This window comes from Anabrus simplex, chromosome 1 (assembly GCF_040414725.1).
Source record: "Anabrus simplex isolate iqAnaSimp1 chromosome 1, ASM4041472v1, whole genome shotgun sequence".
Lineage (NCBI taxonomy): Eukaryota > Metazoa > Arthropoda > Insecta > Orthoptera > Tettigoniidae > Anabrus > Anabrus simplex.
The window spans coordinates 1,062,900,206-1,063,136,027 of record NC_090265.1 but is presented as its reverse complement, the minus strand read 5'-3'; the positions used below and the strand labels follow the sequence as shown (position 1 = coordinate 1,063,136,027).

At 37.9% G+C, this 235,822-nt stretch overlaps 1 protein-coding gene across 2 annotated transcripts; it reads left to right on the top strand.

The window, feature by feature from the left end:
- The first annotated feature begins 37,841 nt into the window (after positions 1-37,841).
- On the top strand, positions 37,842-231,951 carry Blm (Bloom syndrome helicase). Of its 2 annotated transcripts, XM_067137119.2 has the most exons (22): positions 37,842-38,151; positions 57,706-57,812; positions 64,719-64,910; positions 79,489-79,559; positions 86,006-86,405; positions 103,166-103,263; positions 103,344-104,268; positions 106,472-106,645; positions 111,436-111,638; positions 135,550-135,771; positions 148,943-149,024; positions 149,136-149,283; positions 168,894-169,025; positions 169,115-169,379; positions 169,476-169,671; positions 172,399-172,580; positions 176,473-176,635; positions 188,556-188,743; positions 189,210-189,404; positions 199,311-199,449; positions 221,256-221,436; positions 230,847-231,951. In XM_067137119.2, exons 1-22 carry the CDS (start codon positions 38,042-38,044, stop codon positions 231,031-231,033), a joined length of 4,560 nt encoding a protein of 1,519 aa, XP_066993220.2. In that variant the 5' UTR covers positions 37,842-38,041; the 3' UTR covers positions 231,034-231,951. The 2 variants fall into 2 exon arrangements, with proteins under 2 accessions (XP_066993220.2, XP_066993221.2); XM_067137120.2 differs by lacking the exon at positions 64,719-64,910.
- Positions 231,952-235,822: the final 3,871 nt, after the last annotated feature.

Below are 235,822 nucleotides of genomic sequence, written 5' to 3'. Positions count from 1 at the left end.
TACATGGCCAGCTAGCTGTGGTTTATTTCAAAATAATAAATTGAAAATATATCATTTGTAAAATTATATGCAAAAAATTCAAATGTTATAGCTGAGAACGAGATGGGTGCAATTTGGTGTGGTTATATCTCAGATATTCAGTTCAAATGAACGCTAGGGACATTCCAAGGTATGAATGTGACAATCAGAGAAGAGCACATGTAGAATGTGGTAGTTTCGTAAAAATGAAAAGGTTAACACAGGGTAGGTTCGCATGGAGAGCTGCATCAAAACAGTTTATGGACTAATGACTCAAACAACACACACAGACCTATGATATTCAAAATAGCAGTCATTAAAATGTGTTGAACGAGTACATGTTTTATCCGCTATAAACGAAAATAATGAGCAAATGGAAATCCCAGCAAACGTACTTAAAACTCAGTTTTCTACAAAATGCCCATGTTCATTTTCTTTGTAACTCTAATGATTCTCCGGGAAATTACGTTTTTACATATTGCAGCACGCATTCCAGAGCACCCGAGCAAAGTTCTGGCATTTTTCATTCGTCATGGTAACGAACTAACTGGCGATGGTGGTAGTGGTAGTGGTGGTTGTCGTGATTATTTTTATACGCTGGAAAGCCTCGTGATCACTAATCCTATTGATCAGGGAAATATTAAAACAAGAAGGAAAACGAAGAATGACGGATAGAAAGAATCATAAAAGCGAGAGTTGGAAGCCTAGGCCTCGAATGCAGTAATGTCGTCGAACGGGAAGGAAACAAAATATGATGGTCCCCTAAAAGTGATCAACAGTAACATAACAGCGACTGCTAGCTGAGGCAAGATGAGGCGTACTCTGTCCATTCTGCAGCCACTCATCACCGGTAGATGGCCTTACTGCAACAATTATTAAAACTTACCATCAACGATAGGTACACAACAGCTACAACTTCATAAAATAACTTTCTTCTCCAGCTTTGATAAGTCTTGGCTGGTCAATGCCCTTCCCGTGTTTCTCTTCTTTTTTTATCCTAGCAAAACTCTTGGTAGATATTTGTTACAACAGACAATGAACACACCATAGTTCGTTCTGTTATACACAGTGTTGCCAACTCAGCGGATTTTAAAATGGAACAGCGGATAAACTTTCCATTTAGCGGACAGTGGATTTTTTGACGGATTTTCAAACTTCTTTTTGCGATTCTCAGCGCTAACAATATAACCTTTCATCGCCAGGAGAGGAAAAAAATAGACCTTAGTACGGCATAATAGTCTACTTATTTCTGTTGTATTGAACTTATGCTGCATACTACCACTCGTTTTCTAGACCAGCTCTGGCCCACAGCCTCAGTCAGTATTTGTTACAATCGTTACTGTATTCTTGATGAGCCGGGTATTGTCGTGTTTGATAACGTGTTTCTTTTGACATCAGGTTCTTTTTGGTACGTCGAAAGGAAAGGTTAAGAACTAGTCAGGTATTTCGTAAAGAGTAGTTAAATATTTAAACTTTAAAAGACTAGTTGGTTGAGGTTCCCATTGATGTCAAATACGGACGGTGCGTCTATTGGCAGTGCAACACCTATAAATGCGAAATTGTTTAACATGAATTCTTTCCGCACTTATCTTAAACAATGAAAACAGTAATCAAAGTGAAAATACTTTCGAAATAGATTTGAAAATTTCCTTATAGTCTTTACTGCTGTGAACTGCCAGCATATTATTTGAAAACGAATAGTGCCATGTGGCTTCATATGAAACCACAGGACCTCAACTCAGCGCATCTGCTTCAGAGCATATAGTGGGCGGAGGAGAAGATGATGAACTGTTTTGAAACTGGTGAGTGTTGAGTTAATCTCTTTTATTAAAACAGCTGGTATATGCTAGTTTGCTTCAGTTCGAAATTTAGCGGCGTTTAGCGGATTTTCAACCAAAATTTAGCGGAGAAAAGTTTTATGGGTTGGCAACACTGGTTATACATCGTCTTACCTTGCCAGATTTGGTCGTTACTAAAGGAGATAAAATATATATACTTGACTGAAACTACTGTACTAAAACCATTCAAGCGACTACCGTACAAGGAATTGTTTCATCACTACTTAAACTCACTATCTGGAGATGATCAGTGCCACTCCTGCCGGATCGTGGTACTCATAGCTGTTGTGTTTATCAGTCCAATGGTATCACTACGTAAATAATGTTTACAGGTAAGATTAGGGTAGTTAAAATTGTTCCGTTGATTCAGACTTCGAATAATAATGGTGATATTCTGAGAGTTTATCACCTCATCCATTCCTAACAAATACTAGAAGTATATGAAATCCTAGTGCCGGTACAGTCTGCAGTGATAAGAGGGCTGTGAAAAAGAAGCAGCAATCCAGAAAGGAGTGAGACAATGATGCAGTTTGTCCCTTCTCTTTTTCAATGTTTATATAAAACAGGTTGTAAAGGAAATTAAAGAGAAATTTGGAAAAGGAAATCAAAATTCTGAGATTTGTCGGTGATATTGTTATTTTGTCTGAGTCCGCAGAAGATCTGGAGAAACCGATGAATGGTGTGGACACAGTCTTCGAAGAAGGTGTACAAGATGAAAATAATAAGTCCAAAACAAAAGTAACGGAGTGAAGTCTAACAAAATCAGGTCACACTGGAAATATTAGATTAGGAAATGAAGTGTTAAAGGAAGTAGATGAATATTCTTACTTCGGCAGTAGCAAAATTAACAATGGCAGAATTAAGGTCATAAAATGCAGACTAGCACAAGCAAGGATGACCTTTCTTAAGAAAATAAATTTGGTCACTTCGAATATTGATATATAAATTAGAAAGATATTGAAGACTTTGGTCTGGAGCTTGGCATTTTATGAAAGTGAAACATGAAGATCTGAAAGGAATAGAATAGGAGCTTTTGAAATGCGATGTTACAGAATAATGAGTAGATCGAACAATAAATGAAGGGAAATTTGACCAGAAGAAGAGATAGAATAGAAGAAATAGACACCCAGGACTTGTTCAGTTAATTTTTGAGAGAAATGTAGGTGGTAATAAAGACAGAGATATACCGAGACATGAAAATGACAAACAAATTATAGTAGATGTAGGATGTAGCAGGTACGTAGAAATGAAAAGATTAGCACAGAATATGGTGGCATGGAAAGCTGCTGCATCAGACGAGTCAATGTACTGATGACCCAAAAAACAATAACTGGGACACATATATCAATAATCTTACTACATATAAAAATGGGCGTATGAGTGTGTGTAAATAACACATCTCCTCCTAAACCGTTCGAGCAATTTAAACCAAACTTGGTACACTTATGACTTACTATCTGGATTTTTTTTATTATTCTTATTGATATATACAGTCGTATCAGCACACACGTTTTTAAAACATAACCGGTTTTCGGACACTAAGGTCCATCATCAGTGTTAATATTTAAATTTAATTTCACATAAGTGTGTCGTCAAAATGAGTTAAAAATGAGTTTAAATTTGTAGCCCTGTTGACATCAACTGTAAAATGAGAAAAAAGAAACCAAGTGTTAAAATTATGAAATCAATACATGTAAACTTACAATGTTGTTGTAAAAATTATGGACATACCATGTTAAGGCTGGCTTTCCTTCGTGCTCAGGCTGTTGGTCGAGTACTAACAAGCGTTCAGCTTTAACTACGGAACCGCACTGCAAGCACATGATGTTACGTCACCTCAAGGTTACGTAGTGAGCACCTGATGTTTACGTCAACTCAAGATTGTAAACAAGATGTTGCTTGCAGCTGTTTCATTTAAAATTTTAATAGTAATTAATAGTAATTCAATATCGAATTCTCTGGAAGCTATTTCCAAAATACAATCAACAGAAATAAACGAAGAAACTGTAATGGTATCATATGACGTGACCAACATGTATTCCAATATTCCTATTAAAGAGACCATAAACTTAATAGAAGAAAACTTAAAGAATCAAGATAGACTAAGTCACATAGAAATTAATGAAACGATAAACTTATTAACTCTAATATTAGAAAATAATTACTTTACATTCAACGGGAAGTACTACCAGCAAAACACAGGTTTACCAATGGGCAGCCCACTATCAGGTTTCTTAGCCAATATTTATTTAAATAATCTTGAGAAAACCATTTTGAACACATATCAGAAAGAAATAAAATTATGGGTCCGTTTTGTTGACGACACGGTGGTATTTTTAAATGGAGACCTCATTACTCCCGAAACATTTCTGGGTTGTTTGAATTTGCTTGACAGCAACATTAAATTCACTATGGAGAAAGAAATCGATAAAAAGTTAAATTTCTTGGACCTCACATTAACAAAAACCAACAATAGGATAGATTTCGATATTTTTAGGAAACCCACACAGGCCATCACTACCATCAATAAAGATTCCAACCACCCAGGAACCCACAAACAATCAGCTTACAACAGCTACATTAGTAGATTACTAAAACTTCCCTTGAGTAATGAAAACAAACTGAAAGAAATTAGAATAATAAAACAAATTGCTAAAGCAAATGGCTACAACCCAGAAATGATAGACAATATTATACGTAAGAAAGAAAATGGAGAAAAAAAGAAAAACCATGAGAAAAGAAAGAAAATCCATGAACATAATAAATTTGTGACATTTACATATTTTGGAAGTCAAGTTTTTAAAATCGCGAATATATTTAAGAAATTTCAACTAAAAACAGCTTTCCGAACCAGAAATAAAATATCAGAACATATATATAATGCACACAGTGTCAATAAAAAAGATATATATACTAATTCGGGAGTATACAGGCTCACTTGTAACGACTGTAAAAAGTTTTATATAGGTAGAACCGGGCGAACCTTAAATCAAAGATATCAAGAACATTTTAAGGCAATAAAGTACAACAAGTATTCAGCTTTTGCGGAACACATTTATAACAATAACCATAGCTTTTTAGGGATCGAAAAGGACATGAAGTTAATTTTTAAAGGTAATTATGGATTTGAATTAAATACACGTGAAAACATTGAGATATTTTTAGCACAGACTAGGGAACCAGATAAAAAAATTTTAAATGAAACAGCTGCAAGCAACATCTTGTTTACAATCTTGAGTTGACGTAAACATCAGGTGTTCACTACGTAACCTTGAGGTGACGTAACATCATGTGCTTGCAGTGCGGTTCCGTAGTTAAAGCTGAACGCTTGTTAGTACTCGACCAACAGCCTGAGCACGAAGGAAAGCCAGCCTTAACATGGTATGTCCATAATTTTTACAACAACATTGTAAGTTTACATGTATTGATTTCATAATTTTAACACTTGGTTTCTTTTTTCTCATTTTACAGTTGATGTCAACAGGGCTACAAATTTAAACTCATTTTTAACTCATTTTGACGACACACTTATGTGAAATTAAATTTAAATATTAACACTGATGATGGACCTTAGTGTCCGAAAACCGGTTATGTTTTAAAAACGTGTGTGCTGATACGACTGTATATATCAATAAGAATAATAAAATAATTATATCAGCACTGTCAAAATGGCTTTGATATTTTATAATGATTATAATTCGTCATTCATAGGTCGAGAAACATCCAAAGCCTTTAAATTTAGGAACATAAAATTGAAAATTTTAACCATCAATGAGGACATTAAGTTCAATCACGAATGCTTAAAGCAAAACTTAACACCGAATTTTGTTAATCTGAAAAGCAATAACACATCAATATCTTGCCAACGAGCTGTCAAAATAGCACGGACAACATGGTTAAAAAGTGAAATCAAGAGTCTACATGCAAAGAAGGACCAATTAAATGAAGAAGCGTTTCAACTTCAACTTCAACTTATGAACACATTCAATAAACTGGAATGGACATGTCTCGCAACACACATTCACGAATACATAAGAATTAGACTTGAGAAAAAACGAAAAACAATTCAGAATAAATTAAATAAACTTAAGAACAAATATACACATGATGATTCCAATAATTTAACTGAACACGAATTTTGTGAACCTGTTGTCAACATTTCGGACACACCTTTAACCCAAAATGAAACCAACCTATTAAAACTAGGTTACAAACACAGTTTTAAACAAAACATTAACAATGCCGCATTAAAACAACTAATAACAGAAACTGAATCAGCTATCCAAAAAGTCCCTGACAATAAAAAAGAAACTGTAAGACACTTAGTAGCAAATCAAATTGAAAACATCAAAAACAAACCTATTACAGAAAATAAAGAAAGTAGTACACAACAAAAAGTAATAACTAATCTAAAAACTAAAATCAAAAATAATAACTTGATTGTAACTAAAGCAGATAAGGGTAACGTCACAGTCATCATAAATAAAGACGACTACATCCAAAAAACAATTGATTTCATAGAAACAAATGGCATAAAGGAAATAAAGAAGGACCCCACCAAGAACTTAAACACAAAAATAAAAGAAACTCTAAAGGACACACAGTTCATAATAAATGAAAAAGAGAAACAAAAATTAGTCCTGATGAACCCAAGATGCCCAACTTTAAAGTCTCTCCCAAAAATTCACAAAGAGAATTACCCTGTTAGACCTATAATTAATTGTCGTAACAGTCCCACATTTCAATTATCAAAATATTTACTTAAACACTTACAAAACCACATTACACTAGAAAATAGTAATTCAATATCGAATTCTCTGGAAGCTATTTCCAAAATACAATCAACAGAAATAAACGAAGAAACTGTAATGGTATCATATGACGTGACCAACATGTATTCCAATATTCCTATTAAAGAGACCATAAACTTAATAGAAGAAAACTTAAAGAATCAAGATAGACTAAGTCACATAGAAATTAATGAAACGATAAACTTATTAACTCTAATATTAGAAAATAATTACTTTACATTCAACGGGAAGTACTACCAGCAAAACACAGGTTTACCAATGGGCAGCCCACTATCAGGTTTCTTAGCCAATATTTATTTAAATAATCTTGAGAAAACCATTTTGAACACATATCAGAAAGAAATAAAATTATGGGTCCGTTTTGTTGACGACACGGTGGTATTTTTAAATGGAGACCTCATTACTCCCGAAACATTTCTGGGTTGTTTGAATTTGCTTGACAGCAACATTAAATTCACTATGGAGAAAGAAATCGATAAAAAGTTAAATTTCTTGGACCTCACATTAACAAAAACCAACAATAGGATAGATTTCGATATTTTTAGGAAACCCACACAGGCCATCACTACCATCAATAAAGATTCCAACCACCCAGGAACCCACAAACAATCAGCTTACAACAGCTACATTAGTAGATTACTAAAACTTCCCTTGAGTAATGAAAACAAACTGAAAGAAATTAGAATAATAAAACAAATTGCTAAAGCAAATGGCTACAACCCAGAAATGATAGACAATATTATACGTAAGAAAGAAAATGGAGAAAAAAAGAAAAACCATGAGAAAAGAAAGAAAATCCATGAACATAATAAATTTGTGACATTTACATATTTTGGAAGTCAAGTTTTTAAAATCGCGAATATATTTAAGAAATTTCAACTAAAAACAGCTTTCCGAACCAGAAATAAAAAATATCAGAACATATATATAATGCACACAGTGTCAATAAAAAAGATATATATACTAATTCGGGAGTATACAGGCTCACTTGTAACGACTGTAAAAAGTTTTATATAGGTAGAACCGGGCGAACCTTAAATCAAAGATATCAAGAACATTTTAAGGCAATAAAGTACAACAAGTATTCAGCTTTTGCGGAACACATTTATAACAATAACCATAGCTTTTTAGGGATCGAAAAGGACATGAAGTTAATTTTTAAAGGTAATTATGGATTTGAATTAAATACACGTGAAAACATTGAGATATTTTTAGCACAGACTAGGGAACCAGATAAAAAAATTTTAAATGAAACAGCTGCAAGCAACATCTTGTTTACAATCTTGAGTTGACGTAAACATCAGGTGCTCACTACGTAACCTTGAGGTGACGTAACATCATGTGCTTGCAGTGCGGTTCCGTAGTTAAAGCTGAACGCTTGTTAGTACTCGACCAACAGCCTGAGCACGAAGGAAAGCCAGCCTTAACATGGTATGTCCATAATTTTTACAACAACATTGTAAGTTTACATGTATTGATTTCATAATTTTAACACTTGGTTTCTTTTTTCTCATTTTACAGTTGATGTCAACAGGGCTACAAATTTAAACTCATTTTTAACTCATTTTGACGACACACTTATGTGAAATTAAATTTAAATATTAACACTGATGATGGACCTTAGTGTCCGAAAACCGGTTATGTTTTAAAAACGTGTGTGCTGATACGACTGTATATATCAATAAGAATAATAAAATAATTATATCAGCACTGTCAAAATGGCTTTGATATTTTATAATGATTATAATTACTATCTGGAGACGAGCACTGTGGGTAAGCCATCCCTAGCACCCTTAGGGTTAGGGGGTCAGGGGGTTTAGGTATAAAAACAATCGAAAATAGTGTCGAATTCATAGTTTTCGGGGTCGCTGAGATGAATAGTGACACTCCGGATTTTATAAAAGTCAAAGTTCAGTCCTTTTTCGATGGGGGCAAGGGGGACGTGAGATAAAAAAATAACCGAAAATAGCGTCGAATTCGTAGTTTTAGAGGTCGCTGAGATGAATAGCACCACTCCGGATATTTTTAAAATTCCAATTTCAGCCACATTTTCGGTGGGGAGGCGATGGGGTAGTGAGATATAGTAAAAATAATCGAAAATAGTATCGAAACCATAGTTTTTGGGCTCGCTGAGATGAATAGTGAAACTCCGGATTTTTTGGCATATGGGTTTAGAAAGTGTAAAAAATAAATTGTCCAAGATGACCGAGATAATGGAGGTATGAATGTTCCAGCGTAGCTGTCGACCAAAATTGGTACAAGTATGACTTACTACCTGGAAAATATACTGTGGGGGTAAGACACCCCTAGAACCACTAGCGGACTGCGGAAATGATGTCAATCAAACTTAATACACTTAAGACACCATTAGGAAACAAACTGCGTGGAGGTATGACAACCCTAGCACGCGTGGGGGGTGGGAGGGGGTGAGATATAAAAATAATTGAAAATAGTGTCAAATATGTGTAAATATAACTAAAAATGACCAATAATAATGTCGAATTTATAGTTTTCAAGACTACTGGAACGATTTCAACTTATCACTTACTATCAGGAGATAAACTGCCTGAGGGTATGACAACTTTAGCACCTCTAGGTAAAGGGGTACCAGGGAGTGAGATATACAAATAATAGAAAAAATACTGTCGCATCCATAGCTTTTGTGGTCGCTGAAATGAATAGTGACACTCCGGACATCGTTTAAGTCCAAGCTGTACTCTGCAGGGGGTGACAAAGGATGAAGAAAAGAAAATGTCCAAACGTGACCGAGATTACGGAGGTTTGTGCGTATGTTCCAGTATAGCTGTCAACTAAACTTTGTACAAATATTACTTCCCATCTGGAAAAGGTACTCTGAAGGCAAGACACCTCTAGAACCCCTAGGGCAAGGGATGAAATATAACTAAAAATGATCTATATTAGTGTTGAATCCATAGTTTTCGCGACTACGAGAATGATGCCAACCAAACTTAAAACACTTAAGACTTACTATCAGGAAAAAACTACGTGGAGGTATGACAACCCTTGCACGCCTGGGGGGTGGAAGGGGGTGAGATATAAAAATAATTGAAAATATTGTCAAATCCATAGTTTTTAGGGTGTCTGAGATGAATAGTGACCCTTGGGATTTTTAAAAGTCAAAGTTCAGCCTCCTTTCACATAGGAGGTGAGAAAAGTTGAAAAAGAAAATTTCCAAAATGACCGAGATAACACGTTCGTGTGTATGTTCCAGGATATCTCTAAACTAAAGCTGATGCAAGTATGACTTACTATCTGAAAAAGATACTATGGGGGTAAGAGTCCCCTAGCCCCTTAGGGAAGGGGTGAAATGTACAAATAATCGAAAACGACTGATATTTGAGCCGAATCCATAGTTTTAGGGGTCGCCGAGATGAACGGTGACACTCTGGATGCCATTTAAGACAAATTTCAGTCCCAATCGCCAGGAGAGTGAGAACGGGTGAAGAAAAAAAATGTCTAAAGTGACCAAGTTTATTGACATATATGTGTATGTTCTAACATACGGTACCTCTCAAGCAAACCTGGTACATATATGACTTAATATCTGGAAAAAATATCATAGGGGCAAGATACCGCTAGCACCCGTAAGAGTGGGGTTGAATTATAAAAATACGGAAAGAGGGGTGAAATATAAAAATAATAGACAACGGCAAATATTAATGTACAATCCACAGTTTTCGGGGACGCTGAGGTGAAAATGACACTCCGAATATCGTTGAAGTCCATATTCATGACTCATCAGTATTGGGATTGGAAGGGGTGAAAAGGTAAACATTCAAAATGACCGAAATTACGCATGTATGCGTGTTTCTTCCAGCATAATTCTCATACAGCATTGGTACACATATGACTTCCTACCTGAAAAAAAAATTACTGTTGGAAGAAAACACCCCTAACACTACTACAGGAGGAGGTGAAATATAAATAAACGAAAATGACTGATATCAATGTTCAACCCATTGTTTACGGGGTCCCTGAATTGAACTGTAGCACTCTGGATGCAGGTGAAGTTATACTTGAGCCGGAATCAGATTGGAGTGTGAGAAGGGGTGAAAATGAATGTGGAAAATGAACGAGATTATGGATGTGTGTGGATGTGTTCCAGAATAGCTCTCAACGAAACTTGGTATACATATGACTTATGTGGAAATGGGAAGGAATGACATGTAAAAATAATGGAAAATAACCAATATTAATGTGGAATCCACTGTTTATTTGTCACTGAGATGAATTTTGACACTCTGGATACCGTTTAAGTCCACATTCAGCCTCCATTGGGACGAAGGGGCTGAGATAGGCTTAAAAATAAATAGTATAAAATAACCGACATTAGTGTTGAATCTACTGCTTTTGGGGTCGTAAGGCTGATTGGTGACAGTCTCAACGACAGCTGAAATCGTGTACATCGTATCGATCGTGTGACAAGTAAAAATATATAGTTATCACTTATTAATTGGTGACAGTCTCAGCGACAGCTGAAATCGTGTACATCGTATCGATCGTGTGACAAGTAAAAATATATAGTTATCACTTATTAATTTTTGATGGGATCAAATGCTTCCCAATCAATTCAAATTTCCATAAGGACAACGTTTTAACGAAATTTAAATAGTCTAAAACTTGAAATCGAACACATCTAAATAACTCTAAAACTACATAATAGATCGTAAAATATAAATCATCATCTCAAAAAGGAATTGTATATAAAATCACTTCACACATAACCTACTGGTAATGCAAATCTTAAAGGTAAACATTCAAAAACTATCCGTACAACGCCGGGTACTCCAGCTAGTGCCCATATAAAAAGATTATGCTCAAGACACGACAGCAACCCAAGTCTGGGAATTGCAACTCCTGACTGGATATTTCGTAATCTTCAATTATTTCAATTGATGCTACATGACAATATGAATATCTAATCTATGGCTATCCCGTTCGATTATCGAAATTTGTGTGCTCATCAGTGCCAGACTCCGAAATTTGTGTGCTCATCAGTGCTAGACACCGAAATTTGTGTACTCATTAGTGCCAGACACCGAAATTTGTGTGCTCAGCAGTGCCAGACTCCGAAATTTGTGTGCTCATCAGTGCCAAACTCCGAAATTTGTGTGCTAATCAGTGCAAGATTCTATGACGCTCATGACCTTTAAAATATATTATAGACTTGGAAAGTAAACTCTCTACTAAACCGAAGAAGTGAAAAGGGGGTTCCATTATGTTTCAATAAGGAAACAAAATTAATTTACATCGCCTACTTTTAATTATATTTGTATTTCTAATCCGAAGAGATGATATTGGGGACTCTATTAAATTTAATTATGGTGACAAAATACATTGATAGCCTACTTTCCATTAAATGTGTATTTATCGGCTTCTCACGAGAAACGGTAATTCTTCACTACAGTATTCGTAACGTTGTTGTTTTTAGTAGTGCAGGACGATGACCTAATATTGTTGAAGAGTACTGTTTCAGACTGTAGCAAATAAAACACTGCTCAAAGTGTTATAGGTTTTATTAAAACTGAACATCGGTCATCTGCCACAACTAAGAAGCCTGTTGAGTTTTGTGATGAACTGTTTTTGAGAATAAAATACTTTCAGGATTTGGAAAAGGTGTTTAACTACAAATAGGTATCTTGAGAACAGTAGTCCTTCTCTCCTATTTAACCAAAATTGATGTGCGAACTGTATCATTTCATGTGCACAACTACTCTGCTCACCTTAATGTGAAATTCTGCTCCTACTCCATTCTCTAACATTAAAGCGAAAGACAAAAAGGCTCTTGGACTAACTAAATACATTCTAAAGTGTTTGCATTATGTGACAGTAGTGTGTGGTAAATATATAATGAGAAACGTATACAAATTTAACGACGACTGATCCCGAAGCGAATAGAACCGCTGTATTTCCCACGGTTTTCCACATCGTAGAGGAATCCTCCCAGTACTGATATCAGATCTGCCACAGTCAGCTTCTTCTTCTTCAGCCGTTCTGGAACAGAATATTGACGTGAAAATACGCTCGCTGTACAACGGTTACACAGCCTATTATGACATGCAGCAGGGATCCGTTTGTATGAATAGAAAATTACACTTACTAAGACGTTCGTAATTTCTTATACACCCACAATCACTCTCCTTGTTTGGTTCTATGTAGATTGCTCTTCCTACTACAATTATATCCTGACTACAAGGAAAATCAAGGAAACCTATGGAGAGTGGTACACCAGGTGCATGAATATTAGGAGCTTAGATGGAAAGACACTTCTAGGGAAAGAAGACAACAGTTGCATCAAGGTAAAGACGTAGATGACATGGTTCTGGAACGAGAAGAGGCTGTTGATGCTGATGAAATGGAAGACAAAATTTTGAGGTCAGAATTCGACAGAGAATATTCCCTTTGAATTACTGACTGCGTTAGGAGAAACCAGCATGGCGTAGTTATTCCATTTAGTGTGCGCGATGTATGATAAAGAAGAAGTGCCATCCGATTTTCGGCAGAATGTTGTTATACCTGTTCCCAAGAAAGCCAGTGCTGACAAGTGTGAAAACTACCGCACCTTTAGTTTAATGTCTGACGCCTGCAAAATTGTAACACGTATTATTTACAGGAGAATGGGAAGACAAATTGAAACTGAGTTGGGAGAAGATCAATTTGGCTTCAGAAGAAATGTATAAACATAGGAAGCAATCCTCGTTTTACATCTGCTCTCAGAGGACAGAATTCAGAAGGACAATCCCACGTACATGGTGTTTGTAGATCTAAAAAATGCATTCGATAAAGTTGATTGGACCAAATTGTTTGATATTCCGAAGGTGGTCTGGATCAGATACCAAGAACGAAGAATTATCTAAAACCTGTATAAAAATCAGTCTTCAGGGATAAGAATCTAGGGCTTTGAAAACGTAGCAGCAATCCAGAAAGGAGTGAGGCAATGCTGCAGTCAATCAATCAGTCACTATGATCTGCATTTAGGAACGTCGCCCAGGTGGCAGATTCTCTATCTGTTAATTTCCTAGCCTTTTCTTAAATGATTGCAAAGAAATTGGAAATTTATTGAACATTTCCCTTAGTAAGTTATTCCAATCCCTAACTCCCCTTCCTATAAACTTTGCCCCAATTTGTCCTCTTGAATTCCAACTTTATCTTCATATTGTGATCTTTCCTACTTTTAAAGACACCACCGCCCAGAAAAATCGAGCTGCTTTTCTTTGGATGTTTTCCAGTTCCTGAATCAAGTAATCCTGGTGAGGGTCCCATACACTGGAACCATACTCTAGTTGCGGTCTCACCAGAGACAAATATGCTCTCTCCTTTACATCCTTACTACAACCCCTAAATACCCTCATAACCATGTGCATAGATCTGTACCCTTTATTTACAATCATATTTATGTGATTTGCCCAATGAAGATCTTTTCTTATATTAATACCTAGGTATTTACAACGATGCCCAAAGGAAACTTTCACCCCATCAACGCAGTAATTAAAACTGAGAGGACTTTTCCTATTTGTGAAACTCAGAACCTGACTTTTATCCCCGTTTATCATCATACCATTGCCCACTGTCCATCTCACAACATTATCGAGGTCATTTTGCAGTTGCTCACAATCTTGTAAATTATTTATTACTCTGTACAGAATAACATCATCTGCAAAAAGCCTTATCTCTGATTCCACTTCTTTACACATATCATTGATATATATATATAAGAAATGTTTATGTTTATATAGAACAAGTGGTAAAGGAAATCAAAGAGGACTTTGGAAAGGGAGTCACAATCCAAGGAAAGGAAATCAAAACACCGAGATTTGCTGATGATAATATTATTTTATCTGAGACTGCACAAGATGTGTAGAAATTGCTAAATGGTATGGAGAAAATTGGAGAAGGATTACAAGATTGAAATAAGTAAGTCCAAAACAAAAGTAATGCAGTGCAGTCGAACGAAGTCAGGTGATGCAGGGAATATTAGATTACGAAATAAAGTCTTAAAGGAAGTAGATGAATATTGTTACTTTATTAACATAACTAACAATAGCACAAGTAAGGAGGACATAAAATGCAGACCAGCACAAGCAAGGGAGGCCTTTCTTAAGAAAAGAAATTTGCTCACTTCGAACATTGATATAGGAATTAGAAAAATGTTTTGAGCGATGTATTGTATGGAAGTGAAACATGGACGATAACTATCTCACAAATAAAGAGAATAGAAGTTTTGTAAATCTGGTGTTACAGAAGAATGCTGAAGGTGAATGAGATCGAATCACGAATGAAGGGTTACTCAATCGAATTGGAGAGAGGAGATCGATTTGGCTAAATCTGACGAGAAGAAGAGATAGAATGATAAGACACACCTTAAGATACCGAGGACTTGTTCACTTGGTGTTTGAGGAATGTGTAGGCGGTAGGAATGGTAGGGTAGACCAAGGCATATGTATATGACAAACAGATCAGAGTAGATATAGGATGTAGTAGTTATGTAGAAATGAAAAGTTTAGAAATGGATAGGGTGGCATCGAGAGCTGCATCAAATCAGTCCATGACCTGATGACTCAAATAATAATAATAATAATAATAATAATAATAATAATAATAATAATAATAATAATACGAAGGATGATCAAAAAGTAAAGTTACAAAACCTGCACTGAAACATGCTCATTTTATTTTCATACAGTCAATACAGCCAACTGATAGTACACACATTAATCGACATAGTCTCCATATCGATTTTGGAACTTATCGCTTTGTGGGATAAGTTTGAATATTCCCTCCTGGTAAAAATCATGTCCTTGCGTGTTCAGCCACGCTGTCTGAAGCGAATCATCGGCCTCCTAGGTTATGCTCCTGTTGTCCTGAATCAGCTCCTCCACGAGAGCTGTGTTCAAATTTGTTGATTTCGTACTGAGTCGGCCACTGCGATCCTCGTCGGTGACCTTTCCTCTGTCGGCCGCAAACTTAGGACACCATTCTGCGACATGCTGACGAGACACTGCAGTCTCTCCGTAAACCTGTACAATCTGCCAGCGAATGTCAGCCATGTTTACATGTTTCGCCCACAGAAATCGAATAACTGGGCGGATTTCTACGCGAGACCTATTTTCCAAACGAGTCGCCATTTGTGTTTACCTACAACTAGCGGTGTAGGTGGCGGGTGGCTGAAACTATAACAGACGAAACTCCAGGAATACCGGCCTTGTAATCTTAGTTTTTGATCATGCCTCGTAATAATAATAATAATAATAATAATAATAATAATAATAATAATAATAATAATAATAATAATCTATAGTGCAACTAATGTGTGCATGCAATTCGACTTTACGCCATTTAGGTTGCCTGTGTGTGTCGCTTTCTACGTTCCGCGTTCCGTTTTACTCTACTAGATGACAGAGAAATTGGAATTCTACCAAAGACCAATTGCTAAGTTTGAATTAATATTGGCGGTTAAACATCGAATGTTTTACCAGAGATCTTTTGCATGCCGACATCGTAAGACATGGAGAGCCTTTCAAAAATAGTTCTACCTCTACAGGTTTAAAAACTCAGTCTTGGATCCCAAGGGGGACACACTACCGTCGAGCCACAAAGAGAGCTATTGAAGAAAACATCAGCACTACTGGCATACACTAATTAGGGAACAGGCTACCTTGATTAAATTTGCCTTCGTTGACTCCAATTAAAAGAAGGAACAGTTAAAGTTAGTCTCAGAGCACTCACCTCCAAAGAGCGGTGACTCAATGAAGATCTCGAACGGGTACACCAAAGGATTGGAATCAATACCAATACCTCTGAAGCGCGCCACAGGGTGATAAGGTGGGTGAGAAGGAGGCGAAGATGGCCACGACCTGATGTGGAGGGGTACCGTGTCTTCTACCTGAACAGCATCGGTTTCAGGCACCAGCCACATGATGTCATCTGCAACAACCATGGGGAATCCTTTAGCAACACTCATTGAGGGATCGCTATTTGCTTTATGCCACACCTACGCAGGTAGGTCTTATGGCGACGATGGGATAGGAAAAGCCTAGGAATGGGAAGGAAGCGGCCGTGGCCTTAAGTAAGGTACAGCCCCAGCATTTGCCTGGTGTGAAAATGGGAAACCACGGAAAACCATCTTCAGGACTGCCGACAGTGGGGTTCGAACCCACTATCTCCCGGATGCAAGCTCACAGTCGCGCGCCCCTAACCGCACGGCCAACTCGCCCCGTCATTGAGGGTTCGAGCAGTTTGAGCCACGTATCTGCCAGCTTGCTTTCGGGAGACAGTGGGTCCGAGCCCCACTGTCGGCATCCTTGAAGATGGTTACTGAAATAATGGCAGGAAATGGCAGGAATTATGTGCGATGAGTTATTGGCTCTTCAACATGTCTAAGTGGAAAGATAAACATTGGAAACATATGAACATATGAACAGGCTGAAAAAATCATGAAACATTTCATTCTATTTCTAGACCTGAGTTATGATTAGTCGATGATAGGGCTTAACGGCCAACGCATTTGCCTCTTTAGAGAACATTGCCGTATATCAGCCGACCTCGTTGTCTAGCGATAGTGAGCTTACCTCTTACCCGGAGGCGCGGTTTCGATTCCCGGCAAGTTCAAAAATGTTTACTTGGATCTGAGGACTGGTTCGAGGTCCTCTCAGTCTAGGTGAGAACAATTTGAATAGGTTATTTGCAAAACTCGTGAGTCCACGTTTTTACTGAAATGTAGCAAGCAGTAGGGGTAAGCGCATCACTTCCAGTCAAATCAAACGAGTCCGATCATTACTAAGCATTATTGAAAATATTAAAATTTGAGTTCCTTTAAAAACAATGCCAGTTCTGAACTTGTGTGGGTCTAACTCTGAACGCCATGATATGCCCATGATCCGTTAGATTAGTGGCACACATCGAGACATTACGACTGCCTTTAGAAGAAAGCACACTCTTCACCGGTGCCCTTTCAAGAAATAAATTATGTATGGCATAAAGACATAACCCACATCAACGTCATGATTTTTATAATAGCATTCTGCAGTGGTTGACTCACTCTTAAACCATGGAGACTGAAACGGTAGATGATGACGTACAAGAAAAATCTGAAAATTAAAATATACATAATATTCCGTATTTTTATGGACTTCTTGTCTCTTTCGCAGGAAGAATATGCATTTTAATTTTACTAAAAATATATATGTGTACTTATACATTGCCATTTCACATGTGATAAATTGGTTTGAAGATCAATTCTGTGAAAGAATGTTTCAAGTCGGTTATGATATTTTTATTTAATTTGTGAATGATATAAACCATTTTGAACCTGAAATACAGTTGTTTAAAAACTGTATCGTAATTTTCTTCACATTACAAAAACAATACGCTACGTATTGTATTCCCATACTAGAAATCTTATTTTGGACACCTACTTGTTAAAACAACGTGAGTCGAAAAACTTAAAACTAAATGTGAGATGACATGAAATGAGAATTAAGATGCAATGCTTCCGTATAAAACATGTTGATTTATCGTCCCCCTCTAAAACGTTCACAGAGCCAAAATAAAGTGCATTAACTATAGATGTAGTTTATATTTTTCTCAAAACTTATTTTCTGTTATTAGGTAATGACCGATTCGATTGAAGAGCTATCTGACGGTGAGATAACGGCCCCAGTCTAGAAAGAAAAAATATAACGGCAGAGAGGCAACCACGCAACACCTTATAATTTGCAAGCCTTCGGAATGAGCAACAGTCGCTTGATAGGCCAAGGCTCGTCAGCGCTATAATGCCATGGGATTTTTGTGGGGAGGGGGAGGTAGATCTATACCAAATGTAAACCCTTATCTCAAATTATGAATAGGCAAATTGTTCAGTAATGCAGTATCTTGATGACTGACGATTATGTCCTATTGTTGATGATTATGAGTTGATATTGGAGATGATATGAAACACTTGTCATGTAACTTTCACTATCGGCGTCGAAGACAAAGCAGAGAACTGTTCCTCACATTTAACTAGCGCCGCCATGAAAATCGAGGGTTACTGTGTGGGACCAACTCCCTAAGAACACGTTTTAGTGCTCTCCTTGGTTTTACTTCTTCAAATTGCGATTAATTTTTAAAGTGTTATTTGTATTGTCATAATTTTGAAAATACCCATCGGTGGGCACGCGGTCCGCGAAAATAAAATTACTTCGATGGATCACGTGTCCACCGGTGGTCTTGCTATGTAGGCTGTATGCTTAAACTCTTTGTGTACGGTGTCTGCATGTCACAAAAGTTAGCATTACTATCTCACTTTTTGATACCTTACGACTTTTGAGCCACGCTGCTCCCTTTCCTACAAAAAAATGGCTAGGAAAAAGACTCCAGTTATGCTCGAACCTACCCCAAGAAAATTAATACATTCTGTGAATCTTGCATTGTGCCCATGTGCCAGAACTGTTTCCAGAGTGAACATACAACTCAATTAAATTAAACTTGCACCTTATAATGCCTAATAACTAAAAAAGCATTTCCTGTGATTTTTGTTATTGTCGTTTGTCGCGTTCCTGAAATTGCTTACCAAATTTCTGTACTAACTGTGCTAACTACACAAAACAGATATGGCATTAGAATGACTAACTGTTATTAGAGTGATGAGATCTGTAATGTTAAGTATGTTTTAACGTTTTGTAATTAGTGTTATGAATTTTTAATGTATTTTCTTTGCAATAAGTAAATAGCATGCAGACTTAGAAATATAGGATTAATATTGACGATAAATAAGAGGATTTTTTTGTTTTGTTTTGTTTTGTTTTAATTGAACCCTCCCGACGACCCAACTTCTGAACACTAGGGACGACACAGTCAACTGGGATAGGTAGAATACATGGGAAGCATGACGACGGGTGAACCAGTACCTACCAATAGGTACTGGGTGAACACGCGAGGTTAAAGTTACGTACAACAGTGACTTCAGGTTAGTCACGCGGTCCCATGCTAAAAAAATCAGAGTGCCCACCGGTGGGTCTCGTGGCGCTAAATGTGTTAGCAACAATTTGCCACAGTAGTGATTATTGTTTCAAGAGGAACTACAACTGGACAACCACCTGAACAACTTGCTCCAAACGCAGTGGGAATTTATGCATCCTATGCCTCAAGTTATTTCGCATATCGATGAAAGAATTATGGAATCAAAGTGAAACTAGAAGTATTGTCGCACATGTTTAACAAATGGTGTCATGCCGTATTCGTTTACAACAATCGAATTATTTGGTTTACATCGCATTGACTAAGCCGCGTCCGATAGCCACTATGGGATAGGGCAGAGCTAGGACTGGGAAGGAAGCGACCGCGGCATCAATTAAGGTAAAGCCCCAGCATTTGTCTGGTGTGAAAATGGGAAACTACAGAAAACCAGGTTCAACACTGCCATCAGTGGGGTTCGAAACCACTGTTTCCCGAGTGCAAGCTCACAACTACGTGTTGCAAACCGCTTAGTCAACTCGCTCGATCTTTACAGAACAAATTGCAGACTTTCGTAGAATAGTTCTATCATAAATTATGTGTTTATAATCTGAAATCCCAAAAGCTGGAAGCCAGCATTGTGAAGAGTTGTACAAGCTAAGATTAGGACCGAGGAATTTTACTGGTGCTTTCCTCACTGAACCAGAAAGTGGTATTGCAGGACCATTGGCCCTAGGAGTAAAATGTATACCGCAGCAACTCCCAAACTAGAACAGCCATAAATGAAATGAAGGTAGGTCTGTCTGGAAAGGGTAACTGGACAGGTATTCGAGTCCAGTATTTTGTGCAGTACGACAACCAGATCCTGTTCCCTCCTCTACCTGACATAGTATTAAACAGGTCCTCAGCAATCTAAGCGTTTTTCTCTAGTCTTCTGAATAACTAGAGTAAAATTATCTGATATCTGAACACGGAATGTTCTTGTTGACTGCCTTAATTGTGATTCCCTGACCTCAGTGACGCAATCAATTAGACGTTGTCCTTCTATTCCCCAGATAGCGGGTTCGAGCTCGGCTGAGATCGGTGACATTGAGAGTGCCTGAATGTGACAATGTGGTGTCCATTACGGTGCATTTAACAGCTCTTACAATCAGTAGTAACGACTGAAGGAACGCCAAACAAATATTATTATTATTATTATTATTATTATTATTATTATTATTATTATTATTATTATTATTATTATTATTATTATTATTATTATTATTATTATTATTATTATTATTCACGTTTCTCCACAGACAGAATTCAAAGATGTCGCTAGAGCTTAAATTAAATGACAAAAAATATAGGAAATAATCTAATTTTCTGTTATGATATATTTGTTTGTTGTATCGTTAAGCCAAGTTAAGAAAATCTTACCATCTCCTTGTGGTGCATAGAGACCGAATACAGAGTTGATAACCAGCGCAAGAAGCAGCAGCAACATCGTAGTCCTATGTGGACCTAGTGGACGAAAAGTAGGACTTTATATAGCCATATTCCCAGCTAATTGGATAAAGCGAAAGGTAGAACGAAGAAGTTAAGGTAGAGTAGGGGATGGCCAGATCAAAAGGGACTCAAGCTTGTTAGACAGATGTTCTTTAGAGATCAAGTTACAGACGACAGTAATGACGGTAGGAGAATCACTTATCATCCTTTCAAAACGAGTAGCTCAACCTTTTATTTTTTCAAAGATAGGCCTAATAACTGATTTTTTAAATTTCGTGTCTCCCTAAAAGTAAAGTCACTACACCAATGTAAATCAATCTAATACACGTCCTTCCAGTAAGAACTAGTTATTTATATAATTTTCTTGTGTTTCCTGGCGAGGGTAAACGGTAGTACGAATAAAAAATAAAGTATTCGCTCTAGGAATCTAAATTAACATTGTCCTTATTGATGATGACGTTAATAATAATAATAATAATAATAATAATAATAATAATAATAATAATAACATAAGTCATGTTTGGCAACACTTCTTTTTACTGCGATATAGTAACATGCTTCGAAATTCTTGGAAATGGAAATACCCGTGTTTAATTTGCCTGTTTAGCTCACTTAAGCCCTTCCTGTCCTTGTAGCAAATAATTATCAATTACAACTTACTAAAGATACGTCCAGGAGGAATTTACAGGATATATAACAAATCATATTTTTAATTATTTTTTGAATATTTATTGTTTCGAAAACCTTATTGTTTTTCATTTTTTAAATAACTAACTGCGTATCAGTAATGATTATAAAATAAATGAGCACTCTTCTATGAACTCATTCCCATATGTGTCAACATGTTATTTAATTTCAGATCTTTCAGAGTAACTCTCTTCTAAATATTGTTATGAGAACTGCCGTATGCAACTTGACCACTTTTAAATTTAACGAGTAGGAGAGCTGTGTTATTTAAGATAAGATGTAGTAGATCATGCACCAGAGATCTCCGTAATCTGAATGAAGATAGTGGGAAGGAAAATATGAATTTAATCGATGGAACTTCTTACGTTGTGGAAGGTTAAATCACCAGCATAATAAGGGACAACTGAAGCCAGGGGCGTAACGTTAGTGCCTGCAGGGGCTGCAATGTAGGCGGGCTCAGGCCTTTAAAGGGCGCCGCAGACTCCTTGCAAAGAAAATGGTAATATATACCGGTACATTATATAAAATAATATATAATGATTATGGATTTTATTTTATGACTTTACATAATCGCGTGGCGTGTATTACAATATATTAATCTATGCTTTCCCTAAGTAATAGCACTTGAGTGCAAGACTCACTCACACGTGCGGAGCATGAGTTCATATCCATTTTGGAAGGCTTGTCAGAGATCGATCGCCCCACGCACACACGTCCTGTAAGCCTGTCAGAGAATGAAGATTGGTAACTTTAATTGAATTACCCTGTAATGTTGTTGATGACAACATTTAGATTTTTCGACCAACTTTAAGCTCGCATGTGATTATAAGATCCATTAAATATTTTTCTTTGAAATCTTACAATAATGAATCCTTTGTTTACAAAAATTGACAATGTATTGTATTACTTTTCCCCGCTGTGATTGAATTTGTATTAGTTATGCATAGGTTTGCGGTCGCTTGATAAGTCATGGCACTTCGGTGATGTGCCATGGAGTTTGGTTTTATTCATAGGTTTTTACATTTTATTTGAGGGTCCCGAATTTTATTTTCTGCAGGCGGGCCCGTTTAACATTCGATACGTCCCTGACTGAAGCTGTCGAAGTTGGAATACCAAAAATATATATTGTTAACAGTAAAAGTAGGTGTATTTTGCGGATTCTGGCGCACTTACAAACACGTTCCAAAACGTCATAATTTTGCGTATTTTTCTCAGAATTTCATATCCTTTACATCTCATTATACAAACAAACATGAAAAAACCTAAAATCACTAGTTTTTCGACAGTTTACAAAACAGGTAAAGATAATCGCAATATTTCATTCTGTTGTACAAAATCCTGCACATTTATATACTGAAAAATTAAAAACAATTTAAAATGAAGTGAAAATCAAACAAAATTAAGTACAATTAAGAAAAACTTACAAAAATATAAAAAATAAAAAAATAAAATAAAACTGAAGAAAATTAAGTAAAATTAAGAATCATAAAAAAATTATTTTTTATATTGACAAATTTCTTTGTTATCTAATACTGGACACAGATTTGTTCCTAATAAATGAAGACCTGTATAAGTTGTAACGAAACTAAGGAATTCCAACATTTTGCTATACGCAGAAAATCTAGATACGAATGTAAAGAATGTAGAAATAAAAAGCAACGAAATAAATATAACTGCGAAGATTTCGAATGTAGAGAATTTGAAACATATATTTTAACTGAAGCCGAATAAGAATTTTTAAGTAAATATCCTAATATTCCAAAAACAAAAAATATTTATCAATTACGGTGGCGAGCGATGTCTTAAAATATAATTATTTTGAATATATTAATACAGACGCATATTGTCCCGAAGATTTAAAAGATTTATATAGAGAACATTTCCCATTTGATAACAAATATATTAAACGAATTGTGGAGATAGAGAGAAAGATACAACTAACTCCCGAGAATAAAAATGAAGATATAAGAGTTCCAGTTTTTGATACTGAACTAGTTTATAATAATACAATTACTGGTACAAAATTTATTGTCGATACAAAGGATAGGTCATTTTTAAAATTATAAAATTAAGATTAGAATTTAAAGATTATTTATTAAGAAAGAAAGTTTAAGTAATTAAGAAATTGAAAAATAAAGTAAATATCGAAGAATTATAAATGTATTTGTTATCTAATACTGGACACAGTTTTTATCCGTAATAAATGGAGACAAAGAATTGCAAAAATGTAGAATAGGAAAACCTATAAACAAATTTTTTCCAAATAGTGGATCTAAAAAACCAAGTTGTAAAAAATGCAGAAGTGCTAAGAAATATAATTTTAATTTCCTCGAATTTGAGACATATAGTTTAAAAGAAAAAGAATATAAATTACTGAGGGAATTCCCAAATATACTAGACGAGAAACTAGAAGATGTTTGTTACTTATGGTGGCGAATATTAGTTGATAATCAATGTAATTTTACTAAAATAGAATTTGAATCGCCATTGCTAGATCCCCTACTAAAGTTGTCTACAGAGAGATTTCCATTTGACAAATCGCTAATTAAGAATATTATTGATATTAATAGAGAATTAATACCTGGATAAAGAATAGAAACAAAAAGATTTGATCTGGAAACTTTGTTTGGAACAAGCATATCTGGTTTAAAATATATAGTTGAAGATAAAAGACCTTGTTTTGAAAACGACGAAGACTATTTAAAATCCTTAAAAGGTTATTAGGCAATAATACAAAGCAGCCAACGAAATATTTGGATTATGGTTACTAACAGCACATTTAAATAATAGCAATCTTACTACAAATATTGGAGTTATTAATTACGCAAATGGAGAAAAAATTCACAAGAATTTGAACCAATTACAGAACCCTTTTGCGATAATATTATGGTTGTAAAAATAACAGATTGTATAGCTTGCGAAGGAGAAATGAAAAATAGCAAATTTCCTGTATTCTAGTATTTTAAAATCTAGATTTTCTAAATTTAACTTAGCAGGGCATGGAGTTAAGGTAAAAATACCGTATATATTGGATTCTAATGTAAAAGCAATTAAAGGTGTTAAACAAAGTAGTAATAAAGATATAAACATTATTAAGGAAAATACTCGAATCCTGTGGCTATTCCATATAAAATAGAATTTGCCGATGTTAAACTCGATACACTATTAAAAGAATTACTAGATATTTTGAAAGAACTTTAAAAAAGAACATTATTTTCTCTTAGATTTAGATATAATACAAGATTCTGGAGGTATTTTTAACAAAGAACAAATGAGCAAAAATGTAATAAATAATTTTAATTTTCGAAAACAAGGAGAATATAAAGAAGATTGTAATGTAATAGTTAATAATAATTATGTTGGAAAACATAGTCTAACTTGGTTAAATTCTAATTGTACAGGACAAATATACAATAAGTTTATTTGCCAATTAACAAGCCCAGAAGTTGACAAACAGCTTGGAAACCATATTATAGATATTTTAAATTGTCCAGATAAAAGATTTTAAAACATTTTCTTCTAAATTAGCAAAAGAAAACGGATTTAAAAGATTGGAAGCAACAATTTATAAGTATATTAATCCAGATCTCCAAACAGAAAAGGAATTCGATCCATTAACAAATTGTTTAGAATTAATAAGGAATAATAGCAAATATTTCCAAAACGCACCATTTTATTCTGTTCCAATAACTACAATGTGACAAAAAATTAACAGATTCGTTACAAAATCGTTATTGTCTTGTTTTAGAGATCTATTACAATATGTCTATCGGGGTAACAAAAATACGAAAAATTAACGGGGACACAAGTTCGCTTACCACAGCACCAAGAAGAAGGAAACAAAATAATTTTTATGTATTATCTGCTCTTAGTTTTAATTATTTACCGGTTAACTATATAGAAACTCTAGAAGATGTAGATAACTCGAGTATTTTATCTATAGTCCAAAAATGTTATCTTAAAACCGAAGAAACATACTTCACTAAATCTAATACTCTATATTCTACTATATCAAAAGAAATAGATATAGAACAATTAGGATTAACTAATACTATATATGTTATACCGATTGTTTTAAGAAACAGAACGAATATTACAAATAAACACTATCCATATATCATTACAGAAATTAAACCAATTAATATAATATATTTCCAGTCTACTAAGAAAAGAGAACAAGAACTAGAAAATACAGGAATCCAAGAACGAAAACTCTCTTATTTGGAGCAAACAAGATCTATACAAGCGGATTATAAGAAAGAAAAAGAATAACAAATAGAAGAAACAGAAGAATTACAAGATTATTTTAGTAAAAGTTGGAAAGACTTGGATATAAACAATCGTAATTATAATACATTTGCTTTTGTAGTAAACAATAAAAGAAATTTCCATATGTTGGAGCATTGTGCGGAAATGAGGGAATTAAAATCTGTTAATTTTATTAAGGGTGTACTTAAAATAAAGTAATGAATATCAACAAAGACAGAAAAGATTTAAACAAATAAGGACTTGTTTTTATCTCTTATAACGGGTTAGAAATAGTTTATTTTCCAGCAGAAAAACCATTTATGGAAATAAGGGAAATGAAACTAAATATTATAATGGAAATTCTAATCCTAATATAGAAGATTATAAACTCTAAGATGCGTTAGAAAATAAAAGAAATTATTTATAATATAACGAAGAAATAAAAGAACAAATAGATAATATAAAATGGGGGAAATGGTAGGAGAAGTAAAAAATAACCGAGTGTAAAAGATTTTATAGTTAATTATGTCTAGTTTGTCTAAAATAGATTATAGAGGCAAAGAAAGATATATATTTAAATTCAAAAATATAGAAAGTTGCTATGTATCTAATTATTTGTTAGAGAAAGAAATACACGATAGAAAAATACATTTAAATTATAAGATTAAAGTTAAACTCGATAAAATAAAAGCAACTCCACATAAAAATAAAGAAATGTTAATATTTATTGTTTAGATTTTAACAACTTCGAATTCTGGAATAGTTATAATGTTTTCTTTAAAACGGTTTAAAAGCCCTTTTGGATAATCTATGCGAATTCCATTTAAAGATCTTACATAATTTTAATATAATATTTTCCACTCGTATACCAAGGAACTAAACCTCTCGCTTCTTGTTTATTATAAATTTGGTAAACGTCATAATCTAAATAATTAAATAACAATATCTTCTATCTTATCTTTAGTTATATATATTTCTACATCGGAACTTCTAGGAGCCATATCTTTAGGTAATATTAATTTATACATTTTAAGAAAATTATTTAATAACTATATATAAAAACGAATAATATTTTAATAAGAAACAACTCGATAAAGGTTATTTAAATACATGTATAAAGACACTTATTCTAGTAACATTGTAATAAAATATATAGAGAAGTAGACGTGGGTCAACGGCCCATGCCTTATGATATGCTTCCAAACACTATTTCATTGCTAATAGTTTAATTAAAAACAACTCGTTAAACTTATTTGAAAGAAATTGAAAGAAACTGCGCCAATGAACTAAATCACAATAATTTCACCAAAGCCAACTTCACAGACCGCACTGATACGCTGACACTCAGCTAAATGATAGTAAACAATGAACATAACATTTTCAGGGAATAGATATGTCTAGACTACTTTGTTAATTTGTTACATTATTGGCAGTTTAAGAACTGGTCAACAGTCAGGATTACATATTATTGGCCAACAATAAGTGAGTGATGTATTCCAAGTGTTAAATGACCATGAACTTGACAAGAAATATGGAAACTAAAAGCATACTGTATATTTTACATCTTTTCTTGGAGGTGGCCTAATAATCTGGCCAGGGACTGTATATATATATATATAAAGTCGGTTATTCAGTGTCCACGAAAGAATTCTACTATTTTAATATTTAAAAACCGAACAATATTTTAATAAGAAGCAGTTCGAAAAAATCATTTAATTATATATAGAAATGTGGTTAACTTAGTCAAATTATAATAAAAAGCTCCTTTAATAGAACAAGAATATAAAGAAATATTTATAAATATATGGAGTCTATTGGATAGACTACCTTCTAATAAACAACCAAATAGAGTACATTTATCTAAATCTAACTAAAACGAATAATAATTTAATAAAAACCCGCTTGTTAAAGATGTTTTGACTATAGATAGAAATACACACATTCTAGTAAAATTCTAACAAAAACAGACAATTCTAAGTGTTTAACTTTATAACTTTATTCGATGCCTGCGCAAAAAATCCATTTTAATTATTTTTATAAAAACGAATAGTATTTTAATAATAAACAGATCCTTAAGGATTTCTTAACTATATATAGGAAGATAGTTATATTAGTAAAATTCTAATTAAACGCTCCTTTAATTGAACAAGAAGATAAAGAAGTATATAGAGAATTGCCATATCTGAAATACTTATTTGATTACTGTTTGTATGAAGGAGCGATACCAAATGAATGGAGAGTTGAAATTATTGCCTCAGCGTACAAGGGAAAAGGTGACAAACATAAAGCGGACAATTACAAGACAGTCAGCTTGACCTGTGCTGTTTGTAAGGTCTGGGAAGCATTCTTTCTGATTATATTACACATTTGCGAAATTATTAACTCGTTTCACAGAAGGCAGTTCAAGTTTAGGAAAGGTTATTCTAGGGAATTCAGCTTGTAGGATTCCAGCAATATATAGTAGATATTTTAGATTCAGGTGGCTATTGACATATCCAAGGCATTTGATAGGGTAGGTCATGAGATCACTCACCAAATTAGGGCTATTGGACTAGAAAAAAGAGTGGCTGAATGGGTGGCTACATTTCTAGAAAATAGAACCCAGACAATTAGAGTAGATGAAGCATCTAATCCTGTAATGATTAAGAGGGGGGTCCCACAAGGCAGTGTTATTGCACCTTTATATTTTCTTATAAATGTAAATGATATGTGTAAAGATCTTTAATCACAAATAAGGCTATTTGTGGATGATATTATACTGTATGGAGTTACACGATTGCGAACAACTGCAAAAAGGACAATGTTGTGAGACGGAGAGCAGGCAATGGTATGATGATAGACGAGGTTAAAAGTCAGATTGTGCGTTTCACCAATAGGAGGAGTCCTATTTGTTTGTCATACGTCCTGTCGTTCACATTACCTTCCCAATTGACATTAGGTAAATTTAGATAACACACTACAATCACGTTCCTTTCCACATCGTTTCCCACATGGCTGATTATCTTACCAAAAAATGAGCTTCCACGCCACCCTTTCCAAGTCTGTACACTCCAAAAACATCAAGTTGCCTATTAACGTTAGAGATAAGCCTTACACATAGAATTTCATGTTTGTCATCTTTAACATTTTCGTAGCTTATAAATTCTTCTTTCACCAAAATGAATACTCCCCCTCCTACAATTCCTTTCTTTACGATATACACTTCAGTTCCATGAGAAAACATCTGCATCCACTATATCATTTCTCGGCTATGATTATAAAATCTATAAAATTACTTAATACTATTCTTTTCTTTGCATGTAAAGGCGAAAAAGTGAGCTCCCAACACTTCAAAATGGGGGCCCACCAGCTAAGGGAGACATCCCCGAAAGAAAACATGGGCCCTCCAAGAATGCTGGGGGTTGGCGTTGGGTTGACAACCCAATCTGTACAAAACTCTCGTTACGAAATCTGAAGAAATAGCCGGCCTGACCTTTTTACGATGACCTCGCAAACGTATAAAGAACTTGAGAATTGGTTCGTGGAACCTTTTAACTCTTTACCAAGCTGGAAACCTAAGAAAGTTGCTCGATCAGCTGGATGAGTATCGACTAGATATTACTACTATTCAAGAAGTGAGATGGATTGGTGAAGGGGTGATACAGAGGAGAAATCACATAGTATTCTATAGCTGCCACATGAAGGAACACATGTTTGGTACTGATTTTATTGTCAATACGCAGATAAAACATCTTATCATGGATTTTCGGGCAAAATCGCATAGATTGTGCAGACTTAGAATTAGAGGGAAGTTCTTCAATTACAGTCTTATCTGTGCCCATGCTCCAACTGAAGAGAATAGCGACGAAAATAAAGATTCATTTTATGATGAATTGGATGAAATTTATAATGAGTACCCAAGAACAGACTGTAAAATAATCTTCAGGGATTTGAATGCAAAGATAGGAACGGAAGACGAATACAGACCTTGCATGAGAAAATGCAGCCTGCATTAAATTTCTAATGATAATGGAATCAGGCTCATACATTTTGCATCCTCGAGAAATATGGTAGTGGAAAGTACAACTTTTAATTACAAGGACATACATAAAATGACATGGAAGTCTCCAGATGGAAGTACTTTTAACCAAGTTGACCACCTCCTAATAGATGCAAGACACTCAATGTAAATATGAGAATAAACAAGCATATGGCTACAATTAGAAAAACAATACAATCCTATGTCCATCAAAATACAGTTTTAACATTGGGAATCAACTTACAACATAATCACTCCAGGGTCATCCGTTTTTTTCCTTGCCAGAACTTTTAACCATAGCATCATTAACATGTTTTGTGTAGTTGTTGATTAAAGTATTGCATCATTAACATGTTTTGTGTAGTTGTTGATTAAAGTATTTGTAAAATAGGGCAATGATAGGCAGATAAGTTCATATAGAGGTTTTTCACAATATGAGCAGCACTCCCTTGTATCAATTACACTTTGCCTTTTAAGCTGAATCAATATTCACTTCTGATTCTTACTCTGAAAGGACGCTATCTCATATTACTCAGACATTAAAACCTGCATGATCTTATAAATACTTGTACACACATTTAAGAGCAATTCTGATGGGACCGATAACCCACCTCTGTTTAAGTTATTAAACACGTCATTTTCCACTGTTTCATTTGACATGTTTGAGATACAGTGTCGTCTGCAATTAAGTTTACTGGCTAGCTTAAAAGTTACATAACCTGAAATGTAAATGACAGGAAGCATGTTATCGAAGTCTACTTTTATTTCATTTACTTTAACTAGCATACAGGAACATTCACTACCTATGTCTGTCTCGTCAGTTATGTTCAATTAATCGGAATCTAATTTAAACATGTCCTCGCTTAAAGATATTTCTTGATATTTTGCAGACCTTAATCCTAGCAAACACTGCACTCTTATCTTCTTCTCAGCTTCAAAAGCTTGTAAAAGAGCAATGGCTTGGTTTTTGAAATTAAGTCTGGCTTTAGTTGTGGTTGTCATACTTGTGCAACCTAAAATAAAATAACACAATCATGCTGCACTTTGAACTAATGCAATTTGAAAAATACAAACACAGAATACATCCACAAATGTGGATTGTTACTATTATACATACTGCAACATGAGAAAGCTCACATTTGCCGTAAATAAATGTCGTTCCAGAATACCAAAAAGTGTGTAGGTTAATTTTTAAAACTATAACACGTAAAATATCTTCAGTATACTCTGAATTTAAAACAGTGCCATCAAGTTAATTGACGGACAATACAAAATATAATGAAGCGCCACGTTAGACTTGTCTACAAATTACGAACACAGAAGTCACAGGCTTAACTCCAAGCGACGTTGTCGGATCTCCCCTGTCACGCCTTATAGTGTAGTCCGGCCATGATCCAATGCAAGGAAGTTCAACAGTGCTCGGACGAAGGAGCCCGTAACTGCTTTCAGGTATGCTAGCTTGCTTAATGAAGCCCTGATCGATTTGCCTAATAGTGAGAGTATTGATGAAATCCGGAATAATCTTAAAGACGCACTATTACAAACTGCAAATGAAGTTTTAGGAAGGGGGAGAAAGATTGGCACAACAATTGGTTTGATGAAGAGTGTGCACGAGCAACAACATTTAAAATGAATCATACAAGAGACAACAGAGGAACCACACCCGAAAATCAGTGGAAGAGTATAGAACTTCCAGAAGAGAAGGGATTACACAAAAAGAAAAAGAGACAGTATGAGAGGAAAGAATTAGAAGAAATGGAACGGTTGAAAGGGATGAATGATGTGCGAGCTTTCTATCAGAAATTAAATAAAAGTCGTAAGAATTTCCAGCTTAGAACAAGTTTGTATAGAGATTAAAACTGCATAATAATGGGCAGTGAGGAAGCAATATTAGAAAGATAGGGTCAACATTTTGACGAACTGTTGAATGAAAGTCCAGGTGATATGGGCACCCATACCCGGGGGCAAGGTGGAGACGCAGCCCCCCGCCCTAGCTCTCAGGGAAAGGAAAAAATCTAATATAGTCGGCTGTTTTTCTTTCCAGTAAATGGTTTAAAAATCGGTATTACGTAGTGGTAGGGGATACCATGTGTGGTATTCTACTGTGGAACACAAGTCGACATTCATCTTCCAAAATGTTAAAAATACTACATACCCCCAGGTCTACCCTCCCCTATAAACTATCCTATGGGCGCCCATGCCAGGTGATGTCCTAGAAACCTTACATCCTGTAAATACAAGAAAATCAGACATAGAAGTACCAATACCTACTACTGAGGAAGTTGAGCTTGTCATTAAGAAGTTAAAGAATAACAAATCCCCGGGAATGGATTTAATATAATCAGAGCTTTTGGAAAATGCTGGAAAAGAATTTGTTAAACACTTTCACAAACTAGTGGCCAGATATGGGTAGCTGAAACAATCCCTGAAGAATGGAATGTAGGTATCATTTGTCCGATACATAAGAAAGGTGATATCGTGATGTGTTCTAACTATAGAGGTATCTGCTCATTATCCATTGCTTATAAAACAATTTCCAACATTCTCTTCAGCAGATTGGTGCCTTACGTGGAAAATGCTGCTGGTGACTGTCAGTGCGGATTTTGTCAAGGAAGATCTACTATTGATCACATCTTCACAATCCGCCAGATACTTGAAAAATATAAAGAATTTGGAATTGATACACACCATATCTTCATTGACTTCAGATCAGCCTATGACAACATTGATAGAAGTGATCTCTATGTAGAAATGGAAGAGTATGAGATCCCTAAGAAAATGATTGCCCTTGTGAAAGCTACTATGGAAAATACTCGGAATCAAATTGAGATCCAGAATATGTTATCACGTGCTGTAACGACCAAGAACGGAGTTAGGCAAGCGGATTCATTATCATGCCTTTTGGTCAATATAGCTTTGGATAAAGTTGTTAGAGTATCAACACAAGGGGAATCATCTTATATAAATCATATCAAATTTTGGCATATGCAGATGATATTGATTTAATCGCAAGAACACCAAGAGCATATAAGAAAGAAACTTTCACAATCCTCGAAAAAGCAGCAAGAAGGATGAATTTACAGATTAATGAAGAAATAACTAAGCACATACCCGTAACCAGAAAGACTACCCTAGAGAGTCTACATTCATCGAAATTGGCTCGTATAAATTTGATGTTGGGCGTAGCTTTACCTACCTTGGATCAGAAGTTAATTCTAAAAACAATGTCAGTTCTGAAAAACAAAAACGTATACTGTCTGCAAACAAGTGCTATCATGGCCTTAGAAAACATCTGAAGTCTAAGCTGCTGTTCAGGAAAACTAAAGTCCTCATGTATAAAATTTTAGTAAAGCCTGTATTAACATACGGTGCTGAGACTTGGACACTCAAAATCTGATGAAATACAACTCGGTATAATTGAAAGAAGGATTTTAAGACATTTTTTGGGACAGTGGAAGAAGGAGAAGAAAATATAATCATGAATTGTATAATTTGTGTAACGAACCAAACATTGTTAACTGCATAAAAATCAGAAGGTTGGAGTGGGCAGAGCATGTGCTGCGTGCTAATGACAGAATGATAAAGACGATATTTAATGGAGTGCCAGAAAGGTCCAGGAAAGTTGGCAGACCAAAGTTAAGTTGGGAAGAAGGGGTGAGAGAGGATGTAAAGATAATTGGAATCAAGAATTGGAGGAGCTCTGCACTTAACAGGAAAGAATGGGGAAAACTTCTTCACAAGGCCAAGGCCCACAAAGGGCTGTCGCGCCAATGATGATGATGATTCTTTTCTTTACAATACTTCTACAGTTCAACACTAACATTTTTAAGTCATCCCTACTTGATTTCCAGATCCCTGTATCGTTATCACCGCTCCCTAGTCCACCCCTGAATGTACCTTCCTATTACCCTTCTAAACAAAATTCCTAACTTATAAGTACCACTGCGGTTCAAATGAAGAACATCTAAGCGCAGATCCGCATCTTCTACCCACCCATTAGGTTCTAGAAATCTCACTCCCAGTCTCCCACATACCCACTCCATAGTCTCATTTAAATCTCCGATCAACTTCCAGTCAGTATCCCTCCTACAGAATATTCCACTGATAACAATCTCCGCTTCCTTAAACTTCACCCGTACTGCATTTACACACATCACCAACTATGTTAGTACTTATACATAATTGCCTTACGTTTTCATCCTTACTACAACCCCTAAATACCCCCATAGCCATGTGCAGAGACCTGTACCCTTTATTTACAATCCCATTTATGTGAATACCCCAATGAAGATCTTTCCTGACATTAACACCTAGATACATACAACGATCCCCAAAAGGAATTTTCACCCCATCAACACAGTAATTAAAGCTGGGATGACTTTTCCTATTTGTGAAACAACCTGACATTTAACTCCGTTTATCGACCTACCATTGCCTGCTGTCCATCTCACAACATTTTCGAGGTCATTTTAGAATTGCCCACAATCATGTAACTTATTTATTACTCTATACAGAATATAAACATCCGCAAAAAGCCTTACCTCTGATTCCACATTTTTACTCATATCATTTATATATAAGAAAATATAAAGGTCCTGCAATACTGCATTGAGGAACTCCCCTCTTCAATCAATCAATCAATCAATCAATCAATCAATCAATCAATCAATCAATCAATCAATCAATCAATCAATCAATCAATCAATCAATCAATCAACCAATCAATCAATCAATCACTACCGATCTGCGTTTAGGACAGTCGCCCAGGTGGCAAATTCCCTATCCGTTGTTTTCCTAGCCTACTTTTACATTCAACAACGGTATCCATCAAATCACCAATGTTTTTCGAAAACATAACGTAAAAATCTTCTTCAGAACTAATAATAGGACCTCAGAAATTATACATAATTCAACATCAGTCAACACCTCTAACAGATTTTCCAAATCTGGAATCTACAGATTCAAGTGTATCGACTGCAGCGCCTCCTACGTGGGACAAACAGGACGCAACTTCATAACCAGATATTCAGAGCACGTCAACGCGGTAAGATATAACAAGTTTTCTGCTATAGGCCAACACATTCACGACTCTAATCATAAGTTTACTGATATAGAACATGATTTTGAAATACTTCAAATAGCAAACAAAGGGCCAATTATGAACATCGTCGAAAATTGTTTCATTCATTGCGATCAATATTTCAACCCTAACTATAATTTAAATGAAATTTCCGAGAAAACTAATATTCTTTACGATCTCTTAATTAAATGGCTAAGAAATATTAGACCACCTAAAAACAATTCGATCTTTCAAACCATACGCAGTACATATCCACATCATTTACCCCCACTACCACATCCTTCCGCTCCACCTTAGCTCCGTGACAGTTGCTCCGCCTCTACCCCTCCCCTCTCCTCCCTTACGCCTCGCCCCTTAACCTTATAATTGCATCCATCAGTCCAGCTCTGTCCGCCGATCACTCAGGCTGCTCAAGGTGAGTTCGTTTCTAGTATTCTCTGGGTTTTTCTAGACTTTTCTTTTTGATCTTTCCTTCCGATCTTTTGCCTAATTCGACTTCTAATTTCTTCCCCAGGTTCCTCAACCCATATTGAAGTGGGAATTAATTCTTTGGATCTTACCAAGTTCATGTTTACGTTTATTTTCCGGAACCAAACTACAGAACACACATAGTGTCAACTTCATATGACAACAAACCTTACAGCATAATTTATCAGTTTCAGAAAACTAAAGTTATATACACTGACTGACAGAGCAAATGCAACACCAAGGAGGAGTGGTTCGAAAGGGATGAAAGTTGGAGAAAAAACAGAGACGGCACGGACGAATAATTGATGTTTATTTCAAACCGACATGCAGGTTACACAATGCGCACGGCATCGACTCAGTAGGATGTAGGACTACCGCGAGCGGCGATGCACGCAGAAACACGTCGAGGTACAGAGTCAATAAGAGTGCGGATGGTGTCCTGAGGGATGGTTCTCCATTCTCTGTCAACCATTTGCCACAGTTGGTCGTCCGTACGAGGCTGGGGCAGAGTTTGCAAACGGCGTCCAATGAGATCCCACACGTGTTCGATTGGTGAGAGATCCAGAGAGTACGCTGGCCACGGAAGCATCTGTACACCTCGTAGAGCCTGTTGGGAGATGCGAGCAGTGTGTGGGCGGGCATTATCCTGCTGAAACAGAGCATTGGGCAGCCCCTGAAGGTACGGGAGTGCCACCGGCCGCAGCACATGCTGCACGTAGCGGTGGGCATTTAACGTGCCTTGAATACGCACTAGAGGTGACGTGGAATCATACGCAATAGCGCCCCAAACCATTATGCCGCGTTGTCTAGCGGTAGGGCGCTCCACAGTTACTGCCGGATTTGACCTTTCTCCACGCCAACGCCACACTCGTCTGCGGTGACTATCACTGACAGAACAGAAGCGTGACTCATCGGAGAACACGACGTTCCGCCATTCCCTCATCCAAGTCGCTCTAGCCCGGCACCATGTCAGGCGTGCACGTCTATGCTGTGGGGTCAATGGTAGTCTTCTGAGCGGACGCCGGGAGTGCAGGCCTCCTTCAACCAATCGACGGGAAATTGTTCTGGTCGATATTGGAACAGCCAGGGTGTCTTGCACATGCTGAAGAATGGCGGTTGACGTGGCGTGCGGGGCTGCCACCGCTTGGCGGCGGATGCGCCGATCCTCGCGTGCTGACGTCACTCGGGCTGCGCCTGGACCCCTCGCACGTGCCACATGTCCCTGCGCCAACCATCTTCGCCACAGGCGCTGCACCGTGGACACATCCCTATGGGTATTGGCTGCGATTTGACGAAGCGACCAACCTGCCCTTCTCAGCCCGATCACCATACCCCTCGTAAAGTCGTCTGTCTGCTGGAAATGCCTCCGTTGACAGCGGCCTGGCATTCTTAGCTATACACGTGTCCTGTGGCACACGACAACACGTTCTACAATGACTGTCGGCTGAGAAATCACGGTACGAAGTGGACCATTCGCCAACGCCGTGTCCCATTTATCGTTCGCTACGTGCGCAGCACAGCGGCGCATTTCACATCATGAGCATACCTCAGTGACGTCAGTCTACCCTGCAATTGGCATAAAGTTCTGACCACTCCTTCTTGGTGTTGCATTTGCTCTGTCAGTCAGTGTATAAGCTGGACAAACCGCCATGGGTATACAACAACGGAGTCATCATTTTAACGGATTTTAAAATGGAATGCAACTTCATCTACCATATTTTATTTTATATTCATCTGTGCAAATGTTATAGTGTGTTTTTAAAGTTGTTTTAAAGTCATATTTCATATTCATCCATGCAGATGTTATAGTGTGTGTAAAGTAGTTTTAGGGTTTTACTGTGTTTGCCCGATTTGACTTTGTGGCTGATGATCGCACATATCTGGTGCCGAAACTAGTACCTCATTTGAACGATATGTGATTCTTTCACATTAATAAATATCTTTGTATTGAATAGGAGGAACCTTCTTAATTTTTAAATATTGGCTGCCCCTTATCAACTTGCTTCAAGCAGGTAGCGCTGATGACAGGCATACAGCCCCTCTATGTTATTCTAGCTCGTTGGTTCTCCGTGGAGACAACAGTTGGCAGTTCTGCATAGCTTCATAGCAGCAAATAGCTCGCTTTTGAGAGTGTTCTCTTATTCCCTCTTTTACACTCTTTGCATTTTCCGATGATCGATATTCGATTTCGATATTAAATTGAATTATGGCGGATGTCGTGATATGACAGTCGTTTGCATTGTGTCAGCCCTTGAGTTGTTTGTTTATGTTTGCAGCCTGAAGAGTTTCCAGTGTTAATTAACATTCCTAAGAGCAGTTTTCGTGTTATGAAACAATATCACTGCAATGTTGATGCTGTTTTTAAATTTATACCTTCACAGGGAAATAGTTTACTGTCGTTCCGTAGTGATTTTGCTAAAAAGTTGATATGAATTCCAGTTTCAGTAAAAAGTCATTATTTAATTTCAAGAAGTCTTCTCAAAAAACACTTACAACATTTTTCAACAAGAAAACCATAGATAACTCTCCCACCGCTGTGTGAGTGTTGAGTTCGAATTGGTTTTTCTAATGTGCCCTTTCTCTCCCTGATGTCTGTAATGTTATTTGTGAATTATTTGCTCTTATCGAACGAAGTCATACTAGTGTTCCAAAAGATGATAAAAAAGCATGATTTGTTTCAATTGAATGCACTGTCGATGACTAAATTTTGTATTTGCATGTCTCAGGCCTATCTTAATATTAATCTTTTTGCTAGGTTAACCTGTACTTGCCATTGTGAATGAAGTGAAATGTGGAGCAGATAATCAAACTGATTTTTTTGGCTTCCTAAAACAGGATGGTGTATGATATATATTTCAACATTTCTTGCTTGTCATCTGGTGCTTATATTGGATAGGCCTATTCATATTTTTGGAGGTTAAATTGCACTGCATAGCTTTTCCTTTCAATATGTTTTTCACTGTATCTCTGCATTCCTTTTCCTTTCAACGCTATTGCTTGTAGGTACTTCAGTGTTTTGTTAACTTTTGAGACCAATTAAGCCTACTATTATTGCCCATAGGATTTTGACCGATGCTTAATTTGACGAGTTGCTAATTCTATATCCTTACATCCGTACTTTCAGGATAAAAAGTTGCAGTAGTTCAGTCAGAATTTTCTCATTCTGATGGTAAAAAGTACTAATTCCCATTTCAGTATCCCTCTTGTCATTCCATCAGTTTATATGTTATATATTATGACCATTGTATCATCCATATCTCAGTTTGTTTTTAACAAAAATTAACACCATCAATGACAAATGTTATCCTTTCTCGTATAGTCTGGCCCGTCACACTTTACTGGCAGGATTGCATTGTTTAGGTGGGAGAAAATCAAGCAAAAATGATGTTAAATGATACCTTAAGTAGCAGATATGAAAGATCCTTCCTTTATGCTTGCCAGAGGCCCACTGTCAACCCACCTCTGGAAGTATTTTTTACTTGTTGTTGTTTGGGTTATCAGTCCATACACGGGTTTGATACAGGCCTCCATGCCACGCTATACTGTGCTAAACTTTTCATTTCTACATAACTGCTATCCTATATCTACTCTAATCTGTTTGTCATATTCGTACCTTGGTCTGCCCCTGCCGTTCTTACCATGTACAGTTCCCTCAAATACCAACCAAACAGGTCCTGGGTGGCTTTAAGATGTGTCCATCCTTCTATCTTTTCTTCTGGGTAAAATTTTGCCAAATCGTTCTCTCACCAATTCCATTTAGTATCTGTTCAGTTGTGATTCAAAAAACCCATCTCACATACAGCATTCTAATGAACACCAAATTTCAAAGGCTTTTATTCTCTCTCTCTCTCTTGTAAGCTACGAAAAAGTTAAGGTGACAAATGAAATTCTGGGTGTAAGGCTCATTTCTAAAGATATTAGGCAACTTGATGTCTTTAGAGTGTACAGACCAGGAAAGGGTAGCGCTGATGCTGATTCAGAGTTATTTTATAAGATAATAAGCTATGTGGGAAACGACAAGTAAAAGGAATGTGATTGTAGCGGGAGATACGTACGGACAACTCGCCCGGTCTGTCACGCTTTTGTCTAGTCAAATTGCACTTATTTTTACCAGTAGTCTCCCATGATCCACCCTATCGAATGCTTTAGATAGGTCAATCGCAATACAGTCCATTTGACCTCCTGAATCCAAAATATCTCTTATATCTTGCTGGAATCCTACAAGTTGAGCTTCAGTGGAATAACCTTTCCTAAAACCGAACTGTCTTCTATGGAACCAGTTATTAATTTCGCAAACATGTCTAACATAATTGGAAAGAATGCCTTCCCGAAGCTTACATGCAACACATGTCAAACTTACTGGCCTGTAATTTTCAGTTTTATGTCTATCACCCTTTCTTTATACACGGGGCTACTATAGCAACTACCGAGCTCGATAGCTGCAGTCGCTTAAGTGCGGCTAGTATCCAGGATTCGGGAGATAGTAGGTTCGAACCCCACTGTCGGCAGCCCTGAAAATGGTTTTCACACCAGGCAAATGCTGGGGCTGTACCTTAATTAAGGCCACGGCCGCTTTTTTCCCACTCCTAGCCCTTCCCTGTCCCATTGTCGCCATAAGACCTATCTGTGTCGGTGCGGCGTAAAGCAACTAGCAAAAAAAAACTATAGCAACTCTCCATTCATTTTTTATAGCTCCTTCAACCAAGCAATAATCAAATAAGTACTTCAAGTACGGTACTATATCGCAACCTATTGTCTGTAGTATATCCATTGAAATCTTATCCATTCCAGCCGGTGTTGCCAACTTATATTTTTTCAAGATCCGCTAAATAGTACTAAAAATCTGCTAAAATTCCGCCAAGAAATCCAATCTCCAATAATGAGCAATAATAATAATAATAATAATGACAATAATAATAAAAAAAAGTAAATGTTTGCACTCACCTGATCTGGGAGTTTCACTGGGATTAACCCCATGCCTCGAAGCCAGCGAGCTAAAACTTGTAGGCGTTTTACTGCCGGGTGCAAACTAGGTGAATCCCGTAACCTAAAGAGCCACACACAGAACAGGCCAGTTCATTAAACAGTCTTCCTTCATAGCATAAAATAAATGCTACTCTCTCACAGTTTCATTATCTGTCGTCATTCGTCCCCACGCATTACAAATTTATGATGCCATGATCTCATAACATCAGATCCAAATAACATGTTTTCCTCATGTGACTGTTAGCTCCTGACAAGAAATACAGAATAGCTCGGAGACAGACTGGAGTACAAATTAAAAAGAACGTAAAATGTATAAAACACTAAATTCCGCTATAGGCCTAATAAATCTAGAATTCTGCTGTCCGCTAAATGATATATTTCTCCGCCGACAGTCTTCTAATTCCGCCAAATTTAGCGGAAAATCCACTAAGTTGGCAACGCTGATTCCAGCTGCTTTTCTAGTTTTCAACTTTTTGTATCTTATTGTAAATGTCATTGTTATCATATGTAAATTTCAATACTTCTTTAGCATTAGTCACCTCTGTCTGGACATTATCCTTGTAACAAACAATCTTTACATACTGCTGACTGAATACTTCTGCCTTTTGAAGATCCTCAAATACACACTCCCCTTGTTTATTAATTATTCCTGGAATGTCCTTGGAACCTGTTTCTGCCTTAAAGTACTTATACATACCCTTCCATTTTTCACTAAAATTTGTATGACTGCCAATTATGCTTGCCATCATGCTATCCTTAGGTGACTTCTCTCCTAAATTCAATTTCCTAGTAAGTTCCTTCAATTTCTCCTTACCTTCATGGCCATTTCTACATTACTTTCCAATCTGCATCTCTTTCTTAGGCTCTTTATTCCTCTATTATAATAAGGTGGGTTTTTACCATTCCTTACCACCTCTAAAGGTACAAACCTGTTTTCACATTCCTCAACAATTGCTTTAAACCAATCCCAGAGTCTGTTTACATTTTTATTTACCTTTTTCCACTGATCATAGTTACTTTTTAAAAACTCCCTCATGCCTGCTTTGTCAGCCATATGGTACTGCCTAATAGTCCTACTTTTAATACCTTCCTTTCTATCACATGTATTTTATCTACGACAAAAACAGCTTCATGATCACTAATACCATCTATTACTTCGGATTCTCTATAGAGTTCATCTGGTTTTACCACCACCACGTCCAGGCTATTTTCCCTCTAGTTGGTTCCATCACTTTCTGAATCACCTGTCCTTCCCTTATTAACTTATTTGCCATTTGTTGGTCATGCTTCCTGTCATTGACATTTGGTAAATTCAGATCTCTCACTACAATCTCATTCCTTTCCATGTTGTTTTCCACATAGTTGATTATCTTGTCAAATAATTCTGAATCCGTGTCAGCGCTAGCCTTTCCCGGTCTGTACACTCTAAAGATATCAAGTTGCCTGTTATCTTTAGCAATGAGCCTTACACCTAGAATTTCATGTTTGTGATTTTTAACTTTTTCGTACCTTACAAATTCTTCTTTCATCAGAATGAATACTCCCCCTCTCACCATTCCTATCGTATCTCTACGATACACACTCCAGTTCTGTGAGAAAATTTCTGCATCCATTTTATCATTTCTCAGCCACGATTCAACTCCTATTACAATATCTGGTAAGTATATATCTATTAAATTACTTAATTCTGTCCCTTTCTTTACAATACTTCTACAGTTGAGGACTAACATTTTCATGTCATCCCTACTTGACTTCCAGATCTCTGTACCCTTATCACCGCTCCCTAGACCACCCTGTTTCCCTGAATGTACCTCTCTATTACCCTTCCAAACATATTTCCTTACTTATACATACCACTGCGGTTTAAGTGAAGGCCATCTGAGCGCAGATCCCTACCTCCTACCCACCCATTAGGATCTAGAAATTTCACTCCCAGTTTCCCACATACCCACTCCATAGTCTCATTTAAATCCTGAATCACCCTCCAGTCAGTATCCCTCCTACACAGTATTCCACTGATAACAATCTCCGCTTCCTTAAACGTCACCTATGCTGCATTTACCAGATCCCACACATCCCCAACTATGTTGGTACTTATACCTGCTTGCCTTGCATTGTTGGTACCAACGTGAAACACTACCACTTTCTCCTTCCCTTCTACTTTCCTCAACATCGGCCTCAACCTAATTCCTGGATAACACTCTACCCTGGTTCCTTTTCCTCCACACACTTTCCCGACATGTCTAACGATGGAATCCCCCATGACCAGAGCCTCAACCCTACCCACCTCATTTGATCCCCTCCCCTCCTGGGCAGCCGTATCTTTCCTGATAGCTGCAGAAGCTACTTCCTCCTAACTTTTCTCCCTCCCATGACCTTGTTCCATCCGTCTTTCTGTATCCTCTACTCTACATTTCCCTTTCCTACCTTTTCTCTTCCTCTTTCTTCCACACATCCTAGCAACGGTTCCTTGTTCCTCATTTTCCCTCTGTTGTTCTACCTGGAGTGACTTGTACCGATTTCTCACAGACACCTGTCCTGAATTCTGATCCTGAATAGAGCCCTTAGCCTGCAATCTCCTTCCCCTTAGAACATTAGACCACCTGTCTTCTACAGCCCCCCCCCCCCCTGCTTCCTTCGCATCCCTCTTTTACCCCTACTGTAAACTGTACGTTGTTTGAGGGAGGCCTACCTTCCTTCCTGTCTTTTGTGAGAATCCTAATTATCTCCCTCAAACTCTCCAACTCCTCCGTCGTACCCCTCAGTGCTTCAATGTTATTCTGTATAGAGTAATAAATAAGTTACATGATTGTGAGCAACTGAAAAATGACCTCGATAATGTTGTGAGATGGACATCAGGCAATGGTATGATGATAAATGAGGTTAAATGTCAGGTTGCGAGTTTCACAAATAAGAAAAGTCCTCTCAGTTTTAATTACTGTGTTGATGGGGTGAAAGTTCTGTATGGGGATCACTGCAAGTATCTAGGTGTTACTACGAAGGTAATCCCAAAAATAAGGTCTCCTATTTTTTTAAAAATATAGACCGGTTTATTTCTACAATGGTTTATATCATTTTTCAGCTTGAACATTTAGCTATTTTTCTACATATTCACCATTTCGGTCGATGCATTTTTGTAGACGCTGTGACAGTTTATTTTTACGCCCATGTCATCCTAGTTTGCCGCCATGCTGTTCAGGAAGTTATGAGCGGCGCTTCGGGAAACCTCGGGAACCAAAGTGCAGAGATCATCCAGGGTGATCCGCTGATCTTCACGCATGACTTGCTCAACCTTCATGACTGTCTCTATAGAAATTGACGGTCTCCCGCTCCTTTGTTCGTTCGTCTTGAATTTCAGTCCGACCAGCTGCAAACTCTCTACACTACTTACGAACATTTTTGACATCCATGCACGACTCACCATACACTTCCGTCAATTGGCGATGGATTTCAATCGGTTCAGTACCTTTTGCTTTCAAAATCCGAATAACTGCGTGCACTTTGCATTTGGCGGTAACATCCAACGGGAACTCCATTCTCAATGGCTGCCAAGACTTGAGTGACTCAGCGCGGCGTGTGCATGTTTATATGCGAGCACGGGAAACACTCTTCACAGTATTGTGACCAACAATAGTTCTGTATTTATAAAAAAGTATGGGACCTTACTTTTGGGATTACCATTGTATAAGGAAAGATCTTCATTGGGGTAATCACATAAATATGATTGCAAATAAAGGGTACAGATCTCTGCACATGGTCATGAGGGTGTTTAGGGGTTGTCATAGAGATGTAAAGCAGAGGGCATATAAGTTCCCAACTAGAGTATGGTTCCAGTGTATGGGACCCTCACCAGGATTGCTTGATTCAAGAACTGGAAAATAGCCAAAGAAAAGCAACTCGATTTGTTTTGGGTGATTTCCGACAAAAGAGTAGGGTTACAAAAATGTTGCAAAGTTTGGGCTGGGAAGACTAGGGAGAAAGAAGACGAGCTGCTCGTCTAAGTGGTATGTAATACCAATGTAAGGGGTCCGTTATTGGACATTGATTTTCCTGTATGCAACACCTGCTTTTCCTACGACCACACAACCTTCAACAGCCTTGCACTTCTTCTTCAGCCATTCTTCCTTAGCTGCCCCGCACTTTCTATCTACTTCATTCTTTAATCGCCTGTATTCATTTCTGCCCTCCTCATTTTCTGTGTTGTTGTATTTTCGTCATTCATCAATCAGATCTAGTGTATCCTCAGTTACCCATTGATTCTTAGTTGTTCTTTCCTTTCTTCCTAACATTTTTTCAACAGCCCTACTGACCTCATTCTTCACGACTGTCCATAACTGTTGTTTCCTTCAGCCTCTTCATTTAGTCCTTGAGCAACATATTCCTTGAAAAAATCCCTCATACTCTTTTCTTTCAACTTATCGGGATCCCATCTTGTTATATTCTGTTATATTCTTTCCTTTCTTCAATTTTTCGACTTCAGGTTATATTTCATGACCACCACCAAGTTGTGGTCAGAGTCCATGTCAGCTCAGGAGGATCATCAATACATCTTTTATTCATACTGAGAGAGCTGCATGTCCTCGGGAGTTAGTTACTGCTATAGTTTCCCCGTTGTTTTCAGTCAGTCAACTTGCAACTTCCTAACGGCTGCTACTCCCTCCTCCTCCTCCCCCCGCCCCCTCTCAATGATCCGTTCATTAGTCCAGTTTTGACAGATACCTGTCCAATATAGTTGCTCTTACAGCTCGGCTATCTGCATCATTGGGATGCGTAAGCCTTTCCACTGTGGCAAGGTCACATGGTTCACAGGGGAGGTTTTTTTACTTGTATAAAAAATGTAAACAGAATTTATGTCAGTCTGGGAAATGTGACCATTTTCTGTGTTCTTATTGGCCAGACCGGGTGGATTGGTTACGGGCGCTCAGCTGTGAGCTTGTATCTGGGAGATAGTGGGTTTGAACCTCAGTGTTGGCAGCCCTGAAGATGGTTTTCCGTGGTTTCCCATTTTCATACCAGGCAAAATGCTGGGGCTGTACGTTAATTAAGGCTACGGCCGCTTCCTTTCCACTCCTAGACCATTCCTATCCCATCGTTGCCATAAGACCTATCTGTGTTGATGCAACTTAAAAGCAAATTCCTATTGGCCAGCGCAATTTGTTGTTGTCTCCGATGGAACTCTCAATATGTGTGACCACAGGACTGCTCATTCGGTAAAAATAACAAAACCACGAAGTTTGAAAGTGCCTTGGTATATGCCGATTGTATATGCGACCTTAATACATTAAGTACAGAATTAGTGAAATTCACTGACTTTTTGACAGACCAAGTCATCTTGTCACTAGCCATTACTGTCATAGGGGATACCAGAGGCCCATGGGGCATTTTTTAGCCAGATCTCTTGCTTGCCTCCAGACCAGTATTCTTGTCAGTAGCCAATGGACCGTGCGAGTTGGCCATGGGTTTAGGGGTGCGCAGCTGCGAGCTTGCATTCGGGAGATGGTGGGTTCAAACCCCACTGTTGGCAGCCCTGAAGATGGTTTTCCATAGTTTCTCCAGAGTCAACTTAGCTGAGCTACCTATGATTCCATATAATGTGGCCTTGAGAACATTAAAAATAACACTTTTAATGATGCTGAGATTACAAGTAAATGAAAAACAGATCCAGAACAATGACTTCAGTGGCATAGTTGTATTGGTAAAACAGTGATGTTGATTACTCAGAATGAAATTGATCTATTCTTCCTGGCCTTATCCCTGTTTCTTAAGCCGCGGCCATTTCCTTCCCACTCCTGGCCCTTTCCTATCCTATTGTTGACTTAAGGCCTATCTGTGTCAGTGCGATGTAAAGCCAATTGTAATAAAAAATCTAGCCATTGGTGTAATCAATACAGATTAATGGGCCTGTCACTAACCAATAATAAAACCAAGCCAGACCAATGGTTTTGTCACTAGCTACACCTAAGTTAGCAGCCTTATCTTGTGTGTTATTTTGTCGTACGAGTGACGCCATGTTGGGTTCCTAAACTCTCTTTGCACACTCAGTAGTAAAGTTTTACCAACTGGCCAGGGAGACGTTTTGTACAGGAGTAGAAGAAAGTCTTCTAACTTAGCTGAGCTACCTATGATTCCATATAATGTGGCCTTGAGAACATTAAAAATAACACTTTTAATGATGCTGAGATTACAAGTAAATGAAAAACAGATCCAGAACAATGACTTCAGTGGCATAGTTGTATTGGTAAAACAGTGATGTTGATTACTCAGAATGAAATTGATCTATTCTTCCTGGCCTTATCCCTGTTTCTTAAGCTGGCATTTGTGTGTGGATTAAGCCCAGTTTTAGTGACCAACTGCCTTTCCTGTTGCTAACTCTATATGGAGGGATGTATTCACTACCGTGTGTTTCTATTGTGTTTGGTAGTGTGATGTTTTGTGTGAAAATGAAGAGAAGTATATTAAGACAAACACAAATACCCAGTCCCCAAGCTATGAGAATTTACAAGATGTGGTCAGAATCCTCGACCTAACTGGGAATCAAACTCAAAACCCTGTGAACTGAATGTTACCTCCCTGACCATTCAGCTAAGGAACCGGACACTCAGAATTAAGTTGATGTACCTCATAAGTTTCCTAAGGAAACAGATCAAAAACATTGGTAAGAATGTGTTTAGAGAACACTGTTTAGTTGGAGAGATCAGTACACTGTCACCTTCATTCTTGGAGAAGAGAGTTACACTCCTCAAAAAAGTTATTTGTTATTTATTATGTTATTTAATGTGAAACTCAGAATAGTAAATGCAACAAAAATGTACACTCCTCCATAGCTTTGCACCCAGTATGAAAAGGAAAACACTCAGTACCCCTCAGTTAGAACACAAATTAAATACTACTCTATTTTCAAAGCTGTCACATGAGTCAATGTGTTGGTCTTGCACGAACCCTGAGGCACTCTTAAATGTGACAGGGTACTACCAGAACCAATTCATCGAGCCTTTCTTGAGGCAAGCAGTCCCAGTCCTCAATGGCAGCATTTTTTAGGGCCTGAATCGTTAGTGGTGGAAGTTGACAGTGAGAAATGGCTCTTCTAAGAAAGATCCACGTATGCTGTATGCAGTTAATGTCCAGAGAAGAAACTGACCAGTTCAATCTGGATCCCATGTCCCTCCAAGTATCCATTTCCATTCATAGCTGTTGCACGATGTGGATAAATGTTACTGTACTGTAGAGTAAACCCATCTTGTGCAGTCTTTGTAAAACCATTCACTATGGGTTGAAGAATGTTGAGTTTGTCCACTGTAGCCACAATGTTTCCTTGAATGTGAACCAGTGGTCAATGTGTTGGTACTGCACGAATCCTGAGGCACTCTTAAATGCGACAGAGTGTGCCCAGAACCAAATCATTGAGCCTTTCCTGAGACAAATGGTCCCAGTCCTCTATGGCAGCATTTTTTAGGGCTTGAACATAATACCTGCCCAGAATATTGCTGAACTGTTGGTGATGCTCTACTGTAACATTCTCCTCTTGCCTTCCATATGCGTAGAGAGTTGTCATCAGGGAGTAAACCAATTTGCACTTCATCATTTAACAGTGTTGTGGAACATTGATCTTGTGTGATCTGATGTGATCTAGCCCATTAAACACAAGCCACCGTGTGATGTTTTCGATATGGAGGAGTCTTCTTTAATACAGTCCTCCATCGTGGTATTTGTTACAGTCTTGGTATTTTTCTTAACTCCTGTGACATCTCGAAGGTCATGGCGAGAATAGTAGCTGTTAAAAGGTGTCTATGTGGATATATGTGTATATTCTGGTCTTGATTTGCTGTTGTACTGTGTGGACGGCTTGCACAGTGTCGATCTGCTAGTGAATGGGTGTCTTGAAACAACCTGTGGACACCACAACACATTCATTTGAACAATGTTGGGAACATAAACTTGTCTTGTGGTCTGTTACATCAAAGTGATGATTTTGATGCAATCTGCCATAAACAGCACACGATGAGGCATTTTAGTGCACAATGCATAGAAGCCAGGCAAACTGATAACCTACTTCGACGTCACCTAAGCTCAAGTATACTGGATTTATTTACCAGTCGTGAGTCGATTGACCCAAGCTACGAAGAAGGCAGGGTTTTGCATAACATGCATAACATGGCCAAACCATCTCAATTTATTCTTATCCATCCTATCACTCAGTTTTTCTACCCCTATCTCTTTACCAACCTCAACATTTCTTACTCTGTCTCTCCTTGTCTGCCCTATCGCACTTCTCAGGAACTTCATCTCACTGGCCTGAATTTTACTCCTTTCTTGCTGTCAAAGTCCAAGTCTCTGGTGCATACCTTAAATAGGGTTATAGTACATTTTGTACATTATGTCTTTACATTTCATAGGAACTTCTGTTCCACACCATTTTCCTTACATTCTGGTAGAACGTATTTCCCGCTTGTACTCTTCTGCTGATCTCCTTATCCAACCTTCCATCTTGCATTATTTCATTCCCAAATATTTGAAGTATTCAACAACCTCAAGGTTTTGTCCCCTGATACTAACGATTCCTTTTCCTTCTCTTTCTCCTCTTTTCATCACCCGCTGTTTTGCTCTTCTCCATACTGATTCTCAGTATCGTCATTTAAGCCTCTAGTTGGATTTGCACTTCTGTATTGTTGACTCCCCAGATCACTATGTCATCTGCAAACAATATTTTCATATTCCCTGTATATCTTGCCTTTGTTTCATTTAGAATCTCATCCATAACCATTATAAACATAAGTGGAGACAGTACACTTCCCTGTCTTAGTCCAGTTTGTTTTCTAAACCAATCTGTTCTCCCCACTGGAGTCTGGACACAACTGGAACAATTCTTACACATTGCTTTCACTAGTTCTCTTGATTCCCTTCCACATCCTTTTCCTTCCAGGGTTTCCCACACCTTTTCTGTATTAACACTATCATATGCCTTCTCTAGATCAAGGAATACCATCACCAGATCTTTTCCATATTCCCACTGTTTTTCCATCAGTAGTCTCATGGTAAATATAGGGTCTATCATTGACCTGCCGTGTCGAAATCCATTCTGCTCTTCTTGTATATTTCTCTCCACCCTTCCTCTCATCTTTCTATTATTCTCTCCAATATTTTGGTTACTTATGACAAGAGTGTAATTCCTCGATAATTGTCACATACCTTCCTGTCACCTTTCTTAAATACTGGTATTATTATACCCTTTTTTTTCTTAACGTCGCACCGACACAGATAGATCTTATGGTGATGATGGGATAGGGAAGGCCTAGGAGTGGGAAGGAAGCAGCTGTGGGCTTAATTAAGGTACAGCCCCAACATTTGCCTGGTGTAAAAATGGGAAACCACAGAAAACCATCTTCAGGGCTGCTGACAGTGGGATTCGAACCCACTATCTCCCGGATGCAAGCTCACAACTGCGCGACTCTAACCGCTCGGCCAACTCGCCCGGTATTACACCCTTACACCAATCATCATGTACTTGCTTTTTCCTCCATTTACACCTTAGCAGCCTATATAACCAATGTAGACCAATAGGTCTTGTTGCCTTTATCATTTCCACACATATTTCATCCCTCCCTGCTGCTTTTACTACCATTTGTTTAACAGCCATTTCCATCTCTGCCGTTCCAATATCACACTCCATTTCTGGATCATCCTGATTTACCACTACACACTCTTTTGCATCATTTCTCACATTCAAGAGTGTATCAAAATAATCTTTCCACCTATTGTTTATTTCCTCTGGGTCTGTTATTACATTCCCAATCTCTTCCTTCACTTGTTTTGTGTGGATTTTTTATTTTCTCTTATCTTTTTATCAATCCATAAAACATCCTTTTCCCACCATTTACATCCTTTTCCAACTATTTTGTGAATCTCCCCCAACACTTTTTCTTTTCCTCATTTACCACTTTTTTACACTTTTAATTTTCTGATACTTAATCTTACTTCTTTCTTTCCCATCTCTATTCCATTCTTGCCATGCTTTCTTCTTTTGTTTTACAATCTCCTTAACCTATTCATTCCACCGAGATGTCTCCTTTTCCTTCCCTCTCCTTGAAGTTCTGCCACAAATCTTCTCTGCACAGGTTACAAATGTGTTTTTAAATTTGGTCCATTCTTCTTCTACACTTTTTATTTTCGATATAGGGATGTGCTGTTTTAATTTCTCCTGAAATTTTTCCTGAGTTCTTTTATCTTTTAATTTCCATACTTTTATTTTCTCCTGTCTTATTTCTTTTACTCTCAAAATTTTACCTTTTTTTAGTTTTGCCACCACTACTATGTGGTCTTTATCAAACACCTCACCTGGTAGTGCTGTTACATCCCTGTTCAACCAAAAAATAATCAATAACTGTTTTTTGTCCTCCTTTCATCCCAACCATATCTAGTGATCTTTCTAATGTTCTTTCTAAACCAAGTGTTATCTGCAACCATTCCATTTCTCAACTTATCTCCCTCACTGTTTCTTTCTCCATATCCAAATGGACGAATCATTTCTTCTTTACCTGTTCTGTCATTTCCAACCTGTGCATTGAGATCTCCCATGACTATCATTTCCACATCGGTGATTACTTCCTTGAGTGTCTCCAAGAATCCCTCTGTATTTTCCTCACTGTTCCCAGTTTGGGGTGCATAAACTTGGTTGAAATCTTTCCCTCGTTCTTCCGTCCTCAGTTGGTCCATTCTTCTTCTACACTTTCCATTTCTGATATAGGGTGGTGCTGTTTTAATTCCTCCTGAAATTTCTCCTGAGTTCTTTTATCTTTTAATTTCCATATTTTTATTTTCTTGTCTTCTTTCTTTTACTCTCACAGTATTACCTATTTTCAATTTTGCTACCACTACTCTGTGGTCTCCATCAAACACCTCACCTGATAGTGCTGTTACATCCATTAACTGTTAACAATTTATTTTCTCAAACAAAAAATAATTAATAATTGTTTTTGTCCTTTCATCTCAGCCATATCTAGTGACCTTTCTACTATTTTTCTTTCTAAACCAAGTGTTCCCACAATCATTCCATTTCTCTCACAAATGTCAATCAACCTATCTGCCTCACTGTTTCTTTCACCATACACAAATGGACTAATCATTTCTTTACCATTTCTGTCATTTCCAACCTGCACGTTGAGGTCCCCCATGACTATCACTTCCACATTGGTGATTACTTCCTCGAGTGTCTCCAAGAATTCTTCTATAGTTTCCTCACTGTTACTAGTGTGGGGTGCATAAACTTGGTTGAAATCTTTCAGTCCTTCCATCCTCAGTCATACTCTGATTATTTTATCACTATACACTCTACACGTTTTCATTCAGAATTTTATTTTTTATTAACAATCACTCCTACTCCATTCTTTGCCTTACATCCTCCACTCCTGTATAGGATGTACGCTCTACTCATCCTCTTCACTCCCTTTCCCCTCCACTTGACCTCATTCAGTCCCATCATTGCAACATTCTCTCTCTCCATAAAATCAATCAACTCTTCTGATTTTCCTGCCGGGGTCATAACATTTATTATTCCTCCCTTCATAATATTAAATGCTGGTTTTCCACTTATCATAGCTCCCCCAGCACAAGAACTGCTTGTCGCCTTTAGCATTGTATGCCCTAACCTTTTCCGAGGCTGATAATAACTACCGCTGTTGTTACGATGGAGTTGCCACCCCCAAAGACATTTTAGAGCTACTGCCAGCAATTATTATCTGTCTGTTAGGTCATCAGCCCAGAGGCTGGGTGGATCATCAAATAGCACCACCAAGGACTATATGGTTATATGGAAGCTGCAAAAACCAGTGGCAGTGTCAAAAAGAACCTTAATAGGCAAGATGAGGAGTAAGGTAATAAGTTGGAAGTAACAGACATGAAAGTAGCAAGAACGATTGCTGTTACAAAGCTGGGAATAATGGCAGGAGGGAAAGTAAAGGCTAAGTTAGGAATAAACTTGATGGATGAAGATGCATGCATGAATCAACTTTGGTAGTGGGGTCATGTGAGGCAATTAACGGACTTGGCCGAAGGAGACCAAGGCAATGGTGGTTAGAGTTTTTGAGGAGATGAAGATAAGATGTGGGGAGCTAAACAGAGCCACTGAGTTAGCTGCAAATAGAGGATAGTGGAGGTGCTGAGTTAATGCGGACTGAATGCTGAAAGGCATAACAGTCTATAAAGATGTTTGTATATACAGCGATTAGACTCTCTTACCTTGAACAGCAGTCAATCACTGTTGAGTTTTGTAGATATTGCGGTGCCTCTTTATCTCCAGCTTGAGTGTAGATTTTGTCAGCCTTCTGCATGGCTTAGCTATCAACATTCAATCCAAATAAATATCACACCCCCACACTTTAGTTCTGTTATAATTAAAGCATTCATTGACTTATTCTAGACATTATTCCTATTATTGTCAAGTGTGTAGAGGTGTCTGGGCACCATTTCATTTGGAATGGCACTTTTATTTTGAATGCTGGACTTAGTTCACTATGGCAGATGAACACAGTGGTAGTATATTCTATCATGATAAACAAGGTTGTCTTTTATGTCACATTTTGAAACTTTTTCAATTTAAGAATTTCATATTTGGGTTGTTCCATATTGACCATACAGTACGGAAAAATATATAATTATTCCACATTGGTCATTACAATAAAATGCATCTCAAAGGAAACTAAGTAAATTCACACACCAGGTACATGTTTTGGCCCCATTGGGCCTCCTTCAGCCTTGAAAATAAAAATATAAAATTTATAGAACACACTAAAGCACACCAGAAAAGTCCTATGAAGGATTAATCTTGAATTTACTTAAAGTTTCTTTTAAGACTCATTTCATTGTATTGAATAAGATGAAATAATTATATTTTTTCTTTACTTTTGCAGCTGCTCAGTGTACTTGTGCACTAACAATACGCAGGTTTTGTAGAAATATTTCTGGTCATACTTTCACATTCTCAGTTATTGCTGGTATTAAGTAATGCTGAGAAAACTGTATCTTATAGCTTTCTCATTTTGTACTCGTCTGTCAGACATAGATGCAAATTTCAATGATCGAACTTTGAGTTTCGAATTTCCCATCTTTGTAAAATATATCATAGAACGTACCTTGACCCTGTACACTAAATTATGTGAACAGTTGTGTCTCAATTACAAATATAATCCTTAAATGGTTTTCCTATTTTTGTAATATATGATATTCCACTGTTTCTTCTGTTTCTTTATAATAATCTTTTTCTATTTTACTGGTTGTGATTTGAACAATCACTTCATTTTCTTTTGATTATTACATTCAATCAGTCAAATAGATGGCTTAGATGTCACTGAAGAGGCATTCTAGGAAAATGAGGAGTGAGACAGTTTCCCAATTCGCTTCAATATTTATGCTAATGGTCAACCTGTTGGTCTGAATACCAGGCATTTCCTGTTTGCTGACGATCTTGGTGTTGGAACTCAGTCCAGATCATTTTGTAAAGTAGAATCTAGGCTGCAGAACTGCCGCAATGAACTGCCTTAAGCTGAATCCTAGGAAAACACAGGTTACACTCTTCCATATTTGTAATCGTGCTGCTAATCACAAACTTGGGAAGGAAGGTAGCTTGAGTTCACCCCTGTTGTCAAATACCTTGGAATTCAGCTTGATCGGTATCTACTTTTAGAGCACATTGTCATTCTGTCAGTATGAAGGTCAGAGCCAGGAATAATCCACTACACATGTTCACGGGGTCAAACTGGGGAGCACATCCAGCAACTGTACAAACTACAGCCCTGGCACTTTCTTTCTCTATAGCTGAGAATGCTTGTCCTGTGTGGGTCAACTCTGTCCATTCCATATTGCTTTGAACGACACATGTCTTGCAGTTTGTGGCTGCCTCAAACCAACAAATGTCGAAAAGCTATACCACACTTATGGCATAGCTCCACCTTCAATCCGATGGCAAGTAACAGCTGAAACTGAGAAACTCAAACAAGAGGTGGACAACTATTATCCTCTCTACGATCTTGAAGTAGTAAAACAGCATCTCAGATCATAAAGGAGTTTCATTAATGACACCAGGTCAGCACCAGCCACACCAAGTGCTTTTAGTAATCAATACTGACAGCAACATTTCGTACTATCCGAATGGAATTGGCCAACAGAAGGAATTCCGGCACATACTTCACAATCTTGGCCTCTCTGGAAGAACGTGAATAGGATAAGAACTGGAACACATAGAACCAAGGCTACACTCAAAAGATGGGGTTATACACAGAATGCTGACTGCAAATGTGGTACAATTCAAGATCTTGAGCATCTATTTCACTGTCCAAACTGCCCTGTGGAAACCCAACTTCAAGACTTATTATTACAGTCAGGGATAAAGCTGTTGTGGCTGCTTCATATTGGAGCACTTTCAACATTTGAGGATGCTTGTATACAATCATCATCACTTGAAATATAAGTTTATCGTAACTTTAGACAATCGTCAATAAATTATACCTGTGCTAACAGTTTATAATTACTTAGTGTTATGTACAGGCAATTAATAGGGAATTTGTTTTGGCAGAGTGAACCAACTGAATCCAGTCTGCTATGTATGTTAACATAATTTACTTCAATATGTAAAAGGTGTATGTATATTGAGTATTCATACCAGAGGCTGGTTTGGTCCTCATCAGTTCCACCATCAGGTATCATAGATGGCCTAGATGTAACTGAAGAGGCAATCTACGGAAGTGACAAGGTAGTTTCCCCGTTGCTTGCCTCACCAATCCATAAGTTGTTGATACAGTAGATATCAGTCTGCCAAGCCCGCTGAAATGCATGCACCAACCAACCCTATGAGTGACATTTTCACGCCATTCATAAGAGGTATTGGTTGTATAAGGAATGACATTACTAACATCACTCGTACCTCAAATCACTTTCATATTATCGAAGCCAAAAATGAATCTGAGACAGGTCACTGAATGTAAAAAATTTGATCTAGCCCATATCAGAAGACACAGTGCACTGTGAACACTAGGTGTAGCCATCAAAGCCAGATGCAAAATTTGCTGATTGTCCAATGATTGCACTTTGAATTTCAAATTTCCCATTTTTGTAAAATATATCATAGAACTTACTTTGACCCTGTACACTAACTTTATGTGAGCAGTTATTTTTACACTAACAAATATAATCTTTAAATGGTGGGAAGTCAGAAAGATGTTCAAAGTGGGTCACATGCGTGTTTCAGTCTAGCATACCAAAATGTGCACTGCTATGCCTACCTTTGTACAAAAATTATTTCCAGTTTTCTGTTACTATTTGAAACAATTAAGTGAAATATGAAACACCAATGCTTGATGTATTACATCCTTTCTGGAACATAGTTATCTCCAGAATCTCCACCAAAGTCTGTACTGTATCGCTGCTGTCTACATCGATCATTTTCCTCTTGATGGGAACTCTCATGATAATGTTGATGATAATGCAATCATTTTCAGACTTTGTCAGCATTAAAAAATCTAAGCTTATCTTGCATGAATGCTAAGATTGCATTTTCTCCTCCTATGGTGAGTTTATTACATAGTTCATGTGTTTCTAAATAGAACAGAAAAACTAGAATTTTATACTTACACTCTATTAAAAAAAAAAAGATGCACCAGGAAGGCGTTGTCCGATTGTAAGGAAATTATGTATGCAAAGACATTCCGACCGAACATGCAAATGATTAAAATTTCGTGTCCAATGAAGAATAGCGGGAGCTCCCGTGCGTCCGAACTGCGCATGCATCAGGTGTATGTAAGGCACGATTCTGAACCGTATGCTCAAAGTAGCTATTGCATTCGACTGCGCTATCGTAACATCGGCTGCAAGAATGCCACGCCGAAGGATTCGTGCTCATTACGAGGAGATGTCAGAGTTTGAAAGAGGTCGTGCGATCGGATTGAAAGAAGCTGGTTGGTTGAATCGAGTTGTCGCTGGACATTTGGGTCAAAGTGATGCAGCGATCAGACGATGCTGGCAAGCGTGGGTCAGCAATAGCAGACATCAGCATAGGACGGCAGTGGTCGACCGAGGGCCACAACAGCACGGGCAGACAGAGCAATTGTCAAAGCAGCTGTCACAGCACCGGAGTCGTCGTTATCAATGATCCAGCGTGTGACCTGCACACATGTGTCCACCATGACCATCAACAGACGCCTGAGCGAGAAGAATTTGCGCTTACGCCGCTTACCACTCACACCTGCTCACCATCGAGCCAGATTACAGTGGTGCCACACTTGAGCAATGTGGAACTGTGCTGACGAGTCCAGTTTCCAACGGTGCCCTGACGACAACCGCAGACGTGTTTGGAGACGTCCATGCCAGCATGACTATTGCAAGCCACACAGCCCCACAGCAGGGGGTGATGGTCTGGGGTGCCATCTCCTTTGATAGCTGGACCCCTCTGGTAGTAATTCCTGGCACACTGACAGCACAGCGGTATGTTGGTGACATTCTACGGCCGGTTGTGTTACCGTTCCTTCAGCTACATCCAGGCCTTACTTTCCAACAGGATAATGCCCGGCCGCACATGGCACGTGTTGCTGTGAACTGTCTTGAAGTTTGCCCAACCCTTCCTTGGCCAGCTCGGTCGCCGGATCTCACTCCCATAGAGCACATTTGGGATGTCATGGGAAGGCGATTGCAAACATCCCAGAATGTCGCCGATTTAGCCCAACAGTTCAAGACCATTTGGTACTAAATTCCGCAGGACACCATCTGGGAACTTTATCAGTCCCTGGCACGTCGAGTGACAGCTTACATCCAGGCCAGGGGTGGACCAACACCTTATTGACATCCTCACTTTGTAACACTCTAACTCTGCAATAAATCATTCAATTGTTCTGCACTTTTGATCTTTTGTTTTTCTATGTCTGTTCCTCACATCCATCGATTTTTATCGCCACCAGACAATTCCTTCCTGGTGCGTAGTTTTTTTGTTATACAGTGTAGTTCACTCTGGGATCAGAGCCTCTAATTTTATGTTTATTCTGACATGACTTTTGTGTAATTTGGTACCACTTAATTTTATTTTTATTATTCAATTTGCCATATGTAACATTGTGTATTCTCTTTCAGTTCCCCGTTAAACAGAAGTTTGAAGAATCCCGTTCCTGAAAATGATGATGATTTATGGGAATCTTTGGATGATTTTGTAGAACCTCATGAACTGTCATTTACTAAAGGTATGTTTTAATAAATTACTGGACAGAATATTTTTCCATAATCATAGCATGTATCCTTATTGAAAATTATTGTACGGTCTTACTTTGTTTGGATGGAAAGCAAAATTGTAGAAACTTGTAGAGTTTGTTTGTTTGTTTGTTTGTTTGTTTGTTTGTTTGTTTGTTTATTGTTGCTGTAACATTATTGGCATCACACGCTGTCCTCACTCCCCTAACAAGACATTCTGTGGCACAAAATGCTGTCCTGGCTTCCAACAAGTGGTGATACTCCGTGTGCTAACCATAGGTTGCCTGGGTAGAGGAATGGGGACTGCAGCAACTCCATTCTTACATTCACCTCATTGCTTGCTCGCTGCTGCTGCCTCTTTTCTTGTTAACCACAACACTGCATACTACCGAGCTCGATAGCTGCAGTCGCTTAAGTGCGGCCAGTATCCAGTATTTGGGAGATAGTAGGTTCGAACCCCACTGTCGGCAGCCCTGAAAATGGTTTTCTGTGGTTTCCCATTTTCACACTAGGCAAATGCTGGGGCTGTACCTTAATTAAGGCCACGGCCACTTCCTTCCCACTCCTAGCCCTTTCCTGTCCCACAGTCGCCATAAGACATATCTCTGTCGGTGCGACGTAAAGCCAATAGCAAAAAAAAAAAAAAAAAAAAAAAAACAAACACTGCATACCTCATCAGCATTCAGAAGATAGTCCTTGGGTCATATCGACATCTCCTCCTTCCCCAAATATGCTTCTTCAACATCACAAAAGAAAATTGACATGGCTTTTTTCCAGGGCATTTTGTATCCAGAGTTACACTGCCACTGCATATACAAAAACTCAAAAACATAAATAATCAATATCCCCCTCTGATCCTTCTATCTTAACATTGGTTTTCAATGATTTCCACAATCGTTCAATGTTCCGTGTATGGATTTTAGCTCACACAAACTCAAAGAAATAGTCTGGCCCCTCCAGTAGTCTGGCATTTTCAGGTGCATTTAAGTTTGTGTATGTTGGGGAAGAACAAGTCACTTCAGGTTGCTGACTGTGTGCCAAGAACAGTACACTTCTATTCATTCATTTGTGACCGGGCGAGTTGGCCGTGCGGTTAGGGGCGCGCAGCTATGAGCTTGCATCCGGGAGATAGTGGGTTTGAATCCCACTGTTGGCAGCCTTGAAGATGGTTTTCCGTCGTTTCCCATTTTCACATCAGGCAAATGCTGGGGATGTACCTTAATTAAGGCCATGGCCTCTTCCTTCCCAGTCCTAGCCGTTTCTTGTCCCATCGTCGCCATACGACCTATCTGTGTCGGTGCAACGTAAAGCAAATAGCATTCATTTGCATTATTAATCATGTGTTCATGCCGTCTATCACAGTGCCATTTGTGTACTTTAATAGTCTATAGTCTAAGAGGTCCAGATTCAGCTCCTGGCAATTTTCTTAACCAGTTTTGACCGATCCAATAAAAATAGGTAGTAGTAAGTAAGGTTGTTAACTTGCTAACTCAATGCGACTATCACACAACTCACTCTTGCGCTCACTCGCTTGCTGTCCACATACTCTTATAACACCACGACAGTTATCAGAAAGTTCTCATTCATGCTTGAACTGCAGTCTCAGCGATTTCTAGAAGTTTCGAGCAGAACCCAGTCTCAATTCTCGGAACTACGTGGGTGCAGTTGCTGACATCTCTGCGTCACCAGCCTGCGCCTTCATGCGAACAGGTGATGTCTCTCACAGTAACAAACTCACATTCACGAACAGCGAGTTACTGATTCTGGTGGGATAGAATCACTCATTGTCAATTGAATTATTGCAGGCTACGTTATAGCAGTAAAGCAAGAGGAAGAGGTTTTGTCGAACACACAATTTTTTCCATTGTTGTAGGTGTTTACTAAAAGAGGTAGACTTACTATTCGTATGTACACAGCAAGCTGAGGAGACGTTAGTTGAATGTTAAATATTTTATATTGATTAGAAATCTTATAGAATAAGTTGGAATTAAACTTAAAAGAAAAAAAGGGGGAAAAGGGCATTATGAGTATGTTTGGGGGGAAAAAGGGGTAAAGATCCCAGAAAAGGGAAAAAGGTGTATGAAAAATACCTCTTTTCACAACTAGAAACCAAATTATCACACTGTGAAATCTTTCCGAACAGCTTTAATTTACCCTCTTTGTTGTTGTTGTTGCTATTGGCTTTAGGTCACACCGACACAGATAGGCCTTGTGGCGACGATGGGACAGGAAACGGCTAGGACTGGGAAGGAAGAGGCCATGGCCTTAATTAAAGTACAGCCCCAGCATTTACCTGGTGTGAAAACGGGAAACCACAGAAAACCATCTTCAGGGCTGCCAACATTGGGGTTCAAACCCACTATCTCCCAAATACTGGATACTGGCTGCACTTAAGCGACTGCAGTTATCAAGCTCGATTTAATTTACTCTAAAAAAAAGGTGTGCACCTAAAAATCCTAACCCTGGTAATTATATTACTTCCTACTTAATGAATAACAGGAATTTTACATTTTAAAAAATGGAAATATGGTCATTCCCATCCAAGGAATTATACATCATAGCCTGTATGCTTAAACCCTGTCTGTACCTTTGTATACTCTAAGACAAAAATTATAACGTGTCAGTTTTCTTTGAATGAAGTAATATAAGAAAGTTGGCTGTTACCCATGGCTTCGCTCGCTTGGATTTCCTAATTTGATAAAAGTAAGCGTTCCTCAGTACTGCACTAAGACATTATCTAAAAATCCTTAAAGTATAAAAAGTAACAGAAAAATTGAATTTCACTTGCCCCAGTACCTTTTTGTAAACAACGTTTGTGGTATTTTCCCTTTGGGGCTAAGATGATCAGGTTACCGGTAGAGCTAACTCTGGAACATGGGACATAGAAATGTACGAGGGCAGATCAGAAAATAAGTTGCACTTCCCGTTATGGCTATTTATTACACCACCTATACAACAGCAACACGACTATAACGACATACACTGTAACGTCACTTTTCCACATAGTTTCCAAGAGACTCCAAACATTTCTGCGAATGCACAACCAACTTGTCGATGCCGGATGCATAGAAATATCCTCCTGCGTTCTGCAACCACTCGGAGATAGCAGCCTTCACCTCCTCATCGGTCTGAAAACGTTGACCACCGAGCTCCATTTTGAGCTTACTGAACAGATGAAAGTCACATGGCGCTAGGTCGGGACTGTAGGGTGGATGTTGCCAGACCTCCCACTTAAAATGCTACAGCAGTTCTCTCGTTTGGCGGACCTTGTGAGGTGTTGCGTTATCATGCAACAAAATCACAGCGGCGCTTCTCTTTAATCGCTTTACGCAACCGGTGCAACGTTTGGCAATACGATGCCGCGTTGATTGTCGTTCCTTTCAGCATGAATTCCACGTGCAGCAAACCCTCCATGTCAAAGAACTCTGTCGCCATAACTGTCTGAAGGTTGAACCTTGGCCTTCTTTCGTTGTGGTGATGAGGGGTGCACCCATTCCATTGATGTTTGCTTCGTTTCAGGGGTGAAGTGGTGGACCCACGTTTCGTCACCTGTGACGATTCGCCGCAGAAACCCGTTGCCGTCTGCGGCATAGCATTGCAAAAATGCCAGGGAGGATTGGAAACGTTGTCCCTTGTGCTCATCGGTGAGAAGACGTGGGACCCATCTTTGACACAGCTTACAATATCCAAGGTCCTTGTGAACAATGGTGAACACACTGCCATACGACATGTTCAGCTGCGTCGCGATTTCTCTCAGTTTAATGCGCCGGTTCTGTCTACTGATCGCATTCACACTGTTGACCTTTGCATGGGTCCTGGACGTTGTGGGCCTGCCTTCGCGATGGTTGTCCATGATATCCGTGCGTCCGGCTTCGAATTGCTGACACCACTTTACGATACCTTGCCGGTAAATGGCCCGCTCCCTATACACAGCACTAATTTCTCGGTGAATATCCGTGCAAATCTTCCTTTTGGCCCATAGGAATCGGATTGTCGCATGCACCTCATATTTGGAGTGAACGCCCAGTTGACGCGCCATTGCATTTGGCCGCTGTTCACACAATACTAGATGAGACACCACAGCGTAAAGGAGACTCCAAATACCAATTTTCACATCTGTATCATATTCAGTTTTTGAAATATAAGTATCCCCATTAAAGAATTCAAACTTTTTTTTTCTTTTTCTCAGTCCTTTTCACCACCGGGCGAGTCGGCCGTGCGCGTAGAGGCGCGCGGCTGTGAGCTTGCATCCGGGAGATAGTAGGTTCGAATCCCACTATCGGCAGGCCTGAAAATGGTTTTCCGTGGTTTCCCATTTTCACACCAGGCAAATGCTGGGGCTGTACCTTAATTAAGGCCACGGCCGCTTACTTCCAACTCCTAGGCCTTTCCTATCCCATCGTCGCCGTAAGACCTATCTGTGTTGGTGCGACGTAAAGCCCCTAGCAAAAAAAAAAAAAAAAAGTCCTTTCCACCATCGCCTTAAGTGGATTTTTTGAAAGCAAAAACATATGTGTTTCTTAATTTTTATAGCAGATTCCAAATACCTACTTTTACATTTGTAACATGTTAAGTTTTTGAGATGTACTCATTTTGAAAATTCACCCCATTTTCACTTCTTCTAATACCCCCCTTAAAGTGGATTTTCCAAAAACAAAAGATGTGTGTTCTTTATTTTTTAAGAGAGATTCCAAATACCAATTTTTATGCCTCTAATATATTAATGTTTTGAGATATACCCATTTTAAAAATTCACCCCAATTTCCACTTCCTTTCATCCCCCTTTCCCCCTTAAGTGGATTTTTGGAAAACAAAAAAGAATGTGTTTCTTTATTTTTAAAGGAGATTCCATGTACCAATTTCCACATCTGTAACACCTTCAGTTTGTATCCTCATAAAAAGGATTCAACCCATTTTTCACTTATTTTCAACCCCCCCTTAAGTGGATTTTCCAAAAACAAAAAATACCTGTTTCCCAATTTTTACATCTATAAACTGTTCAGTTTATGAGATATATACATACTCATTTTAAAACTTCACCCTCTTTTCATCCCCTTAGCAACAGAATATCCAAAAATCCTCCCTTAGTGATATAGAAGTGTCCCCAAAATTTCATTTCTTTATGTCCAATAGTTTTGGCTCAGTGATGATGAATCTATAATACCAATATACATGGTCTGTTATTGGATATTATAAATTTACTCATTCGGGACAAATATTTCAGGTTCCCTATGGGAATCAACATCTATATTATCAGATGATGAATGTGTCAGTCAGGACATGATATTTTATATAAATAGATAAAATAGACTATATATTGAGCGCAGTATTGGTATATCTTGAAAAGGTCAGTTTTTGATTGTGATTATAAAGTTTTATTTTAAATAATGTACCCCAATCAACACTTCACTGAATAGTGGAGGGGAGCTTCCTAATCACAGTCGAACGGCAATGCTCCCTCACTTCAGTGTGACATATGCTTCCTATGTAAGCTGCCTGCATTTACATCACGCCAGCCCGGCCGCACTGGGATAGCCTCAGCAGGTGCCCAGCTGAGCACCTCTGCTCTAATCACATGGTACCTCATTTTCATTGTGTGGTCACCAGAACTTACTCCATCACAAACCTTTGTATTAGGGGAAAAAAAGTTTTTAAATTGGATTTTGATCAATACTAGTCATGCAGATTTTTCCACTAATGTTTAAAATGTGTGATACAACAAATGACATGTCTGACATGAGAAGCACTAAGGTAATGCAGTTTGTTGTATTTGCCTGTTGTACTGAATTTAAAATGCTGATCTAATTAAAAGCTAGAATGAAAAAAATGAGTACCAGGTTGTCATTGTAGTTAGCTGCAAACCTACAATTCTTTATACTATTGAAATGCAGACAACAACAGATTGATTGAAATTTGCTGTGCAAATTTTCCACCAAAGGATACTGTAACTAAACTAAAATTCCTATAGGTGTAGATCATACTTGATACATCTGAAATGATAACCCTTTCTTTTATATGTACTCTATCCATGCAGTCTTACGTGGTAAGTCCCTCCTCTCTGTCCGTTTCTTAGAATTGTGTATATTACATTCAGAAAAGTGTGTGTGATGAACAGGTAGGCAAATGATCTTTAGTACCACAACTCTCTTGAGCACTGTGGGCTGGAGACCATAGAAACAATCCTGTGTGATGGACTACAAATGAAAATGTGGTGAACAAAAATGTTTTAAGACAATTTAATTGTAGTATATTTTTACAGTTCCCCCTATACTCAACACTATTCACAGAGAAGTGAAATAACTATTCAGATCATCCTGTAAACCCATAGTTCATGCTGCAATTTTGAAATAATATAACCTACATCTTGACCAAGCGGAGTGGCCACGTGTGTTAACACACTACGGCTGTAGAACCAAACTCTGCATGTGGGAGATGCATGGATTTGAACCCCACCATCTGCTGTCCTGAGAATGGTTTTCTTCTGTTTTCCATTTTTTTCCTTCCAGGCAAATGCTGGGAAATTCCTATTCATATGCCATTGTTGATTCCTTCCACCTCTTTACCCAATTTAGTTCACCATAATTCATTTCATCTTCATTAGTTCCTCAACTGAGGCTGGCATCAGTATGGGCATCCAGCCATTAAAAACATGCCAATATAACCCATCCAATCTTCAACCCCATATCAAGAAACGGGACTTTGGGGGTAGTCATACAAATCTTCATCCTGAGACCTGTTGCTGAATTAGTAAATTCTAAGTATGAGCTTAAGTTAAAACAAGCCTGGAAGTTTTCCCATTGTAAGAAGCTAAACAGCAGACCAGATACAATTTTAACTATATTTATTTACAGTATTTATAGTCGATAATGCTGTGTTCCTCATTGTACTCATTCGTATAGCTTCAGATTTGAAGATAAATACCAGTGACAGTAAATGTTCTTCCGAAGAAGATAAGACTGAAAACGAAGATGTGATCACCAGGGGTTGGAAAAGGAGATCTCGTGTTATTACAAGTGATGACGACGATGATGAAGAAGAAGATGATCGTGTACACATAGTAGATCTCAGCAGTGATAACAGGGAAGATGCAGGTAATTTTGATCATTTAATAATTTTATCCCAGTTCATGTAACTTTTTGCATATTTTCAACTGTGGAAGCTCATTTATCTTAATTTTACATATAGAATTTGATGTTATGTGTTTTATCGTGTTCTGAAAACTTACTTTCATTCTAACTTTCTTTTTCACGCTAAGGGTAAACGTAAGGTGGACACAGAAGTGATGTGTTTGTCACATATTTAGTAATGATCAGTGGCTTTATAGTATGGAAACATTTGCTCTTGGCCCTTTAAAAGTAAATTCCGAAGCATCTGTTTGTATAAGAAATTCAATGCTCTGTTGATAATCCTAGAAATATATGGAATTTATTCTGTATATGAGAACATTAGCCCTTCATCAGCCACAACACATATAAGACAGCAACACACTCATTAAATATTTACAACTGCTGGAAGACTCCTATACATGCTCAATAATCCTAGAATAAAAGGAACAAGCAGTGGAAATGACAGCTAGGAATACACTATCATTTGTATTGAGTCCGATGACCAGTTATTACAATGCAATGCAAGTTTTATTGGCCTTCACTGTTTCTGTATATCAACACAACTTGCTGGCAATGTAACATCCATATCAACTAGGTTACTGTTTTTTTTTCTTTTTTCTTAAGAGATGCTGTAGTGCTGGAAATTTTCTTCTCTTTAAGAGCCTGCAAGTGCCTAGTGACAATACCTGTATATGATCTCAAACTAACCGGGCGAGTTGGCCGTGCGCGTAGAGGCGCGTGGCTGTGAGCTTGCATCCGGGAGATAGTAGGTTCGAATCCCACTATCAGCAGCCCTGAAGATGGTTTTCCATTGTTTCCCATTTTCACACCAGGCAAATGCTGGGGCTGTACCTTAATTAAGGCCACGGCCGCTTCCTTCCAACTCCTAGGCCTTTCCTATCCCATCGTCGCCATAAGACCTATCTGTGTCGGTGCGACGTAAAGCCCCTAGCAAAAAAAAAAAAAAAAAAAAAAATGATCTCAAACTATTATAAAGCATATGAGCACTCGGTCACTTTGGCTATTCTTCCACTCTGTATCATTCAAAAGTACAAACTCCTGTTCATGAGAAAGTGTTGCAAGAAAATTGTGCATGCTGTTACACAAATTTCAGAACCTTAGTAGGTACTGTTCTCCCAAATGCTTCCTGGTAACATCTGATGTACCTTTTATATACATCTACATGTTAAATTTTGTTACCATAGATTACTTTCTTATATACCACACTCATGACAGCCTTCTGAATACTTACTTCCTCTGCTGTTTTTTCCCACATCATCCTCATTGCAGTCTTTAATTTTGCCAAACTTGATAGCACTCTTATTAGTCATTCTTCCCTTCCCAGGATAGCTGGTTTCATCCCAACTGAGTTTGATGACACTTGTGAATATTAAAATTCAAGAACTCCATGTAAAGAACTTACATGAAATAAAAATCTGACATCAAAGTATGTATAAAGATCTATACCTTTAATTGCTGTAGATTTAAAAACATCAAAATGTCAGGTTTTTTTTTTTTTTTTTTTTTGTTCTGTATAAGTTCTTTAACATGCCCTAATCCTACAACATGGAGTCGTCACATTTAAACACCCTCGAATGCTATTGACCTCAGCCAGGATCAAAATCTTGTGGGGAAAAAGAGGTCAATGACTATAACCAACTTCACCACTGAGATTGATGAATTTATCATCATTTCAAATAGCATTAGGAAACAGCCATAGTCTGTATTTTAGACACAATCTAGATGCCTACTGGAGATTGTAATCGTCATCATCATCAATGTCCCACTCCAGTCATCCAGGTGTGGTTTGGATATGGTAATATTAATTAAAATATACCCTATTGTTGGACACTAATCTTACTATATATAAAAATTGATGTATGTGTGTAAATGACACATCTCCTCCTAAACCACTCGAGCAATTTCAATCAAACTTGGTACACTTATGATTTACTATCCGGAGACGAGCACTGTGGGGGTAAGCCATCCGTAGCTCCCTTAGGATTGGCGGGGGTCAGGGGGGGCAATGTATAAAAAAAATTGAAAAAGGTGTCGAATCCACAGTTTTCGGGGTCACTGAGATAAATAGTAACATTCCCGATTTTTTTAAAAGTCAAAGTTCAGCTCCCTTTTGGGTACGGGGCAAGGGGGGAGTGATATATAAAATTAAACGAAAATAGTGTTGAATACATAGTTTTCGGGGTCGCCGAGGTGAATTGTACACTCCGAATTTTTAGTATCAGGAGACAAACCATGTGGGGGTAAGACAGCCCAGGAACCCTTTTGGATGGGGGGGCGAGGGGTTCAGATATACAAATTAACAAAAATAGTGTTGAATCCATACTTTTCGGGGTCGCTGAGATGAATAGTGACACTCCGGATTTTTTTAAAGTCCATGTTCAGCCCCCTTTGGGGTGGGGGCGAGGGGGGGAGTGATATATAAAATTAAACGAAAATAGTGTCGAATACATAGTTTTCGGGGTCGTCGAGGTGTATTGTACACTCCGGATTTTTAGTATCAGGAGACAAACCAAGTGGGGGTAATATACCCCAGGAACCCTTAGAGTCAGGCGGGGCAAGGAGGTTGAGATATAGAATTCATCGAAAATAGTGTCGAATCCATACTTTTCGGGGTCGCTGAGATGAATAGTGACACTCTGGAATTTTTTAAAGTCTCAGATCAGCCCCCTTCTTGGTGGGGGGGTTGATGGGAGAGTGATACATAAAAATAATCTAAAATAATTTTTCAATCCATAGTTGTCGGCGTCGCTGAGACGAATATTGAGAAACCGGATATTTTATAAGTCCAAGTTCATCCCCTTTTGGGGTGGAGGACGAAGAGGGAGTGATATATAAAATTAATCGAAAATAGTGTCGAATACATAGTTTTAGGAATCGCCGAGGTGAGTTGTACACTTCGGATTTTTAGTATGAGGAGACAAACCACTTGGGGGTAGGACACCTCAGGAACGCTTAATGGCGGAGGACTAGGTGATATACTGTAAAAATCATCGAAAGTAGTGTCGAATGCATACTTTCCGGGATCGTTCAGACGAATAGCGGCACTCCGGAATTTTTTGAAGTCCGAGTTCAGCCCCCTTCATGGTGGGGGCGATGGAGAGTGATATATATACAAATAATCAAAAATAGTGTCGATTCCATAGTTGTCGGGGCCGCTGAGATGAATAGTGAGACTCCGGATATTTAAGTCCAAGTTCATCCCCTTTTGGGGAAATAGTGTCGAAGACATAGTATTCAGGGTCGCCGGGGAGAATTGTACGCTTCGAATTTTTAGTATCGGGAGACAAACCACGTGGGTGTAGGACACCCCAGGAACTCTTAGGGGCGGGGGACGAAGGGGCTGAGATATAAAAATAATCGAAAGTAGTGTCGAATCCATACTTTTCGGGGTCGCTGAGATGAATAATGATACTCCGAAATTTTTTTCAAGTTCAGTCCCCTTCGTGATGGGGGGACGATGGGAGAGTGGTATATAAAAATAATCAAAAATAGTGTCGACTCCATAGTTGTCGGGGTCGCTGAGATGAATAGTGACACTCCGGATTTTTTTAAAGTCCAAGTTCATCCCCCTTTGTGGTGGGGGCGAGGGGATTGAACTTAAAAATAATCAAAAATAGTGCCGCTGAGATGAATACTACGACACAATGTTTCGCCCCATTTAGGGTGGGGGAGGGGGAAGTGAGATATAAAAATAATCGAATATACTGCCGAGTCCATAGTTTTCCGGGTCGTTGAGATGAATAGTAACATTCCGGATTTTTAAAGTCCAACTTCAGCCCCCTTCGGCATAGGGGGTGAGAAGGTTAGAAAATAAATTGTCAAAAATAACCAAGATAGTGGACGTGTGTATGTTCCAGTGTGACTTTCAAGTATGACTTACTACCTGGAAAACATACTTTGGGAGTAAGACACCCCTAGAACCACTAGGGAAGCGGGTGAAATATAATCTGTATTAATGAATGGAAGTCAGTTTGGAGCGATCTATATATACTGTACTATATATATAAATTAAGGCATTAAAATGAAAACAGACATGATTTAATGAGACCATTCTAGGCATCTTAGAAACTTAAAACTTGGTACCAGACAAGCTGATGACTTCGGGATCCCTAGAAAAATCTAAAATTCTCATAATTCTCTGAGGAGAACACGCTGGGAGTTTCAAATCTGCTTAAGAACACAGTCGGTGATATTTATCCAGAACGATAACTTATAGGTTTCATGGGCTTAAAAGTTTCCTGAAAGTCCTCATTTTTAACCCCCTCCTTTATATGAAGATGGCGACAGAATCTCCTAGACAAGTTAGAAAATTGAAATTTGGCAAAATTATAGCTTTTTTGTACGTTAAATTTGGCTGTATTTCTGGATTTGCCTAAATTTTCCACTTTGTACATGTGTAATTGATGGTTTGATTCACTTATAGGAAAGATGGGATCATCAACTTCTACACGAATATTGGCCCACCCAGTAGCCATATGTGAGCCAAATTCTATGTTTGGACCTGTATGAAAAGTAATTCACTGTGTGAAAATCTTAGACAAGTTTCACCCTATTCAATGTTTCTGCTCAATCATACCTTTAAATAGATGAGATACGAGGAAATATGAGGGCAGAGGTGTCTTACTGTACAATCTGCTTTTCGATATCATGCACCGTTTAGCAGCAGATATTCTGTAAATGTAGGTGAACATGCATATACTTCCGTATGTCGATCTACGTTTATTCGCTGAAGTCGATTTGTAGCGATCTAGAAGAGGGTGTGTCTGACATTGTAATTAATACTTTACAAATCAATAGTGAATGTCAGCTGGAGGGCGTCTGCTGTTGTAATCAGTACTCCCCACATCGACTTTAACTGGCAGTAGGAATGGGGACCTCCTCCAATGCCTGTGTACAATTGTAATGTATAATACCCTTCTCGATTTGACTAGCAGACAGCAAGGGAGCGTGAATTTTTCAAAACTCTTTTAGCTGATTCTCTTTATTGTTAGGAATAGGTGCCCCCTTGCAAGGGTGCCACAGATTATAAAAAAAATTACCCATCAAAATGTGATTGATGTTATGCATAGTGAATTGCGGTAGACAAGTGGACCTGTCATTATCATCACAACTCCTCAACTCGCATTTTACATTGGAAACAACGTCTGTGTACCTTCCTATGCTGTTTCTCGGATAACGTCAAGAGACATGCAGTTTAAAAATTTTTATTCACTTCATGTACAGTAATTTACTTCGATATCCGTATACAATGTGGAATACCGTAGCGAAGCACGGGTACATTTGCTAGTTGTAATATTATAAAATATGAATAGATAAAATAAATGAAATAAATAATCACTTCACGTTTGGACATTATACATAACATTAAAAAAATACATTGATCAAAAATTTTGTATCATAATTTAATATGATTAATACTTGGTGACTTCCAATAAAATTAAATTTAAGATAAGTGAGTAAATGTATGTATGTTCAGTCCGTCAGCGATGCCGCTGGTGGTATCCTCAACAGCTCTGCCATCAGCTGTTATAGATGGCCTAGGCATCACTGAAGAGGCGTACTAGGGAAATGAGGAGTGAGGTAGTTTCCCGTTGCTTTCCTCGCCGACCCAGAGTTGCCATTACATATCAGTCTGCCAAGCCCACTGAAATGCATACACCAGCCGACCCTATGAACAACATTTTCACACCATTCATAGCAGGGACTGGCTGCATAAGGATTGGCATTACTAGCATCGCTCGTACCTCAGTCACTTTCATATTGTCAAATCCAAGGATAAGACAGAGACAGATCTATGAAAGTAACAAAATTGCTGTAGCCTATACCAGAAGACATAGTGCACTGTAAACACTAGGTCCTGCTAGCAAAGGCATAAGTGAGTAAATAAATTCTAATCTTAGTAATGCATAATTTGCAGGTAAATGGCCGCCAGAGGTCACCACGGGATCCTTCAGTTTAGAATATTAATAACAAGAGCAGTAATAAGAAATGGTAATGCATAAAAGATTCCCCTCAGGTCATGTTCATAGAGCTACAAAACTGAAACTCGGCTGAATTGGGCCTTACCTAACGCCCTGAAAACGAATAAACAGGTAGGAACTGCACCCAGGTTCTCCAGTAACTTCTCCACTAATTGAAAATAAACTATTTATATTCTGACCTAACTATAATCTATACATTAGCCCTTCATCAACCACAACACATATAAGACAGCAACACACTCATTAAATATTTACAACTGCTGGACGACTCATATACACACTCTATATTCCTAGAATAAAAGGAACAAGCAGTGGAAATGACAGTTAGGAATACACTATCATTTGTAGTGAGTCCGATGACCAATATTATTACAATGCATGTACAATATAAGTTATATTGGCCTTCACCCTTTCTGTGTATCAACACAACTTGCCAGCTCTCACTATCAACACATGGCATATCACTTTGATACTGTACCTCCTTTTTTGACTGACACCAACACATGTTTTTTCAGAGAGACTTTTGCTTGCACAAACACATTCTGTTGATCTATGCCTTGAAAAGGGCCATAGATTACCAAAAGTTGCCATGAGATTTAGAAGACCAAGTTCAGTACCTTAGCAAAGCATTGTAGAAGTACAGTAGCAAGTCTGTTATAGCGAGAATTCATAATGGCAAAAAATTTAATTGCTATAGCGGATTGTTGTTATATCCGATTTTTTTGTAAAAGTCAGGAAATAACCCACACGCACTACAATCGGTGTATAACGGCTATCTGTTTGTTCAAAACTTGCGTTTTTGCAGATTTCCATTCTACGGCTTACTCGTAAGTTATTTTTTTCTCATTCTGTGACAACGTGAACGCGGATGTTCAGTTTTATTCTGAAGAACTGGAGTAGTATCACTCCAGTGGCTTCTTCGGCAAACTTTTCAGTTTTCGTATTCAAACAGTCACCTAACCTAACTTAACCTCATATGTATCATGAAAACATGTTTCAAGCACCAGTAATGATAATCTTTTTATTTGAGAATAGTCTTTTCGAAATTTAACCAGAGGCGAGGAAATACAGTGTAACTTCGTAGTGCGTGTTCCTCATTAAGACGATTTCTCTCTTATCGCAGCGTAAATTTGAAGTCCCAATTCACGTCATATTAAATCTATTTAAAATGCCTCATTTATCATGTCATAAAATTTCATTATTTCCACTCAGTACGATCAAATTTTCCCTAGCCCTGAAATTTTTCCGCACCATTCCCTGTGAAAGATACGTGGTTTTCAACACAGATTTAGAGCCCTAGCCACAGGAGGCAGGTCCGGGAAAGTTACTCGAAAATGGGAAATGGCCTTGAATTCCTGAATTTTAGGGAGTAAATTATAGCTTCAGGAAGCAAGCCATTAGCCTCAAGAGAGTTCAGTTTTGCTCTCCGGTTTTCATTGATATTGCTGAATAACCAAGTAAGCCTGTTAGTGCTGGTATTTCACATTCCATTCAGAAGTTAGAAATGTATTTTGTGTTGATTGATGCAGTGAAGGGTAGCAAATATTTCTCGCGTGATAGACTGTGAAGATTAGGAACATAATTGTGTGAAGTTGAATAGCGTAGTGCATATTTGTTTTGTGGCAGCCCCGTTATAGATACTGAAAAAGTCATGAAATGAAGACAAATCCATGAAGTGGACAGGCATCTGCATCTTTCAGCGGTGCGCATATGCTGAAGCTTGCACTGTCGAGTTTCGATTCAAATCGATCAGTGTTGTCGTATTCAAGATGACAGTCCGTCATTTCTCTCACATATAGCCGAGGTTAACCTCCTAATAATTCATGGTTGAAGACTGTGATCTGCAGTAATGCACTGATAATTTTACGGGGCCCCACTGCAAATGTCTTTATATTTGTTGTCAGGTATTTTACACACTTTTTAATACACTGTTTTTATTTAATAAGCCCCAGTGGAAAAGGTTTTCATAGTGCATTTGTTCTCTCATCTTTTTCACGCCTTTTAATACTCTCATTGCATCTTTAGAAACTGTAGATAGCCTATATCTTTCACTGTACCAGTACATACGTGACGTATTCGTGTTGGATAGTTTTTATTCGTGTATTCAATAGTCTGTTTTCTTGCTTAACACATTATCTTTCCTTGTTCCTTGCAGAAACGCCTGACAAGGTTGTACTGAATAAACTAACCTCCGAAATCAGCCATCCACTCTGCGCCGTATCTTGAGGTGTATCACATTCTTGCTTAATTTCAGTACATAGTTTTAAAATTAAGCGATCGTTTACTTCAGCCTTTATTTTAACGAGTTAACTACTGCTATCGGCCACGTTATTTACGCATTTATTACAAAACCATGTTCTCTTTCATTTCGGATTGTGCTTATGGAACACCAGACAATATTACCAATCGACGATATCACCTTCGAGTTCAAATGTCGACGAGAAAGCTCGCTAGTACACATAGCAAATTATCTATACCGAAGATGATCGATCATATTCAATATAATTGTGGGGTGCATAAATATTGATAGTGGAAAAAATTACGCACACTTAATCACTTGTAATAATGGATGCATCAGTATTAGGGTTCTCGCTGTAACCGAAGGATACTACACAGTGTGCGAGGACGGTTTGAAAAGTTCTCGGAATCACCGCTAGATGTCACTGCTAGAGCAACGAGGTTCCCGCGCAATATCACACATCCTTTGTGAGTGAACACGTGGCGCATCAGTGCTCTAGCTGCAGAAGTGTGGTAGTGACAACTCTTTGTTGTTGTTCCTGCATAGTGATTTGTGACAATGGAAAAAAACTGAGATTCGAGCAGTGATTAAATACTTCGTAAAGAAAGGTATGAAAGCAAAGGAAATTCATGCCGACTTTCAGAAAACACTGGGGGACTCTGCTCCTTCATTTTCAACTGTTGCCAAGTGGACCAGCGAGTTTAAATTTAGTCGGGAGAGCTTGACTGATGATCCACGTAGTGGATGGCCAAAAAGTGTTACGACCCCAGAATTTATTGCAAAAGTGCATAAAATGGTCATGGAGGATCGTTAACTGAAAGTGCGGGAGTTTGCTGAAGCTGTAGGGATATCTTCTGAACGGGTATATTATATTTTAACCGACGAATTGGGTATGAAAAAATTATCCGCAAGATGGGTGCCGGGGCTCTTTACATTGGACAATAAACGCACCAGATTGGAAATGTCCGAACAAAGTCTGACCCGTTTTCAGTGCAACCAACAAGATTTTTTGCGCTGGTTTGTGACTACAATAAAACTTGGGTCCACTACTATACCCCAGAGACAAAACAGCAGTCAAAGCAGTGGAAACATGCTGATTCACCACCACCAAAGAAAGCAATGGCAGTGCGTTCGGCCGGAAAGGTCCTGGCCTCAGTTTTCTGGAATGCAAAAGGCATTTTACTGATAGATTATCTTCCTACTGGCCAAACAATTACAGGGCAATACTATGCAAACCTCCTAGACCAACTACAGGAAAAGATACGCGAAACAAGGCCTGGTTTGGCAAGGAAAAAGGTCATCCTTCATTAGGACAATGCTCCGCCGCACACAAGTGTTATTGCCATGGCAAAACTTCATGAAGACATATTAGTACCGAATAGGTGGAAACCTTTACTGTGTTACTATTCATATGTTAAAACTTCATGAACTGGGGTACGAATTGTTGCCACATCCACCTTATTCACCTGATTTGGCATCATCAGACTTTCGTCTATTCCCCAAGCTGAAAATTTTCCTCGGTGGACGGAGATTTTCTACAAGGGAAGAACTGACAGCCGAATTGGAGAGGTATTTTGCAGGCCTGGAGGAATCTCATTTTCGAGATGGAATCAAGACATTGGAACATCGCTGGACCAAATGCATTAGTCCACAGGGAGACTATGTTGAAAAATAAAAGCAGTTCCACCGACGTAAGATACTTAATTCTAGTACATTCCGAGAACTTTTCAAAGCACCTACGTAATATAGGAATTTTCAAGGGACAGAAAAAAGCTGTCGTTATAACGGAGTTCTCGCTATATGCCGTACTCGCTATTTATGGACTTCTACTGTATTAAGAAGCAAACAACACCACTACTCCGTTCATCCATAATCAAACGTATGCTTGTTAATGTTCACATAGTAGATGATATTCACAGTAAACTCCTCCATAAATTGTATGCCAAAAATTGTTCACAGTAATAGGCCTCCATAAATTGTTCAGTTGATTTGCGTCCTCATAGCATATATGTAGACTTTTCTCATCTGCACTGCTCACTATCTTCAAACTTGCACCGGCCTGTCTGTCCAATCATGAGCGAGCGATATCTATGCTATGGTAACGCATGGTAACACATCCCTACTACGCCCAAAGTTTGACTTGTGGATATGCATGTATTAGGCTGGACTCTGCATGACTCACTGAAGAGTCCCTTTGATGTATTTCCCTGGAAATAGCTGTGTGTTTCCCAACTGTCTACAAAATAAATTATTAATATCTAACATGGAGACTTTCCAGCTTCAAATATTCTTACTTTAATACACCAATAAAGTAATAATAATAATAATAATAATAATATGCTGTAATAAATCCAGTGTGGGGATGTGATGTGTACCATCACATGATAAACCTCTTGTAGGATGAACAACAGTGAGATTCACATATATTTCTTTCCTTATCTCCTTTCACAAGATAAAGTGAATCCATTTGCATACCCTCAAATCGATTTTTAGAGTGTGGCAGATCTATAAATCAATTTCAAGCAACTGGATGGAATGCTACTACGTCAACTCTAGAGCACATCAGTAGCACTCTGGAAACAGAGGTAATTGTACTAAATTTGATTCATAAAAGAACACAAAAACTATTGGTGTAGGCTAAGCTTAGTTTCAAGTTAACATTTCACTCCCAGCAATAGTCTGTCCCATTTTGCTGCTGGCTTGACAATATTTTTAAAACAAGAATGACACTTGAACATAGAAAATTTTAATCACAAAGAAACCGGTAAAATTAGAGGCATTATAGGCTATGAACTTTACATTCTAATACAGTTTTAATGTGTGATATCTTGTGAAAAATGCTCCTAGATACTGAAGTGTAGAAATGCGGTAATCATTTCAAATCAATTTCAGGACATTACTGTAGAAAATATAGAGAATTCTAAAACGGGATCCATATCTAGTCCATAAGATCTTCAGAATAGGTTTCCGATTAATCCCAGTATTGAGCATCAAGCGTAAAAATTTCCTCATTTCTTCTACAGTCATGTCAACCCAAGTTTAACACATAGAAAATGCTTTGTGAAAGGTGTGGTGCTGCACGTATCACTTGATCTTTAGTTTGATCAACAACATGCTGATAAAACTCAAGAGTTTTACAAATGCCATTATATCCTCACAGAAATTAAATTGAATCTAGATTTTAATTGTATGATTTAACTATTTTCTAAAGGCTAAGGATATCTACTGCAGTGAATATTGATCAGACATCTTAGATGTAATTCATGAACGATAATGTTCTTAAACATATGAAAGCTTTAATTTTTGTCAGTCCATGCAATCTGTAATGATTCAAATTTATCAGGGATGATCAAATACTGGTAAAATTTATCTCTATATACAGTCAAAACTGTTTATTGCGACTTCACTTTTAACGACGTATTGGATATATGGCAAAATCTGTCCTGTCTAAATCCTATATTGATACTGTGTTAGTGCAACTTTCGCCTATAACAATCGTTAATTGGTGGTCCCTTTGGAGTTGTTATAACTGGTTTTGACTGCATCATTATAGTATTTATTCATGTATTAGACCCCCTCGCGTATTAGACCTCGCCCTGGCTTTTCGAGAGGACAAAATGAAAAATGAAATCTTGCATACAAGACCCCCCCCCCCCCAAATGTAATTCGTCAGAGAAGACCAATGATTCCGCTTAGAAACAAATCTGTCAATAGTTTCGTCTGTATGACTGATGCAATGAGAACACGCGTTGATGTCAGGCAGTACATCTGTGTTCCATAGTCAAGAAATGTTCACCTCCGTAGCGTAGGCCTACTGCAGCTCTCATGATGTCGCATAAATAGGTGAATAGTTTTGTGTCCGACCCGTGCATTGCAAGCGTGCATCAGTCATGCTATATGTCTGTGTTTTATAGTTAAGAATGTCCGCCAGTGTACTGGTTAGCACAATTAGCTGCTGTTCTAGGGAGTCTTGAGTTCGATCTGGTACCGTACTGCCAGAGATTTCCAAATGGCAGGAAGGTTGATATGCGGTAAATATGGTACATGTAATTCCCCTCCACTGGGGGCGTGTCTGAAAAGAGCTGCACCACCTCGGGATGAGGAAACTAGTTTAATTTAGTTCAGAAATATTCATGGTTGTTGCTATTTATATAGCAGGCGAGATCATTAACAAAGTGGTCATTTAATATCTCGTAACTTGGGCCAGTATAGATATTTTTGGAGAGAAGTAAGTGTAAAACGTGATAAAAACTATCCAATCATAACGATTGTTTTACTCCCCAACGTACGTAACAAATAATAAAAATAATATAATTGATTTTATGTCCCCACTTACTTTTAACGATCTTTGGAGACGCCAGACAAAACATACTAGGGTATGCGTTAATAAAAAAAATAGAGACAACGAACGTACGAAATGCAGCAAACTTTCCTGTTATTTATTTTTATTCTTTCCATTGTGGAGCTTTTGGCACTACACTAGAGTCACGTTAATCCGAACTGAAATATTAATTTTTTTAAATATCCTTATTGAAATGAAAAAACATATTATAGAATGAAGATTTACTTGCATTTTATTAGTCATCTTTTACTAGAATAACTTAATGGAAACATAATTACTCATCATAAACCATCAATCACTGGTCGTTTATCTTTACAAAGTCTGTTAGTTTCTTTTTCCGTAGTGATTGGAACCTACTCGAAGATGCAGTGTTAAGCCAGCGTCTCTTAAACATCACATCAGTAACTGCTAAAGAATGAACATTTCAAATTACAGTATGTACTGTACTGTAGAAACTATTTTCCTCAGGGGACGGTTGAGGCGCTGACCTTCTGACCCCAACTTGGCACGTTCGATCCTAGCTCAGTCCGGTGGTATTTGAAGGTGCTCAAATATGTCAGCCTCGTGTAAGTAGATTTACTGGCACGTAAAAGAACTCCTGGGGGAGAAAATCCCGGCACCTAGGCATCTCGGAAAACCGTAAAAGTAGTTAGCGGGATGTAAAAACAATAACATTATTATTAGAAAATATTTTCCGGTTAATCCGAAAATTTCGTAATCCGAACAGACTCCGGTCCCAATTTGTTCGGATTAACGAGACTCTACTGTATACAGGCAATAACATACCTAACCTAAACAATGCGGTCTCTCTTATCTCATTTACAGCTGTTTAGGTAAATCCTGATGTGATAAACGTAGATAGCAAGCATGAAATATACTTTAAAATAAGGGCGTAGTTTTCAACAGCTGTAGTTAACACAAAAATGCTTCCAGTCACTACGTATTACATTTGAAAGTACAACTCATAACATACCCTAGTTATCAGCTGGTGGTTTGGCACACTTTATACAGCATGGCTTTATTCAAAAGGAGTGGCTTCTGCTACACATACACCAAGTGGGAATATCAGAGACCATCTCCAGAAACCATTTGGGAATAGATTCACACTGTTTGGACTCTATAGCCGGGAACGAAACTATTTTTTAAAAGTTAAAAAAGACAGGATCTTGAATGCTCTCGATTGCAGTGCATAGCTGACGAGGTGGCAGTGAAAATGACGTCACTTGTAATGACAACATGCCGGTAGCAGGGAAGTTGGCGTAAGACGATAATTCAAATGAAAACAGTGATCAAGTTTACTCAGGTTTACTGTGTGGTAGGCCTACTGCTCAACTGACAGAGACAAATGTCTGACCATTAAGTTATTTTGTATCAATATTGCATAATATGATCGTACGATAGCCTTATCCCTTTTCTCTATGGGGTCGAGTATGAAGTGAGACGAATCTTCACAGCAAGTTTTTTCGACCATGTGCCCTTCCTGACATCAACCTCATCAGAGGAATTAAGGAGATGAAATGAATGATGTGATATGAGTAAATAAAACTGACTACTGTATACAGTATTTACTTTATATGTAGGCTGAAATGTCGTGTTCACCATTTGTCTTTTTACATTTAGAAATGCTGTCTTCCAATGAAAATAGCCAGTATAACTCAAATACTTTCATAAGTTTGTTAAAGAATAGTGTAGAATCTTTACATGTACAATTTATAGCTCTTTGTAGCCTAGAAGTCGTGTGTTCATTGCACAAAATTTGAGGTTATCGCATATTGGACTGCTGTTTACTCTATTTGGCTGTAAAAGTGGGGGAAATATGGGTCTAATACGCGAGTAAATGTGGTACTTTATTGCAGTGGAGATATAAATTTTCCTTTATAGATTTTTCAGATCAGCAGCAATTAATATTTTAGGAATTTTAATTTGGCTAGATATGTTTTCTGTGATATGAGGTATTAACACACACTTGTAATGTTACAGTTATTGAAGATGATGATGATCCACATACACAAGATTTTTTGGCTAATCCTGTCTGCAGTGAGGATGGGCAGGTATGAGAGGTGTTTTTTTGCTTGTAGAGTTTAGGAAAGTAGGCACTGATGATGATGATAATGATTTCTAACTTACTTTACAAATATCAGTTCAACATTAAATATAATACATAACCAGAAAAGGGAAAAACAGAGAAGAGCAACTTATTAAGTTGAGGATGGATAATAAGTGCATGCATCATATGCTTGATAACTCCCTCTTATTTTTTATTTTGTACTACTGTGTTTTGCCTTCATTAGGTGATCAATGTTTGTTCAAGTGTGGCAGTGTAAACTTCAGTAGAAGTCTGTTATAGTTATAGCGAGAATGTATAACGGTAAAAAATATACTTGCTATTATTGTTATATATGACTTTTGTAAAATTTGGGAGAAAAATCAACATAATCAGTTTGTTCAAAACTTGCATTTTTCGTTACATTTATCAGATGTTTTCCATAAGGCAGTTCTTAGTCTTGAAAGTGATCTGACAGTCTGTTAGGTATATACTGTTATGAAAAATTTGAAAATGCAACTGGAACAGAGAATGGGGGAATCATTTTTTGGTTACAAAGTGACTTGCACATTAAATAAATTGAATGATTTGTTTACTGGGGAAGTTAAGGTCTGTGAAAATATTTTTATACATGTCTGTGAGGTTTGTGTTAATTATGTAAATGGTTTGATTTTAGTGTTTTTTCACTGATGAATTGTATACATCTAAAAAATTCACCTCAGCTCAGCAAGATTTTAAAGTTAATGGTGACACTAGGTTTACAGGAAAAGATGAATATTGATGACATGTGTTCCGAAGTTGTAGAAATAGTCAGTTTGTTTTCTGGTGAGAGTGGTGCTGGTGAAAAGCTAAAACTAACTCTCCAAAGTAAAACAATACCAGATAGGTGGGTATATATCACCGATTTAATTGACCCAGAAAAACTGAAGAACATTTTAGTGGTACTTAAGTTTGTCTTCAGTATATTTCCATCGAATGTACATACTGAAAGAGTATTTTCAGTAATGGCAATAAAATGGAGAGATGACAGAAACAGATCCTCAGTAGATTTAATAAAAAATGAACTTGTGTACTTCAACTAAGATGAGAATTGTAAAGGAATTTCTCAAGAAAATTGCTTCTTCAAATGACAAGTACTTATGAAATGTTCATGTCAATGTAAAGGCTAACGCATTATTAGTTTGTAATAAATTAAGTAGGCTACCTATATATTTCACGCTGATGCTGTTATGTTATTACCGGTATTTATTTGTTAATATAACCCTGGTCTTTTCTCTTAATCATGGCTATGGTTCCTTAATTTAGCACTATATGACAAGAAATTGGAAGTGTTCCTTATTTGCTATCTGGAATCAAGCAACTGTTCCTTATTTGCCATCCAGAAATCTGGCAAGCCTAATCACACAGGGAAAGAAAAAAAAGCACACGGATAACTTTTAAATTAAAAATGAGAAATAAATGTTGTATGTCAAATGGGTGAGAGCAGGCAGTAGAAATTCTACTTTCTTATAGGTACACTATCGGGTTCTGTACTGATGTCACAAGCATGTCGATCCGTTGTGTGTGATGACATGCATAAGAACGAATGTTGAATAACAAGTAACTGTGGGCGTGGGACCCCGACTCACCATGGACTGACGCTGAAACATTTCTCCGGCACGCTGTTACTCTCTGTCTCCGCATCATCTGAAAGATTTTATTTGAACAATCAGTTCTTAGTTTAGGCCTTCGCCAACCGGCGGCTAAGCGCGGAAGAGGGACAAACTTGTGCTGTCTGAAAGAGGTCTCACGAACATAAAATTAAGCACCAACACGTTAGACACAAAGAGAATAAGCCTGGCTTCGGACTGATGTCTCCTGCAGCTGTAGGCTCACACACAACTGCGCTCCAGGGCCGTGAAAGTAGTTTCTCTAACAAATCCTTACCGAGGCCAGTTGTTGTTGGCTTGTCGAACGCACAACATGGCCGGGAATGCTAATTTTAATTTCTTATGGTGGGAGTTACGAACGTACTTAAGAGCGACGTAAATGTGCTATCCAGGTTTAGAGCAACTGGGCTATCAACATAAGTTAACATCTCAGCGGTCAAAGGGAGTTTCATCATACACTTGGCTACCCACCGACTGACAACAGCGTTCCCTTTCGACTAGTACGCTCACCTCAACAAGTTCTACAATAAAAGCTACACCTATCACAAACTCTTCCCACAAATACTACTTCAAAGAAGATGGCCTAATGACGTCTACACAAACTTCAATATAGGCTACGGCACCAGCATTTCAACTAATATTGTCATCTTAAAAAGAACCAGGCCATATGTAAATTCTTCAAAAGTTATAAGCATATAAATAGAAACTTCAAGAACCAACGACCGCTACCAATGCTCAACTTTCTTCAAGTTTTTAACAACACGCCCTTTGACAATCAAATGGAATGTGCTTTCTGATTTTTATCTTTACTATAATATCATTTAATATCAGTGTTATGATCTTCAAATGAATGTCATCCTTTTAGACTCAAATATTAACATAATATTGTTAAGTAATAGTATACCACATTTTATTTTGTTTTAGTTGTTTAACGATCTCCAATCTATTTTACAAGATATAGTTTTTAACAGTATTCATAAGTCATTCCCAATCAGGTACCTGATCTATTCATAAGGTAAAATATGGCTGGTGATGCCTAAAATTGATAGGTGAAACATGTACCATCTAATGTATTAATTTTATGCTATTTTGATAAGGACAAAGTCCTAACTTTTAAGATTGTATTGTATTGAATAGATGGGAGAACAATATAAACATTCTAGTTTTATTGAATACAAATACTTTCAATACGGACCCTAAAATGAATTTTATCACATGTAATGCCAATAACATCTGCTAACACAGCTTAGAACAATATTTAACAGATACACACTGTACAAAATTATGACTGATCACAAATTTATGCATGGAACATGTTAACAGTATCCACTTTCCTAAACAAAACATCATCTGAAACAGCAAACTTCATAATGTGCAGTAACACCTCAGTCGAATGTCCCAGCTGAACGTCCAGAATGGAGACAGTTTTCAAAGACACAGACACGACCAGACGATAGCACACTTCAAATAGGACAAGATGATGGCATAATTCCAATAGGACAAGACGGGGGCAGAATTAAAATAGCTCAACACTTCCGGCAAACCAGCCATTAAATATTTTCAGGTCGCATGTACTCCTACCAGTCCTCGCATCTTTTTGTCTGTCTGTGCTAATCACCATCTTCGATTCTTGTCACACGTGGCACACAGTTTTCAAAATACTGACGCCTTTAAAACTGTTGGGCAATATGCTTCATGTTGGACAAACAAACTTCTTACACAACTTTCTTCATATTTAGCTCTCTTGCTTAACAAAAATTCCCAACTTTTGGTGCCACAGAACGACACCAATTTAACATAGTGTTCTTACAATGAACGAACTAAATAATGTTTGAAAATCCACAGCCGATAACATATTAATAAATACATGCGGTGTTCTTACAATGGAATAAATAATACTGATAATATATAAATAAATACATAACCTATAACTTGGCATAAATAATGCCGTAAATACAGACATTGACTTCTTCACATGGGGTTCACACACACACTCTAAACATTACATGTAAAATCATTGGTCATTTGTTTAAAAGATGTTCGATCTCAAATGCGCTTGACAGCACAGAAGACGATGCTCTGTACGAAGACAGTGACAGAGAAATTAGTGACTACAAATCTGAATCATTTGATGGCAATGACTGACTAAACAATAATGGCAGAAAAAAAAAAATCTTAAAATTTTCATTTCTGATTTTCCAGGGGTTGGCTTACAATCTGTATCAGCTTATAAACAAATAAATGTGGTATCTAGTTAAAAACTATTCAACAGGGATATAATTCAAGATATCAAAATTGACACCTATGCTATCTAGTGATTTTATGCGCATTTCATTTAAACTTTTTAGTGCCAGGAGCCTATAACGTATGATCAGACTTTAGTTGAATTTTTTAAACAGTCATTTACACTTAATAAAGTTCAGGTCCCAGGAGAGAATCGTAATTTAACTCCACAGATTGCGAATATTAAAGTATTCAAGCTCATTTAGGCCTTTTCATTAATGAAATTAGTAGTGTTCTGCCCCAGTACGGCAGTGGGTTCGTCAGTTATTTGTTAATATTTGTGTTTATAAATACAGATTGTAGTTGAAATACGTGAAGTCCATTAACCCTTTCCCCTCGAATTAAAATTCTCTGTGTTGTCTCTACTGCTTGTATTTCAAATGTGAATTTCTATCTTATATGACCTTAATTACTTTTTTATGATTTTGTGCTCTTAAATGATGTATTTAGGCTATAAACGTTTAGAGCAAGCTATACCGGAGCCAATAAAACCAAGATATGCAATTTAAGACAAATTGTTTTATATTTTTCTTATTACTATCGTTATGTTATACCCATTGGCTTTGTTAGTATTTTCACTGAACAAATTATCAGTAAAAAACAATTGAAAAACCCTAATTCTGTCTCTGGTTTCATACCTTGCGGTGGTTTGTTGCCTGAAACCGCTTTAAAAGATGATTTCTTGAAATCGGGATCTGTTGATTTATAAATTGCGCCAGCCATCAGTATCAGCTACATGTTGGCTTACGGTATACAAGCCATCGCCAGTTCAATTGTAGGCACTGTCAAATTCTATTACAGTATAGGGTACAAGGAAGGAGTGTATGTATGTTCAGTCTTCAGCCCTAAGGCTGGTTGGATCCTCAACAGCTCTGCCATCAGCTGTCATAGATGGCCTAGGCATCACTGAAGAGGCGTACTAGGGAAATGAGGGGTGAGGTAGTTTCCCGTTGCTTTCCTCACCGAGCCAGAAGTTGCTATTACATATCAGTCTGCCAAGCCCACTGAAATGCATGCACCAACCGACCCTATAAGCAACATTTTCACACCATTCATAGCAGGGACTGGCTGCAAAAGGAATGGCATTACTAACATCGCTCATACCTCAGTCACTTTCATATTGTCAAAGCCAAGTATAAGACAGAGGCAGATCAATGAAAGTAACAAAATTACTCTAGCCCATACCAGAAGACATAGTGCACTGTAAACACTAGGTCCTGCCAGCAAAAGTGCAAAAATACTGGGGTTTTGTACAATTACCTGACATATACAACATTGAACAGTACATTGTATATGACTAGGAGAGCACGTGGCGACCATGTTTGTTTACTATCACTAGAGCCTTCACATGCGTGAGTGGACTGGACACAGCTGACGGCTTCACTGCCATCTAAATAATAGATTTTTGATTGACTGTCAAATAGTATCTGGATTTTACAAAGTTCCTTGCTGAACTAAAAGATGCCAGTACAGTATAGCATCATGTATTTTGTCAGCTAAGAGACGGCAGACGAGCCGTGGGCGATACAATGTCATGTTGGGCCTCTCCTGTCAGATGAGTGGTAAGGGTTAAAATGATGGTGGAAAATCATATTCTAAACAAGATCTTCAAAAATATTTCTCCTGTTTTAATTAGTGCAGGAGAAATGAAATCATAAAACTTCTCTCAATGTTTTTGGAAAGTCAGTAGGATGGATGCTTGTCATCAACACAGCTGATAACACTTCCTTATTTATAAACTGTATGTAATCTACAATGATATGTTTTATAGTGTTTCTCAAGTAAAAAGTGTTTCCCTCATTAAAATGTATTTATGTTCAGTCCGTCAGCGCTAATGCTGGTGGGATCCTCAACAGTTCTTCCATCAGCTGTCATAGATGGCCTAGACATCACTGAAGAGGCATACTAGGGATATGAGGAGTGAGGTAGTTTCCCGTTGCTTTCCTCACCGAACCATAGTTGCTATTACATATCAGTCTGCCAAGCCCACTGAAATGCATACACCAACTGACCCTATGAGCAACATTTTCACACCATTCATATCAAGGACTGGCTGCATAAGGATTGGCATTACTAGCATCGCGCATACCTCAGTCACTTTCATATTGTCAAAGCCAAGGATAAGACAGAGACAGATCTATGAAAGTAACAAAATTGCTCTAGCCTATACCAGAAGACATAGTGCACTGTAAACACTAGGTCCTGCCAGCAAAAGGCAGCTCATTAAAATAACTGGCAGAAAATATATCATTGTAGGCTATATAAAAAGTACAACTACTTTGCACATCAAAATGAAGCATAAACCATATATAAACATACATATTGTTGTTTGTCCTTTCTTTAATTGATTTTCTGCAGTAAGTACTACGGTATCATATGTTCATAAGACCTGTCCCATTTTTAATTATTTTTTAAGATTGGACGTTGAACTATAGAGTACTGTGGTTATGGTAGTGCATCATGGTTCGAAAGTGATGATATTTCATATGTTGGCTAATTACTATTTTCTTTACCCATACAGGATGACAACTTTATCTCCACCCCAGTGTCATCACAGCCAAGTCATTCTGACTCACCACAGAAGCAGATCGAAGTGGAAACTGAAAATCAAAAGAAAATTATATTGGATAGTAGTGACTCCAATGACTCTGCTCCATGTTCACCCAGTATATTAGATGCAGATAAAGCAGGAAGTGATTCTGTTCCACTAGAAAATAACATCCAAAAAACTATAGACAAAATATCTACTACATTTTCTAGTGAATTAAAGCATTCAGATTCATTAAAGTCTTCAACTGACATTCCAGCTTCCAAAGATAAATTTCTGTTGGACAGGAGGAAACCACTCATTAAAAAGCAAGGTGTTAAAAATAAGTCACCAAAGAAATGTGCAGAAGATGGTCTTCCAAATTCTAGTACAGGTATTTCATTTTCTGTTAATTATGTCTTTGTGAATTTTAAGTGGAATTATGATAGTTTTACTGTACAAACCAGACACAGAAGTAGAGAGGTAAAGTTAAACTTATTGTTGTGTTTCATTAAAATAGTAGTGGCAGAATTCTCTTCTTGGAGTTAGTTTTGTGATATGTTGGATGATTTAATCATACTACTGGAATGGTAAATTCTCGTTAACACTATACTGTGGAACCTCGATTTTCCATTTTTGGAGGGACCAGGGGAGAAAAATGTACAATACGGGAAAATGGAAAATCCAGTAACGAATTAAAATCCTCAACAATTTGGCTAAACATTACAATAATTAATTACCATATTTACTTGCATATTAGACCCCTTTTTTTCCCTTACACTTACAGCTAAAAAATGTAAGGTGGGGTGCAATATGCGATAACCTCAAATGCGTTAATAAAAAAATATGGAGGCAACAAACGTGCAAAATTAAACATTATGATAATAAAATGCATTACCGCCACTCCTGTGGATATCCATATTTGCGACAAGCTTTCCTGTTAGTTATTTTTATTCTTTCCGTAGTGGAACTTTGACACTATCTGGGCACTTAGCAAGCATAAATAACCTAAACAATGCAGTTTCTCTTATCTCAATTACAGGCTGTTTAGGTAAATCCTGATGTGATAAATGTAGAGAACAAGCATGAAATATGCTTAAAAAGTAAAGGTCTGGCTTTCAATAGCCGCAGTTATCCAAAGAATGCTTCCAATCACTATGTATTACATTCGGAAGTACAACTCGTAACATATGCTAGTTATCAGCTGATGGGTTGGCATGCTTTTTGAAGAATGGCTTTATTCAGAAGAGGTGGCTTCTGCTAAACATATACCAACTGGGAATAACAGAGACCATCTCCAGAAACCATCTGCGAATAGGTTCTCACTGTTTCGACCCTATAGTCTGGTACGAAACTGTTTTTTAGGTTGCAAAAAGACGGGCTCTTGAATGCTCGCAATTGCCATGACGTCATTTGGAGTGACGATACACCAATAGCAGGGAAGCTATAGCGTAGTATGTACTGTTTGGTGTCTCTGTAAAGCATAAAAGTAGTTAGTGGGGACGTAAAATCAGTATCATTTTTATTATTATTATTATTATTATTATTATTATTATTATTATTATTATTATTATTATTATTATTATTATTTAGGCATGTTGGTGAGTAAAACAGTCGTCATGATTGGATTGTTTTATTTGCATTTTAATCCTACTTTTCTCCAAACGTTACGTAGGCTATATTGGCATGAGTTACGAGATAGTAAAAGATCACTTTGTTAGTGATCTCGCCTGCTGTATTAATAGCAACAACTGTGAATATTTCTTAACTAAAGTAAACTTGTTTTCTCATCCCGAGGTGCTGCAGACCCCCATGGAGGGAAGCTGCATGTACCATTTTTACCCCATATCAACTTTTGTGCCATTCTTAAATTTATGGCAATACAGTACCGGGAATTGAGCTCAGGGCCCCAAGAATGGCGGCTAACTGTGCTAACCAATATGCTGGTGGACCACAAAAAACACAGATGTCGATCACCCAAAATAAAACGTGTAGTTCCTTTAACTTTAAACTAGGTTACAATGACCTGAAATCAATAAATAAGGCTAAAGACCTTAGGATATTATTAGACCGAGAACTCACCTTCACCCCACATCCACATATACAGAAAGTAGTTGCTGAGTCATACAGGACATTAGGATTTGTGATGAGGAATGTCAAATCCTTTCAACTCCTAAAAACCTGTATACACCTCTACAGCTCTCTCGTCAGGCACAAAGTAGAATATGCGAGCGTTGTATGGATTCCAGCAAACAAAATATATATTGCACAGATCGAAAAAATCCAAAAGAGATACAGTATTTAAAGTACATTTTTTAAAAACTGTAATAATCCACACATAGCATACATCGAACTTCTTTTAAATTTTGAAATAGCTTGGAACTGAGGAGACAAAAGGATGACATGAAGTTTCTGTACAAAACTGTAAATTCTGTTCTTGAGAACCCTGACTTTTTATGTCTCTTGAGCTTCCACGTGCCCTGCTTTAATGCGAGGGCAAATATAACTTTTCATAATAAAAAAGAGCAACCCCTCACAAAAATTCCCCACTGTGCAGGCTATGCAATTTCTACAACAGTGCAGTTCAGAAAAATAATTCTTTAGACTTCTGTGTACCTCTAGAACTGTTTTTACAACAATTCACCATCTCCGTGAAAACTCTTTAATTTGTAATGCTGATATAAACCACAAAATATATTATAAACATTCTACATTAAGCCCTATCCCATAAATGTAATTATAAGTGCTAGAACTATAAGAAAATAATAGTTTAGATATGAAATTACAATTTTTAAATTTTACTCTCTCTTGTAAAGATTAAATTAGATTAGATGTGAAATACTGTTCCTTTCACATTGTAAATATAATATTAGAATAGTTGAGATATTAGGTTATTAGACTAGTTTAGATACAAAATTGTTTTTTATCTACTTGTTTCTTGTAAGGATTAGATATGTAATATTATTTCTTTCTCAACTTAAATATAATATTAGAATAGTTCAGATATTAGGTTATTAGACTAATTCGAAGCATTAAAAAAATGTAAACATTTTCCACTGTAATTGGGATTAGAAATCCTTTAGTGCGCAATAAATAAATATTGCCACATCGGCGAGACAAAACGTATTTCCCACACCAGGTACAAAAAACACAAAAATGCAATTAGATGCAACTAACACCAAACCTTTGGTGAACACATATATGATAGCTCACACCACTTTACTGACATCAACAGAGATCTAAAAATTGTATGCATCAAAAATAAAAGCAAATCATTGAATATTAAATGGTGATGCTTGTTGTTTAAAGGTGCCTAACATCTAAGGTCATCGACCCTTGAATATTAAAGGTGGTGTCGAAATTTACATAGCAAATAAGCAATCCAAGCCAGCCTCCATGACCAAATGTATTTTTAAAATATTAGAATAGTTCAGATATTAGGTTATTAGACTGATTCGAAGCATTAAAAAAAACACATGTAAACATTTGCCACTGAAATTGGGATTAGAAATCTTTTTTTTTTTTTTAATTTTAAAAATGCATTTGGTCATTGAGGCAGGCTTGGATGTCTAAATGCATTCCCCCCCCCCTCCTCCTCCTCTTAACACTACAGTAGAAGTCCGTTATAGCGAGAATTCATAACGGCGAAAAAAATTTACTCGGTATAACAGATTGCTGTTATATCTGATATTTCGTAAAAGTCTGAAAAAAAAACACATACACATTAAAATCAGTATGAAACGGCAATCAGTTTGTTCAAAACTTATGGCTTGCTCGTTTGTTATTTTTCGAAATCCTATACTAAATGAAAGTACAGTAGAACCTCGATAATTCGAAATCGGTTAATTCAAAATCCCGCCCAATTCGAAGAAGGTCTCGTTCCCGGAAACATGAGATACAGTTTTGCATGTTATTGAAATTGTTTAATTCGAAATACGGATAATTCGTAATTCGAAGTACAATGTCGGCCCCATTACCGAAATTTAGACTTTTAATTCGAAACTGCCTTTACATTTTAAAACAGTAGTATGTTACAGAGTAATTTCAACTCGAAATTTATCCGCGTCATAATAGAACGTGTGTTCCGGAACGTGGAGTGGTACGGTACCGTAGCTTTCCGCATTTACACTCACTTCGGTGGATCTACAGTGCGCTTCATGATTACTGAGTTGAATAAAATCGGAATTCTTCTGTATTCAAACTTTTAAGGAACGCCGTAATATCATGCAATGGGCAGTGTGCGGGAAAACAGAATCCGCGAACACTGGCGATGCCGACAGTTGACGAAAGAAAAAAAACGTGGCTCATATAATAAATTCGTAGGCACCGAACAATATTGTCATTGCCGATGAAACTGCATTACTTTATTTTAATACGAGCCCAAACGATCATATGGTTTTAAAGGAGAAAGTGGCAGCCGGGGAATCGTACAAGTGTGAGGGATGGGGTTCATTGTAGTGCGTTGCAATGCACATGGAAGCGAGAAACTTTATCCCCTCGTCATAGGAAAGATCGATAAACCACAATGTTATGGGCGTCAGGCACTTTCCATGCCAGTACAAAGCATCTAAAAATGCAAACAGTACAGAGATTTAAAAAAAAAAAAAATGCATTTGCACAGGGGAACCAGCATAATCTATCCTCGTCTTTGAATTGTGTGATATTTTTCTTTCGTTGCGTGAGGTTATGTTTGTAAGTTATTTACCCAAGTGCATTATTTGAACATTGTAAATGCACCTTGTTGGATACATGCTGGAAATAGTTTTTTCCCATGGCATTTGAAAGGTTTAAACCGTGAATCGAGGCGATTCCATGTATTAATGAGTCTTAGAATAGTTTGTGATGCGGCAAGTGTTTACATTTCTGAAGTACAAGAGAAGTGCCATGGCGGGAAATCGTACAAGGATAGTCATAGGAAAGTTCGATTTTAAGGACATCGGGCACTTTCTGTGTAAATACAAGGCATCTAAAATGCTTATAGTATAGTAATTTAATGAATAAAGTACTTGCACATGGGAGGCAGTATAGATTTCTCGTCTTTGAACCGTGCTTTTTTTTTTTTTTTTTTTTCTTTCTTTCTTTCTTTCGTTGCGTGAGGTTATGTTTGCCAGTGAGATATCCAAGTGCATTATTTGAATATCGTAAATGCACCTTCTTGCATACATTTTGGAAATAGTTCTTTTTTCACGGCATTTGAAAGGTATAAACTGTGAATCAAGGTTAACTGCATGCAGTAACGGGCCTTAGAATATTTTGTAACGCAGCGAGGGTTGGTACTTCTGAATTGCGAATTGGCGGTTAATTCGAAATCACGTAATTCGAAGTCCGATTTTTGAGTCCCAACGACTTCGAATTAACGAGGTTTTACTGTATGTCATTTTATAAAAAAATATAGTATCACTGCAGAGGCCTCTGTGGCAAACATTCCAGTTTTCTCTTCAAACAGCATCACCTAACCTAACCATATATGTATCATGAAAACGTATTCCAAGCGCATGTAGTGAAATGATAACCTACTCTACAAATTTACATAGGAACAGCCTTTTCGAAATTTAACTAGACGCGAGAAAATATTCTCTGAATCAATGATGTACTCTGCCATATCTTGAGATGTATCCCATTCTGAGTTAATTTCAGTATATAACATTAAAAATTAAGCGATAGTTTATTTCAGCCATTTTTTAAACAAGTTAACAACTGCTATCAGCCACATTATTCACTCATTTATTACGAAAACATGTTTCATTTTGAATTTTCTTTTAGAAAGCAGCAGTCGACGGGCATTACTAATCGACTCCGACATTGCCTTTGAATATCGAGGAGAGAACTCGCAAGTTACCGTACGTAGTGCGAAAACGATACAGTGCTGAAGATGACCGATCGCATTTTGTGGCAAATGTTTCAGATTTCTTATTGAAACAGTGTCACCTAACCTAACTTAAGGGTACTATATGTATCCTGAAAACATATTCCAAGCGCCAGTAGAGAAATGAGGCCATTGTCGCTTTAAGTTTATATGGGAATAGCTTCTACAAAATTTAACAAGACACAAGAAAATCCAAAACTAACCTCTGAAATCAGTGATGTGCTTTGCCATATCTTGAGGTGTATTAAAATTAAGCTATTGTTTACTTATCCTCTATTCCTAACAAATTAACAATGGCTATCGACCCTGTTATTTATGTATTTGTTACGAAAAACATATTTTCCTCTTTCGATTAGTAATTTTCTGTATGGAACAGCAGTTGATGGGTATTAACCTATCATGGTTAAGTTTATTAACAATCGCCTTCAAATGTCGACGAAAGAGCTCACAAGTCCACATAGCGAGAAAACTATACCAAAGGTCGCATTTTGTGCCAAAAGCTTTTCTTATTCAAACAGCATCCCCTACCCTAACTTAACCGTGTATGTAGGTCTACGATGAAAGTATATAACATGCGTCAGTAGAGAAATGATAACCTTCTCGCTATAAATTTACATGATAATTGCCTTTCCGAAGTTTAACCTGATGCAAGAAAATATAAAACTAAGCCCTGAAATCAATGCTGCCCTCTGCCGTATCGTGAGGTGTATCCCATTCCTACTTAATTGCAATATTTAGCACTAAAATTAAGAGATTGTTTTCTTCACCTTTTATATTTTAAGAATTAACAACTGCTATTACAAATACATGTTCTCTTTCATTTCCAATTTTCTTTACGGAACAGCAGTCAGTGGGTATTATTAATCGACTCCAACATCGCCTTAGAATTTCGACGAGAGAGCTCGCTAGTAGACATAGCGAGGAAACAATACCAAAGATCATCGAATGCATGCAATATAATCGCTGAGTGTATAAATGTCAGTAACAGAAAAAATAGCGCAGACTTAATAGCTCGTAATAACAGATGCTTCAGTGATAGGGCTCTCGCTGTAACCAAAGGATAATACACAGTTTAATACAATAAGTTTGAAGGGACATACAAAAACTGCCGTCATAATGGGGTTCTCATTATATGCCGTACTCACTATAGCGGACTTCTACTGTACTTAATTTCTGAACAATATTTCACGCTTTGTGCATTAACGCTTAATGAATCCCACAGGAGGTTACTCTGACTTAAAAGCCTGGAATGTGGGTTAGGATATTCTTATGTGTAGAAAAATCTATGTATTTACACATCATCTTGGCCACCCCACACGTTCTTTTAGATTAACATTTATCCATAATAATAATATCTTTTAAGATACTCTTTAATTCATACTCTATTTCATCACATCATTAACTTACATTTATTTCCAGATTAATAATAATAATAATAATAATAATAATAATAATAATAATAATTTTCTCTGCATGCCTGTTGAAAAGAATACAAGAACAACTTGAGCATAAGATTTGTGAATATCAAGCTGGGTTCCGCCCTCATAGATCGTGCAGTGAACAGATCTTCAACCTCAAAACCGCTCTAAAATTCAGGGCCCTCAGAAACCTTCGTAGATTTCAAGAAGGCTTATGATTCGTTTGATCGTCAATCTCTGTTCAGCATCCTGAAAGAACAGGGACTAGACTCCAAAACACTAAACTTGACCAAACAGACCCTCACTGACACAAAGTCAAGAGTGAAATTCATGGGGGGAATCTTAAACGAATTCCTGATAAAAACTGGTGTCCAGCTAGGAGATGGACTGTCACCCCTCCTCGTCAACCTGTCCTACAGGGTGGCGCACGATAAGTCACCCGATTGAATTTTGATCCTACAAGAATACTATTGGGGCAGTAGATTTCAAATTGTGCCCTCAACTTCATGTAGTTCATGGAAATTACTCCAGATGTTGTTACGAGTTCATCGCTTCCTTTTTGAGTCTGCCATTTCAGTTTGCCGCGATGGCGGACGAAGGATGGTTGACCGTCACACAAAAGACGAAGATTGTGTTACTGTTCGCGGCGACGAACAGTGTTACATTGACACAGGGAAGGTTTCGTGCTCATTTTGGCACACGGTGGGCTCCCAGCCCACAGACAATACGCAGATTACATCTCAAATTTGCAGGTACTGGATCTGTCTTGGAGTGTAAGCGGCCACATGCACGTACCGTAAGTTCGCCGCAAAACATTAAAGCAGTTCGAGTGGCTTTTTCTCGTAGTCCGAGTAAATCAACAAGAAGAGCCAGTGCCGAGTTGGGAATTTCACGCCGATCTGTATAAAGAATTATTCAATCCGAGCTTCGCTTGTATCCATACAAGATGACTGTGGCGCATAAGCTTACTGCGAGAGATAAGGAGCGTAGACTACAGTCTGCAAGGTGGGCAATCGAGCAAGACCAAGAGGCCGTGCTACACAACATATGGTTTTCGGACGAAGCTTATTTTTACGTGAACGGTATTGTGAACAAACAGAACGTTCGATTTTGGGCACTGAACCTCCGCGAATAATCCACATGAAAGACACCTACGGGGAGAAAGTGTGCGTGTGGGTCGCCATGTCAAGTCATGGAATCATCGGTCCGTTTTTCTTTGATGCTACAGTAACCGGTGAACGCTATGTAGACATGCTGCGAAGCCAGTTCTTTCCTCAACCAATGGCCACAGGTCTTCCATTGCAGACACGATGATTAATGCAGGATGGAGCACGCCCCCATACTGCCAACATTGTGTATGATTTCCTACATGAAAGACTTGATCTTAGGGTATTGTCAAACAGATTTCCAGAACGTTATGAAGGAGGAGGAATGTGGCCGCCTCACAGCCCGGACTTTAACCATTGTAACTTCTACCTTTGGGGGTTCCTTAAAGAGAAAGTGTACCACAGAAAACCCGAAAATGTAGTGCAACTTAGGGCCATCATTGTGGAGTATGCCGCGCCAGAAGATTTTTGTCAGAGAGCCGTCACAAATGCACGTGTGCGACTTGAAGAAGTTGTAAAACAAAAGAACAGTCATATTGAACATGTGATTCATTAGGTTGTATTTCCAAGCTGTATTCTTTACTTCTACATCAATAAATTACAAATCTTGTCAACAACAAATGTGTTGTTCATGAAACAAATAAGGTGACTTATCATGCGCCACCCTGTAGATAAGGTGATGGGAATGGGAAAAAGAACTGAAAACTCAAAATAGCTGGAAAATAGTAAACATTGGGACACAAAAAAACAAGCTTGAAATTCCATGCTTAGCCTTTGCGGATGACCTGGCCCTTTTGTCCAGCGATGAAGTCACAGCAATAAAGCAAGTTGAAATTCTCCAAGAGTGTGCCAGAAAGGTTGGACTTCATATCTCCTTCCAGAAAACTGAATTTTTCTGTTCAAAATTCGACATCCATAGTCTCAATACAAAATATGGACAAATCAACAGAGTCCCCCACTTCGAATACCTGGGTGAAATCCTCAAACCAACCAGAGAAGAGAAAATAGCCTAAAACAACCGTGTCCAAAAACTCAGAAGAGCATATGGGAGTACAAGAGAAATGTACAAAAAAAAAATGTATGTCTCTCCATGTTAAGATTCAACATTACAATACTGTAATCAAACCTGAGGCTGTATATACAGGGGAAACTCTAACGCTTCATAGAAAGGGCAAGCTGGAAAATAGAAGAGCGAAAAATCATGAGGAATATTTTAGGACCAAGACACACGGAAGAAGGGTACCGCCTCCTAACCCGGAAATCCACAGAAAAATTATCTAATATTGCGGCAGACCTCAGGAAAAGAAGGCTAAAATTTTATGGACATGTTAAGAGGCTTCCAGAAACCAGACTAACCCACGAAGTTCTTGAAAGAGTTGATAAACTGAAGAATTTTTCTTGGATACAACAAACAAAAGTGGACATGAACGCACAGATTCATCCTGAAGAAATTTTGAATCGAAATATATATAGAAAGAAAATTGACAAGTGGGAAGTTGCTCCAGAGAATGAAGTACCAAAAAGAGCAGGTACCAAGTGGACGGAAGAAAGGAAGAGGTTCTTTAGTCAACAGATGAAAGCATCCTGGATCCTCCGCAAATGAAATCTATATATATAAAATAAGAGTTTTGTCTGTACATTGCTCAGAATTTGAAAAGAATGGTATTTCTGTATCGGTCATGTCCACAGTAACAAGAAAATGCATTTTTTACTTTTCCGTAATTTCTGTCTGTCTGTCTGTCTGTCTGTCTGTCTGTCTGTCTGTCTGTATGTATGTATGTATGTATGTATGTATGTATGTACACGCATCACGAGAAAGCGGCTGAAGAGAATTTTATGAAAATCGGAATGTAAAGTCAGGTGATGAACCGCTACAATCTAGGCTATAAATTATTTTAATCACGCTGAGTGAAATGGTAGTTTAGGGGAAGGCCTGAAATTTAATTCTCGAATATTTATGTTATTAGTGGTCGTGTCTTAATGAAAATCGCTAGACAAAGATGGAAAATAAGTCGCTACAATATAGGCTATACACGCTGAGAAAAATGGTAGTTTAGGGGAAGGCCTAAAATTTAATTGTAGAATATTTATGTTATTAGTGGTCGTGTCTTAATCAAAATCGCTAGACAAAGATGGAAAATAAGTCGCTACAATATAGGCTATACACGCTGAGAAAAATGGTAGTTTAGGGGAAGGCCTAAAATTTAATTGTCGAATATTTATGTTATTAGTGGTCGTGTCTTAATGAAAATCGCTAGACAAAGATGGAAAATAAGTCGCTACAATATAGGCTATACACGCTGAGAAAAATGGTAGTTTAGGGGAAGGCCTAAAATGTAATTGTCAAATATTTATTTTATTAGTGGTCGTATCTTCACGAAAATTGGTATGCAAAGTCGGGGAATAGGTCGTTATAATCTAGGCTATCAATAATGTTATTTGTACTGAGTGAAATGGTAGTTTAGGGGAAGGCCCGAAATGTAATCTATGTAGGAAATAAGTGTGTTGCCTGTACATTGCTCAGAATTTGAAATGAATGGTATTTCTGTATCTGTCATGTCCACAGTAACAAAGAAATGCATTTTTTACTTTTCCGTAATGTCTGTCTGTCTGTCTGTCTGTCTGTCTGTCTGTCTGTCTGTCTGTCTGTGTGATTGTACACGCATCAATAGAAAACGGCTGAAGAGAATTTAATGTAAATCGGTATGTGATGAACCACTACAGGCTCGGCTATAAATTATTTTATTCACTCTGAGTGAAATGGTAGTTTAGGGGAAGGCCTGAAATGTAATTTTCAAATAAGTTATTTATGTTATTAGTGGTCGTATCGATAAATATATATAAAATAAGAGTTCTGTCTGTACATTACTCAGAATTTGAAAAGAATGGTATTTCTGGGTCGGTTATGTCCACAGTGACAATGAAATGCATTTTTTACTTTTCCGTAATTTCTGTCTGTCTGTATGTATGTATGTATGTATGTATGTACTCACATCACGATAAAACGGCTGAAGAGAATTTAATGAAAATGGGTATGTAATGACGGGTGATGAACCACTGCAATCTAGGCTACAAATTATTTTATTCACGCTGAGTGAAATGGTAGTTTAGGGGAAGGTCTGAAATTTAATTCTCAAATAAGTTATTTATGTTATTAGTGGTCGTATCGATATATACTACATAACTAACCTAACTTTAGTTATGTCGTAAGTTAGTAGTAGTTATGTAAGAAGTTATTAAATTTCCGATCACTTATGTCTTATACATTGTTACCGTACCGCATATAATCGGAGATATTCATGAATTTGGATTTTTGTTAGTAAGTCCATATCAGCGCCGAGTCACGAGAAAATGGGTAAATAGAATTTAGTGAAAATCGGTATGTTAAGTCTGAGAATAAGGAACTACAGTCTACGACATAAATAATTTTGTAAGACACCCTGATATTACAGAGTCGAAAGAAAACTAATGTGATGGCCTGCAATATAGAAAGCTCATAAACTTTATCAACAATAACACTACATTGACCATTGTTTGTTGTGATGTGCTTTTTGTCTTCTCTTGCCTCTCATCCCCGATAGATAGGATTACTGCAGCGTATCGAGGTTTTTTAATTTGCTTGACGTCGCACCGACACAGGTAGGTCTTATGGCAACGATGGGATAGGAAATGAAGAGTGGTGTGAAGGAAGCGGCCTTGGCTTTAAGGTACAGCCTGGTGAGACTGGTGTGAAAATGGAAACCACGGAATACCATCTTTTTGTTTTGCTTAACGTCACACTGACACAGATATGTCTTATGCGACAATGGGATAGGAAAGGTCTAGGAAGTGGAAGGAAGCAGCCGTGGCTTTAATTAAGGTACAGTCCCGGCATTTGCCTGGTGTGAAAATGGGAAACCACAGAGAACCATCGTCAGGGCTGCCGACAGTGGGGCTCGAACCCACCATCTCTCGAATACCATCTTCAGGGTTGCAGGAAGTGGGGTTCGAATCCACTATATCGTGGATGCAATCTCACAGCTGCGCGCCCCTAACCACACGGCCAACTCGCTTGGTCGTACCGATTGTAACAGCCTGCCTGTATATTGGTGGGAAGTAGCTGGGGTGTAAGATAACTTTCTTCTTTAGCATGCCATTCCTCTGGTTCATACATTTTCTGATATATCTATTACGTAACACACTGGTTCACCATAGTATTCGAGCTATACAGTCCCTACTCTGAGGCACTGATTGGAATGAGTAGTGTGCATATTTAGCGGAATAATGACAGAGGAGTGTTCACAGCAGTCTGCGACCTGGTTATTCCAGCTCTGGAACTTTGGACTCTTAGATCAGCACCGTAGTACTGTTCGTTGAAATTGAGAAAGTGTGCGGTTTTTCATTTGATCAAGTATTTTATATCATAACATTGCTTTCAATCGCTACATTCCTACTGACGTTTTTGTAATGACCTATGTTGAATTCAGTTAGGAAAACCACCAACTCAGTCTTTCTGAGAATCCCGTAGCGAAGCACGGGTACATCAGCTAGTCATAAATAAAACTTCACGTGTTCCAAAAGGGACCATTCACGCATCATAATAATAATAAAACCATGAGTATAGTTCCACGAAATGCGTTCACATTGCTGAAAATTACTTAACAAAAAATTATAGGAAAATAGCCAGCCCATTAAAAGCCCATTAGTCAATCCCTAAATAATTTTCAAAAGTAATTGAAATATAATCAATCATCTATCAGTGATCTGCATTTAGGGCTGTCACCCAAGTGGCAGATTCTCCATCAGTTGTTTACCTACCCTTTTCTTAAACGTTTTAAAAGAACTAGGAAATTTATCGAATATTTCCATTGATAATTTATTCCTATCCCTTACTTGTCGTCCTATAAATGAATATTTGCCCCAATTTGTCTTCTTGAATTCCAGCTTTATCTTCATGTTTTGAACTTTCCTACTTTTAAAGGCTCCGCTCAAGCTTGTTCGTCTACTGATGTTGTATATAACAGGAATTATTGAGGGATGTTCCACCATTCAACACAATATATAATACATAGCATTTATTGAGTGAAAACCGGTTTTGATTCCCTTGGAATCATCATCAGTTCACAATAAATAAATAAATCAGTCAATCAATCAATCAAAGGATCTTAATAACAATCAACATGAAAACTGCTTTAAATACATTTAAAATGGGTGACATGGGTTAGATGACATAAAACACATTACTATTTAAATAAAGTCCTTAGATCCAGGTCATGTGTTTTATGTCATATAACCCATGTCAACCATTTCAAATGTATTTAAGTTAGTTTTCATGTTGATTGTTATTAAGATCCCTTGATTGATTGATTTATTTATTTATTGTGAACTGATGATGATTCCAAGGGAATCAAAACCGGTTTTCACTCAATAAATGCTATGTATTAGCCTATATAATGTGTTGAATGGTGGAACATCCCTCAGTTAATTCCTATTATATAAGTTATACGTCAACACAAAAATTAAAATCATAACTTATGATACTAATGTCATTCCATGCCATCTCTGCATGTACAGCTCGAAATATGCTGCAAAGCTGAGTATCTCGTCTCCTTAATCCCAAATCTTATCAACCCAAAGTTTGCAACATTTTCGTTACACTTCTTCTTTGTCAGAAATCACCCTAAACAAATTGTGCTGCTTTCTTTTGGGTCTTTTTCAGTTCTCGTATTAAGTAGTCCTCGTGTAGGTCCTATACACGGGAGACATATTCTAACTGCAGTCTTACCAGAGACTTATATGCCCCCTCCTTTACATCCTAACTGTAATTCCAAAATACCCTCATAATCATGTGAGGAAATCTGTACCCTGTCTTAACAACCTCCTTAATATGATTACCCCAATAAAGATCATTCTTTATATTAACACCTAGGTACTTACATTACAGTGATCCCCATGAGGCACTATCACCCCATCAAACTGAGAGGACTTTTCCTCTTGGTGAAACTTACAACCTGACTCTTCATTCATTTACCATCATACCATTGTCCGCTGTCCATCTCGCAACATTGTCTAGGTCTCCCTGCAGTCAGTCACTATCCTGCAACTCATTTACTATTCTATACGGTATAATATCATCCATAAATAGCCTTATTTGTGATTCCAGTTCTTTACGCATGTTTTTTTTATATATAAGAAAACATAAAGGTCCAATAATACTGCTCTGTGGGGACCCCCCCCACCCCCCTCTTAATCATTACAGGATCAGATAATACTTCACCTAGCCTAATTCTCTGCGAGTTCTATTTTCTAGAAATTGGGCACTCATTCAACCATTTCAAACTCTATTTCTTTCTAGTCAGCACCTCCTGTTTATAATAATAATAATAATAATAATAATAATAATAATTTGAATGAAGTCAAATGTCAAGGTACAAACTGCAACGTCACATATATAGACCAAACAAAACTTCATTTTCACACCAGATACCAAGAATACAAATACGAGATTACATACAATTGGCATTCAGCCTTCTGAAAGCACATATATGAAAACTCACACCAGCTCAAAGATATCAATGCATATCTAAAAATGTATGCATCTTAAGTAAAGGCAAATACATAGGCATTAAAAAATAATATAATTTTACATGGGGGAAAAACTCTATACTTATGATAGTGATGATGATAATGGGAGTACTAACAATAGTAGTAATGAAACCTAAAATGATAGTTCAGCTTGTCATTGACCTAACCAGAGCATGATGTAATGGAACGTTAACAGACTTAACAGCCAGCTGGACTCGTGCCAGTGACAGAGTATTATACCACCTTGCATTGTATGTTATATTAGAGAGATGTGGGGAAGCACTCTTGGAGGACTTCATTAAGATAAGTTCCAAATTTCAAGTATTTAATAAGGATTTAAACAGAATTTAAATATAAATCTTAATACGTTTCTAATTTTTTTTTTTTTTGTGTGACTCGATAGAATCTGATGTTCTTTCAAGAATGAAACATGCATTCCATTTTTAATTAAGTTGTTTCTTTTATGGATATAATTTTGTTAAATGTTTTCATTTTTTCATGTAGTTTCTAAATTTCTTTATTCATAAATTAGTTTTGACAGACTGAAGAACTTGACAGTTGTACTCCAAACTACAGTACCTATGGTGGGAGTTTCCTGCTATCTGCAGTCACAGCTAGCATAACTGCACATCATAGCTTCTCAGCTCCCAAGATTTCAACTAAAACACTTGATGCACCTTTTGTGTTTATCATTTGTCTTCTTGGCATGTCAGAGTGAATTCATGTCTGATCTGCGTTGCCAATTTGCAAAAGGAGACCTTTATATTCCTCTCTGAGTCTTGTCACAAAACGATGAAATTCTATCCTTTTATCTGTGTAGTCAGTTCGAAGCCATTGACATAACGAAGTTCTCCTCCTCAAATTTAAATCATTTCAACGCATAAATCCTACTGCCCAGCCTCAGCTCACCTTTGTTTTGAATTGTAGCTTATCATGCTTCACAGCGTGACAACTTGTTTCTTGTTTCAACAATCCACTCAACATTTTTTTTTTTATTGACTTCTTTATAGTTTCCTTCCCGCGGTTCACAAAAAGATTTACTATCCTTCTTCACGAACTTTAGTTGGTACTTCTGATTACACCAATACTGAATCATTTTAGGCTGTACATCAATCGCGAGACATGCTCTTATGCCATTTTTTCAATGCGAACTCAATAGCACTTTATTTAAAAGAGGCCATAAAACTTATTCTGCGATTGATGGTACTCATCTTTTACACAGTACGCATCTATGATAAAGTCTGGGCGCAAAGAGAAAGGTATGAGCCAAGTAGCTGGGAGGGGATTATGAGCAAAGCCTGGAGCGAAAGCCACATTCCAGTGGACTTGACATACTGAAGCCAGGAAGGTGCAGTTTTTACTATTATCACCACACTGTGTACTTCTAGACAGATAACTTTGCCAGATTTAGCACAACGGTAGTGAGGAATTCGTCATTTTCCAAGAATTTTGCACTTTGACTCTCAAAAAATAAACGGGGTTACTGTAGGCAATGGGGTCCTATTGTTGAGTAAATATGGTATTAACAAGTTATAGCCTATGTCAATTACTGTTGCTTAGTAATGATTTCTTGTGTATTTCACTCAAAAATTGATCTGTTCTGTAGTGTGTTTGGGGAGTAGAGAGAGACTTTTCATGCCTAAGGTGTAAGACAAGCAATTTAGGGATGTGTTGGAGAAGAATGACCTTCAAAACATTTTTGCAGCTACTGGAAATGTAACAAAGCCCACCCTACCTATCTTGTGTCCTGGGCTTTCCTGATCCCTTTTTTAAATCCTATACTGACGATGCTAGATACATGCACATCCTAGTAGCATTTGGGCTGTGTTAGCGTTTACCAAATTTTGGAACTACAAGTTTCTGTTCCCTTTCCATCATGCAACAATGTTTTGCAAGGAAAGAATAGGAAGTGTCTCTCTTTTCACTAAATGCACTATGGTTGATTTTAGACAGGATTGATACTAATGGATGAATAGTGGAAGAATTATGTCAGAATCACACAATACTGCTTTTCTTAATGAATTAAAATATCATAATCATAATATATGGAACAGTACTGCAAAGATCTGTTGATCTGTAATTAATAGCTGTTTAATCTTGTGTCTTCGAAAACATTCATAATTTGTCTTGCTCATGGGAGACTGGGTTTGCAGTGTGGTCATTAAGAATATAATACTGATTTACAGTTTGTTTAAAACAGTTTCAAATGGCCTAAAGCTGAAGAGTCTGGGTCTTGACAACAAGCTGTCTTCGTGGTTGGAAACTGCAGAGACATCTTTAAATTTTACTCTGGAAGATGTGAGTAACATCCCACCTCTTCTTACACATTGGTTTTGTTGAACTTTGCATTGAATAACTGATTTTACTTCATTTTTCAGACCTCTGCACCCCTATTAGAAGAATACGTTGGAAATTTAAAGGCTTTAAATAACGTAATCCTTGAGAAAGTGTTCATGGCGTTTGAAGCAATTCCACATTCCATGCTTGAAAGTTTACCTGGCTTCAGCCATCATATTTTTATTAAGTTACGTAGTTTACGCCAGAAAGCTAAAGCAAAATTAAAAAGAACTGAAGCATATTTGAAAAAGAATAATGAAGCAGCACAGAATATGCTTAGTGCAGTGAATGGAATCTCATCTGTTGACTACCAGTCATTGAGTTACAGCGATAATAGAAACGAGAATGTAAATAGAGGTTCAGACAATAGTGATTGTGAAATGAAACCCCAGACTAGTTGTGAATATGATAAGGTTTCATATTCAACACCAAAGACTGTAAACTCAGGCTTCTCTGATAATCATTCTGTATCCTCAACGTTTGTTCATCCTCGAAACGAACTGCAGTGTTCCAATAGTAGTGTTTCTCCAGTGCATAATTCAAGTGATTCGAAATCTGTGAATGAGCAGCAATTATCTGATGGTAGTCCAAAACTACCTGCAGGTCGATTTACATTCAAAAAGCCTGTCTTTGGCACTAAAGTGAACACTTCTAACAGTCCATCACCTTCTTCTGTAAGGATACCAATAACTGACAAAACTCCCAACACTTCAGAGAATCGAACATCGTCTGTGATTAGTAATTTCCAACGACATTGTATGCCGTTGTTTCAAGACCAGTTAACAGAAACCCCGGAGAGAAGAATGTCTGCTGTCAAAGCGAACAGTAATACCAAGAGAGACTTCAATACCAACACTTCTGTCAGTGATGCTACTCCTATCTCAAGTAATATCAATTCTTCAAAAGGTTTTAGAACAAATTTCAACTATGCTCTCAGTCAAGCCAAGGAATCTCCTAAATTTTATGGTAGGTATATATTTGTTAAAATGAAACATATTTTACATGCAATTAGAATGTTTTACAGAGAGATGCTATATTTGACCAAAAAGCTATTTCATAAATATTAATTTACTCTGAGATGTGTTTATTGGGTGAATACAAATGGACTGTACCACTACATTGCAGGTCATATATTCATTGTTGTTAAAAATCCAGTCAGACATTGAAACCAACACCTGCCTGGTGCCTACGATTGTTAAGGTGTCAAGTGTTTATGGTCTGACACCATGGTTGGCCTTTTCAAGTCCCATTGGTGAAAAGAAAAAATTCACAATCAGAAGTTTTGTCGATAGGGTAGGAAAGGTGGTGGTATACAATTTCTCATCACTAAATTGTGTGTCAAATGCCTGGTTCAGTGCCAATCCTCTCCACAGTGCTCATATGGAGTGAGGACATACCATGCTGTTGAGATGATTCATCCATCGGACGGGGATATTAAGCCATATGCAGACCCCTTCTTGTTATTTGACAGGAGCCGGTTATCCATCAACACTAGATTTCACCCTCTCTCTACCTCATTATCACCACCACTACACATTACACACAACTCATAATAATATGAGAGCTGTTTCTTTATTAGTTAAAACAGAACCAGCATTTTTCGTGTATACACATTAGGATGGTACCCAACTTACCTCACAATCGTCCATCTAACACTCCGCGCGTACATTGTGCTGTGAAGAATAACACCATCCGTGAAAGATTGGCCAAGCTGTTAGTATCCAAGATGTTTTCAAAGCAGTAACAGTGCTGCTGGATTAAAATTAAATGTGCCTACTGCCATACAACACAGGATTGCCTTATTGAACTGTGGCACAGAGAGTCAAAACCTTCAGTGACGGATGACAGCGTGTGGCCAACATGCCTCAGCCGGGTCACCCTCGTGTCAATGATGAGGACGTGATGCTTGTTGACGGGTTGCTTTAAATGAATACAACCCAGATTGTATGTGATTTAGGCTGAGAGTCAGGCATAGCACCTAATACTGTTTCATATCCTGAAAGACCTCAATATGAGAAAAATTGCATCCAAATTTTGCAGCTAGTTCTACACAATTATCACCACCACTACACATTACACACAACTCATAATAATATGAGAGCTGTTTCTTTATTAGTTAAAATAGAACCAGTGTTTCTTGTGTATACACATTAGGATGGTTCAACTACAATGAGAGACTGTAGAAGTTTCAAAGAGGTATCACTTTTGTATCACTTGTAATATAGTTGCCACTAATAAAAAATCGGCCCTCATATAATGAATAAGAATCATATGGCCTTGGGTACTGTGTGCAGGTATTTTAATTTGATGCCATCTAGGCTGCCTGCACATCAGTTTGTAGATTCCAGTTTACTCTCCCAGATCTGTATTGGACAGTTGAGTAAACACCAAATGTGTCACCAGAGATCTTTCATATACCAACATTGAATGGCATGGATTCTCAAATGGATAGCAAATCCAGCAGCATTCCTGTGGAGGAAATTGTTTGTTGATGATAGCTTGTTAGAGGGCATTGATTAGAATTGTTCAATCAAACAGGTGGCAGTATTTTATACCATTTATCAGCCTTTATAGAGAGAAATAATATTAGAATGGATCATTACTTGAACAGTATTGTTGATAGGCTTCAGTAGTCATCAGCCATGTCTATTACCATTGGTACCAACTAAGAACAGCAAAGTATACCTCCATTGAACACAGCAACACCAGCACTGGATTTCTCAAAATTGGAAGAAGTTCTAGTTTCTGTTACATCATGCTGATCGAAGTGGGGCGTGATAGCTGAGTGGCATTTTCACTGGCTTCATATCAAGTTGCCCATCTCTCAAAGATTATGTAAATTTCCATACCTTTTTTCTAGGTACAGTTTCATTTACTGCAATACTCAGGTCCAGGAAAGCTCTCAATGTGAAGACAAAACTGCTTTTGTACGTCTCCTCTTCTTATATAAGATTCACCTGTTGTAGTTACTCTTCTGTGTGAGGTTGTTTTTCTCTAATATTTTCTGAATGTTGTATATCACTGTGTTCATCAACATTCGTTCTATTCATTTTCTGAAATGTAAACTTTATCTTGTTTCTTCTAGTTACAAATTCCAAATGTCTTTGTTGATCATTAGAAGGTTACAAAATGAAGAGACAATAATTTAAAATGTGTCCATTTTATCCAGGTAAGAACTCCGTTCCAAGTAATACTGTTAGCATGTTGTCAGCTAATCAGTTCATCAGTGAGACCAACTCACGGAAGTTTCCTGTTCCTAATGCTGAAGAGTCAAGGATAGAGGAGGTGGATGATAACTGGCCGGACAATCAGGTCATTGAAGATCCTGATGATTTACTAAAAGGTGAGCATACTGTTTACATACATTTTTTTTTAATTTTCCAAGAACTGAGTAATAATATTTTGCTCTTGCGATCACCCAGCACTGCACTCGTACAAAAAACCTGGTACTGTCTTGTGAAGCGTAAGTCTCCAATAGTAAGTGTTTCTAACTTAAGAAGTCAGTCAAACTTAATGTACTTCATGACTATCTCCAAGAAATTTTGTGAGTACTTTCTCAAAATTCACAAATAATTTGTGTTTGATAAGTAGGGCTCGGATGTTTAAGACCTAAAAATAGCCCAAATAAGCAAGCAAATATGACCTCAGAAGTGATGAAATATGACGTAAAAATTACAAAATATGACCCGAAAATGATTAATCTAAATATGGTCATTTTAAAATAAGTTATAAATTGAAAGGGCAATTCCTTTGAAACATATTTTTTAACTAAATTCTTTATTCTTATTTTCATATTAATTTTCTGAATATGCATGTTTAGCAGTTATTCACAGTCTATTGTCCTCGATTTACTTATCAAACATTTTTTAATACATACCTATAAAGTACTAAGTTCGCTAAGATCATCAGTTTACAATATTTTAAAAGTCAAAACATGTTTGCACCCTTCATTGGTGGTTTGAAATATGAGAAAACTAGAAATCAATCTTTTTTTTTTTAATATTTTGGAATGTTTAAGCGTTAAAATTTAAATTGAGCACCGCGAAATGAATTAAGTAGATGTCTTTCGTTACATTAGGTATGGCGGCAGGGCAAATAGTAGTGCAGACTCGCAGAATTTTTTCATTCTTCTCTGCGGGTGGTACTGAAGTGTTTGACAGTGTATGACAAGATTCATCTTCAAAGCTTCAGACAAGAAAGACCTCCAATTATATCACTAAACACATTCTTGTAAGAAGAGAAACTCCTTTCTATGTCACAAGACGTTATTGGTGCATATTTAAATAATATTAAATCACGGCTGTCGAGTATGCACTCATCTTGAAATGTACTGGTGCCTTCCCCTCTAGGAACATTATTTATCTTGCACAGTGAAAAGCATCACTTTGATTAAGCACATTTTAAAGTTTCCAATATACACTGACGCCAACTATTCCATATGATTGTTGTGCTGAAAGTTCAACACTTCTCACAATTTCAATACTTGCATGAATTTCTAAGCTAGCAGCTTCTAAATGAGTAATTGCACTCGATATAATTCCAAAGTTCGACTTAATATATGTCAGACTTTCTGACAAACTGCAGGAAAACAATTCCGGTGCAATCTTGATAGAAGAGGCAGAGTATTCCACTTGCATAAACTACAGATGTGATATGGAAAAGCAGTTTTGTGAATACTAGTTCTCATTCGGAAAGTTCACAATGATTTTGCACAGCTGTCGCCAAACCGCCGAAATATGATGTTTCTACGAAAATAGCTCAAAATATGACCTTATGACAAAAAATAGCCAGAATATGCTTTTATATGACAAATAAAAATCACTTAATTGTGACGATAATCACCTGATTTGCACCAAAATCCAATCAGGTCAGAAAAAAGAGACAAAGAAAAAATATGACTTTTCCTAAACATCCGAGCCCTATTGATAGCATAGTTCTATTTTTATTACTATTGGACATTTTTACTGTAACTTATAGATGCATCTCAAATTGTAGGAAAGTACATCATATATCTACAGCGCATAAGTATTTCGTTTTATTATCAGTATGGTATTTATAGCAGTAATTTCACTCGCATGCTTTATAGAGAGGTAACAGTGAACGGTACCTCATATAATACCATCCTAGAAAACTCAATGAGCTAGTATTCTTCAGCCTCACTGATTGATAATCAGACAGCATTAATGTGAATTACTGTGTGTAGAATTTATTGTCCTCTTCCTGTAGTTATAAAAGTTTACAAATCCTTCTCAGATGTACATGTACGCTTTCTGATTTTCTCTTTTCAATATGCAAAATTATTATTTTTTATTTATTTATGTATTTATTTTTTATATTTTTTATCATGCCATTAATGAAAAGAAAGAAAGAAACCCCAGGTTGGTGGATCTGTTTAGTGTACGTGACTCCGTACCGAGCACAGCCCTTGGAGGAGAAGATACTGCATTGCTCCTTAATATGAGGCCTGCCTCAGGAGGTGTCTCATCTAGCGGAAGGAACCTAACAAGAACGACAAACATGGTGGAAGAACAATCTTATTTAGTTGCTGACCAGAAATTAGTGACTTACAGAGCATCAAGTGTTGCATTTGTAAGGACTTCCACAGTGCATGTTGTTGGGCACAGTCTGCTTGAAGAAAATGAGGTGTTGCATGTAGTATTGTTGAGTCTGCTTGAAAACCCTACTTCAGCAGGTTAGATTTGTATCTTGTAACACCTGAGCACTGTCTGTTGAGCAATTTCCATGTCGACCATCCTTTTATATGACCAGGAGGATTTTCCTCACGTGGTGTCATCCATTCTCCAGAACTATTGTGACTCTCTTGCCATTTACATAGTTGGGGGTAGTGTGCTGTCCCTCCATGGTGATGAGAACTGATCATATGTGATGGAATGTGAACAAATGCCCACCAACCTTTTGTGCAGCTTCTTTATAAAATGTCCCCTCTTTCTTAGGAGCCTATCTGACTTTGAGATCTCAAGCACACTTTGTGCTTGATGCCATCTGAAAGTGTCATTAATAAGAATGTATTCAACAAAAGTACACTTCATGCTTGAAACCATCTGCTTCAACTGGATTCTGATATGCTGGTAAACATAAACATAAGAAACCACTGTCATAACCTGGTTGAAGATTTCACTACTTCTCTCAAAATAGGTCTCCCAAGACTGGATTAGGGATCCATTTTCTGGATGAGACACTTTGCCAGCGATGTTGACAGTTTGAAAAAAATAACTTATCATTAAACATTCATGTGATATTGCACTGACAATCATTTCTAAATATCCTCTGTGTGATTTTTGTATTAAAGCACAATGTGACTGACTTTTGTATCTAAGCACATTGACTACTTTGAGCTCGCCAAGAGGCCAGTCAAGTTTTAGGGCCCCCCCTCTTTTTTTTTTTACGACATTCATGCGAATAAGAATTTTCAAAACTTGTGTTCATCAAAGACAAATACAGTACTGTAATAGACTGCATTGGAGGCCAACCTAAGGATAATACTGACCAAAATTCAATGTGATATAATTAAATATTGGTTTCAGTAATGCAAGTTCAAAAATCTTGTTAATTTTACTCTTTCTTGTATGTATTGTATTCACGTTTTGAAATTACAGTATATATTACTAAGTGACTTACCTTCCCATTAACAAAGAATACATTGCTTTCCAGAGGGCAATTCAGTCTTCAAAAATTAGTTTGTCCTTATTATCTTTAGAATTTAGGTATTGATAGTACTTACAAAACTGGAACAGGAGAGGTGGTACTCAGACATAAAGGTTGGGAAACACTGGTCTGGGATGAAACTCTGTGTCAGGGCAAGCATGGGAATGTCAAGAACAACTTAGTGGGCAATATTTTATACTCATTCAGAGCTGACAGTGTAGTGATAGTTATTTGTGCAGTTAGTAAGGTTAGACACTGGACATTGAATGGTGTTTACAGATGTTCAAACTGTCGTCTGCCACATTCGGTGCAGGCATCACATTGGCATAATAAACTACCAAGTGCACCACCCATCATGTGAGCCTCATCAGATCCTGCTAGTATCCTGGCAAGAAGTGTTTATGGGTCAGGCATTGGTGTCATTGTACACAGGAAAAAAGTACCCAGCAGGTTCTGTAAAATTCCCTAATGTTTTACATTTATCCATTTGCTGTGCATTATGATACAGTATTGAAATAAATTCAAACTCTTGCCATCAGGTAGTCTCTTTCATGCCCATTTTTAGAGTAATGACTCTCGTGTTGTACAACAGATGACAGGAATACCCATGCTGGATCTGCTCAGAATACTACTTCTGATTCTGTTTCCTCTTGGCTTGATGCATGCTTTGGTGTGCAGATTCCATTCATTGTGTGCAGTTTATCTTATTTCTGTAGAACAGATTAACTCTATTATCCATTACATTTCAAATGTATCTTGCAGTGTATTTTGTAAACTTATATGCAGAAAACTGGAAGACAATAGGTGGGAGTTGTCATTAAACTTGCACAGAGTAATGGAAAGCTTTGATCATTCTATACAGGAAGTATTTTTGAATTCCAGATCTTATGAAGTATATGAGATTGCAGAGTGAATGTTTCCTTGTTCTCTTTCACTCACAGCTTGTAAATATGATACCAAAATAGTTTCAGATATGTCAATTGGAAGTGTTGTTCACTTTGTTTCTAACTTGCAACCTTAGTTGATTATTCCCATAAGTGTGAGTTTATGGTCTATCTGTTTACTGACAGCCGGGCTGAGTGGCTCAGACGGTTGAGGCGCTGGCCTTCTGACCCCAACTCGGCAGGTTCGATCTTGGCTCAGTCTGGTGGTATTTGAAGGTGCTCAGATACGTCAGCCTCGTGTCGGTAGATTTACTGGCACGTAAAAGAACTCCTGCGGGACAAAATTCCGGCACCTCGGCGTCTCCGAAAACCGTCAAAGAGTAGTTGGTGGGACGTAAAGCAAATAACATTCATTATGTTTACTGACAACTATCCTCTTTGGCTTTTGAAATGTTAACAAATAAGTTTCCTTTTTTTTTTTTCTTATGAATCATAATCTCTTTACATAGTATATATATTTCTTTGTAATGTTATTTCTGCTTCTGACTGTGTGTGTTTTATATATAAATCAATAATATTGCAGAGACATCACCTCGCACAGATGAGCCCTTGTGCTACTCTTCCGCTATATATAAAAGTCCAGGTAAAAGTGTGATGTCAACCCAAAAACAGACTTCTTCAAAATCATCTATTGCCATTGGGATGTTCCACAAGGATATAAAAAATGATGGTATAACTGGTGAATTTGATGGGACTGATTACCCACATTCACAGGAAATGCTAAGAGTAAGTAATTTTATTATGCTTTAGATTGATATATTGTTTGGAATTAATTATCAAAAAAAAAATAATTACCAGTATTATAATAATGGTGTCAAATTTGGCTCAAGGTTTTGTCCAACATTTATTGTAAAAGTGCAAATACATTTACCAACTTATGTGGTCAAACATAGGCCTTTATCATGGTTGTGTAGACTAGGATTCATGTATGAAATAACTATATAATGTGATCTTGTTGAAAAGACTTTAAATAAAAACTAGTTTTGTCTGTCAGAAGAGCATCTATAAAAAGTACATCATGCATTAAGAAATCAATTTCCAGCAAAAGGATAGTCCTCTCTTAGGAGGCTGGTTTATAAAAAGTTAGCCAGCAGGAGTATTGCTGTAGACAACTGTGTTGTGGAATATGGAAAGAAAAACTATCAAGACTGCTCAAGAGGGACAAACCCAGATATATTTTTACACCAATAAAATGAGAAAAAAATCAGGAAACCCACATGTTTCAAGAACAGAGAAATTACCACCTATATTATGCACATAACATGACTTAGACGACTAGTAACAAATTTCTCCACAGAATAAATGCTTCTACGGGAGGCAGAGAGAAAGATAGTTCCATTTGTATCGTGCTCGTAAAAATGTACTCTAATTTCCCCGAAAACATAATAGTTATAAAATATTCACCAAATTTCACCCATGTTTAGCTACAGGCATCATAGAGTTTCAAGAGGTTCTCCAAGAAGCAGCTGGTACAAATGGGCATGTATGTTTCGGATACCAGAAAGGAAGTGGAAATGAGCATTAATATTCTAAGGACAGCCAGTGTTTCAGTATCAGCCTTGTTCCAAGTATCAGTAATTGCAATCACGATTTGGAACTATTTTCAGAAGTGTATCTGCAGAGAATGGACTGACTATGAAGACACTAAAAGTTGCCTTTGTAGACCAGCATACATTTGGAGAAACTATGAAAAAAATTTAAATGTGAAATGTATACATCAGTGGTAAACTTGTTACATGCTGTGTGTTGAGTGTAGAAGTGTGTGCCAATTCTTCTACATGGATTAGTACATGAACCATGCAGAAGGAAAAAAATGGCAATGAGGGAGATGATGATAAACCAAAACCTTGCCAATGCTTATAAATGCCTTGACTGCATTGAATAAACTATACACATACCAAAAATAACATTTTGAATATTGAAGGCACATTGTTCCACTTCAGAGTAGCTCAGCAAAATACATTTTTGAAGTCCATTAAGAACTCCTTTCAGGAAAAGTGACAATTTTCTGAAACAAAATGCAGGTCGACATGCTAAATTGTGTTATCCTTGGTTTGTTGCGACTGTAACAGGTTTGTGTGTCTATGAATAATGTCTTATTTTCTCAAAATATTTTCCTGCGGCAATAGTGTTTTATTTTTATGGTCCCTCCAGAAATGATGAATGAATGTCCTGCTGTCTGGCTCTTGCAACATATGAAGATAGTTTGGTGACAGTTTCATTCCCTGTTGTTTTGAGTCTTTGAATAATGTCTTATTTTCTCAAAATATTTTCCTGCAGCAATAGTGTTTTATTTTTATGGTCCCTCCAGAAATGATGAATGAATGTCCTGCTGTCTGGCTCTTGCAACATATGAAGACAGTTTGGTGACAGTTTCATTCCCTGTTGTTTTGAGTCTTTTTCAAGCAAACTAGGGTATATTTCTAAGATTGTGCTTGAATTTTGTTGTCATGGTAACCTTTTGTTAATTTTTTTCATTATTTGGATATGATCTGAGTTTTCTTCCAAACAACCTGGACAGAATTATACGTGACAAAAAGTCGGCAGATTATCGACAAACAATATTTTAAGCAAACCAATATAATGACTATGGTTTAAAAAAAACTTTCACACTTGGTTTTTTAATGTCATGTGGTTATTGATAGCCAGGTTCATCCTACCATGTATCAGGCATTTATGGGAAGCTGTGAGTTATTGTGGTGGATGGTAGTTTTGTATGTACCGAGCTCGATAGCTGCAGTCGCTTAAGTGCGGCCAGTATCCAGTATTCGGGAGATAGTAGGTTCGAACCCCACTGTCGGCAGCCCTGAAGATGGTTTTCCGTGGTTTCCCATTTTCACACCAGGCAAATGCTGGGGCTGTACCTTAATTAAGGCCACGGCCGCTTCCTTCCCACTCCTAGCCCTTCCCTGTCCCATCGTCGCCATAAGACCTATCTGTGTCGGTGCGACGTAAAGCAAATAGCAAAAAAAGTTTTGTATGTGGTGAATTGGTAGCAAGAATATTGGAAACAACACAAATAGTCAGTCCTGGTGCCAAGGCAATTACGGTAACTGTTTAAGGTTAAAATTCTGTGACCCTACTGGTAATCGAACCTGAGGACCAAAGACCAAGGCACTGACCACTCGGCTATGGAGCTAGACACTTACACTAAATACATTAATTTATCCAGCCTTCCTGGTAGTCACAGTTGTTAAGGCATTGGATCTGTGTGGTCTCACACTGTGGTTAGCCAGTTCTAGTCCCGTTGCTGAAAGAAAATTTCACTATCAGAATGGCCAGCAAGGTAGGATAGGTTGGTGGTGTACAATTTCTAATCACTAGATTGCATACCAAAAGCCTGGATTCAATTCCAGACCTTTCTACAGTGTTCAGTGAGGGCATATGATGCTGTTGGGATGGTGGTTCATGCATCGGATGGGGACGTTAAGTCTTGGGCAGACCCATTGATGTTATTCGACAAGAATAGGTTTTGTACCAACACCAGGTTTCACCCTCTCTTTACCGCATTATCATCGTCATTCCATATTTAGATGCACAGATGGGCGTCAAATAGAAAGATCTGCCCCAGGCGAGCTAAATATGTCCTCGAACACTCACAGCCATAAAAGCCGTATGATAACTAAATGAAACTTATTTTACTGTGTTTAGTATCCTAGACTATTTTTTAGATTTATCTATTTATTTATTTATTTTACATTTGATGGCCTACATTGGACCACTCTAGTCAATTATACAAAGGATTTCTTGATATCCTGTCTGTCCAATATTTGTTCATTCTGACAGATGCTGTCTTACTTTGTTCTGTTGAAAATACCCTCCCATTAGAACTTTTATTTTTTCTGTTTTGTTTTTGAGATCATCTGTTGTTATTTTAGTTCTTTAATATTCTCCTTAGTTTCTGTGATCCATTTAATCTTGGTCTTGCTATTCCATAATTTTCAATTATTCTTCTGCTAATTCTGGTGTCAGGTGTTCTGATAAGATGTCCAAAGAATGATGTACGTTTTTTCCTAATCGTGCTCAATACTGGTTCAATTTCCTTATGAACTATTTTATTTGATGCTATTTTCCATTGTCCATTAACTTGATACTGTTTATTTATGCATGTTGTAACTATTCTTCTTTCTGTCTTAAGTATTTTATCTGTTTCAGCTGTATTAGTGGTTTTAAAAATGGTTCCACTAGCATAAGTTATTTCTGGCTGTGTGCCAGTTTTATAATGTCTTAATTTTGCTGCTATCGATAAGGATTTTTTTATTGTATGTAGTCTTGGTAATATAATTTGCTTTGTTTAATTTATTCTGTTATGCCAAGCTGGTTTCTCATTAAGATTATAAGTAATGATTTTTCCTAAATACTTAAATTTATCAACAATTTTGATTACTCGCACATGAATTATTTTATTTACCAGTGGGGGATGTGTAAACATGATCTCAATTTTTTCGAAGGATATTGTAAGACCTATTTTTTTGTGCTATTTCATGTAGAGATTTAATTTGGTGTCGAGTTTCCTGAATATTGTTGGACAATAGAGAAAGGTCATCAGCAAATCTTAAACAGTTTAAACTTAAATTTTGTTTGGAGCTTCCAACTTTAATGGGCTTTGGGTTGACCTTGTACCATTCCTGTAGTATAAATTCTAATGCACAATTAAATAGTAATGGTGATAAACAGTCTCCTTGTCTTAAACCTGTTTTAATAAAAAAAAATGGTTCAGAAACCTCTCCTTTTTTTAGATATTAATAACATAAAATTCTTTACTCATTATTATTAGCATACATAAACGTTCTTAATTACCATATTCAGCAAACATCAGAACATCCATTCCCATAGCATTGCCATAAGCCGAATCGATACATCATTGTGTTCTATTATTTATATATGCTCTTTGTTTCTAAAATGATCGATATACTACATTCTTTCCCCCTTATAAATTAAAAAAAAACTTTAAAAGTTATAACACTCATATTTCCTCAATGAGCCGTTTAACTATATTTCTGGCCGTCCGAGGTCGTTCAGTAGTGATAGTAGGGGGTTGCACTTCTGCAGAAACAGAGGCAGGCATGGCAGTGATGGCCAGAGTGGGTGGAGAATCCATTGCCGGAGGAGAAGAACTAAGCACTGTCATATCATCTTTAAGGAGCAGGTGGTGGAAAAAGTTCATCAGTTGTTCTTGTGACATTCAAGACTCGAGGTGAATGGATATTTGCATAGTTGTACACTGCTGTTTCATTTATTTATCAAGAAACTTTTAAGATCGCTTTGTCTTGGGATCATTTTCCAAGTGGTACTTTACATATAGTGACATACAGTGACATTGAAGAAACCAACGACTCTTTACATATTTAACTTTTGTCAAGGATAATTTGTTTTTAATATGAGTGGTTAATTGTGTTTTACTTATGTAGCCTGTGTTTTTGTGCATATTTTAACTGTAAATCAAGATCATGGGAAAAGATGTTTTCTATGAAAAACGAAACATGTACCAACTATTTTAAAAATAAATTGATGTTATTTTAATCTAAAAAATCTTAAGATTTTAAAGTGGTGGAATGGTGGAACTTCTCAAACTTACAAGTTGAAATTTGTTATATATATCATAATTCCACCACAGACCAAGGTGAAATTCATCACTTGTAACATCATAGTCTATTATTTATATATTGTCTTAGTTCCTGAAATGATCCATATACTACACTGTGGTATTTGTATTCACAACAGTTGAGGTTTCTTATTATACCAGTCATATTTTCAGAACATTGCACATTTGATTCTTTCTCACTGCATATAAATTTACAAAATTCACTGCAAAATACATGTGACATGTTATACTGAATGTTAAGAATGGTCCTGATGGATAATAGTTAATCTGTTCTATAGAAATATGATAAACTGCACACAATAGAATCCACACACCAAAGCATCCATCAGCAAAGAGGGAACAAAATTGGAAATAGTATTCTAAGCATTTCCAGCATTGGTATTTTTTGCCATCTCTTGTACAACATGAGAGTCATTACTCCAAAATGGGCATGAAAGTGATGGTGGGAGTTTGAATTTCTTTCACTGTTGTATCATAATGCACACCTAATTGGTAAATGTAAAAAGAATCAGAGACTTTTACAGGATTTTGGCAGAACCAGCTGGGGCACTATTTTCTTCCTTGAATCTGAGACATAGGGCAACTGTATACATATAAAACCAATACCATCTGCTGTATGTAATCTGGAATAACAAATAAAGAATAATGTTTAATATGACCTGGTGGCAATTTATGTAAATATGGAATACAAAAAACAAACTTTTGATTATGGTTCACCAGGCGAGTTGGTCATGCCGTTGGGGTCGCGCGGCTGTAATCTTGCATCCAGGAGATAGTGGGTTTGAATTCCACTGTCGGCAGCCTTGAAGATTGTTTTCCGTGGTTTCCCATTTTCACACCAGGCAAATGCTGGGCTGTACCTTAATTAAGGCCACTGTCGCTTCTTCCCAACTCCTAGGCCTTTCCTATCCCATCATCGCCATAAGACCTATCTGTGTCGGTGTGGCATAAAGCCACTAGCAAAATGATCATGGTTTGTGGTGTAGGTTACTCTAGTCACGTCCTAGTTTGTAAACCATGGGCAACAGCTGAGTGGTCTAATAAGTGGTCCTGAAAGTCAGGATACCAGTTGCTATGGAATTGGAGTAGGCATCTCGGATATATTTTGAGTCATGGCCCTCCTTGTGCTGAGGCGGCTAGGGCTATACAATCCACCAGTGGTCCCCAACCCTTTAGAGGAGAGATCCTCACTGGAACTCTGTGTTAGGGTAGCATCCTGCTTCACAGAATTTATTGAATTCAGAACATTTGAAGAATGGGTGGTGTATAGGGATGTTCAAGTAGAAATAGCAATGAATACCTAGGGACAACTGTGTGTAAAGATGGGAAAAATCGAACATCTTGGTGGAATGATGAAGTGAGAGCAGCTTGTAAACATAAAAAGAAGGTGTATCAGAAATGGCTCCAAACAAGGACAAAAAAAATGCCTTTGCACTTTTAATTGGTATTTTTTCTCATTATATTCAACCTTCCTATTATGGTGGTGATGAAAAACAATGCAGATGACAAATATTGTTTAGGATCTTGCAAGAACTTGCTAAGTTTCACAGTGGGGGGCTGATGACCTAGATGTTAGGCTCTTTTAAACAACAGCCATCATCATCAGTTTCACAGTGTGGACCAAACAGTGAACAGCTGTTTCCATACTGATGATGAATTCATATCTTCTCAAAGCCGCTCCTAGGGCAACAGCTTTATTTAACATCTCAGTATCTGGATCATCTTCTATTTGTTCAAGAAGCCTTACAACATGTAACAATAGTTCCTGAAATACATTGAAGCTATGTCTTTCTACCCAGGAAGTAAGACAAAATACTTTTATCTTGGTCTTTTTTGACTCTCTGATATCAGGTTCACTGATAACTCTTTGAAGAGTTGACATTCCTTTTGCAGAAACAGACAAACATTGTCACTGTGAGATAATCCCTACCATATTCTTAATTTGCCTAATATCACAGGTTTCTGTAATGCACAAGTTTAGATGATGGCAGAAACAGTGTGTGTAAAATGCCCATGGTTGCTCATTCAAAATCAGTACTTGGGTTCCAATAAATTTACCTGTTATATTTGATCTGACATCAAAGCCCTCAGCCCAAAAATCTTGAAAGTTTAATCCAAGTTTGTATAAGTCATTGTCCGTGCAGTTTTTTATGTCCACTCCAGCCCTCAAGGGAGTAAATTGCATGCAGTGTTTTCAGAAATGGCTGCACTATCTTCACTGTAGGCAAGCCACTTAAAATTGTCTAACCATTTCCTGCTTGTCCTCCAAATTTTCAGGGAACGAAAAGGTAGCGGGAGGTTTCCATGTTTGTCAAGAAATTGAATTCTGTAAATTCATGCATTTTTCCGAACAGCATGAGCAGTATCGTAAGTGTGATATCCTCGAAGGACCCCCGGAAATTTGCAGATGTACCATACCATTCACTGTTACGTTTTGTTATCAATAAAAGGCTGCTTATAAAAAATCTTTACATTCATTGTTTTGAAAACAGAAACAACATAAAGAAAAATGACAGTTTTATATTTTGTATATCTATTCGTGGATGGTACTGCAGGTAAAATAAAGTAAAATATATAATAGTTACAGTATATATCGGTAAGTTTAGTAGCGTGCTCATGATTCATATGGAGAGAAAAGTAGTCTTAATAAGTAACCAAAACAATTTTTGATCAAATTTATTGACTAATAAGTTCCAAATTCATTAATACAAAAATAAAAAATGTTCAGCTCCAAAACCGAACTTGGGCTTTCTGCTTGACAGCCAGGGTTGATAACCACTACAACAAGAAAAGCTAGAAGAGAGAACCATCCTAAGAGGCTACATATCCCCTTCAACAAATCAAACTTTAAAGATCAATACATTTATTTTCTTTTTTTTTTTTTTTTTTTTTTTTGCTAGGGGCTTTACGTCGCACCGACACAGATAGGTCTTATGGCGACGATGGGAAAGGAAAGGCCTAGGAGTTGGAAGGAAGCAGCCGTGGCCTTAATTAAGGTACAGCCCCAGCATTTGCCTGGTGTGAAAATGGGAAACCACGGAAAACCATTTTCAGGGCTGCCGATAGTGGGATTCGAACCTACTATCTCCCGGATGCAAGCTCAGAGCCGCGCGCCTCTACGCGCACGGCCAACTCGCCCGGTACAATACATTTTCATGAATGTTAAAGCTTTTAGAGGTATCAGTGTTATGACTATCAACATTGCACTAAGCAATCAGTATTATACATTTTCATACATCTATATATATTGTGCCCTGACAGCAGTCCCTGTGACCATGCTGTAAATTTTAATTCGGTATCTCAGTGTTGGGTTAAGCCGCGGCGAAGCAATGCAGTCGGAGATCCATGAAGGCTCCACTCAAGGGACGTGCAAGTCCGACGAGTTGGGACACAGGTTAAATAAGTGGACTGTTATCATCGTGGTTTTTAACGTGGAATGTAATCATCATTTCTGCCTAAATTACGTGAATAATCCACAATAGAGTATTAAGAGACCGAGGATATTGGCATATTCGACGAGATACATTGACCAACATTTTATCTTATCCTAAATAAAATAACTAACCTAGTGTTCCTACGCTACTTTAAATGAGAACTCCGTAAAATGTTTTAATTATGGAAGGATCTCCCGTTTAATGACTTTAAAATAACTTTAAATGCATCAACTACATTAAAAACAAATTATTGGCAACACAAACGGATATAAAAGGAAAATATTCTGTTAACTTGAAAATAAACACCTAACTTCAGGCTCTTGTTACAAATAAATACAACATCGACAATTGAAACAAAAGAGACAAAGTGTCCCTCTGCTGAAGGCTTACCAGGAAAGATCAGTTATCAATCTCGCATTTTTTAAAAAATAAATCACTGGGAATCGTCCACTTCAGAATGTTATTTCCTACCCAAATATCTCATAATATTCCGTCATTTCTCCTTTAAAAATCATCGCACTATATGTCAGTATCTATCTATCTTGCAACTTGAAAATTACCGTTATTCTAACTTTATAAAATCACCATAAATGCAATAGAAATGTTTGAAAAACACAGGATCGTAACATAATATGACATCCATCAAAATCATACTCTACAAGACAGACTCGATCCTCCCGTACATTCGTCGGTGACTGCACCTAGATAAAAAAAATCAAGAGACATTGCAACGTCTACGATAACCTTGTCTAACTACGTTGATTCTGCGCCTCTGGATACCACTGCGATGTTGACCTGGAATACTACATTAGCACTAGGCGTCAACTCAAATGATCTACAAAATCCAACTAGCAAAGAAATGGTTTACTTACCATAGAAGATCATATTTCTTTTACGATATAGCCTTAATATTTTTACGTTACCGATTATCTTGCGAAGATCCTAAACATCCCTTTAAAATCGTGCGCTCTGGTCAATCTTGTATTTAAATAGGATAAAATGTGATGACCATCTACTAGTGTTCGTGAGTGCAACATCCTATAACATTATTCTAAAATACGGCCTCGCACCTAAATAAATTATTCATCACAACAACATCAAAATTCACGCATGACCAACATAGTTCCTACCGTCAATACCATCATCAGGACCTTCACATAACATCATCATAAAATTCGCAATCCTAATGACACGTCTATAATCATCACATCACTCTATCCACGTAAATATTTTCAAAGATCCTACCGTAACTAACACCTTATTACATCGCACAACTCGTCATGCACAGCGAATTTACAATACTAAAGAACAATCTATTCAGGCAATTAACGTAAAATTACTAAATACGTTGCCGCATTAATTCCATATCACCACAATAGTATCACACTTCTATTATCAAACACTGAATTTCCGCACAAGCACATAACATTTTGAAGACCACAGAATCGCACGTCGCAAAATACCGAGCTCCTCCGAGGTATACTGAGCTACAGGTTAAAATTAACGTTCATTACCATAACACCATTACGGTACCAATAACATCCATGTCGAAGAAACTTTCGTAAAACCTTGCTAGCAAACATTAAAGAAATCTTACACAACTATCGCATATTATCACAACGTAGTCTGGCTCACCACACTAGACGTAACGATCATAAATATTACAACGCAATGTCCAACAAATAACGGTCGCTTTCAAGTTAAAATTGTTCATGTCAAAATTGACAACCAAATAAATACTACTCTACAACTACAATAAGCAATTACGTGGCGGAATATGTATAAGATATTCAAGTACTCATCCTGGGTTGTTGCTCCACGACGGTGTCACCTTCCGAGTTCAGCTCTCACTCAATAACATTATCAAGTATTGTCCATCACATTTTTGATCAGATCCTTTGAGGTCCCTCTATTTTAGTTGTTCATGTTGATACGTGCACGCATTGTATCTGAATAAATAACTGCTGACGGTTCCATGTTACCTGAAACTTAGAGATATCAATTAGAACAAGGTCATACACCTTAATACAATTTTAACAGTTCAAGCGATACACTTGCCTTTTCATTCAATAACAAGATATCTTGTTTTACAATATTGTATGTTTATAATATGCCAATATCTCTTTAAAAACTCCTTTCAATACAATCTTTTCCCTATGAATTCTTGCTTCCGATCTTTCTGAGGTGCAGATTTAGAGTGTCAACTTCTTCAGAGACAAAACAGATTCTACTACAACATAATAATTGCAGACGGTTTGCTTTTCAGAATTCTTCTCAGCTTCTAGCTCCCATATGTTTCTGACAATTGGAAACATTTGACACATAATGTAAGACGATCTCGTACAAATCAGCTGTACTAGTAAAGGAACTTATTTAATAATTGCCGCCTCGTATTTAGGTTAGTAATCGACAGTTTCCTTTCTTCATCTCGATCGTCGGATCGTGCGAGACTAGATGTACAAGGTATGGCCCTCTCATATAAATTTATTGTTTACATATTTCATGGCCCTCAGTAACATTCTGTCGCAGATATACTGCCGTTCATGCATTTCGGAAACTTTGCTTGAAGAATACGTATTATTCATATAATCCTGCCCTATGTTTCACGATATTAACTATCTACCAACATTTCCAAGATACCACGGGGTTTAGAGCTGGTTATCAATCTGCTGATATCTTCAATTCGGCGATGCCGTTCACGTAATTAGACAAATCAACTGCTTTCTAATTCATCTGGAGGTGTGATAACCGGATATAAGATTTCATTGACATCATTTCTCGACATAAGCTTCCAATGTGTCCACCAATCTCATCCTGACATACATTGGAAGGTTATATTCCTCCTCTACTCAAAAATGAAATTTCGTATGAAAGGAGAAATTTCATATTCATGCCAGATCTTATCATAATTCTCTTCTTCAATGAAATCTTCTTTTATCATGTCTGAAATGAACGAAAATAACTCTGGTCTTGGGATACCGTTATACCATATCCTGCCTTCCAATCCTGTCTGGACTTCATCATTCGTCATCTGATCCGTCGGTCAGCGAATAAACATCCCAAGCATCTCCGTTTCTTTCGTCTTCCACGATGATATTGACTTCCTCCTCTTCAACGATCGGAAAACTGTATTGCTTAAGACTTGAAGCATTGAAAATAGCAATGTTGTTGGACTCCAAACTCTGTATTTTATAGGCGTTATTGCCCAGTACTTCAATAACCTTGAACGGCCCGATATACAAATGTGCAAACTTGGAATAGAATTTTTCCGTAGGACAAGATACGGCTGGTTTTCTTACAAGAACATAGGTTCCAACCTCCAAAGGTTCTCTAAATTTCTTATGCCTTAACTTCTTGAGACGTTTTTCGGCCTGCCTTTTCATACACGCCTGAGCTTGCTTTATGTTCTCTTCGACGCTAGGACTTTCTTCGGCTGGCCTAGCAATGATCTCGTTCCAGGGACGTCTTGGTTGCTCATTCATATGAAGAACGCTTGGAATATTGCCGATAGACTCGTGCCAAGTAAAATTTATACAATCGGCTATTGTCGGTAAACAAGAAGTCCATGTCCAATGACGTTCATGGCAGAAAATCCTACAATACTTCGCAATTTCCTTCATGACCCTCTCAGCTGCATTGGATTCAGGGTGCCTTATTGAACTGAACCGATGTTGAATGTTCATTTTCCTTAAAGCTTCCGCAAATTCGTTTGACGTAAACTGTGTTCCATGGTCCGTTATTATGCATTTTGGTTTACCCATCTTTGGTATCGTTACTCTTTCTAAACTCCTAATTATGGACTTAGAGTTGGCCTTCCTAATGGGCTGAAGTGACACAAATTTTGACATCACATCGAGGACTACCAATACAAAACGGTTTCCACGTTTACCTACGGGTAAACTCCCATACAAATCCATGGCATATACTTCCCTAGGTCGGTCTGGTATTACAGCTATCGGTGGTTGATACAATAATACGGAGTTATATTTCACCCTCTGGCATATATCACAGGTTTTTACTATTCTCCCTATGGTTCTCCGGAATCCAGTCCATGTGAAAGTCTCTCCTATTGTAGCTGCTAATTTATCTAGACCACCATGACCAATCATTCTATGGATGTACCATATGAGTTTACATCTTAATTTGCGTGGCACCACCACTCTTAATTTCTTCCGATCTTTGTCTATGTACTTATACAAGATGTTATTCGTCAGCACATAATCATTTATTTGATCTTCGGGTCCATCATCAACTGACCTTCTTAGACAATATTCAATAATCTCTTTCAGAGATGAATCTTCAAGTTGCAACTCCGGCAATCGTTTTAAGCTTTCCAAGCATTCTTCATCCTCTTGAGTTATTTCAATAACATTGACCTCCAGAGGCTCTTCTGTTGGATTTCGGCTTAGACTGTCTGCCAATACATTACTTTTACCTGGGCAGAACTCAATTCTTAAATTAAATTGTTGCGCATAAAGTGCCCATCGTGATACCCTCTCGCTGGATAATGTGGTTTTTAACACAAACGTTAGTGCTTTATGGTCCGTCCTAACAACTACCGGATACCCATACACTATTTTCCTCCACTGTTGTAATGCGTAAACAATGGCCAACATCTCAAGCTCAGTGGTCGTATACTTAAGTTCATGGTTTCTTAATTTTCTACTAACGAAGGCCAAATAGTTTATATTATTCTCCCCATTACTCTCCTGATACAATACAGCTCCAACTCCAACCGCTGAGGCATCAGATTGTATGATAAATTCACGATCGAAGTCCGGATATCCAAGTTTTATACTGTTAGCTAGTAATTCCTTCGCGTTAACAAAAGCTCGATCATGACTCTCATTCCACCGCCAACGATTATTGGTCTTCAATAAATCTTGCAGGGGAGCTAATATCTCTGTATACCTTGGACAGTGGCTAGCGAAAAATCTCGTCATTCCCAAGAATTGTCGGATATGCTTAATCCTTCTGGGCTTCGGAAAGTTACATATGGCCTGTATCTTAACTGGGTTTGGTCTTATTCCAGTTCCATCAATTACATGTCCAACAAACAAGATTTCAGATTGGCAGAACTTTGACTTGGATCGATTGATTTTGAATCCAGCCTCATCTAAATTTCTTAGCAGCTGTTCCAACTTGACTACATGCTCCTCGAAAGTTGCTGTCGCCAGTACGATGTCATCAACATAAATGGTTATAAATTCTTTTACTTCCGGTTTCAAGTTCCTGTCTAAAGCTCGTACCAATGCAGCCGCAGAGTTAGAAATGCCGAATGGGAGTCTTTCAAAGATATACGTTTGATTATCAAACATGAAACCAGTAAATAGCTTGGATTTACTCTCCAGAACTATGTGGAAGTATGAGGAAGTCAAATCTAAAATCGTGAAAAATCTCTTGTTCCGAAATCCTCTTATTATCTCCTTTATTACTGGGGCTTTATCATACTCAGGAATTAATTTGGAGTTGACCTGTCTCGCATCAATGCACACGCGAATCGATCCATTGCTTTTTCTTACCACTACCAGAGGGCTAACGAATGGTGTATGTGCTTTAGATATTATACCATTATCCATCATCTCCTGTATTACCTTCCTAGCCTCGGGCATGAATTTATCTGGTATAGGGTACGGTTTAATCTTAAATGGCCTCCAATCTTTCACTAATAACTTGTACTCAAAGTTCTTTATTGCTCCAGGCTGGCTCTTGAAAGCATTGCTATACCTTTTCAGCAGATTCTCAATTATCCCTTGCTGTTCAGGATTTCCTCCTATTCCACTGTCGATTGTCTGTCCACATACAGCATCTTCTGTGTCGTATCTTTCCATTATCTTCTCGGCAACATGTGCAGCTTCATTTATTGAAATGTTCATGGTTTTCTGTAGCTCATTCGTTTCCTTGTTTTCTATTCTAGCTGTGATGTCCTGTCCTCTTTCACCGTCACATCTGATCCTTATTTCTTCTTTCTTTAAATCAATTACTATGTTGTTTTCCCTGATAAAATCTGATCCAATAATTAAGTTATATTGGATTTTGTCCATGACTACAAATGGATGTTCCATTAAATTACCTCCGATTTCTATTGGCAAATAAGTTTGTATCTTGCATTTCGTGACCTTGTCTGGAATTATGCCCTTGATTTTCATGTTGGCAATCGGAATTACAGGCAAGTGTGCTTTGTCTTGTAGCTCTGAGAATAGTAGTTTGGAGATGATACTTATACTCGCTCCAGTATCCAATAATGACAATACTCGAATACCCAATATTGTGACGTAGATAACGGGTAGTCCTCTCTTTAATTTCATTCCTTTAGGTAGACCGTCTTCGTGTAGCAATTCCTCGGGTTCAAATTCCCACGATTCGATTCCTGCTATGACCCATTCGTGTTGCCCATAATTTGGATTTAACTTACTAATTCTATTATTTGTTACTGATTCCAAAACAAAGTTTTTTTTTTCACCCCGTCATTGCCTTGATTATTCTTGTCAAATGGTGTGGCCGCGGGATTTAACGTTTTATCAGTACCTTCTTTTCTTTGTTCTTGCTGATACAACAGACTAGTCGCGCCCACGCAATCAGCGTTCATATCTTGATTCAATATCGCTCGTTCCCATTGCTTGCACTCCTGCTGCTTTCTTAATTCGCCAAGGTACCTTTCTCTTTCCTTGTTTATCTCCTCGTCCTGTCGAATATCTGATTGTCTTGAATTTTCTCGATACCTATCTCTGCGGTACGGCCATTTATCTCTGTTTCGACTCCACCTTGTATTTCTGTAATACCTAGGATACCTCCGCTCTTCGTTTCGAAACGGTGTCCACTTCTGGCGGGTCTTGTCATTCTTCTCGTCCCTATGTTCCACTCTTCTGTAGCCTTCATTCGTCCTAGGTCTATCTCCTTGACCGTGACTATTGTATCCCTGGTTTCTTTCTACACCTTCATCTCCTGCTGGTGTTACCACATTTACCGTCGGATCGACGTGTCTTACTATGCGGCTATTAGTATGTGTTGTCGTGCTGTCAATTTGCCGAAGTATCGACTCTGCTTGCACGGCTGATTGAATGTTTGCCGCCGTCAATAATCTCTGTATATCCGCAGGGAACTGTTTGATTATTGCTCGTACCATTTCTGTTTCTGTAGGTGGAGAATCAAGCTCCTTCAGACGATGAAATTGCATCGTAAAGTATTCGGCAAACCTACTCGGTCCTGTTAAAGAATATTTCTTCGAGTATAGATCGAGTCTGATTCCTTGCTGTACGTCGATTCCCCAGAATTTATCCAAGAAAGCTTGTTTAAAGCCTGCATAATCCTCAAAAACGTAGCGAAAAGCTTTAAACCAAATGAGTGGTGCACCCTCTAAGTGTTTCTCCACTGTCTTTAACTGGCGCTCTGTAGATACCTTTGTCTCCCTAAAGTATTCCTCAATCTCTCTTAGGAAACCACGAGGAGTCATACTGGATCCTATATTTCCGTTAAATTTCTTAGGCCTATCTTCATAAGTGCGTATAATGTTAACAATCTGGGTTCCACTTCCTGTATGAATTGTCCCGTTGTCATTAATATCAACGCAAAACTGAGGTATCTCAAATTGACTGTTTACTTCAGTCTTCCTTCCATCCTCAATTATCGTCTGTCGGTCGTTCAACGATGATACCAAATTCCTATTTGTTTCGTTTTCAATTCTTAGGTTCTGTACGTCCTTTTGAATAGCATTTAAATCGTCTTTTAATCCTTTTATTTGCTGATTCATCAAAGTTTTGTTCTCTTCAGTTTCTTCCGTTATCAAATTGAACCTGTCATTGATCTGCTCTCTTGCTTGGGTTATCTCTTTCCGTATACTCTCATTGGTGATAATGACTTCATCCGATACCTTCTTGAGTTTTTCATCCCAACCATTATCAGTCTCTTTTATCTTCTCCTGCATCACATCTACCTCTTCTTTGAGCTCTTTAAGGTCATGGTCGACTTGAACTCGCAACTCTTGGATGCTTGACTTAAAATCATCCTTCAATTCTTCGAATTTTTCTTGAAAATTCCTCTTATTCTCAATCATCGCCGCATTCACTTCTTCTTTTAAATTTAATACTTCTCCTTGTACTTCAGCGACTTTCGATCCTAACGATACAATCTCTTCTTGCATCACCTTCATATTTTCTTGCACCATATCGGTGATTCTGTCAAAAGTTCCTTGCATTTTCTCGTGGGATTCGTGGATTTCTACTCTAGTAGTATTCTGTGATTCCTGGATTTTCCTCTCGGTATTTTCTTGTGCCTCCTGAATCTTTTTCTCAGTATTCTCTTGCGACTCACGTACTTCCTGAATATTTTTCTCAGTACTTTCTTGCGATTCTCTCACTTCTTGAATCCTTTTCTCAGTACTTTCCTGTGCCTCCTGAATTTTCTTTTCTGTATTTTCTTGTGCTTCTCGTACTTCTTGAATTCTCTTTTCTGTACTCTCTTGCGATTCCTGCATTTTATTCATTTTTCCAGCGAGCTCCTCCAATAACAGTTTTACTTGAGCAAGAGACGCCATCGTAATTTCCTATATCGTTCCTTATTGATAATATATCACTCTCAATCTCACTCTACAGTCTTTATCTAGCGTTTCCACAACACCTATACCTGCCTAGCACTTCACGAATTAGATTCAATAAATGAACGTATGGGTCTCTCCGGATCTGACCCGAAATATGACGGACATCCAATAATAAGTGACACGGAACAACCTATCGCTCTATCCGAATTAAATGACTCATTATCCCGATTAACAAGAGCTGAAACTTTACGGAAAATCCTTCCATAATGTCATAAAATGAAACTAAGTAAAATCGTAGTACTAATTAACGGTCAAATCCTTCCAATATTACTCATAACATATATGATTAAATAAATATTTCAAACATTCTTCACCAACAGTGTTGTAGATTCAATGTTCTCTGATTACCGATGTCTCTTCGAGTTTTCCTTTCTTTAAGTCTACTGCCACGCGATAAGTAATTCGACTCTAGTCGTTCGGTAATAAAATAAATCAACTCTGGCCCCACAGTTGGGTGTCAAGTAAAATTATATAACCTATATGTGCCCTGACAGCAGTCCCTGTGACCATGCTGTAAATTTTAATTCGGTATCTCAGTGTTGGGTTAAGCCGCGGCGAAGCAATGCAGTCGGAGATCCATGAAGGCTCCACTCAAGGGACGTGCAAGTCCGACGAGTTGGGACACAGGTTAAATAAGTGGACTGTTATCATCGTGGTTTTTAACGTGGAATGTAATCATCATTTCTGCCTAAATTACGTGAATAATCCACAATAGAGTATTAAGAGACCGAGGATATTGGCATATTCGACGAGATACATTGACCAACATTTTATCTTATCCTAAATAAAATAACTAACCTAGTGTTCCTACGCTACTTTAAATGAGAACTCCGTAAAATGTTTTAATTATGGAAGGATCTCCCGTTTAATGACTTTAAAATAACTTTAAATGCATCAACTACATTAAAAACAAATTATTGGCAACACAAACGGATATAAAAGGAAAATATTCTGTTAACTTGAAAATAAACACCTAACTTCAGGCTCTTGTTACAAATAAATACAACATCGACAATTGAAACAAAAGAGACAAAGTGTCCCTCTGCTGAAGGCTTACCAGGAAAGATCAGTTATCAATCTCGCATTTTTTAAAAAATAAATCACTGGGAATCGTCCACTTCAGAATGTTATTTCCTACCCAAATATCTCATAATATTCCGTCATTTCTCCTTTAAAAATCATCGCACTATATGTCAGTATCTATCTATCTTGCAACTTGAAAATTACCGTTATTCTAACTTTATAAAATCACCATAAATGCAATAGAAATGTTTGAAAAACACAGGATCGTAACATAATATGACATCCATCAAAATCATACTCTACAAGACAGACTCGATCCTCCCGTACATTCGTCGGTGACTGCACCTAGATAAAAAAAATCAAGAGACATTGCAACGTCTACGATAACCTTGTCTAACTACGTTGATTCTGCGCCTCTGGATACCACTGCGATGTTGACCTGGAATACTACATTAGCACTAGGCGTCAACTCAAATGATCTACAAAATCCAACTAGCAAAGAAATGGTTTACTTACCATAGAAGATCATATTTCTTTTACGATATAGCCTTAATATTTTTACGTTACCGATTATCTTGCGAAGATCCTAAACATCCCTTTAAAATCGTGCGCTCTGGTCAATCTTGTATTTAAATAGGATAAAATGTGATGACCATCTACTAGTGTTCGTGAGTGCAACATCCTATAACATTATTCTAAAATACGGCCTCGCACCTAAATAAATTATTCATCACAACAACATCAAAATTCACGCATGACCAACATAGTTCCTACCGTCAATACCATCATCAGGACCTTCACATAACATCATCATAAAATTCGCAATCCTAATGACACGTCTATAATCATCACATCACTCTATCCACGTAAATATTTTCAAAGATCCTACCGTAACTAACACCTTATTACATCGCACAACTCGTCATGCACAGCGAATTTACAATACTAAAGAACAATCTATTCAGGCAATTAACGTAAAATTACTAAATACGTTGCCGCATTAATTCCATATCACCACAATAGTATCACACTTCTATTATCAAACACTGAATTTCCGCACAAGCACATAACATTTTGAAGACCACAGAATCGCACGTCGCAAAATACCGAGCTCCTCCGAGGTATACTGAGCTACAGGTTAAAATTAACGTTCATTACCATAACACCATTACGGTACCAATAACATCCATGTCGAAGAAACTTTCGTAAAACCTTGCTAGCAAACATTAAAGAAATCTTACACAACTATCGCATATTATCACAACGTAGTCTGGCTCACCACACTAGACGTAACGATCATAAATATTACAACGCAATGTCCAACAAATAACGGTCGCTTTCAAGTTAAAATTGTTCATGTCAAAATTGACAACCAAATAAATACTACTCTACAACTACAATAAGCAATTACGTGGCGGAATATGTATAAGATATTCAAGTACTCATCCTGGGTTGTTGCTCCACGACGGTGTCACCTTCCGAGTTCAGCTCTCACTCAATAACATTATCAAGTATTGTCCATCACATTTTTGATCAGATCCTTTGAGGTCCCTCTATTTTAGTTGTTCATGTTGATACGTGCACGCATTGTATCTGAATAAATAACTGCTGACGGTTCCATGTTACCTGAAACTTAGAGATATCAATTAGAACAAGGTCATACACCTTAATACAATTTTAACAGTTCAAGCGATACACTTGCCTTTTCATTCAATAACAAGATATCTTGTTTTACAATATTGTATGTTTATAATATGCCAATATCTCTTTAAAAACTCCTTTCAATACAATCTTTTCCCTATGAATTCTTGCTTCCGATCTTTCTGAGGTGCAGATTTAGAGTGTCAACTTCTTCAGAGACAAAACAGATTCTACTACAACATAATAATTGCAGACGGTTTGCTTTTCAGAATTCTTCTCAGCTTCTAGCTCCCATATGTTTCTGACAATTGGAAACATTTGACACATAATGTAAGACGATCTCGTACAAATCAGCTGTACTAGTAAAGGAACTTATTTAATAATTGCCGCCTCGTATTTAGGTTAGTAATCGACAGTTTCCTTTCTTCATCTCGATCGTCGGATCGTGCGAGACTAGATGTACAAGGTATGGCCCTCTCATATAAATTTATTGTTTACATATTTCATGGCCCTCAGTAACATTCTGTCGCAGATATACTGCCGTTCATGCATTTCGGAAACTTTGCTTGAAGAATACGTATTATTCATATAATCCTGCCCTATGTTTCACGATATTAACTATCTACCAACATTTCCAAGATACCACGGGGTTTAGAGCTGGTTATCAATCTGCTGATATCTTCAATTCGGCGATGCCGTTCACGTAATTAGACAAATCAACTGCTTTCTAATTCATCTGGAGGTGTGATAACCGGATATAAGATTTCATTGACATCATTTCTCGACATAAGCTTCCAATGTGTCCACCAATCTCATCCTGACATACATTGGAAGGTTATAATATAAAATAAGAGTTTTGTCTGTACATTGCTCAGAACTTGAAAAGAATGGTATTTCTGTATCGGTCATGTCCATAGTAACAAGGAAATGCACTTTTTACTTTTCCTTAATTTCTGTCTGTCTGTCTGTATATATGTATGTATGTATGTACACGCATCACAAGAAAATGGCTGAAGGGAATTTTATGAAAATCGGTATGTGAAGTCGGGGGATGAGCCGCTACAATCTAGGCTATAAATCATTTTACTCGCGCTGAGTAAAATGGTAGTTTAGGGGAAGGTCTAAAATTTAATTCTCAAATATTTATATTATTAGTGGTCCTATCGATACATACTACATAACGAATGTTATATATAATTAGATTTCCGATCATTTATGTCATACATTGTTATCGTACCGGCTTTGATAACACAGATATTCATGAATCTGTATTTTTTTGCCAAGTCCATATCAACGCCGAGCCATGAGAAAACTGGCTAACAGAATTGAATGAAAGTCGATATATAGAGTCGGGGAATAAGAAACTATGGTGTAAGTTATAAACAATTTTTTTCACCCTGGATGAAATTGTAGTTTAGGGGGTGGCACCTAACATTTAATTTTTAAATACCAATGTCTTGGACCTATCGAAAAGTACTACATAACAAAAGTTACAGAGAATACAATTTCCGACCATTTATATTTTATTCAGTTTTACCGTACCGACTATGATAAGAGTGGTATTTCAGAGTTAGAAGAAAACTAAATGTGAAGGCCTACAATATTGAAAGCGCATAACATTGGTCAACAATAACATTACAATTGACCATTGTTTGTTGTGATGTTCTTTGTCTCTTACGCTGCCGCTCAACTCAGATAGATGGGATTACTGGTGCGTACTGAGTATAACAGCCTGACTGAATATTGGCGGGAAATAGCTGGGGAGTTAGAAAACTTTCTTCTTTAGCATGACATTCCTCTGGTTCATACATTTTCTGATACTGCCGGTATGTAACAGACTGGTTCATCATAGTATTCCAGCTATTCATTCCCTACTCTGACACGCTGTATTGAATGAGCAGTGTGCACACATAAGGCAGAGGCTCACTTATTAGTAGTATTAGTAGTAGTATGGCCTGGTCTAGAATGACAATTTAGGCCTATTCCAAATTATAGTACCACAATTGACTAAATAACTCAAAATTCAACCCTGCAAAGAGCCATTTCTTAAGAAAAGCTTCTTCCACTTACCTTTTATTAAATTCTACATTCCTTTTATTCCAAATTAGCAGTGAAGACGATTTCCTCTGGCTTGGAGGAAAAATTTGCCTCCAAGTCAGATAGATTTTTCCTCCGCCAGTGTAGTGAACTGAGATTTTCCGACTCATTCGGTAATCCTAGAAAACACATTAGTAACAGGGCATAGTTTTTGCCCTGGGAGTCTCCACTATTCGACACCCCCAGCCGGCCGAAATAAGACAAAGTGTGTTCACACGGATCACGGCTGTCTGCGGCTTGGTCATTCCAGCTCTGGAACATTGGATTGTTAGATCGGCAGCGTAGTACTGTTCGTTAAAAGTGAGAAAATGTGTGGTTTTTCATCTGATCGAGTATGTCGTATGAAAGCATTGCTTTTAAACGCGCCATTCCTACTGACGTCATTGTAATGACCTATGTTCATTTAATTTGGGAAAACTACTAAGACAGTCTTTCTGAGGATGTGAAAAGGTAGATGAAGAGTATCTGCCATTATAATGAAAACTCCCCAACCTGTTTGTGACTGATGTAGGCAAGGGGGCCTACCATTACAAAGAAAATTCCCTAACCCAGTCTTCATATGAGGAAAGATGTCACTGATCTCGATAGCTGCAGTCGCATACGTGCGGCCAGTATCCAGTAATCGGCAGATAGTGGGTTCGAGCCCCACTGTCGGCAGCTCTGAAGATGGTTTTCCGTGGTTTCCCATTTTCACACCAGGCAAATGCCGGGGCTGTACCTTCATTAAGGCCACGGCCGCTTCCTTCCACTTCCTAGGCATTTCCTATCCCATCGTCGCCATAAGACACATCTGTGTCGGTGCGACGTAAAGCAAATAGAAAAAAAAAAAGAAAGACGTTTGTTAACTTCCCGTCGCGTTTCTAGGGTAACGTTAAGTGCTGTGCAATTTAATACAATCGTTGTCACAGCATGTATACTACCTAACCTAGAATTCTGTGTACAATTTAGAATTCCGTAGCGAAGCACGGGTACATCAGCTAGTAAATAATATGAAGGATTATTCTTCAGAGAATTTAACAATTGCCTATTATATATATATTAGATTACTACAAACATGGAAGATGTACTGAGCATGCAACGTCATGCAAGCCACCAATACAAACTGTGTATTCCCCTGTTTTGGTCATGTGTCATATAGTGCTTGGGTCTTTCAAATATTACACTTCAGTAACTTTATTACCTAATTTTATAATAATTTTTTGCTCATCTCTGACTAACCGCTTAGCACTAACTGAAATATCATTTACTAGAAAACATAGGACATGTTTGATTAGACCTACCTGTTTTTGACAATCTCAGCATAGTTTGAGATAATGGAAATGTTAGCTGTTTCTGCTGAAGTACTAGGAGAACTTATCCTTGTTTCATCATCTGCAGATTCTTTTTCCAGTAGTAATCATGTCAACACCACTACAATTTTGATTTTTATCTCCTGCTCCATTTTTTGGCTTTTAAAACAAATTGAAACACTACAAAATTTACATTTATTACTCATAGCATACAAAATAGTATGTTTTCAGCTAATATTCAAGTATTACTTGTGAAGTAAAACTACTTCTGAATTACTGCAAGTTGTTAATGCAGCACAATCCACAAGTTCGTAATGTGTTGTGAAGCCCTGGACTTGGCAGTCGCTGAGGTAAATGGCACATGTTAACATGCAGCCTATTGTTGCCAGTCCTCTGGCTACTGCTAGGACAAGTCCAATACTTACTATAGTTACTACCTATAGTCATTATCCTATAGTCACTATGCCACTATTCATCCCCAGCGAACTTTGGTGACATACGTATTTACGGCAGAAATAAAACTGTTGTGTATAATTTCATTAAATAAAAATAACTTTGTAAACTTTTACCCTCTACTTCCCCTCAGTCCCTTCCTGGATCCTCCTCTAATTATATTGTGGGTGGAAATGTGGACACGGCTTTCATATCTTTAATGTATTTACGGTCTTTTCCCCAGATTCCAGATTAATATTTGTTGAGATCTTGGTTAATTTGAATTCAGCTAAAATGTAGAAATTACACATTGGATGAAATTCATATACAACTGCATTTTTATATTTCTGGTTGTAGTTTTGTTCTGCTCTGTTCTGGAGAAATGAATGGAAATGTCTGAAGTCACCTTTTGGGACTCATTGTCATGGGAGTATAAAAAGGAGTGAAATAACATGCTTTTGATTTTTTTTCCATATTTAGCATGATTGGCATGTTTAAAAATGTTGTTGTTTGCTCTTAGGTATTTCGCCAGAAATTTGGGTTGTATTCTTTTCGACCCAATCAACTTCAAGCCATCAATGCTGCATTGCTGCAGCACGATTGTTTTGTGTTGATGCCTACAGGAGGTGGGAAGTCGCTGTGTTATCAACTTCCTGCACTTCTCACGCCTGGGATTACAATTGTCGTCTCGCCTCTCAAATCTCTGATCATGGATCAAGTTCAGAAGCTACTGTCTCTTGATGTAAATATTCATACTCTTAACAATACAATTTGTGTGTAGCTTTTCTTTAAAAATTATCTTTATTAGAGATAACATTACTGTGCAGGATATTTTTGTGTCAGAATTTCTTTGAACTCTATTTACAACATTACATCAGATTTAATCTAATTATTTTCACCTGTTTGCTTTTTCTACAGTTCATTGATCAGTTGCATTAAAAATACACTGCCTGACAAAAACGTTAAGCACCCAGAAGTAGTGGTTGAAAGTGAATGAAACTACATATGCTGAAAGACCATGTGCACTTATTGAACTGATTATAATATGGGATGAAAGAGACAAGGCCGTTAGCAGTTACAGGTGAAATGTTGGCGCCAGGTTAGTAGGGTGTCGCACCCCGCCTGACCGCAATGCATGCCCTTACATGGTTTGTAATGGTGTCGAGCAGCCTTTGGATCCTCTCCTGAGGCAAGTTCATCCACGGTTGTTGCAGCTCTCACTGCAGATCCCACAGGTTGGTACTGGGACGGAGTTCCCTTCCAGTGTCATCCCACACGTGTTCAGTGATCCGGGAATCTTGCTGGCCACTGGACGACCTCAACATGCTCTAGGCAGTCCATTGACACACGTGTTGTGTGTGGACATGCATTATCTTGTTGGAACACTGTCCCAGAAGTAGTGGACACAGAATGTCTGTGACGTATCACTGTGCCATCAAAGTCTGCCGAAGCGCTATTAGAGATGACCTGAAAGCATATCCTATGGCTACCCACACCATGATGCCAGGGATTACGCCTGTGTGTCTTTCCACAATATGGGCAGGATCTGCCCTCTGTTCTTGACGTCACCAAAACCGCACACAATGGTCATCGGAGGTTATGGAGAAGCAGAACTCATCACTGAACATGATGCAACACCGGTCGTCCTGTCTCCTGGGCAAGGCATCACTCCAAACGCAGGCGTTGGTGTTCTGGTGTCAATGGCGACCGACGCATGGGGCGGTATGACCTCAATCCGGCAGATGCAAGTCGTCAAGACACTGTGCAGGAACTCACAGGATGTTGTAGAGTCTCCAGTACATGTTCGTGGATAGTAGGTGCCGAAGTTATGGAATCCCACAATGCTTGGCACACCATACGACGATCCACCCTCGGGGTGGTGTTTCTTGGTCAACCCGAACCTACACAACATGATTGGGTGCCCTCATGTACCCATTGAGTCCAACATCAGGCCACTGTGACATCTGAATGGCCCACATACCTGGCAATTGCACGATACGACCATCCAGCCTCATGCAGTCCCACAATGCGGCCTCTGTCAATTGGTCAGTTGGTGGATAGGCTGTCTAACACGTCTGCGAGGCATCGCGGGTGCTTTGTACTGTACGTAGTCCTCTCTACACATCTTGCTTAACTGTCTGACTCACAGCAGATAACTGGTAACAACAACAGGACGGTGCCATCACGAATGCACTCTGGAGGGCATTCTACACATTACAGATCCTCGTAAATCTAATCATTTACTCACACATCAATGGTATGCATGTATTTCGAAATGGGATAATATTGGACCACTCCTTCTGGGTGCTTAACTTTTCTTGTCAGGCAGTGTACTTGCTTCAGAGCATCATAAGATTGTCAAATTCAGTTTTGATGGAAAAATCAACTTCACAGCTATGCAAGTGTCAATGACAAACCATTTACGGGTCATCTCTCAGCTACCAGAAGTAACATCAAGTAATATCAGCTTATATGCACAAAGTGATCTGAAAAATAGTGTTGAGGAGATATCATTGCATTAGTTAATTTCTGAGGATTTTAAAAATCTTGAATGGAATTCTCTGTTAACATTTGTTAATTTCAAAAGCATTGATTGTTGCTGTCACTTATTTTCTAACATCTTAACAAGTGCTGTCCTTTTGTTGGTTCATATTACACTTCAAATTACTGTATTTCTCTGAATCCAAGACTTTTTCCTCAGAATTTTGTGTGAAAAATGAAGGGTCTTCTGGCATTTGCGACGTTACAGTAATGAACAGCACTGGCAGCTACCACAGTAATCGTGCTGCTTCCCTTCACCCCGATCGCACGCATGCACAAAACTCAACCTTCAGCATCGCTAGCTGCGGCAGTTGATTGTACAGTGCCTCTGTGTAACATCACTGGTTCTTGAAAAATAGTGAAGGCAGAATGATGTTCTACTAGCCTGTACAAAAATGTTTCTCAAATCCATAGAATAGCATCAAGACTCTCTTGAGCTAATTGCAAGGTTGACCATAATGTACTTCCAAGCCCTAGCTGCACAGGAAATGTCATTCGAATTGGTACAGCAAGAATGCAACCCCATAGAATTCTTAAAAAAGCCACAGTTACTCACTGGCAGAGTATTAACGCGTCTACTATACCTAACGTTACGTTTAGTAAAAGTAACCTTTTTGACAGCAGAAATATTTTCGCGATGGATCGACGTATTGTAGCGACACGTGCAACCGGTATTACCGGCAAATTTTTAGTGGGTTCTCGTTGATATTATGATGCCAGTTTTAAGTCAATGGTTATTAAACACACAGAATGAAGAATACAGCTGCAAGAAAATAAAGCATAACTAAGACTAGTGTTCGTCTTTAGCGTGAAGCCAAAGATAGCTTAAAAATGCGTTCTGTACAAAAAATGCATTCAGTGGTCCTCAACAAGGGCACTTTACAGAAGTCGAAGATGAAGTTGTGAAGTATGTGCCCAAATAACGCAAGGACAGAATGGCCATATCACAGTGCACAAAACTTGTTGACCTTCAATGTCCGCATCTTTATTATACTATACATTGCTAGTTGCCAAAGCCGGCAAGCGAGACATGCATCTAGCAGCAGCCTTTTGTACCGGACGCTTAGTAAGAGATTATACGCTGTTGTCGATGTGTAGTGTACATTTGACGGACATTATTGTGTAGCGTTGTAGTGAAGAGTGTCAATTTCACCGCTCGTTTTCAAAAATTGATCAGCATTCTTGGATAATAGTTTACCCATGGCAAAAATACATCAGAATGTCATTGAGGACTATGTGAAGCCTTTGGCAAGAATGCATTACCGTATAGGACTGTTTATGATGAGTCATGGCATTTCATGCAAATCAGAATGAGACTGCGGATTTATACCGCACAAGCCAGCCGTCCAGTCCTCAAGATCAGATTGACATCATGAGTGGCCTCGTTTCTGTAGACCATTGATGGACTGTCCGGGAATATCAGTAGAGTTTGGTCTCAGTCATCAAATGGTATGACCTATACTGGCGAAAAGTCTTAACATGAGGAAAATTGCATCCCATTGGGTTCCACATCAACTCGCCGATGTTCAGAAATAGCACTAGTATGCACCGGCTGGCATCCACCTGGACAGATACCGCAATGAAGGAGACACATTTCTGCAGCGTATCGTCGCCCTTGATGAGATGTAGGCACGAGTCTACAGGCCTGAATTAAAGCGTCATATGAATGTATGACGTCTGCCTGGTTCGCCACGTCCGCAGAAATTTTGACAGTAACCCAGTCAGGTGAAGCTTACGCTGATTGTGGCATACGACTACGAGGGTGTTATTCTTAGGCATACTTTACCAGGTGGACAAACTGTCAACAATGACTGCTATTGCAGATTTCTGGAGCAACATCTGCATCTAGCTATGCAGCGCAAACGTCCGCGTTTATTGCGAAACATTCGCCCTATCATGTTGCATGACTACGTATGTCGTAATACCAATATAAATGGTCCGTTATTGGACATTATAAATTTTCCAGCTATCTCATTCCTGGTTGCCAGCGTTTCGCCCTCGTGTGCTAGGTTGGGCTCGTCAGTTGGCGATCAGATGATATAGATGTTGATTCCCATAGGGAATCTGAAATATTTGTCCTGAATGAGCAAATTTATAATACCAATATAAATGGTCCGTTATTGGACATTATAAATTTTCCAGCTAACTCATTCCTGGTTGCCAGCGTTTCGCCCTCGTGTGCTAGGTTAGGCTCATCAGTTGGTACCTAGCACACCTACCAAGACGAATGGCTAGTGCATACCGTGGAGGCCACTGCGTGGGCTACTTGAAGCCACCGGCAGTGCCGATGCACTGTGAGAGACCTTGTCTCACTACCAAAAATTGATGCCTGTTTAGCCATCAGATGATATAGATGTTGATTCCCGTAGGGAATCTGAAATATTTGTCCCGAATGAGTAAATTTATAATATCAATATAAATGGTCCTTATTGGACATTATAAATTTTCCAGCTAACTCATTCCTGGTTGCCAGTGTTTCGCCCTTGTGTGCTAGGTTGGGCTCGTCAGTTGGTACCTAGCAACCAGGAATGGTCCGTTACTCATTCGGGACAAATATTTCAGATTCCCTATGGGAATCAACATCTGTGTTAGGTTGGGCGAAACGCTGGCAACCAGGAATGAGTTAGCTAGAAAATTTATAATGTCCAATAACGGACCATTTATATTGGTATTATAAATTTACTCATTCGGGACAAATATTTCAGATTCCCTATGGGAATCAACATCTATATCAACGTATGTCATGTCGCACACAATGTCAAACTCTTATTGCAGCGGTGGCATTGGGAAGTCTTGAAACCCCCTCCGTACTCACCATTCACGAATCCTGTTTCTGAAGTTGTTTGAACCCCTCCGAGGCTGCCGATTTCCTGACGTGGCATCTGTACTCCACGCAGTAAGGTGCTCTGTCGATGTCTTCAACGGCTTCCCGACATTTGGCAAAAGTTAATAGAATTTGCAGGTGACTACATTGAAGGAATGTAATGCAATTATACTTATTAGTTCATTAAATAATGTGTCCAGCTCCATGGCTAAATGGTTAGCGTGCTGGCCTTTGGTCACAGGGGTCCAGGGTTCGATTCCCGGCAGGGTCTTGATTTTAACCATAATTGGTTAATTTCCCTGGCACGGGGGCTGGGTGTATGTGTTGTCTTCATCATCATTTCATCCTCATCAAGACGCGCAGGTCGCCTACGAGAGTCAAATCAGAAGACTTGCATCTGGCGATCCAAACTTGTCCTCGGACACTCCTAGCACTAAAAGCCATACGCCATTTCATTTCATTAAATATTGTGTTTTATTAGTATTGCCACTACTTTATTTACAGCCCTCGTAGACAACAGGATTTACAGCCCTCGTAGACAACAGGAATATTTTCTTGATGGATTGTTTTGTTGTAGAGACACATGGAACAAGTATTATTGGCAAATTTTCAACAGGTTCTCTTCGAAATTATGATGGCAATTTTGAATTAATGGTTATTAAACACTCGGAAATAAAGAATAACTGTGCAGCCACAAGAAAATACTAAAGGCAATATTCAGCGTTGTCATGAAGGCAAAAGTAGTCTAAAAATGCATACTGTACAAGAAAGACATTCAGTGGCCCGTAACAACAAGGATGCTTTAAAGAAGTTGAAGAACAGAGCTCGATAGCTGCAGTCGCTTAAGTGCAGCCAGTATCCAGTATTCGGGAGATAGTAGGTTCGAACCCCACTGTCGGCAGCCCTGAAAATGGTTTTCCGTGGTTTCCCATTTTCACACCAGGCAAATGCTGGGACTGTACCTTAATTAAGGCCACGGCCGCTTCCTTCCCACTCCTAGCCCTTTCCTGTCCCATCGTCGCCGTAAGACCTATCTGTGTCGGTGCGACGTAAAACAACTAGCAAGAAGTCGAAGATGAAATTACAGTAGGAGCCACATGCACGAAAAGTGCAAGATTGGACTGGCCATAACACGAGATACCATAGGAATGTAGATTTGCGAACAGGAATTCCCTGAACTTCCAAAGGCAGTGTCAGATACCTCTAATGAAAATGACTAAGGTTTTGGTAGGTAGAATTCACATGATACTTTTGTGTGTTTATTTTATTTCTCTCAAGATAATTTGTTATAAATAAAATTATGATTTCACAAAGTGCTTTTTAGGCCTGATTAATTTTTTGGAAGGAAAAAGTGGGGGTCGTCTTGGATTCTGAGAAATACGGTACTATAAGTATTCATGTACAGTGGGGAGGCGGTGGGGAGGCTTGCGTGTCCCAATGATGCAGATAGCCGAGCCGCAGGTGCAACCATATCGGATGGGTATCTGTTGAGAGACCAGACTAACGAATGGTTCATCGAAAGGGCGGTAGCAGCCTTTCGGTAGTTGCAAGGGGGGCAGTCTGGATGATTGACTGATACGGCCTTGTAATAATACTCAACATGGCTTAGCTGTGTTGATACTGCTACACGGCTGAAAGCAACGGGAAACTACAGCCGTAACTAACTCCCGAGGACATGCAGCTCTCTCTGTATGAATGATGTACTGATGATGGCTTCCTCCCGCGTAAAATATTCCGGAGGTAAACTAGTCCCCCATTCGGATCTCCGGGTGGGGACTACACGAGAGGGGGCGATCATCAGGAAGATGGATACTGACATTCTGCGAGTCGGAGCGTGGAATGTTAGAAGTTTGAATCGTTGTGGTAGGTTAGAGAATCTGAAAAGGGAGATGGATAGGCTAAAGTTAGATGTAGTTGGCATAAGTGAAGTACGTTGGCAGGAAGAACAAGATTTTTGGTCAGGTGACTACCGAATTATCAACACAAAATCAAACAGAGGAAATGCAGGAGTTGGTTTAATAATGAATAAGAAAATAGGGCAGCGGGTAAGCTACTACGACCAGCATAGTGAAAGAATTATTGTCGTCAAGATAGACACCAAACCAATGCCCACCACAATAGTGCAGGTCTATATGCCTACTAGTTCAGCGGATGATGAAGAAATCGAAAGAATATATGAGGAGATAGAAAATTTAATACAGTATGTAAAAGGTGACGAGAATCTAATTGTGATGGGAGACTGGAATGCAGTGGTAGGCCAAGGAAGAGAAGGTAGTACAGTAGGAGAATTTGGATTGGGACGAAGGAACGAAAGAGGAAGTCGTCTGGTTGAATTCTGCACTGATCATAATTTAGTCCTTGCCAATACTTGGTTCAAACACCACAAACGACGGCTGTATACGTGGACGAGACCTGGAGACACTGGAAGGTATCAAATAGACTTCATTATGATTAGGCAGAGATTCAGAAACCAGGTGTTGGATTGCAAAACTTTCCCAGGAGCAGACGTGGACTCTGACCACAACTTGTTGGTCATGAAATGCCATCTGAAGTTGAAGAAATTGAAGAAAGGAAAGAATGCAAAAAGATGGGATCTAGACAAGTTGAAAGAAAAGAATGTGAGGGATTGTTTCAAGGAACATGTTGCACAAGGACTAAATGAAAAGGCTGAAGGAAACACTATAGAGGAAGAGTGGAGAGTCATGAAAAATGAAGTCAGTAGGGCTGCTGAAGAAATGTTAGGAAGGAAGAAAAGATCAACTAAGAATCAGTGGATAACTCAGGAGATACTAGAGCTGATTGATGAACGACGAAAATACAAGAATGCTAGAAATGAAGAGGGCAGAAAAGAATACAGGCGATTAAAGAATGAAGTGGATAGAAAGTGCAAGGCAGCTAAGGAAGAATGGCTGAAGGAGAAATGCAAGGATGTTGAAGGCTGTATGGTCCTGGGAAAGGTAGATGCTGCATACAGGAAAATCAAGGAAACCTTTGGAGAAAGGAAATCTAGGTGTATGAATATTAAGAGCTCAGATGGAAAACCACTTCTAGGGAAAGAAGACAAAGCAGAAAGATGGCAGGAGCATATCCAACAGTTGTATCAAGGTAAAGATGTAGATAATTTGGTTCTGGAACATGAAGAGGCTGTTGATGCTGATGAAAAGGGAGACCCAATTTTGAGGTCAGAGTTTGACAGAGCTGTGAGTGACCTCAATAGGAACAAGGCACCTGGAATTGATGACATTCCCTCTGAATTACTGACTGCCTTAGGAGAAACCAGCATGGCAAGGTTATTTCATTTAGTGTGCAAGATGTATGAGACAGGAGAAGTCCCATCCGATTTTCAGCAGAATGTTGTTATACCTATTCCCAAGAAAGCCGGTGCTGACAGGTGTGAAAACTACCACACCATTAGTTTAGTATCTCATGCCTGCAAAATTTTAACACGTATTATTTACAGAAGAATGGAAAAACAAGTTGAAGCTGAGTTGGGAGAAGATCAATTTGGCTTCAGAAGAAATGTAGGAACACGTGAAGCTATCCTGACTTTACGTCTGATCTTAGAGGATCGAATCAAGAAGGACAAGCCCACGTACATGGCATTCGTAGATCTAGAAAAGGCATTCGATAATGTTGATTGGACCAAGCTATTTATGATTCTGAAGATGATAGGGATCAGATACCGAGAACGAAGAATTATCTACAATCTGTATAAAAATCAGTCTGCAGTGATAAGAATCGAGGGCTTTGAAAAAGAAGCAGCAATCCAGAAAGGAGTGAGGCAAGGCTGCAGTTTGTCCCCTTTCCTTTTCAATGTTTACATAGAACAGGCAGTAAAGGAAATCAAAGAGAAATTTGGAAAGGGAATCACAGTCCAAGGAGAGGAAATCAAAACCTTGAGATTTGCCGATGATATTGTTATTTTATCTGAGACTGCAGAAGATCTCGAGAAGTTGCTGAATGGTATGGATGAAGTCTTGGGTAAGGAGTACAAGATGAAAATAAATAAGTCCAAAACAAAAGTAATGGAGTGCAGTCGAACGAAGGCAGGTGATGCAGGAAATATTAGATTAGGAAATGAAGTCTTAAAGGAAGTAGATGAATATTGTTACTTGGGTAGTAAAATAACTAACGATGGCAGAAGTAAGGAGGACATAAAATGCAGACTAGCACAAGCAAGGAAGAGCTTTCTTAAGAAAAGAAATTTGCTCACTTCAAACATTGATATCGGAATTAGAAAGATGTTTTTGAAGACTTTCGTGTGGAGCGTGGCATTGTATGGAAGTGAAACATGGACGATAACTGGCTCAGAAAGAAAGAGAATAGAAGCTTTTGAAATGTGGTGTTACAGAAGAATGCTGAAGGTGAGATGGATAGATCGAATCACGAATGAAGAGATACTGAATCGAATTGGTGAGAGGAGATCGATTTGGCTAAATTTGAAGAGAAGAAGAGATAGAATGATAGGACACATCTTAAGACACCCAGGACTTGTTCAGTTGGTTTTTGAAGGAAGTGTAGGGGGTAAGAACGGTAGGGGTAGACCAAGATATGAATATGACAAGCAGATTAGAGCAGATGTAGGATGCAATAGTTACGTAGAAATGAAAAGGTTAGCACAGGATAGGGTGGCATGGAGAGCTGCATCAAACCAGTCTATGGACTGATGACTCAAACACAACAACACATTAGGCCATGCTATTGTTATTTTTTCTATCTAGAACTGATTTAGATTTTTGTTTTGTTAGAAATGATAATGAGATGTGTAAGTTATTACTGTATTTACTCATGTATTAGACTCCCCCTCCTTGGCGTTTTGAGACGAAGAAAATGAAAAAATTAATTCTTGCATACAAGACCCCCCAATGTAATTAGTCAGAGAAGAACGATTCTGCTTTGAAGTGGGTACAAGCCTTAACTGTAGCTCTGATGACATCACACAAATATGTGAATAGTTTCATCCGTATGACCCTCACAATAAAAATATGCGTGGAAGTGTTTCGTAGTTAAGAAATGTCCGCCTCCGTAGTGTAGGCGTACTGCAGCTCTGATAACGTCGCACAAATTGGTGAATAGTTTCGTGTCTGGGCCGCTCATTGCAAGCACTCATCAGTCTTGCTATTGGTCTGTGGTTTATGGTTAAGAATGTCCGTCTGCACAATGGTTAGAATATTGCCTATATCTCAGCAATGAAACATTTTCTAAACATTGCAAATTCATCTACATATGTTCGCAGTGCTTGGAATAGGTTATAACTAGGGCTCAGATTTGTGTGATGTCATATTTCTATCCAGGTCTCTTTTAACAAACTTGAACATATCTGTCTTTCATGTGTGAAATGCATATTTTACCCTATTTTGTCATTAAATCATATTTGACCAAAGAAATGGTATGAAAGGTTATTTTTGGTGGTATAATTGTCTTGCAGTTTCCCAAGCACTATTTGCATGTATATTTGACCAAAGAAATGGTATGAAAGCTTATTTTTGGTGATATTGTCTTGCTCTTTCCCAAGCACTATTTGCATGTTTTGTGCCGATAATACAATAACATTTTATGTGTTTGCCTAGTTTATATTTTGTTTTCTTAGAAATATTTTATGGTTAGATGAGAGTTCGAAGATAACAGATTTCTCAAACACTATGTTGTCGAAATAGAAAGGACAGTGTAGAACGTTAGGAACTTGGCCAGTTTCTGCTGGGAGAGCACGAGTAGCCAGCCGCACAACACCGCTTGGGTTAAGCGAGTGAGGATCTTTATTGTGTGAGCTAACGGAGTTGAACAGACATGTCGGCATCAGAGCAAGAGAAGAAAACCAAGGCAGTCGAGGAGAAAACCCAACAACTGCAAGATAATGGCGCGCCAGCTTCAGAAGAGACTGAGCAGACAGATAAAACTCCTGAACAGCCACCTAAGGAAATGCGGGCAGTCGTACTCACCGGCCTCGGTGGTCGATTTTGCTCTGCACTATAGCTCGCGCAGTATGGCAGTCGCAGAGCGACAATTACAGCAAGCTATTAGGAGGGTGGAGGAGTGGACCTTAGAACATAGCTTTCGGTTTTCTACCGCAAAGACCTTTTGTCATCAACGTACTCTTCACCCCATCCTGAACTTTCTCTAGGAAATGTCGCTCTTCCCGTGGTTGACACCGATTTCTTGGGCTCCTTTTTGACAGTAAATTATCGTGGGAGCCACACGTGCGGGAGCTAAAAGTGCAATGCACCAAGAGGCTTAATCTCTTGAAGTTTGTCAACAGAACTAATTGGGGAGCTGACCGTGCACTGCTCCTACGATTCTACAGGGCACACATTTTATCCAGGTTAGACTACGGCAGTGCAACATATGGCTCAGCAAGACCAAGCGTTCTTGCGAAGCTGAACAGCATCCACCACGGCGGGGTTAGGTTTGCGACGGGAGCTTTTCGTACAAACCCAATTGCCAGCCTGCTCGCTGAGTCCGGTGTGCCGCCTTTACACCTGAGGCGCCAGCAGCTCCTACTTTCGTATGCTGCAAATCTGCGATAGATACCACTTCATCCAAGCTATCCTTGCGTGTTCAACAATGTCAACCATTTGCTGTACGCTGCTTGTCCTCGAGCAACGCGGCCGGTTGGAATACGCTTGGATAGCAGTTACAGGTTGTTTCATGTACCTTCGGTTCCTTGCCTTGTGAGGCAACCAAGTAGGGTACCTCCGTGCGTAGTACGGCGACCTGAAATAATCCTGGACCTGCACACTGGCCCGAAGGAAAACGTGGACCCTTCGATTTATCGGAGGCTCTTCCTGTCCGTTGTTGGCCGATATCCAGGTTCAGTCGTCATCTATGCGGATGGTTCAAGGACAAAAACGAGGGTGGGCTGTGCATTCATTGTCGACAATGATAGGTTTCTTTTTACTCTTCCGGAAACCTGTAGTGTGTACACAGCAGAGCTCTATGCTATCTGTGAAGCTCTGTGGTACACACTGTCCAATGAGCGCCGACAATTTCTTCTGTGTACTGACTCCTTGAGTTCGCTCCGGTCTATTGATACTTGTTTCCTTCGGCACCCTCTGGTGTAGCGGGTCCGGGGCCTGCTGGCCAGGTGTTCGGATGCCGGCACCAGAATCACGTTTATGTGGCTCCCAAGCCACATGGGTGTTGACGGAAATGAGTTGGCAGATCAGGCTGCCAAGGAGGCAGTTACACTGCCCCCGTTGCCTTTCAAGGTTCCAGCAAGTGATATTCGCACTCAGCTGAGACATATGGTTATGTCCCATTGGGAGATGGAGTGGCAGGCCATTCCACTTCCCAATAATCTGAGAGAGAAAAAAGGAGCAACGAAGGTGTGGAGGACTTCCCTTCGGGCTTCGCGGAGGGAAGCCGTGGTATTATGTCGTCTTCGGATCGGCCATGGTATCCTGACTCACTCGCATCTTTTGAAAGGAGAACCCCCTCTTGTGTGTACCTGCGGCGACCATCTTACCATGGTACAAATCCTTACGGAGTGTATGGACCTGGTCGATCTTTGCCGTAGTCTTAACCTCCCGGTCAGCAGACCTCGTCATCCGCTTTATGCGGGATAGTGGTCTGTTTTATCGTGTCTAATGATGTCCTTCGTCCTAATGTATTTTTGTCAATTGCGCTTTTATCCCATTGACTTCATTTTAGTTTGTGTTGCGTATTTTAATGTGTTATTTTAACATCTAATGGAAATTATGTATATATATCCTTACTACCAGGCAATGCCTTATTCCCTTTTTTTTCCTGTATTTTCTCTTATTTTATTAGGAAATAAGGCATTGCAAATTAGATCCACTGATTGTTTTAATGTCATACTCATTTTCTCATCACCATTTTTTTTTAAACTCTTGTCAGTGGATGCATTTTAAAATTTTAAATATCATATATCATGTTGTCCATCTTGTTCCATTAGGGGCGGATGACCTTCGATGTTAGGCCCCTTAAAACAACAAGCATCATTATCATCATGATCATCATTTTCTGCTGGTAAACCCCACCTACACTCCCTTCACTCCTCCATTCCCTGATAAGTGGTTCCAACCTTGTTGCTATGTAGTAATTCTGTTTACATAAATGTGAAAGCATTAATTGTGCAGAGAACAGGCATGGGATATGTTTCTCTTTTTTCCTCAGAATCCTTTCATCACCTCTGCAGTGAAATTTGAATGCACTTGAATATTTTTCTTGTTTTTGTGAGAAAAATTGTTTTCTATTTGTTGATTAGGGGTTAATATTCATTTTTAAATATTTTTTGAATGAGTAAAGTCCCTTCTAAGCAACTTTTGGACAGCATTTAATTTCTTTTGTGTCATATTTCCATGTTTATATGTCATATTTTTGTATCAAGGCATTTCCAGGCTTTTTAGATCATAGAAATCCGATCCCTAGTTATAACTCACATTGAATAGAAAGAAGCTAATTCATAGTTATGGAGTTATGTTTTTTTTTTTTTTTTTCCTCTTAATAGTGTGGATGAAAACTTGACATTTTCTTGTTAAAATCATATTTGTGCCAAGCTTTCACATAATATAATTTTATGTATATCCAGATTCCTGCAGCTCACCTCTCTGGAGAAATAAATGCTAATAAGGAAGATGCTATATACAGAGAACTAGCTAAACTTGAACCTGGTGAGTTGTTTCTGTAAATCTCATGAAATATCTTTTATATCCAATTACAAATACAGTTTGGAATGTTTTTTAACTGTTTCCTGGACTTACCATAAACTTTACATTTTACAGGTTTGAAGCTCTTATATGTGACCCCTGAAAAATTAAGTGCTAGCAGTAAATTTCAGGATGCTTTACAGCGTTTGCATAAGCGAGGAAAGATCAGCCGCTTTGTAATTGATGAAGCTCACTGTGTATCGCAATGGGGACATGACTTCAGGTTAGTATAAAGTGTGAAAATTATATTTTATAACATATTGAATTGTAGAAGAGAGAGAGAGAGAGTGTTTTTCGTAAAGACCACTTGTACAAAAAAAAACAAACAGGCGCTTTCCCCTTTTTTTATGGTGGGAGTGGGGTATCCAACTTTCTCTCTGTCCCATTTTGGGCTTATACTCTTTCTTTTATCTCTCTCTCTCTTTTTTTTTTCTCTCTGTAAAACAACAATCATTACAGTATCCAATCCACATTCTTCAATTCCCATGTTTAGAATGGTGTATGCAGGGTGTCCTATTACCATTGGTAGAGCAAGCTGAAGGGTCACAAAACTTATGAAAAGGAAATATAACACACTTTGCTTCAAAATCCTATGAGGTGTTGTTTTTAAAGGTATAGCTCGTTAAAAGTGTGGTAAAAGTAAGGAATCAGTAACGCTTGTGTCCTCGGCATGCCATGGACATATCTTGGCATGGCCTTGCCTAGCTTGTCCATTGTGTATAGCTGAGGAAGCTGACAGATGACACGTGCACATTTGCTTACAACATGGCGACATGTAGGTACTGTGGAATGTTGCAAATAATATCACCATATTTGTTCCCAAAATGCACTCAACATAGAACAGTCTAAAAAATGAAGCTGGCATCCTTTCTCACCCAGCATTTTCTTTAGCTTAGTTTGCTCTATTATTTAATAGGCACTCTGGATATGTACTGCTTTAGTGTACAGTATAGTAATGGAAGTGTGCTTCTAGACTAGTTTTTTTATTAGTTTGCATCTTGACACTTGGCATATGCTCCACATAAGGGTGAAGGTGGGCTTGGGTGCCCCAATGACTGAGAGCTATGCTGACAAGAATAGAAGTTCCTGGGAGGGGTACCCGAGTCAACCAGAGCAAGGCACTAAATGTTATGATATTTGTCTTCAGTAAAAGTGTCAGTCATAGGGAGAGATTCATAAAATGACTACACAAAATTAATTAAAAGACCATAATTCAAGTAGATGTAGCCAGGAAAAGGAGTATGATTTTCTTGAAGAACAAATAAGGTTAGGATAGTCATGATATGGAATTTACATGCCCAATTTGGTTCAGATAGAAATATCTGAAATAGAAATAGCTGTAGAAAGATTGTTGGTCTCAGTGACTTTGGAAATGAAAATAGCAAAGATTTCTTGGACTCTTTTATAGAAACAATACCAAAAAAAACTCCCATTTTAAGCAACTACCTAGCCGTGAAATCACTAGATACTGTGTAGATTCTTGCTAAACTTGCTGCAAGACGTATCAGAGAGTAGTACATAGAGATGCTTATAGTAACTTACATTTCATAGCACATGGTGGTTTGTTTTTTTCCTTCAGAATGGTAGGTTGCACTTACAAGGCAAGTATGGTTTTCATTCAGGCATTTTAAGGGAAAACATTGTCTTATATTCAGACCAATATAGTACTTTAAAGAAGGATAACATATTGTCCTATTATTTTTGAGAAAGTATTCAGAATTAATATACAAGTGATTTACTATTGCCAACGACTTCTTAAGAACTTATTTAAGGATAATGAATTAGTCCAATTTGCAGAGCTGAGACCAGATTTTCTGAAAATATTCATGGCAAAAGTTGCACTTACTCCTCTAGATCCAGAAAATAATTTGATGACTTCCCAGTTCGATTTATGATATTTTTCTTTCATATACCAAATTTATGACTCAGTGTGATTTTTTTTTTTTTTTTTTTTTTTTTTTTTTTTTTTTTTTTTTTTTTTCCTCCAATAACTGTCCTTGACTTCACCTGCATTCAGCGCAGATCTTACAGTTGCATCAAATATACATCCCTTGTTATTCTTGTGATCAGTAATTTGCAGATTTGTTTGATCCACCATCCCAGGGGTGCAAAAATCTCAGGTGTCATGTCGCCACGGCAACTATGTTTACCGGCATCTAAGTTTAGCCCTCATCCAAAAGATCTGTTTTCCGTATTTTCATACTTTCTTCTACTACCCATCAATCTGCAACAAAAGCCCCGTGACATATGACATGACATCACTAAACAAGCGTAAAACCACTCCAGGATCTTCTCGAAAATAAATAACTGCAAGACTAAAGAGAATATTATATAGATGTACATTCATCTGAACAGGACCATCGACTTAGCACTAACGATAATGGATAATCAATGTGCTTAACACAGATGCCCTCATCTGTTGCAGTAGCAGAGTCTGTGGTAGAAGAATTGAGAACTAATTACTTCTTAGTCGCATGTAGTCAAAAGTACACTGAATCTGTGGTATTGTGGTACATTTTTAGACTTTGAATCAAATCTTCATTATTGTAGAACTCTTCTTCGTGAACAGTTGAGATTTTTTTCTGAAGACGCAGATCAAAGTTCCTTGCGAAACATAAAATAGTTTCACCTTGTTTTCTTGACACAGCATAAGCCCAAAAGCCTATATCATGTTTATAAAGTACGGGCCGTGAAAGCATCAATGTTAACAGTAAAAACAATGTTCGAAGTGTTGGAGTTGGCAAGTAATGACAAATTTCCTATTCTGGGAGAGCTCCTATTTTGTATTAGACCCCTCGCTTATTAGATCCCTCCTGACTTTTTGAGACAAAGAAAATGACAATATAATAATTAAATTAATGCCATAATGGTCCACCTTTCAATACTATAATATCCAATATTCTAAATTACATTAACTAGGGACTAGTTTCAGCTGGGGCTGGCCCTTTTCAGCCTAAATGTAAAACATCTAATAACTAAACAAATGTACATGCACACAATTGACACAAAACAAATATATACAAATTGACATTAAAAACTGGGATGAAATTATGAGTAAATTTGAAAATAACTAGGTTCTAAATTCTTGCATCTTGAGTATGCTCATCATCGAGATTCTTTCATGTATTAATATTCACAGAACTGTTAGTTCTAACACTGCTTATCATTACTAATTCAGTTATAAACGGGAACTGGTAAATTTTGATCCCGTAGTCTATCACCAAATCTACTTGAGTGGTGTTAGCCGTATGCAAGTCATTGGACGCCGCTGTAAATAACCATTAGCTGATGCAGAACTGCTAGATAGTGTTTCAACACCAGTTAACGTAATAAAATGAGGTGCTCTCGTGGTGCTTGTTAAATCATGCTGAAATGTTGTTGGAAAATGGAAAAAATCTCGCATACAAGACCCCCCACCCAACGTAATTCATCAGAGAAGAACAACGATTCCGCTTCAAAGCGGGTACAAGCCTTACTGCAGCTCCGATGACATCACACAAATTTTTGAATAGTTTCGTCCATACGACCCACACAATGAAAACACGAGTCAAAGTCATGCGGTACATCTGTGTTTCATAGTTAAGAAATGTCCCCTCCATAGCGTAGGCCTACTGTAGCTCTGATGACGTCATACAAATAGGTGAATGGTTTCGTGTCCGACCTACGCAGTTAAAGCACGCAACAGTCATGCTATATGTCTCTCTTTTTTTGTAGTTAAGAATGTCCGCCATTGTAACAGCACAGTTAGCTGCTGTTCTCGGGGGCCTGAGTTCGATTCCCGGTACTGTATTGCCAGAGATTTAAGAATGGCAGGAAAGTTGATATGCAGTAAAAATGGTACATGCAGCTCCCCTCCATTGGGAGCTGCACCACCTCAGGGTGAGAAAATGAGTTTACTTTACCTAAGAAATATTCACGATTGTTGCTATTAATAAAGTAATAAAAGGCCTGCCCAATAGCCACTCATAGCTGTCCGCCCTATGGATGCTATATTTTCCGTTAGAGACGCTGCAATTCAACCTCACCTGAACACCTCGGTTGGCGGTATTTTTACACATTGTATGGTTACGGGTGACGTCGTATTGTTAAAATAGGTCAATTATATTACGATGGTGTACTGTTGCGTACTGTTTCGTAGACAGGGCTCTAGAAATAAAGTTCCTGGAACTAGTTTCCATGAATTCCCTTGCCAAGAGCCAACTAGGGAATTATGAATTAAAGCAATAAGCAGACAAGGTATGGTACAGTAAATACGCAGACTATGTGATTGCAAAAGTTAAGTTACATATTATTATTGCTCCTGTTCTGATGATAATTTCCTTATTCTGTTGTGTAGGTCAGGTATCGTCAATCGAGAGTGAAATGCCTTCAGAGCAAGTTTGCTCCCCGCTCTTGAGGAACGAGGGCAGCTTAGCGAGCAAGTAGGGGAAGAAGTAGAAGTGCATGGCGTAGTATGTACTGAAGGCCAGTGGCGCAAAGGTATAGCACATATTTCCGAACAGGTTAGATTGTGACAGGATACGCGTGAACTCATGAGAGGTGACAGTAGTGCGTTTCCGCCTTTATCCTCACACCACACGGAGTTCAAATCTAGTCGGTAAATATTGCATTTACTGTGGAAGAGAGTTCAGCACAGCGTAGGCCATCGACACCAATAAATTTCAAACCTTCCTGGGAAGAAGAGTATTTAATAATTCAAGAAAATAAAGCAAAATGTTTAATATGTAATCAAATATTGAATCACATGAAAATACATTAGAAGAATATAAAGAGGTTTTAAGGTCACTTATGATGATTTTGAGAGTAGGTTTCATGACATTCAGGCATTAGAAAAGGATCTGCAGGCATTCGCTACGCCCTTCTCAGTGGATGTGCAAACTGTTAGACCAGAACTACAGCTAGAACTGATTGACTTACAGTGCGATACTCAAATGAAAAATAGGTTTGCAAACACAAACAGCTTGACTGAATTTTATTTTCATTTTCCACGGGAAAGATTTCCTAGATTGTACACATTTAATGCTCATATTGTAAGTGTATTCAAATCAACTTATTTATGTGAACAGATGCTTTCATTAATGAAGTTTTGTAAATCTAGACACAGAGTAGGCTCACTGATGAAAACTTGAAATGTGATTTGCTATTTGCCAGTACGCAAACGATAGTATCAAACATTGATACAATACTATCTAAATTAGCCCAAAGGTCCCGTGAAGGAGGAGTAAACCAGTGATATGTTCCAGTTCACGTGTTTAATTTGTTGTCATAGTCATAAATGCCATACAGATATTGAAATGTATGTTAATGAGAGTGTAAGAAATGTGTACAAATCACATAAATTGTGTTTTCTTCCGGTAAATGTACGTAACCCAAAGCTTCAATTAATCGTGAAAATGTATTTATTCCAGGAATATTGCACTCTGAATATTTCCTTTGTCAATGAATAATTTTCTTGTCCTGTTATACTCTGTATTCTGTGTCCGGTTCGTCTCACATGATCCAGGCTCCAAATTATTATTATTATTATTATTACAACTGTTGTTCATATGGTAGCATTTCCGAGCGGCAACTACAGTACGACCACAGTATGCAACCCGCTTGTCCACTGTTATCTTGTCACGTGACAAACAGCCGTCCCAAGCGGAGCAAGTAACACCGGCTCACTAGAGCAACTACGTTATGACGTCTGGTGTAGGTGGTACCAAGGATAAGTTATGGAACCCTAGTGACTGCTCTGTCATGTGCAGTAATCACTTTATGTAATGTGACTACAAACCTGAACTAAAGCTAAAGTGGTTAAAGCCTGATGCGGTGCCCAGCGTCTTTAGCGATTACCCGCCAAGTAAGAAAATTAAACTCTCATTGCCAAGAAGATGTATTGTAAAATCAATTTTACCCAGAACATCTCACAATGCTGGTTCTTTTCTGAATAATTCATGTGCTCCTGATGATGCCTCTCCCCCCAACTGGTATCTCAAGTCATAGTGATTTAGCCAAGAAAGATGTGTCTACACAAACATAGTTACATGTACGACATATAAACTCACGGAATAGGACATTACAAACACTTCGACATGCAAGGCAGAAGATATCTGCACTGAGGTGTCACCAACAGCAACTCGAAAAACAAGTCAGTAGGCTAGAGAAAAATATCATAGATTATAATCTAGATGCAGTGGAGGCTTCGAATGCTGAAGGAAATTTAAAAGCAAAGTTTTTACAAGAACAGCTTAACCCTTTATAGGGCAAAAGACTGGGGGTATTAAAAAAAAAATAATTTATGGTTAATTTGTACTTGAAATATATGTATAACGAGGGATGTAAAACTAGTTTATGGATTTACACCTTATTTCATAAAACATGGGGTGGGAAATTATTATCCCACTGACCGTTCCAGATAGGTAATGTTTGTGGGTGGGCAGTGGGATAATAATTTCCCACTTAAAATATTTATGATAATGCGCTTATTACGTATTAATTACTTTATTGACATCAACATAATACAATAACATAGCATACTACATGGCCTATGGAATAATAAATGATGATGAAATCTCTCAAATTTAATTTAGTTAGGATGTAGAAAACTTTGAAAGCACTGTCTGTGATTTGTGAAATGGTTCAAAGCATGATTTACATAACGCAGCATTACATTTCATGTTACTGCGTTTCTCCTTCTGCTCAGTACTACATTGTGCACAGCGACGATATGTTTTTATTAGCTCAGGCTGCCGATATCCGATAATCTCACCGTGTTTTCGATCGTTGCTTGCCCAACAGATTTGTTTGTCCACCTTCCACGCCCGTTCGCTGGGGAATAACCAGGGCGCTTCTTGCTCGAAAATGACCGTATCAGTTCATTTACTAGTTGTGACCTAAGCTTCAGGGGTGATGTACCTTTTGTATTCTTCTCTTTCATTTCTGCTTTGTACACTATGTATGAACTGACAATCGTACTGTCCAGGAAGTAATAAAAAATTTTGAGCCACCATCTTCTAGACTTCTTGACCTGCCAAAAAAAGTAACATGAACCTATAAGACACTATGTATAGGATTTCCAAACATAATAGGTTGTGTGGGTTGACCATTGTTTTTGCTTACCATAGTACTGGACATGGTCTTCACCATCAGAGTCCCCACCTTCCTCCGAGTCCAGAGCTTGTTCTTCGGATATTTCATCCAGCCAGACTTCAATCTTTGCTTCCATGTTCAGAGCAGTAGTAATCAACCTACATAATTCCAGCATAATACTGTATTAAATTATTATTATTATTATTATTATTATTATTATTATTATTATTATTATTATTATTATTATTATTATTATTATTATTATTATTATTATTATTATTATTATTACCAAGATACTATTAGATGAAATAAGCTTTACCAATGTTTATAATTTGAAGCCACTTATTAGAAAGAATAAATAGCACAAAGACAGTCAAAACCAACATTAGGCCTAGATCTTACATAAAACCCAAGTACTGACTAAGTGCAAGTGACTATAACATCTTTGTCTATCGTCATAAGGGGAAACTTAAAACAGTTTTAGAATATAGAATTGTAGTAAGTTTGAAAAATATATAAATAATTTTGAAATAGCATCTTACTAAGTTGCAGAGAAACTATGAAATTACCATTGATTCTGTTATTAGTATTCTGAATGACACAACGGATGGATCATTATTATATCTGTGGCACAAACAGATTTTCTCCTTGAATAAATCATGATAAACTGCATTTCCGAAGTATATACTAACCTTTGGAAATCTTCTGTCTTCAGTATTCCACACCTTCTTCCCTCAAACATCGTTTCACTGCAGCTCAACACAATGAGACTGCCACTGCACGCGCGCTAGGAACCACTGGGATATATACTTCCCACCTAGTGATCTAGGTGGTAGTAGCAATCAGGTTATTAAGTTTGAAATGAAACTTTGCAGCCCTCTTACACTGGCAAGTGGAACTGCATGTTCTGAAACAGCCGGGAAGATAATCTCCCAAAGACCTATAAAGAGTTAAAGTATGTGTACAAAAAAAGCCCACGTGGAGTGATATAACTGTCAGGTATTGTACACTGACTGACAGAGCAAATGCAACACCAAGAAGGAGTGGTCAGAACTTTATGCCAATTGCAGGGTAGACTGACGTCACTGAGGTATGCTCATGATGTGAAATGCGCCGCTGTGCTGCGCACGTAGCGAACGATAAATGGGACACGGCGTTGGCGAATGGCCCACTTCGTACCGTGATTTCTCAGCCGACAGTCATTGTAGAACGTGTTGTCGTGTGCCACAGGACACGTGTATAGCTAAGAATGCCAGGCCGCCGTCAACGGAGGCATTTCCAGCAGACAGACGACTTTACGAGGGGTATGGTGATCGGGCTGAGAAGGGCAGGTTGGTCGCTTCGTCAAATCGCAGCCGATACCCATAGGGATGTGTCCACGGTGCAGCGCCTGTGGCGAAGATGGTTGGCGCAGGGACATGTGGCACGTGCGAGGGGTCCAGGCGCAGCCCGAGTGACGTCAGCACGCGAGGATCGGCGCATCCGCCGCCAAGCGGTGGCAGCCCCGCACGCCACGTCAACCGCCATTCTTCAGCATGTGCAAGACACCGTGGCTGTTCCAATATCGACCAGAACAATTTCCCGTCGATTGGTTGAAGGAGGCCTGCACTCCCGACGTCCGCTCAGAAGACTACCATTGACTCCACAGCATAGACGTGCACGCCTGGCATGGTGCCGGGCTAGAGCGACTTGGATGAGGAAATGGCGGAACGTCGTGTTCTCCGATGAGTCACGCTTCTGTTCTGTCAGTGATAGTCACCGCAGACGAGTGTGGCGTCGGCGTGGAGAAAGGTCAAATCCGGCAGTAACTGTGGAGCGCCCTACCGCTGGACAACGCGCCATCATGGTTTGGGGCGCTATTGCGTATGATTCCACGTCACCTCTAGTGCGTATTCAAGGCACGTTAAATGCCCACCGCTACGTGCAGCATGTGCTGCGGCCGGTGGCACTCCCGTACCTTCAGGGGCTGCCCAACGCTCTGTTTCAGCAGGATAATGCCCGCCCACACACTGCTCGCATCTCCCAACAGGCTCTACGAGGTGTACAGATGCTTCCGTGGCCAGCGTACTCTCCGGATCTCTCACCAATCGAACACGTGTGGGATCTCATTGGACGCCGTTTGCAAACTCTGCCCCAGCCTCGTACGGACGACCAACTGTGGCAAATGGTTGACAGAGAATGGAGAACCATCCCTCAGGACACCATCCGCACTCTTATTGACTCTGTACCTCGACGTGCTTCTGCGTGCATCGCCGCTCGCGGTGGTCCTACATCCTACTGAGTCGATGCCGTGCGCATTGTGTAACCTGCATATCGGTTTGAAATAAACATCAATTATTCGTCCGTGCCGACTCTGTTTTTTCCCCAACTTTCATCCCTTTCGAACCACTCCTCCTTGGTGTTGCATTTGCTCTGTCAGTCAGTGTATTATCTGGCACAGTAAGTCCCCGGCAGGTTACAGATTTATAGAAGTAGTGATCTGTTAAGCTTGCTACTCTGAAACGTTATGTTGCAGGCACTACTGGTGTAATGGTTTCAAGCTTAATAGTAAAAAGACTGCACGAAGAAGCAAAATGCACCGAGGGAATAAATACATTTGGCTTGATTATTGTAGATGAGATGGCTATTCAACCCCGTGCGCTTTACTGTAAAGCAGCTAATGAAGTTCAGGGACTTGTTTCACTGGGTGGACTGGAAAAAGATTTAGGCCTAGAAAAAGTGATTGCAACAAAACTTCTGTGTTTTGTGTTCGTTGGACTTGCTTCTCATTTTAAAATCCCGGTGGCGTATTTTTTTACTAAGGACTAGAGATGGGAGTTACATATCGTAACATGATACTGTATCCTAATCCATAACAGTAAGCTGTTCCAGAAATATAATGTTCCTCCTGAGACCCTAATACAAAAGTAACTGTCTCAGCAAAACCAACGGTTAACGGATATTTTGAAGCATAGCAGCTCGCTTTAAGCGTGCACTTCTGCTCAGGCGCAACCGATACTTCTGTAACAGTTTAGTGGCAGTACTGATATTCCTATCCTGTTACTTGCTGGTCGGTTACAGATATTCTTTAGTTATTAAACGTGTGGAACTTCATCTTATTTGCCCGTATTGAACTGAGATCACAATTAAAATAAAAATCTTTAAGGATCCACCTTGTTCAATACAAATACACTGTTGTTAGATGACTTTTTACAACATATATTTTATTGCAGTACTAGTTTCGGCGCTCTATTAAGGCACCATCATCAGCTGCGCAATAAGTAGAGAAAACTTGAAGATACAACAATACAAAACAACATACTGATGTACTTAACTCCTTAATTTCTATCCAATAGTAAGTTTAAAACTCTAAGTTACAAGCAAGATAACCCTTGCGAGTCGAAATTGTAAAATCTCATGAGTTGTCCTTAAAATTCTGTGATGGCTATAATTTTTTACATTCGTAAAGTTCAAGTTCAACAACATTCCTAAAATTGTGAAATTAAAGCTGAATCAAGTCCTAAGGACTAAAGAATAGTTATCTTTTGTTATTTGAAGTGCTTTGTATTAGGCTTACTGTTGGTAATACATACAGTAGCATAGTTCATCGGAACAGTTACGCGTGGTCTTCCCGCCTTGCATCTCGAGTTTCACTCCATGTTCTGGACAATGAGTGAGTGGATGTATTACATCCAATACAATTTATGTGGACAAAAACTCAATTGCAGGAAAATGGTTTCTTAGAAACGCGTTGATATAAGGTACCCAATGATGATAATAATAATAATAATAATAATAATAATAATAATAATAATAATAATTTTTAAATTAAAATTCTACCAGTTCACATAGTTCTGATAATGAAGGCCTACATGGTACTCAAATATTAGGTCCTGAATAGCTATCGCTAATCCCATCACGTGAATCTGTGCGTCCTGAATTTATCATCGACTGCAGCAAAAGCTGCTATCATAATTTTTACAAAAGAGGAGTGACACACACACACACACACACACACACACACACACACACACACACACACGCGCGCGCAAAGACGCTGGACCAGCCACTTACACTGTTGTTTACCACATATCCACAACCTTCTGTAAATGACGAAAGATGGTTTTGGAGCCTTTTATACTGGATTTACAGAGCGAGTTGGCTACACGGTTTGTGTCACATAGCTGTTAGCTTATATTCGGGAGATGGTGGATTCGAACCCCACTGCTGGCAGTCCTCAAGATGGTTTTCGGTGGTTTCACATTTTCACATCAAGCAAATGTTGGGACTGTTCCTCAGTTAAGGCCACAGTTGCTTCCATCCTAGTCCTGTCCTATCCTATCGTCACCGTAAGATCAGTCTGTATCGGTGCAACATAAAAAAACAAATAACAAAAAAAGTACTGGATTATACTCTGCTTACGTCTTGCCTGGTAGGGCTATTTCCTCATGACCCATTTCGGCGGCATCTAAAGTGTGTATGACAGTCGATCATCAACATATCTTCTTTTCAGATGCCATTTTGGTGCTCGATTTCTTGAGGCAGTACGGGTCTCAGTTTGGAATAAAAGAATTTCAGGATGGTGAAGGTACTATTGAGTTCTTGAAAATGGTTGATAAATGGTTCACCATCCTCAGCATGAAGAACACTTTGCAGCATATTCGCTCTTGGAATGAAGATACATTGCATTTCTTCTCAGTTCATCATGAAAGACTCGAATGGCTGGAGAACAACTTCATTTCCTATCTGGAAGTCTGGGAAGAAGCATCAGCAAGTCCAGTAGAATTCATAAGTAAAGAAACTTATCAAGCAGCTTGTCTGACGACAAAATCTGCCGTCCTCTGTGTCAAGTACCTGCTTAAGATTGGCTTCCATTTTTTGCTAACCAGAAAATTTTCTTCTGTTGAAGTAGAAAGCTTATTTAGTTGCATCAGACAACTTGGAGGTAGCAACGACCAAACAAATGCTGCAAGTGTTACACAGGCTCTACATAAAATTTTAACAACTGGACTAATTAGTGCATTTCTCACAGGAAATGTAGCACCTGAATCCTCCTGCAGTGACTGGATGGCAACATCTAACTCAACAAGGAAACGTACTAGATCAATAATTCTCACGGATGAACCGGCAGCAACGAATCCAGAGTTAGCAAGAAATTTTCAAACACAACTAGAAAGCATCGAAAAGGAAGCCAAAGGAGCACCATGCGTTTCTATGTCGAGTGCTGCAGTGGCATATATTGGAGGGTATTGGTGAGAGTTGTTGAAGACCACATACCATGCATGTCCAGAGTGTTTTGATAAAATTAATAGTACCCAGAGTTCATCTTGATGCAAGTGTAATAAACTGATATAACTTGAAAGCAATATTCTTTAACCCATGGGTAAATAATGCAAGTATTGAGCTCAAATTATTATTATTATTATTATTATTATTATTATTATTATTATTATTATTATTATTATTATTATTTATGTAATTATGTTATATGTACGGCCGATACGATCATATTATTTATATTAATATGAGTTTATTTAATGTAAGAACACATAATTGATACTATATAATTTATTATTACCTGTATATATGATGTATAATCCATACCAACATTGTGCAACACACTGTAACATCCAGAATAACGTATGTTTGACACTAGATAGTTGTAGAATGTTCTTTACGTTATAACTAGACTTTAAGCACTATAGAATTTACGAGAAGCCTGGCCGGGAAACTTATATAAGGAAGCTGTCTTGATGATGGAGTTGAATTATTGTTTAACAGGAGTTGGTTTTGTGAACACTTGTTGTGTTTATGCCGACATGCTAGAGTAACAGTCAGCTGTTTCAAGATGGCAGTCTTAGTCTTCTGATTCTTCGTGATAGGCAGTTGTTAAGAATTGTGGTTTATTGATGTGTAACATGTAAATATTGTAAATAAAATTAGTGTACAGAACTGACAGCATTTTGTGTGCATCTTTGTCAATATATCATTGGTGACCACGACGAAAACGTAAGAATTTTCGAGTGAATACGAGTGTAAGTGAGAATTTTTTAAAAAAATGCAAGTGATGCTAGAAAATATGTCCATACAACAGCTCAAAGACGAACTCGCCAAGAGAAATCTTCTGATGAATGGCAAGAAGAAATCACTGCAGGCGCGGTTACGAGAAGATCTCAAGGCGAAGATCCCAAAAAGTTTTTCATCAAGGTTGACGAAGATCTGGATGAAATGTCAGAAGATGAGGTAAATATCACCAAAATGTGTTCTAAGTTAACAAACATGATACAGATACTCAATTTCACCTTAACAGACCAAATTTTGAAAGTAAATGACATCTCATATGTTGATTCACAAGTTAGTTAATTCCATCTTAATGGAAGTAAATGACAGAATTTCTCAACTAACTCAGTTTTAACCAGAAAAATATCACTATGTACATGCAGGTTTACAAAGTAGAACCGGGCCTAGAATTGAAAATTTCAACTGTAGATGCTAAAATTTCATCCCAAATTAGCGATGTCACCACTCGATTAACACAGCACTATTGGACATCAGGTGAAAACTGGAACGGCTGAGCAGAAAGGGAAAGGGACATTGAGTATGCCAGCAGAAATCTATCTCCCACCGAACAACGCTACTGCACTGCCGAAAAGGAAGCCTTAGCCATGGTGTGGTCCATGGGCAAATTCAGAGGCTACTTGGAGGGAAGGAATTTCCAGCTCTACACCAATAACGCAGCCCTCAAATGGTTGAACTCGGTCTCTGGCTCAAAATCTAAATTGATGCGATGGGCTCTGTTAATCGCAGAATTTGACTTTGATGTGTGTCATGTCCCAGGACCGACGAATATAGGAGCAGACAGTTTATCTAGGCATCCGGCAATGGAACCTGAAGCTAGGAGCACTATTGTTGAGAGGGAGTTCCCATGAAAGCACCAGAGTGAGCCCAAGGAACCTGTCCTTATGACCATCAAGTAGGAACTTGATCTGGAAGTAATTAAACAATAGCAAGAACAAGACAAGCCCTGTAGGACCATGACCCAGTGGATTACGAGACAGAACACCAATAGTCAACTCGCCCCGAGGGAGTTTAGGATGTGCTACAAGAACTTCCGGGTTGACGGAGGACTCTTGATGTACAGATCTCACCTCTCCGACACACCTGCAGTAGTGGTGATCCCTAAACAGCACATGATGGACATCCTCAAGAAGTTCCACGATAGCACTGAAGCCGGACATCCAGGAGGCAAAGAGACGTATCATTCTATCCGACGAAGATTCTTCTCGGTCAACATGCGGAAAGACATCCTGGACTATGTGAAGGGGTGCTACATCTGTGCCGTGCACCAAGGCAAGCAACAAGAAGGCAAATTCCAGTAGCGAGGAAGACAGCCGCAACATCCTTGGGAGGTCCTAGCCATGGACTTGATGGGTCCTTACCCTAGAACACCTCGGGGTAAAACAGGACCCCTAGTAATCACTGACCTCTTCACAAGATGAACTGAGGCCTTTCCGATACCGGAAGCCACGGCGGGGCGCATCACCAGCCTTCTACAAGATGGTATTCAGCTGCTACAGTTATCCACGGTGCATTCTGTCAGACAACGGGAGTCAGTTCACATCAATGAAGTGGCGGCAGATGATGACAGAATGGGGTGTGGAGCACTGGACCACTCCTATCTACAACCCAAGGGCCAATCCAACAGAACGACGGAACCAGGAGCTGAAAAGGATGCTACGAGTCCGCCTAATGGACAAAGAACATCGACTGTGGGACCATGAGATACCACAGTCACTCTTTACCCTGCGACGAGGCATCAACCGTATCACTGGCCATTCCCCAGAGGAGCTGTTCCTTGGTCGACAGCTATACGGCACCGGGGATTGGGATATTCGTCTACCACCCACATCTGGTCAAAATGATGCAGCTGTTTCTCTAGCAGAGTGGCAGCATAGGCAGGAGCCAGACATCAAGGAGAAGCAAGCTTTGGCCAAGAAAAGATCCCTTACCCAGGCCAAGGCTCAGGATGTCAAAGGGACCCAGATCTTCCTACCAGGCCAACAAGTACTGCGACGTAACCACCCAGTCAGTAATAAGATTGGAGGGTTTCACGCAGGTCTAACACCTAAGTGGGTTGGTCCCGTCGAGGTGGATAAGCAGCTGGGCCATGATGTCTGCTTACTAAAGACTAACCCTCCTGTCAAGGTCCATGCATCGGAGTTGCGGCGAGTCCAACCGCTGCGCATACAGAGTAAGCCTGGTACTGCCACGGGTCCACCTGGAGGAGAGGCTACTAATGACACAGCACAACCTGGTCATCATGAGGAGAACTCATCAACTGTCATCGAGGAAGAGGCTGGCAGCGAGGCAATACCAACCCCGGACACAGCAGACCCGGTCAAATGAGGAGAGCACATCCAGCGACATCGACGAAGAGAGAATATACAATCTACGACCAAGGCAAAGTCGACAAGTGTGATAAACTGTTGAAATTGTTTCAAGTTATAAGGGAGATATTGACGTAAGTGTAAAAGACTGATAAACTTGAAAACACTATTCTTTAACCCATGGGTAAATAATGCAAGTGTCGAGCTTGAATTATTATTATTATTATTATTATTATTATTATTATTATTATTATGAAGTGTGAGGTATGTCTGAGAAGTGTTTAGTATTAGCATTATTATAAATATTTTGTACGTAGTTGTGTCATATGTACGGACAATACGATCGTATTATTTGTGAGGTTATGTCATGAAACGTGCTGTGTATATATATATATATATATATATATATATATATATGAGTTTATTTAATGTAAGAACACATAATTAATAGTATATAATTTATTATTAACCTGTATACATGATGTATAATCCACAGTAACATTGTGCAACACACTGTAACATCCAGAATAACGTATCATTGACACTAGATGGTTGTAGAATGTTAATTACATTATAACTAGGCTTTAGGCACTCTTAGAATTTATGAGAGGGTATGTTGTGACATATCTCTCTAGAAGCCTGGCCAGGCAAAATATATAAGGTAGCCATCTTGATGGTGCAGTTTAGTTATTGTTTAACAGGAGTTGGTTTTGTGAACACGTTGTGTTTATGCCAACATGCTAAAGTAGCAGTCAGCTTTTTCAAGATGCATTCTTAGTCTTCTGATTCTTCGTGATAGGCAATTGTTAAAAATTGTTGTTTAATGATGTGTAACGTGTAAATATTGTAAATAAAATTAGTGTACACAACTGACAGCATTTTGTGTGTATCTTTGTGAATACATCAATCTCCACTAATGTCATTGATAAGAATCAAAGACAGAGGTGGTCTCAGGTATCCAAAGCCAGGTTTTGTTTCACTGCTGATGAAACTGGGGCAAGTAAGGGGCGCAATGATATCGGTAACGCTGAGGAATCCAAAAATAGCACAAACATTAACCGAATTACTGTCACCACATGTTGCTAAAAATCCTATTCTACAGTGTGGGAAAAGTGATAATCCTGGGAACTGAGCAGAATAATGCTGCAGAGGTTTCTGTGTCCCTCTGTCACTAACTGTGCTTAATGGCATGACAGTTGAGTATTGCCGAGACTACTTCTTGAGGAGAAAAACTATTTATGAGAAGAAAATATCAAGGAAAATGGTTAAAGTCGTTCCTTTTCACTGAAAATCTACGGTGGGCTAGTAAAAATATCTAGTGCAGACCTCATATCCTTTAAAATGCCAAGCATTAATTTTGACAATTATGTGTGTTATCTGAAATGAAAATCTACAGCTGAATTGAACTCCTAGGGGTAAAAGGTGAACATTTATTATTTTCTACTTCTGCTCAGTAATGTATATAATGTACAGGAAGTATAGTGTAGAGGTAAATTTGTGCTGGTTTTAACTCCCATTAGGAATGCTAGCGAGTGCTGATGTGAGGTGGTATACTAGTGCTGCAGTGGTCAAGACATGCACTGCCAGCCGGTCACTTGTTTCTGAAGAAAGCACTGCGAGTGAGCAGGCTTTGTATTACTTGTAAGTTAAGCTATTAATATAGCAGGCGAGATCATTAACAAAGTGAGCGTTTAATATCTCATAACTCTGGTAAATATAGCTTGCGTAATCTTTGGAGCGAAGTAGATTTAAAATGTGATCAAAACAATCCAATCCTAACGATAATTTTACTTGCCAACATTCCTAAATAATAATAATAATAATAATAATAATAATGGTATTAATTTTTTGTTCCCCTTAACTACTTTACGATTTTCGGAGACGCCAAACGGAACATACTATTCGGTAATAAAAAAATATGGAGGCAACAAACGTGCAAAATTAAACATTATGATAATAAAATGCATTACCGCCACACCTATAAATGCGACAAGCTTTCCTGTTATTTATTCCGTCCGTCGTGTTACTTCAACACTTTCTGGGCACTTAGTAGCATACTTAACCTAAACAATGTGGTCTCTCTTTTCTCAAATTACAGCTGTTTAGGTAAATCCTGATGTAGTAGATGTAGAGAACAAGTATGAAATATACTTAAAATTAAAGGTCTGGCTTTCAATAGCCGCATTTGTCCAAAGAACGCTTTCAGCCACTATGTATTGCATTCGAAAGTACAACTCGTAACATATGCTAGTTATCAGCTGGTGGGTTGGCACTCTTTTGACAGCACAGCTTTATTCAGAAGGAGTGGCTTCTGCTACACATACACTAACTGGGAATAACAGAGACCATCTCCAGAAACCATTTGCTAATAGATTCTCACTGTTTGGACTCTATAGTCGGGAACAACTATTTTTTTAAGTTGCAAAAAGACGGGATCTCAAATACGCGTGATTGCCATGAAGATGACGTCATTTTTAATGACGACACGCCGGTAGCTGGGAAATTCATGGTACAAGATGACAATAATTCAAATGAAAGCAATGATCAGATTTACTGTGTGGTAGGCCTACTGCTTAACTGACAGATACAGTAATGACTGCCATTAAGTTCTTTTTGTATTAATATTGCATAATACGATACCCTTATACCTTTTCTCCCTGGGGTCGAGTATGAAGTGAGACGAATCTTCATAGAGAGTTATGACCACATGCCCTTCCTGACATCAACCTCATCAGAGGAGTTAATGAGATTAAACGAATGACATGGTATAAGAGTAACAAAAACTGACTATATTTACCTTATATGTAAGTCTAAAAGTCATGTGTTCACCATTTATTCTTTTTAAATTTAGAAATACTGCCTTCCAACAAAATTAACCAGTAAAACTCAGAATACATTTGTAAGTTTGTTAAAGAATAGTGTCGAATTTTAACATGTACAATTTATAGCTCTTTATAGCCTAGAAGCTGTGTATTCACTGCACAAAATTTGAAGTTATTGCATATTGAACCCTACCCCCACCCTTACTTTTTTTGGCTGTAAATGTTGAAATAAAGATAGTCTAATAAGCGAGCAAATACGGTATTTATAGGTATCAGGTTGTTGGGATTCTTGCTAGCTCCTAAATTTCTGGGCTGGCTCCTGAATTCAGGGAACATTTCTGCACCGCTGCATTCTCTGATACACAAGGTACTTCTTTGAAGAAGTTACATTTCCTAAGCTCTCTCAGAGAATCTATGATGGCAGATCTTTAAAATGTATAATCTCCTGTAGATTTGCTAACTTTTGAATTTCTTTTTAATAGTTTCATTATTAACTGAATCCCTCTGAAACATACATAGTCCTTCAGTTAATTGTTGGTAATGACTCTCGTCAGTAATGAAGATGGTAATCCTACATCTTGGATAGTTGATAAAGCATCTATTCAGAAAGGCTATCACTGCCAAAAGGCTTACTATAAATGAAATTCTTATATTAGTTTTATAAATGAAATTCTTATATTAGTTTATATGTTAGTCAAATCTATATATGACAATTAAAATTGTTATTCTGGTGAAATTGAAAGAAAATAATAACTGGTGGTTATTGTCTAAATGTTAGAATTTCATAGCTGCTGTATAAAACCTAAAGGAATGTTGTAAAATATACTGTAGTTGCAGCCAAGTGCTTTTCATATCTATCTATTTTTCCAACTTGATGGCATGCATCAAACAGAAAATATACTTGAAAGAATACATGAATGCACACTCATACATTGTGAAGGATCTGGCCATTCTAGTTAAGCCTGTACTTGAGAATCATTTAATATGCCTTGCGGGCATAATTCTGTCCAACTAGATAGATTGCTATTATCTAGTTTCTTCAGGCTTAATGTTCCTTACTGTTTTAGAAATAAAAGTGGCATTTTAGTCAAAGGATGTGTGAGCTTGAATCCTTGTCTGAATCATCCTTGAATGGGGTTTCCAGTTTCAACTCTAGAAAAGCGCTACTTCTTTTAATGCCATAGCACTACTTCTTAATTACAAGGACACTTGAACACACCACAGTAAGAAAGTTCATCAGGCATTTCATTCAGCCTTGCAGTGTAGTATATAGAGTTGTTGATCGCTACTTCTTAAGTAAGCTTCTTAAACAGAACTGCAAACTCTCTTGTATTACAGCTATAATTGATTAGCCATGATGAAATAAGTGTGGTAGTTATCTTCACATTGTAATGCATATTTATGACAGCTGGGATGAAACTTTTTGGCTAAAAGTTATCACTTAGCACATAAAGAGAAGATCATTCTTTATTAACTTTTCTTAATTGTTAACTATTCATAGGGACTCTCTTCTTTAAGAAAAGAAAATAACATTAGAAGGACCACTTACAAAATGATTAGGGATTTTGTTCCAGGCCAGATTATAAGAAACTCTGTGTTCTTCGTCAGAAATACCCTGGGGTGCCAACAATGGCATTGACAGCAACTGCCACTCCTCGTGTACGTATCGATATTTTGCATCAACTTGGTATGAAAACTCCCAAATGGTAAGTTGTACAGTTTTATAATTTCTTATTTATGCAAGCATATTACGGTATATCTGTTGGGATAAATGTATGATGAATGTGATTTCCAGGTTCCTGTGCAGCTTTAATCGACCAAACCTCAAATATTCAGTTTTGCCAAAGAAAAGTAAGCTAGTTGTGAAAGATATTGTGAAATTAATAAAGGCAAAATATTCAAGAGATTCAGGTATTGTATACTGTTTATCAAGAAAGGATTGTGAGGATGTAGCTGCTATCCTGAAGCAGGATGGAATAAAAGCCTCTGCTTATCATGCTGGACTGACAGATACACAGCGTACTAAGGTTCAATCTGATTGGATCAGCAATAAATTCAAGGTTACTTTTGCAAGATTTCTTTTTTTCCCTTTTTGCTATTATTATTTCAAAGTCTAATGATAAATTGATGTGAAAACATTTTCCTGTTTCTCACAGGTTGTCTGTGCCACAATTGCTTTTGGAATGGGAATTGATAAACCAGATGTACGATTTGTAATTCACTACACGTTACCTAAGTCTATTGAGGGCTATTATCAGGAATCTGGACGAGCTGGACGAGATGGCAAATTAGCAGATTGTATATTGTATTATTCCTATGCAGATATGCATCGAATCCGCAAGATGATTGAACGTAAGTATTGAATTGTGAAGTGTATTTATTTTATTTTTATTTTTTCTGTCCCTAATTTATAAGTTATGTAAAATATATTTCATGTACTCTTTGTATTTTGTGCTTCCACCTTACAAGTAACTCTTGCTGCATTATCATCATCATCATCATCATCATCATCATCATTGAACCCCATAAGACCTATCTGTGTCAATGAGACGTAAAGCAAATTGTAAAAAAAAAATTTTTTAAAATAGAAAAATAACATTAAAAACTGAAATAGCATTTGCAACTTGTTAATGTTGGTTTTGTGTGCTGTTCGAATCAAAGATCTGCATATTTGAATAATATGAGAGGTGTGAATTTAAAGAATTAACAGAGACATTTTTCAGCTCTGCATAATCCAAGATTTTGGGTTGCCCAAATATATCATACACTACCTTGGTTTTGTCGGTGTTATTGGATCAGGGCTCCTTGGTGGCAATGGAAGAGGAGCTGGTCCATTGCCGATCCTCGACCAATCCAGCGATTCCCAAAGACTGCGTTCAGACATTGTCGAATAGCCACTGCGCAGTGAGCTGCCACCCCATCATGAATGAAACTATACAATGTCTAAGATTCCCGCATTTCGCAGCCACTGGATGAGCCAATCATTTATTATCTGGAGGTAACCTTTCTGATTAACAGAACAATCAAAAAAATATGGTGCTGCTTTCACAAACCATGAATTTTATGCTCATGAATCCACACAGTGGCCAGTAAACGTTCCTCAATCATATAATCACTTGTATCAGCCATTCTTTGAATTTCTTGGCACCAACTGCTGTCAACAATTGGAGTTGATGACAATGGGTATCTGACGGTAGAAATTAATAATGAGTAGGGGCATACGGGGCTCTGTAGATATGTTAACCTGAGAGATGAGCACACACTTTTCACAACCTGAGTTTTCTTCAAAAGACCTGTGTTTTCAAGGTCAGTTTTTCCCATGTAAGGAATGAAATTATACAGGTGTTTTTTTGTTGATTTTGAAGGAAAGGAATTTGCTGCTTTCATGTTCCTTCAATTCAATCTGACATGTATGTGTCTTGTTTAAACGATAGACCACCTTAACTTATGACAAGTTTGACCTATACATGCGTAACAATTCTCAGCCATACATAGTTATCCAACCAATCAGAAATTGGCTTGGAAACTGCCAACTTCAAGTAATGAAATGAATATACCCCAATTAAAGTCTCTTCATAACCTTCATACTTTCACAAAAAGGGCAAAAACATTCAACCTGAATTTTTTTTTTTTTTTTTTTTTTTTTTTTCTTTCAGGTTATAAATCTTTAAACGTATTATACTTTCATCCACAAAAACTGCAGGACCTGGTTGGTAAAATAGCATACATTTTTTCCTGTTCACCCTTTTTCAGAGACGTATTTCCTTCCCCATGAGCAAAGTGGAAACTCATCCCGGGAGAAAACACTGCTAAAAGATGGCATTTTGTTAACCCAGGCTGTTGGAAAATAGTCTTTGACATCTAGCAAGGGGTATGAAGCCCCATGTTAATGATGACACCAATAAATGCCTTTATGTCATGCAATTTTGGGTGATCATATGAAATTAATTTGGGCGATGCCAATTTCTCATTTTGCTTTTTTGGTGTTGCCTGGATTTTCCTTTTGTCCCCATGTAATTTAGTTTCACTGTAAATATAATCAAATATGTAATTATCAAAAAATAGATGAAAATATTCTACAGGGAACAATTCAATATCAAAGTGTGATGGTAATATTGGTCCTTGATCAGTATGACGAACGGGAATAATAGTTGTGGGTCCAGGATCGTTGTTACTTACGTCTATCTAGTCTTCCACTCTGATGCAAGTGTCACTTGCATCGTTGTTGCACTCAGATGAGCTGTAAAAAGAATTTTCATCTTCAGAATCACATTTACTAAAATCGGACACTTTGACTATATCATCTAATGTTGACACTGTATCGTCACTAATTCATTTTTGCAATGCCATTTTACTGGAAAACCATGAAAATGCATACGAGAAAATTGCATCACGCAATGTGTGTATTATGTAACTCCCACTAACAGGAGAACAAACACAGCAAGATACTGAGGGGATTTCCCTCACCAGAAGAGTTGAAAACAGCTCCTGCCATCTCTGAGCATGTTTATGTACCTCCTCTGCTACTACACCTTCAAAATTCAAATGGAACATGTATATGTTTCGGCACTGAGTGCAAGGAAAGTAGAGCATATATATTTCTGGCTATGAAGAATTAAAAGGATTAGTTTGAAGAGCTTTGTCTTTAAGGATAAGCCTCTACTTTGAATCAACTCAATTGGAATGTTGTCTGGTCCATGTGCCTTTCTGGGTTTCAGTTTGTTTAGAGCCTCATAGAATTCCTGGTATGCTGATGGCATTGCCATCCATGACTGAGGGGCTTTTTGTGGCAAATCACACAGAAAGGTATACCACTCCACACATGAAGTATTGGTTTTTTTTTTCCTTATATGATTTCCCGGGTTTATCATCTTTTTTAATCTATGATAGGACTAATTTTCACTGGTTAGTGCCAGCAGACACTAAAATAAAAAAAGTAATCAAAATTTACCAATAAATATGTTTAAAAACAGCAATGTGTATATTTTTTAAATTGTGTTAATTGGTTAAAATATACAACATAATGTCTGTATATAATGAAAACAGGATAATTGGTCATATTATTGCTCCTTTTGACAGTGGATAGAGAGAACTTGGCAACAAAGCAGACTCATATGGACAATCTTTGGCGAATGGTAGCATTCTGTGAGAATCGCACTGACTGTCGACGTATCCAGCAACTCAATTACTTCGGAGAACTCTTCTGTCAGGAACAGTGTCTGGCAAATCGAACAACTGCTTGTGATAACTGTTTACAGAAGGTATTAATTTCTTATAACCTGTAGTGACTTTATGCTTGCATAGAAATTAATACTACAAGATTCTTTAAACTACAGATATATATATGTTATGTTGAACTCCACTATGTTTATATTTTATTTCATGTAAAAAATACACTTTTCTGTCAAGAATATTGGCAAAAAGTTTGATTACATAGTTTGTACAAGGAATTCTGAAATATTAAAACTTCATTAACAAAAATTAAGATACATCGAATGCATTGCACATAAATGTAGAAACTAATGTGAAGTTATCTTTAATTGACATAAAATTATTGCATCAGGTTTTTTTTTTAAAGATCCAAATAATTGATCTTTCAGACAATTGAAATACAAGTTTACAGTACAGAAACTGGAAACGTATTGTTTTTGGTACAATCTGATAACACCATTTACAAAGAAATAAGTGCAAATTAGACCTGATAACCTATGTGTTGCAAGTCATCATTAGCAGTATCAGCTATGCATGTTCTTTGAATGCTACCTATGAAGAAAGGTCAGTCAGTTAAGCTTACATATAAGCAAATATACAATTCATGAGTAACATAAGGAAAACAAGCTGAACATTACAGAGTAAACTGTTGAGAATTCCTCAGTCCCCAGGCTTCCTCCTAACTTGTGTGTGTGTTCTAATGCACAGGCATTTGGATACGATCTATTTGCCATGATTATGGGCAGTTTGCAACCTTCGCTCCAGATGCTGTTATCAGCTCATAATGGAAGTTCTCCAGTATCCATATGTTCACCGTGCCTGAAGAACTCTGTGCTTTACTTTAAACAAACCTTTCCTTTCAACCAGATTTAACTTGAAAAGGTTGGGGTCCTTGAAGTACACGCCAGGGAAATTTCATGTAAATGGGTCAAATTATAAATTCCTCAAGAAAATGCCTGATTAAATAAGTTGATCTGATGTAGAATGATGCTAACTTTCATAAATTTTCTTGTAATACTGTACTTTTTGTTAGTTAGCTTATAAGTTTTTTGTTAGTAAATTTTTCATGTATTAGAATTCCGTTAATTCATGGACCTGAAATTTTACCTATATTTTCATTGGAAAAAGTGGGTAAATCACTCAAGAAACTGCATGCCTCTGGGAGTCACTGCCATTCTGGTTTTCATGGTTTTCTGTTATTTCTTTGTCGTCGTCGTCGGTGGCTGTAACTCGATCGGAATCGTAATTATTTTGTATTGGGTTTTTTAAAGAATGCCACAATATCAAGTAGCAGGAAGTGTGCAGAGAGGTAGAATCTGCGAACACTGGCGATGCCGTCAGTTGGCGAAAAAGCATGGCTTATAGCCTATAATCAATTCATATGCACCAAACAATATTGTCAATGCCAATGAAATTGCATTGTTTGTTTGTTTGTTTGTTCATTTTTTTTATGCTGAGGCCAAACGGACTTATGGTTTTAAAGGAGAGAATTGCCAGCCGGGAAATGTACTATGTTGCTAGGCAGTGCACACGGAAGCAAGACTTCCTTCCCCCGTCATAGGAAAATTTGAAAAGCAACAATGTTTTAAGGGTGTCGGGCACTTTCCATGCAATTACAAGGCATCTAAAAATGCAAACAGTACAGTACTGGTAATCCAAAAGATAAAGCATTTGCTCAGGGGAGCCAGTATAATCTTTCCTCGTCTTTGAATCTTGTTTTTCTTTCTTTCATTGCGTGAGGTTATGTTTGCCATTGTTTTATCCAAGTGCATTATTTGAATAATGTAAATGCATCTTGTTGGATATATTTCTGAAATAGTGTTTTCCATGGCATTTGAAAAGTTTAAACTGAGAATCAAGGTGATTGCATGCATTAATGGGTTGTAGATGTGCCATGGCGAGAAATCATACAAGTATAGTTACTGTACTGTTGTAATATGGGCGGAAGTGAGAGACTTTCTCCCCTGATCATAGGAAAGTTCTATAAGCCACAATGTTTTCAGGGCATCGGGTACTTTCTGTGCAAGCACAAGGCATTTAAAATGCATACAGTACAGTAATCCAATGAATAAAGCACTTGCACAGGGGAGCCAGTATAGATTTCTCCTCATCTTTGAACCATGTTTTCATTCTTTTGATTTCGTTGCATGAGGTTATGTTTGCCAGTCAGTTATCCAAGTGCATTATTTGAATACTGTAAATGCACCTTGTTGGATACATTTTGGAAATAGTTTTTTTCCATGGCATTTGAGAGGTTTAAACTGTGAATGAAGGTTAATTGGATGCAGTAACAGGTCTTAGAATACCGGTATATTGTGACGCCACAAGGGTTGGCATTTCTGAATTACGTGTTGGCGGTTAATTCAAAATCACGTAATTCAAAGTCCGATTTTTGCGTCCCAGTGATTTTGAATTAACGAGGTTTTACTGTAAATGATTTACAGTACTCGATCGCTTGATGTGTAATTTTCTTTTTCCATCATTACACTGCTCATTGCTCTTAGATATTGAATACTAGCAACCTGCTGCCTATATTCCCATTTTTCTGAATGATTGATTGCTGTAAATTTATATGATGCAGTATTACCTGAATACCTGTCTGATTTGGGCTAATAAAAGTAATTCATAAGGGTTATGGACAAAATTGTGAAGGAGACAAAAGGTAAAATTTGAGGACAGGGAACTGAAGATAATGCTGTTTGCAGATGATATTGTGGTGTGAGAAGCAGAGACGAAGTACAATGGCAACTCGGCATGTTCAGCGAGGTGATTAAACCTTATGGAATGAAAATCAGCATGGAAAAGAGTAAGACAATGTTGACTAGAAGAAAAAGGGAAGGGAATTAGACAAAACCTTGAAATTATAGAGAGCTTCAAGTACTATACTTCGGAAGCGAACTGATGCAGGATGCAGAGCTGAACATGGAGATCAGTAAAAGGATTCAGCAGAGAAATGCATTCTACCAGAGTGTGAGAAACCTGGTGAGACAATTAAATTGAAATAACAAATAACGTAGTTCAACCTATTCGATACAAGTAAATAAGAAATGTAGTGTTACATTCGTATTTAATTATAAGCGGAAGCAGTACCGGTTTCGACCCCAATCTGGGTCATCATCTCATCATCAGCCGAATAAAATGCAAAAACAATGCATAGGTAAATAAGAAATTAAAGGATTAGTCTTTCAGAAAAACAGTTGAAGAAGCAATATAAGATAATGGGGATTGGCACTGCGTGATTTTAATTTTAAATTTGTTTTCAAACAGTATGGTTTTGCCTGTAAAACTTGTATTTGCTCATTAAAATAATTACTGCTGGCCAGCACTATGATTTACGATAAAACAATACTAAATGGCTACAGAAAATAACTGTCCTGCGTTAAAGTTCTTAAAAAGGAAAGTAAGTATAAAACGATTAAACACGTAAAGAACAGGCTCGCTCAGCATACGAACATCCCCTGAACCAATGCCACTGATACTCCAGAACAGTCTCATAATTTTCTGTCATAATGTGTGGAGTAAACAAACACATGCTCACATGCTCATGCAAAGAATATTGGTGTCCTCCCAATATCCTTAGGTAAAGCATATGATCTACTGTAACAGTGATCAGAAAACACGAGTAAGATGTTTAGTTCTGTGAGAGTATCTGAATATTTTGTAATGAAGTACAGTATATTGAGCATAAGAACTTCCTCAGTCATGTGACAAATGGTTCTAGAAGAAATTGATGTATTACTATATGATGATTGTGTAATATGTTAGGTTTTTGTTCAGTATAATGAAATATCAATATAACAAAAATAACTTTGCCTCAACAATCTCACTATGCTGATATTTGACCATATAAGCTTTACTTTTAACCCTCTGTTTTGTATTATGTGTTATACCACATTTTTACTTTTCTGTGTGTCTGTACTGTTTGCAATCTTTCCTTTACAGGAGCAGTTTACAGCTGTGGATGTAACTGATGATTGCAAGGAGATTTTGAAGTGTGTGAAGGAGCTGTGTGACATGGGAAGAACTAAAAGGAATTACAATTTCACTCTCTTACACATTGTAGATATATTCAAAGGGAGTGACTCAAAGAAAGTTAAGGATTACGGTATGTTTAGTGTTTAAACAGCAAAAAAAAAAAAAAAAAGGCTTCTCTTAGAACTTGAAAGATTTTGTGTGTATCGACTGTCATAGCTTTTGTTAATAATAATAATAATAATGTTATTGACTTTACGTCCCACTTAGTACTTTAACAGTTTTTGGAGACGACAAGGTGCCAGAGTTTTGTCCAGCTGGAGTTCTTTTACATGCCAGTAAATCTACCAACACAAGGCTGATGATTTGTGCACCTTCAAATACCACCATACTGAGCCAGGATCAAACCTGCCAGGTTGGGGTCAGAAGGCCAACGCCTCAACCGTTTGAGCCACTCAGCCCGACATAGCTGTTGTTAATACCAATATAGTTGGTCCATTATTGGACATTATAAATGTCAGGTTCCCTATGGGAATCAACATCTTCATCATAGCTGTTGTTACCGTATTTACTAGTGTATTAGACTTCCCCTTTATTCCCCTCCCCACTTTAACAGCCAAAAAAAAAAGTATGTGATAATCTCAAATTTCGTGCAGTAAACACATTACTTCTAGGCTATAAAGAGCTATAAATTGTGCATGTAAACCACTATTCTTTAACAAACTTATGAATGTATTCTGAGATTTACGTGTTATTTTCGTCGGAAGGCAGTATTTCAAACTTTAAAAAGACAAAAGAATGGTGAACATGAAAACTTTTAGGCCTACATACAGTATAAAGTAAATATATTCAGTTTTAGTTATTCATATTACATCATTCGTTTCATCTCATTAACTCTGATGAGATTGGCGTCAGGAAGGGCATCCGATTGTAAAAACTTGCTACAAAGATTCATATCACTTCATACTTGCCCCCATAGAGAAAAGAGATAAGGATATCATATTATTGTATTATTGAGTATTAATACAAAAGAAAATGGCCAGTCATTTGTCTCTGTCAGTTGAGCAGTAGTCCTAACACACCGTAAACCTGATCAATGCTTTCATTTGAATTATTATCATCTTGTGCCGCCAACTTCCTTGCTACCGGTGTGTCATGATTCCAAATGATGTCCTCTTCACTGCCATCTCTTCAACATGCACTGGCATCGAGAGCATTCGAGATCCATTCCTATTGAAACTTTTAAAAATACTTTTGATCCCAACTATAGAGTCCAAATAGTGAGAATCTATTCACAAATGGTTTCTGGAGATGTTCTCTGTTATTCTCAGTTAGTGTATGTGAAGCAGAAGCCACTCCTTCCGAATAAAGTCGTGTTGTAGAAAGCGTGCCCATCCACCAGCTGATAACTAGCGTATGTTACGAGTTTTACATAGTGGCTGGAAGCATTCTTTGGATAACTGCAGCTGTTGAAAGCCAGACCTTTATTTTTAAGTATATTTCATGCTTGTTCTCAACATTTATCGCTCTAATTGAGAGAAGAGAGACCGCATTGTTTAGATTAGGTATGCTGTCAAGTGCCTGGATATTGCCAGAAGTTCCACAACGGAAAGAATAAAAAAAGAATAATAACAGGAAAGCTTGCCGCATTTATGGATATCTACAGGTGTTGGGGTAATGCGTTTTATTATCATAATGTTTAATTTTGTACATTCATTGTCTCCATTTTTTATTAATGCATAGTATGTTTTGTTTGGCATCTCCAAAAATCTTAAAAGTAGTTGGTAGGGACCTAAAAGCAATTACATTATTATTACAGTAGATTCCCAAAAACTGGGCTTAATGTGGACCGAAGGGTGGCCGAGTTTATGAAAATGCCACGTTATCGGGAATGAGGTTAAAAAAGAAAATACAGTACTGTTCGTGTATGTATTGTTTGCTTGAGTATACAACAGAGAATAAACTGCCCGAATATCCTTAAACAAATGAAAAGTATGTACTTTATGAAGGTGTAGAGCCTGTACTACATGAAGATGAAAATTAATGAATACACAGTGTACAGTCTTGATAAGACAGACCTCAGAAAAATATTTTATGAAGGCATAAAGCTGTCCATAATAAAAGTTTGCAAAAACTGGCTACTTTTTCTTTAAGAAATGAGTAATGTCCTGTTGTCTTCCGCACTGCACCCTGATCAGCGTTAGCATCCTGTCTGGGTATTGGTCTAAGTTGTCTCGTCATCTGAGAGACAATCCTATTTCTACCTTTGCTTACTTCAGGTTTAAAACCACTATTATCTTCACCCAACATCTGATTAACTTCATCCATCATCTCCATCTTGATTTGCACTTTTCCATGTCTTATCCTGATCACCCTTCCCTTTCTTTTCATTTGTGTTAATCTTAGTAGCTACAGCGGACGTGTTTATAATTATCTGATCAGATGGGGAGATCTCATTTGATCGTTTTGCATTATTCATGCGAATTATTCATCGGTAATACTATTACGTAATTATTACAGATTTCACTTCACGATTACGGCATTACGGTCAAAGGTGAAATTATTACGGAAAAGTGACATCATCATAAAAAAATCTACGAAAAAAAAGAAAAAAGGAAAATGTCCAGTCCTTCCGAGCATCATTGCTCAACCCTCCTCGTTTCACTGCTTGTGAGTTGACAACGATCCTTATTCAATAGTTACTGGATGTTAGGCCCCTTTACTACAAGCATCATCATCAGACTTTGCTGCCCGTGCGCATTGTGAAAATCATTGCTCTTCTCCGCTGTGAAACCTTACGTAATTTTTGTATTTGCAGTATTAAGTGCACCTGACAGCAACTCTCCCACAGGAAGTGTTTTCAGTATTGATGGATTATATCAGGCAATTCAAGGCTACATTAAGCAAGCTACATTGGAATCGCTTATGGTTCAGAAGACAAAAATGCTATCACAGGGGAGAAAGGATGCTTCAAGAAAACCTACTCTGAAAAGCAGCTGATGGGTGCAAAACAAGCTAGCCTACAAAGAATGTTTTATCACAGAACTAACTGGTAATGTGCACATTTTACTGTGTATTATGATATAATTTAAATTAGATTAGATTGCTGTCAGGAAGGGCAAAGGAAGTGTCACTATCGAGAAGAAAGTACATGTAATATGCTTTGGATTTGACTCAAACATTTTCATGTGGTGGGGGGAGATTACGCATAACCAACTTCAGAGGTTGGCATCTCTGTTCATGTTGTTTCTGCAATCTTGCTAGAGGCATATCGAGTAGAAGGAAGAAGTTTGATCACTCCTCTGGTTCATCGGTTCCTCCGCTAGGCCGCTCTCCCAACAGTATTTGAGCTTGAGCTTACAAGTCAGCATACGAATAAAAGACAATTATTGCATGAAAAATATTATGCTTTTGCTTACCATTCCCGAAGTCAGTTGTCAGATAGTTTAGATAGCTTCCGGGTAGACTTTTTGGTCTTAGAAGATTTAAGTTCCTTTCTCATATGTCTTGTTACAAAATAAAATCGACATTTCATATAACGTAACACAAGTTTAGGGATAATGTCTGCAACATGGTCATCGCAGCATCCTAATTCTTTCGAATTAATAGTGATACTGTGCAAACTGTCCAAACACTCGTAAAATATATCGCCCCTTAGACTATGTTCACAGGAGAGTTTTTGTTCCACTACACTTTCAACTTGCACGAACACATTATAAACTGCTCTTGAAGGACGGTTGAGGAAAGTGCTGTCAGTGCTATATTTATTGGTATAGTCCCTAATAAATGTGATGGCTGCAGCAATTATTTCTTCCGTAGGCTTTCCGTGAAGCAGGCTGATACATTTATGACATTTTGTGACCTTGGATACATTGCGTACTATATATCCTCCTAGATAATAAATCAAACACTCCTTTGCAAGACTGAGGCTATCACTGTTAATTAGACCTAAATTGTTCTCCAAGTCCAGTAAGAGGTCATCCATGTTCTCTGTGAAGTCTAGTCCGGCTCCATGGCTAAATGGTTAGCATGCTGGCCTTTGGTCACAGGGGTCCTGGATTCGATTCCCGGCAGATTCGGGAATTTTAACCATCATTGGTTAATTTCTCTGGCATGGGGGCTGAGTGTATTTGTTGTCTTCATCATCATTTCATCCTCATCACGACTCGCAGGTCGCCTACGGGCATCAAATCAAAAGACCTGCACCTAGCGAGCCGAATATGTCCTTGGACACTCCTGGCACCAAAAGCCGTACGCCATTTCATTTCATTTCAGTGAAGTCTAGTGCTTGTCTTATTTTATTTTGACCGGGCGAGTTGGCCCCACTGTCGGCAGCCTTGAAGATGGTTTTCCGTGGTTTTCCATTTTCACACCAGGCAAACGCTGGGGCTGTACCTTAATTAAGGCCACGGTCGCTCCCTTCCCATTCCTAGGCCTTTCCTGTCCCATCGTCGCCATAAGACCTACCTGTGTCGCGACGTAAAACAAATAGCAAAAAAAAATTATTATTATTATTATTATTAATTGATACGCCACCTGTGGGACACGTTTACACAATCTTCCTTCTGTCACGCAGACTGATACCCTTCTCTTTACACTCTCGCCAAAGATTCTTGAGTCTTTGACTTCTTCTTGCTCGTTCTTCCACCGAGGTGTTCCGTGGCTTCGCATGTTGCTCTTCAGACGCATCCCTCAATCCCGCAACCTTCTTCCTAAATGATGTCCTTTCTTTTATTCTTGATACCTATTTCTGCCAAGTCATTGTGCACGTGTGTAAGCCATCCCGGTTGTTTTTTCCACCTTTCCTGCAGAAGAAGTATCCTGTTGGTCAATCTCTCAGGGTTCATTCTTTTGATATGTCCATAAAACGTCAGTCTCCTTTTTCTCATCACAGTCGTGATTCTTTCTACTGTCTTGTAGAGCTCCAAATTCGATCTTAACCGGAATGTGTTTGGGTCACTCGTCGACTTTCTAGGGCCTAAGATTTTTCGCAAGAATCTTCTTTCTCTTTTTTCAAGGACTGGGTCAGCCATCCTCGTCAATTTTCTGCTCCATAAAGGCACTCTGTTCTAACCACTGTGCAGTAATGTTTTAACTTGGCCTGAATTGAGAGAGACTTGGACTTATAGGTGTCATGACATAGTCTGAATGCCAGCTCCATCCTTCTCACCCTCTCCTTTAATCCCTCCTTTTCATCTCCATTGGGGGTGAGTATTTCTCCCAGGTATTTAAATTTTTGCACACGCTGGATATCCCCATACAATGTAACAAGTCTGTCCGTGTCGCCTTTTTTTATAGAATCCATGAATGCTGTTTTCTCGAAAGAGATTCTTAACCCTGTTTTGACTGCAACATTTTGTAGTTCTTCGACTTGTTTCTTGGCTGTTTGACGGTTGTCTGTAATAAGAACGACATCGTCTGCGAAGGCAAGGCAATCCAACATCATCGCATTTTTTCCACAACCTATCTTTACCCCATTCTTCATTCCATTTTCAGTCATTCTCAGCCTCCATTCCCTAATAACTTTTTCTAAAATGCAATTAAAGAGTAGTGGAGAAAGGCTTTTTCTACTACAGCCTTATTTGTCTCTTCTGTCTTCTTAGCCAGTGTTCTCAGTTGATTGACGAATGATGTCAATGTCAGTTCAAGTTTGGGCTCACAATTACTACCCGATGACAGAGCAAGTTTGGTTAGGATATAAATAGACTGCAACATGTTTAAATTCAGAAAATCTATTGTTGAAGGGTGGTCATCACAACTCAATGAGCGTAGTATACCAAAGTGCCGTTCTAGTGGATCTTGATTAAATTTGGCTGTGAGCATATATCGGAATTCATTATTCCATAAATACTTGGACACCTGTATGGTGCTCTCAATTGTTACTCGTAGGGATTCAAGAGTTCTTTCTGAAGCAAAAGTATTATTCTTCCCACTGAGGTTATCTCTCCATTTTATTAAGGTTTTGATGCCCTATTGAATCTTTATAAAGAGCCCGTGCTGGTGTAGAAGTATTTAATACATCTATTAGGTTTAATTCCCTTGTGAACATTTCTGTCGGTTCGTTATCTTTCAAATCCCTCTGAGTTTATCTGTTTAAAGAACTTTATATCATTTGCAACAGAATTACTCAATAACTGAAAAGCAAGTCTCAGGTTCATGCGCTGAAAGGAAGTGGGGTCTATATGTGCAGATGTTAGCTTGTGGCAAACTTTCAAACCTGCAACTTTATGGCAGATATCCATTTCAAAAACTTGTCGATAGAATTTAAAGTCCACAACTTCATTATTGTAATAGACATGCCTTTTGTCGTGAACATTATTTCTGATGTACTTAATTATATGTACAGCATCTGAAAAGGCCCAAAGTCTCCTACTAGAATCAAAAGGATTAAAAATAAAGCACACGACCTTCCCTTCTTTTCCATTTATTCCGAAACATTTCCACACCTTTATATTAGACTGACTTCTGTCTGAGGTGAAACCTATAATTCTGGCGCCAATTTGGTCAAGTTGTAAGACCACCTGGATTAAAATTTGTGACAAAATATCACCAAGTGTGGAATTTCGGCTTGCATACACAGCAACCGGTTGAACCCAATTATGCAATAGGGGCACAAACATGAACACTAACACATGATTTGAGAGTTTATTTTTCCCGTGTTCTTGGGTGTGTTCTCCTAAATTTATAAATCCATCGACTTTTAATGAGTTGGTGTTAAACTGAAATTCTTCCCTCAGTTTTACTTCGTCATATATGAGAATTCCCGTGCGATTGTTTTCACTCTTCTCATCGCAGAAATAGTTCTGAATAGCACTAATGGCATGGGTGTTCACCCCATAAGGGTACTTAAAACCTTTAACTAATTTTTGCAGTAAGCCTCCAAAGGAAGGGGAAGTATGTCATGCATTAAACGGTGTCTATAGCTCTTAGGTGATTTAATTTTAAATAAGAGACTGTCTAAAAGGAATTCATTATCATATCTCATCCCTTACTTATTTCTCAGCTGACATTTTTTTAGCACGGTGTCAATGATCACCTTCTGCTTAATGTCAGCTCATTTGAATAATTTGGCTGTAATTTGGAATCTCTTAGTTGTTTTTCTAGCAACAAAATCTTAGCATTAGCTATTTTCAATTTATTATGGATAGTCATTATACGTTCCTGTCTCTTTAGTTTGTTTCTAAGTGATCTTATTGTCTTTTTAGCTGTGTATGAATCTATTTCATTTCTTTTAGCACTCTCAGAAAAAGCATCGAAATTGAATTTGCGGTGAGGCATGTGTGATTTTTTCTTGAACCTTCCTCCATCTTCGGAGGCTGTCTCTTACGGGGTGATTTTCGTTTGTTTAATTGTTTTGTGAGATATTGTGGCGAATTGGGGAATATATGAGGGACAGCGCCAGTTTTCAGTTTGCATCTATCTCTAGGAATTTCTACCTGTTCGCCTTGTATTACAAATGAATCTGATTTAACAATAAATTCATCAGAAAAATGTGAATCGCACACATAACACATATCAGAAAGCTTTTTGTCCTTTCTGAGAGTTCCCTTTTCCCATTTTGAAAATTGTACTTCATTTTTAGGTGGTTTGAAGAAGTGTTTACCTTTCGTAGTTTTGTAGCCAGACTGGAATGAAGCAAGTAGGCATTTTTTTCCTCGTCGATATTTTTGTAAGTTTTATAAACTCTGCACTATATTTGCACTAAATAAAAGAATATCATCACCAAATCACACGCTCTTCACTTTCACTTAACAATAATGCACAACAATTAAGTTTTTGCCTTCACAGAACAACACTACTGAACATATCCATAATACAACTACAGATACCAACCCTCAGATAGCAACGGTGCTGCCCCTAGCAGACGATTCATCACAGTCCCTATACTAGCCAACAGGGAACAACTTACGAGCTCACACTTTCTCTTCTACTCGTTATGCTAGAAGTACACTGCTTCATCCTCTGGCTTGATTTTCTTTTCACATGTTTTTCCTTATATCTGCATCTCTTCCGTGGTTTCGTGGGGTGTTCTCTACAAATATCAATTTCATATATTGCTTCCTATCTTCCATATCTTTCACCATTCTGATCAGAGTGCTCTCATAATTTCCCAATCTTTTCATCTTTGCTTTACATTCATCACATAGCCATGTCAACTTGCAGTTAGTTCATTTTAAAGTGTCGAATTCCCCCTGCATTAAATCAGCACATTTCTTATGATGCCATGTTTCGCATCCTTCGCCTTCCACCGAATAACCATCACTATCAAAATCATTCTTGCAGGTTCTACAAAAACCCTTTATATCGCTCTGTGTAGCTATTTCTGGCATTTTGAAAACTATGTAAGTGGTAGTGACTACGGTGCAGTCTGTTTATTGTATGTATATCACGCAGTTACTAAATAACCTCTTCTCCTACAACACCGAAATTCGTCGGATTCCAGCTCAAAAGGACTATCCTACTTTGATTTAATACGACGTCCCAATATTAGGCATCCAATAAGCAATAAACTCCGTACCACTTTTATACTATAGCATTTGTATTATTCATTTACATATTTTACACCCACATTGGAGCGCTTAAATCAATACATTTGAGTTAATTTCTTCTTTTTCTTCTCCCAGAACTTTCTCATCCTCTCCGACCTGGAAGCCCTTTGTGTGTCCGATGTAGTATATTGTTTCCGCTCAACTGTTTTTAGTTTGAGACTTATGCTTTTGTTCTTCAAAATCCTCTTCTCTTTTCTGTCTTTGATTTGTTGCCGAGTTATACCCAATTCTTCCAAATCATCCTGAACTTCTTTGAACCAATTATTATTGATTTTATTTTTCAAAAAGTAATCAAATATTTTTTTCAATATCCTGGTGTCTGGTAATCTTGATATGTGACAGAAAAAGGAAATTATTCTTTTACGCAGTGTAGATATTATTGATTCACATTCACAATAGACAATGTTGTTAGGCAACAATCTCCACTGTCCATCAACTTGGTGTTTTTTATTAATAATTGTTCTAAGAATTCTTCTATCAGTTTTCTGTAATTTGTCTGTTGTAGATTTTACATTTAATTTGAATAAAGTTTCACTAGCGTACATTGCCTCTGGTTTAACTATGGATTTATAGTGTTTCAGCTTAGTGTTTATTGAAAGAGATTTTTTTTAGTAGGTTGGCCATTTAAGTCTTTGTGCTTGTTTAAATTTAGTTGTTCTGCGTTCTATTGCTTCTTTTTCATTTGTGTTCCATGTTTGAATTTCTGAACAATTTTAATCTCTTTATTACTCTTCAGTTGAATAACTGGTAAATCAACTTTAAAAGTTGGCATCATTTCTGTTTTTTCAAATGAAATTTGTAATCCCATTTTTTTTTTGGCTCTAGTTGTTCATTTTGAAATTTAGCCTCTTCTATTGTATTTGCAAGTAATGGTAAATCATCCACAAAAGCAAGGCAGTTGGGTTTAATACTTTAACCGATCTTGATAGTTGGTTGGCATTTCTTGTTCCATTCACGCATAACCTTCTCCAATGCACAATTAAATAACAATGGTGAAAGTCCATCTCCTTGTCGAAGTCCAGTTCTTATAGTGAATGATTCTGATAATTCACCTCTAAATTTAACTTTTGCCTTCGTATTTTTAAAAGTAATACTAATGAGGTTAACAAGTTTTTGGTGTAAGCCAAATTCTTTAAGGCTTTTTAATAATGATTCACGATGAATACTGTCGTATGCTTTTTTCTAAATCTACAAACGTGATGACTAGACCCTTACTTTGAACTCTTTGGTGCTTCATTATCCATTTTAAACTAATGATTTGATCTGGACAGCTTCTACCTAGTCGAAATCCTCCCTGATATTCTCCAAGTTCTTGGTCGAGTTGTTCTTGGATTCTTGTGTATATAATCTTGGATAAAATCTCGTATGTAATATCAAACAAGGATAGATTATCGCTGTATTCCATTCCTCGGGAAGCTTCTCCGTGTTCCAAATATCAATGATGTATTTATGTAGGTTTTGAATAGTCTGATCATTAGCATTCTTCCATTTTTCTGCTACTATTTGATTCTCTCCTGCTGCTTTGTAGTTTTTAAGTGCATTAATTGCTGTTTTCACTTCATTGTAAACTGGTGGTATAATCTTTTGTAATGGAGTTTTATTTTTTTGGATTAGCGTCAAATTCTAAATGTTCCACAGGATCCTCACAATTAAGTAACTCTTTAAAGTATTCTGCAAGGATGTTAGCATTATCTTGATTATTTTGTGCCATTTTTCCATTTTTATTTCTTAACATAAGCGTGGGAGGGGTAAACTTAGATTGATATTGCTTGAATGTTTTGTAATAGTCTCTTGTTTTATGCTGATTGAATGTTTCCTCTATAGTGTTAAGCATTTCCTTTTGATAATTCCTTTTAATTGTCCTAATTTCTTTAGCCGTTTGTCTTCTGGCATTAATTAGTTCTTCTCAAGATTTTTCTGTTTTCCTCTGTTGATCATTTAACCATGCCTTGTGCCTTGCTTGAATTGCTTTGTCACATTCCCCGTTCCACCACGCATGTTTCTTTCTCCTTTTAGTTGGACCGATTTCTTCAGCTATGGTTTTAAGTTTGTTGATCATCGTCTCTAATTTGTCATTTAAAGGTGTTTTGGATCTCTCTAAATATATTTTATTATTTATTAAGTAACTGGGATCATAATTTCTCCTTGCTTTGAGATGATTACGTTTGTGTTTCCTTTTTGGTGTTAACTTGATTTTTATTTTTGAGATATAATGATCCAAGTCAATGTCTACCCCATGGAGGACTCTGACATTATAAATTTCTTTCTGATAATCTTTATCCATAGCAACTTGATCAATCTGAAACTCTCCCAATTTTACGTTAGGGCATTTCCATGTCATTGGTTTATGTGGTCGCCTCATGAATCTGGTGGTTTCCAAAATGATTCCATGATCTGCACAAAGTTCAATTAATCTTTGGCCATTTTTGTTCGTTAATTTATGAGCTGGCCATTTTCCTACAACTGTGCGATACTTCTTTTCTCTGCCTATTTTAGCATCTTCGATAATATGTAATCAAGTTCTTCCCGAAAGTTTTCAACTCCTCCTCTATCTTTATTGTTTTTGTCATTTGTTGGTGCATTGACATTTATTAAAGTATAAGTTTTATTCCCTACTTTAACTGTTAGAAGTGCCATCCTCGAAGAGTTTGAAGAAAAATCTTCAATTGAGTCTATTATGCTACTATGAACAAGAAAACCTACACCAAATTGGGGGACATTCTTCATTACTCTTTGTCCTGGAGGTCCTTTGTAGAGATGATAACCTCCTGATTCAATTGGGTCCTGGTCTGTGTTCCTAAGTTCTTGTAAAGCCGTTATTAAAATCCTATGTTGGTCCATCACATCAGTTAAATGTTTCAACTTGCCAACCTTACTTATTGAATTAATGTTTAATGTTTCAAAATATGAAAATTTTCCTGATTTGTCGAACTTAAGTCTCTTCTTACATTGTTGGGTTTGTCCACTGTCTGTCAGCTGTCTGTCGATTGTCTTTTGGGCTTCCAGGCACTCCGACTCGCCTTGGTCTTCTACTTGACACTCCACCGATTCCGAGTGGCGTCTTTGTGCAGACCCTTGTTGTTGTTTGTCCACACCGGTGGATTTATTCATTAGAAGACTCATCGTCATTGATTGTCTGATCTTTCGATCGAAACATTTCTGACCGAGGTCAGGCTTTACAATTCCAGATGTGATCTGGAAAGGTGATTAATGAAGTATGAATTGGTGATAAATGAAACGCTACAAGTTCATCCTAGTTGTTCAGGACTGGGAGTAGGCATTTCCTCCATACCTCGCAAACGTTATGATTTTTCCGCCAATACTCGGGTAGCTGATTGCAGTGGTTTACCATTGGGCGATGGGGTCGCCACATCCCTACGCCAATAGCATTTGTATCATATTATGAATCTAACAAAATATGAGCTCACTTATAACATGCTTTCTTTCTGTCCCTAGTCTAACTGTTGGGTGAAATAGAACTATATAGGTACTAAATTCTTTCAGGACACAGTTCTCTTCCCCTCCATGGCCGAGGCAAATCATGGCTACGAGGAGATGTAGAGAGACTACTAAGGAAAATGACCATCGAGGATTATTTGCGGGAAGATTTGTTTGTGACTAACCAAGATATGACTGTTGCTTATGTCAGGCTTGGAAAAAGGGCTGCAGATTTAATGACAGGGAAAGTGAAGGTAAGTGCTTAACATTGCTTGGAACATTACATTTAATGAGTAAGTAGAATAGAAGATACTGTTGTACAAGTGAATGTATGTTTACACCTTAATTACTGTATGGTCTAGGAGTTTAAAGATCAAGGTTGTGTGATTTGATTTTGCCTCATGTATTCATGGTGTAGTCTGTGAATTTCCAGTGTAGTTTTTACTACTCTGTCAAAAGTTCAAGCTGATTTGACATGTAAGAGTACTCAGATTTATGATTGGAGTTTGTTTTGCTAATTTGCTACCAGTTTTAATTAAAATGTGTCATCACCCCTTCCCTATCCACAGTAATAACAGATGTACATATAATTGTATAAACCGTTTTTCGATTAAAATTTTCAATTAGTAGATGAAATAAAATGGAAAAGTGCTGAAATCTCTATTGAAATGACAGTGAATGAATATAATTTATCATTTGATTTCAATACTTCCTTACTAGGTTATCTTCCAGATGAAGGGTAGCTCTGGAACTGATCAAGAAACCAGCACTTCCAAGAACACCTCAGTGCCAGACAATCCTCTTGCAGTTAAATTAAAGGATATCCAAGAGAGGTGCTTTACAGAACTCATGGATGTATGCCAGGGAATTGCTGATTCTCTACATATCAATATTGCTTCAGTAATGAATGTGCAGGTAAGAAATACTGACCATTACAACCAGTACTTTTCTATCTTCTTTGATATCCTTGTATAATATGTGACACTCTCATTTTTAGTTTATTTTATATTTTGATAGATAAATTTGCAAACATTTTTTGTATTAAATAAAAAACAGAAGCCTCGAGCTTATAAATTGATCACTTTATGTAACTTTGATGTTGTAAGACAGAATTTATTGAATTTCGAGAAAATCAATTGGAAAGTATTGTACAATACTCTGATAATATATTAAGATTTAAGAAAATCCGACTCTTTCACTGGATAAAGGAATATCGACTTTGCTTATAAATTTCATAAATATTTAGGAGTTTTATTGTATGGAAATTAAATATATAAACATATTTAAAATTTTTAAAAAGTGAAACAGGAAGTTTTAGTCTTGCAGCACTCATATACACAGAAGTTCTGTCAAGATATACAAAAAAGATTAGGACACAGTAATTATAATAATGCTAATAATGTTAATAATCATCATCATCATCATCATCATAATGTTGGATATTTTAAAAGATAATTCTGAAGCTACAAACAGTCAGTATCCAATTAAGGATTTACATGACTTTATTCGAGCCATCCGCTGTCCGGCCCTGGCAGATTGTGATGTAAAGAAAGGAGAGGGGAAAGAAAAGTATTGCCAACCTGTGGCAATTTGAAACTATAGATACAACATTGAAAACGTTATTATGAATCATTATGCCGTACGATTGTAATATTAAATCACTGAAACCAACACCCTACATCAGTTGTTTGAAGAGAAACATTTGGCCTCAGTTACTCTCTAGCCCGCATGAAGTTCATGGTGTGTGTAAGGTGGGTTTTTTTTTTTTTTTTTTTTTTTTTTTTTCATGTTATGACATGGCCAGTGGATCAGTGGAAACAATCTATATATATAAAATAAGAGTTTTGTCTGTACATTGCTCAGAATTTTAAAAGGATGCCATTTCTGTATCAGTCGTGTCCACAGTAACAAGGAAATGCACTTTTTCATTTTCCGTAATTTCTGTCTGTCTGTCTCTATGTATGTATGTATGTATGTATGTATGTATGTACACGCATCACGAGGAAACGGCTGAAGAGAATTTAATGAAAATCGGTATGCAAAGTCGGGGAATAAGTCGCTACAATCTATGATGTAATTTATTTTATTCACGCTGAATGAAATGGTAGTTTAGGGGAAGGCCTAAAATTTAATTCTCAAACATTTATGCTATTAATGGTCGTTTTTTTTTTTTTTTTTTTTTTGCTAGGGGCTTTACTTCGTACCGACACAGATAGGTCTTATGGCGACGATGGGATAGGAAAGGCCTAGGAGTTGGAAGGAAGCGGCCGTGGCCTTAATTAAGGTACAGCCTGGTGTGAAAATGGGAAACCATGGAAAACCATTTTCAGGTCGTATCTTAATGAAAATCGATATGCAAAGTCAAAGAATAAGTTGCTATAATTTAAGTCACAGATAATTGTATTCACGCTGAGTGAAATGGTAGTTTAGGGGAAGGTCTGAATTTAATTCTGAAATATTTATGTTATCAATGGTCATATCGTAACGAAAATCGGTAGGCAAATTCAGGTAATAAGTCGCTACAATATAGGCTATAAATAATTCTACTCACGCAGAGAAAAATGGTAGTTTAGGGGAAGGCCTAAAAATTAATTCTGAAACATTTATGTTATTAGTGGTCCTATCTTAATGAAAATCAGTATTCAAATTTGGGAAATAAGTCGCTATCATCTAGGCTATAAATAATTTTATTCACGCTGAGTGAAATAGTAGTTTAGGGGAATGCCTAAAATTTAAATCTTGAATATTTGTGATATTAGTGGTCCTATCGACAAATACTACATTACTAAAATTATATAGTATTAAATTTCCGATCATTTATGTCTTATGCATTTTTACTGTACCGGCTATGATAACAGGGATACTCATGAATTTGGATTTTTGTTGCTAAGTCCATATCAGCGCCAAGTCACGAGAAAATGGGTAGACAGAATTGAATGATAATTGTTATACAAAGTCTGGGAATAAGGAACTACAGTCTACGCTATAAGTCATTTGGTAAAACGCCCTAATATCGCGGAGTCGAAAGAAAACTAAATGTGAATGCCTAAAATACAGAAAGCTTATAACATTGAACAACAATAACATTACATTGATCATTGTTTGTTGTGATGTGCTTTGTGTCTTCTGTTCCCAGTCATGTCCAATAGACGAGATTACTGCTGTATACCGAGTTTTTTATTTGCTTTACGTCACACCGACACAGATAATTATGTACTATGGCGGCGATGGGATAGGAAAGGGCTAGGAGTGGAAAGGAAGCGGCCCTGGCGTTAATTACGGTACAACCTGGTGTGAAAATGGGAGACCACGGAAAACCATCTTCTGGGCTGTCAACAGTGGTTTTCGAACCCACTATCTCCCGAATGCAAACTCACAGCTGCGCACCGCACGGCCAACTCGCCCGGTCGTACCGAGTACAACAGCCTGCCTGAATATTGGCTGGAAGTAGCTGGGGAGTTAGATAACTTTCTTCTTAAGCATGCCATTCCTCTGGTTCATACATTTTCTGATACTACTGGTTCATAACAAACTGGTTCATCATAGCTTTAGAGCTATTCAATCCCTACTCTGAGGCACTGATTGGAATGGACAGTGTGCATATTTAACGGCGCAATGGCACGGCTGTCTGCGGCCTGGTCATACCAGCTCTGGAACTTTGGACTGTGAGATCGGCATCGTACTACTGTTCGTTAAAAGTAAGAAAATGTGCAGTCTTTCATTTGAGCGAGTATTTTATATCGTAACATTGCTTTTAATCCCTACATTACTACTGACGTTTTTGTAATGGCCTAAGTTAACTAACTGTAATTAGGAAAACCACAAAGACAGTCTTTCTTAGAATCCCGTAGCGAAGCACGGGTACATCAGCTAGTTAAGAATAAAATCAGTTGTTACAAGAGCCAAAACTGTGTATTTATATACCAGCTACATGAATATTTTGAGAAAGAGATTGATAATGGTGGGCCACGTCTTCCTGTTACAAAAGTGGTGGATCAAGTTGTGACGCTTTAAAAGTAGGTAAAACAACTGTGAAAAGTGTAACGAGAGAAAAGTGTCCAGTGGATCTTAATACACCTTCTGAAGTTTTGCATACCCCTGGAAAACATCGACAAAGACATTGTCCCAAGACATCACTAGATGCATTTCAGAAGTCGTCTTGTTTTATGACCACATAGGATCACTTTAGTCAGTCCATTGTTCAGGTCTCTTTGAATGGATTATCCAGGCTTTGCGGTCCTCCCAGTACTTCTTCAGATGCTCCGATCTTCGTGCCTTTTCCTCGGTTGAAAATGTGCGTGTTGTTGGTTTGTTTCGCCTAAGGGTAAAGCGGAGGTTTGTATTCTTGAGTTTTGTATTCAGTTTTATCGTATTTGTGGTGTCTTCTGTTGTAAGGCCTATTTCCTTCAGATCCTCCCTTACTTCTCTGATCCATTTACATCCTGTTGTGGTATTTTTTGAGATGAGAGTGTGTTGTACTATTTGTTTCAAAAGTTTCGAATCCTACATTCTCGTGATATGCCCAAAGAATCTCATTCTCCTCTTACACATAGTATCTGTAATGGGTTCTAGCTCTTTGTACACGACTTTGTTAGGTATTATCCGCCACTGTCCATCTTTCTGGTATTTTTTGTTGATGCAGGTTCTTCCAATCCTCCTTTCAATTTTCTGAAGTCTGTCAGTCTTTGATTGTTTATTCAGGCGAGGAAGTGTTTCTGCTGCATATGTAGCTTCCGGTTGTATAACTGTGTTGTAGTGTTTTATTTTTGCATTTATTGATAAACATTTCTTTTTGTAGATGTCCCATGTTAATTTTTGTGCTATAGCTAATCTATTTGCTCTTGTTTGGATTGAGATTTTTTTTCATTTAGGTTATGTATTATTACTTTCCCAAGATATTTAAATTGCATACCCCTGGAAAACATTGACAAAGACATTGTCCTAAGACATCACTAAATGCATTTCAGAAGTCTTCTTGTTTTATGACCACATAGGATCACTTTAGTCAGTCCATTTTATTACCATTTATGGTAACTTCTTTTAGTTGTGTTGGTTTCTGGGGCATAATTTCTGTTTTTTTTTCAAATTATATTTTGGTTCCAATTTTATTTGCAATATTTTGAAGTTCTGATATCTGGGATTTTGCTTCTTTTATGTCAACTGCTAGTAATGCTAAATCGTCAGCAAAACCCAGGCAATTTGTTTTGATTTTTTGGCCAATCTTTATTTTTGAGGGACATTTCCTAAACCATTTCCTCCACGAACCTACTACGCTGGCGTAGCAGGAAGAGAGGTGATAATCCCACGTGGCGCATCCCAGGTGGCGGATAGGAAGGTCCTAACTGGCTTGCCGGCAGACTTGAGGGAAATACCGGTAATATACCTCTCGCGGACCAAGCGCACAACCCCCTGTGGGTGGGGGATGCAGACGAAGAATTCATCCACGGTATCCCCTGCCTATCGTAAGAGGCTACTAAAAGGGGCAACCAAGGGATGATCAGATTAGAACCATGAAACTGCTTGTGATTAGTACCACCATGCGGGGAACACCATGGGTCACTTTTACTTGCACGTAGTACCGCCATGTTGGGTACCAAATGGGTTTGTGGTTAGTAGCAACCGAGAACATGACAACAGTACCTGTGATTCATAGCACTATATGAGGAACACCACGGGATAGTATGAGTCCCTGTGGTTAGTACCCTTATATATAAGTAATAATAATAACAATGTAAACGTTTCCACCTTTTCAATACTAAAATATATTCACAAAATTATTTACGTTGTTATTATTATTACTTATATATTATTCTCAGTTCAATACGGACCAAAAACATGAAATTCATAACCATTAGTACCCTTATGTTATGAACACCATAAGTTTGCGTTGCCTGTAAATGGCGCCGCAATGTGCGAAACAACGTAGGTCTGTAATACATGTGCGAATTTCCTTACCTGTGAATAGTACCATAATCTACGCTACTCTTGATTAGTACCGCAACATGACAAATACCACGGTTCTACTTTCCTAGCGATAAGTACCATTGTGAGGTGCCGCTGACTTGGATTTTGGACCCCTTTTGACTATAGGTATCATCGATTCATTATTGTGCTATAGAAGCAGTTCCTTGGTCAGTAATACTGTTGTTCTATGCCAGCTTCTGTGCATGTGAGGCACTGTGGGTCGGTTCCACTGATACCTTATATTGTTATATTATTTATAGTTTATTATAAATGAGGAGGGAATTTCCCACGCGTGATAAACTACCTTCCTCTTTTGAAGAATCTCAGTTATTCAGTCGAGTAAAGAACTGAGAGAACTTGGCTTTCGTTGGAAGAAATTTTCTGGGAGAAAAGCTATGATGGAGAGAAGTGAAATTATAGCATTGCAAGGTAGATTTTGGGAGGAAAATCTGAAGTCTAGTCCTGATAGTGTGGTGAGTTTAGATGAAACATGGGTAAATTCCGGACATTCTAAAATGGTGATCTGGACATATGAAACTGCAGCAGGGACTTTCAGAGCACCTATTGGGATAGGAATTAGGCTTATTTTACTTCATGCAGGTGATGTTAATGGATTTGTTCCGGGAGCTATGCATCTTTTCAGATCAAACAGCACTTGTGATTATCACGAAGAAATGAATGGGATTACTTTCACAATGATGTTTAAAAAGACTGTGCAACTAAGCAAAGCACCGACAATGAAAGGCAGAAAAAGATATCCTTCTTCTGTGGTTGGTGGGAAATAATTTACTGGAGATACCCGCAGATATGACAAAGACGGAGCTGCTACAAAGTATAAAACTCCATAAGCCTAGATTTTGCACCAACTAAGTACCGTATTTACTCGCATAATTAACGCCCTTGCATAATTTACGCATCCCAGTATTTTTAGGTCCAAAGTGGAGAAAAAGAAATGTTTCACATTCAAACGTCCATCACACAGCTTCGGGTGCATTTTGAAATAAAGATGTCAGCTACTCAAGTAGCAGCCTTCCTATTGCAAAACCGGTCATTCCAAATACCAGGCAACGTGCTGTTATCAGCCGGTAGGAAATACCACTGCACTAGTTCAGTGAGAGAATCAGCCCAGAAGTGACTGGTGATGCCCTATTCCAGTCTGGTACAAACATACTTTACGAGTGTTTCAGATACGGGACATGGCGTTTTGTGTGATCTCAGAATTGTTTGTTAGTTCACAGTGAGCAAGTATTCAAGTAACTGCATCATATAAACTCGCGATGATCAGTTACGCCGAAATATACAGGAATAGGGGAATGGACCACAAGTATTCAGTGTCTGAATGCAATGTGCGGTACCGCGGTAACAGAGAAGTGCACTTGAAGCGACCAACAAGTCTCGCAAAGCATATCGCGGACCAAAAAGCGCCAAGTTTACACAAGTAGAGGAGGATCTGCTTAAATACCTATATGATTCCGTTGGATATGCCATTTCTCAAGAAATGCTGTATTTTAAAGGACGAGAAATAGCTGCTGCACATGGAATGTCTCTTGGATTTGAAGGTTAGCCGCGGCCCTGAGGAAAATGTTGTCTTTCTATCATCACCATCTCAAGGAGTTATTGCATTTCTTTTATTCTCATTTTTTTCTTCCTCTTGGGTAAATGACATGCTTCTAACAGTAGTATAGGAGTTCTGGCATTTCTTACATAGATCAGTCATTGGCTTTTGTATTATTATATCAGGACAGAGCATTTTCCATAAGGAACAAAAGCTTTTGTTTACAACTCTTCATAGCAGTGGTATACTTTAACCGTTGAATCTGAAGAAGGTGGAAGCTTATTAGTCATTTTGCAGTGAGTTGCTTGTCTGCCTAGAAGAAATAATGCATTTTGAATTGTATAATTTCTTATGAAACTCACGACGTTTTTTGTATCTTTAAATGAGCGTGTCTTTACTTATGGGATACAACGTGCTTTTTCATGCAGCTTAGTCACCACACTCTCCTTTGAGAACTTTTTTTTTTTTAGTCTCTTGTGCATTTTTGATGTACCATGACTAAATAGTAAATAGTTTCACAGACTGAAGTCTCGCATACCTTAGATGACCAAGTTTGATAGCTGCAGTCGCTTAAGTGCAGCCAGTATCCAGTATCGGGAGATAGTGGGTTTTTACCCCACTGTCGGCAGTCCTGCGATGGTTTCCCGTGGTTTCCCATTTTCACACCAAGCAATTGCTGAGTCTGTACCTTAATTAAGGCCATGGTCGCGTCTTTCACCACTCCTAGCCTTTTCCTATCTCATTGTCGCCGTAAGACCTTGTAAAAAAGAAAAAGTACCTTAAATGCACGTCTGGTACATTATTTATCCTTCTGCAATGGTACGTTGTTCATCCTTCTGCACTTTTCATTTTGTCAGAACCGTTGATGAACCAACCGAACCCATGGAACACATCTGTCCGAGAATGATGAGATCTAGTAGATTGGAGTTACTTTCTTCTCACACTTGCTTGTACACATCAAAAAAAAAAAAAAATGCATTACTACACTGACTCTTTTTGTAAATCTGTTTACAGCCACACCCCAACTTTAAAAACTTGTTTATCTTTCGGTCTTCATCCGCATCAGAATTTTCAGAACCAAAGTCAGGCTCTCAAACTTCCGTGCTGTCTGCTCCAGTTAGACCTAAATCATATATCTAGTCAATTTCCCTAACAACATTATCACTTCCTGGCTCATTTTCTTGAGTAATTGTAATGAGAACAGGCTGAAGAAATTTTTGTCCTACAAAAAAAAATTATACAAGAAGATTTTTTAGATTGTTTACATGAGAAAATAATACACTAATTCTAGGCTTTGGAATCGAACCTCAGACTGTCCTTATGCATGAATATTCATAAAAACAAGCATAAGTATGTATTAAACATCTGGAACTTACCACTGACGTGTCAAGTAGTGCAATATCAGAAAGTACCTCAGATATTACATTCACAGTCTCCCCTTGACCACATTCACTATCACTACTGAAATTGAAACGTGAAGAAAAGTAATCATTATAAACTTTCTGAATATTGTCAGGAATATTACGCCACTAGGGAAAAAGTTACAAATATCTACAATCATCTTTTCTCACTACATATCTCCGCCAGCTGTAGCAGATAACATCAGTCACATTTGAAATAAACTGGGGATTCCCTTGCCTCCCATTAGTATGACCGGGTTCCTGTGCATTCAATCCACCTTAATTAAAGTAAATGAAGTCTATAATTGTAACTGTACATTATCTTGGTGCACAACCCGGTTACTTCATATTTTGGTACAAGACGACAATGCAGGAACTTCATTAAAGAAACCATACTGTAAGTCATGATGCTGTATAGGCTTTTGGGATTAAGCCGTGTCAAGAAAATAGGTGAAATTCTTTACGATTCGCAGCGAACTGTGCTCTGCGTCCTCAGAAGAAATCTCGACTGTCCACGAGAAAGGCTTCCTCATCATAAGCTCAAAAGCCTATACAGCATCATGTCTATAAGTACGGGCCATGAAAGCATCAATGGCAACATACTGTAAGTCGCTAATGTTAAATTCCCACTGCATCTTAAGGTATGGTTTTGTTAGACTGTACAATCTGTTTCCAAAGTTCTTTCAAATACTTCGTGTATGGCAATGTCACTGTCACTACTTTCATCACGTAGTTCAAGGATCAGGCTAACAGATGGTGTTCAAATCTAAAAATATTCTCACTTTTTTCCTTCGTAGTGTAAAATTTGGCATGTAACTTAAACTGTGGTTTCCTGGAGAGCTTCACATATATACAGAGGGGTCCAGAAATTTTAGACACTCTTTGATAGTCAATATTAATGGAACAAAATGACATACCGTTTCTATTCTTGCACAGAGCACACCACATATTAACACCGGGTAGATTAATATGTTTGTCCATGTGATTGCATGGATTTTCAGGAGTCCAGTACACGCAGTTGTGGTGTGTAACAGTACCGTTCAGCTTGAATTGGGCCTCATCAGACCAGATAACTATCCCTGCAAACCGTTCATCCTCGCGAAGAATGCCTTCAAACCACTCGCAGTACTCGATCCTTCGGTCCGGGTCATCCTCGTTCATAGCTTGCAGCGATCTTGGAATGTACACTTTCCACTTTGCAGCCTTCAGAATTCATCATACGATTGATCGGCTTACCTTGCTTTCACGTGCACCATGATTCACAGATTTTTGAGGGGACCTAGTAAAATGTTGCAACACAGCAGCGCTGGAAGTTGGACTCGTTGATGTTTTTGGTCAGCCAAACCTTTTCTTATGCACATCCTGAGCAGTACCATCAGCTTCAAATTTATCCCGAATACGATAAATTGTGGTGTTGGTGGCTGAGTTCCGTATACATTACGCCATTGCCGTTGTACCTCCATCATGTTTTCATACTTCCAGTACCACTTCAGTACAGCCTTGTGTTGCTCAGACAACAATCTTACTTCATTCATTGCTGCACTGTCATTTTTTGGAAAACGCACGCCAAGATTGCCACGCCATTTACGTGACCATCATCTGTTGAGAAAACAATAGACTAAGCTATCGTGCAAGAATTGCAACAATATGTTACTTTGTTCCAAGGATATTAACTATCAAAGAGTGTCTACATTTTTCTGGACCCATCTGTATAGGGTGAGCAGTCCTATTGTTTTCCATGCCGTTCAAACTAGAGATTGCCCATGAGCTAAATATTTACCTTGTATTGACTAATGTTTATGTTAGTAGTGCAGAAACTATGTAAACTAGTGTCTTGGGATCAAGTCCTGAGCAAGTGGAGTGTACTCTTGTTTATGACAACATGTTATATTTATTGTGCAGGCAATACAAGCCATGTCTGAAGCATTGCCAGAGACTGCAGAGGATATGCTGAAGATTCCTCATGTTACTGTTGCCAACTTTGAAAAGTATGGTGAAGGTCTTCTAAATATCACACAACGATATGCTGGTGAAAAACTAAGTGAGTTAAATTAATATCTTCAATGTCTTGGAAACGTGTACCGGTAATTGTTTATTCAATGGAAATAGAATGAACAAGTGTATGGATATAAATTAACAAAGTTAGGAGGGTAGGAATGATGATATGAACATACAGAAGTATAAAACTTTCCTTGTCCTGGCGATTTTTTACTCATTCATCTGCAGACAGATTTCTCTTTTATCCTGGGCGTGTAGATAATTAGTTCACTACAGATCAGATCTGTATCATTATAAAATCCCCAGAATACCTGTTCATTCCTGACAGATTTCCTGATTTCCAAGTCAGTTATGATATAGTCTTATGGATCTGTTGCCCTTATCCTCCTGTGTGTAATGGTGAATAGCCTTATGCTTGAAGAATTTATTCATAACTGCTAATCCTATACTAGCAAAGAAGTCCAGTTAATGCTTCTCATTGCTATTGGTTCCCATATGTTCCCCACATTTAATCACATTCTCATATCCTTCAGTTCTGTTGCCCTCTCTCACATTGAAATCGTCCATTAGCACTATCCTGCCCTTGCTGTTGACCCTGATTATGATGTCACTTAATGCTTTATAAAACTTGTCAACTTCATCCGTATCTGTACCCTCACATGGCAAATCGACTGAGACAATTCTTATCCTAATTCCTCCAGCTGCTAAATCTACCCACATCATTTATCATTTACTTGCCGAACAGATACTGTGTTGTGTGCAATAGTATTCTGATCAAAAGTTCCTACTCCACACTCTGTACTTCCCTTTTTAATATCTGTTAAGAACTCTATAATCTTCTATCTCTTCTTCGTTATTTACTCTTTCCCGAATATCATCAACCTATAATACATCCAGATGCATTCTCTTTGCGTTAATTTCTTTTGTTAGATGTAAGAAAGAGTCTTGGACTTGAGGTATCTTTTAACAGTAGGCTGTTAGCAACCATACTGGACAAGCAGCCTTAAGTAACCATACTGAACAAGCAGCCTTAAACTGTTCATATAACTTATTGATTATGATAGGTTTAAAACTGAAATAGCAAAATAGTTTTTATACATTGTGTTAATAATCTATATCTAGAGCCTAGTAATGTATAATCCAAAACAAACATAGTGAAGAATAGTTACAGCTTATGCAATATTGATAAGTAATTACAGTATGTGTAATGCTCATTTTACATTAAATGTATTTAGAAAATTGTTGTATTTGCTCACTTAACATCTACTGTAGATTATAGAACCAGAAAATAATCAAAAGTAAACGAATGGCTTATTGTAAAAAGGGGCCTGAGCTCCAGGTAAGGTTATTTTCTGTTAATTATGCATTTCATCACTGTAAGAACTATAGTTCTGTGTTAAAATGGTCCAGAATTACACTGTTACAATATGATGTAAACATACAGCATGTTTCTTTTGTTAGATGTAAGAAAGAGTCTTGGACTTGGGGTGTCTTTTAACAGTAGACTGTTAGCAGCCATACTGGACAAGCAGTCATAAAATTTCATAGAGCTTATTGATTATGATAGGTTTAAAACTGTAAAATAGTTCTTTTTTTTTCACATAGCCCTTCAGTGACGCGGAACATCTGAGTGACGCTTTACCCAGCGGATGGAGGCGATTAAGGTGCGAGCACTAAGAAAATGCCGTGATCATTTTGCAACAGTTTTGCTCAGATTATTTTGAAGCGTTTACAGTAGAGACTTAAACATGTATTTCTCCTGTATTTTGAAAGGCCCAGGGAGTATTTCCTTTTCTTACCTCTCATATTGTCACTTGACCTCAGTATTAGGAGGCAAGTTGACCAAAATGGCATTTTCTAGAAAGAGGAAAAATAGTGATCTGTGGCAGTTCTTTAACCCTTTCCCGCCCACATTTTCACTCCGCTTATCCCCAGGTTTCAACCTATTATTTAGCAAAAACTGAAACAGACCGTATTGTTTCAGAAAAAGTTAAATACAGTAAAAACTATTGGTCACAATGAATTCAAATTTTCAATAACATTAGAAAATATACCATCACATCCATTTCTCTGTTTATTGAGTCATAATGTGTTCCCCCCCCTCCCCTCCTCGTGATACTCGACACAGAGACAGTCTGCATTTGTCACATTCCCATGTTGTCTGAATCCCTGAAAACCAATAATCACGTGATTTTGGAAGTAGAATGATGCCCATGTATATAAGATTTTATTTCATCTGGGCAAGGGTCTTCCCATTCTATTTTTATCTTACCAGAATGCGACTGTTTGAAGGCTGCATTGTTATATGCGCAATAGGCTATTGTACCCTGATGAGATAGGCTCTATCTTTCATGATTTGATTTTGATATGAGAAATACAGATATAAAGGAATATTAAATGAATACAGTGTCAGTTTTGTGTGGACGGGATAATTTCGACATGAGCTAGACATATCGCGACTGTCCGTCGCCACAGTGTAAGCTTGTCATTAAGGGGAAAATGTTTCTTGGCCAGAAGATAAGAGGATTAAAGCTAGAGCTCACAACAACGAAGTAATGACTTCGAGGAAGTGAAAGAGTATATATTTCGGACCAAGGGCGAGCATATGTATCACCAATACCGAGAATGTGATGTGCCAGTTTTTCCACGCCCGAGGCATTTGGTGTTGTCAACGTTACAAGGAAGAGATTTCAAACTAACCGAAGCGGTGTTGACCAATGAGAAAATTTATCACAGGCCCGCAGATAAACCAACATAAGAAAAACTCAGAGTGAACTCCAGTTAGCTTCTCCGATAACAATAATTAAATTATTCCAACCACATAATTGAATAGAGGGGATTTTTGTGATATCGTTCCCATGTTGATTAATTGTAATCGTAATAAATTAAAGTAATGAATTCGTGGAAATGACCCACGCTATCTCGCCATTGGTCGAGATGAGCACGCCATCAGGGACGCCGAGTTAGCGCGCGAAAGGTGGAGGACAGAAATTAAGTGATATTTCCATGATCACCGAACGATAGGAGTTCAGAATACGACACATGAATGTGTATCGCCAGTGTATTAAGTAGGATAAAGCAAGAGATCCAAATCCGCCTGCATAGGCCGATTTAGGATAACCAACCCCCCTCTCCAGGAGCTGACCGCGGATGACCCCGGCGGGAAATCATATCGTCCATAAAAGTCCAGAAGCGGACCTCACATCACTCAGTTCTTACCAGTCACCAGTCGTTATCGGTCACCAGTCGTGTCAGTCGTATGAAGTAGTTGAGACTCTGACACGTTGACTCTGTAAGTCAGTACCTCGGGACGCATTCGAAGTCAGTTAAAGCTGAAAGTGCGTGAATTATTAGGAGAATGAATACGAACAGTGAAATTATCCATAGTACCGAGTGTAACTAATCAGTACAACTGTATGTAGAATTTAATAAATGCCATGTGATTGAATAATAAATAATTAACGGAACGCCGATAGTACCTTTGGAAGGCAGTGTGCGGAGCCTGAAGTAAACACCTCAAGATAGACGGTGAATAACTATCCGAGCAGGGAACCATAGGAGCTAGGCGATTATCAAGACGGCTTAGAAATAAACCAGGAAGTGCCGGTTGAAGACGCGATACGTGCCGGTTCAAATGAACGACATTTCGTCGTAATGTGTCACGACGTGTGTTTCGGGCGTATATGAAGAGTATATTGTGCGAGTGTCAGGGGTCTAGGAGCACCTATAAGTGTTTTTTTTTTTATTAGTATTCTTGTGTAAAATAGTGTAATAAGGTATTAATCATGGGTAGTCACCCAGAAGTGTTTTATTGTGTTAAATTTGTATTGTGCGACATGATGGACGAGTAGATCACCATGGGGCCGTAAGGCCTATATCTCATCTGTTACGAGACAATGGAATTCTACATAGGAATGAGTACACAATTTTGATATTGGGGGATGTTATCGCGACTAAACGGGGTTCAGTGTAAATTAATTATGGTTACTTAACATGGTCCGCCTCCCGAGTCCATGATTTTTTTTTGTTAGACGGACGAACTAATTTATATTAACGTAATAATGGGTTAGATTAATTAATTTGAGTATTTGTTTGTTGTATATAATGTAAAAATGGGATATATTTCTTTCAATTAATGCATGCTGTTCGTAATATTTTGACTTAAGTTCAATTCAAGTGTTAATTTCCTTTTTTTTTGTGCTAACCCATTTATTTGATTTTCAATCACTGCGGTGATCATTTGTAATTTAATTAGGAATAATTTCTATTAGACAGCCAGATTATGAAAGAGCCAGAGTATGTAAGATTTGTGTTGCGTACGGAAGGTCATTAAAATACTAATAATAATCATGTTTGTGTGTTGACAAAGGAAAGTAAAATAATAATAATAATAATATTTGTGCGTTTGCAAGTTACAGTATAATAATAATAATGACAGTGCTTCGCGAGTTAGCCAGTGCAAATATAATAATCAATGTGGAGATGACATGTAGCGTTAAAGACTTTCATTCGCGTAGTCAGTTTGATTTTACGTAAATTTTTGATTTTACGTTTTTTGACTTTAATTTAACCATTAAAATTTTGTTTAAAAGCGATATAGGCACGTGAATTAGAATGGTCACGATATGTTAAAAGCCCAGAATGATTTGAGCCCATATTTAGAGTTGGAAGTCATGAGGGACGAATATCCGGCGTGAAATAAATTGAGCCGTATTGTTTGTAATGATGAAAGAGATGAATCTCAAGGCCTAAGATGATATAAATGCATATGCCGGTGTTATTAGTGGTAGAATCCACGCACCGAGGATTATTTTATGAATTAAATGTTTGAAGAGTTCCGATGAAAGGAAATGGACTTCAAATTTGAAGGAATAGTTTAGCAATCGCCGGCATTGGAGGTATTTGCCCAGCCGCGATGTGCCATAGGTTGTGAGATGTGTCTTGGGAGGACAGGTGTCCCCATATAAAATTAACGGCAGTACGAAAGTGAAGGTACGGTCCCGAATACCGTGTTGTCCCGACCGATATAAAGCAGATCTTAGTGGTTCATAACGGGATTTAACATATGCGACTAAATTCTAAAGAGTGGAAATTAAAATATCATCTTTCCATTTTTAATAATAATAATAACAATAATCATACTCCAAGTGAATCTTGTCTTAAATCAAGTGCTTAGTGCCAAGATAAATCGGAATCGTAAAAGGGGTTATGCGTTAAACATATTAAGAGTGAACTACCGTGTAACAGGCGAAATTAATTTTTTTTAATTAATAATAATAATAAATAAAACTAAGCTACTTTTTTTTTGTTTTTGAAGAATTTACTTTTTTTATATTTTGGACATAATAATGATGTTGGGAGTTGAAATGAAAGATTTGAGATTTTTAACTAATAATAATAATAAATAAAATATTTGAAGAAGGAGAAGAAGAATAACCAATGAAGCTACCTTTTTTTTTTTTTTTTTTTTGATGAAAATAATAAGAGCGAGAAGTTGAAGTATTATAGCGAGGATGATTACGGGTTACGATAATCACGATTTCCAATAATAATAATAATAATAATAATAATAATAATGAAAGGTTGAAGGAGCAGAAGATAAAGAACTTGCAATAGTCATTTGAGAATAATAATTATGATGAAAGGAATTTAAGATATTTAATGGGCGATGATTCATTGTTACGAATATAATAATAATAATAATAATAATAATAATAATAATAATAATAATATTTATGAGGAAGCTGATCATTATATTGTGCGGATAAATTAGGAGGAAGAACGACCCTTCGTTTGAAACGTCGGCAAGGGTTGGCATATAATCATCCCGGATGACAAATGATAATAATCAAATACAGGATTATAATTGAAATTAATGATAATAATAAAATTAATTGATGGTAGTCAAAGAATATGATAATGATCAGATAAAGAATGGTATGATATTATTTAATAATCATAGGAGGATATGCTAGGGACAGTCATCCTGTGTCGAACTGCTCCGAACCAGATGTTGGGTTTTCACGGGGAGATTGTTAGCAGTAGATACGTAAATAACCCACGGACGGCACATGTTTTCATGGTCAGAGCATAGTAATGAACCTTTCCGTACGTCTTGTCGTATTGACAAGTGTAAATATTAAAGTAGCTTTTGAGTTTATGAACTCCACCTGGTGTGTTTGTGAATCTGGAAATAATAGGCTAGAGTTTGTCCGTATTATAAATTCCCGTTTTTTTTTTCGAGGCGATAACATTTTCCAAGGTGGGTGTCCGGCTCACCAGAATGTACATACCGGAAGTGTCTCATGTCCAAACGGAACGAGGAGACGACAGTAAAAAGTTACTGTCGTGCCTTCGTCTCCGAAAGAAGATCTCCAGTGGTGAAACGTCCAATCATACGGATGTGAATTCGATCCCCAGTAACCAATTGGGGCGAATTCACCAAATGTTTTACACTACCAGAGTAGTGAGGTAAAATCCAAGTATTATGTCATTTATTTTTCAGGATTAAAGTGTCCCAATGTAAAATTGTCATCATGTGTAGTATGCAAAATAAGTGAATAAATTGCTCCTCATTGCAATTTAAATAGGAAACAGTTTCCATATCTTTTCATTGTAGTTAGTCCAGTATGCCCATGGAATTTAAGTTGTCACTTCCCAGTCCTATTGTGGAGTCAAAAATTTGTATCCATGAATGAGTCGTCCCCCGTAACCTTAAATTTGCATGCCCCGTTCATCCCTGTGTTCATTTGATGCGCCGATATATATTTTTTTTGAATTTCTTTATATAAATTTTTTTTTTTATCGTTTTCGAACTGATCACCCCTGAGATAAATGCTAGTCTGGGACTCAGGAGGTGAGCGGGTGCACTATGTCACTGAATAGTTTTTCTCCTCCTAACATACGTAAAAACAATCTCTTTCCCCTAATACTCTTTCCGAATTATGCGCAGGTTTAACATCATCCATTTAATCATTCAGAGTAACGAAACGTAATATTTGTGTTACCTGAATTGCCGTGGCATCGCCATCAGGTCCGATTTATCGATATTCGTTTTCATTCATATCACTGTTACCACTAAAATTATCTTCGTTGATACATTATTCACTCATTAAAAATTCACCTGCACCCCTACTCAAAGATTCTGTGTCACTTTTTCCGCCCATATTCAGCTCAGTTTCAATATACGTGATATTCAATCCCGCCATGTTTACGGACGAAACAGCTGACCCGCGCTCGCGGAAGTTCAAGACTGTTGCCTAGGCAACGTCAAGACAGATTATCTCTCTTCCTTTATTCCCTAAGACTTGTAGATTGCACTGCGTGTTCATAAATGCCTTATAAATACTTCACTGATGAGAAAAATAAAAAAAACTATCGCACAGATCGCAGACGAATGCAGATAATGCAGCCGGGCGCTTTCGGGCGCTAAGGACCGGAAGGCTAAATGAACATTCGGGCGCTAAGGGCCGGAAAAGGTTAAGGAAGTGGATGAAAACTTTGCATTATGTAATATGTGCAAACAGAAATTATCTTATAAAACAAGTACCATATAATTCCGAATACCACCCGCCACCGAATAAGACCTGCACCCTAAATTTGAGACGGCATAATACGGAAAAAATAAATAAAAAATAAAATAACTTACGTACCTATTTAATTTTCTTCAAATATACATTCAAACAGCTAACAAATAATAAAATCATCACAAAAATCGTAAATAATATCAGTCCAATAACTCGGATCATTCACAATTCACCGTCGTCATCTGAAGTTTCACCATAGAAACTTCCGTCGCTGGTATCTTTCCACAAATAATCGTCTTCACTAGCGTGCACTGAATTTGAAATTCCACATTTCTTAAAGCTTTTGGACACTAGATCATTGGGAATGTGCACCCATGCGGGTCTTGATCCAGCCGCATATTGGGCCCACTTCAGGCCTCTTCATTCGTCCGGTTGGTGTTAACGCATGATCACCATCAGACATCCATTCAGAGTCTTACTAATAAAAAGTCCTTATGCAGTTGTTTAACACTTGTATAGTTATACAGTGAATAAACCCTGTATAAGCATTGTATATTTTTCTTACTAATAAACGTGGTATACGCATTGTATTACTATACAGCACATATACACTCGTTCCAAGTCGTAGGAGTCTCTTCCTGCAGTTCACTGACGTATATTGCACACTCACCGCCTTTATGATCGCTTCTGCTGGTTATATATGAGTAAAACTTTCCGGAAAGTCACACAGTAGCATGGCATATCGAAAAAGCAGTGGCAACACAAAATGAGACAGGTGGAAATTGGCTTATCTTGATATCAGCATTTCAGCTTGCTTGTGTAATGAACTCCACGAAAGAAATGGAAAAGCTTAAGAAAAGATCAAGAGCTCCTAACTGGGATAGTACGGAAAACGTAAGCAATTGTAATTGAATCGGTGAGTTGAAAAGGGTACACATTCCAAACTCCTTACTTTTTAAGAGAAAGGAAAAACTGTTTTGTAGCTAAAAGAAAGGTTTGATCAAAAAAGTTTCTATCAGGCATTTATACATCATATATCTGCGTATTCAACTACAAAGTATGGAAATCATATTACGTACGGTTTTCAAGTTATACCATTTTTTATGTCAAGGAATATGTCCCTTTTTATACTCAAATTTGAGAATGATCTATGTAAAGGCAGATAATGTATAATAAACTCGCAATTTCAAAAGTCTATTAAGCAGTAAGACATTATTACACAAAAATACCCGCTGCCATCATTCCTTTTATAGTTAATCATTGTCATTCCGTCTCTTTAAAGTGTCTTACTTTACAAAGATGTCTAGCCTCCATAACCTCTGAATGGTGTATGTCTTCTGTGTTTAAAATATCATGAAGATCATCAACGTTTTCATCCATTCTTTCAATGTGTGTTAAATGGATAAGTCGAATATTTCACCACAATTATATTACTGCAGACAGTAAATACCACGAAAATAAACTGCTCACTCATTTCTCTTTCCGCTACTCCCTGCTATACAACGCTTATACAAGGGTCCTAGTCTATACAAGCAATTCAATTAATAACTATAACAGATGTACACAGGAGGCTTATACACGGTTTATAAGTAACGAATTTCACATGAATGGTGTATAAACCTTGTATAAAATTTATACACCGTTTATTAGTAAGATGGTCGGTGTAAGCTGTTTCATTGCAGTTTTGAAAGGCCGGTTCACGCACACATCCAGCGGCTGTAGAATAGAAGTGAGTCCTCCGGGAATTATCGCAAGATCGGTTTTTCCTTTCCTCATCATATCCTTTACGGCGTCATTTGTATGTCCTCGGTAACTGTCAAACACAAGCATGTTTTGTTTTTGTAACAAAGCTCCTGGGCGACATTGCCAAACGCACTTCACCCAGTCCTCAACTAACGCACTGTCCATCGAGCCAAACTCATGTGTTCTAACAATAACATTGGACGGCAAGTTTCCTTTCAGAAGTGTTTTCCTTTTCAGAACCACATATGGAGGGACTTTGGTTCCATCTGCTAATACACACGACATTACCGTGCATCGTTGCTTTTCATTACCACCTCTTTTTGCTTCCTCAGATGAATAATGTGACGCTGAAAGGCCGTTAATTTTTCTTCATATGCCCCAGGAAGACGTGAAATAGACGTACATCTCCGAATGCACAATCCCTTTCTCCTATAAAAGTTTCGGATCCATTTCCGGCTTTCAGTAAAACCCTGTATTTTGAGTTCTTTTGAAATCTCTAGTGCTTTCAATTGACACATTTCACCAGAAACACCATATCCTAACTCATGTTTTTCTATCACAAATTTGTGGAGTCGTTCTTCAATTTCCGGAAACACTGCACTCCGCCCATGGAACGCTCTGTGATTGCCGTTACTTTTTAGAAGTTTTTCCTTCTTCTTTTGCCAATCATGAATACACGATTCATCAATATCGTGCTTTCTGCCAAGGGCACGATTTTCGTATATTTCAGCTTCGCTTACAACTTTAAGTTTCTCACGCACAGTAAATGACCGCAGACGCCGTTTTGAATCCATCGCTTACTATCGAGACAGCACTTTCACGGGGCAGATACGGAACTCGAATGTGAGCGAGGTAGACTTCCGTAACCAACAGCCTCGACTCTCGCGAAGTACGATATCCAGCGAGATCAGCTATTCGCGCACCCAGCGTGCCAGCAACTCTTGTAAAACAAATGACGATCGAGCATCCGCAGCAGCGGCTTTCATATTTACCGCATATTTACCCATATTCTTTGATTTACCATATTTCTTCTTCTTGCTTCCGATTTTGGCCGACTGTGGACCGCGTGAAACTTAATTCTTTCTGGCCAGTCTTCTTCTTTTCTCTTCCCAGAACTTCTTCATTCGTTCACTCCTTATTTTTCTCTGCTCCTGAGATATTACAAATTTGGGCCTGTTCTTCTGCTGCCCTTCATGGAATTTGTGGTCATCTACTCGAGTTCTGAACTTCTGGTGTTATTTTAATTTCTTCTGCGTCCTTCTTAACCTCCTCCACCGATTTCGTTGTCCTCCTCAATCCAAGTATATATTTTAATATTCTTTTAGTCAGGCGCTTATCGTTCATTCTGACGAGATGTCCGTAAAATTTCAGCCTTCGTTTTCGCATTGTGTCCGTGATCTTTTCGGAGTACTTGTAGAGATCCTCATTTCTCTTTTTCCTCCATGTCCCATCCTTTGTTTTCTGAGGTCCAAGAATTTTCCTTTCCTTCTTCTCAATTTCTTTCAGTTCCCCTTTTTTTTTAAGATAAGGCATTCTGAACCGTACAGCCCCTCTGGTTTTACAACAATGTTGTAGTGTTTAATTTTGGCTTTGTAGGATATTGCCCGTTTATTGCACCTGTTCTGTGTCAGTCTGTAGGCCAGTTCCAATTTTCTAGCTCTTTCCTTGTTTGCTTCCTAATCTAGTCCATTGGGTTGGATCAGTTCTCCCAAATACTTAAACTCTTCTAACCTTTCCGCACTTCATTTCCATGCTTTTCTCTCCCTGATGTCTGTACTCCATGTACTTCGTCTTTCTGTAGGAGACTTTGAGACCTTACATTTCGTGTTTACATGCCACTGTAACCACATTGAAAAAAAAAAAAATCTATTTTGTTTTCTAGAACGCAACAAAAACACAATAAGACCTGAATGCCCGTTTACATGTGGTATATTGAGTACGGTAACCGTATTCAGATCTTTTTCAATACTCCACATAAACGTAGTAAATATTTACGAGAATGAACAGCTTGAATAAGACCCGCACCCAAGATTTAGAACCAATTGTTTGGGGAAAAAAGTGTGTGTGGTATTCGGGATTATACGGTACTTCAAATCTCATGAACATTTGAATTGCAAGCACCCCTCAGTTGCTTTGCCAGAAAGCAGTAGTCAACAATCGGTATGTATCCGATGATACAGACTTGGGATTTTAGGCTCTAAAAATAATTGTTTTAAGCACCTAAAATAGGTTTTTTAAACAAGTAAATAGGTTTTAAAAAGAGAAATAGGCACTTCAAATATGCTTTAAAAATAGTCAGAAAATAGACTTTAAAATATGACAATGTAGACTTACACAATAAAGCGTTTTTTTTTTTTTTTTTAAGTAATATGGTATGGGCTACCTATTCTTAACAGAAATAACTGCAAAATTTAAGACATAATCAAACAGACGTTTATCACAAACAGCTATGGATTAGGTGTACCAAAAATCTTCATCAGTACTGAACTAAAATTACTGAACACAATTACAACACTGTAGACATCTGATAATGGTGTAAATGCAGAGTTCCGGTATGTGTATTTATTTGTGAGGAATATTCCTGCAGCACTTTTCATTCATAGTTTGCTTTACAGTACATTAATCTTCTCAATTTTCCACAGTCAGGCTGTGTCTTTTGTCTGTTAAAATAATTTGGAAGGCAGAAAAAGAGCGCTCCAAACTCACAGATATTGGAGGGGCATAGTAAAATTTACCTGCATTTTTCAGTTCAATTTCACTAGCTTGGTCTACTTTTTCCCCATCCATTACCTGATATACCCTTTTCTGCACTGAATTACCTAGATTCTTCTGCGGTTTACTAGACCACCTGTCTTTTATTTTATCCTCTACTTTACCTCTAGTACTTTTGTATATTATTGTCAGTTTCCTCAAGTTACCTGTACAAAAAAATAGCTGTTCGAGACTTTTTACCCTTTTTTGTAATGGTGAGTGGAAGAAATGGAAAATTTGCCTGAATATATAGATTGTCTCTCTGAACACTGGAATAATCCTTTAGCGGCTCTGTGCCCATACGACACACATGCAGAGTTGTCTGTTAAAGGCACATTATCTATCACAGATATTCCATAAAATACAGGGCAGCTTCCATTGAGGAACCCCAATTGCTAATGATTGGCTGTGATGGAAAAGGAATAGAGGGGAATTTCTCGGAAGATGGCTATTCTTGATGGAGCCTTACAAAACACTTTCTTCATTGTTGACATCAGATTATTTACTGTTGGAAACTTGGCCCTAACTGTTTCTGTGAGTCTATGCAAGACTTGAGCCATGCAAGTAACATGAATATTAAAGAAGGGTAGAAAGTTTCGAGGAGAGGTGGAGTAGCAATCGTGTAGGAAGCAGCATCGGAGACAAGGAGAAGGACTTTAAAATCATCAAAACTCCCAAGATACAACAATTGCAACCCCTTGTTGATGATGTACACAATGCTTTGATCTACTTTCTCAAGCTGTACGGCAAAGAAAGTGAGCAGTAGGTGCCAATTGGGTTCCAGTTTTCCTAGTATAAGATTAGCAATGTACCTGCCCACAGAGTTGGTGGTTTTGTCCACACAGCCATATGCAAGGCTCCAAAATATCTTCCCTGACTGACAAAATTACCTCTTTGTAAAAAATATCTAACTAGTTTTTCTTTAATGTAAATGTTGGAAGGTATGTGCTGTTGAAGTATTTCTGTAAACAAATCTCTGAAAACAGGACTATGCACACAGCATTCCAGGGGATATTTGCAGCAACTAGGGCTGTACACATATCAGCATAGAAACCTCTATGGGTTGTGGGAGGTATATTTTGTGTGAACAGAGTCTGTCAAATGTTACTTTTCGTGGCACTATCTGCATGCTGCTGATGGTGGTATTTTTTCTCTTGTGAAATCTAAAACAATAATGTGATGAAAATTACAGACTAAGATGAGGAATAGCTAATAAATAAAATTTGTAATTTTGAATTTTTTCATTTAAACCACTATTACTCTAAAGTTAATTAAGAACAAGAACACTCCAGGCCTCAGAGGGCCTTGGTTTTCAATAACAGCTGCTGCCCAGCTCTTGGCTTGCAGATATTGGATAGCCGTGTGGTAATCACGCCACATCCCTCAACTGTACTGTCTTGCCTCTGTGACCGCTGCTCACTGTAGCTTCCCAATTGCCCTCACACTGCTGGGTCAACGCCTTTCCAGACCTCACATCTTTCTAAATTACTGTCGGTTCTGATATCTAGGGAAACGTGCAATGGTATCCCTAACCTTACATTTAGGTGGCTGAGAATAGTTTTTCATCATTATATTTTTCACTTGTGCCAGATAAATGTGTAGAATTTCATTTCCTAGCACATAACAAATAATCGATTACGGTATAAAATACGACTGTTGCCAATATTGATCCTAATTTTTTTTCTTGACATATTGGTTGAACTTCACCATGTCCACAAAAAACAAATGTAAATGCAAAAGTGATTACGTTTGTATGCCTAGAAGTAAATTGGCAACGGTCGTGTCTGTAATGCAACCAAAATGTAGGCTGTTCATTAAATACAAAACCTTAGGTGGCTGATTTTCATATAAATGTTTACACAGAGGTAGCCTAGTCACAATAACAAGGCATTCTCTTGATCACAAGCTACAAATAACTAGCAGCACGGATGATGCGGTGATTGTGATCATGCATTCTCTTGATCACAAGCTGCAAATAAGAAGCAGCACGGATGATACGGTGATTGTGATCACTTCACGACTAAAAACCACTGATATCAGAAAATCACTATATCAAATCACGCTGTGACTCACAAATCACGGTATCGCTCATCACCACATACACATACACCAACTGGGAATATCAGAGACCATCTCCAGAAACCATTTGGGAATAGATTCACACTGTTTAGACTCTATAGTCTGGAACAAAACTATTTTTAAAAGGTTCAAAAAGACGGGACCTCGTATGTGCTCTCGATTGCAGTGCATGACTCAAAGAGAATGAAGCATGGCTGACGCGGCTGATGAAATGGCAATGAAGATGACGTCACTTGGAATGCCGACAGGCCGGTAGCAGGGCAGAGAAGTTGGCGGCGCAAGGCGATAATTCAAATGAAAGCAGTGATCCTGTTTACTGTGTGGTAGACCTACTGCCCAACTGACAGAGACAAATGACTGACCATTAAGTTCTTTTGTATCGATATTGCATTATATGATAATACGATTCCCTTATCCCTTTTTTCTACGGGGTTGAGTATGAAGTGAGACGAATCTTCGTAGTAAGTTTTTACTACCGTACGCCCTTTCTGAAGTCAATCTCATCAGAGGAATTAATGTAACAAATGACGTGATATGAGTAACTAGAATGGTCTATATTTACTTTATATGTAGGCCTAAAAGTCATGTTCACCATTTATTGTCTTTTTACGTTTAGAAATACTGCCTTCTGACGAAAATAGCCAGTATAACTCAAATACATTCATAAGTTTGTTAAAGAATAGTGTAGAATGTTTACGCGTACAATTTGTAGCCTAGAAGTCATGTTCGCTGCACAAAATTTGAGGTTATCGCATATTGGACCCCCCTTTACTTTTTTTGGCTGTAAAAGTGGGGGGGGAAGGGGTTCTAATATGCGAGGAAATATGGTATTATCAGAATGATTTGAAATTTTTAATAAATGTTAACAAGAAGACACTCTTACTGCTGAACTAAATTATAACACTAAAATGCTCTTGGATATTTTGAAAACAATATTTTCCAAACACTTTTGCAACAAAAATTAAAAATCAGAAACAGAACAAAAAATATCAGAAAATTCAACTCGCCGATAAATATTGATGACTTCTTTGAAATATCCTATTTCAGTTGAATAAACATGTAATGTTTCATATTTTTATTTTAAGTAGTTAGAGAGTTATTTACAATGGTATCGGAATACACAGTTGTTATGTTCAACAATGGGATCGAACATAGCACATGGTTGGTAGTCAGGGTGACCAGGTGGTGAAAGATTATCATTGTTTGCAAGACAAAAGAATCTCAAGATCAGTTGGAATCTGTTTCTTGAGAAAATATTTCCAAACCATGGAATATGACGGGAGTTTGACCAATAAGAAAATATGCTTGGCTTCCTAGTTATACCCATTTCCAACGAAACAGCAATGAACGCCTTCATTTCAGTCAATGTAACCGGGCGCCGCTGCTGTGCTCTGGCATGTGGTAACAAGACATGACTTCTCAAAAACTCATTAGCATATCTGTTTGTCTCTGTAGTTATGAGGTTCCATAACAGGCATGAAAACCAAATAAAAATATGCTATAGGTTTTACGTCTGAAGAAGGGGAGTGTCTCGGGCTTGGAGTCTCATAATAACCTGGTGAGGGTTGGTATTTCACACCTTGACCTACCTGAATTTCACATAAAACAGGAAATTGTAATTGTTTTTTGTTGGATGTTGTTACAGCCATCATCATCATCAGTACTGTCACTCAGATGGTCATTACCACTTTCACTGTTTACACTCGGTCAATGAGCACGTAGTTGGGTGTTTACAGAAAAATAGCTGTTATCGCTCCCAATAACACCTTCAGTTTCCTCTTCCTCACTTGTTGGAGGAATTAATTCCTCATTCGAGTCTTCATCATCCTCTTCGTCAGTTAAATTATTAAGATACACAGCCAGTTGGTCATCATCAACAACACTCCTCCCGCTAGTCGCCATTTTACTCGCACAGCATGGAGATCATACGTCGTAGATGAACACTGACTTCAGAAATTCACTGCATGTTAACGAGTGAATTTACACACTATCTAGCGGCATATTTGAAAACTAGTGACCCTTCTCTATGGACTCGACACATAAGATTTTGCCATCTGACTGCCCAAGCTGCACTAACTCGTATAGAAAAGCAGACTATCCAAACAGTGATATAGCGTGGTTGACACCTTACACGTATATACAGAACAACGATATATCATTGTTTGGCTTTCTATGGTTTTCTTTTCTTAAATCTTATAGTCTACTAATGGAGAGGTGGCCTACCCCTACAATGTTTATCTCCGGATAGTAATTCATGAGTGTACCAAGTTTGGTTGAAATTGCTCCAATGGTTTAGGAGGAGATGTGGAATACACACACATACTGTACACACATACTGTACACACAATCATCCATTTTTGTATTATACCAGTTTATTCATGACTCAAATAGGTACAGTGTTTCCTCAAGTTAGACCCAATGTATTAAAAAGTAGCGCCAGGCTGAGTGGCTCAGACGATTGAGGCACTGGCCTTCTGACTCCAACTTGGCAGGTTTGATCCTTGCTCAGTCTGGTGGTATTTGAAGGTGCTCAATACATCAGTCTCATGTAGGTAGATTTACTGGCACGTTAAACAACTCCTGCGGGACAAAATTCCAGCACTTTGGCATCTCCGAAAACTATCAAAAGTAGTTAGTGGGTTGTAAAATGAGAACAGTGTTATAATTTATTACATGAATCTCCTAGCGAGAAAGATACCGTTACTTCAATAAAACATGACGGCGTGTTCCCATCCTCCTATATACAGCTTTTCTAACTGGACTATTATGATACAGAGTAAGTCACTGTCGCTTAGCAACAATCAATTAATCAATCAGTCAATCCTGATCTGCGTTTAGGGCAGTCGCCCAGGTGGAAGATTACCTATCTCTTGTTTTCCTAGCCTTTTCTTAAATGATTTCAAAGTTGGAAATTTATTGAACATCTCCCTTGGTAAGTTATTCCAATCCCTAACACAGCTTCCTATAAACAAATATTTGCCACAATATGTACTTTTGAATTCCAACTTTATCTTCATATTGTGATCTTTCCTACTTTTAAAGACACCACTCAAACTTATTCGTCCACTGATGTCATTCCACGCCATCTCTTCACTGGCAGCTCGGAACATACCATACAGGCTTCAGTTTGAGGCTGATGATGCCCTTAAAATGGGCGAAACATGTCCCTTGTAACTTTTTATGATAAGATTTAATTCTTAATTTACTACATCTCTTTGTATTGAATAGGTGGATATTAAAATAACACTTGTAACATACTTTGTATTTACATACCACTTAGTTGAGCAGCTCGTCTCCTTTCTCCCAAGTCTTCCCAGCCCAAACTTTGCAACATTTTTGTGACACTACTCTTTTGTCGGAAATCACCCAGTACAACTCGAGCTGATTTTCTTTGGATTTTTTCCAGTTCTTGAATAGAGTAATCCTGGTGAGGGTCCCATACACTGGAACCATACTCTAGTTGGCGGTCTTACCAGAGATTTATATGCCCTCTCCTTTACATCCTTACTACAACCCCTAAATACCCTCATAACCATGTGCAGAGATCTGTACCCTTTATTTACAATCATATTTATGTGATTACACCAATGAAGATCTTTCTTTGGTACTTATAATGATCCCCAAAAGGAACTTTCACCCTATCAGTGCAGTAATTAAAACTGAGAAGACTTTTCCTTTTGTGAAACTCACAACCTGACTTTTAACCTCGTTTATCATCATACCATTGCCTACTGTCCATCTCGCTACATTATTGAGGTCATTTTGCAGTTGCTCATAATCTTGTAACTTATTTATTACTCTGTACAGAATAACATCATCTCAGAAAGCCTTATCTCTGATTCCACTGTTTTACTCATATCATTGAAATATATAAGAAAACATAAAGGTCCAATAATACTGCCTTGAGGAATTCCCCTCTTAATTATTACAGGGACAGATAAAGTGTTGCCTATTGTAATTTTCTGAGTTCTATTTTCTGAAAACATAGCCACCCATTCAGTCACTCTTTTGTCAAGTCCAGTTGCACTCACTTTTGCCAGTAGTCTCCCATGATCTACCCTATCAAATGCCGTAGATAGGTCAGTCACGATACAGTCCATTTGACCTGAATCTAGGATATCTGCTAGATCTTGCTGGAATCCTACAAGTTGAGCTTCAGTGGAATAACCTTTCCTAAACCCAAACTACCTTCTATCAAACCAGTTATTAATTTCGCAAACATGTCTAATGTAATCACAAAGAATGCTTTCCCATAGCTTAAATGCAATGCATGTAAAACTGACTGGCCATGCACCAATCTCAAACGGAGTTTCCAGGTGACCGGTTCCGATTGAGGATTTTAGCCCTTCGACCGAAAAGAGGTCTTGAGTGCTATTTCCTCGAGGGAACTGTTTGGCTGGACTGAATTGATTAAGTTGGAGGGGAATCCTGTTGTGGGGGTCTTAACTGGTCAGAATATGATCTGCGCCCCATTTTTAGGGGGCAACTGAATTTTGGAGACCCTGGATTTGAGTCCAAGATTTCTATTGCCCAACAAGTAGTGGATGATAGTAGTTTCTCATGGCTCAGTTGGTAGTGAGCTAGCAGGTGCGGGCGTGGGTCACCCATCCAGGTGGTAGCCACCCCCGTTGATGCTTAACTATCAGTTATGCTTTTCAAACTAATTCAGTGCTAAGAAGAAAAAGACCGAGCTCGATAGCTGCAGTCGCTTAAGTGCGGCCAGTATCCAGTATTCAGGAGATAGTAGGTTCGAACCCCCACTGTCGGCAGCCCTGAAAATGGTTTTCCGTGGTTTCCCGTTTTCACACCAGGCAAATGCTGGGGCTGTACCTTAATTAAGGCCACGGCCGCTTCCTTCCCATTCCTAGCCCTTTCCTGTCCCATCGTCCCAATAAGACCTATCTGTGTCGGTGCGACGTAAAGCAACTAGCAAAAAGAAAAAAAGAAGGTTAGGGGAGTGAGTCAGCAAGGCAATTTGCTGGGAGGGGTGCTGTTTAGGGCGTGCTTGGCATGGGATAACAGTTGGTATCTTGACGGGGATTGTTGGGGGAGGGTTAATACATGATCAGTTGTCTGTTTGGCGTGGTGGGGAATAGGGGGGAGAGTATGTTTAGAAGTAGGCAGAGAAGATTAGAGGTGTCTTTGGCTGGGCTGTAACTTTCAACTTTATGTCTATCACACTTTATCCTTTATACACAGGGACTTCTATAGCAACTCACCATTCATTTGCTATAGTTCCTTCATGCAAACAATAATCAAATAAGTACTTCAGAAATGGTACTGTATCCCAACCCATTGTTTGTATATCCCCTGAAACATTACCAATTCCAGCTGCTTTTCTAGTTTTCAACTTTTGTATCTTACTGTAAATGTCATAGGTAAATTTTAATACTTCTTTAGTATTAGTCACCTTCTCTGTCTGGACATTATCTTTGTAACCAACAATCTTTACATACTGCGGAGATTGTTATCAGTGGAATACTGTGTAGGAGGGATACTGACTGGAAGGTGATTGGGGATTTAAATGAGACTATGGAGTGGGTATGCGGGGAAACTGGGAGTGAGATTTCTAGATCCTAATGGGTGGGTAGGAGATAGGTATCTGCGCTCAGATGGCCTTCACTTAAACCGCAGTTGTCGACTGTGGGGTGAACCGTAAGTTCACAACTACTTCAGCAAAGCGTAATTATTGATAGACTGACATTCATTTGTCAGGAATCAACACAGTTTGTAAAAATCATGGCTTACAGAACACACTGATGTAAGGCTCTTCCATTACGGTATATCTCAATAGATGACTCATGCAAGCAGTATTGCACCCTGTGTACAGCTGTATAGTCTGCTGCTGTAAGGAAAGAAAGACTTTCATGTACCCGTGTACGGTTTACCACACAGAGGAGGTAGTTAACAAGTATAGGCCTAGTAAGTGAATCTACTTCTTTACAAGTTTTACAGCCTTTCTGTAAGATTATCTTGATAATGACATAATATGGTTGTCTGCCACTTGTATTTGAGAGTGTTATTCCAATGTTGTTATTATGATAGCATGGTTTGTTAATATTTGACAATCTTCTCAGATCATCTTGATATGTTTTCATCCAGTATTGCTAAACCACTATTATCTTTGCTCCTTACCCAATATACAGTATTTGATATCTTAGTCGAGGGTTAAACTTGTCATTTTTACTTGGTAAGTTGTTTCTCCTAGCTGATGAACATCGTTGTTCACAGTATCAACTATACTGGACTCATCATAGAAACATTCTGAGTTTTGTGTTAGTGACATATTCCTCCAAAATGAATCCAGAAGTTGTGAAGTTTCCCCTTGTTTTCTTATATCAGAGCAAGTTCTGTTTATCTTCTTTCTTCTACTGCTAAATGACTTTTTTATAGAAGTATTAGACTGTTGAAAGTTGCAGAATCAGGAAGGGCTCTACTAGCAATGTAGTTCAACCTCCTTGCTAATAGTTTCTCCATATCTCGCGTGGTGACCATGGCCATTAAATTGTCAGTTCTTAATGATCTGATACCATAGTTAAGTGGTTCAAGTCCCCTTGATGGAAAAATGTTTTCTATCACGTTGTTGGTCAGCAGGGTAGGAGAGGTGGTGGTATACAATTTTATTTCAGAACCTCTCCTCAGTTTTCATATGGATTTAGGGCATAGGACAGATTGAAGGGGTATTAAGCCTTGAGCGTCTCCTTGGTGTTGTTTGACAGGAGTAGTCTGTGTGCTGACACCAGATTTTGTCTTCTCCCTATATCATCATCATCATCATCATCATCACCACCACCACCACCACCACCACCACCACCACCACCACCACACATGGGCGTCAACTAGAAAGACCTGCGTTAAGCCTCTCCACGACATATTTCTTTTGTAGTATATTTTGTAAAATTTGCTTAAATACAATAGACCTCAGATTTTTTTTTTACTCTTTCGAGTACTATAAGCCAAAGGCCGTAGCCATGTTGAAACACCGGATCCCGTGAGATCTCCGAAGTTAAGCAACATTGGGCATGGTCAAGATTTGGATGGGTTGCAACGCGCTGTTGGTGGTGGGGTAAGGGAATGGAGAAGCGGAAAGGAACTGGTCAACCTACCATACGTAAACTCCGGCTCAGGCACACCTCTGCGGAGGTTCGGACCTGCCTTCCGGCAGAATACACCCTTACCTTACCTTGACTATTATGAGTGATGTAATTACCAGTCTCTAAAAAAGATCATCATCCTAATCACTATACAGTATTATGTTCTGAGTGTGTCCACCCAAAAATGAAGTTTGTACTGTTATGCTAATCTCTCTATTTATTCCATTTGTTCAATGCTGAGAGGAAATAATGAAATACACATATATCTCATTCATTTCACATGTTTTGCCTAGAAGTAAGTAATTGCTTGAAAGAAAAAAAGAAAAGACTTAGGCTTACTTAACATTGACAGTACTGCTTTAATGGAGGTAGGTGTAACAAATATTCATTTGAAAATTAAGTTTAAAGTATCTGAAAATCAATTAGTGACAGAAACATGAAAAGGCTTTCTTGCAATAAAATTTTAAACTTTTCATTCAAAAGTTGATCATTAAAATCAAATATGTTAAGTTTTCACCATGTTACATTCCAGGTCCTCACAAGCATGATGAACATTTTAGCACTCAAGTGCATTTCTCTCCAATCATTTTTCCTTTCATTCTGTTTTCTTAGCAGTCTTTCTATGTGATTAATTCATATAATTATTATTATTTTAGTGGCATTGTCTGAACATGCTGAAACTGAAGCTGCTAAGGAGAAAGAAGATCTTGAATGGCTATCCTGTGAAAACAATGAAGACAATTCACCATACTTCAGTGGCACTGGAAATAAACGGAAGGCTCAACCATATCGAGGGGGTTTTAAGAAATTCAGGCGTGGAGGAAAATCCCGAAAAAGGTGAGTATCTGTACTGTACTGGAATCCAAAGCCTTGAAACATAAACCACAGAAGGGCATTGACCAAGGCTCTTACCAACTTAACCTTTCTGAGCTGTAATAATTTTGCACCATGAAAACCAGTATTGTCCTGTACACTGCCGTAATAAGTATGTGAGGCACAATGTTCGCTTGTTCTTCATTGTCCACACACGTAGTTCCCACCTTGTCCTATCATCTGTATAGTCTCATTTTCCAACCGGACTGGTATCTGCAAGAAAGAAAATGGTTACAGTGACTTTTACCCCAACCCTCATACATACAGTATGTGTGGCATGTTCAAAAGAGCCTCTCAGAGTGCATGCACCTGGGGCATGCACTGTGCATGCTGCAAAAGAAGACTTCACTTGGTTGACCAGAGTGCAGACTCCCACTCCTTGATTTGGAGCAATAGCGCTGTCTCTCTCTTTCCCCTCGCCTGTCTCGCTCGCTCCGCCTGTCTCCCTCTTCCTCACTTGCTCCGTAGCGCTCCAAATCCGAACCGATTTTTGCCAAGCTTAGCCGAGTAGCCCAGAGACAAAGCGTTGGTCCGAGCTGAATGGGACCGATGCACTGTGCACAGGAATTCTGCGCCTCAATTTGCACGCGTGAGATTTTGGGCGTTTGAGAGGTCCTGATGTACAGTATTATGTATGGAGAGTTGGGAAGTAATTGAGTAAAAGTAATCAATTACTTGTAATCATTACATTTTTAGTAATTTTTACTTGTAATTTACTTCTTGAAATAAAATTGTAATCATTACATTCTAGTAATCGTTACTTTCTAGTAAAGTAGACCTCAATAATTCTAAATCAGTTAATTCAAAATCGCGCCTAATTCAAAGAAGCTCTTGTTTCCAGAAACATGAGGTACGCTTTTGCACGTTATTTAAATTGTTTTTCTTACAAAATTGTACAAAATTATTTTACTCCTCCTAGTCGATACTATATGAAGCGTCTAATTTCAAAACCGGACAAGTCCACTCTTCATGGGAATTGGGATAAATGTCAAATCTTAAACAGCTTTGAAAGCTGCTTGCATCCATAGTGCTTGTAAGCAACAAAACCAGACAGAATCAATCTAATTTGTACCTTAAAAGTGCTAATTAGCATCAAAAATGGACTTGTCCTCAATAAGCTAGTTTCAGAAGCGGACTAGTCCTCCATCACCAATGAGAATGACTGTAATTGATGTACATTGTAGGAAGCAAAAGTGGTTTTTTTCCAAGAATATGCAATTATTGAAAAATAGCTTTACTAGTTACAGTAAAACTTCATTAATTCGAAGTCGTTGGAACGCAAAAATCGGACTTCGAATTACGTGATTTTGAATTAACCGCCGTCTTGTAATTCAGAAATGCCAACCCTTGCTGCATCACAAAATATTCTAAGACTAATTACTACATGAAATTAACCTTGATTCACAGTTTAAACCTTTCAAATGCCATGGAAAGGAACTATTTCCAAAATGTATCCTACAGTATTCAAATAATGCACTTGGATAACTCACTGACAAACATAACCTCACGCAACAAAAAGAAAAAAAGCATAATTTAAAGACTAGAATAAATCTGTGCTGGCTTCCCTGTGCAAGTGTTTTATTCATTGGATTACTGTACTGTATGAATTTTATATGTCCTGTACTTGCACAGAAAGTATCCGATGCCCTTAAAACATCATGGCTTATCGAACTTCCTACGACGAGGGGAGAAAAATCTCTGGCTTCCATCTGCATTACAACACAGTACTTGTACTATTTCCGGCCATTGCACTTCTCTCATTAATTCAGAAATGCCAACGCTTGCCGCGTCACAAAGTATTCTAAGAACCATTAATGCATGTAATGACCTTGACTCACAGTTCAAACCTTTCAAATGCCATGGAAAACACTATTTCTGTAATGTATCCAACAAGGTGCATTTACATTATTCAAATAATGCACTTGGATAAATCACTGACAAACATAACCTCACACAACGAAAGAAACAAAACACAATTCAGAGGGCAAATTATGCTGGTTCCCCTGTGCAAATGCTTTATTTTGTGGATAACTGTGCTGTTTGCACTTTTTAGATGTCTTGTACTTGCACCAAAAGTGCATGTTGCACTTAAAATATAGTGGCTTATCGAAATTTCTAATGGCGACGGGAGGAGGTCTCGCTTCCGTGTGCATTGCAACACAGTACAACGACCCCCCAACCCTTGTCCGATTTCCCGGCTGGCACTTTTCTCCTTTGGAACCGTAAGTCCGTTTGGGCTCGGCATTAAAAAGGAAAACAATGCAGTTTCATCGACATTGACAATATTGTTCGGTGCGTACGAATTGATAATATACAGTGAAACCTCGTAAGTGCGTACCTCATTAATACGTTTTCCCGCTTAGCACGTCGTAAACTCAAAGTCCCGATTCTCATTGTATTAAATCTATATAAAAATACCTCATTTATTGCGTCATGAATTTTTGTTATTACCGCTTAGTACGATCACATTTTTCCTAGCCCTGAAAATGTTATTTGTTATCCCTTGTGAAAGGAATATGATTTCCAACTTGGGTAAGAAAGAGCCCTCACTACAGTTGCATAATAACGGGAAAAGGCCTTGAATTTTAAGTTGCACCTTTGGGAAGTAAGCCGTTAGCTCAGGAATGTTTAGTTTGGCTTGCCAGTTAGCAACGAGATTGTTGAATAACACAGTGAGCCTCTCCGTGCTTGTATTTTGCATTTCATTCAGAAATTAAAAATAGATTTTGTGTTGAGTGGTTCGATGAAGGGTAGCTTATATTTGTCGCCTAATAGTCTACATCTGGACTAAGAACATGATCGTCTGAAGTTGACTAGCATGGTGCATATATGTCCTGTGACAGCCTAGTTATGGATTTGGAAAAACTCATGAAATTCCTTACTAATGAAGACAAAGTCTATCCAAAAGTGGACTAGCACCCGCAACTTTAAGTGTGCAAAGATAGCGTAAAATTCGCACCTTCAAGTTTCGACTCAATCTTTTGAATTGGTCAAATCGACGTTTCAAAATTGTGGCCAAATTTGCAGGTCACACATGGTCGAGTGTAACCTCAAAGTTATGATTGTGACCAGAAAATAATGTTTAATAACCCACTAGTCCGAAATAAAAGGCTTTTATTACCATTTGTTTAAAGAAAGAGTGTGAACTGCAATAATAGTTGATATTTTCATGGCCCCTGCAGATGTTCTCAAATTTTTGTTGTCTTGCATTTTTGACACCTTTCAGTGCACTGTTATTTTATAATCCCCAGCAGAAAAGGTTTTTCATATTTGTTCTCTCATGTTTTTCACACCTTTTAATACTATCCTCTCATATTTAGAAATGGTAGATTTAGTTTTGACTGTACTCGCGGATACACAATGTAAAATGCCGTCATGTTGGAAAAAATTGTATCTAGTGTTTCCATATCCATGTCGGATAGTTTTTATTTACGTATTCATTAGTACGTTTTCTCGCTTAACACGTTATTTTTCCTTGTCCCCTGCAGAAACGTCTTAACAAGGTTTTACTGTAATGGGTCCTTACCATTCCTTACCACCTTTAAAGGTATGTACCTGTATTCACACTCCTCAACAATTACTTTAAACCCTTCCTATAGGTTGTTTACATTTTTACTTACCATTTTCTACTGATCATAATTGCTTTTTTAAAAATTCCCCATGCCCTTCTTCCAAGTCGCACATACCATATTGCTTTAAGATTGATGCTTCACGGCATATAATTTTAGACATGATAATAAGCTTTTGGGCTTTTGCTGTGTCAGAAAACAAGGTAAAATCCTTTTCATTTCACAGCGAACTTTGCTCCACAACTTCAAAAGAAAAAATCTTGTATGTTCATGACCAAGACTTCTCTAATGATGTAGGTTTGAATTTAAGAATGCTTTACCTTTGGTCTATAGTAAACTGTACTCTATCACTAGATGGCTGACTGGCCACAGAATGAACCATCTCATGAAGAGCAGAGTACAAATTTGGAACACACCAAAACAAAATAACAATAGTGAAAGGACAGGAAAGAGAACTACCACTACCTATGTAAATTCTTAATGGCTAGCAACCCCGTATTACTTAACTGATAGCTATCAATGACCTGGGTTTCACTCAAATCTACCGAGTGGCGTGATGCCTCTTCAAATTTGACTATTATTTTACACATTTCGCCCTTTGCCTTATCATATTTAGTTTTGTATCAGTACCTGCTTGATCATGTACTAGTTAACTTTCAACATCTCTTTACATTCTAATTCTGATTGCATAACTTCAGACTTTGACAGTAATGCACTCATATCTTCATACCGTAGTGTAATTTCATGTGAATTAGAGTGATGAAATTCTAACCAAAGCTTTCTGTTCATCATTGATCTGCATTTAGGGCTGTCACCCAAATGGCAGATTTCCTATCAGTTGTTGCATAGTCTGTTCTTAAAGATTTCAAAGGACTTGGAAATTTATTGAACATTTCCCTTGATAAATTATTCCAATCCCTAATTCATCTTTCTATAATTGAATATTTGCTCTAATTTGTCCTCTTTAATTTCAACTTTGTCTTCACGTTATGATCTCTCCTAGCAGTAAAGGCTCCACTCAAGCTTATTCATCTACTAATGTTCCACGCCTTCTCTCCACTGACAGCTGGGAACATAACCGCTTAGTAAAGCAACTCATTTCCTTACGCCCAAATCTTCCCAGCCCAAAATTTCTAACATTTTTGTAACACTACTCATTTGTTGGAAATAACTCGGAACAAATCGTGCTGCTTTCCTTCAGATCTTTTCCAGTTCTCCTATCAAGTAATCCTATTGAAACTTACAACCTGACTTTTCATTCTGTTTACCATCATACCATTGTCTACTGTCCATCTCATGATATTGTGGGAGTTATTTGCAGTCACTCACAATCCTGTAACTTACTACTCTATTCAGTATTACATCGTCTGAATAAAGCCTTATCTGTGATTCCAGTTCTTTGCGCATATCCTTTATATACATAAGAAAATACAAAGGTCCAATTTTACTGCCTTGCTGGACCCCCTTTTAATCATTACAGGGTCAAATAATACCATAATTCTCTGAGTTATTTTCTAGAAATTTAGCCACCTATTCAACCACTCTTTTATCTGATCCAATAGTCCTCATTTTCATCAGCAGTCTCTCATGATCTAACCAAATTAAAATTATTGGATAGTTCAATAGCGGTACAGTCCATTTGACCTCTTGAATCTAAATTATCTACTATGTTTTGCTGGAATTCTACAAGTTGTGCCTCACTGGAATAACCTTTCCATAACCCCGAACTGCCTAGTATCAAGTCAGGTAGTAATTTTGCCAACATGTCTAATAAATCAGAAAGAATCCTTTCCCAGAACTTAGATGCAACACATGTCAAGCTGACTGGCCTCTAATTGTCTGCTTTCTGTTTATCAATTTTTTGAATTGTACACAGGTACTGCTATAGCAGCTCTCCATTCATTCAGTATAGATCCTCATGCAAACAAAATCCAGTATTTCAGATATAGCGTTATGTCCCAACCCATTGCCTTTAGTACACCCCCAGAAATCTTATCAATCCCATCTGTTTTTCTAGCTTTCAACTTTTGTTTCTTTTTGTAAATGTGTTTATTGTCTTAGGTAGATTTCAGTACTTTATCAGTATTAGTCACCACCTGTACCTTCACATTATCATTATATCCTACTACCTTTATATACTGCCGATTGAACACATACGCCTTTTGTTAGTCCTCACATATACACTCCTCTTGTTCATTAATGATCCCTAGAATGTATTTCCCAGAACCTGTTTCTGACTTTAAGTAGGCCTGCCTATACTACCCTTCCATTTTCCCCTAAAATTCATATGTCTGTGGACTTCCAAGTATTTCCACGTGGCTGCCAAAACCACTGAAGCTAGGTAGTTCTTTATTACATGCCACACTATTTTCATGAGATTTCATAAGAGTTTCATGTGATGAAGATTAGTCACCACCTGTGCCTTGTATCCAACTATTTTTGGTAATCATTATTGCAGATTAAATATAATGTTTATTTACATCTTACTACACTACACTTTATAGTACAACTTGTTTAATCCACAAATATTAACCAATGTGGACAGATACACAGGATAAAGACATCAGTCATATAGTGTCCCCATTGCCTCTCGCTCAGAGATGAACAGTCTGTTGACTCCTTACTTCCATTCTTGCTACTGGGTGGGTTACATTGAATTCACTATAAGGAACGGTGCTGCCATCTGAGCACTTCATGTTCGAAAGAGAAGTGACTAGGGGAGGGTTATAATACCAATATATATTTCGTATGGCATGAGGATACATTGTTACAATTTGGTTATTTACAAATATGTACAATTACACGAAAAACAGTTTCATCTATACACACAGAACAAGTACGTAATAAACAAACAATATTTATACATTTGAGCTCATCTATACACACAGAACAAGTACATAATAAACAAACAATATTTATACATTTGAGCTCATCAATATCTGCATTGCTGCTAAAGCTGAATGTCCAGTTTTGTTAGCCAACTCACAGCTTCATCACTGGCCTCGTGGATATCCTTTATTGTCCCACTGAATCTTCGGAGTGGGCACTCTGTGATGATATGTTGAATGGTCTGAGGCACGTCAGAGCAGTCGCAATAAGGGTCGCTGGTAATCTTCCACTTATGTTTCCAGAAGTTGCATCTGCCATGTTGAGTTCTGATCTGATTAAGTGATGACCAGATTTTTCTGGGTAAGTTGAAACCAGGAGGCTGCATAACTGGATCCGAAATTAGACCTAATCTGTCAGGATTTGAAGCTGCCCACCCATATAAATATAAATGGTCCGTTATTGGACATCATAAATTTTCCAGCTAACTCATGCCTGGTTGCCAGCGTTTCGCCCTCGTGTGCTAGGTTGGGCTCATCAGTTGGTACCTAGCACACCTACCAAGATGCTGGTTTGTGCATACCGTGGAGGCCACTGCGTAGGCTACTTGGAGCCACCGGCAGTGCGAATGCACTATGAGAGACTTTGTCTCTTTACCAAAAATTGATGCCTGCTTGGCCATCAGATGATATAGATGTTGATTCCCATAGGGAATCTGAAATATTTGTCCCGAATGAGTAAATTTATAATACCAATGTAAATGGTCCGTTATTGGACATTATACATTTTCCAGCTAACTCATTTCTGGTTGCCAGCATTTCGCCCTTGTGTGCTAGGTTGGGCTCATCAGTTGGTACCTAGCACACCTACCAAGGCACTGGCTAGTGCATACCGTGGAGGCCACTGCATAGGCTACTTGGAGCCACCAGCAGTGCCAATGCACTATGAGAGACTTTGTCTCTTTACCAAAAATTGATGCCTGATTGGCCATCAGATGATATAGATGTTGATTCTCATAGGCAATCTGAAATATTTGTCCCGAATGAGTAAATTTATAATACCAATTCCCTATGGGAATCAACATCTATATCATCTGATGGCCAAGCAGGCATCAATTTTTGGTAAAGAGACAAAGTCTCTCATAGTGCATTGGCACTGCCTGTGGCTCCAAGTAGCCTGCGCAGTGGCCTCCATGGTATGCACTAGCCAGTGTCTTGGTAGGTGAGCTAGGTACCAACTGATGAGCCCAACCTAGCACACGAGGGCAAAACACTGGCAACCAGGAATAAGTTAGCTGGAAAATTTATAATGTCCAATAACGGACCATTTATATTGGTATTATACCTGTATTTTACGTTGTGTGTGTGCGAGTAGAGTGAAAGATATAGGCTATCTACTGTTTCTAAAGGTCAGGGTATTAAAAGGCATGAAAAAGATGAGAGAACAAATACGAAAATCTTCTCCACTGGGGCGTATTAAATACCGGTAGCAAGATTGTATTAAAAGGTGTGTAAAACACTAGACAACAAATATAAAAACATTCGTTCTGGGGTCGATAAACATATCAGCACATTATTTGCAGATCACTCTCTTTCTAAAACAAATGTCAACTGAAGCCATATATTTTGGACCAGTGGGTTTTGTTTTCTGATCACACTCTTCGATTGTGAATTATTTGAAGGTTGAACTCAGCTATGTGCGAGAGGATTACTTTGACTGTCATCTCTTGAATTCGACGCTTTGATCAATTGGATCAACTCGAGTCGAAACTCAAAGGTGCAAGTTTCAACAAACACGCCACCGCTGAAAGATGTGGATGCCTGTCCACTTTCCTGGATTTTTATTTTGTCGTCATTAGTGAGCGATATCACGACTTTTTCAGTATCCATAACTGGTCTACGCAATAATATAACCACGCTAGTCAACTTTACATGATTATGTTCCTAATCCGTATGTAGGCTATCACGTGACAAATATTCAGTACCCTTCACTGTATAACTCAACACAATAAATGATTAACTTCTGAATGGAATGCAAAATACAAGCACAGACAGGCTTTCTGGGTTATTTAGCAATGTCAATGAGAACCGGAGAGCAAAACTGAACTTTCATGAGATTAACGGCTTGCTTCCCAAAGGTGTAATTTACCCTGTAAAGCTCAGGACTTCAAGGCGATTTCTCATTTTCGTGCAACTTTCTCTGACCAGCCTCCATTGGTGAGGACTCTAATCTGTATTGGAAATAACTTTCCTTTCACAAGGGATGACAAAGAACATTTTCAGGGCTAGGAAAAATGTGATCGTACTAAGCGGTAATAGTGAAAATTTGTGATATGATAAGTTATTTTTATATAGATTTAATAAGACGTGAATCGGTACTTCAAATTTATGGCTTGCTGCCTGAGAAATCATCTTTATGAGGAAATCCCTAACGAGATTTCACTGTATTTCCTCACGTGTGGTTAAATTTTGAAAGGCTGCTCCCATGTAAATTTGTAGTGAAAAGATTATCATTACTTTACTGGTGCTTACATTACGCAGTTTGAATGAGTAAACCGAAACGTTTGTCACAGAACCCACTGGAGTGATACTAGTCCAATTTTTCAGGAAGAAATTAAACATACAGGTTCATGTTTCTCAGAATTAGAAGATAACTAACTAGTAAGCCACAGTATGGAAATCTGCATAAACACAAGTTTTGAACAAACTGCTTGCTGTTTCATACCAATTTTAATGTGTGTGGATTTTTTCCTTGACTTTTCCAAAAAATCTGATAAAACGACAATCCGCTATAGCAAGTAAATTTTTCGCAGTTACGAATTCTCGCTATAATGGACTTCTATTGCAGTTCTATTATAAAGGAAATTTCATTCACATGTCACATATAAATTTGTTGTTTTATATTGTTGGTCCAGTTCTCTTGACAATATTGTTGTTTTACTCTGGTTTCTGTTTTATGGTGGTTGTATTTACATTCCAGTTCATCTCGAGGTCGGAAGTCGAAAGCCAGTCCAGGTAGCCCCAGGCAGCTTAGTCGAACCCAGACTGGTTCAAGAAGCAATGCTTCTAGTTCAAATCCTGGCTTCATGAAATTGCCGCAACCAAGTCGAGCATTGCCTACCAGTACTCGTGCCTTTCTGCCAACTCCTAGAGTTCTTTCTCTGTGAGCACTTGGAGTACCTGCAACTTGTATAAAGTCTAATACTTTGTTGATATATTACTGCTAGTTTCTCTGTTTAGGATTTCCCATCATAGTCTGAATGTCAGTGAAGTGTTTTGTAAATAACTCACTTTCTTCAATATTGAAAGAAGTACTTTGACTGTTTGTAAGAAAATTGATCATAAATAAATTAATCACCACTGATCTGCATTTAGGGTAGTCGTCCAGATGGCAGATTCCCTATCTGTTGTGTTGTCATTGTCTGTTGACATTCCTTCCACTGCAGATCTTATGCCTAAAGAAAATACAGATGGAAAATAATACAATTTCTTAGCCATCACTTTTCATAAATGAAATGACAATTTATTCAGAGCCATGTCATCAAATGAAAGCCATTTCATGTGGATACTGTAGTAAATAGTAAAGTTTGTATCTATAAATTGCTTTTTCTGTATAAGTGAAGTCTCTCTCTGTTTTCTCACATAAAATTTGGTGGTATTATTTCCCTAATACTTATGGATTAGCAGGTGAGACAGTTAATTTCTAATTATTTAAAAAAGACACCTTGGTGATGTTCATTTCTAAGGCCATAATTTTTCCATTTGCATTTTCCAAAAAGAGCCATATAATCTTTCCTCCCCCAGGCTCTGTACTTCTTTCAATATTTTGAACTGAAAGCACAAAACTGTACCTGTTGTTTTCCTTGAAAATAAAAACACTGTTCCAGTGATTAGTGTTCATTTGTTACTTAAATTCTGATTTAAACAACTAACTGTGGAAGTTGTGGTTTGTTCAAATGAATTGTCAAATTTGTGTTAATAGTATGGTTCTACACTTAAAGTGATCTGATTTATTATTGCCAGTGTACAATAATTTTTATATAATTTTTGTAATAAAAATATATTTATGTTTACAAACTTCAAAATGTTTGAATCTCTGCAGTTCTCCCAAACTGTTTATGCTAAAATAAAATTCCTTACCCACCTTTACCAGTGAATGTGCTTCGAGAGAGAACTTACACATAGTTGACAATCATGATCCATGTAAAGCTTAATTAAACTAGAATACCAATAAAGTGAAACCTTGTTAGTGCGTTCCTCAATAACACGTTACCCCGCTTAGCACGTCATAAATTTGAAGTCCCGATTCTCATCGTATTAAATCTATATAAAAATACTTCACTTATCACGTCACGAATTTTCGCTATTACCGCTTAGTACGATCACATTTTTCCTAGCCCTGAAAATGTTATTTGCCATCCCTTGTGGAAGGAATGTAATTTTCTACTCGGGTAATAGCCCTCACTGCACTTGCGTGATAACAGGAAAAGGCCTTGAATTCTTGAACGTCACAGGATAAATTGCACCTTCGGGGAACAAGCCATTAGCCTCAGAAATGCTTATTTTTGCTTACCATTTAGCAGTGAAACTACAGAATAACACAGTGAGCCTGTTTGTGCTTGTATTTCGCACTCCATTCAGAAGTTAGAAATGTATTTCATGTTTAGTTGTACCGCGTAGTGAATATTGGTCGCTCGAGAGCCTACATCTGGAACATCATTGTGTGAAGCTGACCAACGTGGTGCATATTTGTCTTGTGATAGCCTGATTATGGATACGGGAAAAGTTGTGAAATTCCTTACCAATGAAGACAAAATTAAAGTCTGTCAGCAAGTCGACTGGCATCCACATCTTGAAGTGCGCAGAATTGGCATGAATGTTGATACTCGCACCTTCCAGTTTCGACTCGATCCTCGAATCGGTCTTGGTTGGTCAGAGTTTCATTCAATGCAAGATGGCGGCCAAAGTAATTCTGTTGCAGTCGCACATGGCCGTGTATAACCACTAAGTCATTGTCTAAGTGTATGATCAGAAAAATAATGTTTAATAACAAACTGGTCTGAAATAAAAAGCTTCTACTAACTGTTATTTTAGAAAGAGTGTGATCTGCAATATTACTTTAATATTTTTATGGGACCCATTCAAATGTTTTCATATTTGTTGTTTGGTGTTTTAAACACTTTTCAGTGCACTATTATTTTATAGGCCCCAGCGGATTAAGTTTTCATATTTATTCTCTCATGTTTTTCACACCTTTTAATACTCTCTTCTCATAGAGTTTTCTCTGTACCTACGGTTACACGACATAAAATCCCATTATGTTAGAAAAAATCATATCTAGTGTTTCCAAATCCCTGTTAGTTTTTATTCGTGTATTCAATAGTACATTTTCTCGCTTAACACATTTTTCCTTGTCCCCTGCAGAAACGTCTTAACGAGGTTTTACTGTATATGTTTCACCCAGTCTATTCATCATAATCTTTGTCTTTCCCAGACCCCTCTTTACTCTTATTAGTATTTCCATTGGTTGTTTTGGCATTTTTTCTTCATTCGTTCATTCATTTGTATTTTTATATGTTCAAACTGTCTCAGTTCTGTTCTTTTCATTTCATTTCTCAGTCTCTAGTGGCCTTCTGTAACATACTTCAAAATTTGTATTATTTGAAGCCATTTCTTCTGTTTCAACTCAGTTAATTGTAACTGCTAGGTTCTTCAGTCTGCTGAAACTAATTTTGAATAAATAAATTTATAAATTGTCTGAAAAAGAAAACATATGGTTACAGAATTATACCTGAAAAAGGAACAGTTTAATTAAAGAAATACTCTACAAATTGTTATGTTACACAGTTCCGATATCTTATAAAGCTGAGTGTTTAAACTGTTGTTTACCAGCTTTAGGATTTCAGCGGCCTTACCACTCTTTAGTTGTTGAACAACTCGTTGTACCTCCTCCTGCAAAATGTTGGGACTTTGATGACAACCATTCTTCTTGAGCAACTTTGATCTTGACTTTTATTTCCCAGTGCTGTTGGTTACGATTCTTCCATTTCCATTAAGTCCAGAATCTCATCTGGCATCCTCATCCCTGCTGTTAGATGCTTTGTCTCTGTCATGATGAGCACCTGATTCATGCCTGCCCACAACTCCTCCACATTGTGCTCCTTATTTTTCAGCTCTTCTGCAAGATCAATCTCAGCTCAATCTTGATTTTGCAGCGAACCTCAGCCTCTCTGACCTTGTTTATATTTATTAGCGCTGTCCTTAGCCCTCTGTGAATGGTCTTGAGCTTCAGCTTTGTGTCCCAACTACTGGCTTATGGTTTGACATGATATCAGCTCGTGGGTATGTTTTGTCTGTCTTGAAGCTGTTCCTGAACCTCCAGATGACCAGAATTAGGTCAAACTGGTTCCAAATTGTGTTCCCTGCTCTGTCTTGAAGCGACTTCCATGTGTAAAGATGGCGTGGTGGAAGTTTGTTCCGGACAATTATATTTTCTTCCTGGCAGAACTGAATGAGTTGACTTCCCCTCTCGTTCCACATACCCAGCCCAAAATTTCCCACCACTTCTGCTCTTCCCTCCCCTACTTTTGACTTGAAGTCACCAATGATGATATTCAGATCCTGTTTGTTCATCAGTCGCATTACCTCCTGCTCAGCCTCTTCATCCTCTTTATCTGCAGTTGGTGCATACACCTGGCAAATACCAGACTATAAATCTCATGTTAGATCCATATTGACGGTTGAACTTCTTTCAAATTGTACAGATCTGTTAATTATCCTCATAGTGAATACTTAATATTATATCCAATTAAGATGAAATTTCAGATAGATGTGTTTCGACCCAACATACGGTCATCCTCGGTAAAAATATATATACTGTATAGTAAACTAAAATACATTAGACACACAATATGAAGTGCTTGTTGAAAAGTTTTCCCTTAAAGAACATGATGAAAATTAAAAGTACGAGGTGAAGGTCATAATTTGGAAATTACCACGCTTTTGGCCCCATTAGAATGGAATTTACTACAAAAACACATTACAAATAAGCTAGAGAATACGCTATCTAATAAGTAAAATACATCAACAAGAAATGGAACTCACTCATAAACTCGATAAAATGGAACACAAAAAACTTTGTCAATCTAATCAACACAACTGTAGCTAACATTGAATACAAAGGTTATCTCCACCTGTTATAAACATGAATAAAGTAAGTCTTATGTGCCATTCTACTATTCCGGAATAGAATTCTTTCGAGTTGGAGTAAACTCGATTACCCACAACGAAATTAAACATAGTGAATAACTTTAGAGAATATCACAGAGGCATAGGTTAACGCAATGAATCATGATGGCAGTGAAAAAGACAAAACAGGGATTCGAATTGTTTAAAAACCAACACAGTAGAAAAAACACAAATGATTGACTAGCTTAGCAAGCAGACTTATTGCAATTAGGAAGCAAGTTGAACCGTAAAAAATTAATCAAGAAAGGAAGACAATTTGAGAAAAGAAGATATAAACAGCGATAAAAGATCGATATGACGCGGAGCATATCAGAATATCATCATAAAGCAGGTTATTTTCATTTAAAATACGCAACAAGATTTGGAGACCAGCCATATTAAAGACGGCAAGAAGATAGTATTAACCGGAGAAGCAAATGATCGAAATAGTGTGATATTATCATTAGAAAATTGATAAAGGAAATCCATATAGGCCTAACGTATATATATTGTGATATATATATACAGACAGACATGGAGGTCTGATAGAGATTAGAAATCACGCAAAGAATCCGTAAAGGAAACATAATTTTACAGTGTATTAGAAGGCTTTGATATGATTATCATGCAACAGCTGACTTCACATTTATATTTTATCTTTGTATTTGAGCAAGACAAGATGACGATGGCTTTCTAAAAGATGAGAGGCAAGCTATCTGGATAAACGCG

Coding starts and splice junctions, on each gene's coding strand:
- Blm (XM_067137119.2), top strand. CDS start 38,042: ATGAATTCCAGTTTCAGTAAAAAGTCATTATTTAATTTCAAGAAGTCT. Junction 64,911..79,488: donor TGATAACAGGGAAGATGCAG/GTAATTTTGATC, acceptor GTAATGTTACAG/TTATTGAAGATGATGATGAT. Junction 149,284..168,893: donor CAATGGGGACATGACTTCAG/GTTAGTATAAAG, acceptor ATTTTGTTCCAG/GCCAGATTATAAGAAACTCT.